The sequence below is a fragment of the Salvelinus fontinalis genome, chromosome 2 (genome assembly GCF_029448725.1).
Source record: "Salvelinus fontinalis isolate EN_2023a chromosome 2, ASM2944872v1, whole genome shotgun sequence".
Taxonomy (NCBI): domain Eukaryota; kingdom Metazoa; phylum Chordata; class Actinopteri; order Salmoniformes; family Salmonidae; genus Salvelinus; species Salvelinus fontinalis.
The window spans coordinates 60,698,910-60,987,267 of record NC_074666.1 but is presented as its reverse complement, the minus strand read 5'-3'; the positions used below and the strand labels follow the sequence as shown (position 1 = coordinate 60,987,267).

Here is a 288,358-nt window from a genome sequence, read left to right as displayed (position 1 = left end):
TGTATAGCGTACCTGAACCTGCATGACATAAGCAATCCTCTTGCTCTCTCCCAGCTTGGATAGAAAGTTGTGGTGCGTCAAACCAGTCTCTTAATGCTACAAAATACAGTCAGTCCACTCTCAAAACACTAGCTTCCTAGGGATCGATTCATTATGCAGTATAGCCTACTATCTGTAGCGACAGTATATACAGTGTTAAGCCGCTATTTAGCTGCAATTTATACACTTTTAATAAAAATATAACATCAAACAGTCAAACATTTCTCCTGAAGTATTCCTTGCTGTGTCTCTCGCTCTCTGTCTGTGTGTCTTCATCTCTTTTCTTTCTCTTAGGAAAAAGTTTGTGTCTGTACTCTTTTCATCTACGTAGAGGGCTGTAGTAACTACAGTATGCGACTGTGTTGCCTTTTACCACGGCCTGTAGGCCTAAGTTGCGGGCCCGACTGTTTTCTATACTAAGTATTGACAACCCAGACAGTCCTTTCGGAGACGTGTATTATATGTCCATTACGCTGCACACAATTTAAACATAGTCTTGAATGGTGTATGACAAGATATAACAGAGATAAGGGACTGTTGCTATTGCAACCACACAACTGAAAAACCCGGTTCACCAGTATGAACGAAATCACAAACCACTTTTTGTTAGACCCCTCAAGAACCGTTGTCCACTAAAGATGATAATCTGTTTGCATCTACCAATTTATTGTCTGTCCTGTATCCAGACGATCTGTCCGCAGAGCTTCCTTTACAGTTAATCTCTTTCCGTAGTGTGTTGAGGCCAAGTAAAGCTGTTGCAGAACCAACCCAGCCAGCCAGCAACTGCTTATTTCAAGCACCACTCCCTTCTGCCCAGTTTCCCTGGTTTTGTTACGGCAATCAAGCTGTTTTTTAACCATCCCTGTAACTGTCGCTTCTGCAGAGAGATCGTTTTCTAAACTAAAAATAATAAAGGACTACTTAAGAAGCATTAGACTATCGGTCTGATATGTGCTTTTGAAGACCTGATTAATGACCACATTGCGCCGTTGTAGACTTGACCACGGCATTTGTACATTGCACTGGCGGCATCGCAGACTTGACCACGGCATTTGTTCAATGATATCCCCACACTTTCAATCAGTTCAATGATTTATTTTTCGAGGCCTAAAGGCACTTTAATCAGTCACATTCTCGAAGCCCGAGAAACAACACTTAGCTTTCTAGTATATATGGAAATTAAAAAGGTTTATGAATAAGTTATTGGAGGGTTACTGGCAAAAATGATGTATAAAAAAAAAATTGACTTCAATGGCAGGCGCATGGGCCCCAGAGCTCGTGTGCCCCCCTGCCTTGGCAGCGGGGGTGTCCGGTACGCCAGTGTCATGACAACGCTGAGAAGGATGAGTTCTTCTCCTCTCTTCTGGACTCCTTCGTTTGTGGTTTATAGTGCTATTGATCCAAGCCTCATACCATCTGTCTCTCCAACACATTGCTATTACTGCTGCTGCCTTTCGACTAACCCAGATTTGTCTCCTCTGTTTTTGATGCTCCTATTCTCAAAAAATATTTTTCTTGTGCAGTTATTTGTGTGATAAGTGAGCATTTTGTAAAAATATGTATTCTCTTCTATCCTTAATTTATCTTACGGCAGATATGAAGTATGTTTGCAGTTTTTCCCAATTGTTTACACACTAAAATTAGCGCGAGTGTAAAGGGTCCTACGTGTATCTGGTGTAGCGAGTCAGGCGCAGGACAGCAGATATGAGTAATCAACGTACTTTTACTCAAAATGTAAAAAATACAAAGTAACAAATACACGCACACCATGACAGACCGAAAATACAATAAACAATCACTCACAAAAAACAATGGGGGAACAAAGGGTTAAATAATGAACAAGTAATTGTGGGATTGAAATCAGGTGTGTAAAACAAAGACAAAACAAATGGAAAATGAAAAGTGGATCGGCGATGGCTAGAAGGCCGGTGACGTCGACCGCCGAACGCCACCCGAACAAGGAGAGGGACCGACTTCGGCGGAAGTCGTGACAGCGAGGCACAATGACCCAAACCTGTAATTAATTTAGCAGAATCTGCAATACTGCTACACCCTACACCAAATCTGCAATACTGCTTCACACTCAGATTGCAATTCTATAGCAAACATTTGGCAAAACACAACACACAATTCTCTACCTTTTGTACAACCTTCACAACTGAAATGTATTTTGTGCAAATAAAAAGAAACACTGTTCAACAAGCTAAGCTCAATTACCAATTGATCACCTTCACTCTTCACTTGTGCAAACACTAATTTCGTGAATGTTCACTTTGCAATCAGACCTTTTGTGTGAATTAAAATGACCACAGGTGTTTGGAGAACAATGGAAGCAAACTTGGCAGAGTAAAGAGTGTAAAGGTAATGGTGGGGTTGGGGGTAGAGGTAGAGGAAGACCAAGAACAAGGAGAGTAATCTCTGATGAAATGCGGGCGACTTTGATGTACCATGTGGTCAACCAAGGTTTGACCTTGATAGAGGATGGGTAGAGAGTGAAGCCCAATCTGAGCAACTTCACCATAGCATCCATCATCTGGACGTTCCAAAATGAGAACAGGTATGTACTGCAGACATCGGACTTATCTACTACTTTTTACTACTTGACAGTAGTACAGCATAAAGCACAGAAAAGACTGTAGATTCAAATACATACTGTAAAGGGGAACAAAGTAAACGTTTAATGTATTACTGTATGTATGAAATTAGGAGCTATACTACTTTGTAAGATGTTTATCTTGCATACTGTATTACTGTAGTGTTTACTGTACTGTATGCTATTTTGTTTTTGTAGAACTGATAGACGACCACCACGTGGTGGTAGAACGTGTCTATTTACACACGAACAGGAGGCTGCCTTTGTGCAAATGGTAGTTGAAAATAATGCCATAAGACTGCGGGAAATCCAACAACAGATGATTGAAAACCTGGCCATCTTGCACAACATCAGAGTGAGCCTTTCAACCATAGCCCGTATCCTGCATTTGTGTTCCTTTCTTGTTTGAGTACACACAAACAAAATACAGTATAACATCTTAGTCTTTACACTGAAATACGTTCTGATAGTAGTGTTTTGAATATGTAAAATTAGTGTGATCTCGGTTGTCACTAAATTAGATTAATTTGAAAAAAATCTGTAATATGTAAAAATCTGAAAATCTGTAATATGCCAGTGTATTTTTTGATTTGACTTACTTTAAGACGTTTCTCTATTTCATTTTGATGAGAAAAAGGGTAATATTGAATATGGTAATTCATGTACTCAGTATGATTGCTATTCATGTAACTGTCTGTCTTTGATTGTGTTTGTATGTGGGTGTGTCCCTCCCTGTGCACTAAAATATCTACAGTGCCTTGCAAAAGTATTCATACCCCTTGGATTTCTTTTTTTATTTTGTGTTACAAAGTGGGATTAGAATTGATTTAATTGTAAACAGAAATGTCAACAATCTACTGAAAATACTCTGTAATGTCAAAGTGGAAGATTTTTTTATTTCTTTGTTTTTGATGAATAAAAATGTGATAACTAAAATATAGTCATTACATAAGTATTCAGCCCCTTTGTTTAGGCAAGGCTAAATTAGTTCAGGAGTAAAATTTGGTTTAACAAATCTCATAAGTTACATGGACTCACTCTGTGTAAAATAATAGGGTTTGACATGATTTGACATGATTTGTGATTTGTGACCATTCCTCTGTCCCCAATACATACAACATCTGTAAGGTCCCTTAGTCAAGCACAGATTAAACTACAGAGAGCAGTGATTGGTAGATGGATAACATTATCAAATCAGAAATGGAATATCTCTTTAAGCATGGTCAATTTAGTAATTATGCCGTGGATTATGTATTAAACCTCCCAGACACATCAAATATACAGTCGTCCTTCTAAACTGAGCTGCAGGACAGAAATGAAACTGCTCAGTGACGATACCATGAGTCAATTGGTGATTGTAAAACAGTTGCCGAGTTCAATGACTGTGATGGGGGAAAAAACTGATGAATGCAAAAATACCAAAGCATGCATCTTGCATGCAACAAGGCACTAAAGTAATAATGCAAAGAAAATGTGGCAAAGAAATGAACTTCATGTCCTGAATGCAAAGCCTTATGTTTGGGGAAAATCCAGCACAACACATCACTGAGTAACTGCCTCTTCATTTTCAAACATGGTGGTGGCTGCATCATGGTATGGGTATGCTTGACATCAGCAAATACTAGGGCAGTTTTTCAGGATAAAAATAAATTAGAAGGAGCTAAGCACAGGCAAAATCCTAGAGGAAAACCTGCTTCGGTCTGCTTCACACCAGACACTGGGAGAGGAATTCACCTTTCATCAGGATAATGACCTACAACACAAGGCCACATCTGCACTGGAGTTGCTCAACAAGAAGACAAGAAGGTTCCTGAGTGGCCAAGTTACCGTTTTGACTTAAATCTGTTTTAAAATCTATGCCAACATCTTGACAGAGCTTTAAGAGTTATTAAAATAATAATGGCTAATATTGCACAATCCAGGTTTGTAAAGCTCTTAGAGATTTGCCGAAGAAGCTGTGATCGCTGCCAAATGTGTTTCTAACATGTCATGACTCAGGGAGCTGAATACTTATTTTTTAAAATCGGTGTCCCTTCCACGGGACGGTTGAGCTAACATAGGCTAATGCGATTAGCATGAGGTTCTAAATAACAAGAATATTTCCCAGAACATAGACATATCTGATATTGGCAGAAAGCTTAATTCTTGTTAATCTAACTGCACTGTCCAATTTACAGTAGCTATTACAGTGAAAGAATACCAAGCTATTGTTTGAACATAAAAAGTTATTAATGAACAAATTTGGCATATTTGGGCAGTCTTGAAACAACATTTTTAACAGAAATGCAATGGTTCATTGGATCAGTCTAAAACGTTTCACATACACTGCAGCCATCTAGTGGCCAAAATGTATCTTGCACCTGGGCTGGAATAATACATCATGGTCTTTCTCTTGTATTTCAAAGATGATGGTACAAAGAAATACAAAAGAACGGTTGTTTTATTCTTTGTATTATCTTTTACCAGATCTATTGTGTGTTATTCTCCTACAGTTCTTTCACATTTCAACAAAAGTCAAAATGTTTCCTTTCAAATGGTACCAAGAATATGCATATCCTTGCTTCAGGGCCTGAGCTACAGGCAGTTAGAGTTGTGGTTTCAGGCAAAATTGAAAAAATTGGAAGATCCTTAAGAAGTTTTAATATAATATAAAATGTAGTTGTTGCATAACATTTTCTTACACTTTGACATTATTTTGTGTAGATTGTTGACACAAAATTACAATTAAATCCAGTTAGTCTCACTTTGTAGCACAACAAAATGTGAAGAAATCCAAGTGTTCTGAATACTTTTGCAAGGCACTGTCTGGTTGTCCCTGTTCTGTCTTCCTTGTCATCAGCAGCACCAGCCACCTGCGGGCATGTTTCCTCTCTCATCTCACCATCACCCCCATTCCATAACTATTAAAAAGCATTGGCTTGTAGGCTTGGGAAGGGCCAAAAGCCATTGTAATTATTTGAATTAGTCTTAGTGGCAATCAAGAGCTAACCTTTCAGACTGCATCATCCCTTCAGGGGCGTATGTGTGAGGGGAGGCTTTGCATGGGTGCTGTGTGTGTGTGTGTGTGTGTGTGTGTGTGTGTGTGTGTGTGTGTGTGTGTGTGTGTGTGTGTGCGTACGTACACATGCTTGTGTGTGTGTGTGTCTGAGGTTGTGACTGGTCATGGCAGGCCTCTGCACACACACAGGGTATTAATAATCTCATTCTCTCATCACCTAACATCAACCAACCGGATGTCATAAAGTTGGATATAGCTCTGCTCCCAGCCTCCTCTGCTGTGAGTTCAGTTATATTAATAAAACTAAACCAGTAGATGGGATTGATATAGAGCCAAATATGCTCCACAATAATGCAGCAATAAGGTCAAATAAAATAACAACAAAGTAATCGGGATAAGATAGAACAGAGGAGGCAGGAGCAAACAAGCAAGGAAACTACTTCCAGCCAAACACTATTGGATGTCATTGTCAAACACAAGCATTTCGAATGTTTTGGCCAACGGAATGCCAAAATGTCCCATTCCAAGAAGAAGAGGAGGAACAGGGTTAAATTCACTAGTCTAAATCGAACAAGATATTTGCACTCAGATACATTTTGTTTGTACTTCATCTAATTGCCACAGGGGACAGAGAACTGATGGGCTGCACCTTTACGAAAATGCACATGATATAATGTCATTATCAGTGAAGTAATACGGCATCACCTGATTTCAGCTAAAAAGATGCAAAGCACTGCCAAACTGATGATTTCATTCACCCACAAGCAGCAATTTCATAGCAGCTACGTCAGATGCAAATTGCCTATTTGTTTTTACATCAAAAATAGCTCCCTATTTCCATAGAATGTAAAACATGAAGTATTTTCCCTCAGGAATCGTTCCACTCTATAATTGTGCGATAATCAATAAAAATGTAGGACGTTTACAGATTGTTGAGGCACGAGATTTTTATGGGAGCCAATCATGACATTGCTGTCTATGTCATGCTAATGGTACAACCAGTCAAGGAGTAAGCCTGCAGACCCATAGAATACAGATCATGTATTCTAAGAAGAGCTATAGCAGGAAGTCAGCATATGGTGCCTCGAGCTTACTGATGTTTCTGTCTGGGACTCTGGTTATCATCTATCCCCAATTGAACAATGACACATTAGTGCTATTAAAGTGAACAAGTAATACTACTTTGAGATGCATCTCTACTAAAGGGACCCTGATCCATTATGAATACATTATGGCTATAATAAACTTCGTAGGTGTTCAAGTTGGAGAGGATATTTCAATTGAACCATTATTTTCTAGATCCTTCTTTTCCATTTCAAAGCTAGGTGTTCCAAGTTCACATATTGATCGTTGTTCAGAGGCCTTTTAGTGGAAACAGAACACTCACCATGCCCATCAATGTTCTGTCTATCGTCTGCAGTAACTCACAGCCAGGCCTCTGATAGGCCGTTGTCCTCTGAATGCTCCTGTGGAAACCACAACGTGGCATTTTTCTCTTGCTCTATGTTACCCCATCCTCTTGTAATGATAGCACATAGCATATAGTAAAGCACTGGCACTTCACACATACAGTTGGCAAACACTACAGTGAGTAAGATGTGAAAATAGCGCAGATGTTTTTTCGAGGAGCTAGGCTTGGTACTAGGAAGCTGTTTGTGTCGCTATAACTACACTAGATACCATTTCGAGTCCCTTTTATGGAGATCAAGCCATGCCACAGCTGACAGTTAGCATGATTACACATACAGGATTTAAAAACCACAAATAAACAGGCTAATGTGCATACAGTTTCTAATCGTCAGAAAACCCCATGTGGCTCACATGGCTAAATGATGAAACAATGATTGACTCATTAGCCAACGGCTGAAAAAAACTGTTCTTTCCGCTGTAGCATCTCTAAGCTACAAAATGTGTGTGGCTTTACCGGCTGGTACAGTAGATCTACAGGTAACTGCGTACATAAAAGAAACGCTTAAGTAAATGAGGGATACAAAGTATATTGAAGCAGGGTTCTTCCACACAGGTGTGGTTCCTGAGTTAATTAATGATGCCTTTAATGCTTATAGTCACGTATAAAAATGTCTAGTTAGCCCGTGATTTTCGCTACCACGGCTAGAAGAGATCTGTGAGTTTGAAAGACGAGTCTCAAAGGAGCGCAGGGGGTTTAAGGGTGTGTGTGCGTCAATTACACAACAAATTACACCGTTCATGGCATTAATTGACTCATCAAACAATGAGTCAATGACATTGGTGTTAAAAATTCCAATTGATGTTATATCACTTTCCCATGCATCACTCTATAATATATATTTTTTTAAAGTGGAACCCTTCCTCTAGCAAAGTCTGCCTTTATCTAATACCAAACATGTTGCTGCCTGTCATCAACTGAAACACTTCACTGCGACATCCTAGCTAATCTGTGGAGAGATTAGGATGAGTGGAGGAGCACATCGGAGTGGCCTCTTCCTGCTTTGATCTTAGACAAAAGACAGCACCTTCCCAACAGGTTGTTCCTCAGAACAGGTGTTACGTAGCGTTGCTCTAGCCTGGGTTATGTCTCATTACGGTTGGATGAGTTTTGTGTGTGTGTGTGTGTGTGCGCGTGTGCGTGTGCGTGAGCGTTCATCAGACAGAATGATGAATAGGTCTTCCGGTCCCCACAATTTCCCTGAGCCTTTATAAAGCAGGTGGCTTCAATCTGCTAACAGCAAATATGCCCCATCCAGTATAATGTATGTAAATGTACAACAAGTATGGCATTGATTATGGTAATCATATGCACCCACCCAAAGCTCACACATGAATGAGTTTTAAAACCCATAATTAATTTATGCAGGATGCCAGATTTATAGGTCTAGCTTCTCATTATACAAGTTAATTTGGGGTTCAGGAGTAGTATGGGCAGAGTTATTTGTACATATGGCACAGTGGTTCCACGGTGTAGCTTCTAGCTTATCTCTCACAGGCGAACTGGAAGGGGACTAGCCATATGACATCCCGTGGGAGCGATGGTTCCACTGAAGTCCATCTGGCAGTTTTTACAGTTGAACTGTTAATATCCCCTTCGACTTTTGCAAAGAGCTGACACATTTATCCATTCAAGCCACTCAACCTGGTGCCAGGGTTGAGGTCAATTGAATTTCAATTCCAGTCAATTCAGGAAGTACACTGAAATTACAATTAAAATTCTCATCAACATATTTCAATGAGGAAAATGTGGAATTAGAATTTGGTTCATTTTGAATTGACTGGAATTTAAATGGAGTTCACCCCAACCCTGCCTGGTGCACATCTTGTTTTAGCGGAGTAGCCCTACTTATTAAAGCCATTGCACGGATCTGACTGTGTTGCCAATTAATGAGATTTACATTTGCCAAATGTATTTGTTGCGTCGCTTTAAATAATCGGTAGTTGTGGTAGTTAATCTAAATTGGTAATGTACCTCATCTGGTGAATACCTAGCCTGGTATAGTCCAGTCCGTTTCAAATCAAATCAAATCAAAGTATATTGGTCACGTGCGCTGAATACAACAGGTGTAGGTAGACCTTACAGTGAAATGCTTACTTACAGGCTCTAACCAATAGTGCAAAATAGGTATTAGGTGAACAATAGGTAAATAAAGAAATAAAACAGTAAAAAGACAGGCTATATATAGTAGCGAGGCTATAAAAGTAGCAAGGCTACATACAGACACCGGTTAGTCAGGCTAATTGAAATTGAGGTAGTATGTTCATGTAGATATGGTTAAAGGGACTATGCATATATGATGAACAGAGAGTAGCAGCAGAGTAAAAGAGGGGCTGGCGGGACACAATGCAGATAGTCCGGTTAGCCAATGTGCGGGAGCACTGGTTGGTCGGCCCAATTGAGGTAGTATATACATGAATGTATAGTTAAAGTGACTATGCATATATGATAAACAGAGTAGCAGCAGCGTAAAAAGAGGGGTTGGGGGGGGCACACACTGCAAATAGTACGGGTAGCTATTTGATTACCTGTTCAGGAGTCTTGTGGCTTGGGGGTAAAAACTGTTGAGAAGCCTTTTTGTCCTAGACTTGGCACTCCGGTACCGCTTGCCACGCGGTAGTAGAGAGAACAGTCTAGGACTGGGGTGGCTGGGGTCTTTGACAATTTTTAGGGCCTTTAAAGTTTGTGCTTGAGCCAACTGCTATCTACGTTTGTGTATTGTCATGCCAAACATGTATACCTTGACAAACACTGAAGAGTTGGCTGCAGCACATATGGAACCAGGCAAATAGATACCTTAAAGATACCTACTGTAAAAATTATCTTATCAGGAATCAAGATAAGACCCAAGTGCAGACTGTGTGAAGTGACAATGTTTATTGTAACAACAGGGGCAGACAAACGACAGGTCAATGAAGGCAGGGGTCGATAATCCAGTGTAGAGGCCAAGGTACAGGACGACAGGCAGGCTCAGGGTCTCGTCAGGCAGAGGTCAGTAAATCCAGAGGTGGAGCAAAGGTACAGGACGGCAGGCAGGCTCAGGCAGAGTGGTCAGGCGAGCGGGTACAGGGTAAGTACAGGCAAGGGTCAAAAACCAGAAGGCCGAGAAAAAGGGTAAAGACAGGCACAGAGACAAACCACTGGTTGACTTGAACAAACAAGACGATCTGGCACAGACAGACAGAAAACACAGGTATAAATACCCAGAGGATAAGTGGGGAAGATGGGCAACACCTGGAGGGGGTGGAGACAAGCACAAGTACAGGTGAAACAGATCAGGGCGTGACAGATCTATGGATCGATGTAAGCCAACATACTGTGTAAGCAAACCAAGATTTGTGGTTCTGTCTTTGGCTATAGCTTTGCATTTGAGTGCAGAAGTGTGTAACATTGACTGTTTTACATCCCCTGCTCTCCAAATGGGGCATATGTACCTAAATCAACTCAAGGTTACTCAAGGTTAAACAGGTTGTGCAGTAACTGGATAGCCAGAGGATAGCACCAGCACCAGAAATGAGATAGTGATATCATCCAAATTGTCCTTTTCCTCCTGCAGGATATCCCTAATCCTTTGTTGATGAGGTCCCCCCCACATAAAAAAATATTATAGAATACTGTTGTTTATTACTATATACGTATGCTATTTACTGTAGTGTTTTTGCACTGTGTTTTTGCAACAAAAAAAGCCTAGAGGCTTCTAAACAGCTTCTACCCCCAAGCCATAAGACTCCTGAACATTTGATTAATTTGCATTGCCCCTCCCCCCACCTCCCCCCCTCTTTTACACTGCTGTTACTCTCTGTTGATACCATCTATGCAAAGTCACTTTAATAACTCTACCTACATTTACAATATACCTCAACTAACCGGTGCCCGCGCACATTGACTTTGTACCGTGACCCCTATGTATATAACCTCACTATTGTTATTTTACTGTTGCTCTTTAATTACTTGTTACTTTTATTTCTTATTCTTATCCTTATTTTTTTAAACGGCATAGTTGGTTAGGGGCTCATAAGTAAGCATTTCAATGTAAGGTCTACCTACACCAGTTGTATTCGGCACATGTGACTAATACGATTTGATTTGACATACCGTCCAAGATGGTGTAGCAGTCGGACAAGTGTTTTGTCTTGTCCCGTCCTGTGCCGTGTAAATATAATTTTCCTTGTTTTTTTTGTATATATTTTGTACATATTGTCATCTCACTTTCCATAAACGGACTGAAAATAATCTCCTGCAACCCGCTGCACCCAATGTGGTCTGCTATTTTTATACTTTAGAACAGGACCCCTCATCAGAAGCTAGCCAGCTAACTAGCTACTAGCTAGTAGCTAGCTACTAGCGGTCTTCCCGTTAACTCGAACACCAGCCAGCCTCAGCTCGGTCAATACCTGCTAGTCTGCACAGCACGATATCAACCCAGAGCATATCGGACTGCTTTTTCTCTACCACATCTCTGGATTCCTACAGGAAGCTCTGATCCTTTACACCGGATCATTGCAGCTAGCTAGAGCTGCAATCCGAGTGGCTATTCCTGGCTAACGTCTCTGTCCCAAAGCAAGCACCAGTTAGCCTTGAGCTAGCCTCGAGCTAGGCACATCTCCCGGCTAGCCGAAGATCCCACCAGCTAATTCTTGGGCTACAATACCTATTTTACCAATTGGCCTAGACCCTTTACTGCCGACAGGGAGCCCCGCTGATCCATCACGACTGGTCTGCTAACGTAATCGTCCGAGGTGGTATCAACAGGCTGTTCCGCTGCGACATCGCCAAAGGACAATCTGCTAGCCCAGGCCCGCTAGCTGTCTGAATTGCCGTGTCTCCCTAGCGTAGTAGCGACTACTGAACGGCTCCCTGAATCACTTGGCTACACGTGCCTCTCCCTAATGTCAAAATGCCTTGTCTATTGCAGTTTTGGTTAGTTATTATTGTCTTATTTGACTGTGGAGCCCCCAGCACTGCCCAATATGCCTTAGAGAGCCCTTTTGTCCCATCCCCGACACATGCGGTGACCTCACCTGGCTTAACTGGTGCCTCTAAAGACAAAACCTCTCTCATCGTCACTCAATGCCTCGGTTTACCTCACTGTACTCACATCCTTCCATGCCCTTGTCTGTACATTATGCCTTGAACCTGTTCTTCCACACCCAGAAATCGGCTCCTTTTACTCTCTGTTCTGAACGCACTAGAAGACCAATTCTTATAGCCTTTAGCTGTACCCTTATCCTACTCCTCCCCTGTTCCTCTGGTGATGAAGAGGTTAACCCAGGCACTTCAGCCCCCAGCAGCACTCTTATTCCCCAGGCGCTCTTATTTGTTGACTTCTGTAACCTTAAAAGCATTGGTTTCATGCATGGTAACATCAGATGCCTCCTCCCTAAGTTTGCTTTATTCACTGCTTTAGCACACTCCGCCAACCCTGATATTCTAAACGTGTCCGAATCCTGGCTTAGGAAGGCCACCAAAAATCCAGAAATGTCCATCCCAAACTACAACATTTTCAGACAAGATAGAACTGCCAAAGTGGGCTGTGTTGCAATCTACTGCAGAGATAGCATGCAGAGTTCTGTCATACTATCCAGGTCTGTGCCCAAACAATTTGAGAATCTACTTTTAAAAATCCACCTTTCCAGAAACAAGTCTCTCACCGTTGCCGCTTGTTGTAGACCCCCCTCAGCCCCCAGCTGTGCCCTGGACACCATATGTAAATTGATTGCCCCCCATCTATCTTCAGAGTTCCTACTGTTAGGTGACCTAAACTGGGATATGCTTAACACCCCGGCCATCCTACAATCTGAACTAGATGACCTCAATCTCTCACAAATGATCAAGGAACCTACCAGGTACAACCCTAAATCCGTAACCATGGGTACCCTCTTAGATATCATCCTGACCAACTTGCCTCTAAATACACCTCTGCTATCTTCAACCAGGATCTCAGGGATCACTGCCTCATTGCCTGCGTCCGAAATAGGTCCGCTGTCAAACAACCACCCCTCATCACTGTTAAACGCTCCCTAAAACACTTTAGTGAGCAGGCCTTTCTAATCGACCTGGCCTGGGTATCCTGGAAGGATATTAACCTCATCCCATCAGTAGAGGATGCCTGGTTGCTCTTTAAAAGTGCTTTCCTCACAATCTTAAATAAGCATGCCCGATTCAAAAAATGTAGAACTAAGAACAGATATAGCCCTTGGTTCACCCTAGTCTTGACTGCCCTTGACCAGCACAAAAACATTCAACGGCGTTCTGCATTAGCATTGAATAGCACCCGCGTTATGCAACTTTTCTGGGAAGTCAGGAACCAATATACACAGTCAGTTAGAAAAGCTAAGGCTAGCTTTTAAAACAGAAATGTGCATCCTGTAGCACCAATTCCCAAAATTCTGGGGACACTGTAAAGTCCATGGAGAATAAGAGCACCTCCTCCCAGCTGCCCACTGCACTGAGGCTGGGAAACACTGTCACCACCGATAAATCTACGATAATCGATCATTTCAATAAGCATTTCTCCACGGCTGGCCATGCTTTCTACCTGGCTACCCCGGTCAACGATTTGGAAAGATTGGAAAGTTGCCGCGGTCATCCCATCAGACACTCTAGACCCAAACTGTTATCAATCAATCAATCAATCAAGTTTATTTTATATAGCCCTTCGTACATCAGCTAATATCTCGAAGTGCTGTACAGAGACCCAGCCTAAAACCCCAAACAGCTAGAATGCAGGTGTAGAAGCACGGTGGCTAGGAAAAACTCCCTAGAAAGGCCAAAACCTAGGAAGAAACCTAGAGAGGAACCAGGCTATGAGGGGTGGCCAGTCCTCTTCTGGCTGTGCCGGGTGGAGATTATAACAGAACTATGCCAAGATGTTCAAAAATGTTCATAAGTGACAAGCATGGTCAAATAATAATCATGAATAATATTCAGTTGGCTTTTCATAGCCGATCATTAAGAGTTGAAAAACAACAGGTCTGGGACAGGTGGCGTAACCGCAGGCAGAACAGCTGAAACCGGAACAGCAGCAAGGCCAGGCGGACTGGGGACAGCAAGGAGCCACCACGCCCGGCAGTCCCGACGTATGGTCCCAGGGCTCAGGTCCTCCGAGAGAAAGAAAGAGAGAAGGAGAAAATTAGAGAGAGCCAAGATTTTCAAAATGTTCATAAATGACAAGCATGGTCAAATAATAATCAGGAATAAATCTGTTGGCTTTTCATAGCCGATCATTAAGAGTTGAAAACAGCAGGTCTGGGACAGGTAGGGGTTCCGTAACAGCAGGCAGAACCGTTGAAACTGGAATAGCAGCAAGGCCAGGCGGACTGGGGGCAGCAGGGAGTCGTCATGCCCGGTAGTCCTGACGTATGGTCCTAGGGCTCAGGTTCTCAGAGAGAGAAAGAAAGAGAGAACGAGAGAATTAGAGAAAGCATACTTAAATTCACACAGGACACTGGATAAGACAGGAGAAGTACTCCAGGTATAACCAACTGACCCTAGCCCCCCGACACAAACTACTGCAGCATAAATACTGGAGGCTGAGACAGGAGCGGTCAGGAGACACTGTGGCCCCATCCGAAGATACCCCCGGACAGGGCCAAATAGGAGGGATATAACCCCACCCACTTTGCCAAAGCACAGCCCCCGCACCACTGGAGGGATATCTTCAACCACCAACTTATAATCCTGAGACAAGGCCGAGCATAGCCAACAAAGATCTCCACCACAGCACAAACCAAGGGGGGGGCGCCAACCCAGACAGGAAGATCACGTCAGTAACTCAACCCACTCAAGTGACGCACCCCTCCCAGGGACGGCATGAAAGAGCACCAGTAAGCCAGTGACTCAGCCCCTGTAACAGGGTTAGAGGCAGAGAATCCCAGTGGAGAGAGGGGAACCGGCCAGGCAGAGACAGCAAGGGCGGTTCGTTGCTCCAGAGCCTTTCCGTTCACCTTCAAACTCCTGGGCCAGACTACACTCAATCATATGACCTACTGAAGAGATAAGTCTTCAGTAAAGACTTAAAGGTTGAGACCGAGTCTGCGTCTTTCACATGGGTAGGCAGACTGTTCCATAAAAATTGAGATCTATAGGAGAAAGCCCTGCCTCCCGCTGTTTGCTTAGAAATTCTAGGGACAATTAGGAGGCCTGCGTCTTGTGACCGTAGCGTACGTATTGGTATGTACGGCAGGACCAACTCGGAAAGATAGGTAGGAGCAAGCCCATGTAATGCTTTATAGGTTAACAGTAAAACCTTGAAATCAGCCCTTGCCTTAACAGGAAGCCAGTGTAGGGAAGCTAGCACTGGAGTAATATGATCAAATTTCTTGGTTCTAGTCAGGATTCTAGCAGCCGTATTTAGCACTAACTGAAGTTTATTTAGTGCTTTATCCGGGTAGCCGGAAAGTAGAGCATTGCAGTAGTCTAACCTAGAAGTAACAAATGCATGGATTAATTTTTCTGCATCATTTTTGGACAGAAAATTTCTGATTTTTGCAATGTTACGTAGATGGAAAAAAGCTGTCCTTGAAACAGTCTTGATATGTTCGTCAAAAGAGAGATCAGGGTCAAGAGTAACGCCGAGGTCCTTCACAGTTTTATTTGAGACGACTTTACAACCATCAAGATGAATTGTCAGATTTAACAGAAGATCTCTTTGTTTCTTGGGACCAAGAACAAGCATCTCTGTTTTGTCCGAGTTTAAAAGTAGAAAGTTTTCAGCCATCCACTTCCTTATGTCTGAAACACAGGCTTCTAGCGAGGGCAATTTTGGGGCTTCACCATGTTTCATTGAAATGTACAGCTGTGTGTCATCCGCATAGCAGTGAAAGTTAACATTATGTTTTCGAATAACATCCCCAAGAGGTAAAATATATAGTGAAAACAATAGTGGTCCTAAAATGGAACCTTGAGGAACACCGAAATGCACAGTTGATTTGTCAGAGGACAAACCATTCACAGAGACAAACTGATATCTTTCCGACAGGTAAGATCTAAACCAGGCCAGAACTGGTCCGTGTAGACCAATTTGGGTTTCCAGTCTCGCCAAAAGAATGTGGTGATCGATGGTGTCAAAGGCAGCACTAAGGTCTAGTAGCACGAGGACAGATGCAGAGCCTCGGTCTGACGCCATTAAAAGGTAATTTACCACCTTCACAAGTGCAGTCTCAGTGCTATGATGGGGTCTAAAACCAGACTGAAGCATTTCGTATACATCGTTTGTCTTCAGAAAGGCAGTGAGTTGCTGCGCAACAGCTTTTTCTAAAATTTTTGAGAGGAATGGAAGATTCGATATAGGCCGATAGTTTTTTATATTTTCCGGGTCAAGGTTTGGCTTTTTCAAGAGAGGCTTTATCACTGCCACTTTTAGTGAGTTTGGTACACATCCGGTGGATAGAGAGCTGTTTATTATGTTCAACATAGGAGGGCCAAGCACAGGAAGCAGCTCTTTCAGCAGTTTAGTAGGAATAGGATCCAGTATGCAGCTTGAAGGTTTAGAGGCCATGATTATTTTCATCATTGTGTCAAGAGATATAGTACTAAAACACTTAAGTGTCTCTCCTGATCCCAGGCCTTGGCAGAGCTGTGCAGATCCAGGACAGCTACACATATATAGACATATATCCATCCTGTCCTGCCGCCAAACGATCTTCAATGCCATCCATCACTCCTTCCGTGGCCTCCAACTGCTTTTAATTGGTAGTAAAACTAAATGCATGCTCTTCCACCGATTGCTGCCCTCACCTGCCCGCCCGACCAGCATCACTGCTCTGAACGGTTCTGACTTAGAATATGTGGACAACTACAAATAACTAGGTGTCTGGTTAGACTGTAAACTCTCCTTCCAGACTCACATTAAGCATCTCCAACCCAAAATGAAATCTAGAATCGGCTTCCTATTTCGCAGCAAAGCCTCCTTCACTCATGCTGCCAAACATACCCTCGTAAAACTGACCATCCTACCGATCCTTGACTTCGGCAATGTCATTTACAAAATAGCCTCCAACACTCTACTCAGCAAACTGGATGTAGTCTATCACAGCGTCATCCGTTTTGTCACCAAAGCCCCATATACTACTCACCACTGCAACATGTATGCTCTCGTTGGCTGGCCCTCGCTACATATTCATCGCCAAACCCACTGGATTCAGGTCATCTATAAGTCTTTGCTAGGTTAAAGCCCCACATCTCAGCTCACTGGTCACCATAGCAACACTCACAGTATATTTCACTGGTCATCCCCAAAGCCAACACCTACTTTGGACGCCTTTCCTTCCAGTTCTCTGCTGCCAATGACTGGAACGAATTGCAAAAATCACTGAAGCTGGACACTTATAGCTCCCTCTCTAACTTCAAGCATCAGCTGTCAGAGCATCTTACAGATCTCTGTACCTGTACACAGCCCATCTGTAAATACCACACCCAACTACCTCATCCCCATATTGTTATTTATCTTTTTGCTATTTTGCACCCCAGTATCTCTATTTGCACATCATCATCTGCACATCTATCACTTCACTGTTAATGCTAAATTGTATTTTTTTCACCTCTATGGCCTATTTATTGCCTTACCTCCCCAATCTTCTACATTTGCACACACTATATATAGACTTTTTTCTATTGTGTTATTGACTGTACGTTTGTTTATCCCGTGTGTAACTCTGTGTTGTTGTCGCACTGCTTTGCTTTATCATCCCCCAAGATCTTTCATTCGCTCTTCTGACTGTCCATCAACTCCTGGCTGAACCGTATGTCACAGCCACTGACAAAGCACGTTCCTGCACTCCTTACTCTGTAGTGTAGCAGGAGTTCCATCACTGGAGCACATTCAGAAATTGATTTATGGCCATTCATCTAAAATGTCTGTTTGTCACAGGCGGAAAATATTAATATGAGATGAAAGGTGAGTTCAGGATGAGGGCAGACATTTTTATCAAGAGAGACCTTTAAGAAATATGCACATTTTATCTAACAATAAACATACAAATATGTATTTTACAGTTATAAGGAAGGTGAAATCTTATCGTTAGATGTTTTATCATTTGATTATACTATATTGTAACGAGTGCGCTGAGAGTCGGGAAGCAAGTTCAGGGAGTGAGTGTTTTAATAAATAAAAGAAACAATGAACACAAAACACAAACAACACACTGACATGAAAACAGAGTCAATAACACCTGAGGAAAAACCAAGGGGAGTGACAGATAAAGGGAAGATAATCAAGGAGGTGATGGAGTCCAGGTGAGTGTCATGAGGCGCAGGTGCGTAAGACAATGGTGACAGGTGTGCCGGAAGAATCAGCAGCCCGATGACCTAGAGGCCAGATAGGGAGTATACGTGACATATATTTAGAGGGCATATACGAAATGTCAAGCCATATTCATACAGTTTTGTTGAATAGGAAATATAGAACATCATAAAATATTTAATAAAAAAAAAAAAATCGAATATTTGTACTGTGTACTTGAGCTTGTGTCTTCAAAAGTGACTACATCTCAGCAAGTTATAACTATATGTAGTTATATTTAACTGGTTTAAAGCCTAAAATTGATTTAACAAAAAAAAACTCCTCATCAATGACAAAGCCAAAACAGGTTTTAAGAATTTTTTGCCGATTTAGGGGGGAAAAGTTCTTTGTTGAAGCACCTTTGGCAGCGATTAACACAATTCTTCTTGGGTATGACACTAAAAGCTTGGCACACCTGCAGATCCTCTCAAGCTCTGTCAGGTTGGATGGGGAGCGTTGCTGCACACCTATTTATAGTTCTCTCCAGAGACGTTCATTCAGGTTCAAGTCCGGGCTCTGGCTGGGCCACTCAAGGACATTCAGAGACTTGTCCCGGAGCCACTCCTGCGTTTTCTTGGCTGTGTGTTTAGGGTCGTTGTCCTGTTGGAAGGTAAACCTTCGACCCCGTCTGAAGACCTGAGCACTCTGGAGCAGGTTTTCATCAATGATCTCTCTGTACTTTGCTCTATTAATCTTTGCCTTGATCCTCACTAGTCTCCCAGTCCCTGCCGCTGAAAAACATCCCCACAGCATGATGCTACCACCCCCATGCTTCACCGTAGAGATGGTGCCAGGTTTACTCCAGATGTGACGCTTGGCATTCAGGCCAAGGAGTTCAATCTTGGTTTCATCAGACCAGATAGTCTTCTTTCTCATGGTCTGAGAGTCTTTAGTTGCCTTTTGGCAAACTCCAAGCGGGCTGTCATGTGCCTTTTACTGAGGAGTGGGTTCCGTCTGGCCACTCTACCAAAAAGGCCTGATTGGTGGAGTGCTGCAGAGATGGTTGTCCTTCTGGAAGGTTCACCCATCTCCACAGAGGAACTCTAGACATCTATGTGACCATCTGGTTCTTGGTCACCACCCTGAGTAAGGCCCTTCTCCCCCGATTGCTCAGTTTGGCCGGGTGGCCAAGAGTCTTGCTGGTTCCAAACTTCTTCCATTTAAGAATGATGGAGGCCACTGTCTCTTGGGATCTTCAATGCTGCAGAAATGTTTTGGTAACCTTCCCCAGAGCTGTGCCTTGAGACAAAGCATTTTTCAGAGCTCTACGGACAATTCCTTTGACATGCACTGTCAACTGTGGGACCTTATGTAGACAGGTGTGTGCCTTTCCAAATCATCTCAAATCAATTGAATGTACCACAGGTGGCCTCCAAATAAGTTGTAGAAACATCTCAAGGACGATCAAGGCAAACAGGATCCACCTGAGCTCAATTTCGAATCTCATAGTAAACGGTCTGAATACTTTTGTAAATAAGTCATTTCTAGGGGGCTTTCATAAATTCACAAACATTGCTAAAAACCTATTTTCACTTTGTCATTTGGGCTATTGTGTGTACATTTCTGACGATTTTGTTTTAATTTAATCCATTTTATAATAAGGCTGTAACATAACAAAATGTGGAAAAGTCAAGGGGTCTGAATACTTTCCTAAGCCACTGTATATGGATTATTATCTTAACCAATGCACTGATGTGGTCAAATTTTACTGCTGCTCCCTTATTATTTGTTACTTTTATTTCTTATTATTTTTTTTAAAGGTATTTTTTCTTAAAACTGCATTGTTGGTTAAGACCTTGTAAGTAAGCATTTCACTCTAAGGTCTACACCTGTTGTATTTGGCGCATGTGACAAATAAAATGTGGTTTGATTTGACAATATGAAATAGGCTGTCAAGAATCACTACATGACCAAAAGTATTTGAACACCTGCTCTTCGAACATCTCATTACAAAATCATGGGGATTAATACAGAGTTAATCCCCTTTTGCTGCTATAACAGCCTCCACTCTTATTCGACTGCTTTCCACTAAATGTTGGAACATTGCTGCGGACATTGATGAGGGCACTGATGTTGGGCGATTAGGCCTGACTTACAGTCAGTGTTCCAATTTATCAGAAAGGTGTTTGATGGGGTTGAGGTCAAGGCTTTGTGCAGGCCAGCCAAGTTCTTCAACACCGTTCTCGACAAACCATTTCTGTATGGACCTCGCTTTGTGCATGGGGGCATTGTCATGCTGAAACAGGAAAGGGCCTTCTCAAAGCTGTTCCCATACAGTTGGAAGCACAGAATCGTCTAGAATGTCATTGTATGCTGTGGTGTTAAGATTTCCCTTCACTAGATTGGGGCGGCAGGTAGCCTTGTGGTTAGAGAGTTGGGCCAGTAGCCAAAAGGTTGCTGGATCAAAACCCTGAGCTGACAAGATAAGAATCTGTCATTCTGCACCTGAACAAGGCAGTTAACCCACTGTTCCCCAGTAGGCTGTCATTGTAATTAAGAATTTGTTCCTAGCTGACTTGCCTAGTTAAATAAAGGTAACATTTTTAAAAGGGGCCTTGCCCAAACCATGAAAAACAGCCCCAGACCATTATTCCTCATCCACCAAACTTTACAGTAGGTACTATGCATTTGGGCAGGTAGCATTCTCCTGGCATTCACCAAAACCAGATTTGTCAGTCAGACTGCCAGATGGTGAAGCGTGATTCATCACTCCAGAGAACGCGTTTCAACTGCTCCTGAGTCGAATGGCAGCGTGCTTTACACCACTCCAGCACTTGACACTTGGCATTGCGCATGACAATCTTTGCCTTTTGTGCGGCTGCTCGGGCCATGGAAACATGATTTCATGAAGCTCCTGACAAACAGTTATTGTGATGACGTTGCTTCCAGAGGCAGTTTGTATTGTGTATTTCCTTATTCCACCGCTTGGCACTGTGTGTAGGCCTGTGTGTAAATTTAGCGCACTTTCAAACAAACATTCATATTCATAAATCTCACACTTTGCGTGGAAATGATCCTATGCGCAGTTTACGCACAGATTGTGCCTACACATGATTGAAAAATAAGGCCCCTGAACTATAAAGACAGAAATTGTATGTTGTATAATCCACCCTGAAGTCTTGGCTCCCTTTGTGGTGAAACACATTGATATGCATGAAGATGAATATTGAATGGGAAAGAGAGACAAATGGAAAAAAATGTGTTATCACATTTGCAATAAGGCGATTGTGTGAGAGCTAGCCAGTTTAACTTCTTGTCAATATGGGGGCGCTGTTTTCACTTTGTAAAAATTCGTCCCCAAATTAAACTGCCTCATACTCAATTCTTGCTCGTACAATATGCATATTATTATTACTATTGGATAGAAAACACTCTCTAGTTTCTAAAACCGTTTGAATTATATCTGTGAGTAAAACAGAACTCAAGTTGGAGCAAACTTCCTGTCAGGAAGTGAGAAATCTGAAATCAGGCAGTCTGTTCCAGGGTCAGTTTATTAATTTGCATGTATTCTATTGGTCGACATGCACTGCATACGCCTTCCCCTAGATGTCAGCAAGCAGTGAGAATTCGAATGGTGTTGCTAGGCAGATGTGAGGCCATATAAAGGGTCTTGGAACGTGGGGTGCATTCTTTTCAACGTTCGTCATGGCGCAAGACAGACCTCAAGATGGCATTCTGAAAAGCTCTCGTTATAGGCCTTAGATATATCCGGCTCTGATTTTATTCGATATAGGTGTTAAAGACATCATAATGTAGTTATTTTAACCTGTTGAGGATGGGGGCGCTGTTGTGACTATTTATGCTAATCGTGTAATTTTTGAAACGGCTTCCCACAAAATCCTTGATCGTACAATATGCATATTATTATTATTATTGGATAGAAAACAGTCTATAGTTTCTATAGGAGTTGAAATTTTGTCTCTAAGTGGAACAGAGCCCATTCTACAGCAATTTCCCTGACATGGAGTCAGATTTCAGAAATTTTGGCCACTGTTCTGGAGTCAGTTAAAAGGGCACTGTTATTGCTATGACTATACGGACACTGCTTACGTCTTCCCCTGGATGCCTTTACGTGATGACGATTTGAATGGGGTCGATTGCGCGTTCACAGGCCCTATAAATAAAAAAACCCTGTAGGTAGGAGCTCCTTTGCAGCTGCGTAATGCGCGTGGAGGACATCGACCTGCTATTTTTCCAAGCGTTAGTTTAGCTTGTTATATTTTTCCGGTCATGTTTTTACTCGTTATAGGAGTTAAAAACATCATAAGGTAGTTAATTTAAAGCGTTTTATAGCAATTTATATCCGTTTAGTGCGATTTTGGGACATTTATTTCTTTAACGCTGTGAATAGCTGGGCACGCTTCCAGTTCATCCCGAACGCAGTTGGCATTTCCACATGGCAAGAGGACAGCTTTCCACCAAAAGACGATTACTCCCAAGAAAGGATCCTTTGCCCAAGATACTGATGGAAGAACAGCTCAAAGTAGGACATTTTTATTATGATAAATCGTGTTTCTGTCGAAAAATTTTAGTGGCTTAGGACGCCATGTTTTTTGACGTAGCTTCGCTTGGCGCAAACTGTATTGAAAAGTAAGGATAAATAAAAAAATGTAATTCCGCAATTGAATTAAGAATTAAATTGTCTATCAATCCCTGTCCACCCTATATTTTTTAGTCACGTTTATGAGTATTTATGTATAAGAGTAGATCACTGTCTAAGTGGCGCAAGGACATTTTCTGACCAGCTGAGCTACATTTCACATTGTCTAACCATGATTTTGGTGGCTAAATATAAACATTTTCGATCAAACTCTATATGGATTGTGTAATATGATGTTACAGGAGTGTCATCTGAAGAATTCTGAGAAGGTTAGTGAAAAAATTAATATATTTTGGCGATGTTGACTTTTATCGCTCACTTTGGCTAGAATCAATGCTGGGCTGCTATGTGCTATGTGCTATGCTAATATAACGATTTATTGTGTTTTCGCTGTAAGACACTTAGAAAATCTGAAATATTGTCTGTATTCACAGGATCTGTGTCTTTCGATTCGTGTATGCTGTGTATTTTTACGAAATGTTTGATGATTAGTAAGTAGGTAAACACGTTGCTCTAAGTAGTTTTTCTATTCCATTTGTGACGGTGGGTGCAATTGTAACCTATGCCATCTACCTGAAATATGCACTTTTTTCTGATAAAACCTATCCCATACCATAAATATGTTATCAGACTGTCATCTAATGAGTTTTTTTCTTGGTTAGGGGCTATAAATATCTTAGTTTAGCCGAATTGGTGATAGCTACTGGTGTTGGTGGACAAATAAAAGATGGTGGATTATGCTAATGTGTTTTTAGGTAATAGATGTACATCTTTACATATTGTGTCTTCCCTGTAAAACATTTTAAAAATCGGACATGTTGACTGGATTCACAAGATCTGTGTCTTTCATTAGCTGTATTGGACTTTAATGTGTGAAAGTTAAATATTTAAAAAATATTTTTTTTTTGAATTTCGCGGCACTGGTTTTTCAGTGGGGGGGGGGGGGGGAGTGCCGCTAGCGGCACACTCATCCTAGACAGGTTAAACAGAGTTATATCAGTTTATATCAGTATATTGCGATATTCGGATATTTCTTTGTGCTGCGTTATAGTGAGTTGGACACGTCTTCGCCAAATGGCTAATGTTTACTGCTAATTACAAAGATGAAGGCGACAATCTACAACCGAGAAACGATTCTTCTGGACAAAGGACAACTTGCCCAAGATTCTGATGGAAGCTCATCAAAAAGTAAGAACTATTTATGATGTTAATTCGTTGTTCTGTTGAAAAATGTTAAACTACTATTCTGCCATTAATTTCGGTGCGGTCTCGCTTTAACGCACGCTGTATGTCGTAGTAACGTTTATTTTAAAAATCTAACACAGCGGTTGCATTAAGAACTAATGTATCTTTCATTTGCTGTCCAACTTGTATTTTTTAGTCAAGTTAATGATTAGTTATTGATTAGATTAGGTGCCTCTCCCAAGATTTCTCCCAACATTTTCTTTGCAGCTTGGCTACTATTCTCATTGTATAACCACGATTCGTGCCGCTAAATATGCACATTTTCGAACAAACAATATATGTATTGTGTAATATGATGTTATAGGACTGTCATCTGATGAAGTTTTGAGAAGGTTAGTGAAAAATGTAATATCTTTTGCTGGTTTATTCGCTATCGCTAACGTGCATGAATCAATGCTGCTGTGTGGTTGGCTATTGTAGTAAGCTAATATAATGCTAAATTGTGTTTTCGCTGTAAAACACTTAAAGAATCTGAAATATTGGCTGGATTCACAAGATCTTAGTCTTTCATTTGCTGTACGCTGTGTATTTTTCATAAATGTTTTATGATGAGTATTTAGGTAATTCACGTTGGTCTCTGTAGTTATTCTAGTTGATTTGGTGAGAGTTGTGATGGTGTCTGCAATGTAAAACTATGATTTATACCTGAAATATGCAAATTTTTCGAACAAAAAATATGCTATACAATAAATATGTTATCAGACTGTCATCTGATGAAGTTGTTTCCTGGTTATTGACTATTCATATCTTTATTTGGTCGAATTTGTGATAGTTACCTATGCAGGAAAAAAATGGTGTGAAAAAAAGTTGTGTCTTTTGCTATGGTGGTTAGCTAATAGAAATACATAGTGTGTCTTCCCTGTAAAACATTTTAAAAATCAGAAATGATGGCTGGATTCACAAGATGTGTATCTTTCATTTGGTGTCTTGGACTTGTAATTTCATGAACATTTTATTATGTGATATCCCTGTGGCTTCAGGCTAGGCTATGCTATGCTAGTCAGCTTTTTTGATGGGGGGGATCCCGGATCCGGGTTTGTGACTCGTTAGAAGTTAAGGGCTTTATACCAATTCCATGGAGTGGATCTCTGATCAAAGGAAATAAGTAATTTGTTGTAGACAATGAATCAAACAGCTGCAGCGGCAGGTAGCCTAGAGGTTAAGAGCGTTGGGTTCGAATCCCTTAGCCGGCAAGGTTGAAAAATCTGCTGTTCCACCCCCCAATTAACCCACGATCCCAAGGGCGCTGATGATATTGATTAAGGAAGCCCCCCCCCCAAGCACCTCTCTGATTCAGAGGGATTTGCTTAACTGCGGAAGACACATTTCAGTTGAATGCATTCAGTTGTGCAACTGACTAGGTATCCATCCCCTTTCCCTAAACAGCCACCACAAAGATGATAAATATATTCATGCTACCGATTTACAGAAACGTATATTCATTAACCTGTCTAGGATCAGCGTGGCGCTAGCGGCACACCCCCCCCCCCCCACTGAAAAACCAGTGCCGCGAAATTCAAAAAAAATATATTTTTTAAAATATTTAACTTTCACACATTAAAGTCCAATACAGCTAATGAAAGACACAGATCTTGTGAATCCAGTCAACATTTCCGATTTTTAAAATGTTTTACAGGGAAGACACAATATGTAAAGATGTACATCTATTACCTAAAAACACATTAGCATAATCCACCATCTTTTATTTGTCCACCAACACCAGTAGCCATCACCAATTCGGCTAAACTAAGATATTTATAGCCCCTAACCAACAAAAAAACTCATTAGATGACAGTCTGATAACATATTTATGGTATGGGATAGGTTTTGTTAGAAAAAAGTGCATATTTCAGGTAGATGGCATAGTTTACAATTGCACCCACCGTCACAAATGGACTAGAATAATTACAATGAGCAACGTGTTTACCTAACTACTAATCATCAAACATTTCGTAAAAATACACAGCATACACGAATCGAAAGACACAGATCCTGTGAATACAGACAATATTTCAGATTTTCTAAGTGTCTTACAGCGAAAACACAATAAATCGTTATGTAACGACCCGGTATTGTGTTCTGTGTTTGTGGGTGTGTTATGGTTCTCATGGCTACTAGCAGGGGTTGAATATGTCAGGACAGATGGAAAGGTTGGGGGGGTATGATGGGTAATACCGCGGGATTTGGAAATGCATAAATAGGGATTACTGTCTCATTGTTCGCTCTCTTCTGTTCGTGCCTTGATCTGTTCCTATGAGAGTGACTCTTGACCCGACAGGGTAACATTGTGTACGTTCGGCATTTAGCGGCGTGGGTTGTGGCCGGAACAATAGCCCAGTTTATGAATAAACCTGTGTTCTGACCTGCACACCTAGAGTCCGTCTCTTTTCCCTTTATGACCCAGCCGGGTCATTACATTGGTGTCAGAAGTGCTTTCGAACTACGGGATCGTGGCTAGGCGAGTTAGCTGTTCAGTATAGGCCGGGTTGGCTTTAGCGTGACTCGCATCTACGGTCATGTCGCTTGGGGCGAGGCGGAAAATTAAGGAAGAGTCGGACAAGGTGTCCGTTGTGGGCTCGGGGGTACCCGGTCGGGAGGGTCAGGCGGCGACTGCCGTAGGGAAGCTGGAGAGCCACATGGCGGGAGTTAAATTGTCAGTCAGCAAGATGGCAGAACTGGCGGGTTTTCCTTCGCATCGCTCGAGAGCTGACGTCACGGCGACGGGGATATCGACGTCACCGGGTGCGGAAATGGCTGGGCCTGCTAAGGTAAACAGAGATGGCGGCGACCTATTGCCATTAGCCACGGTAGCGGCTAAACTACCAAAGTTCAATGGACAAGGTAAATGGGAAGTTTTTTTCACTCAATTCGAGTTGTTGGCTAGAGCCGGGAGGTGGTCTGACGAGACGAAAGCGTTACAGCTTGCCCTGAGCCTGGCGGAGGAGGCGTCGGAATGCCTGCTAACGCTAGCCCCGGGCGATAGGGGCGACTACGGTGCGCTAGTGGAGGCATTGGGGGGCCGTTTCGGCAGCGACGCGCAGCCCAACATGCTGCGTATTGAACTGTGTAACAAAAAGAGACTTCAGGGGGAATCATTAAAGGCGTTGGCAAGTGGTATTCTGAGCCTGACCAGGCGGGCTTATGCAACTATGCCGATTGGGGTGCAAGACGAGCTGGCACGGGACAGTTTTATTAGAGCGCTCTCTTCCACCGAACTGGGTAAGCATGTTCAGATGGCGGACCCACCATCTCTGCAGGCTGCAGTGGAGATAGCCAGGAAGAGGGAGCTGATCTGGGGTGAGGGAGTGAGAGTGGAAGTCACCAGTCAACCAGAGGTGAGAGCAGCGGTGGCTGGGGTGCCAGGGGTCACAAAGCCAGAGTGGGTTGACGAGTTGGGCGGGCTGGTCAAGACTGCTTCGCTTGTCATGGAGAGGGGCTCCAGGCAACGTCGCAGTGTCAGCTCAACTCCTATTGTCTGCTGGGGTTGTGGCCAACCTGGCCACATTCAGCGGGAGTGTGGCAGATTCCCCCGTCACCAGGGAAACGACAACGGGTTCTCGCGCAGGGGGCAGCGCGGGCCCACCCCCCCGCCCCCGAACCCACTGTAAGCAAAGGAGGTACCCAGCAGCGCAGACAAGAGGGTGGGGTCCTGCTCCCCCAGGGTGTAGCTGCCGCCGTGTTTCCTAGTCCGGTAGTTGTGGTGGGACGTACCACCGTTGGGGACTTCTGCAATGTCGTCGTCAAGGTAGAGGGGGTGGAATGTTTGGCCCTGGTCGACACGGGCTCTACAGTAACCCTGGTGAGACCAGACATACTACCTGTTGGGGTGCGGGTGGAGCCGACCCATGTCCAGCTACGGACTGTCACGGGGGAGCTAGCCCCCATGTTAGGGAAGTGTCAGCTATCTGTGACTGTGGGGGTGAGAACTGTGGGGTGTCCGGTGTGGGTAGCAGCGGTGCAGGACCCCTGTATACTGGGAATGGACTTTTTGAAAAACTGTGGGGCTCAGTTGGACTTAGCGTCAGGTACTTTGAGGCTGTCGGGGGGGCCCACAGTGGGAATGTCGCCTTCGGGAGGGCCAGCAGGGGGCAGGGCTGTTCCTCCGTCTTCCTCCAAGCTTGCAAAAACTCCACCGGTCATCCCGGCTGCTCCCTTGGTCGTTGTGCCATCCCAGCAGCTGTCTCCGGCGGCGACGGCCTTCACTCCCCATCATGGTGCAGGCACAGGCAGCCCAGTAGCCCAAAACACACTGGCCCCTTCAACCCATCAGCCCGACGGGGGGAAGGAGGAAGCTATCGACGCCGTCGAGGCTGTGTGGCTGAAGAACTGTCAGGGTCTGGATGAGGGACAACAGAGACAGTTAAAGCAGCTGCTGTTGGACTTTAAAGATAGCTTCGCTTGGGGGGAAGATGAGGTAGGACAAACACACCTAGTTCAGCACGAAATAGACACTGGGGACGCCCGACCCATTAAAATTCGGCCCCGTCGTATTCCCCTTGCCAGGAGGGAAGCAGCAGACACAGCTATTGTTGACATGTTGCGGGCTGATTTCATTGAGCCATCAGATAGCCCATGGTCCGCGCCGGTCGTCATGGTGCCTAAGAAAGGGGGTAAACTTAGGTTTTGTGTTGACTACAGGGGCCTAAATTCTGTCACCACTAAAGACTCTTATCCCCTACCGAGGATTGATGAGTCGCTAGACCACGTGAGAGGGTCCTCGTGGTTCTCCTCCCTTGATCTGCGCAGTGGCTACTGGCAGGTGCCCCTCTCGCCAGGGGCACGTGAAAAAACGGCCTTCTCCACAGATAGGGGCCATTGGCAGTTCAAGGTGCTGTGCTTCGGGCTCTGTAATGCTCCTGCCACCTTTGAGAGGCTCATGGACAGAGTGCTGGCGGGGGTTCCGAGAGACGAGTGTGTTGTGTACCTAGACGACATATTGGTGCACGGCACATCGTTTGAGGGGGCACTGGGGGCAATTAGGCGAGTGTTGGAGAGAATCTCGGGGGCGGGGCTAAAATTACATCCGGGAAAGTGCCATTTCATGCAAAGGGAGGTGGCGTTCCTGGGGCATCAGCTGGGTGGTGAGGGCATCAGCACGATGCCAGACAAAGTAGAGGCTGTGAGGGGGTGGCCAGTTCCAGGGGGAAAAAAAGAGGTTAAGAGCTTCCTGGGACTGGCATCCTACTATCGTAGGTTTGTGAAGGGGTTTGCGGGGGTAGCGGCTCCTTTGAACCAGCTACTCAAGGAGGACACTGTTTTTCAGTGGACCGAAGAGCACCAGCGGGCGTTTGAGGCCCTCAAACGGGCCCTGATGGAGGCCCCTGTCCTGGCCTCACCAGACCCGAACCGTCCGTTCATCCTGGACACCGACGCAAGCAATGAGGGGTTGGGGGCTGTGCTGGCTCAGCGGGGTCCTGATGGGGAACACGTAGTAGCTTATTACAGCAGGACTTTTGATAAGGCTGAAAAACGCTACTGCGTGACAAGGAGAGAGCTTTTGGCTGTCGTGGCAGCAGTACGCCATTTCAAGTACTACCTGGGGGGCCTGCCGTTTGTGGTCCGGACGGATCACTCCGCCCTGCAGTGGCTTCTCTCCTTCAAGGAGCCAGAGGGTCAGATTGCCCGCTGGCTGGAGGAGCTACAACCCTACGACTTCCAGGTGGAGCACAGAGCCGGCCTTCGCCACAGCAATGCGGACGCCTTGTCCCGCCGCCCGTGTGCTGAGGATGGCTGTGGGTACTGCGCCAAACGGGTGGAGCGAGAGAGAGAACTGTGCAGGGAGGAGGGAGTCACCGCCACGGTGAGTCAGCTGAGTGTGGCAGAGTGCCGGGAGCTTGAGGCTGTGGACGTTGGGGAGTGGAGGCGTCGCCAGGAGGAGGACGCAGAGCTGCGTCCTGTGCTGCGGTGGGTGGAAGAGAGAAGACGACCGCCGTGGGGGGAAGTAGCCCCTCTATCACCAGTCACCAAAGGACTGTGGGCTAAATTCACAGTCCTTAGAGTGGCTGAGGGAGTGCTCCAGAGGGGGTGGAAAAAGCCAGCGACTGGAGAAATTACGTGGCAGGTAGTGGTGCCCAAAAGGCTGCAGGGAAGCGTGTTACAGCAGCTTCATGGGGGAGTAGGCGCAGGGCATTTTGGGGTCTCCAAAACGTTAAAGCGCATGCGTAAAGGCTTCTATTGGGCAAGGCACAGGAGGGATGTGGAGGACTTTTGTAGGCAGTGCGACGAGTGTGCCGCTAAAAAAGGACCTCCAGGTCAGTCACACGCCCTCCTACAACAATTCCCAGTAGGGGAGCCCATGGAGAGACTGGGGGTAGACATAGTAGGGCCGTTTCCAACCACAGACAGCGGTAACAGGTGGATTCTAACCGCCATGGACTACTTCACCAAGTGGCCGGAGGCTTGCGCTCTCCCAGACCAGGAGGCGGGGACAATAGCTGATGCGTTGGTGGGGGGAATAATCAGTCGGTTTGGGGTGCCACAGTCTATTCACAGCGACCAGGGAAGAAACTTCGAGTCACGGGTGTTCTCAGAGTTGTGTAGACGGTTAGGCGCAGAGAAGACGCGCACTACTCCGCTTCACCCGCAGAGCGATGGGCTGGTGGAAAGATTTAACAGAACATTAGCACAGCAGCTGGCCATCGTTACCTCAAAACACCAGAGAGATTGGGACACCCACTTACCGTTTATTCTTATGGCGTGTAGGTCGGCTGTTCAAGAATCGACTGCGTGCTCCCCAGCACTACTAATGTTAGGTCGTGAGTTGCGCACCCCAGCCGAACTGACGTTTGGCCACCCTCCTGATAATGACGACGGGGTTTTGCCTGGCCCGAACTATGTGTGTCGTCTGCAGAACCGGTTAGAAGCGGCTCACACCTTCGCAAGAGAGCAACTCGAAAACGCAGGGGTGCGCCAAAAGCGCCACTACGACTCGCGCGCTAGGGGGAGGCACTTTGGAGCGGGAGAATGTGTGTGGCTTCACAACCCCACGCGCAAGAAGGGGCGGTGCCCAAAGCTGGACAGTGCATGGGTGGGGCCGTGTCTGGTGATAGAGAGAGTGGGGGAGGTGACGTACCGGGTGGAGGTTCCCCCACGGAGCAGGAAGGTGGTGGTCCACCGGGATCGATTGGCACCCTACAGAGGGAGGAAAACGGTAGGGAATGGGAGTGAGGGCTCTGATGTGAGCCCACGGGAACAGTCTAACGAAGAGACTCTAGCACAACCTGAGCCTGGGGAGGGGGCTGCTTCTTCGGAGGGCGCTAGAAATGACATTGGGGCAGAGGAGCGTTCTGGGGGGCCACCGCTGAGAGTCACGGGGAGGCCCAAGAGACTGATGCGACCTCCGGGTCGTTTTAAGGATTTTGTTGTGTAACCCTAGGGGCTAGGGTTTAGAAAGGGGGGGGCTATGTAACGACCCGGTATTGTGTTCTGTGTTTGTGGGTGTGTTATGGTTCTCATGGCTACTAGCAGGGGTTGAATATGTCAGGACAGATGGAAAGGTTGGGGGGTATGATGGGTAATACCGCGGGATTTGGAAATGCATAAATAGGGATTACTGTCTCATTGTTCGCTCTCTTCTGTTCGTGCCTTGATCTGTTCCTATGAGAGTGACTCTTGACCCGACAGGGTAACATTGTGTACGTTCGGCATTTAGCGGCGTGGGTTGTGGCCGGAACAATAGCCCAGTTTATGAATAAACCTGTGTTCTGACCTGCACACCTAGAGTCCGTCTCTTTTCCCTTTATGACCCAGCCGGGTCATTACAGTTATATTAGCTTAGCACATAGCAATTAGCAGCCCAGCATTGATTCTAGCCAAAGTGAGCGATAAAAGTCAACATCGCCAAAAGATATTAATTTTTTCACTAACCTTCTCAGAATTCTTCCGATGACACTCCTGTAACATCACATTACAACATGCATATACAGTTTGATCGAAAATGTTTATATTTAGCCACCAAAATCATGGTTAGACAATGTGAAATGTAGACAAGCTGGTAAAGAAAAAGTCCTTGCGCCACTTAGACAGTGATCTACTCTTATACATAAATACTCATAAACGTGACTAAAAAATATAGGGTGGACAGGGATTGATAGACAATTTAATTCTTAATACAATTGCGTTATTACATTTTTTTATTTATCCTTACTTTTCAATACAGTTTGCGCCAAGCGAAGCTACGTCAAAAAACATGGCGTCCTAAGCCACTAACATTTTTCGACAAACACGATTTATCATAATAAAAATGTCCTACCTTGAGCTGTTCTTCCATCAGTATCTTGGGCAAAGGATCCTTTCTTGGGAGAAATCGTCTTTTGGTGGAAAGCTGTCCTCTTGCCATGTGGAAATGTCAACTGCGTTCGGGATGAACTGAAAAGCGTGCCCAACTTTTCACATCGTTGCAAAAATAAATGTCCCAAAATCGCACTAAACGGATATAAATTGCTATAAAACGCTTTAAATTAACTACCTTATGATGTTTTTAACTCCTATAACGAGTGAAAAGATGACCGGAGAAATATAACAGGCTAAACTAACGCTTGGAACAGGAGCGGGTCGGTGTCCAGCACGCGCGTTACGCAGCAAGGAAAGACTTGCTAGCTACAGGGTTTTTTGATTTATAGGGCCTGTGAACGCGCAATCGACCCCATTGGAATCGTCATCACGTAAAGGCATCCAGGGGAAGACGTAAGAAGTGTCCGTATAGTCATAGCAATGACAGTGCCCTTTTAACTGACTTCAGAAGAGTGGCCAACATTTCTCAAATCTGACTCCATGTCAGGGAAATTGCTGTAGAATGGGCTCTGTTCCACTTAGAGACAAAATTTCAACTCCTATAGAAACTATAGACTGTTTTCTATCCAATAATAATAATAATATGCATATTGTACGATCAAGGATTTTGTGGGAAGCCGTTTCAAAAATTAGCCAAATTAGCATAAATAGTCTAAACAGCGCCCCCATCCCCAACAGGTTAAGCGTAATATTACATATGAACATTTATGTAAATGTGACCAAACAGCTGCATTGAGCATTGTAACAGCTCGATGAATATTTGACCTAGAATGGCTCAAATAGAATGTTGCACATCAAAATAATATCACTTTATATACACATCATTTGTAGACAGGTTTTCAGTGGCATTGCGAGATGCGAAAGAAGTTTGTCAGGTTCTTTCCTATTCTGATCTTAAATGCGGACTGACAGAACGAACAATATCCTATACGATGTGCTGTAGTCTAGCCTGGTTAGAACAGGATGTTAGTACCTTGACCTCACACCTCACTATCAGTTACTACTACTATCTATACGTTTGATGATGTGCCTAGATCTCCCAGTTTCATTTCCTCCAAGGGAAATGGGTTTCCAGATATCCAGAACAGATGTTTCCTAAACCAAAGCCGTGTCCTGATTTCACCAGCATGTTCTGCCCTTCTCTGAACCCTAGATAGATAGGGATACAGTCAGAAGGCAGTAGTGAATCACTTGGTACATCATATCTCCCTTTGTTGCTAAGACAACCAAAGAGGCTAAGCAAGCCAAAGTGTGATATCAAACTTAATAATAAGTCATATCTAATATGGAGTGATATTAGTGCCAACAGAAATGTAATCTGCTGTATTTTAAATATGTTTTCCAAATGTGTATAAATAGATAGAGAACACATCTTCAGGAACAAAATAATTGAGAATGATTTCAGTTGAAGCTAAGCTCACTTCTGAATCTCAGATCTCAGCAGATCTTGTGCAGTGTACTTGACTCAGCTCTGTGGAGACTTCTGCTAAGGTGACAGGCAGGGTGAAACGCGTTTCAAGGGAAAATGCTGACATTGTCAAAATAACACCTGCCCACAGAATTAGCTCACCCCAGTCTACACCTCTAAAGTAGAAACTTGCTTGCTGTTTACAAAGAAAGTCAAACATTGCCAATTAATGACCCTCAATGTTAAAAGCCAGCATTAGACGCTGAGGTAACGAACTAGACAGTCCAGCTGTTTTCCCCAGTGGCTCAATGTGTTGGCATTTGTAACACTTCATGTTACCTTTCATGGATAAATATTGTTATTTATGAAATATTATCAACACTTTCATTATGTATAAACCTTTTAAGCATGTAAATGCGTTTACAATGGCTTGTTCATGAACGTTATTGTAATATGATACCTTGGCATTGTATTTGCATGTTATTGCAATGATGATTATAGTTACATTTTTGTTACTACATTTTAAATTACAATTCATAATAAAAAATATTTATTTATTTATTTATTTTATCTATATTTAAACAGTTAGGCCAGTTGAGAACAAGTTCTCATTTACATCTGCGACCTGGCCATGATAAAGTAAAGCAGTGTGACACAAACAACAACACTGTCACGTTCCTGACCTATTTATGTTAGTTTTTGTGTGTTAGTTGGTCAGGACGTGAGGTTGGGTGGGCATTCTATGTTTTCTGTTTCTATGTTGGTTTTGGTTTGCCTGGTATGGCTCTTGATTAGAGGCAGGTGGTTTGCATTTGCCTCTAATTAAGAGTCATATTTAGGTAGGGCATTCTCACTGTTTGTTTGTGGGTGATTGTCTCCTGTGTCTGTATGTATGTTCGTACCACATAGGACTGTAGCGTTTGTTTGTTTCGTTTTCGTTTCGATGTCGTCTGTTTCCTGTACGTAAGTTTATGTTTAGTTATGTAAGTTTATGTTCAGGTCTCGTCAACGTCGTTTTCTTGTTTTGTAGTTTGGAAGTGTTTTGTTTCGTTTCGTGTTTGCCATCATCGTTGTTTAAATAAAGATGGCTTATTTCCCACAAGCTGCGTTTTGGTCTTCAGATCCCTCTCTCCTCACCTCGTCCGAGGATGAGGAGAGCGTCACCCGTTACAGAATCACCCACCACGCTAAGACCAAGCGGCCAGGGAGAAATAAACGGAGTAAGGGACAGAAGAAGGAGCAATGGACATGGGAGGATTTATTGGATGGAAAAGGTGTCTACACATGGGAGGAGATCCTAGCTGGTAGAGATCGCCTCCCATGGGAACAGCTGGAGGCACTGAGGAGAGCGGAGGCTACCGGAGAGAGGAACCGGAGCTATGAGGGAACGCGTCTGGCACGGAAGCCAAAAAAGCCCGTAAGTAATTCCCAAAAATTTCTTGGGGGGGGGCTAGGAGGTAGTGGGCCAAGGGCAGGTAGGAGACCTGCGCCCACTTCCCAGGCTTACCGTGGAGAGCGGGAGTACGGGCAGGCGCCGTGTTACGCAGTAGAGCGCACGGTGTCTCCTGTACGAGTGCATAGCCCAGTGCGGGTTATTTCACCTCCCCGCACTGGTAGGGCTAGATTGAGTATTGAGCCAGGTGTCATGAGGCCGGCTCAACGCGTCTGGTCTCCAGTGCGTCTCCTCGGGCCGGCATACATGGCACCTGCCTTACGCATGGTTTCCCCGGTTCGCCTACATAGCCCGGTGCGGGTTATTCCACCTCCCCGCACTGGTCGGGCAACCGGGAGTATTCAACCAGGTAAGGTTGGGCAAGCTCAATGCTCAAGAGAGCCAGTACGCCTCCACGGTCCGGTATTTCCGGCACCACCTCCCCGCCCCAGCCTAGTACCTACAGTGTATACACTACGCACTAGGCTACCAGTGCGTATCCTGAGCCCTGTTCCTCCTCCACGCACTCTACCTGTAGTGCGTGTATCTAGCCCGGTGCCTCCAGTTCCGGGCCCACGCACTAAGCTACCAGTGCGTCTCCAGAGCCCTGTACAAACTGTATCTTCTCCCCCTACTAATCCTGATGTGCTTGTCCTCAGCCCGGCGTCACCAGTGCCGGTACCACGCATCAGGGATAGAGTAGGCTTTGAGAATACAGTGTGCCCTGTCCCTGCTCCCCGCACTAGTAGGAAGGTGCTTGTCATTAGCACGGTGCCTCCAGTTCCGGCACCACGCACCAGGTCTACAGTGTACCGTATCCGGCCAGAGCCATCCGTCTCCCCAGCGCCATCTGAGCCATCCGTCTCCCCAGCGCCATCTGAGCCATCCGTCTCCCCAGCGCCATCTGAGCCATCCGTCTCCCCAGCGCCATCTGAGCCATCCGTCTCCCCAGCGCCATCTGAGCCTGCAAAGCCGCCCGTCTGCCATGAGCCTACAGAGCCGTCAGCCAGACAGGAGCCGCTAGAGCCGTCAGCCAGACAGGAGCCGCTAGAGCCGTCAGCCAGACAGGATCTGCCAGAGCCGCCAACCAGACAGGATCTGCCAGAGTCGCCAACCAGACAGGATCTGCTAGAGCCGCCAACCAGACAGGATCTGCCAGAGCCGCCAACCAGACAGGATCTGCCAGAGCCGCCAACCAGACAGGATCTGCCAGAGCCGCCAGCGAGCCATGAGCAGCCAGAGCCGTCAGAGCGCCATGAGCAGCCAGAGCCGTCAGAGCGCCATGAGCAGCCAGAGCCGTCAGAGCGTCATGAGCGTCGAGAGCCGTCAGAGCGCCATGAGCGTCGAGAGCCGTCAGAGCGCCATGAGCGTCGAGAGCCGTCAGCCTGCCATGAGCGTCGAGAGCCGTCAGCCTGCCATGAGCGTCGAGAGCCGTCAGCCTGCCATGAGCGTCGAGAGCCGTCAGCCTGCCATGAGCGTCGAGAGCCGTCAGCCTGCCATGAGCGTCGAGAGCCGTCAGCCTGCCATGAGCGTCGAGAGTCGTCAGTCAGCCATGAGCTGCCCTTCAGCCTGAAAAGGCTAGATACCCAGAACTGCCCATCAGTCCAGAGCTGTCTCTCTGTCCGGAGCTGCCTTTCAGTCCGGAGTTGCCCCTCTATCCTGATCTCCCTCTCTATCTTTTTCTACCTCTATATTCTTATCTATCCCTCTGTCTTGGTTTATCTCTCTGTCCCGGTGTTGTCATTCTTAGATATGTTATTAAGAGGATTTTGTGGGGGAAGAAAGAGGGTGGACATTCTTGGAGGGAGGAGGCTAGGATGGATTATGGTGGGGTGGGAACCGCGCCCGGAGCCTGAGCCACCACCGTGGTTAGATGCCCACCCAGACCCTCCCCTAGACTTTGTGCTGGTGCGTCCGGAGTTCGCACCTTGTGGGGGGGGTACTGTCACGTTCCTGACCTATTTATGTTAGTTTTTGTGTGTTAGTTGGTCAGGACGTGAGGTTGGGTGGGCATTCTATGTTTTCTGTTTCTATGTTGGTTTTGGTTTGCCTGGTATGGCTCTTGATTAGAGGCAGGTGGTTTGCGTTTGCCTCTAATTAAGAGTCATATTTAGGTAGGGCATTCTCACTGTTTGTTTGTGGGTGATTGTCTCCTGTGTCTGTATGTATGTTCGTACCACATAGGACTGTAGCGTTTGTTTGTTTCGTTTCGATGTCGTCTGTTTCCTGTACGTAAGTTTATGTTTAGTTATGTAAGTTTATGTTCAGGTCTCGTCAACGTCGTTTTCTTGTTTTGTAGTTTGGAAGTGTTTTGTTTCGTTTCGTGTTTGCCATCATCGTTATTTAAATAAAGATGGCTTATTTCCCACAAGCTGCGTTTTGGTCTTCAGATCCCTCTCTCCTCACCTCGTCCGAGGATGAGGAGAGCGTCACCCGTTACAAACACAGAGTTACACATGGAATAAACAAACGTACAGTCAAATAACACAATATAAAAAAGTCTATATACAGTGTGTGCAAATGGCGTAAGGAGGTAAGGCAATAAATAGGCCATAGTAGCGAAGTAATTACAATTTAGCAAATTAACACTGGAGTGATAGATGTGCAGATGATGATGTGCAAGTAGAAATACTGGTGTGCAAAAGAGCAAAAAAGTAAATTAAAACAATCTTGGGATGATTTGGGTAGATTGGATGAGCTATTTACAGATGAGCTGTGTTCAGCTGCAGCGATCGGTTAGCTGCTCAGAGAGCTGATGTTTAAGTTATTGAGGGAGATATAAGTCTCCACCTTCAGCGATTTTTGCAATTCGTTCCAGTCATTGGCAGCAGAGAACTGGAAGGAAAGGCGGCCAAAGGAGGTGTTGGCTTTGGGGATGACCAGTGAGATATACCTGCTGGAGCGTGTGCTACGGGTGGGTGTTGTTATCGTGACCAGTGAGCTGAGATAAGGCGGAGCTTAACCTAGCAACGCCTTATAGACGACCTGGAGCCAGTGGGTCTGGTGACGAATATGTAGTGAGGATCAGCCGACAAGAGCATACAGGTCGCAGTGGTGGGTAGTATATGGGGCTTTGGTGAAAAAAAACGGATGGCACTGTGATAGACTGCATCCAGTTTGCTGAGTAGAGTGTTGGAGGCTATTTTGTAAATGACATCGCAGAGGTCGAGGATTGGTAGGATGGTCAGTTTTACGAGGGTATGTTTGGCGGCATGAGTGAAGGAGGCTTTTTTGCGAAATAGGATGCCGATTCTAGATTTAATTGTGGATTGGAGATGTTTAATATGAGTCTGGAAGGAGAGTTATCAGTCTAGCCAAACACCTAAGTATTTGTAGTTGTCCACATATTCTAAGTTAGAACCGTCCAGAGCAGTGATGCTAGTTGGGCGGGCGGGTGCGGGCAGCGATCGGGTGAAGAGCATGCATTTAGCTTTACTAGCGTTTAAGAGCAGTTGGAGGACACGGAAGGAGAGCTGTATGGCATTGAAGCTTGTTTGGAGGTTTGTTAACACAGTGTCCAAAGAAGGGCCAGATGTATACAGAATGGTGTTGTCTGCATAGAGGTGGATCAGGGAGTCACCTGCATCAAGAGCGACATCGTTGATATATACAGAGAAAGAGTTGGCCCGGGAATTGAATGCTGTGGTACCTCCATAGAGACTGCCAGAGGTCCGGACAACAGGCCCTCCGATTTGACACACTGAACTCTATCTGAGAAGTAGTTGGTGAACCAGGCGAGGCAGTCATTTGAGAAACCAAGGTAGACAAAGAGGAATGTGTTTGCGCAAATACTTCTTCTGATATGATATTGACACTGAACTATTGCCAGTTGTCTTTCAGACAAAATGTTCCTTCTCTATCCTCTGAGATGCAGCATGTTCCTTTTCATTGTTTGTCTTTCTTGAAAGGTCAGAAATGACCAATAGTTTTAGGGGTCAAAGCTCGAGATGTAACCTGTATCCCTTAGAAGAATAAACAGCCAATTAACTTCATACGGTATGTGCCAAAACCAAAGTACAAAGTCAGTTGGTGGTATTTTTTGGGAGTGTCTGAGCAAATTCATATGTCAATGTGGTGTCCTGGTGAGAACCCCTTCATCTTGCCAGCATTACATCAACAATTGCTTTCTTATAATACGGTTTATTTTCCAAGATAGATGGCTCAACCCCTGTCTAAGTTCAAGGCCCATATACACATAAAAATGTATCAGTGTGATAAACCGATGGTTTTGCTGTTATAACAGAACCGCTTTAAATCAATATGTTTTCCCGCTTGTCTTAAATGTAGTGGTATGCTCCCACGTCTGTTTATGTTAGTCAGGGGATGAAGATTTACCGGTGTTCCATCTTTCTTGTAACTGAAGAGTGCTTTTATACAATGATTAGCAAAGCAGACATGGGACCTATTTTTTTTTATAGGTCTCATCCACAAAAAATGTCAGACGTCTGCCAACTTAGAGGGTCTCGTAGACAGTGATTGTTGTTTAAACGCTTGACCACATTTACTTTATGTTCTTTTTTTTTCTTGGTATCCTTGAGACAAGCTACTCGATGGCGGGGCTTTTGAGGTAGAGGGAGAAAATCGCTGTAACTATTGACAGCTTCCTATATATTTTCATTTATATACTCTCAGATTTATATTGTGACAAACAACATTTAAGTGTCCCATTAGATACCCCACAATATATTGTACTAGGCTGATTAGATACACATGTGCGCAATTATACATATTTAGGAACATTAGAACATTGTCATCATTGTTATTCTGTAGCTCCCCCTCAGTGAGATCATGGAGGCCTCAGCAAAAACATAAACATATCTTGTGTATCATACCTGTAAACAACTCTTTTATAGAACCACCCAGTGCTTGACTTGGACTGAAATATGTGCCGGTACTGTTTACCTCTGGGTGCAGGAGATCCACAATATTCGGAGCTTCTATTCGAGGTGTCGGTCCTCAGCTTCGGTGAGCCCCTGCCCAAGTCAAGCACCGAAAATATCATCTTGTTTTCAGGAGAAAACAGCCCTATTGAACCCTAATCCTCACCCCCCTTTCGTTAAATGTAATTTATCTCTGATCTCGCACAATAGCGCACACAAAGCCATCGAATTGCGTCTATCTTATTTAAAGGTTTGAAGTTTAGGTTGCTGAAAATAGGTGTAGTACTTGAATTTTAAAATGCTGACACGTTGTGATATTCCTCTACCCTGGGAAGAGAAGAAATCACCACAGATGAGTCCCCATGGTCAGGTGATACCCTCTGAATGCCTGAGGAATTGTAATGACTGCTCAAAACCTATTTCAGTAAATCCTTCTCCAAAAACGTTGTTTTGTCATATAAATGCTGAATAGGAAGTGTACTGGATGAGATTCCATAACACGCCAATCAATCAGGTAGGTCTTTCGGCCTGATGGCCACTCATCAGCCTTTCTTTTAAATGAATATACTGTAATATTTGTACATATATTAGCTCTATAGTCAACCAATTCAATACATTCATTAAATATGGCACATTACAAAACAAAGCAGTACAAACATTCTCATAGATCATTATATGGTGTTAACACCCTAGATTATGGGAAGGAAGGGGTTAGGATGTGCATTTATTAAGATTGACGTCGATGTTCAAGCATCTGCAGGAGTAGACACATACATATAGCCATATAAATACGTAAACATCCGGTGTCCCTGGACACAGACCAGGACCAGGACCAATCCATGTCTGGAAAACCGGCCCACAGGCATCCACATATCCATCCTCTCAGTTATTGGTAGAGATGGGCATCAGAAATCAGGCCTGTAATTGCATCCCACATCTTGTTACGACGTCATTCAAAATTCAGGACAGTTTTTCAAACACAAGTGTGTCAAGATAAGTTCTGATCCACATTTCCTCTGACACAACATCACTATTCTTCCAATTCAGTGACGTTTAGTAAATACACACGAAAAGGACATTGACTTAACTTGTTTCCAAGATGGTTCAATAGACATATCCAAAGGGACTGATATTCCAATAATGGCTGAGACTGATTTCAATACCATGGACCAGTATCGGATTAATTTAGGGTATTTCCAGATCATATGTATAAATCGTCCATTGCCACCACTACAGAGCAAACATTTGTCTGTCACATTCAATGACTTTCAATTACCTAGGAGTAAGATAGGCTCTACGCAGAAATGTTAAATTGATCATTTTATTCCGAAAACAGAGTTGGACTCTTTGTGCATGTTTTTCCAGATATTTCTCATGTTTCAGGAGAAAGGTGGACACCCAAATTATTCTCCCAGCACAGTGCTGCACCGTGGCATACAGAAGATCTGGAGTTATTAAGGAGTTTATAAAGTTGACCAGCAACAGTATGTGTGTAACGGCTGTCGTCTTCCTCCTCCTCGGACGAGGAGAGGAGAGAAGGATCGGTGGACCAATCCGCAGCGAGGTAAGTAGACATAAATGAATTTATTTGAAATACAAAGACGAATACGAAAACACTTGGAAAATTACAAAATAAGAAAACGACGTAGACGAAACCTGAACATGAACTTACATAACTACACGTAGAACTCACGGACAGGAACAGACTACATCAAACGAATGAACAGCCAAAACAGTCCCGTGTGGTGCACGTACACAGACACGGACGACACAGGAGACAATCACCCACAAACAAACAGTGAGAACAACCTGCCTTAATATGACTCTCAATCAGAGGAAATGCCAAACACCTGCCTCTAATTGAGAGCCATACCAGGCAACCCTTTAACCCAACATAGAAACACAACACATAGAAATGCCCACCCAGCTCACGTCCTGACCAACAAAACAAAGGATTAACACAATAACTAGGGTCAGAACGTGACAATGTGTCTTTTGGACAAAAAAATTCACCCAAAATTGTTTTCCAGTCTACTTGTTTTCCACTCTAAAATGTGACCTTATTTGTAAGTAGAGTAGGAAGTCTTTATTAGGTCAATTGAATTAATTTCTTAGTTGTTCAAGCAATCTCATATTGTTGTCGTCAAAGAAATCAGAGTCTGTGGAAATGGCCGCTCATCAGCCTGATTGCAAAAAAAACACGATGTGTCCTGTTGAGGCAGAGACTGACTCCTAAATAGTTTTCTCGCACCATCTCCTTTCTGTCATTACCACTGAGAAGTCATAGGACTGGATAGATCTATACCAGACCTAGAGTGCCAGATGGGCGGGATTTGCACTTTTTTGGACTATTGCACCAGTTGCACCAGGTAATCTAAATTAAGCCTATTTGACGCATCCACGATGAATTGATTGGGCATGCTGAGCTCCTTCCATCAGATGTATGACTCGGGTAGTTAAAGACCATTGTGTTTGAGAGTAAGAGGTGGATCATGAGGGGTTGGTGGCTGCTGAGTGCTAAATGAAGGAAGAGGTGGATGACAGTGGAGAGGGTGCATCGGGGTTGCCTCGGGGGGGTGGATGAGAGTGGGGTGGGGACATCATTATTGACTCCAGCTTTCTGAAGCTAACATGGATGATGACGCACATGATGAGTGGTGACCTGCCAACGTCACCGTAGGTGTTCATCTTTATCACAGCGGCTGCTTGCCAGTGAGGTGGCCATATGTCACTAAGCACAAGGATGGATCGGCACAGCCTGTGCCCTCTGAGGGTACAGCCCACCTACCCAGCACAGAGGCCTGAGGTCTGTTCAGGAGGGTGAAACTGTAGAACTTAAAAAAACAAAAACAGAGCACACATAATTGCACATTGTTTGAGTTTTGTGGAACAGAAAAAATGTATCCTAGAACATTCTGAACATTGTATCATATTGTTTGTTGTGGTTTGTGTACTCTTCAGTACCATTTTAAAAAGAGATTTCACCTTGTCATTTCAATTTAAAATAAAAACTGTCATTTGGAACTTACCTCTGACTCTCTGGTGTCTGTGTTGGTGTGGCCTGTAATCCTAAAACATGGAAAGGAAAATACATATGTTTAGTAACTGTTACAAACCATAAGTGAAACAGTTTGATCTTCACTGTATTATCTCCAAATGGAATTCTAGCAGGACGATGGAAGATGTTCGGTGTCTTATGAAATCTTTAATGTAATCGCCTTCATGACAATGCTTGTCTTAAATTAATTTGCTTATCCCTTTTGTCAGGTAACACCTCTAAATAGGGTAACCAGAGGACCAAATAGGGTAACCAGAGGACCAAATAGGGTAACCAGAGGACCAAATAGGGTAACCAGAAGACCAAATAGGGTAACCAGAGGACCAAATAGGGTAACCAGAGGATAGAACACAATAGAAACCAGGGAATCCTTCAACAACCTGCAATTCATTGCTAGACACTTTGAGGCCTAGGCTACAAGCTGTGATGTACACGGTGACAGTCAGTCTGTATAACAATGTTATGTTGCAGCTTTCTGGGCTATGTTAATTCAGTGCGGTATGTTTATTTTTAGAGCAGTCCTCTTGGAATTTCTTCTCTGAGTTTTTGCAGATTTTTTCTCAATGACTTCCCTGAGGAAGGAAGACACCATGCAGATTAGTTCATCCCTGGCACATAGGGCTCTGGTCAAAAGTAACGCACTATATAGGGCATAGGGTGCCATTTGGGACATAATCCAAATATTTTATTCCTCAGAACAATTAACCAATAGAATAGTCTATAGAAGTACATTAATGGCTTTTGAAAGAAATATACTGTCTGTTCTGGGGCTTTTTTTCTTTGCCGCGGCGGTTGTTGCAGTGGAAATTAAATCAGCAAAATCAAAACGAACACACAATTGCCCCTAAACCATCCGGTTAGAACTGATGGATAAACCATTCCATATTATATCATTCATTTCTAAGGCAGAAGGATCATACAGTAGACCTCCCGCATACACTCAACTGTTAAAAGGCTTATATTCCCTACTCTCTGTATCCACAACACACCAGACCTGAAGTACTGTCTCAGCTCTGTCAAGGGGAGCTCATGGAGAATGCACATTGGATATGTCACTTAAAAATTATTTCTCTGTTGGTACTACAGGCTTCTATAGTCCATGTCACCTTCTTTCAGTCGTGATTACGGGTGATATTATGAGTGGGCTGCTCCCCTCTGTCACCTATATGATGTGTGACTGTGAGAAGTTAGAGGGGGTGGTGGGAGGAAGGTAGATGGTCAAAGGTGTAGCCCTGATTTACACTTCATGAGTATTCAGGCTTCTGCACATATTAAAACCTGGTTTAGTTGACTAATTTGGTTCAAGCACAGGTTTGTAGGTATTTAAATTGGAGCTGAAGTACAGTAGACCTGTTTTTAGATGGTTTATCAATATTGGGTTAGACGTGCAGATGTACACCTGGTCTGTAAGAATATTGGGTCTGAAACATAGCCGTGGGAAGTAGTTTGGGGGTGCTGTTAAAAAAATATATATATACACAATATATATTTTTTATTTTTTTATATTTTTTTTGTTTCATTCAGATTCTTCAGGGGTTACACCCTCAGTACCCCTAGGTCCTGCGGCTATGAGCTGAAATACAAGTGAATACGTGGTTTGTATGAACTTTGAGGCTTTGTCGCTGGGGTAGACCTGTTTTATACGAGTATGCGCGTGGATTTACCTGGTAATGGGGTGTAGGGATACACAAAGCTCATACAGGTAATCTATTTCCCATTCAAATCCTTTCTGGCAGCAAGTTTGTGTTAGTAAAAAAAAGTAAATGGGGCTGGGGCACATGTGTTATACCCCTTTACTATGAGTTTATCTATGAAATGATTAGCGTATACAGGTCAGAAGTCGTAGGACTAAGATATGCAAATAACAAGGTTGGGATGTGCAGCAAATAGCTGGGTATGGGTTACTCTTGGTGACTTTGGAAATACAGGCCTAAGTAAAGTGGGTAACAGGGCTGAGATAGGAAAGAAACAGGGATGAGGTGTATTAGCAAAGGAACTAGGGTCTATGAGTAACAAACAGGGAATTTAGGGCTAGGATATGGGTGTATTGGTCCTTGATTGTATCAATATTAGGGTATTGGCATGTGGGTGTTAGGGTATTGGTAATAAGGGTAATACAATTTTAACGACAATGCTGTAACATTGGTAGGAGGAGATACGCATATTTCAAAAGATTTGCCACGGGAATAAAGCGCTCCACACGTCATCGTCGTTAACAGTTGGTAAAATGGCAGCGAGTGAGGCAGGTTAGCGTCAGCAGTGAAGTGCTGTACGGAAATTCTTTGAGAAGTTTAAATGAGAAGGTGGTGAAATGCAAACTTGGTGGAATTCAGCTTCAGTGGCAGTACAGGTGCAATGATTAACAATCTGAAAGGGAGGTATCATGAGACCCTAACTGGCAGCAGAGGAGGCCCCCAATTACAGACATTAGACAGGCTCTTCACATGAAAGAAGTGCAATGAGGGAAGGAGTGAGAAAATCACTGCGTTGATTACAGAAATGATAGCAGTTGATACACAGCCAGTCACTGGTAGAGGATGTTGGCTTCAATGCCCTGATATGGAACGCCGTTTGGGTCTTTGCGGGTAAAAAAATTAAAATATCACTATTTTCTGCATCAAATAAGCTTGTTGACTAATCAGGACCTGAATCTGACTGCGCGTCACATAATTACACGTTCATAACTTTTGTATGTAGTTATTACAAGTTGATTTAACTGTCATTCGTATTTCATATGTCATAGTGATTCACCGATACATATGCTATGATGCTGGTAAAGTTGTCTCGACTTCCTGCACGAGGCAGACACACACTTCCCCAAGCTCTTGGGCAGTGCTGGTCAGTATAAAAGCTAGCTAGCTGACGGATGCAAACAATGTTCTACCCAAAAAACATAGCATAAGGACCTCATCTATCTAGATAGCTAGGTATCATCATTTAAAATACCCCTAATTTATAAGACAGTTTTCGTATTTGGTTGATGTTGGTCGGTCCCGGTCTGGTCAAGCCACACTAGCCAGATGAAGCTAGCTAGCTGCTTATAAAGTTAGCTTGGGGCAACAGGGCTAGTTAGCTGGCTAAGTTGTTAACAGTGAGGTCCAAATGTATTAGGTTCACCCAATGTGGATGAAAATACCCTCAAATTGAAGCTGACAGTCTGCACTTGAACATCATAGTCATTGTATCATTTCAAATCCAAAGTGCTGGAGTACAGAGCCAAAAAATACAAGAAAATTGTCACTGTCCAAATGCTTTTGGACCTTACTGTAGTTCATTATTTAGCTTAGGTGGTGGGACGTAGCAAGTTATCTGCTTTAGTTTTTGAGATAATCGGATCTCTGTCAAGGTAGGAGCTGGTTTTTACATATTGTGTATATTTATTTATTCTGAATACATTTCTGTTTGTTGTCAATGTAAATTATTGACCATTTTTTCAAAGTGCTTACTTTTATTTTCACTAGCTGGACAGGCAAACACCGCTGAGTACTGAACTGTAAACCAATCAAAAATGGTATACTATCCATCATACTATCTCTGCTGATCACGTCTGCCATTCATGTTATCCAAGCCTATGGCTTCATCTTCATCACTAGAGTCAGTGTGCCGGGCTGGGCTACTCAAGGACATTCATAAACTTGTCCCAAAGCCACTCCTGTGTTGTATTGTCTGTGTGCTTAGGATCTTTGTCCTGTTGGAAGGTGAACCTTCGCCCCAGTCTGAGGTCCTGGCAGGTTTTCATGAAGGATCTCTCTGTACTTTGCTCCATTCATCTTTCCCTCGATCCTGACTAGTCTCCTACTCCCTGCTGCTGAAAAACATCCCCACAGCTTGATGCTGCCACCACCATGCTTCATAGGGATGGTGCCAGAATTCCTCCAGACGTGGCACATGGCATTGAGGCCAAAGAGTTCAATCTTGGTTTCATCAGACCAGAGAATCTTGATTTTCATGATCTGAGAGTCCTTTAGGAGTGTTTTTGCAAACTCCACGTGGGCTGTCCTATGTCTTTTACTGAGGAGTGGCGTCCGTCCGGCCACTCTACCATAAAGGCCTGATTGGTGGGGTGCTGCACAGATGGTTGTTCTTCTGGAAGGTTCTCCCATCTCCACAGAGGAACTCTGGAGCTCTGTCAAAGTGACCATCGGGTTCTTGGTCACTTCCCTGAGTAAGGCCCTTCTCCCCCAACTGCAACAATCTATAGGACAAGTAGTGTAAATCGAATACAGTCATCAAGGCAGGACCCACTAATTCCATTCATACTGACAAATTAGACATGCCTGATTATCCCTGTCAATAGTTGGAGTAGGATGATTGCAGGATGTTAATTTAGCTCACTAACTACATTCCTTTGCTGTGATGATTTTATTTGATTTATTCTTGTCTCTCACTTTTGTCTCACGTGATCCCAGAGATCAGTCAAGTACTATTCATCAAGCATGGGCTGATTCATTCATCTGTGAGGAGAACCATCCCTCTGCAGTTTGAACTAGCCCTACTGTCACTATTTAAACATTGGGACCACATATGCATTTGCCTGTCTTATATTCTGGATTTCGTCGAACACAGTCTAGTGCGTCTTAGAAGAACACCCACTTGAGATACACATGCTTGTTTGAGCATCTTCATTCATTGTCTCACTTCTCTCTCCCATGATCTATTCACCAAGTCCTTCAGTTTGAACCAGCCCTGCCGTCACTATTTAGACATTGAGACCACACGTGCATTTGCCTAGCAGTTAAGAGTGTTGGGCCTAGTAACTGAAAGGTTGCTGGTTTGAGTCCCTGAGCCGACTATGTCAACAATCTGTTGATATGCCCATGGGGAAGGCACTTGTACTTAGTTCCTCCTGTAAATCGCTCTGGATAAGAGTGTCTGCTAAATGACTCAAATGTCATGTAAATGTCTCTCTCTACATCAATCAGCTACATTGGTGACCAGGGATCCTTTTGATATGCCTATGAGTCCTGGGCAAACACATTTTCCTAGAGAGAAGCATGTGTTGAGGACAATTCTACAGTCTCCATTAGAGGCCCAGGCTTTTGGCATAGTTAGTAAAGCTCTCATTTCTGGACTGCAACATAGGATTGTGCCTTCCACAGCACTTGATATACATAGATTGGTAGGTTACTGTCACGCCCTGACCTTAGAGAGCCTTATTTATTCTCTATTTGGTTAGGTCAGGGTGTGACTTGGGTGGGCAAATCTGTGTTTCTATTTCTTTGTTGGCCTAGTATGCTTCCCAATCAGAGGCAGCTGTTTCTTGTTGTCTCTAATTGGGGATCATACTTAAGCAGCCTGTTTTCCACCTTAGTTTGTGGGATCTTGTTTTTGCATAGTTGCTGTCTAGCCCTGCAGAACTTTATGTTCGGTTTTGTATTTTGTTGTTTTGTCGGAGTTCAGTATTAAAAATCATGAACACTTTCCATGCTGAGCTTTGGTCTCATTCATCTAACGACGGACCTAACAGTTACACTACTGAACAAAAATATAAACGCAACACGTGAACTGTTGATCCCATGTTTCATGAGCTGAAATAAAATATTCCATATGCACAAAAAGCTTATTTATCTCCAATTTTGTGCACAAATTTGTCGACGTCCATGTTAGTGAGAATTTCTCCTTTGCCAAGATAAGCCATCCACCTGACAGGTGTGGCATATCAAGAAGCTCATTAAACAGCATGATCATTTGGTGCACCTTGTGCTGGGACAATAAAAGGCCACTAAAATGTGCAGTTTTGTCACAAAACACAATGCCACAGATGTCTCAAGTTTTGAAGAAGGACGCAATTTGCATGCTGACTGCAGGAATGTCCACCAGAGCATTTGCCAGAGAATTGAATGTAAATTGTTCTACCATAAGTTTCCTCCAACATAATTTTAGATTTGGCAGTACGTCCAACCGGCCTTACAACAGCAAACCGTATGTAACCATGCCAGCCCAGGACCTCCACATCCAGCTTCTTCACCTGCGGGATCGTCGGAGACCAGCCACATGGACAGCTGATGAAACTGGGGATTATTTATTTCGGTAATGTCAGGAAGAACTCATTCTGACTGGCTGGGCCTGGCTCCCCAGTGGGTGGGCCTATGTACTCCCAGGCCCAGCCAGAACTGGGCAGGGGCACAGCCAGCCAGAATGTGAAATCCATAGATTAGGGCCTAATGAATTTATTTCAATTGACTGATTTTTTTATGTGAACTGTAAAATTGTTGAAATTGTTGCATGTTGTGTTTATATTTTTATCAGTATAGATACTGTCAGAGACACCTTTGCTGTTTGTCTCAATAAATAAAACACTTTGTGATGGTGTTCTTTGTTCAAGTGTATACGCATGAAACGTACATTATGTAAAACATGTCTCACTCAGTCATAGTTAGTAGAATAATGAAAAGACTGGCAAGATTTTAGCACAGTTCACTTTTAGTTAGAAAGTTAATTTAAACCACCTAAATATACACACATTCACTAAACATTTAGTATTTGAAACTCAAACATTAATTTTCCAACTGCTTTTTATATGATAATAAAGGCTCTTGATCATTCTCCATACCAGATATTCCAATGCATCCGTCATTACGCCTGCCCAACATTGTATTGGGAACTGCTATTTGAGAACTCGTCTGGTTTAGACAAGGTTCAAACTCTTGTTATCTTATTGCAGAGCACATTGTTCAACTGTTTTTAGAGAAGATTGTATTGCAAGGTATGCTATATGTGTAGGCTATGTGTTACAGGTTTTGGCTTTTCCATTTATGTTTTAAGGTTGGAATTTAGCGTGTAAAGCACACCAATTGGTGTCACCTCGTTAATCAGTATGTGTTGCACCTGTGCTGGCTTGTCCATCTTGTTAGACGGAAGATGTTTCACCTGTGCTGGCTCAGGTGATATTTAAGAGTGCTCCAATTGTCTTGAGAGATGTGGAGTCTACACCTTTAGTTGGCGTTCCCTATTTGATTTCTAGAAAAGCATTCCTTTGATCTTCCCTATTTTCATTTTGCTTCCCGTCTTTAAGTTGGATGTTTTTTTTTGTTTTTTTTTCCTCTTAGTGGGCAAATTTGGTGGTTGTCTTTTAGGTCCCAGTTGTTGTTGCTATGCAACTTTCAGTGGACACCCCCATGAGTGTCTTTTTAGAACCCCTCCTAAAACCCCACCTGTTTTATTTTGCTTGTTGTCAATGACTATTTGTTAGTTCCCCCTTCTGTTTGAGTGGCATTTTTGGTTTAACATGTATGGGCTAATATGCATATGCAGCTGTCATTTTTAAACCATTCTAGCAAACATGAAACAAACACACACACCTTTTTATCTGCTTTTTTGGGGGTTTCTATGCAAAGTATACATTGAGTGTTTAAATCACTAGGATCACCTGCTCTTTCCATGACATAGACTGATCAGGTGACAGTCATGACACCTTATTGATGTCACATTTTAAATCCACTTCATTCAGTGTAGGTGAAGGCGAGGAGGCAAGTTAAAGACACATTTTTAAGACTCGAGACAATTGAGGAAGGAAGGAAACCGCTCAGGGATTTCACCATAACACCAATGGTGAGTGACTTTTTAAAACAGTAAGATTTAAATGGCTGTGATAGGAGAAACCGAGGATGGATAGTTACTCCACAATACTAACCTACTTCACAGAGTGAAAAGGAAGCCAGTACAGAATAAAACATATTCTAAAACTTGCATCCTGTTTGCAAAAAGGCGTTAAAGTAAAAAATGTGGCAAAACCAATTATTTTTTTTGTCCTGAATACCCATTGTTATGTTTGGGGAAAATCCAATATAACACCTACCATAGTACCATGCTCCATATTTTTGAGCATAGGGTTACCTGCATTATGATATGGGTATACTTGTAATCATTAAGGACGGGGGAGTTTTACAGTATAAAAAAGAAAAGGAATGGAGCTAAGCACAGGCAAAATCCTAGTGGAAAACCTGGTTCAGTCTGCTTTCCACCAGACAGATGAATGTACCTTTCAGGAGGACAATAACCTAAAACACAAGGCCAAATCAACGCTGGAGTTGGAGAAGATAGTGAATGTTCCTGAGTGGCCGGGTTACAGTTTTGACCTAAAATCTACCTGAAAATCTGTGGCAAGACCTGAAAATGGTTGTGTAGCAATAATCAACAGCAAATTTGACAAAGCTTGTAGAATTGCAGAAAGAATCATGAGCAAATGTTGCACAATCAAAGTGTGGAATGCTCTTAGAGAGTTAACCAGTAAGACACACAGCTGTAATCACTGCCAAAGGTGCTTCTGCAAAGCATTGACTCAGGGGTGTGGATACATATGCTCAACAAAAATATAAATGCAACATGCAACAATTGAAGATTTTACTGAGTTACAGTTCATATAAAAAAAATCTGTCAATTGAAATAAATTCATTAGGCCCTAATCTATGGATTTCACATGACTGGGAATACAGATATGCATCTGTTGGTCATAAATACCTTTAAAAAAAGGTAGGGGCGTGGATCTGAAAACCAGTCAGTGTCTGGTGTAACCACCATTTGCCTCATGCACCAAGACATCTCATTTGCAGAGTTGATCAGCCTGTTGATTGTGACCTGTGGAATGGTGTCCCACTCTTCAATTGCAATGCGAAGTTGCTGGATATTGACGGGAAGATGGAAAACGCTGTTGTACACGTCAATCCATACCATCCCAAACATGCTCAATGGGTGACATGTCTCGTGAGTATGCAGGACATCGAAGAACTGGGCCATTTTCACCTTCCAGGAATTCTGTACAGATCCTTGCAACATGGGATCGTGCATTATCATTATGAAACATAAGGTAGATGACGGCGGATGAATGGCACGACAATGGGCCTCAGGATTTCATCACGGTATATCTGTGCATTGAAATTGCAATCTATACAATACAATTGTGATCATTGTCTGTAGCTTATACCTGCCCATACCATAACCCCACTTCCATCATGGGACAATCTGTTCACAACATTGACATCAGCAAACCTCTCGCCCACACACGCCATACACACCATCTTCCCGGGACTGTTGAAACAGGGATTCATCCTTAAATAACACTTCTCCAGCATGCATACTAATGGCCATCGAAGGTGAGCATTTGCCCACTGAAGTCTGTGAGGAAGATGAGCATGCAGATGAACTTTCCTGAGACGGGACAGTTTGTGCAGAAATTCTTCGGTTGTGCAAACCCTCAGTTTCATCAGCTGTTCAGGTGGCTGGTCTCAGACGATCCCGCAGGTAAGGAAGCTGGATGTGGAGGTCCTGGGCTGGTGTGGTTACACGTGGTCTGCGGTTGTGAGTCCAGTTGGACGTACTGCCAAATTCTCTAAAACAGCTGAGGTGGCTTATGGTAGAGAAATTAACATTCAAATCTCTGGCAACAGCTCTGGTGTACATTTCTGCAATCAGCATGTCAATTGCACCCTCCCTCAAAACTTGAGACATCTGTGGAATTGTGTTGTGTGACAAAACTGCACATTTTAAAGTGGCCTTTTATTGCCCAAGGTGCACCGATGTAATGATCATGCTGTTTAATCATTTTCTCTATATGCCACACGTGTCTGGTCGATGGCAAAGGAGAAATGCTCACTAACATGTAAACAAATGTGTGCAAACGTTTTGCGATGTGCTCATAGAAAATGTAGGTTATTTCATTTCAGCTCATGAAACACTGGACCAACACATTAGATGTTGCGTTTTATATTTTTGTTCAGTATAAATGAGATTTCTGTATTTCATTGAACAAATTTGCAAATATTTCTAAAAACATGTGTTCACTGTCATTATGGGGTATTGTATGTAGATGGGTGAGGAAATAATTAATTTTAATCAACTTTGAAATCAGGCTGTAACACAACAAAATGTGTCAATGGGTATGAATACTTTCTGGAGGCAATGTAGCTACCCCTGAAGTTGCTAATAACATCTGTATAAACTATATTTGTGAGTGACTTTGTTATGCTGCAAACCAAAGTCAAAGTACTAGGGACAATGTTGGCAAAATTATTGATTGATTATTTGTCTGTACTTTGACTAGCTAGAATGAATCAGGTGCAACTGTTTGGGATGTGGCTGGCTGGCAGAAGCATTTTACATGTCAAGTAGTGAATATTTGTTGTCCCGCAAAGACCCAAACGAAGTTCCATAACCTGATGGTATATCTAGAACCAGACTAAAAGATGCCATGTCTAAAACAGTGATTACCCGGATGGAGAAATTCTATAAACTTCCATCATTGCTAAGTGGGTAGAGGACAGCAGGAAGGTGAGTGCCGTCTGGTAGCCATGACTGCGGTAGATGAAACTGCAGTGCTCCCTAGCAATCATACGCAGGACCATATCTGCATTGTGAATTCACATGTCATTTTATGTTTTTTTATTTTTTTATCCTTGAATAAACATTTAAGTATATAGCTTGAACGCATTTGTGACTTTCAGATCAAACTCGGTGATTAAAGAAATCTTCCTTTCCCTTCAGCACCACTGTGCATAGGAAGTTAATGTACCGCTACCACCAATCCAGTCCTGAAAGCATTTGGTCACAAAAATAAAGGGTTTTTAATGATTTTTTTTTTCTTATCCTTTACAGTTTCTCAATCGCTTTGGCAATTTTTTTTAAAGCAGTCTTAATGACATTCTCTAAACTATAAGTGCAATTGTCACAACTGTGTTATGGGACATCGCAACTCTATTGCGTGTCTGCAAAATGTGGTAACTCACCCAAAACATTTAATTCATGCTTCAAAACCTAGTTATTGTGTCAGTAAATTGGCCAATGCCGCCAAAATGAAAATCAAATGTATTTACAGTATATAGCCCTTACATCAGCTGTGGCCTGCTGGAGGTCATTTTGCAGGGCTCTGGTAGTACTCCTCCTTGCACAAAGGCGGAGGTAGCGGTCCTGCTGCTGGGTTGTTGCCCTCCTACGGCCTCCTCCACGTCTCCTGATGTACTGTCCTGTCTCCTGGTAGCGCCTCCATGCTCTGGACACTACGCTGACAGACACAGCAAACCTTCTTGCCACAGCTCGCATTGATGTGCCATCCTGGATGAGCTGCACTACCTGAGCCACTTGTGTGGGTTGTAGACTCCGTCTCATGCTACCACTAGAGTGAGAGCACCGCCAGCATTCAAAAGTGACCAAAACATCAGCCAGGAAGCATAGGAACTGAGAAGTGGTCTGTGGTCACCACCTGCAGAATCACTCCTTTATTGCCTATAATTTCCACCTTTTGTCTATTCCATTTGCACAACAGCATGTGAAATTTATTGTCAATCAGTGTTGCTTCCTAAGTGGACAGTTTGATTTCACAGAAGTGTGATTGACTTGGAGTTACATTGTGTTGTTTAAGTGTTCCCTTTATTTTTTTGAGCAGTATATATATATATATATATATATATATATATATATATATATATATATATATATATAAAATCAGCAGATATAAAGTGCTGTACAGAAACCCAGCCTAAAACCCCAAACAGCAAGCAATGCAGGTGTAGAAGCGCGGTGGCTAGGAAAAACTCCCTAGAAAGGCCAAAACCTATGAAGATACCTAGAAAGGAACCAGGCTATGAGGGGTGGCCAGTCCTGGCCAGAGATTATAACAGAACATGGCCAAGATGTTCAAATGTTCATAAATGACCAGCATGGTCAAATAATAATAATCACAGTAGTTGTCGAGGGTGCAACAAGTCAGGACCTCTGGAGTAAATGTCAGTTGGCTTTTCATAGCCGATCTTTGAGAGTATCTCTACCGCTCCTGCTGTCTCTAAAGAGTTGAAAACAGCAGGTCTGGGACAGGTAGCACGTCCGGTAAAGAGGTCAGGGTACCATAGCCGCAGGCAGAACAGTTGAAACTGGAGCAGCAGTTTAGAGGGATATCTTCAACCACCAACTTACCATCCTGAGACAAGGCTGAGTATAGCCCACAAAGATCTCCACCACAGCACAACCCAAGGGGGCCAGACTACACTCAATCATATGACCTACTGAAGAGATGAGTCTTCAGTGAAGACTTAAAGGTTGAGACCGAGTCTGCGTCTCTCACATGGGTAGGCAGACCATTCCATAAAAATGGAGCTCTATAGGAGAAAGCCCAGCCTCCAGCTGTTAGCTTAGAAATTCTAGGGACAATTAGGAGGCCTGCGTCTTGTGACCGTAGCGTATGTGTAGGTATGTACGGCAGGACCAAATCGGAAAGATAGGTAGTGTGCAAGCCCATGTAATGCTTTGTTGGTTAGCAGTAAAACCTTGAAATCAGCCCTTGCCTTAACAGGAAGCCAGTGTAGGGAGGCTAGCACTGGAGTAATATGATAAAATTTTTGGTTCTAGTCAGGATTCTAGCAGCCGTATTTAGCACTAACTGGAGTTTATTTAGTGCTTTATACGGGTAGCCGGAAAGTAGAGCATTGCAATAGTCTAACCTAGAAGTAACAAAAGCATGGATTCATTTTTCTGCATCATTTTTGGACAGAACATTTCTGATTTTTGCAATGTTACGTAGATGGAAAAAAGCTGTCCTTGAAACAGTCTTGATGTGTTCGTCAAAAAAGAGATCAGGGTCCAGAGTAACGCCGAGGTCCTTCAGTTTTATTTGAGACGACTGTACAACCATCAAGATTAATTGTCAGATCGAACAGAAGATATTTGTTTCTTGGGACCTAGAACAAGCATCTCTGTTTGGTCTGAGTTTAAAATTAGAAAGTTTGCAGCCATCCACTTACTTATGTCGGAAACACAAGCTTCTAGCGAGGGCAATTTTGGGGCTTCACCATGATTTATTGAAATGTACAGCTGTGTGTCATCCGCATAGCAGTGAAAGTTAACATTATGTTTTCGAATTACATCCCCAAGAGGTAAAATATATTGTGAAAACAATAGTGATCCTAAAACAGAACCTTGAGGAACACCGAAATTTACAGTTGATTTGTCAGAGGACAAATGTATATCTTTCGGACAGATAAGATCTAAACCAGGCCAGAACTTGTCCGTGTAGACCAATTTGGGTTTCCAATATCTCCAAAAGAATGTGGTGATCGATGGTATCAAAAGCAGCACTAAGGTCGAGGAGCACGAGGACAGATGCAGAGCCTTGGTCTGACGCCAATAAAAGGTCATTTACCACCTTCACAAGTGCAGTCTCAGTGCTATGATGGGGTCTAAAACCAGACTGAAGCGTTTCGTATACATTGTTTGTCTTCAGGAAGGCAGTGAGTTGCTGCGCAACAGCTTTTTCAAACATTTTAGAGATATGGAAGATTCGATATTGGCCGATAGTTTTTTATATTTTCTGGGTCAAGGCTTGACTTTTTCAAGAGAGGCTTTATTACTGCCACTTTTAGTGAGTTTGGTACACATCCAGTGCATAGAGAGCCGTTTATTATGTTCAACATAGGAGGGCCAAGCACAGGAAGCAGCTCTTACAGTAGTTTAGTTGGAATAGGGTCCAGTATGCAGCTTGAATGTTTAGAGGCCATGATTGTTTTCATCATTGTGTCAAGAGATATAGTACTAAAACACTTGAGTGTCTCCCTTGATCCTAGGTTCTGGCAGAGTTGTGCAGACTCAGGACAACTTTGGAGGAATACGCAGATTTAAAGAGGAGTCTGTAATTTGCTTTCTAATGATCATGATCTTTCCTCAAAGAAGTTCATGAATTTATTACTGCTGAAGTGAAAGCCATCGTCTCTTGGGGAATGCTGCTTTTTAGGTAGCTTTGCGACGGTATCAAAAACAAATTTCAGATAGTTCTTATTTTCCTCAATTAAGTTGGAAAAATAGGATGATCGAGCAGCAGTGAGGGCTCTTCGATACTGCACGGTACTGTCTTTCCAAGCTAGTCGGAAGACTTCCAGTTTGATGTGGCGCCATTTCCGTTACAATTTTCTGGAAGCTTGCTTCAGAGCTCGGGTATTTTCTGTATACCAGGGAGCTAGTTTCTTATGACAAATGTTTTTAGTTTTTAGGGGTGCAACTGCATCTAGGGTATTGCGCACGGTTAAATTGAGTTCTTCAGTTAGGTGGTTAACTGATTTTTGTCCTCTGACATCCTTGGGTAGGCAGAGGGAGTCTGGAAGGGCATCAAGGAATCTTTGGGTTCTCTGAGAATTTATAGCACGACTTTTGATGCTCCTTGGTTGGGGTCTGAGCAGATTATTTGTTGCGATTCCAAACGTAATAAAATGGTGGTCCGATAGTCCAGGGTTATGAGGAAAAACATTAAGATCCACAACATATATTCCATGGGACAAAACTAGGTCCAGGGTATGATTGTGGCAGTGAGTAGGTCCAGAGACATGTTGGACAAAACCTACTGAGTCGATGATGGCTCCAAAAGCCTTTTGGAGTGGGTCTGTGGACTTTTCCATGTGAATATTAAAGTCACCAAAAATGTGAATATTATCTGCTATGACTACAAGGTCCGATAGGAATTCAGGGAACTCAGTGAGGAACGCTGTATATGGCCCAGGAGGCCTGTAAACAGTAGCTATAAAAAGTGATTGGGTAGGCTGCATAGATTTCGTGACTAGAAGCTCAAAAGACGAAAACATCATTTTTTGGGGGTAAATTTTAATTTGCTATAGTAAATGTTAGCAACACCTCTGCCTTTGCGGGATGCACGGGGGATATGATCACTAGTGTAACCAGGAGGTGAGGCCTCATTTAACACAGTAAATTCATCAGGCTTAAACCATGTTTCAGTCAATCACATCAAGATTATGATCAGTGATTAGATCATTGACTTGAACTGCCTTTGAAGTGAGGGATCTAACATTAAGTAGCCCTATTTTGAGATGTGAGGTATCACGATCTCTTTCAATAATGGCAGGAATGTAGAAGCTCTTTTTTCTAGTGAGATTGCTGAGGCGAACACCGCCATGTTTAGTTTTTCCCAACCTAGGTCAAGGCACAGACACAGTCTCAATGGGGATAGCTGAGCTGACTACACTGACTGTGCTAGTGGCAGACTCCACTAAGCTGGCAGGCTGGCTGGCCTGCACCCTATTTCATTGTGGAGCTAGGGGAGTTAGAGCCCTGTCTATGTTCATAGATAAGATGAGAGCACCCCTCCAGCTAGGATGGAGTCCGTCACTCCTCAACAGGCCAGGCTTGGTTCTGTTTGTGGGTGAGTCCCAGAAAGAGGGCCAATTATCTACAAATTCTATCTTTTGGGGGGGGATCGTTCTCCTGTATATTATGAGTACAGCGACTGCAATTAGAAGGCATCGTGTTAATGTTACTACTTAGCTTCGGCTGTTGGAAGTCCTGACGAACCATGTCCAGATAAAACGTCCTGAGTGAAAAAGTTGAATGAAAAACAGTTGAGTGAGGGAAAAACAAAAAATATAAACGGTAATTAAAAAGTAAAAACCAGAAAGTTGTCAGGTAGCAAAGTTTGTTTTGTCATCGTGTGAGTCGTACTGGTTTAAAATGTTTAGATGTTTTTTTCACCACGGTAGTCAACTCTGGAAATTTTTGTTATATACAGCTTTTTAGATACCAATTTCAACAGTAGTTCAAAGTTTACTGGGAAAAGTCAATACTGTACAATACTGTAGTACACAGAAAAGGAAAAGGTGTTACATGTAAACAGAAATTCACATTTGCATGTCCATTTTTACATATTTCTTACATGTAAAGTCATATATAGTGAACAGAAAATAGCCGCAACAATGAGAAAACCTGCTATAGTTCTGTAAAAAGTACTATAAATTGTACCTCCTCACAGTACGTAACACTACAAGTTCCCATCTTCTTGGTGGACATCCTGTCGCTTTTGTTGGTCTGGCTAGAGATTTGTCAACGTCACATCTGATGTTTTCCCTTGCGATGCCCTGAGGTAAAAAATCTCCTTGCGTGGCGCAGCCATCCCCTGCAATGATCGCCTGTGATGTCCTCACAAGCAGCATCAATGGCATCTAACAGGGACATCTGATCTTGTGTCTGATAGTCATATATTCCACCTCCATGCTGAAAAAAACTATCGGATTCAGGAATGGGGAGGATGGTGGAAGGAACTCTATTGTTATCCTTTCATGCACAGCAAAATACTTCCCTAACAATGTTAGTTCGGGGGAAGCTGACACTATCCCACACAGTCACATAATTTGGCAAATCTAGTCTAACTAAATCTCTTTTGTGTTCTGGTACCAGGAGAAGTTGGGTGTTATAGGGCCCAATGTGTGGAATATGTGTGCTCACACTGTCACGCCCTGGCCATAGAGAGGCTTTTATTCTCTATTTTGGTTAGGCCAGGGTGTGACTAGGGTTGGCATTCTAGTTTCTTTATTTCTATGTTTTCTATTTCTTTGTTTTAGGCCGGTTGTGGTTCTCAATCAGAGGCAGCTGTCTATCGTTGTCTCTGATTGAGAACCATACTTAGGTATCCCTTTTTCCCACCTGTCTTTGTGGGAAGTTGACTTTGTTTACGGCACATAGCCTTCAGCTTCACGGTTTGGTTTTGTGGTGTTTATGGTTTTTGTTCGGCGTCATTTTTAGAAATAAAAGAGAAAATGTACGGTCACCACGCTGCACCTTGGTCCTCCTCTTTTAACGGCCGTGACACACACCATTCTCAGAATGGCATTACACATTGTAATACTGCCCCCACGTTGGCCTGGTGTGCCAATTGTGGCTCGGTGTCCAATGAGATTGCGGCCACGTCTCCTGCCTTTGGCCAGATTGAACCCAGCCTCGTCCACAAAAACAAGAATGTGGGTCATTTCATGTCCTTCCAGCTCCATTATTCTCTATATAGTAACACAGACACAAAATATATATTTCGTTTTGTGTAGCCTATTCTAGAATCAGACAGTTTAGTAAAGTAGAAATGTTTTCTGTTCTTATGGGTATCTACAACTTCGACAAGTATATACAGGCATCATTGAAGTACAGAACTCCCTCCTAGTCATTCGATTTTTTTCCCACAACTCTGTCTATAGTGGAAATGCTGACAGAATTGATATTTGCGAATATATTGTTTTCATTTATGATTGCACTTTGGATCTCTCTTAGCCTGATGGAATTGTTGGCTATGACCATGTTGCAAATTTCTTGTTCTTGCTGATGGCTGAATACTGCTACTCGGCCACCAGCAGAGCAGCAGGCCGTTGTGCAGTCCTATATAGACATGTAGAATTCACAAATAGATCATGTTACAGATAGTACATTGTATTCAATGTGTGCTGTATTGCTGTATTACTGTATATTCCTCATACCTATCTTACAGTACATTGGGATTTTCAGACTAGCATTTACCTTTACAATAGTGGCTGTATTGTTGTGAATTAAATTATGTAACAAAAGTTTTTTTTTAAGTAAAGGACAAGTACATATTTACCTGTTCTCCCTACAGAATGTTTGCACAATAATACACTGTGGACCTGTTTACATTAGGCTGTACTCACTGACCAGCCTCTTCCATTGTAAGACAATGGTTTATGACATGGTCCACAATTGTGGCTCTGATTTCGTCAGGGACTCTTATTCTTTGCCTTCTACCTCTTCCTCTATTATGTCTTCCTCTAACACCACCACCACACATTCTTACACATCTTCTTATTTCTCTTCCACGAGCATGTAGCTGCTGTTCAGGGTTGTGATGTTCCGCCATGTTCAAAAATGGTAGTGATTGTGCAGTGGGCAAGCTCCATATATATGCTTCCAAACTTGATTGGTAAGATTGGGATTCCTATTTCATTACTATGTCACCTGGCAGGTAATTTGCCAATATAGCAGACATCACAAACATTCCATGTCAGATATTTATGGAAAATACATGTATGTAAGTGCATCGAGGACGTCGTCCCCACAGTGACTGTATGTACATACCCCAACCAGAATCCATGGATTACAGGCAACATTCGCACTGAGCTAAACGGTAGAGCTGCTGCTTTCAAGGAGCGGGACTCTAACCCGGAAGCTTGTAAGAAATCTTGCTATGCCCTGCGACAAACCATCAAACAGGCAAAGCGTCAATACAGGGCTAAGATTGAATTATACTATACCGGCTCCGACGCTCGTCTTATGTGGCAAAGCTTGCAAACTATTACAGACTACAAAGGGAAGCACAGCCGAGAGCTGCCCAGTGACACGAGCCTATCGGACGAGCTAAATCACATCTATGCTCGCTTTGAGGCAAGCAACACTGAGGCATGCATGAAAGCATCAGCTGTTCTGGATGACTGTGTGATCACGCTCTCTGTAGCCGACGTGAGTAAGACCTATAAACAGGTCAACATTCACAAGGCTGCGTGGCCAGACGGATTACCAGGACGTGTGCTCCGGGCATGTGCTGACCAACTGGCAGGTGTCTTCACTGACATTTTCAACAGGTCCCTGATTGAGTCTGTAATACCAACATGTTTCAAGCAGACCACCATAGTCCCTGTGCCCAAGAACACGAAGGCAACCTGCCTAAATGACTATAGACCCGTAGCACTCACGTCCGTAGCCATGAAGTGCTTTGAAAGGCTGGTAATGGCTCACATCAACACCATTATCCCAGAAACCCTAGACCTAATCCAATTTGCATTCCGCCCAAACAGATCCACAGATGATGCAATCTCTATTGCAGTCCACATTGCCCTTTCCCACCTGGACAAAAGGAACACCTATGTGAGAATGTGATTCATTGACTACAGCTCAGCGTTCAACACCATAGTACCCTCAAAGCTCATCACTAAGCTGAGGACCCTGGGACTAAACACTTTGCAGCTGGATCCTGGGCTTCCTGACAGGCTGCCCTCAGGTGGTGAGGGTAGGTAGCAACACATCTGCCACGCTGATCCTCAACACTGGAGCCCCCCAGGGGTGCGTGCTCAGTCCCCTCCTGTATTCCCTGTTCACCCATGACTGCACAGACAGGCACGACTCCAACACCATCATTAAGTTTACAGACGACACAACAGTGGTAGGCCTGATCACCGATAATGACGAAACAGCCTATAGGGAGGAGGTCAGAGACCTGGCCGGGTGGTGCCAGAATAACAACCTGTCCCTCAAGGTAACTAAGACTAAGGAGAGGATTGTGGACTACAGGAAAAGGAGGACCGAGCACGCCCCCATTCTCATCGACGGGGCTGTAGTGGAGCAGGTTGAGAGCTTCAAGTTCCTTGGTGTCCACATCACAAACTAGAATGGTCCAAACACACCAAGACAGTCGTGAAGAGGGCACGACAAAGCCTGTTCCCCCACAGGAAACAAAAAAGATTTGGCATGGGTCCCGAGATCCTCAAAAGGTTCTACAGCTGCAACATCGAGAGCATCACTGCCTGGTAGGCAACTGCTCGGCCTCCGACCGCAAGGCACTACAGGGGGTAGTGCGTACGGCCCAGTACATCACTAAGGGGGCTAAGCTGCCTGCCATCCAGGACCTCTACACCAGGCGGTGTAAATTTGTCAAAGACCCCAGACACCCCAGTCATAGACTGTTCTCCCTACTACCGCATAGCAAGCGGTACCAGAGTGCCAAATCTAGGAAAATAAACGGCTTCTCAACAGTTTTTACCCCCAAGCCATAAGACTCCTGAACAGGTAATCAAATGGCTACCCGGACTATTTGCATTGTGTGCCCCCCCCCAACCCTCTTTTACGCTGTTGCTACTCTGTTTATCATATATGCATAGTCACTTTAACTATACATTCATGTACATACTACCTCAATTGGGTCGACCAACCACTGCTCCCGCACATTGGCTAACCGAGCTATCTGCATTGTGTCCCGCCACCCGCCAACCCCTCTTTTACGCTACTGCTACTCTCTGTTCATCATATATGCATAGTCACTTTAACCATATCTACATGCACATACTACCTCCAATCAGCCTGACTAACCAGTGTCTGTATGTAGCCTCGCTACTTTTATATCCCCGCTACTGTATATAGCTTCGCTACTGTTATTTTTCACTGTCTTTTTCACTGTTGTTTTTATTTCTTCACTTACCTATTGTTCACCTAATACCTTTTCTTGCACTATTGGTTAGAGCCTGTAAGGTAGCATTTCACTGTTGTATTCGGCACAAGTGACAAATGAACTTTGATTTGATGCCTGACAGATTTTGATAATTGAATGGATCATGTTTGCATGTGATGGTTCACATGATTAAAGAATGTTTAGAAGTTGTGAAGGGTGTGACAATTTCACTGAGAACCAACTCATCGGTTTTGATCAGCAAGCCATGTGCACGTAGTTATTGTGCAAATTGTAGACACTTTACTTACTCTATTGCGCACGTGCCAAAACACGTGCAATTTGCTTAAATGAATAAAAAATGTACATCTGGTGTGAACAAGAAACCTATTGTTCAGAGATTTTAACTTATTGTTTTGAAAAAAAATATTGTAATTCAAGAATTTAGTCAAAGCGTTTGAGAAAAACCTGTAATAAACGTTTAAAGTCTATAGCTTGGATGCATTTGTGACTTCCAGGTTCAAAGGGTCCCCCCTCCCTGTTTTTCCACATAAACATGGTTGACTGAAATTTCCAGTCCTCACTCTTTGAGGACATTTTGGAAATAAGCCCTGGATATCCCTACTGATTTAATGTCCTTCTGGTCATAAAGAGCCAGTTGATGATGAAGAATGGCCTAGAAGACTAGTCTGGACTGGAGTATCCTCTCTGTCCAGCGTCCAACACAAATCCGTTTTCCTGTCAAAACAGGGTGAAGATAACAAGTCTCTCTCCAGTATAAACAAGCTGAGGGATTTATTGAGTGCCTGCTAAATTTGTTGGTTCCCCATTATAGAAGATCCTCATTCTTGAAATAATAATGAAAACATTATTTATGTGAGTGGAGTGTCATTGCATAGTATGCATACAATACATACCTGGAACTCAGCAGGTACAGTATATTATGGGGAGAGAGGTCGAGCTAAATATGACATCATTATAGAAAGTCTATCCAACATGATGAGACAATGAGTATGTGTTGTATTTCAACTTGAACTCTTCACGGTGATATGAAGCTTCAGGGAGGATTCCAAGAATCACCGTAAAGTGGTTCCAAAGAGCCAATGTCTCTCATCGAGCACATTGTGATTGGTTAATGGGATGTGTAAGCTCTGATTGCTATTCCAGTGACATCTCTGGGTTTGTGTACTTTGCAGTATTCCCACTATGTTGAGCATGTACTGTTTGACCACAGAGGATAGCGTTTGTTTTGTCATCACTTTGTCAAAAATGACTACATGTAATATGTAGCATGATAAAGGCTACCAGAATATTGCGAATAATTGTGCAAATGTATCTGCTTTTCTCTTCATGATGAATATAACATTTTACAAATACGGACATAATGGTTCTCCAAGTGCTGAAAGAGTCCATTTAAGACCGTAAGTTGATGAAAATTGAACGTAAGAGTTTTTGAACAGTTTGAAAAAAGGACAGGAACACTCTGTTCCAATCAGTGGCTTTATAGATATAAAAGACAAGCACAGCTCCTCAAACTAAAGCAACTGAATGGAGAGGAGTGACCGATAGAAGCCCTAATATTCTGCCACAGTTCCCTGTAAACCCTCTCTAGGGCTTCTGCTGATGATCACTGTCTACCATTTAGCCATAGGAAACACTATCAAACAATTGACCAGTTGAACAACACCCATTGGCGACACTACCATTTACTCAGCTATTAGATCCTGGTCCAGCGTCGTCGTGATGCGACGTGAACACTCCTGACTATCACGAATCTGTCCAGAGCCGGAGGACAGAGAACGGGAGACCTTGAAGGGCCGGTGCCTCAACCTTGATCGTTTTCTGAGGCATGCGACTTGCCTGCCAACGTAAACTTCTCTCCGCGTCAGCTCTTATTTCACTGTAACGTTAGAATACAATACTGAGCGAGGCGCCATAGGATTGTTTGTGTTCCGCTGGCCCACTGCCTTTTCTCTATCCAGCAGCCTGCCTCTCTTGGATTCTTCCTGTCTCAACGTCTCTTTCTCTCCCTTGTATAGTAAGTAACACATAAGAAATATGAACTAACACATTGTACAGTTACTTGGCTTTTCATGTCGTCTTTCTAAATTGACATGTACCCTTTAAAAAAAGATAATGGATACTCTGAGTTGTTTGATTGGGCTCACTGCTTTGTGTCGGTGGGAGCAGTGACGCTTTGTTTTAAACGAGTGCAGATGTTACCAAGGTGATGTCAATTACGTGCAGACTTACTGTAGGAGAGGGATTTGTCGTCTTTTGGGGATGAAGGGTGGTGGAGGAACTCAAAATCATGTTTTTAGCACAGTTTATTTGCAAAACAAATCTGGAGCACTACATCAATGTACAAAAGAGATTAATGAACTACATTGTATTTTGAGAGAGGACCTGACGAGTGGAGGATCAGTTCAGTTAAGTGTTATAGTGCTGGGCTGGAGTAAAAGCCTGCTTACTGAAGGCCTCCAGAACAAGGTTTGGTGAGTACTACTACAGTATATCTGACTGAATTGGGATTTTTCAAAGAAGCAATGTTGCCCTCTAGTGAAAATAGTCTTTAAAGGCATGCTGTTCAACGTGTCCTTTTAAGCTTGTTTACTGGCTTTCTGAAAGACATTAGAAAACTAAGGTTTAAGAACACATGCAGACATGTACGCACAAGTGCGTGCAAACACACACTTTTAGCAGTCATCCATCTCCCCACACTATGCTCCTAAACCCTTTTCTCCTTATCCCTCGTTTCCATTAATAATATTAAGGGTGTTTGACTGACGCATAGCTAATGATTTCACAAACACAACTTAAACCATAACGCCGCTGAATGATTATTCAGCGTACCAAACATAGCATAAAAACAAGCTAACATTGACATTTTACCACATTTATGATGGGCTTACTACAGCACACAAGCCTTTCCAAAAAAGCTTTCCAGTCGTGCAATAAGAAAGTGTTTATGATTCCTTCATTAGATTAGTTTAACTGCAATTTTTAAAAAGCCAGAGAAGCTCGATAATAAATTCTCGGCTTCAGAAAACACTCTTTTTCATGAAGGTCTGACCATTTCCATCCTCAAATGGTTCTGGCAGTGTGCATTACGACTTCTGACTCTGCTTGCCAAGGTCATATAGCCATCAACAAAATAAAACGTAGCTGCTAAATGATGTTGGCTGCGTCGCAAATGGCACCCATAGCCCTTGGTCAAAAGTACGAGTGCCCTATGGACACTGGACAAAATAAGTGCACTACGTAGGGTGTCATTTGAGACGTAGGCTGTGACTCAGTTTTTCCAGCCCAGTAGAAAGACATCATGAGACAATCAGACCATGAACAGCACATTGGAACAGGTGTCATCGGGACTAATCACGATTTACAAGCCGTTTGCATTTGGCGTAACCCAACCCAGGACAGGCCAGGGGCCCCGAACAGGGCCTATATCAATGAGATCGTTGTGTTTTGTTTGAAGGGCCCCAAGGTAGACTCCTACACAGCTACAATGCCTTCGGAAAGTATTCAGACCCCTTGACATTTTCCAAATTTTGTTAGTTTACAGCCTTATTCTAAAATGTATTATATGTATTTTTTCCCTCATCAATCTACACAAAATCTTCTTGGATATGCCTCTACAAGCTTGGCACAATGGTACAGCTATTTTCAAGTCTCTCCAAAGATGTTCGATCGGGTTCAAGTCCGGGCTCTGACTGGGCCACTTAAGAACAGAGGTTCAGAGACTTGTCCTGAAGCCACTCCTGGGTTGTCTTGGCTGTGTGCTTTGGGTCGTTGTCCTGTTGAAAGGTAAACCTTCACCCAAGTCTGAGGTCCTGAATGCTCTGGAGCAGATTTTTATTAAGGATCTCTCTGTACTTTGCTCCGTTCATCTTTGCCTCGATCCTGACCAGTCCCTGCCACGGAATGACATCCCCACAGCATGATGCTGCCTCCACCATGCTTCACCGTAGGGATGGTGCCAGTTTTCCTCCAGACATGACGCTTAGTATTCAGGCCAAAGAGTTCGATCTTGGTTTCATCAGACCAGAGAATTTTGTTCCTCATGGTCTGAGAGTCCTTTAGGTGCCTTTTGGCAAATTCCAAGCGGGATGTGCATTTTACTGAGAAATGGCTTCCATCTGGCCACTCTACCATAAAGGCCTGATTGGTGGAGTGCTGCAGAGATGGTTGTCCTTCTGGAAGGTTCTCCCATCTCCACAGAGGAACTTTGGAGCACTGTCAGAGTGACCATTGGGTTCTTGGTCACCTCCCTGACCAAGGCCCTTGTCCCCCGATTGCTCAGTTTGACCGGGCGGCCAGCTCTAGGAAGAGTCTTGGTGGTTCCAAACTTCTTCCATTTAAGAATTTTGGAGGCCACTGCGTTCTTGGGAACCTTCAATGCTGCAGACATTTTTTGGTACCCTTCCCCAAATCTGTGTCTTGACACAATTCTGTCTCAGAGCTCAATGAACAATTCCTTCGGCCTCATGGCTTAGTTCTTGTTTGCTCTGACATGCACTGTCAACTGTGGGACATTATATAGACAGGTGTGTGCCTTACTAAATCATGTCCAATCTATTTAATTTACCACAGGTGGACTCCAATCAAGTTGTAGAAACATCTCAAGGATGAACCATGGAAACAGGATGCATCTGAGCTCAATTTCGAGTCTCAACCCAATTGAGATGTTTTGGGATGTGTTGGACTGCAGAGTGAAGGAAAAGCAGCCAACAAGTGCTCAGCATATGTGGGAACTAATTTAAGACTGTTGGAAAGACCATCATTGTGTTTGAGATGTATTCATTTTTTTCAAAGTAGATTAGTTTAAGACTACCAACAAACACTGTGTGACCCTGATTTAGCCCACTGCAGTAAAAGGTTAATGGGGGGGAACACCTTAATCGGTATAAGACACAGGTTTGTGATAGGCCACCCACTGGATTCGGTCATGAGCAACACAATAGACCAGGCAAAACTTAAAATAAAATATATAAAATGTCATAACAACAAATACTTAGGACTACAATCACATTACTGTCCCTTTTAAAGCAATACGTGTCATCGTACATCTTCTCATTATCATAACAAATCTACCTGGTGAAGCCACCATCGTCACAAGTATGGAGGAGCACAGGGAGTGGTGCATGGAGCAAGAACTACAAACGAAAGCCTACAACCCTGAACACGGCGTGAACTACGTTTAGGACGGATGCCAGTATGAGTTATCTCCAACCAGAGCTCAGCAGCCATCTTGTACTCCAGCACCATGGCCACACTCCTGCTCCCCGCACTGCCCTAACAGCTGTGCGCAACAGCTTATATAGGAGGCAGAGGGCGTTACCTGCAATGAAAGAGACAGTAGTTTAGGGGATGCTCCAATCACAGGAGGGTGGTTGAAAAGTTCAGACCTTTAGGCACAGCAAATCTCAGTCACAGCACACACATGCAATCAATTAAGGACAATCAGCAATCAATTAATGTCAATCATTTGTGAGAGCATGCAAATATCAGTGGAAATTCTATTCATAGAAGAGCTAAAGTCCACCCAATTATTTATTGAACTGCATTGTTGGTTAAGGGCTTGTAAGTAGGCATTTACAAGACCCTGCTAGGTAAAGTCCCGCCTTACCTCAGCTCGCTGGTCACCATAGCAGCACCCACCCGTAGCACGCGCTCCAGCAGGTGTATTTCACTGGTCACCCCCAGGGCCAATTCCTCCTTTGGCGTCCTCTCTTTCCAGTTCTCTGCTGCCAATGACTGGAACGAACTACAAAAATCTCTGAAACTGGAAAGACTTATCTCCCTCACCAGCTTTCAGCACCAGCTGTCAGAGCAGCTCACAGATCACTGCACCTGTACATAGTCCATCTATAAATAGCCCAAACAAATACCCTCATCCCCTACCGTATTTATTTATTTATTTATTTTGCTCCCTTGCACCCCAGTATTTCTACTTTGCACATTCACCAACTGCAAATCTACAATTCCAGTCTTTTTAATTGCTATGTTGTACTTCCTTCGCCACCGTGGCCTTTTTATTGCCTTTACCTCCCTTATCTCACCTCATTTGCTCACATTATATATAGACTTGTTTTTGTATTGTATTATTGACTGTATGTTTGTTTTACTCCATGTGTAACTCTGTGTTGTTGTATGTGTCAAACTTCTTTGCTTTATCTTGGCCAGGTCGCAGTTGTAAATGAGAACTTGTTCTCACCTTGCCTACCTGGTTAAACAAAGGTAAAATAAATACATTTCACGATAATGTCTACACCTGTTGAATTATGCGCATGTGACAAATACAATTTGATTTGATTTGACATATACACACGCAACTTTATAGGGCCTGTCGTGCCTCAAAGATGGGAGGCCCGTCAGAAACTTATGGAGCTCTCTGGTTCTCCCTCCATCAGTCAAAATAATGACTGATGGCTTTAGGTGCCACTGCCAATCAGCTCTTACAACTGAGTTATAAATTATTAACAACAAACATATTAATACTGTACATAAATTTGGCCTGTTTGCTCTATCGTGAAGGTCAAGACATTTGTACAGTCTCAGGGTTTGGGGCCCTGAACAAGACTGGACATGATAGCTCATCTCACCCATGGCTCTTTCTGAATGATTTTCTATGATGAATTGGCACTAAAGAGTTTCACATGGGCATAGAGGGAACACTGGGTTGTTTGTGGGCACAGATTTTTGGCGCTGGAGAAAAACTGAGAGCCCAGGCAAACGCATGGTGGCAGAGTATAGCCTACCAGACACCTCTTCTCTCTAAAGTAGGTCAACGGGATGCAATGTCTCCGTCCTTTAGAATCACATATATAAAAGAAGCAGTGTAGGCCTACCGTTGAGAGATGTTGTAATATCGTTAGAATTTTACAATCCTCTTATTTTTTATTTCACAGGGTAAATATGTTTCCTTTAAATATGTTCCCTTTTGGCAGCAATTACACTGTGAGTCTTTCTGGGTACGTCTCTAAAAGCTTTGCACACCTGGATTGTACAATATTTGCACATTATTATTTTCAAAATTCTTCAAGCCCCGTCAAGTTGGTTGTTGATCATTGCTAGACAGCTTGCCAAACATTTTCAAGCCTAATTAAGTCAAAACTGTAACTAAGCCACTCAGGAACATTCACTGTCATGGTAATCAACTCCAGTGTGTATTTGGTCTTGCATTTTAGGTTATTGTCCTGATGAAAGGTGAAATTGTTTCCGTGTCTGAACAAGCAGACTGAACCAGGTTTTCCTCTTGGATTTTGCCTGAGCTTAACTCCCTAGTCCTTGCCGATGACAAGCATACCCATAACATGATGCAGCCACCACCATGCTTGAAAATATAAAAAGTAGTACTCAGTGATATGTTGTGTTGGACTTGCCCCAAACATAAAGCTTTGTATTCAGGACAAAGTTAATTTCTTTGACACATTTTTTGCAGTTTTACTTTAGTGCCTTATTGCAAACAGGATGCATGTTTTCAAACAGCCTTCATTCTTTTTACTCTGTCATTTAGGTTACTATTTTGGAGTAACTACAGTGTTGTTGATCCATCCTCAGTTTTCTTCGTTCGTGGCCTTTAAAGTTCCCATTGGCCTAATGGTGAAATCCCTGAGGTGTTTCCTTTCTCTCTAGCAACTGAGTTAGGATTAATACAATATTGCCCTCTTGCTAGATTGATGACTAAAGCCAAAGATACATGGATGTCAGCTCAACTGAATTTATAACTATTGCTGAGTGTTGAATTATCCAAAAATAACAGAAATATGTTATTTGGGGTCTCCTTTGAGGTACGGGATAATAGAGGTTATTGAGGTACAAGGTTATAGAGGTTATTGAGGTACGAGGTTATAGAGGTTATTGAGGTACAAGGTTATAGAGGTTATTGAGGTACAAGGTTATTGGGCTTATTGAGGTACAAGGTTATTAAGGTACGAGGTAATTGGGGTTATTGAGGTACGAGGTTATTGGGCTTATTGAGGTACAAGGTTATTAAGGTACGAGGTAATTGGGGTTATTGAGGTACGAGGTTAAGGTTATTGAGGTTATTGAGGTACGGGGTTATTTTCATGCAAGGAAAACTGGGTCCGGCTTTGTAAGGGTTAAACACCATACGACATGATTAGAAAAAAATCTGGGCCCATCATAGCCCGTATAAAACAATTTCACAGCTGATTTATTACAAGGGTCCGCAGTTGTATCTGGTTAGGTTAGCCTACAAGATCAGGAAAAACTCTAGGCCCATTGAAAATAACCTCACACCTCGAAATGCTGAGATAGTATTGAGGTTTATATTTTAAATAATGGGTGGTGGGAATGGGCATCCATACACTAGTGACATCTGCTGGTCAGGAATAAATAGAAGCCTATTTGATGTTTACAGTTCCTTCCGAAAGTATTCACACCCCTTGACTTTTTCCACATTTTTGTTATGTTACAGCCTGAATTCAAATGTATGAAATTTTGATTTTTGTCACTGACTTACACACAATAACCCATAATGTCAAAGTGGAATTATATTTTTCTAAATGTTTACAAATGAATCAAACATTTCAAAGCTGAAATGTCTTGAGTCAATAAGTATTCAACCCCTTTGTTATGGCAAGTCTAAATAAGTCCAGGAGTAAAAATGTGCTTAACAAGTCACAATAAGAAATTTCTTTTGTGGAACTAGTTGCTCTCGTTCAGACTCACCACAAATCAAAGACTTCAGTGATTGTCCAAAGGTTCAAATTTAACTTCCATTTTCGGGAATCAGGTCAGTCTGTTGCTAACTTTGTTGCTGAATTATGTGAGCTTTCTGAACATTGTGAGTTTGGGGCTATGTTAGAGAACATGCTCTGTGACTGATTAGTCTGTGGCATTAATGAGGACAGCACACAGCCCCATTTGCTGCGGGAAGCCACACTGACTTTCAAGAGAGCATTGGAACTATCTCAACGGATGGAAGATGGCCGCTAGTAAAATATTCAAAAGACCAACAGTGTAAGTTGTTCAGTGCATCAGGTGACAAAAGAGGCGGCAGGAAAAAGGGGAAAAACAGTGGAACGTTTCAGATGTGGGGGAACACATTGAGCAAACAACTGTAAGCTCAAGGATACTGTCTGTCACAATTGCAACAGAAAGGGATATTTAGCAACACAATGCATGGGTCCGAGGAGCAAGCCAGATGGTGGGCAGACTGGGCACATCATGTTCACAGCGACGAAGCAACAGTCAGCAGCGCACAACCTAGAGAACGCAGGGGAGGAAGAGCATTGCTCCTACAACATCTTTAATGTGAGTGACCCGCGTGCAGAGCCTATCTGCGGAGGTAGATGAGGATGGAGGTTGACACGGGGGCCTCTACCTCTGCTATCAGTGAGGAGACCTTACAAACAAATGTGGGGCTCAAAACAGGCTTCTGCCCTCACACCGGCAGGAATCAGACTGCGTACATACACCGGGGAGACCATACCATTGCTGGGGGCTCTGGAGGTGGACATTGCATACAACAGCCAGGAAGCGAGAGCACGGCTCCTGGTGGTAAAAGGTAATGGGCCTAGTTTACTAGTCTGGCTCACCAAAATACAACTGAACTGGGGTGAGATAAAACACACACGAGTGACATTTTCAAAGATGAACTGGGCACACTGCAGAGTACTGCAGATAAGCTGTTCGTGGATCCTCAGGCCGAGCCTTGCTTTTTTCAAGCCCAGGACAGTGCCGTACACCAGGCAAAAGAAAGTTGAGGATGAGTTGGAGCGGCTGCAGGAAAAAAACATCATTACTCCCATTCAGTTCTCCCGCTGTGCAGCTCCAATCGTTCCCGTTCTGAAAAGTGATGGCACGGCGCGTATATATTCCAGTGTGTCCCATGGCCATGCAAATGTCAAAAGTGAGTCTGGAGTCGAATGTGTTTGTGTGACCACTGCACGGGGAGTATTGGCGGGCCATTGAACGTTCAGAACCCAATCTCATAATTTAATCTCTGTCAGCTACAAACTGAGACAGAGTCCTCCTAACGTTTCTGGAGAGTGGAGAGGAGAGGGACTCACAAATCAGTGGGTCATCATCGGATACATGTGGAATGGGCCAGGCATGGGAAACAGAATAGGCACACGTGGCCATCTGAGAGCATCAGTCCCATAGAAGAAAAACAAGTTGCTTGACCTTTGCAGAAAAGCAAGGGAAGAGGGAAAAGTTAAAGGAACAAGTGCACAACACCTTAGATTCTGTTGCCGCCAATTCCCTGTGCCATGGCGCACGTGACTGTCACAGTCCAAATGCCCTATACCCCTCTATCCATTAGTGGTAAGTACTGAGGGCCACTCAAAGCTGTTTTAATCAGGGGAGGGGGTGCATAAAGGAATTCTTTGTCCGTAAGGAAGACAGGAAAGCAAGAGAATGAGGAGACAAGGAGGCAGGAATCAGTAGAGATGATGGAGGACATGACAATGGATGGATGATTAATAATAATGATTAATAATAAGGACAGCAGACTCTACACTAACTGAATGAATCGATGTACTGTATTTCATTGCAAAGCATCTGCAGCTAACCATTCTTAACTTGTGTTCTAGTTATAAGAAGAAAAAAATACTGTAGTCTACTTTTTGAAGATACCCACCTCGTGTTAATACATGACAAACATTTCACAAATGCAGGCCTCAATACTCTCCCCTTGTTAACACACACACACACACACACACACACACACACACACACACACACACACACACACACACACACACACACACACACACACACACACACACACACACACACACACACACACACACACACACACACCCCAATTGATACTTTGTATAGTCTAAAGGCTCATACTGTAGTCTCCCTTTTTTCCGTTTTATGTATAATGTCCTACTATGACATTCCCTGTCATCTACATTCATCCCCATCTCCACATGTTGTTGAAACCCCATCTCTCCATATCATATTTTACACAGTTATCCCTGTCCTGACTCAACCAGCCTCAGGTACTGTATCAGATTCCATGACCTTGGTAGAAAGCTATCTCTACAGGGGAATCTCAGTATAACTGTACTGTCATTGTTCCTAACTGACCTTCACATGCTTTACTGTGGTCGTGGTTAGTTCCCCCACCCTCTCTTAGTCACCCTGTTACACTAAAGCTTCCCTGGCCACTCTCTGTGATGAGAGAGCTCCCTTTAGAGGGGATTAAAAATGCCTCTCTTGGCATCCTTTACCTGCTACGCTGGCTTAAAATGCTGTATTTGGCTTCTTTTTGGTTGGACAGTATCTTGATCAGTTTATTTTAAATTATATAAATTGATCCTAAACGCTGGTTGATCCCAGGTCAGGAAAGTACGGCTTTTGGATTAATCCCAGGGCACCACTAATTGCAAATCAGTTAGTTGGCTTTGGCTTGTTCAGCTCAATCCTCAGCCACACTCCTCTTCCACCTGAAAGAAAGGAAGCTTCAGGTAACAATATAATCCTCTCTGGTGAAGCACTTTTCTTTGAGAAACAGAGGCAAGGGTGTATGTGAGAGAGTTAGAAGAAGGATGAGGGGAGACCCCCCAGCTGCAAAGAGAGACCAGACGCTAGCGGCCCCTCACTAGTGGCCGCTCATTACCTATGGGTAAATCTGTGCCCCCCCCCCCCCCGGAAAAAGGACACCACTCGACATTTACCGGCAGCCATCTGAGAGTACAGGAAAGCAGAAAGCCAAAACATGCATTGGCTTAGCTAAGCCTCCTCACCTCACCTCCCCTCCAGCCTTACCCACCTTCAGAACACATCACAATACAAGCAGTATACTGAGGGGACAGGTAAATAATCCCAGCGGGGAAAGAAAGAGGCCACCTTGCTGATATATGCGTCACACAGCGGTAGATGCCCCCTCTATATAGGTTCCCATTGCAGTCCCTTGTGGTTGTTTGGTTCTGCTGCTGCTGACTCCTGGATGTGTTTCATGGCAGAGCGACAAACAAACAGAGAAACAGGACAACAGAGAGACAGAGATTCATTCATCCATCATGCAAGTCCTTTCCAGTCTGGCGTTGGTCCTGAAGAACATTTGGACACTTTCCTTCCTCCGGGACCTCCTGTGTGAATTTGTGGGCACTGCCATCTTCCTCTTCACCAGTCTGGCCTCGGTGGTGCTATGGCCCCAGCTTCCAGCCTGGGATGGGAGCCTCTCCAGTCCCACCAGTGATCATCATCTCCATGCCTTGTCCTCAGAGTCCGACCCATCCTTTCTCTCGGACTCCCAGCCCTTCTCCGAGTGCCACCCTGACCCCCTGCATGTGGCCCTGGCATTCGGGGCCTCCGTGGCTGTGGTGTCTGTGTGCCTGGGTCCTGCTACCTCTGGAGGAGGGGTCCACCTGAACCCGGCTGTGACCCTGGCTCTGGCTGCAGGACTGAGGGTGAGCCCCTGGAGAGCTGTCCTCTACGTGGGGGCACAGCTCCTCGGTGCACTCTGTGCTTGTGCGCTTCTCATGGGAATGGTGCCTGTCCCGCTCAGAGGGCATCTGGGGATGAACGAGGTCACGAATCACGTCTAATTCATTTTTTATTTGATTCTATGTTGTAGTGAAGTATTTCTTTTCTGTAGTATTGTCGCTTCCGAAAGTCATTATTAGAAATGCTTTGTATTTTTGTATGGGCTTAATTGATTATTTTAACTCAATGAATCCAGGTCTGATATCTGTAAAATGTTTCTTTTTCCAGGTAGCCTTGGGTGTCCACCCATGCCAAGCCCTCACAGTGGAGACAGCCATCACCTTTCAGCTGGTAGTCTGTGTCCTCGCCACGTCTCGAGCCAAATCAGCCTTCCACCTCCTGGGTCCTGTAGTGGTCGGCTTGTCTGTCATTTTGGGAAATCTAGTGGCGGTAAGGAAGATGCCAGATCCTATTTGTGCTAGTTTAAATTCTGTCTGACCATAATAGAGTTTCTATGGGTAATTTGATGGATTTTGTCTATTAAAACATTTTGTCGATCTTTACATTTTTCCTATGACTTATCTTTTGATTTCATGCCACCCCCTCTCTCTCTTTTTCTCCCCCTCTCTCTCTTTACCTTCAACCTTTGACCAGATTGGGTACACTGGCTGTGGGATGAATCCTGCTAGGTCTTTTGGTCCAGCTGTGGTCACTTTAAAATTTCAAAACCATTGGGTGAGCCTGGCCAAACACAAGTTGACTCCATGAAATGACAAAAGTATATTGACACTATTTACGAACATCACACCGCAGTTCACGCATACAAATCTACTTACGAAAAAGTGTCTCTCTCCTCTGCAGGTGTATTGGGTGGGGCCGTGTGCGGGGGCGCTACTAGCTGGCCTGCTACATGACTTGGTGCTCTACCCACGATGGGGTAGCCCTGGCGACTGGTTGGCTGAGTTTAAGGAACTGTTTCCCAAGGATCCACTCAAACAGCCCACCACCTTGGAACACACAGTGGAGTAGAGATGGAGGCAGTTATCTTACCATTCTCTGACCGTTGACCAAAAGCTGGCCACGCACCATTCTCTGATATCTGACCATTTGCCACTGGTGTACACAAGTGGTCATGCTAGCTGGGTCCATCGTTGAGTACCACTGAGTGAAGAAACTCGACATTTGTACACATCTACAGTATTCATGCACATCTACAATGTAGCTATGATAATATACTCTGCTGTATTCTCTGGGAGACTGCTTTCTCCTCTCTTTTCCTGAGTGTACTGGATAGCTTCCTTTCTGGCCAGTAATCTGATATTTCAGAACTGAACAAAACACTAATCCACCATCTCAGGTTCTTCACAATCATGTTGTTTGTCAGTTTGACTTCCTTTTGTGCATCTTTGTACCTCTCTGAGGTGTTGAACCATCTATAGAAGCAGATAATGTACATCCAGACCAAAGCCTGGATATGTCAATGAGTGTCCAAGGTGATTTCATTCAGGTCAGTTAAAGTACGGGTACCAGCTGTATAATCATTCACATTATGGGACAGATCACTATAATACGTGTTTTTATATACCACTATCACGGGGTTTGTCTTGTTATACATATTTAAATGACAGCTGTATGACTCAGTAAAATGTTCTTTATTACATCATTAATTCTACATTTGTTGTTCACTATATTGAAATGGCACGTCATGTTTTTCATATCCTCTGTGCGAGAGTTTATTAAAGCTGAAAAGCGAACTGAGTCGTCCTACCGTGTGTACAGGGGAAGTGAGTGTGAAGCTACAGGGGTCATTTTGTGCCAGGTCCACTTACATTTTCCATCTGTTTCCATGAGATGTCATGCCCTGGGAAGGAAGGGCTTGGGTGTAATTGACCAGTGTCTCCATAATCTCTCAAACCCCAGCAACCCTGCCCTGTGCGTGTTTCTGTGTGTCTGTATCTGTATCTGTGTCTGTCTGTGTCTCTCTCTCTCTTTCTCTCTCTCTCTCTCTCTCTCTTTCTCTCGCCCAACTGAGAGACAAAAAATAGAAAAATTTGTATCTGGATTCACATCACGAGAGTTTTATACCTTGGTTATGCACACTCTTGAATCGTGTACTTATTTTTTCATTGATGTACTATGAGAGACGTTGTTTACAAGTTAATATAACACTAGAAATATAAGTGCCAATGTGTCTGAGAGCTGCAGTTCTGTTCTGACAGACTGACATCTCTTCACTTCATGTCACAAAATGTTCTCTGCAAAGTCCTATCTACAGGAAGCAGTTAGTTACACTCCACTCAACACAACGCAATGAGAGCCGCAAATACATTTTGCTTAGCAAGAAAAAAATCCTTCAACTCACATCAACAACTCTGCGCTATCTATGACAGCCCTCTCGACGTTACTGTGTAAGTTCCCTGCCTTGCGAAAAGCAGCTGAAGATGATAAGAATTACTCACATAGGGGAAGAAGAAATTTGGATTACAGTTTCACTTGCAGTGAGGGAGTTGACGGAGACATAGAAGAGCTACAGCTGAAAAAGATGGAGGAACACCGGATTCATAGATCAATACAAATGATGGGTCTCCTGCTATTTGCTCTCCCACATTACTCTGACACCTTAAATCTAAACCTGGTTAACTTCACGGAGTTCTCTGGCCCTGAGGGAAGCTTCTTTGGCTTCTCTGCAGATTTCTATCAGTTTAGCAACAAAACGTGAGTATTGCAATATACTATTTGGTAAGTTTTGGCTTTGCTTCAATCAATAGGCATTGCATCGTTTTTATGGTATCTGTTAAACTACACTGTATAGTTAAAAGTATGAGGACACCCCTTCAAATTAGTGGATTTGGCTATTTCAGCCACACTCGTTGCTGACAGGTGTATAAAATTGAGGACACCGCCATGCAATCTCCATAGACAAACATTTGCAGTAAAATGGCCTTACTGAAGAGCTCAGTGACTTTCAACATGGCACTGTCATAGGATGCCACCTTTCCAACAAGTCAGTTTGTCAAACTTCCGTCCTACAAGAGCTGCCCTGGTCAACTGTAAGTGCTGTTATTGTGAAGTGGAAATGTCTAGGAGCAACAACGGCCCAGCCGCGTAGTGCTAGACCTCAGGAGCTCACAGAACGGGACCGTCAAGTGCTGAAGCGCGCACCTCGCCAAAATTGTTTGCAATGCATTTAATGTAAAAATGTCAACAACAACAAAAATTGACAAAGCGAGGTCCGTACAGAAATGGCTTGTCGAAATCGGTGTTGAAGAACTTAACTCTCCTGCACAGAGCCCTGACCTCAACCCCATCGAACACCTTGCTGATGAATTGGAACGCAGACTGCAAGTCAGGCTTAATCACCCAACATCAGTGCCCAACCTCACTAATGTTCTTGTGGATGAATGGAAGCAAGTCCAAGCAGAAATGCTCCAGCCTTCCCAGAAGAGTTGTTACAGCAGCAAAGGGGAGAACAACTCCGGCATAATGGCCATGGTTTTGGAATGAGATGTTTGACGAGCAGGTGTCCACATACTTTGGGTGATATACTGTATATGCTGGTATTACTCTTATATTAAATTGGGCAAGGTATGTGGAGTTTGAATGGCTTTTCATCAGATGCTTGTCTGGAATCCCAAAGAGAATATTTGAACCCTAGTATTTTCTGTCCCACAGCATCAGTGTTGTGGTTGGGGCCCCCAGAGCCAACACCAGTCAGCCAGGAGTCACTGAGGCGGGGGCTGTGTATCTCTGTCCCTGGGCACAGACAGGAGGGGCCTGTACTACCATGACCTTTGACACAAAAGGTAAACCTTTACTTATCAAAAAGTCCTATTCATGCATTTCTCGTGTTTTTCTAAAGCTGTGAACATATTATCATACTGCAGATCAGTAAGTAAGTAAAGTAGATATTTATTTATTCTGGGCTCAATTACAAAAAAAGGTTGACAAACTGAGCTGTCTGATGTATCTACAGGTGATGAGGTTTATCCTCACCAGAACTTAGTGATTAGCTCTTCAAAGTCCCACCAGTGGTTTGGTGCTACTGTGCGATCCTCCGGAAACTACATTGTGGTGAGTCCAGCCGTTGTTTCACAATACTCTTCGCACTCTCTCACCCTTTGAATTCTCATAAACCAGCCACTCATTTTGCTGTGCGTCTGAAGGCTGCTGTGCAGTATAGAATGCGTCAGATATCGATCCTCTAAATATTTTACAGAACCCCTCTCCCTCCCTCAATGTATTTTCTTTCCTCTCCCAACCACCGATCCCCTCTCTCTTTCTACCAATGTCTGTACGCCTCTGCTCCTTCTTAATTCACTTTTTTTTCTCTCGCGGTCATTCTCTACAATACTTTGTTTTATATCCTTATCTTTATCTCTATATCACATTCCTTCTCCCCCTCTTTCTCTTTCTCTCCTCCCTTCTCTCTCTCACTCCGTCCCCCTGCGCCAGGCCTGTGCCCCCCTGTTCCACTGGAACGTAATAGACGTGGGGGAACGTGACGAGGCTCAGAACACTCCAGTGGGGACTTGCCTAGTGTTGAATATACTGACGGGGGAAACGGTCAACTTCTCCCCCTGCAGAGATGTCATGACTGAGAAAGTTTACAAAGAATTGAAGTACAGTAAGAGATATTAGTCATGCCAATAGTGCCTGTACAGTACAGTAACAGGTTCCTCTGTTGTCCGCTCAAAACGTAAAGCCTGCATTTACACAGGCAGCCCAATTTTGATATTTTGCCACTAATTGTTATTTTGACCAATCAGATTGGGCAAAAGAACAGAATTGGGCTGCCTGTGTAAACACAGCCAAACAAGCATCTTGTCAGAACTCTTTTGGTAATTGAGTATCATTGTCACTGCTATGCCACAAAACTACTAGGTTATTCCTTCTTAAAATACCAGTTGACTTCATGTTCAAAAGTTTGCCTGCTGGTCTTTCTTTCTACTCTGCATGTTTTCATCTTTGATCCTGATCTTGACTCCCAGCTAACGACAGACGATACTGTGAAGTGGGATTTAGCTCCGACATAACAAAGGTGCCCGCGCTCCAAACATTTCTCATCACACTTTTTCATTTTTGATTCATATAATGTTATGTACTACACAGTCATGTTCAGTAGCAGAATAGATCCGTTAGATCCACATAGTTTATGATACTGTAAGGTAGTAATTACACCAACAGTGTTATGATACCATCTATAACAATTTGATTTGTTTCTCGCTGTACTATTCTAGGAGGGAAGGCTCCTTATCGGTGCTCCTGGAGGCTACTACTTTCAAGGTAACATGTGCCATCTGGTGCCATTATTAGCCTGGTTAAACTAGATTGGACGCTACACCTGAGGTAAAACTGCTGGGGCATTGGAGCTGGATGCTACACTTTCTGAGGCTGCTGGGAAATGGGGGTTGGTTGCTTCCGCTGCTGGAGCATGGAAACAAAAATGGAGTGGACAAAGACTAAATACTAAGAACAAGAAATATAAAATGTCACCATTACATGGTTCTTAGGCTGGTGGCTTCCATAATTATGGTGGCTTCCAGTATTGCATTGTTCAACACTCCTAGGATACATGTATACATTAATAGCCCTATTGTTAGGACGTCTCCGGGAAGGTTGATGATGACTGAGCATGATTAATTATCATATTATTATATAGTCTCGCAAATGCCAGCCCTAGGGCAACAACATGTCAGAACATTGTTAATGTGGGAGGTAACCTGTCTGCTTAATTTGACTAATATTACTGAAAATATTATGAAATAAATATGTACAAACATTACTAAAGTGTCTTCACCAAATGATGGTTGCGGTGTTTAACCTTTCTGTTGCAGGTCAGATCATCAGTGCAGGACTGCCTGACATCGTCAACAGTGCCAAGAGCCAGAATGCCAAACCTTATGTGGCAGGACAAACCCATTCCCCTGAGACTGGTGGATACGATCGTTACCATGGTAAGAGGGTTACACGCAAGACTTGTGGTCTAACGCAATGGTTTTCAAGCCTCTTCTCAGAGACGCCAAGATGGTTCACAATTGTGTTGCCACCCTGAACTAGCAAACCAAATTCCCCTCATCAAGTGCTTGATGATTATCAGGTGTGCTACCCCGAAGAGAGGTTTGAGAACCACTGGCCTAAAATATTCAGTGCAATGATATTCAGTGACGTTCTCCTTAGTTCAATAAACTCGAAAGGTTTCGCCAACAGGGTATTCTGTGGCCACTGGCGAGTTCACTGGAGACTCAATACCAGGTGAGAAAGTTCCCGTCAAAAGTGTCCACACAACCAGATAATTTACTAGCCTGGTCCCAGTTTGTACTATCATTCCGACTCATTGTCATGCCAAACATTTGTTCATGTTTTGCATGACAAAGAATGGCAAGGAATGGAATATTAGCACATAGGTCCATAGAGCGGTGCCCAGACTAGAGAATAACACTTCCTACACTTTATGTGCCTGGTAGTGATGGTGACAGCTGTACAAAACCTTCAAACCTTTGTCAGTAAGATACAAAAGGTTGAAACATTTCTCAATAATTCATGAATTAAGTCTGGTTTATTGTGTTTTAAATCCAGTACAAGCATTTATTTTCTGTTTCAGATTATGTGGTTGGAGTGCCTAATGATCGCAACACAGCAGGCTCAGTAAGGGCTCCCGATGGCGTTATGATCATTTACTTTTCATATTCATTTATTAGAGAGTGATCTAAGCTAACGTTGTGGCTTTGTATCCAGGTCAAAATCTATAATGGAAATACACCTGTCTTTTTGGGAGTTAAACACAGGTTCTTAGGCTCTCAGGTGAGACTACATTTCCATCATTTCCATCACATTTTATTTTGATTTACTTGTTTACAGGAGAGTGATGAAGAAGTGATCACTATGTGACATATCTATACAGATATGCCTTTGTGTTGATTTCTGAGTCATGAGCAACGTAGTCCACTCAAAACCACGTGCAACTTTCATCTTGCAGGTGGCCTCTTACTTTGGCCACAGCGTTGCAGTGACTGATATTAACAATGATGGGTATGTCAGAACTCTCATACTTACTTTTTTTTAGTCCTTGATCGTGGAAGTATTAAACATGAATTAACCACCTGATAACGTCTAAGCCACTGGCTTGCTGGCTTGCTGTCTCAAGGAACCATGAAAGAGAGCTGTCCAGAAATGTCCAGCCATTCTTTGCTCTGTCCTCTGTCTACTACAGACTAGACGACATCCTAATCGGGGCGCCCCTCTTCATGGAGCGTATGTCGGGCCAGCAGTTGCAGGAGGTGGGCCAGGTGAGTGAAAACCTAATGAGTCCTGGGTGGTCGAAATGTTATCAAATATATCTAGCACATGGGAGCACAGTGTGCAGTCTCCATTCACCTTTTATGAACCTTTTTCTATACCCAGCTCCGAGACAATGGATGTGTGTAATCCTTTCTCAGGTGAGTGTGTACCTGCAGAGAGAGCGCTCCACCTTCCACTCCAAGCCAGACCAGAAGCTGACAGGTTCCCATTTGTACGGACGCTTTGGCAGCACCATCGCCCCCCTCGGTGACCTGGACAAGGACGGTTTTAGCGGTGAGGCTCTGATATACAATCATTTGACTTATAATATACGTATCTTCCCTTCTAATATAGTAACTGCCTCAGGGGCAGCAGAATTTCTATTTATTTATTTTATTTTACCTTTGTTTAATTAACCAGGTAGGCAAGTTGAGAACAAGTTCTCATTTACAACTGCGACCTGGCCAAGATAAAGCAAAGAAGTTCGACACATACAACAACACAGAGTTACACATGGAGTTAAACAAACATACAGTCAATAATACAGTACAAAAGCAAGTCTATATACAATATGAGCAAATGAGGTGAGATAAGGGAGGTAAAGGCAATAAAAAGGCCACGGTGGCGAAGGAAATGCAACATAGCAATTAAAAAGACTGGAATTGTAGATTTGCAGTAGGTGAATGTGAAAAGTAGAAAATCTGGGGTGCCAAGTGAGCAAAATAAATACATAAATAAATACAGTAGGGGATGAGGTAATTGTTTGGGCTATTTATAGATGGGCTATGTACAGGTGCAGTGATCTGTGAGCTGCTCTGACAGCTGGTGCTAAAGCTGGTGAGGGAGATAAGTGTTTCCAGTTTCAGAGATTTTTGTAGTTCGTTCCAGTCATTGGCAGCAGAGAACTGGAAGGAGAGGACGCCAAAGGAGGAATTGGCCCTGGGGGTGACCAGTGAAATACACCTGCTGGAGTGCGTGCTACGGGTGGGTGCTGCTATGGTGACCAGCGAGCTGAGATAAGGTGGGGCTTTACCTAGCAGGGTCTTGTAGATGACCTGGAACCAGTGGGTTTGGCGACGAGTATGAAGCAAGGGCCAGCCAACGAGAGCGTACAGGTCGCAGTAGTGGGTAGTATATGGGGCTTTGGTGACATAACGGATGGCACGGTGATAGACTGCATCCAATTTGTTGAGTAGGGTGTTGGAGATTATTTTGTAGATGACATTACCGAAGTCGAGGATCGGTAGGATGGTCAGTTTTACGAGGGTATGTTTGTCAGCATGAGTGAAGGAGGCTTTGTTGCTAAATAGGAAGCCAATTCTAGATTTAACTTTGGATTGGAGATGTTTGATGTGAGTCTGGAAGGAGAGTTTACAGTCTAACCAGACACCTAGGTATTTGTAGTTGTCCACATATTCTAAGTCAGAACCGTCCAGAGTAGTGATGCTGGGCGGGCGGGCAGGTGTAGGCAGCGATCGGTTGAAGAGCATGCATTTAGTTTTACTTGTATTTAAGAGCAGTTGGAGGCTACGGAAGGAGAGTTGTATGGCATTGAAGCTCGTCTGGAGGGTAGTTAACACAGTGTCCAAAGAAGGGCCAGAAGTATACAGAATGGTGTTGTCTGCGTAGAGGTGGATCAGAGACTCACCAGCAGCAAGAGCGACATCATTGATGAATACAGAGAAAAGAGTTGCCCCAAGAATTGAACCCTGTGGCACCCCCATAGAGACTGCCAGAGGCCCAGACAACAGGCCCTCCAATTTGACACTCTATCGGAAAAGTAGTTGGTGAATCAGGCGAGGCAATCATTTGAGAAACCGAGGCTGTTGAGTCTGCTGATGAGGATGTGGTGATTGACAGAGTCGAAAGCCTTGGCCAGGTCAAGGAATACGGCTGCACAGTATTGTTTCTTATCGATGGCGGTTAAGATATCGTTTAGGACCTTGAGCGTGGCTGAGGTGCACCAGCTCTGAAACCAGATTGCATGGTGGAGAAGGTACGGTGGGATTCGAAATGGTCGGTAATCTGTTTGTTAACTTGGCTTTCGAAGACCTTAGAAAGGCAGGGTAGGATAGATAGGTCTGTAGCAGTTTGGGTCAAGAGTGTCCCCCCCTTTGAAGAGGGGGATGACCGCAGCTGCTTTCCAATCTTTGGGAATCTCAGACGACATGAAAGAGAGGTTGAACAGGCTAGTAATAGGGTTTGGAACAATTTCAGCAGATAATTTTAGAAAGAAAGGGTCCAGATTTTCTAGCCCGGCTGATTTGTAGGGGTCCAGATTTTGCAGCTCTTTCAGAACATCAGCTGACTGGATTTGGGAGAAGGAGAAATGGGGAGGGCGAGTTGCTGTGGGGCGTGCAGTGCTGTTGACCGGGGTAGGGGTAGGGGTAGCCAGGTGGAAAGCATGGCCAGCTGTAGAAAAATGCTTATTGAAATTCTCAATTATAATGGATTTATTGGTGGTGACAGAGTTTCCTATCCTCAGTGCAGTGGGCAGCTGGGAGGAGGTGCTCTTATTCTCCATGGACTTTACAGTGTCCCAGAACCTTTTTGAGTTTGTGTTGCAGGAAACAAATTTCTGCATGAAAAAGCTAGCCTTGGCTTCTCTAACTGCCTGTGTATATTGGTTTCTAACTTCCCTGAAAATGTGCATATCACGGGGGCTGTTCGATGCTAATGCAGAATGCCACAGGATATTTTTGTGCTGGTTAAGGGCAGTCAAGTCTGGAGAGAACCAAGGGCTATATCTGTTCCTGGTTCTAAATTTCTTGAATGGGGTATGGTTATTTAAGATGGTGAGGAAGGCATTTTTAAAGAATAACCAGGCATCCTTTGCTGACGGGATGAGGTCAATATCCTTCCATCAGTAGTATCTGATTTTCTGGGTAACTTAAACAAGGAATGATATTAAATGTGAAAATATCTGCTGCAAAACACTTTAATCTCCTTTCGGAAACAATCTTTGATTTCATGATTCCCTCTTGAAATGCAACATTTTCTAATGGTGGGGAATGCTTTTGTCATAGCAGTGTTTCAATGCACTCTGTCCGTGGATTACTCATCACTATAAAGTGCTTCTGTCTCTCTCAGATGTTGCTGTTGGAGCCCCATCCTCGGGCGTTGAAGGGAGGGTTTTCGTCTACATGGGGACTAGCGATGGACTGTCTCCCCAGTATACCCAGGTCATCGAGAGTCCCTTCCGGTCCCTAGGTTCTCCAGCACAGTTTGGCTTCACCCTGAGAGGGGCCACTGACATTGATTCAAATGGCTACCCAGGTTAGTCTGAGAACGAACTCTTCGGAAACTGTAGGCTTGTTTACCTTGATTTAGAATATATGTGGATTTGATTATATTGGGTTATACATGTGTTTTGACTTGAAGTGTTTGATTCTAGCCCAAAAACGTGAAATAATAATCTCATCAAGTTTTGAGAAGTTATGGAACAACAAACCTTACCCCGGCCAACAATTCCCAACAATGTCCCTACCTCTCTTGTCAAGTCAAAGTGTCAAGCCTGCCAAGACCACTTGGAGATGTCAACCTGTAAGATCACGTGGAGGTCACTCTCTTCCCTTACGACTCCACAATCAGCCTCTGGCGCAGTTCAACAACAGCAGCAGCAAAGATATCCGTTGTCTTTTTCATTGTAGCTGACTCCTACCCAAGGACATGTTGCTACTACTTAACAAAGTCCTTTCAGTCCCAGTAAAAACGTCCTCTGACATATTGTTTGTCTCCCGTCCCCCTGGAGACGAAGGCAAAGTTTCTCGGACACACGAGAGAGAAACAGAAAGGTCACTCATCCAGTAGAGTGGCCAACATTTGTCGGGGGAGAGCACTAAATGGAGATACATTTAGTGTCCCTTGGAGACTAGTGAACTACTCTCAACACAGCAATGCTTTTTGATGTGCAACACCTCTGGCTTTTAGAGACACTCATGGCGCTCTTTGTCTCTTGTCTCCCCAGTGAGGCTGTTACAGTTCAACTCTTTGAGACAAACTGGTCACTGTGAAAACTATTTCTTTTTTTTCAGCGGACCTTTTTCCATGAAAATAGTTTTGTTTCCCACTTTAAGTTTCTTAGGAGTCACTGTGATATGAAAGCAGAGGTCCTGGCTGTTACAAAAAGGGCAATCAATCCCATGGACTATTTTTTGATACCCTTTCATGAGAAAGAATCATGTCATTTTTTTCCAAAGCTGTATCATGACTCTATATTTCTAATGTTTCAAGACTAGATAAATAAGAGCTTGCAAGTTGTTATTATCAATCTTTGTTGCCTCACAGATCTAATTGTTGGTGCATGGGGAGTCAATAAGATTGCTGTGTACAGGTACAGTAGTGTGAGACAAACAAACTGTTTATTCGTTACTTTAAATGAACTTGAGAAATGTTATCTGGAGCAAGTTTAACATTTGCATTCACAATGTACCCACACTGTCTATTCTCTGTTTGTGTGGGGTGGTACAAGGGCTCAAGCCGTGGTGATGGCCAAGACCCAACTCACCCTCTATCCTGACTTCCTGAACCCAGATGTGAAGGAGTGTCAGCGCCCCACCACCAACGAGCCTGTGGCCTGGTAAAGATTCTTCTCATACCAGAGTATCATACCATTAGTGGGGGCATTATCCATAGCCGCGGGAAGTTGTTTGGGGGTGCGGGTGCTGCGTTAATTATGATGTATATTTGATATTTTTGTTTTTTCAAGGGGTGGGGGGGTGCTGAAAAAACATTTTGCCTGCACTACAGACGCTATATCGGTCCGCTAATACAGCACTATTAAAGGTCCAGTGCAATACTTTTGTGACAATTGCTTTTTATTACGATTTTCAGGGGGTGCTGCAGCACCCAACTGGGAAGAACATTTATGATGGACAAATGTTGGTGGGCACGGCAAACATGCACGTGTTGGCACTATGTAGAATTGCTGTAGTATCCTAAGTGCCAAACATTTTATTAAGATGTGTGACATGTCTGGACAGTTCTCGGTTGTGTTAGACTGATCTTTCCCGTGATGATGTGTGAATTTGCTATTGTGAATTCAGAGTGGCATCATGACTGATGCGGTCTGTCTCTCTCCTTACAGCTTCACAGTCATGATGTGCATTAGTGTGTCTGGCCACAGCATTCCAGAGGAGATAGGTAGGAGATGCATACTGAAGTCATATATTCCTGTGGAAACATACATATTCTCCTTGAGTTTGAGGTGTCTGTTTGTTCAAGACACTACATCCACTCTTGTAGTTCTAGATGCAGAGCTTCAGCTGGACAAGATGAAACAGACAATGGCCAGGAGGACCCTATTGCTGCAGACCAATCTGCCCCAAGAGTATTTTCAGCTAACCATTCAGAGAGATGTGGGAGTGGTCTGCAGGAACCAAACCGCTTACCTACGGGTGGGTTGCTTGTGCCAGTTTAGCCAATTTATAGGCCTTTATTATGTATTACAATGGTCAGTGCTCAAAACCTGAAATAAAACCATAATGGTGCAGCAGTGTTCTTATCAGGCTGATGCCCCCAAGTGGCCATTCACTGAAGTGACACTACAACAGGCTCCAATCACAATACTATTAGGAACCTCACAAAAAGTTTGTGAACACTGCCAGTGTCAGTGGCAATAGACAAACCTGAAAGGGGAATAGATTGATATTGTCTTACCACTAAACTGCAGTAGATCTTTACTGAATTTCAATTTAATTGAGGGTTAATTGCATCAATGTCAGTAATGCGTCCTGTCTCTCTTCCAGCATGAGTCAGAGTTCAAGGACAAGCTCAGCCCCATCTTCATCTCCTTGAACTACAGCCTGTCCAACTCCCAGGAGGCCATGCTGCATGGCCAGAGAGCCGTGGTCGCACAGGTGACATCACACATTACATTCTAAATGTATTAAAACATTTTAATTTTGCAAAGGAATAACATTTATAAGTGGTAATTACACAGTCGAAACCTATGAAGTAGCGTAGGTGTTTGTTTCTTTGGGAATAAAGATGTGTGTATGTGTCTGTGTGCTGTGCAGACCAGGATCATTCTGGACTGCGGAGAGGACAACGTCTGTGTCCCTGACCTAAAGCTGACTGCAGAACCGTGAGTGTCAAACTCCCCTGAGTTTCTCATCACTCAGTAGTGTCATCTGTTTTCTTGGTCATTCTACATTTTCAAGAATTTGACCAAGTAGGATCGTGGGATCAGTGTGCGGAGAAAATAGGGTTTAGTTAGAGCGTGTTATTCCTGTCTACTAATACAACCCTTTGACCCACCCTCAGAGTTACCGTCCGTCTTCTGATAGGGGATGACCACCCTGCCCTGCTGGTCATCACAGCGGAGAACAGAGGAGAGGGGGCCTACGAGACCGAGCTGGAGATACGCCCACCTGCCAACACACACTACCAGAGTATGGTGACTGACAGAGAGGTGACTGTCACTCTCCTGCTCATAATAAAAGGGAATTGTTAACAGAGTGACATCAACTGTCCCACACACGTGACCTGCAGGAAAAACTATGAGCCCAGAGTTTTGCTGGTCAGGTTATGTGGTCAGCATAGCCTACCGGCCCTACGTAAAACACACTGTCTGCGTCTGAAATGGCACCCTATTCCCTATATTGTGCACTACTTTTGACCAGAGCCTCATGGGCCCATGTCAAAAATAGTGCACTATATAATGAATAGGCTGTCTGAGTGTGCCATCTCTCCCAGGGCTTCAGCAGGTTGATTTGTGCTCAGAAGAAGGAGAACCAGACGGTGGTGGTGGTCTGTGAGCTGGGGAACCCTATGAAGCAGGGCCAGAAGGTAACCACCATGTAATTAAATATAGTATATGTAAATACCCTTGCACGTGCCTTGCATGAGTCAGAATGGCTCATTGGAGCAGGAGCATATCTCCTGTTTCCATAGCATGAGGCAGCTTGATGGACAGGACACTAATCTATCACCTTAATCTCCTTAATGCTGTCTGAGTGCCAAGCAGAGACTCATTGGGTCCCATTTTTACAGTCTGTAGTTTAACTTGGCCGGGGATTGAACTCCCAACCTTCCAATCTCTGGCCGGACACACTGAGTTGGCATGGAATTACACATAGAATAATAGTGCCGTTCTGGGTCTTCCCTGTCAAAGGATGTGGATGACATGTGACTGCGCGTTTGCAACAGCTCTGTTGTCCTGTCAGTCTGAATGATACAGTACAGTATGTTCTTCGCTCTGTCTGTCGTAGCTCCAGGCCGGTCTGTTCTTCAGCGTGGGGAACCTGGAGGAGGTGGAGAGCCACGTGGCATTCACATTACAGATCAGAAGGCAAGAACAACACTTTCACCCCGTCTTGTGGTTTTAACGCCTTCGATGCTACCAAGGCTTTGTTTCTGTGTTTTTAATACAACATTTTAATGGGGGAAATTCAAGATCACTAAAGTCAATGTTTAGTGTAGAGTGATCAGCACAATGTAAGGCATATTTAGGGTCTTTGAGATGCACATGGTTTGCATGCTTGTTAATCCAGTTGTCTGTATTTTAGACATTCAAGGTGTCAGCTGAAGGTTCATGGTTTTTCTAATGACACAAGGGAAATGGTCAACATTCATTCAGCTGTTTCCTTCCTTTGTAATCTCTAGCAAGAACAGCCAGAACCCGGACAGTAACGTGGCCCATCTGAGGATTAATGTCAGCGCTGAGGCAGCTCTGGAGATGCGAGGGTGGGTGGGCCTTCATTCATTGTCCTCCAATTATCATCAGAGCCATAAACTGTGCTGTTTTGTGCTACCATGGAAATGAGCACTCCTCCTGACTCCTGAGACACACTTTCTGTGCGACAATTCAGAGCTGCCTTCAGAGCTGCCAATCCAGACAAGTAGCAGACTGAATATCTCATATCCAAAAGGGATGAGTGATGTTTGCCATTGGAAGATGTTGTCCTAATGCGAGCGTAATACAGTACAGTAACACCATGGTTTCCTCTTGTCCTTGTAGTTATTGGCTTTCCCAGGACACGTAGTTACTAATTATCACTAGGACTATTTAACTGTAAGACCAAGAGGTGCAAATTAAGCATCCTGAAGCAGTCTGATCCCTATATTCTACTAAGACCAGTGAGAAATGAGGCAATCTATTGGATCCCGGATCTGCTGTCCGCGCTGCCATGCATGACAACAACCATATAATCGTTGGCGAGACAGCACAAACCTATCTAGGACCAGGCTAGTGTTATCAGTGTTGTCCTCAGCGTTTGGTCCACCCTTGTAGCCTGTTGATTTTTGGACAGGGGCTCCTCTCCACCTGAGTGTGTCCTGCCCATTGCCAAGTGGGAACAGAAGGAGCATCCTGCTGACCTAGAAGAGGTTGGCCCGCTAGTGGAACACGTCTATGAGGTAACCTTTTTATGGTTCACTCAGTGGTTCATTCAGAAAAGAAACAAAGCATTTAAGACATTTGTCTCTCTGAGGTTGTTGCAGTTTTAGGTCCAAATGTGTAACATCTATTTGAAGAGTCCATAAGGCCCTTATAGAGTATGTTTTGTATATGTTATGTCATATATAAGCATAGACAATGAGATCCAACTTAGTGAGCGAAACTGAAAACATGTTTTTTTTTTGTTGAAACACTTAGTTGAGAAACCTGGGTCCGAGCACGGTCAACGCCAGGGTGCAGGTAGAGTTCCCCACCCATCACCATGGAGACTTCCTGCTCTATGTGTTCGCCAACGCTTCTGAGGATTTCCTCACTTGCCACACTGACTCCCCTGACATCGACCCATATCAGGTGAGAGAGGTAGCATGATGTGGCTCTGCAGTGTGCAAATATTTCTATAGCGGGAAAACTATGTTGTTTTTACCATTAATTATGTTTAATTTAAAAGGAAATCACTATTTTATTTTATATTTGCCTTAAATAGATGCAAAACCAGATTTTCTATTGTTCTTTTGATGATGTTTTGGTCATATGAAATTGGAGTACACTCTTTTGTTTTGGCAGTTGGTGAAGACCCGGAATACTACTGTTGCTAAAGTGCACAAGGTCAAACAGAATGAGGTGGCACAGCAGGAGCCTCAGCGCAAAGAGACCGTTCACGTGGTAAACAAGTGTCGCCTCACGCGATTAACATAATGACATGCATCAGTGTACTTCTGACCGCAATACAATCAAACGGTCTTGTCTTTACGTGATACTGTAAGATAGGCTAGTTCCTTTTTTGCTGCAATTTCAGGGACAGCTTGCAATATTCTGTATGTGCCACAAGAGGGGGCTGTACAACAAAATATTACATCTCATGTGGATGGGTACATTGAATTGATGTGTAATGGGGGAAACAGGTTGACTCAGTCAGGTGTGTTCCTCTCTCGATTTCTCTACAGAACTGCACCAGTGGAGATACCTGTCTGAGGTTTGTGTGTGAGGCCACAGGTCTGGAGAGAGGCTGGAGCGCTGTGGTGAAGGTGATGTCTCGACTCTGGGTACAGACCTTCCTGGAGGTGAGAGGGAAGATGGAGAGGGAGGAAGAGATAGGGAAAGAGAGAATCACAGTGACATCTTTTCCACACAATTTTTCACTATATCTACATTCATAGGTGTAAAGGAAAAGCGCTCCCAGACAGCTCTGCATAATTTTGAGATAGCACTTTGTAAGATCTTACTTCTTTGACATTATTCCGTAATGATTACGGAACCCTCATTCTGTTTCCCCTAGAGGCCCTATGAGAATTATGTTCTCCACTCTACAGCACGCTATGAGGTTATAGATATGCCCTCCAAGATCCAGCCTGAAGTGCTGCCAAGTGGACAGGCTGAGGTAAAAAAAAAATAACTTAGGTTTCTCCTTTCCACTTCCACTAGTGTGTAGACAACACTTATTTACGAATGACATAAATGACTTACTTGAGGCACATACACAACCTTATCTCACAAAGTAACCATTTCTTCAGTAGTCATTGGACAGATTTAATTGGAGCCAGTTGACCATGTGTGTGTAGACCCAGACCAGTGTGGTGTGGAGGGCTCCTGATGGAGAGAAGGAAGTGCCGGTGTGGTGGATCGTTGTGGCTGTGGTCTCTGGCCTCTTCCTCCTTGCTCTGCTAGCTCTGATCTTCTGGAAGGTAATGTACTGACATCGTTAAAACAGCAGGTGGCGCAAGATTGGGCCCTATAACTGGGTAGCATTTAGAAGGTGCTACTCAGCGATCATCTAAGTATCGATCACTCTGTCTTTTTTAATGATATGTTTTCTTAAACCCGTAACTCTTGTTTTAAATGGAGACAATTTAGAGGGGACATACAGGAGAATGTCCTCTGACACACGAATGAAACCGGAATCAGGAAACAACATGTGGAAATGTAAATGTTTTATGCTTCAGGTGGGGTTCTTTAATCGCAACCGTCCCCCGTGTGATGATGATGACGATGCAGAACACCTAGCTGGGGCTGGACAGTCAGAATACGCTGAGATGCCCCCAAACACAGAGGACAAGCAAGCATAAACAACTGCTGTATCACCTTGGAAGCCCTGGTGTTTCATGTATTTATTTGGTTTGACACAGACGCCCACACGTTTTCTGAGTGTTAAACTGTTTCACATGGTTTGTAAATGTTCCTGTGGGCTTCTTGTTTTACTCCCTATAACTGCACATTTTCTTAAGATGCACCCTAAATATGTTTTTTAATGGGTAACTTGTAGCTGTTGCTTTTTGTATTAAAATAATCATATAATCGTGATTAAACACTTTGTGTCCTTTTGAAGCCAAACTGGCATTCCAATGTTCACAGAGGGGATATCCTTGTTAGTGTGATGGCATCGGCCTGCCCTCTAAGCAACCATTGTGTTGGGGAGACCATCCTGACTCGCTGAAGGCTGAGCCAGCTTCCTGTTGTTGTAGAGGGGAGACCCTAGTGACAATAACACTCAGACCCGGCAAGCATGTGTTTATTATTAAAAAGAATATTTTAAAAAAAACGCAGATATGGCAAGAAAAGTGCAATACTTACACGTTTGTTTTTTTGTTACATTGACATGTTATATGCATTTTAAAACAACTGCAAATTAATTGCGGCTATTGTGCATGGAAACAGATAGGTAGCCTACTTTTAAGTGAAATGGAACACTGTGTTCTTACATTTGTAATTACACCGTCCTCCTAATAGGGTTTGAGATGGATTTATAAGGGCCCATAGACCTTCATAGGAGTCCATCTGTGAACACACTCTACTTTGGTACCACTAGGGGGCGATCACGACCACCCACTAAGCAGAGCAAGCGTCCCCTCCCACGTAGGACAATGGAATTGTGAAGCCACTCCGGAGCGCGAGCCGAGCAAGGAGTAGGCTTCCGAGGCAGCGCGAAAAGGGAGCAGTCAATGCCAACCTCAAAAGCAATATGGATGAATGGCCACCTAAGTGGAATTGGTGATGTCACAGTGAGAATGCCACCACCGCACATATCTCGTCTTCTTTGTCTCTTTCTTTTTCTCGGCAATCTTTGGGAAGGACTTGCTAAATCCATTCCGGACCAGGGAGCACTTGGTGAGTTATTCGTAGAGATTCGTCAAGGTTCGAGTTTTGAGGGGAAAGTCTGTGGTGGCGAATATGATAGGCTGCTATAGCTAACGCATTGGGTGTTGTTATTATTTGTGCCCCTCTCAGTGATGAGGATGAGTTATTATGTAACCGTCGCATTTATTCAGCTGTAACAGTCTACGCACGAATGAACACTATGTAGTCGCCGCATGCTCTGGTCTTGTGGTTACTTCATTGCAGAATAGGACACAAAGGACACTGAACTGCAGCACCCTCCCCTGATGGGCCATTGTGGGTCCAATCTGTAAATCAATCTAATTTAACGCTAGACTATATATCCGATCAATAGCAGTTGCATTATTCCGTGAAGATGTGCAATAGCAATTAGGCTATGATGAGGCGTCAGCTTAGTTCAAACTTCTATACCTGCCCGTTAACTTTATGTAACTCTGGAAGATCCCAACTAGATCTTTTTTAATTAGCAAACGGTCAATTGTCAGACACCGATGGTTAGTATAACAATTTTTTTTTTTTTAAATCTAAATCAATATAATCATTCCATGCGAGAAAAATAGGCCTATAAGAGTTTCAAGTCTTGCAGCTTGTATAGCACAAAATATTGTGCATTGTCGACAAGCTTGTTTTGGCTACTGTCATCTGCATTGTTGACATTGTTCTTGTTGTTGTTACGTCCCAAGAGACCTCATGAATGGCCAAAGGACATTATAATTTCAACAATGTTTGTTTTGGGTTCCCAGGACTTTTGACACATTTCATTTATCCAGTTTCAAATCAGTTTCTCAGCAGGAATCATTTCACCATTATATACCATTATTATTATTATTATTATTATTAAATACGCTGTCCTGGGACAGTAGACTATGGTTTGCAATTAAACAGACTGATATAGGCCTACTGTCTGTCATTGTAACTGAACAGGAGAAAGGGGGACTTCCAAGGTGCTTGAAGTGGATGCTAGTGTCAATGCTTGGTAGTGATTTAGCCCCCCTCTCCCATACAGTTCCCTATCCTTCAACTGATCCAAGCACGGTTTAGTTCAGATACTTTCAATATGTTACAATTCCTTGTAGATGCCTCTTTTTATAGCTAAGCAGGCTTTTAAGAAGTCGTGTCCGCTATCTATATTTCATTGGCTAAGCTGTTTCCCGCCAAAGAAGCCTATTTCTGGAAGATGTGCTTATTGCTTAGTGCTTTGGACAAGATTGTCAAATTCAGTGCCATTTAATATTTTAGCTTCTCTAATCTTATCTATGAATAACCATAGATTATCCATGTGAATACCACTAGTTTCACAGACTGAGCAAACTGGTTGTGGTTGGTCTAATAGTTGGTCCTTGCAGTATAGCTATATAGATTCAACTTTCTTGAAACACTTTCAAACGGGAAATCACATCAGTCTCTAGCACCTTGTCGTTATACCATGTTATTACACCGTGGGTTGATAGAAAGTATCCCACCTGGAGAGACAGGAAATGTTGATTAATTCATTTGAAGGTGTTGTCGTCAACCACGGCCACACCTTCGCCCCATATTGATTTGTCAGACGGTGTTCTTTCATTACTTTATCATAGAGCTCATGACCTCAATCTCTCCTCAGAAGTAGAGGTCCCTTTGAAGCAGTCTGAGAGTTTCCCATCCAAGCTATGTCGAGTCGCTGAAAGAATTAAGGCGTTTGTGGATTGAACTGAGGCCGGTGGGAAAAAGCTTGAGTGTCTTTCTTTTTTATCGCAGTTTCTTTTAACAGCTCAGTAGCTCAGCAAGAATGAGATGAATCACCACAGCCTATTTAAAAAAATGTATCATATTACCAATGAAATGCTTGGTCTAGGAAGTAAAAGGAAATTATTTCAGAGATCAGTGGAGGGTGATGCTGTGGACAAAGTCAAATTGTGCCTGACTGTCGTCTTGGGTCAGCTCAGCTCCTCCTGAAGATTCATAATTAGTTATGGGTAGATGTTTGGATATGTCCCAAAATGGCACCCTATGTCCGATATGCCCTGGTTAAAAGTAGTGCACTTCATAGGGAATAGGGTGCCATTTGGGATGTAGTTTTTCAGTGCACACTCTCTGCAGCGTCAGTAATCAAGGCGTACATATTAATGATATACTGTTAAAATTAATTATATAGGGGTTAAACCTAGCCATGGGGATGTTATTTATTCATAATTTAGTATAATAGCGCAATATTCAAAGTAAGCCTGATGTCCCCAGAGAGCAGGTTTGTATGGTAGAAGAGTTAAGGATACTTAGAAATACTATATATGAAAATGGTAGTATTTTTCTTTCAAACAAATTTGACTTTTCACTGACATCAGAAATCCTCATATCTGAATTATTGTCCTGAAAATGAACTTTTGATTCCAGGTCATCTTCAGTACGATGTAAACCGTGATCTTGGTTTGTCTTAACCTTATTCCATGCTGAAATCTGAGATCAGAGTGACTGAGTGGAACGTGTCTTCTCTTTGTCACTTGATGTTGTTGCCATTGTAATCTGTCCATGGTGAGTCCTGCCCCTTCCCCTCTCAGTGACCTCTATGTTGTGTCCTACCCAGTTGAGGCAGTTTGTCACATGTCCATTTGTGGCTTTCTTTTGAAGTTCGTGTTTATCTGTCTTACAAGAGCCAGGTGCTGTCTGTCAATCAGACAGAGATACTCCTACGATCGTTGATGCTTCTATGGTCCGTCTCCTTGAATTTTCAAACGTCTGAGGTGTATTGCCAACTACTTAGCGCCTGAGGTTGATGACATTTATTTTGTGAGGACGGAGGCAGTGTTGCTGTTGTTGAGTTCAGGGGTTTATGTAAAAGCATCAGCTGTGTATACTTGCAGACGGACTGTGCCCACTGCCCAGAGCAACAACCAAAGCATGAAAAATGTGTGTTATTCTTGGGCTGTTTCTGCATGACCAACGCCTGACTGTTCTAATCGGTCTGACAACCTTTGCAGCCTGCCACGGTCTGCGGACAATAGCCGGCTGAGGCCTGGCCAGGCAGGGGTCTAATGTGAGCTGACTGCCATGGATTTGTGCTGTCTGTACCACCCATCTTTCTCTCCATTGCCGCTGGGCAGGTGAACCATACAGGCTGAAATTCTTAATTGTTCAGATTCGTAATTGTTTGGCAGAACAGTCCCTTCTGTACCCTGAGATCTAGGTTTTATTGTGTTTTTAATTAGAAAAATGATATGTTTTTTGGTTTGTTTTCTATCAATGTCATGGGGTAGTTCAGTGACAGGGTGGTTGTTCTGAATAGCTACACTTCAGGGGTAGTCTGTCCATATCTATACACTGCTGCACTTTGAGCCTCTATGGCAGTGGTCGACAACAGGCGGCAAGTGGGCCAAAACCTTTTTTCGGTACAGAAAAACTGTACAATCACCAGGAATTTAGCTAAAGTTAGTTTCATTTAGGAAAACTATTCACAAGAATAAAACATTTAAAAACACGTTATTAAGGTATGAATTGATAGTTATTTTAAAATACAATCTATTTTTAGGCTACATTGTGGTCGATTTGCAGTGTACAAATTATTATACTTATGTTTCCGGGCCCCGGACCATACGCTCCAACAAAAATTGTCGGTTGGTGTTTTATCTTTTTATGCCTCCAGCATCCATATACAGTTTTTATGGAGTTTTTCCTTCGTTGTGGTCCGCTTTTTTCTGATGGCTTAGGGCGACAACCTCTACAGGTTATATTATTTGATGTTTAGCCAAACAGGAAATCTGGATTGTGGATCTTTTGAAAATCTCAAAAAACGTCTGGTTAAATTTTAATTGTGATGTGAAAATGCTGTCTCACTAATCCGTCCAGGGGGAAATAGCAGGCAGTGTAGAGTCGACATACACTTATGTCAAATATGGAAGCAATGTCAAGAAGAGATCAGTTGTAATTAGCAATTCAATCATTTCTTTTTAATTATACAATCTACTGCTGGGAGTGGAGCTGAGACATGGGAAAATTAGTTGGTTTCTACTGAAGAGTCGTAGCCTGGTCCCAGATCAGTTTGTGCTGTCTTGCCAAATCATATGGTCACGATGACCATAGGAGTTGGCAAGACAGTACAATAATGATCTAGGACCAGGCTAGAAAGAGTGGGTCTATCTGACCCAGGAACTTGCTCTGACTGACATCCTGTATTAGGATTCAGAGCACCGTGGACCAGGACCAGCCAGGCTGTTTTGCTGTAGCGGTAGCCTATGAAGGGGTGCTGGCTGTCTGCCAAGGAATTTTTGCCCAGGCAGCTGTACAGTGGGAGGAATCCGACTGTTGACACCTAACACCCTCTCTCCTCTCAGAGGAGACTAGTAGAGCTGTCTGGACATAGCATAGCAGCACAGCATAGCACCCCTTTGGAAATATAGACAGCCTAACACACCCGGCGCAGTCCTGCTACGACAGAGACACGCCCTAGTCATTGAAGTACTCAATCTTTTCTTTTATTCTATAGAATGTCTCTATTGGTTGTTCTTAAAGCACAACAAAAGTCATGTCCGTACATGGATTACTTCACAGCAAAAGTTTTCCATGGTTTTTGTGTGCAGGACACAGGTTAATGGTGCTTCTTGTTTTTTAGACCATACAATACTGTATATATAGGTGGACCGTCAGTCAAGTTATACACACATGCACTTATTCTTCCTAGGCTGATGATAGCATATTTGAACAAATAGCGTTCGTACTGGACATTTTGGACAAGTCTTTTAAGACCAACAACTCTTTCTTGTTTCCACACAATGGGTGGATCCCTGAACCGTGGCTCTTTCCTCAAATTCTTGCCTTGTGATTTTATTTTCCTCCTAATGACAAGTTTATTCTGGAATGAGATTCATTTACTCCAAAAGTGAGCCTGATAAAATCTGAACAACCTGTCTTGTCTCTAAACAAGGACTGCCAGCAAGCAATTCCTAAATATATCGTTTGACTTGCTATAGAGTATTCAGTTTGGCTAGGATACTCACAGTTCATATCCAACTTTCCTGCCCTTAGTAATGGATGAAATTCTGCTCCTTGGAAAATGTGATATTTGGAAAGGCTTCCAGTAAGAAACCATATCAAATCCTCTGTGGATTGGCATTTAAATCTAAGTCCCCTCATTATTTTCTGTTTCTATTATCTCACTTGTGTTAAGTAGGCTTCCACATTTTAATATGGATTATGTTTGAGAACAGTTGACTAATTTGGCATGTAAGCTTATTTGCCACACATACCCGTTTTATAAAAATGTCCAAAGAGAATTTGCTTCCATATTCCCAAAACACAGTTGGCACACAACGTATTTTGTAAAGAAAGAATGACTCAAAAAGACTGGTAAGAAAATAACAAAAATTTGCCAACGCTCTTATCCAGAGCGATTTACAGGAGCAATGAGGGTTAAGTGCCTTGCTCAAGGGCACATCGAAAGGTTTTTTACCTAGTCGGCTCAGGGATTCGAAACAGCGACCTTTCAGTTACTGGCGCAAGACTTACCTGCTGCTTTATGACATTGCAAAGAAAAAGCTAAAAAGTTGCAGGAAAATATGGACACAATAATGTTGTCAGTTTCGCAACTACCCTTTCTCGGTGTGAGGGTGAGTGAGCTACATCGTCGTATAACCGTCATGATATCTTTCCTTGATTTATTATGTTGTTAGGTTAACGTATGATCAGCCACAATTCAATTGTGAGATACTGACACTGTACAAGGTTGTTGTATGTATGTCAGTGCCATATACTGTATGGAGATACTGTATGAAAGGCTCTGTGCATGTAATTCACCTCCACATGCTAGTTTCTCTAGCTACCCCTCTTAATCCTCTCACTGACCACATGCAGTACAAGCCGACGTGATGTCCCAGGCCAGCTTTAAACATCTGGGCTAGGCTGCAGAGATCCAAAACATCTGGACATGATGACCAAGTTGTATTACTGCATCCCAGCAAGCTGCCGTGGCCTCACTCTGACCACAGATTATTCCTGAGTGTAACCAGATCGTGCAATTGTGTTTTTTGTCCATTCCAGCAGCTGTTTGATTCAGATACTGAAACTCTTTTGCTCAGAGTGCTATGAGTGCCTAAACACCATGTAGATTCAACAGCCCTCTGTGAGTTATGTATTACTATGTAACACAAAAGCTTTTGATACCATTAATATGTACTAGCTGGGGTTTTGTGTGGGCGCGGGTGAGCGTGCTCTTCGATGATTGCCATGGTAACAAATTGCCGCATTCGGCCTGTTGTGTAGACATCAGGTTCTGTGGAATCGTGACTGTTAACTATGGAAGTATCGGTCATTTGCACGCCACTCATTCGTGTGGTGAAATCATGTGATTTTTATTGGATTATTCACCACTTCCTTCTTGTGCAAATGAGCAGAAACAATTACTGTTACCCAGCAATGAAAAGGAGTGACCCCCTTAATGATATGAATCACTGTTCATAATTACAGATCAGAAATGACCATTGGTTTCATATGGAGCAGGATGGCACCGGTAAAGAAAAAGCAGGGACGGTGCATAAACTCTGAGTTGATTGTAACCGTTGTGCTTCTACTTCATCAATCAGAAATTGTGCCATCTGTTTGATTGGTGCTTATTATCCTGTTTTCTCATATCAAGTGTATTTAGTGTCCTCTCCTTTTTCCTCTGTGGTCTTCAAGGGGACTAGCCTCTTGTCACTGGGATCCTGGCTCTCAAGGAGAGCACAGTAGGGGGAACTGTTTGTGGACTTTGGCTTGGAACTGTGTTTTCCTGTTCTAGAACAGCCTTGATGTGTCCTGTGAGGCTGTGATTCCACATGGAACAATGCCCTGCACCAGGGCCAACGCTGTCTGACCGGTGGATGGGTTTCCTCTCTGGGGACACTAAGCGGTAGTTTATGACACTTGGAAATCAGCCATATCAACCTGTGTGTACTGCACTGTTAACCTGCTGCTGAGGAAGCTAAAATCTTTTTCATTTAATCAAAACTTTTAATCCTGTAATGACAAGCTAAGCTATCATTGCTTGCAGAGTTAGTCAGAAACCTCTAAGCATGTTACGACCAAAGCTCATCTCATCTCATGCTGGAGATTGGAGCTGTAATTATTCTGAAATGTCTTGGTGAAAATCTCAATGTTGCACATGAAGTGCTTTTGGGGCCCTTCTTGTGTGTAACCAAAGATAGCTTATTTAGCATGTAGGTGGTAGGGTTCAAGCTGAAAGTCTCATCCAAAGCTGTAACCCAACTTTAAAGACGCCTAACAACCTTCACACACACCATATAACCTTCCCCCTGGGCCCTGGTAGATAATGGTGTTGAGGCCTGAGAGAGATCCTCTCTACTGATGTACTCCAGCTGTGGACCTAACCAAGGACACCCCCACCAAGTCTCTATCTTTCCAGCTCTCTTTGCTCTCTCTGTCTCTCTCTCCTCTCCCCCTCTATGTGCAGCCTGAGGAAGTCCCTCATGATGACTTCCAGCAGGTCGATGAGAGTAGGGAGGAGGTGGAGGTGATTTGGTTTGATTTATCTCCTCTTAACGCTCTCCTCGCCCTTGGTACCTCTACCTCAAACCCTTTGTGTTTCATTTGGGGTAAGAGTGAGTCTCCTTAGATCAAAGAGTTCCCAAGGAGGTTTGACCTTGCTCACAGCAGAAGGACAGACTGATTGTGACACGTCAGCCTTCCATCCTATCTGCCCTCTCAGGAAACTCACCCAAACAGTTTTACAAGGCTGTCCAGATTGAGGAAGCCCTTATGGGAAAAACCCCCACATGATTTCACATGTGGAAAATCACCAGATTTCACATATTTTGCACATGCAACGTTTTATTTTGTAATGTTATTATTATAAATAATGTAAAACCATGTGGTTTTTGAAAACTTCACGTGATGCTATTTCACATGAAGTTCTGTGATATCTGACTATTCTCTCATCATTGATTACATTTTTTGATCTGAGGGTTTTCAAATTGCTGAGATAAGTACATTTGATCAATGATGAGAAAATTGTCAGATTAACAAATAACTAAAATAGCAGTGCAGATGGCACTCATTTGCTAAGTGCAGAGATGTACTGTATTATAGGTAATGAATGTGTAGGGGACTTCTGAGAATTCTACAAAAAATGTTTAATTACACAGTTTAGCTCAACAGTGTGCCATTTAGCTTAAAGCTAAAATCCTTAATTGAAACAATATCAAAGCTGTCACTCCACCTGTGTTTTGGTGAAAAGCTGAGGGATGGGCCTGGAGAAATGTAACCACTCTCAAATTCATAGACAGAGCAAAATTATATTTTGTGTCTTGAGGCAAACAGTGTTTGTTTACATTTGTTGTTTACAAACATTGTAGTAAAACAAGCTTGTATTTTGGGTTGAACTAAGCTGAGGCATTTATAAGTTATATTCTTCAAGAATCAATGGGTATATACAGTTGAAGTCGGAAGTTTACATACACCTTAGCCAAATACATTTAAACTCAGTTGTTCACAATTCCTGACATTTAATCATAGTAAAAATTAGGTTAGGATCCCCACTTTATTTTAAGAATGTGAAATGTCAGAATAATAGAGAATTATTTATTTCAGCTTTTAAGTCTAACTAACATTCCCAGTGGGTCAGAAGTTTACATACACTCAATTAGTATTTGGTAGCATTGTTTTTAAATTGTTTAACTTGGTTCAAATGTTTCGGGTAGCCTTCCACAAGCTTCCCACAATAAATTGGGTGAATTTTGGCCCATTCCCCCTGACAGAGCTGGTGTAACTGAGTCAGGTTTGTAGGCCTCCTTGCTCGCACACACTTTTTCAGTTCTGCCCACACATTTTCTATAGGATTGAGGTCAGAGCTTTGTGATGGCCACTCCAATACCTCAACTTTGTTGTCCTTAAGCCATTTTGCCTCAACTTTGGAAGTATTCTTGGGGTCATTGTCCATTTGGAAGACCCATTTGTGACCAAGCTTTAACTTCCTGACTGATGTCTTGAGATGTTGCGTCAATATATCCACATAATTTTCCTTCCTCATGATGCCATCTATTTTGTGAAGTGCACCAGTCCCTCCTGCAGCAAAGCACCCTCAAAACATGATGCTGCCACCCCCGTGCTTCACGGTTGGGATGGTGTTCTTCGGCTTGCAAGCCCCCTTTTTCCTCCAAACATAACGATGGTCATTATGGCCAAACAGTTCTATTTTTGTTTCATCAGACCAGAGGACATTTCTCCAAAAAGCATGATCTTTGTCCCCATGTGCAGTTGCAAACCGTAGTCTGGCTTTTTATGGCGGTTTTGGAGCAGTGGTTTCTTCTTTGCTGAGTGGCCTTTCAGGTTATGTCGATATAGGACTTGTTTTACTGTGGATATAGATACTGCTATACCTGTTCCTCCAGCATCTTCACAAGGTCCTTTGCTGTTGTTCTGGGATTGATTTGCACTTTTCGCACCAAAGTACGTTCATCTCTAGGAGACAGAGCGCGTCTCCTTCCTGAGCGGTAAGACGGCTGCGTGGTCCCATGGTGTTTATACTTGCGTACTATTGTTTGTACAGATGAACGTGGTACCTTCAGGCGTTTGGAAATTTCTCCCAAGGATGAACCAGACTTGTGGAGGTCTACAATTTTTTGCCTATCAGAAGCTTCTAAAGCCATGACATCATTTCTGGAATTTCCCAAGCTGTTTAAAGGCACAGTCAATTTAGTGTATGTAAACTTCTGATCCACTGAAATTGTGATACAGTGAATGATATAAGTGAAATAATCTGTCTGTAAACAATTGTTGGAAAAATTACTTGTGTCATGCACAAAGTAGATGTCCTAACCGACTTGTCAAAACTATAGTTAGTTAACAAGAAATTGTTGGAGTGGTTGAAAAACAAGTTTTACTGACTCCAACCAGGTGTATGTAAACATCCGACTTCAACTGTATCATTAATTGATAAGTCCAAAAATGGATATAGCAATATATAGCAACAAAGGATTCCAGCTTTAAAAACCCCATACCATTTCCAAAAACGTGTGAAATCATATTTTCACATATGAAATAACTGTTCACACGTTGAGCTGAAATGTTCATGTGAAAACATAAGAGACACGTGTGAAACGATATGACACCATATGTTCACATGTAGTTCACATGATACCGCCACCTTTTCACATATGAGGAGAATACCATTTTTCACCTCACATGTGAATTGCAGTTTAACAAGAAATTAGCATCTGTTGTTTACAAACATTGTAGTAAAACATGCTTGTATTTTGGGTTGAACTAAGCTGATGAGGCATTTATAAGTTATATAATGTTATCATACGTTAAAAACATTCCAAGGTTGTCATGTGTAGTTTCATGGTATCACATGTTGAAATGGGGCATCCCCATTTATTTCACATTAGATCATGTTTTCACATGTGCTCAAATGTTTTCACATGTGTAGTTTCTTGTTATCACATGTTGCTTTTACATTTTGTCACATTATCTTCACATAAGATCACGTGAAATTCATGTGGTTTTTCCGTAAGGGAAGTTCTTACCCCACGTCAGAAACACATTCTAAGGAGCTATTCATCAGTCAAAGTGCTCCACCATATCCCCCAGTCTCAGGAGAGCTCTGTCTGTCTGTCCGTCCGTCCGGCCCAGAGTCTGCTGGCTTCTGATGAGGGTCACAGGCAAGGACAGACATTCCTGCATGGCTGGGGTCTGTATGCTCCTGCTCCCCCCACCTCTCTCTCCTTTAACAAACAAGACCCCTATCTCTCTTTGGCTCTCCCCGTGGCCCGTGGAGGAGCCCTTGTCACTGCATTGCATTCTGGAACAGTTACTGCTTGCACCGAGACCACCTGATAGTGAGTGTATAAACGATGGCACATTTTAACAAGAAGAGACCGCAGCAGTGTGTATAGGCATCGGGACAGAGGAGCTAACGACACACAATGAAGATGATCTCCGTTTTACACCCTCGTTCAGTGGAGGCATCCTCCTCAGTGAATTTCATAAAAATAGTGAAACATGAAAAAAGTTATCCTTTTTAGATTCAACTGAATATATTCACATCACCAAATAGTTGATTAAAACACACTGTTTTGCAATCAAGGTCTACAGTAGCTGCCGAAACTCTATAGGGTAGCACCATGGTATAGCCGGAGGACAGATCGTTTCCGTCCTCCTCTGGGTACATCGACTTCAATACAAATCCTAGCTCATGATTCTCACCCCCTTCCAAAGACATCCACAGTAATTATGACAACTTCCAGAGGACGTCCTCCAACCTATCAGAGCTCTTGCAGCATGAACTGACATGTTGGCCACCCAATCAAAGGATCAGATAATGAATCTAGCTAGTTTGCAGAGCAGTGCATAAAATGAAGAAGCAAGAGAGAGAAAGAGAGCTAGCTATATTTCTTTTTTTTCTCACTTTCAATTAGCTAGTGAATGCAGCTAGCTTGTTCAGCCTACTCAAACACCAGGCTCTAACGGCGAGGGATGCTATGTTAGATAGCTGGTTATGGCTATCCAACACTGGAACTCTTCCAAGTTAAGGTAAGCTTTTGGTTTTATTAATTTATTGCAACCCGAGGGGCCAACGGTGTAATTACTAAACTGCTATCTGACTGTACACTGTACTGCATGATTCTAGCGGGTTTACAAACATGTTAGTTATAGTAGTTATGTTGACTATGACTTTAGCTAATTTGGTGACAACGATGTAGGCTGTGTGTAACAGTTATGATATGGGTTTGCTTGGATTTTCTTTTTTTCCCGCCTGATCTGAGACAGCTGATGTGTTGTGGACTGAAGTCCACAAGCAAAGGGAAAAAGTAAGAGAGTGCGTAGATTCGAGTAGGAGTTATACAATGAGCAAAAATGATCATGCTGTTTGTATGTGGCTGCTATGAAAGTGAACTGTGTTTGCGTGTGATCAAGTGTGTATTCATTCCGCCGATTCTGTTGAAAAACATTTCTTAAATTGAAGCAAACGGAACCAAACTGGGATTACAATAGAAACTCTCTTTTGCAAGTGTTGGACTAATGATTACACCCTAGATCAGCTTGATGCAGGCAAGAGTGTGCAAGGCGGTATTGAATGTGTCACTGTCTGTCACCTTGATTACTCAAATGAATTCCCACGACCTGTGTACCTATGTTATAAACTTTCATTCATAGGCGAAGTTAGATTGTTGCAACCTCATGATGGGTATAGGGAAAATTTGAGTATCATTTTGTAGCCTAAACCTATTGACGTTACATTGAGCTGGGTGAATGGAATATGAATGACAGTCATATTCTGTAATAGAAATAAGGCCATGCTCAAAAAGAAATACTCCTCCCTCATCTTAAACGTCACCGACCGGCACTGTCCTCGTTCACCCCATAAACCTCATCGTTAGTAACCCACACGTATGCTTGAATAGGTTTGTGCATCATGTCTGGGGAGGCTAAAGAAAGAAAGTGTGTGAACGTTGAATAACAGATGATTTCTATTCAAATAGCCTACAGTACATCAATCAGCAAAATCACCAATTTATATTGAGTTGTGTAGTGTGAGCGAGTTGTCAAGTGACTAGATGAGATGGCTCAGATCAGATCGTGGTGAGTAATGTGTGTGTTAAACAATGGAATGGAAATGAGCCTACTGTACATACAGGAAGAGCTGGCTGTGAGCAAACATGGAAATGGGACGTTGTTGGATTGCAGGAATACTTACCTTCCTTTTCCAAGGCCACCCTGCTGCTCAGCTTCCCTCAGCCTTTTCTGAATACCCATCTGCAGAGGGAAGGAGGGAGGGAGGTGGGAAAAATAGAGGGACCCGAGGGAGGGAGAGAGAAAGTTGGAGAGGCACTGCAACAAGATTTTAATTGACATAATATGTACATACAGTTTTCAATTTACATCACGTCTTTGCCTTACCTTTCGTTGAAGCTGGCACCATGATATTCTTGCTCTGCAGTTCCAATTTGCCTTAAACATCACAGTAGCCACTAGCCAATAAACAAGTGTAATGGAGTTAAGAATGTGCCATAAGCTCACTCCAGAGCTAGCTTGAAATGTTGCGGATGGAGCCATCCAATCAGTAACTATTAGGTGTCTCAAACTGTTGGTACGTTGTCAAGGAGGGCGGTCACGTGTGTTGCAAAGCAGAGGATCACTGGTTCGAGCCAAGTATGGGGCAATTGGACAGTGGAGGAAGCTAAGCACACTGATCCCCGCAAGCAACTTTTCATCTAAAACATAACACTTTTACACTCTTTAAATAATACAACCAAACCATATTACACTCTTGAATATTGCAACAATTCACAACCATATGCAAACAATTAAAGGGTTTATTTCTTGTTCGTACATGCATAAAATGAGCTTACATAGCTGGCTAGCTAGTAACGTTTGCATATCAAACATGGCCTCCAACTGCTCTTAAACGCTAGTAAAACCAAATGCATGCTTTTCAACCGTTCGCTGCCTGCACCCGCCCGCCCGACTAGCATCACCACCCTGGACGGTTCCGACCTAGAATATGTGGATATCTATAAGTACCTAGGTGTCTGGCTAGACTGCAAACTCTCCTTCCAGACTCATATCAAACATCTCCAATCCAAAATCAAATCTAGAGTCGGCTTTCTATTTCGCAACAAAGCCTCCTTCATTCACGCCGCCAAACTTACCCTAGTAAAACTGACTATCCTACCGATCCTCGACTTCGGCGATGTCATCTACAAAATAGCTTCCAATACTCTACTCAGCAAACTGGATGCAGTTTATCACAGTGCCATCCGTTTTGTTACTAAAGCACCTTATACGACCCACCACTGCGACCTGTATGCCCTAGTCGGCTGGCCCTCGCTACATGTTCGTCGTCAGACCCACTGGCTCCAGGTCATCTACAAGGCCATGCTAGGTAAAGTGCCGCCTTATCTCAGTTCACTGGTCACGATGGCTACACCCACCCGTAGCACGCGCTCCAGCAGGTGTATCTCACTGATCATCCCTAAAGCCAAAACCTCATTTGGACGCCTTTCCTTACAGTTCTCTGCTGCCTGCGACTGGAACGAATTGCAAAAATCTCTGAAGTTGGAGACTTTTATCTCCCTCAACAACTTTAAACATCTGCTATCTGAGCAGCTAACCGATCGCTGCAGCTGTACATAGTCCATCGGTATATAGCCCACCCAATTTACCTACCTCACCCCCATACTGCTTTTATTTATTTACTTTTCTGCTCTTTTGCACATCAGTATCTCTACTTGCACATGATCATCTGATGATTTATCACCCCAGTGTTAATCTGCTAAATTGTAATTATTCGATTTATTGCCTACCTCCTCATGCCTTTTGCACACATTGTATATATATTCTCTTTTTTTCTACTAGGTTATTGACTTGTTTATTGTTTACTCCATGTGTAACTCTGTGTTGTTGTCTGTTCACACTGCTATGCTTTATCTTGGCCAGGTCACAGTTGCAAACGAGAACTTGTTCTCAACTAGCCTACCTGGTAAAATAAAGGTGAAATAAAAAATAAAAAAAATAATATTGACCCCTCTCATACGAATATATAGGTACAGTAACTTTATCATACAGTGTCGTTCATAGTATAATAGCTACAGAGCTTGCTAGGTAGCAAACTAAACTAAATTATTTCTGCATTCTCCTTAGAATTAGCTAGTTAGCTGAATGCTGACGTTAGGTGACATTAGCTGAACCATAGCTAGATAGCGCTTAGGCCTACATTACAACTTCAGCGTATTACACGAAAGGTTCACCCATTTTGAATGTTATATTATTTTTGTGCATCTCTGAGTGATGTTCTATTGATTCCCTGGGTCATTTTATGTTTTCATGTGTATCTGAATTATTGGCATTCAAGCAGGCAAAATTCACGCCAGTATGACATAGCACTGTAATAAAGTCGCTCTCACTACACTGGAAGTTAATAGGAATACGATTTTTAGATTGCTAAAACGTCTTTTATACATGTCAGATTTCAATACTGACGGATGTCATAACTCGGGAGGATGTCTTCTCTCGAATAAGCCATTGATCATATTTTTGCGATATTCCTACCTCGAGAAATGTGTAATTTAATGGAGGGTCTAGCACATTTTTCCTACTTGTCTGCCTCTTTAGTCCAGGGTGCATTGCATGGTGCCGTTGCCAGAGATATTATAGAAATGAGATAGGAATCCAATGAATGAAGGATCGCATAACGCCCGACTGGTCGACCAATCTGTGTCACGAGCTTGCTAAGAAAATCTCAAAAGTACGAAATGGAATGATTCCAAAGCTATACGATATTACAGATGGCAAGTTAATTATCTCACATCTCAGAAAAGATGTTGACGAAATTCATGCACATGTTGGGTTTTTGAGCTAGCGCTCAATAGACTCCCATTCACTCCTTGAAGGAGAGCGCTCCTCGTCCCAGAATCGTCCAGAATGCAACACGTGGACCATTGGCGTAGCATTTTCAACGTTTCTGATCTCCTCAAAAGTTTATCTACCGTGGCGAATGTTAGACTCCACTCTGTGAGGCACATTGATCTGCAGGTTGAACATGGTGAGATTGTAGAGTCCTAATTTGATAGCTGTAAAATCACCTAAACAAACTGCGCTAACTAGCTACTTTACATGCTGATATTGCCTTTGGTATTGTGTGTAGTTACATTTGCTAGCGTGCACGAACAATAAACAAACCCTTTAATTGTTTGCATATGGTTGTATATTCAAGAGTGTAATATTTGCAAATATAATATATGTCTATACATTTCAGTTGTTTCAAAAACATTGCTGTGCTATTGCAATTTCTACAGCACTAGTGTTGGGCTCAACGAGACAATTATGTTTATATCGCCCTGCTTGGAGAGGAGCGAGTGTCGTACACCATTTCAGGACTTAGTGGTCAAGACCTGACAAGTTTGCAAGTTTTCATTACAGTAACAAGTCCATTCTCGGGATTTTGTTTGATACCTCTCGAGAATCTCCTTCAACTTTCATCAATGTCAAAAGAACCAAAGAGAGATGTACCAGAGAGGGTGGTTGGAAAGATAGCGAGAGGAGGAGGGGGGAGGGGGTCTGTAAGCCAGTTCAGTGTCAGGTTTAATATGACATTTAATTTGCATCTCCTTGTATTTCCTGCCATGATTTCCGCCTTTTAGCTCTTGGCTCTGTATCCTCAAAAATCAAGGAGGCACTCTCAACAACCTCAGCTTGCTGCATTGGCACAATAATATTCACAGAGAAAGCGTTTTTGTAATCTGGGCACATAGAGGAATTTGAGTACCCCTATTGAGTACCGGTTCATACAATGTGATTTCCCCTCATAGCTTCATGTGGGTTGTTGTGTTTGTTGATTCATGTTGTATGTTAATTATGGAGATGATGTCATCTTCTCGGTATGGCACCATGGAATCACTGGGCCTTGTCCTCCATGCTAGACGGAGCTGCCAAGCGACCCATTTTCCCAGCATTCTTATCTGGGGACACCTCATAGCAACCTGCATCAATTGAGCCATTGACCCATTTAGAATGTGAAAATGTGAACTGGGCCAATCAATGGTCCTGTGAATCGGCTAGCCGTACACACGTTTTAAATTGTTTTATTTATTTCACATTTATTAAACCAGATAGGCCAGTTGAGAACAAGTTCTCATTTACAACTGCGACCTGGCCAAGATAAAGCAAAGCAGCGCGACATAGACAACACACACACACACACACACACACACACACACACACGATTCTGCGAAGGGCATAGTGTTACCCCCTACAGAGTCTGTATCACGGTATGTTGAGAGTGAGTATCACAGCCAATAAAAGCAACTGTTAACTTTCTGTCAAAAGACCTTGGACTGTGTGTGTGTGATCTCATGGTCATGAGAGAGGATGTTTTCCATGGAATATATTCTTGAACTGAATAACTAGAATTGTTCTGAACAGCTTATGAGGAGTATGCATGTATGATCCAGGTCATCACCATGGTTACTAGAAAGCACATGGTCATAGCAGTGGAATCAGCCAGCAGTTCTGCCCCTCCAGACAGTTTGGCTGGGGTTTGGAGGATCAATCGAATCTGATGGCAGACGTCCCAGCATGTCCTCATAGGGTCGGGCACTGTACCACTAAACTCCATGAAATGCTTTTTGATCTCATGGTAAACAACGATGAGTCATCATGCCTTGTCAGCTGAGAACTAGAACACCTGAACAGAGACAAGCTTGCCCGGTCACTTACTTTATGTAGGGCAAGATGACACTTTAATTTTTTTATATAAGAGCAACACATTTCTTATCGTTAGCTGCAAGGGAACTTAGAAATTACAACCCAACTATATGTGAAAAAGCAGAACAATCTGTATGTTCTTAGATTGTACGATGGCCTACAAGTGTAGGCTCCAACTTTTAATCAAAACCAAACAATACTTTTGTGCGTTCACTATAAATTATCCTTTTGATTTCTGATTTAGTTTGAATAATTGAATCATTCTATTTCCTGTCTCTCCACAGAGGTGCTCATCAGAGTCCAGGTGTTTGACAACAGTGACCTTTCACCTCTGGCAGAGGCTGCAGTGGAGGTTTATGGGAACCAGTCTACCTTGGCATCCAGCAAGGCTGGCAAAGATGGCGTCGTCATGGTCACCTTCCTGTACCGCCCTGGCACCTGGGTCATTGTCACGGCAACAAAACAGGGCTTTGTCACTAACTCCGCCCCCTGGCATGCCAGCCGCATCCCCTGTGAGTATTGAGTTTCATCCCTAACATATCACTCTTTCACCTCAGGAATGAAAAGAATGTTGTGTGGTTGTGGTTTACCACCATTCCATCAAAGTCTTATTCATACTACTTTGTGCGATCACGTTATGAGAACTTAATCCTCACAAAGCTATGTTTTCAATACTGATGAATCAAACCTATGCAAGTAATATAAGAATTATAAGAATAATTACCAGAATCCTTTGGGACGTTTGAAGGAATCCAACAAGCCGTCTCTGCCAATCTATCCTCTGCGGGGTGTGGAGAGTCCTACCCAGTTGTTGTTTAACCTCAAATCCCCACCCCATTTCCCCTCCATTGCCTTCTCCTCTCTGGGTCCACTGCCAGGGTGTTATCCATGTAACACAGTCTGCAGTATCTCTGTGTCCACCCGCTCACCCCATCTCACCCAGTTGTTGCTGTAGTGATATCCCACCCTCGGAGCTGCAAATTCAGCGGTAAGGGAAGAGCTGTCCTGTCGGCACTAGCGGCTGGAAGCCACTTAGCTGTTAGTGCTGGTCTACTTTTAGCATGAGAGCCGAAAAGTGACAGGAGCCCGGGCCTGTATGAACTGTATGTTGTCCTCCACCATCCACCCTTAAGAGTTAAGCAACCCCATGGTTGCATCATGGGCCCTGGTCAAAAGTAGTACACTACATAGGGAATAGGGTGCCATTTGGGATGCAGACCATGGCTGTGGTGTTTTTAGAGCATCTCTTCTCTGACATGGCACTGGTTCTTGAGGGTAGAATTGCATGGATGCCAATGCCATCATGCCATGGATAGAGCTGTGCCGATTTTTTTTAAATAACCGTGTAATCGACGATTATGGATGAAGACCGCCATGAAAAGAAAATAACCGTTATAACTGTTTTAATATAATAAATAAAAAATAAAAAAATAAATCATATTCAAGTCGACAAACTTTACCCAAAAGCAGCAAAGTAAACGTAATGCTGATTTTACATCTAACAGCCAATATAAGGACAAATGTGAGGAAGAAAAACTAGCCAGTTTTAGAATTTCATGTTGTTGAACAAACAGCTAACTGAAGATGGGATGGCCAGGCAATCAAAAAGATGACACGTGAGGTAGGGTTGGGCAGTATCCAGGTTTTCATACCATCATAGGTTTCTGTACCATACAGGGGTATACGGTATTACCAGAAGTGCACACAAAGGCCGCTATTTACATTTCTTTTTTTATGATATATTTTTGGGACGCACAAAACAATTTAGGCAACAGGGATCTTGATCTTGATCCAGGAGGGGATTGAATGCCTCTGCTGTAACCAAGAAGCTTGATCTTGACCTCTTGCCACTTAGCTAGCAAGTTAGAAAAAACAAATGCATAACTGGAGCTGAGCTGGAAATCATTTATTTTACACATTAGATTGGTTATAGTTATACTTAATTTATAATCTGTGCTTAATTTGAGCCAGATCCTGCCGGAACAGATTTGACTTAGTTTGTTCCGGCACCTATTTGCCCAGATCCGGTACCTCTCACGGCATGATTTATTAATTGTATCACATTTCGCACTATGAACATTCTAATAAAAGTGATCAGATTTAAGTCAAGTTGCCTCCTCGTTATTTCTACCGCCCGCTCAGAAAAACCATCTTGTCAAAGCGCAGCGATCCTTCACTGATTACAGACCTGCTCTCTCATTACTACATAGAGGTTATGGGGAAGGCCGGTGGGGTAAGTAGCTGATCTTGACACAGGTCTTGGTAGTGGTGATCAGCTAATGAAGAGGTCCCTATGTAATCTTGTCACTTAGCCTAGGCTAGTCATCTTCCTACTGAATTTGAAACGTGGGAAAGCCACATAAAAAATGTTATAAAAAAAGACAATCGAGTTTTATGACATTTTCAAGTTCAAAAATCAAGAGAAAGATGGTGAATCGAACCCGAAACACGCCGGAGAACGGTCAGTGCCGGAGGAGAAGAATGAGGGGCAAATTGCTCCTGATCGCAATGCCTTAGCTAGCAGCGCTGCTAATCCCGCCAGTTTAGCACCACCACCGGCATTTCTGCTAGCTAGTAGGCCTACTGGTGAGTCAGACTCGGCGGGAGAGGGGGACTGGGAGCTGGGGAGGGTTTGGGGGACAGTGAATCCACCGACGAAGTGCTTGGAGCAGGTGCAGTTTGGACAGAAGCTCAGTTCAAGAACAAGCAAATGTATAACTCCTGGTGTTTCATGCAAAATTCAAAGCTGGACTGTACAACATGCAAATAGGTTGGGAGCTTTGGTCTAGAAAAGACTAAAGGGATTAAATTAGCAAAAGAGTAGGTGGAATGTACAGTAACATACCTGAACCAAGGTGCGTTTGGGGGCAGCAAGCATTGTAGACGAGGCTAAAGAGGGTACCCAGGTTATAGTTAACATTCAAAATTGAAAAATAGACACTACAGCCAAAGTCTTCCAAACAGCCTTACAAGGAGTCTAAACGTCATGGCTTTGAGAAAGAAACTTACTGTCAGGAGTTAAATGGACTTGACATGGGGAGAGTCATTGTGGGAGATTTTGAAAACTACGGTAGGAATACATTTTTCCTTTACAAACTTGTTCTGTACTGTGAAGTTTATCTGAATATGCGCTTCATATTATCACATAGGCAGGAGGCCTATGTATTCTCACATGTGTTCTGCTGTCGCCTACATTGATTTATTTTATTTAAAGTCATATTCCAATATTGTGATATTTGTTCTACTGCTATATTGATGTTTTGAAAATTATATGAAATTTGGGTCTTGTAAGCTCCACAGCTGAGTATGTTTTTAGCGGGTGATTTGCAGTGACGTCAATTTTTTTTGTCATGCATTTATGTCTTGAAAATTAGGCTATAAGAAATTCGAACTTGTGTAAGCCCCACAGCTACAGTGGTTTGCAAAGTACTCACCCCCCTTGGCATTTTCCCTATTTTGTTGCCTTACAACCTGGAATTAAAATTGATTTTGGGGGGGGTTGTATCATTTGATTTACACAACATGCCTACTACTTTGAAGATAGAAATATTTTTTATTGTGAAACAAACAACAAATTAGAAAAAATAACAGAACTTGAGCGTGCACAACTATTCCCCCCCCCCCCCCCCCAAAAGTCAATACTTTGTAGATCCACTTTTTGCAGCAATTACAGCTGCAAGTCTCTTGGGGTATGTCTCTAAGCTTGGCACATCTAGCAACTGGGATTTTTGCCCGTTCTTCAAGGCAAAACTGCTCCAGGTCTTTCAAGTTGGATGGGTTCCTGCTGGTGTACAGCAATCTTTAAGTCATACCACAGATTCTTAATTGGATTGAGGTCTGTGCTTTGACTAGGCCATTCCAAGACATTTAAATGTTTCCCCTTAAACCACTCGAGTGTTGCTTTAGCAGTATGCTTAGGGTCATTGTCCTGCTGGAAGGTGAACCTCCGTCCCAATCTCAAATCTCTGGAAGACCCGAAGCCTTAGCTTTGTGCTTAGGGTCGTTGTCCAGTTGGAAGGTGAACCTTCGCCCCAGTCTGAGGTCCTGAGCACGCTGGAGCAGGTTTCCCTCAATAATTTCCCTGTATTTAGCGCCATCCGTCATTCCTTCAATTCTGACCAGTTTCCCAGTCCCTGCCGATGAAAAACATCCCCACAGCATGATGCTGCCACCACCATGCTTCACTGTGGGGATGGTGTTCTCTGTGGGGATGATATTCTCAGGGTGATGAGAAGTGTTGGGTGTGCGCCAGACATAGCGTTTTCCTTGATGGCCAAAAAGCTCCATTTTAGTCTCATCTGACCAGAGTTCCTTCTTCTATATGTTTGGGGAGTCTCCCACATGCCTTTTGGCAAACACCAAACGCGTTTGCTAATTTTCTTTCTTTAAGCAATGGCTTTTTTCTGGATACTCTTCCGTAAAGCCCAGCTCTGTGCAGTGTATGGCTTAAAGTGGTCCTATGGACAGATACTCCAATATCCGCTGTGGAGCTTTGCAGCTCCTTCAGGGTTATCTTTGGTCTCTTTGTTGCCTCTGATTAATGCCCTCCTTGCCTGGTCCGTGAGTTTTGGTGGGCGGCCCTCTCTTAGGTTTGTTGTGGTGCCATATTCTTAAAATAAATAATAATAACGGATTTAATGGTGCTCCGTGGGATGTTCAAAGTTTGGGATATTTTTTTATAACCCAACCCTGATCTGTACTTCTCCACAACTTTGTCCCTGACCTGTTTGGAGAGCTCCTTGGTATTCATGGTGCCACTTGCTTGGTGGTGCCCCTTGCTTAGTGGTGTTGCAGACTCTGGGGCCTTTCAGAACAGGTGTATATATAGTGAGATCATGTGACACTTAGATTGCACACAGGTGGACTTTATTTAACTAATTATGCGACTTCTGAAGGTAATTGGTTGCACCAGATCTTATTTAGAGGCTTCATAGCAAAGGGGGTGAATACATATGCCTGCACCACTTTTCTGTTTTTAATTTTTTTTAATTTTTTGGAAAAAAAATGTTTCTATATTTTTTTTCACTTCACCAATTTGGACTATTTGTGTATGTACATTACATTAAATCCAAATAAAAATAAATTTAAATTACAGGTTGTAATGCAACAAAATAGGAAAAACGCCAAGGGGGATGAATACTTTTGCAAGGCAATGTATACTAGAGTATGTGGGGTGTTCTGCAGTGACATCTAAAATGCTTTGAATTAATCAGCACCTTGGAGAGCTCTGTCCATTTCACCACCATAGATAGTAGTCTACTTGGCACTTTAGTCTGCTTGCTTCAGAAGGGATGGAGCGTTACTGTGGCTCTTTCCTCCGTTATACCAACTGCAGCATGCTTTTTTTTACCTGCGCTCTCTGATACTTTAGCCTACATTCAATGGCATATGGTCATAATGATTTAATGAGAAACAATGTTCATCCAAGTGGTAAACCTCTTGTCTTTTTAGTTATCTTTTTGTTTTCTCTTTTTGTATTTCTTTTTGTGTTTCTCATTTCCACAAACCCTTTTAATTGCTCTTTCATTTCATGCCTGCATTTGTCCCCAGCCATTGTTGTCTCTGTCAACAAGTTCTCTCCACAGAGCACACACACTGTCAGCAGACCTTAACATGGTCTATTTCTGTATAGCCATAATTCCAAACTTCATTGTCCCCAAGTTATCCCCCTGGGCCCTGCCTATTAACCCAATTCAGTGTCCATGGATTCTGGAATCATTCTGAAGTGAACTGGATTGATTAAATTAACTTCACTTGGAATATATTTCATAATATATGTATTCTCTATAGGTCTACACTATAATCCTATTCTATTTAATTACAGTGTATCCATATAAATTCCTGAGCCATTTTAACAAGGCATTATATGGAAATTGGAGAGCGCCGCAGAGTGCTGACAACAGAACAGAATCATGTCTTTGATGATTGTGATAATGAGAATCCGTTCGGTCTGTTTGCACTTCACAAACTTTATAGACACTTAAGCCATTATGACATTGCAGAAATCTGAGGAGGGATGCTAGCCTGGTCCCAGATCTGTTTATATAGTCAACTCATATGGTCGTTTATCATAGGGTAGGATTTGGCAAGACCGCACAAACAGATCTGGGACGAGGCTGGAGATATACACCATTGTGTCCCTATCACAATAACTACCATCTATTAACCAATAACTATGGGTAACTGTTAACGTACTATAACCATGACTCAACAATCTGAGAGAGGATGTGGGTCGGCCCTGCATCCTTTGTCCCTTATGCTTTCAAACCCAAAACGCCTTCCCCCTTAGAAAGATATCTCTTCATCAGTCTCCGTCAGTAGTGTTCTGCTTATCACTGACTTTGTTCGCCCCTCTATTCTTCTGTCGTATTTTATTCTCGTTGGTCTAAGAGAGACAAAATGGTTCTTTAAAAACTGCAGTGTCCTACAGCCCGGCTAGGCTATCCCCTCCAGCCCTTCTATAATCTGTGGTTGTCATGCAAGTCCCAGGGATGGATGACTCACTGCCATCGCTCATATGTTTCCTTGTGCAGCGAGACGAGGTGCCTCTTGCTCACAGCTCTTGATTGACTCAGCTGAAGTCAGGGGACCGAACCCGAACTGAACACAACGTGGAAGGATGGATGATAAAACTGGTGTCTTGGAGGCATTTTAGCATTGCTTTCTTGTTATGTTGACTCTCTTTCCCCTAATGTGGATTCTCTCTCACTTTTTCCATCTCCATCTGTCTTTCCTCCCCCTTCCCTTCTCCCCTGTGTCAAATTGACACTTTTTTTTTCTCCCTCTGTTGCACAGTCTTTTCTGGCTCTAGCTCTGGCTCTTGTCTCTCTCCCCATCTGTGCCTCAGGCCCAGTGCTGTATATGCTCTGGTCTGACAAGCAGTCACCTTCCCTTTTCTCTGCTTCCCATGGTGGAGAATATTAAGCACTGTGGGATCTGCCTGTGCGTGTCTGATCTCTCTGTGTGTGTGTGTGTGTGTCTGTGTGTGTGTGTGTGTGCGCGTGTGTGCGTTTGCGATCTGTGTGCATATGTGCGTGTCTGTATGTGTGTGCATGAGAGAAAGGGGCGAATGTCCCAGTTCTCTCAGTTAAAGCAGCGTCTATGAACCTGGGCTGGCGTAACCTGCCAGGCTCACTCTAACTGTAGCTCTTAGCTCTCGGAAAGCGTCCACCCACACACAGAGCATACTCATACAGCCTAATAATTCAAGCTGCAGGGAACAGTGTAAACACTGCATGCCGCATCGACTCTCCTTGTCAACCACAGTGACTTCAATACAGACATCTGCGCACAAAGCTTTCCCTTTATGGAGTGATCAGCATTTAACATACGGTAAATCAAACATCTATATCTTACCAAGCTGTAGATATATTGTGCATCCAGTATAATAAATATATAATGATAATTTTAATTATTGTCTTTTTAGCTCTTGCAGATTGTATCAAGCAAATGTCTCTGCTGCCTTATGCACACAGGCTTATAGCTCAGGGGGTACATCAGTATCAGCAACACCCTGATTCCTCTCAATAACAGATTTTTAAAACTAATTTTACCTTTATTTATCTAGGCAAGTCAGTTAAGAACAAATTCATATTTTCAACGACGGCCTAGGAACAGTGGGTTAACTGCCTTGTTCAGGGGCAGAACGACAGATTTTTACCTTATCAGCTCTCGGATTCGATCTTGCAGCTTTTCGGTTACAAGTCCAGCGCTCTAACCACTAGGCTACCTGCTGCCCCAATGAGCATGAACCTGGTTAACCCAGACTGAACACTGTTCTCGATGGTGCAGTTATGGTTCAGTCTGGTTAAACTAGGCTAGATAGGCACTGGGCACTGCAGCTTACTCTAGCCACCATGCAAATGTGTCCTGGAGAGTAGCCAGCACTTGCTACAGAGGGTCCAGACAGCCCAAGGCTATACTGGTCAGTGGGTATAGTCAGATCCCTAGAGACAGATGGGGGGGGAAAACGTTCTGGAGGAAACCATGCCCAAATGCCACACAGCTCAGTTGTCATTTCTGCTGATGCTGAGCCAAGTAAACCTTACGCTACTTCAGCGGTTCCCAAACTGTGGGGCGCGAATGGCCCCCAAAAACTCCTGCTTTCAACTTACTCCTGAAAGTTGTGATCGTATAATGCACAAAGTGCAATTTTGAAATTGGGTAGTGCATCATCAGTTTTCCCCTTGTCATGTCAGTTATTGCAGAGAGCTATTTGTAACTCAGAGATGTCCAGGTCAGCTCAAGTTTTTAGCAAGGTTTTTTAGCCCATTGGTTTTTGTCTAATGTTTGAGTCACTCAAATATCACATGAACCCATAAGACATGGGAAAATGTGTAGAATTGTAGAAAATGAGCCATAAAACTTAAAAATGTTCTCTGCACCCCCATGACAAAGTGTATATAATTGCAGGAAATGAGCTTTAACACTAGAACCGCTAGGCCTTTAAGCTAATGAGCAGTCATTCTGGCTGCAACAGTGTAATTAATACATTTCATATATGCTATCACAAAAATAAAAATTTGGTTGTGTTTATGAAGGTCTTGGGTAAGAATATAACTTTTTTAGTATAGTATTTTCATTAGTTTATGTTACTGTAGGATATATGTAAAAACAAAACACCAACATTCAAGTGTCAATCAATCTGTTTCCAGGAGTCGCGTTCTAGTTTCTTAGTCATCAAAATGGAGGTAGCGCATGATCTCTCTGTAGCGATCCCGTGACATGCTTTCTCCAAAGAAAGGTATCCAATACATTTTCGCCTGATAATCGTCCCGTAGCATTGTCACAGGCTTGTTCTATCTAAACGGTGCTGTCCCTTCCTCACTCCTGTCTCACGGTTTCATTTTGTGGTAGCCCGGTTAGCTTTTTTGCGCAATAGGCCTCGGAGGTGTCATGGTTAATTCCTTCCCCACCATTTAAGTTGTTTTCATTCAGATTTTGAAAATGTACACACACACATTCACTGTGTACTCCAAGTAGACCAGAATAGACTGTTTGGACTGCTGTTCTTCAGTCACAATTGGTGATTACATGATTATGCATCATTCGCTTCCCCTCTCTAATCAACTCGCCTCTTCTCCCCCATACTACTTTATTTATTTAATCTGTTGTAGTATGTGTGAAATTACACTCGACACGGCACTTTCAAGTGTCGTGAGAAGGAGCGGAGCAAGCACTACTGTCGGGAGAAGGAGAGGCAATAGTGGAAAACCATTCAAAGAAATGACATACCCTCTTAAAACTGATTATAACTTCAGTTCTGTTTGTGATATTAAGATTCTAACAACGGCAGTGTGTTATGTAGATTTGTTAGGCAAGGACAGAGGGGGACATGACTTAACAAATGGAAGAGTAATATTTATGTTTCTTTCATGAGCAGTCCAAATGACTGCTTTAGCGGTTCTAGTGGTAAAATGGCAACAACAAAAAAGCCTCCATCCCATGGAAAAATTTGTAGAATAGCAGGAAATAGGCTTTAAACCTGCAAAATGTTTTCTCCACCAACAAGAAGGGTGTGAACAGTTTGTCTCATGAATAGTGCTTGTACCCATAGAAATATATACCCGGTGTGGGATGTTCCCAATGCTGGAAGGGGGGCCTGAGTGAAAACGTTTGAATGGCAGGAACCATACTCTCTGTAATACCCCACTTATACCTAATGCTAATACGTGACAACAAACAGAGACAGGTCCTAGGTTTCACCGAATAGTGCTGGTTGTTTAGTCTACACCCTTTCGAGATGTAATCCAATACATGTAACGCTCTTGACCAGCAAAGCATACACCTGTCACGAGTGTAAAGACAGCACACATCCTTCCACGCCCCCCGGAACACAAAGGCGAAAGGATAGAGATGCTTGTCAATGTCAAGAGTGTTTTGAATCTATCCTGGACGCTTTCCCTCTGGGTGGATTTCAATGCCTCGTCACAACTGTTATTGCTCATTGCCAGTGTCTCCCCCCCCCCCCTATTGGACTCGGGTTGCAGACACACACACACACACACACACACACACACACACACACACACACACACACACACACACACACACACACACACTCCTTTCAGTCTGGCTGTCAGGGAGGGAACTCTCAGGTGGGATGCACTAGGATTTCCTCACCACACGTATATAGTATCCTCTGTGGACCGCTGATGAATGAGGTGGCCTGGTTTCTTTATATAACCCCACGCTGGCTGTATTTTTGCCTTGATGCACAGCTGGAAACACTTTGAAGGGAGCAAAATAGGTCATGACTGTCTCTGTGTTTGATAAACATTGTTTACGGCAGCAGTCAACGGAGACAGGCGTCTGTCTGATTGATGACTGATCTGTCATACCTAACTCTCTCTCTCTCTCTCTCTCTCTCTCTCTAAGTGTATGCTTCAGTCAGCCTCTACCTGCTCCCCCAGCGGCCTGCCACCCTGATCCTGTATGATGATGTAGTCCAGGTGCTGCTAGGATTCCCAGGTGAGTCTCTACATACTATACCTGCCTGGTCCTGCATGTGGTTCTGTATGGCTCAGTTGGTAGAGCATGGCACTTGCAGCACCGGGATTGTAGGTTTGTTTCTCGGGCCCACCCATTTGTGAAATGTATGTATGCACGCATGACTGTCAGTCACTTTAAATAGAAGCGTCTTCTATATGGCATATACAAAAATATAAAATATATATACCTGTTTCCACATTATACTTACTGTCTACTTTCACGTATCTCTCCTCTTCTTCCAACGGCAAATCTCCATTACAAAATTGCTGGCTTGTGGCTTTTTAACACTTCTCCATATGGCCTTAGATCAGTAATCACTGATCACGGTTGGGACTCGACCTTCGCGAGCTCATTGGGGAGTTGCAGCGATTAGACAAGATCGTAATCACAAAATTTGTGAGAAAGGGGGGGTAAAAATTACAAAAGTAAAATGTAAAAATGTTGATGGCTGACGCGCGTGTTCATTCTATCATGTGAATTTAAATAATGACGTCACAAGAAGCTACTACTACTACTAGCTAGCTAGCTACATTGACTAGCTAGGTTCACAATGTAAACAACAACAATTTGTGAAATTAGAGGATCATTTAGAACAACCACTAGCAACAACTTAAAGGTTCATTATGCAGAAATTACTCATTTCCTGGTTGCTAACATTCAGTTTATGTGACAAAACAAACATAGAGAATCATTGTACCGTCTAAACTGTTGTGAAACATATTTTCAATTATCCAGCTTTTTGAAGCTGGTTTACAAAAACAAACTTAAGAACAGGAAGCACAGAAATCTACCACTTCTTAGACTTGCTTTCAATGAGACTGACAGATCTATAACTTTTGAGAATTTGGTCAGGTCGCCCAAAAAGTGACATATTGCCGATTTAATGAGTACCTGCGAAAAACTGGACCAAAGCTGTTGTACTTATGCATAATCGAATAGAATAAAGATGCTCTCCCCCTCTGCTCTTCTCCGCTCTCAAAACAACGCTCGGTGTAGCAGGTAAAACGCAACAGCAACACAACCCTTATAGTGGAGCTGAAGAGTAATTGGCAGAACAAATGGAGCGTGCTGTCCTCTGACAACGCGGGCCTCTCTGTATTCAAAGTCAGTTACATCACTAATACATCACTCGGCCGCTACACTACAGCAAAAGAGAAACAGGCTTTTATTGTCTGATCAGCTAATCACAGCTCTTTAATTTTGTGTGTGTGTGGGCATGCGTGCGTGTGCAGATGGTGTGCGTGTGTGTTGTGTTTATTACCCGACCGGTAATCGAACAGATCTGATAAAATACACTCGTAACTTTCCACATTGTTGATAGTGCCAATAAACCATAAACCAATACAGAAGATGAAGCATCCAAACGAAATCAACCTAGATACAGCACTCTATCTGCCTCCAAGGCATTTCTAGGCAAACCAAACAGGCTGTAAATGTCTTCCAGAATTTACACCTGTTTAGGAATGGGCTGGGTGTAAAGGCCATGCTGTGTTCATCTCTAATTAAATCAATTAAAGAAAGACCTATAGATTCACCAGTCGTTGTTCCATATGATTTTAATAATTGCTTTCACAGCAGCAGCGGCAGCAGTACGTACTATTGTTGTGTTGTTATAGCCCACATTATGGGAGGTGATAAACGTGATAGATACTGTCTCTGTTTAGTGATACTCTCTGGGTGTGAACATCTAATTTAATCATGTCTTTTTTAAACCCCTTTTTACATCAGCAGTTGTCACAAAGTGCTTTACAGATACCCAGCCTCAAACCCAAAAGAGCAAGCAATGCAGAGTTAGATGCACAGTGTCTAGGAAAACAATCATGACATGCAGTTGGGGGTGTGTGTGTTCCGGGGAATGCTGGGTAGGAACAATACCCAATAATTTAAGAAAATGTTCCATCTTTCCCTCTGTATTCCTCTTAAATATACAATACGAGGTGTTAGCAATAGGCACAGTGTACTGTCTTCTCGCCCTCCTTCTTCCTCATTCTCTTCATCTCTGTCAGTTTCTCTGCTTACGCTGCCAGTACGGTGCTGTACGTGGTGTCACAGCCCTCAACGTCCTGTCACCTGTCCAGTCCAATGAGTGAGCCAGAATGATGTAATCCGCTCCAACCAAGGCCCCTTAAGAAAGCTGCACATGTGACATGCTCCCACTTTCTCTGTAGTTCATGCACTCTCTATTTCTCTCTCTCTTTCTCTCTCAGACCCACACAACACACATTCTCTTTAGTGTCTATCAACTGGATCTCCATACCTCCTAAATCTCTCTCTCTTCCCCCTCCTCTCTGAACTGTCAAGCCCAGAGCCCCTGATGCAGCGCTTTTCCCTTATCTCCTTAAAGATCCCAGAATCCGGGACTGACGTGACTGTATGTGTGCGCGTGCGTGACAGGGATGAGAGGCATTTATTGTGACTACAGCACAATTGATTTTGGTAGCAACAGCCTCAATGAGAGCCCTGTCTGTTCACTTTAATGATGCCCCAGACAGTTTTCTCTCTTCATTTGCTATTCCCTCTGTCAAAAGGGCCTTTCATGCCATAATTGACTACATATTACTCCACCCCCCTGTAGAGTTTTAGTAGTGTGTTGGTGATTTATGTGGCGAGGAGAGGCATCCTTTACTTTGTTGTAATTGTATGTACAACTGTTGTACAAACTTACCCCACCAGACATGCCACCAGGGGTCTTTTCACTGTCCCCAAGTTCAGAAAAAACTCCCATCTCATATTGCTCAAATCAACAGCCAGCCTGGTTTTAAAAAAACAGATAAAGCAACACCTCACAACACCTCTCCCCCATTTTACCTAGATATTTTGTGTGTACTCTATGTATTGATATGTAGGCTGTGTGTGCCATTTTATTTTATTTATGTAGTTCTGTCCTTGAGCTGTACTTGTCTATTAATGTTCTGTATTATGTTTCATGTTTTGTGTGGACCCCAGGAATAGTAGCTGCTGCTTTCGCAAAAGCTAATGGGGATCCTAATAAAATACAAAAAATACCTAACCAGCTCCAATGACCAGATACCCCTGTGTTCTTAGTTAGTTAGTCAGGTTTGAATTATACTTAATTGAATCAGGATGGGATACAGTTACACAACTTTCTTGTTAACACGTTGGAGCATCTGGCAACTTTTATAGAGGGACATGAATGGAGGATGTGGTCGTTTTGCTGACACACACACACACACACTTTCCCACTCTCTCTCAATGCCTCCAGGGGTAGTCTCGCTCAGTCAGTTAAGCGAGGAGCAGTTTAGTACGTTTTCTCTGCTGTATCTTTAAGCGGTAGAGACGAGTCTCTCAGGAGGACTTAGCACGGTAGTGTGTCACGACGAGGGCTGTAGTAACAGGGAGAAGAAAGACAGTAGATCCCTGTGCTGATGGATAGGAACTGATGAGAGGCCATCTGAAAGTGCAGCTCTCAGTGCTGAGGCTAGTCACCATGGAGACGACCCGGTGGCAGGAAACTAAAGTGTTTTGAAGAGGTGGAGGAGTGCCAGTGAGGGGGGGGAGAGGAGAGGGGGGTGCTTTTCAAGCTGTGTTTGACAAAACCCAAAATGCTGTGTTTGGTAGAAGGAGATTGTTGGTGTGACTGTGTACTTGAAAGCATGCAGCACGTGATTGGTGTAATTAAGCTGTGTAATCACAAGGTATGTTAGCTATTTAGTAAACATTGTAGCCTGTTTGAGTGTTAGTCCATTCTGTGTTATTGTCATTATGGTTGAAACATCATTGCACAAGTAGTAGCAGCTAATGTATATCATTCAAGGACAGCCTGCAATTAATCCATCATTGTACAACCTTGATCTTTTTACCTCTTTTGTTACTTTGTTTTAAAGATGATTCAATATACGTTACCCAATTAACACTATCTTTGCCCATAAAGCCTACCTTTCTCTTTCTCTCAGAACCCCCACCCCCCCCCCCCTCAGAACTCAGAACAGAGCTACTGTAACAGGCCATGGTTGGGTTGATATTTTGTGTTGCATAGCGTGTGTTAAGTCTCTTGGGTCAGACGTCATCATAATGCATTACTGGCGATGAAGCAGTGTTACACACAATTCATTGGAGCAACCCGGAAGGCAAAGTTATCCCCTCGACAGTCTTTTGGTGGAGGCATATTCAGGCTCTGAAGGTACTATGCTGTGAGTGGTGGTTAGCCAGTCATAGGCCCTAGAAGTGTGTCTAAACCTTTACTCATCTGGTTGTGTGTCTTATCTGTGTGCTTCATGATAGAAACCATAGCAGGGATATCAACAAGGCTATTTCTCAGCTATGGCATTGGGCCTGATGTGTCCACATCGACAGAAAAACCTCCAGGGAAGTCAATTGGTTGTCTCAAAAAATGGGCAAACACATACAGTGTCAGCAGTAAGTGACTGTAACCTAGCCAACACGAATCATGCTGTGTTTCAATCAATCACTGCATCCCAGCTGCACTTCTAACTCAAATGTCATGCCTTTACAACACACACACGCATAACATTATGTAAATTTAGAGCGGCCTCCGCGTCTGGCATATGCTGCTCTGTGGTGGCTACGCTCGGTGATCACACTTTCCCATCATGCCTCCCTCCATATGCTCTGCCCTGTCCATTGTTTTTCTCGATGCTCTGTGATGTCTTACTGAACACCTGGGCCTTGTCCGTTGGTATGGAAATGAGGGAACAAAGGGTACAGAGGGTTCACTAAAATCACAACGTGTTCTATCTCATTCCGCTGTCTCTAAGCCAAGCCATGTCGCAGCATCAAGCCATTTTATATGTTGATTAGTGCTGTGGCATATAGCACAATTATTCAGCAGCACTCATTTAGTACGAAGCCTTGTCTTTTGAGTCTGGATGAGGTAGGGGCATACTTTTGTGTGTGTATGGAACATTTCTGGGATCTTTTATGTCAGCTCATGAAACATGAGACCAACACTTTACATGTTGCGTTTATATTTTAATTCAGTGTGTATATATACAGTTGAAGTCGGAAGTTTACATACACTTAGGTTGGAGTCATTAAAACTCGTTTTTCAACCACTTCACAAATTTCTTGTTAAACAAACTATAGTTTTGGCAAGTCGGTTAGGGCATCTACTTTGTGCATGACAAGTAATTGTTCCAACAATTGTTTACAGACAGATTATTTCACTTATATAATTCACTGTATCACAATTCCAGTGGGTCAGAAGTTTACATACAACCCAAACCAGCTGCGCGTGTGATCGTGCATACATTTATTTTGTCCCCCTACACCAAACGCGATCACGACACGCAGGTTGAAATATCAAAACAAACTCTGAACCAATTCTATTAATTTGGGGACAGGTCAAAAAGCATTAAACATATATGGCAATTTAGCTAGTTAGCTTGCACTTGCTAGGTAATTTGTCCTATTTAGCTAGCTTGCTGTTGCTAGTTAATTTGTCCTGGGATATAAACATTAGGTTGTTATTTTACCTGAAATGCACAAGGTCCTCTACTCTGATAATTAAACCACACATAAAACGGCCAACCGTATTGTTTCTAGTCATCTCTGTTCCTTCCAGGCTTTTTCATCTTTGAACTTATATGGTGATTGGCATCTAATCTTTCATTGTATTACTACACCGACCGGCATCACAGTTCGTCATTCAATCACCCACGTGGGTATAGCCAATGAGGAGATGACACGTGGGTACCTGCTTCTATAAACCAATGAGGAGATGGGAGAGGCAGGACTTGCAGCGCGATCTGCGTCAGAAATAGGAATGACTTCTATTTTAGCCCTTGGCAACACAGATGCTCGTTGATGCGCGCTGGTAGTGTGGGTGCAATAATTGAATAACAAAGATTCCTAAATTTATTTTGCAACACACCCGACGCGAGCGGTGTGGTCAGCCTGTAAGTTGACTGTGCCTTTAATATGCCTGCATCCCGCTACCGGGATCGATATGACAGCAGCCAGTGAAAGTACAGGGCGCCAAATTCAAACAACAGAAATCTCATAATTAAAATTCCTCAAACATACATGTGTTTTATATCATTTTAAAGGTAATCTTGTTGTTAATCCCACCAAAGTGTCCGATTTCAAATATACTTTTCAGCGAAAGCACTACAAAAGATTATGTTAGGTCACCACCAAACCACAATAAGCACAGCCATTTTTCCAGCCAAAGATAGTCACAAAAAGCAGAAATAGAGATCAAATTAATCACTAACCTTTGATTATCTTCATCAGATGACACTCATAAGACTTCATGAAACACAATACATGCATGTTTTGTTTGCTAAAGTTCATATTTATAACACAAAATCTGAGTTTACATTGGCGCGTTACATTCACTAGTTCCAAAAACATCAAGTGATTTTGCATAGCCACATCGTTTCAACAGAAATACTCATCTTAAATGTAGATGATAATACACGTTATACACATGGAATTATAGATATACCTCTCCTTAATGCAACCGCTGTGTCAGATTTCAAAAAAACTTTACGGAAAAAGCAAATCATGAAATAATCTGCGACGGAGCTCAGAACAATAGCCAAATTAACCGCCATGTTGGGGTCAACAGAAACCAGAAAATACATAATAAATGTTTCCTTACCTTTGATGAACTTCATCAGAATGAAGTCCTAGGAATCCCAGGCCCACAATAAATGCTTGATTTGTTCGATAATGTCTGTTATTTAGCTACTTTGGTTAGCGCGTTAGCGGTAAACAATTCCAAAGTCACAAAACGCATCCACTATAATGTGACGAAATGTCCAAAAGTTCCGTAACAGTCAGTAGAAACATGTCAAACGATGTACTGAATCAATCTTTAGAATGTTGTTAACATACATCTTGAATAACGTTCCAACCGGAGAATTAGATTGACTTCAGAAGAGCGGAACGGAGGTCCTCCTCATATGAAGGCGCGTGTTCAATGCGTGGTCACCTCATGGCAGTGATTACTAATTTCTGTCTCCTTCGGCCCCCATTCACATTAAAGTCCTCAGACGAAGTTCTATTGACTGTTGACATCTAGTGGAAGCTGTAGGAAGTGAAAACTCATGAATATCTCGCTGTAATTTCAATGAGAGCTTGATTGAAAATCTGCCACCTCAGAAACAATTCAAACAGGAAGTGGAACTTCTCAGGTTTTTGCCTGCCATATGAGTTCTGTTATACTCACAGACATAATTCAAACAGTTTTAGAAACTTCAGAGTGTTTTCTAATATGCATATATTAGCAACTGGGACTGAGGAGCAGGCAGTTTACTATGGGCACATCTGTGCACCTTTCATCCAAGCTACTTAATACTGCCCCTGCAACCATAAGAAATTAAACAGCTTGGAAAATTCCAGAAAATTATGTCATGGCTTTAGAAGCTTCTCATAGTCTAATTGACATCATTTGAGTCAATTGGAGGTGTACCTGTAGATGTATTTAAATGGCTTACCTTCAAACATAGTGCCTCTTTGCTTGACATCATGGTAAAATCAAAATAAATCAGCCAATACCTCAGAAAAGGTATGGTTCATCCTTGGGAGCAATTTCCAATGCCTGAAGGTACCACGTTCATCTGTTCAAACAATAGTGCGCAAGTATAAACACCATGGGACCACGCATCTGAAATACCGCTCAGGAAGGATGACCCTTTCTGTCTCCTAGAGATGAACGTACTTTGGTGTGAAAAGTGCAAATCAATCCCAGAACAACAGCAAAGGACCTTGTGAAGATGCTGGAGGAACAGGTACAAAAGTATCTATATCCACAGAAAAATGAGTCCTATATCAACTTAACCTGAAAGGCCGCTCAGCAAGGAAGAAGCCACTGCTCCAAAACCGCCATAAAAAAGCCAGACTACGGTTTGCAACTGCACATGGGGACAAAGATTATACTTTTTGGAGACATGTCCTCTGGTCTGAAAAAACAAAAATAGAACTGTTTGGCCAAAATGACCATCGTTATGTTTGGAGGAAAAAGGGGGAGGCTTGCAACCCGAAGAACACCATCCTAACCGTGAAGCACGGGGGTGACAGCATCATGTTGTGGGGGTGATTTTCTGCAGGAGGGACTGGTGCACTTCACAAAATAGATGGCATCATGTGAGGAAGGAAAATTATGTGGATATATTGAAGCAACATCTCCAGACATCAGTCAAGAAGTTAAAGCTTGGTCGCAAATGGGTCTTCCAAATGGACAATGACCCCAAGCATACTTCCAAAGTTGTGACAAAATGGCTTCAGGACAACAAAGTCAAGGTATTGGAGTGGTCATCACAAAGCCCTGACCTCAATGCTATAGAAAATGTGTGGGCAGAACTGAAAAAGTGTGTGCAAGCAAGGATGCCTACAAACCTGACTCAGTTACATCAGCTCTGTCAGGAGGAATGGGCAAAAATTCACCCAACTTATTGTGGGAAGCTTGTGGAAGGCTACCTGAAACATTCGACCCAAGTTAAACAATTTAAAGGCAATGCTACCAAGTACTAATGGAGTGCATGTAAACTTCTGACCCACTGGGAATGTGAGGAAAGAAATAACAGCTGAAAGAAATCTTTCTCTGCTATTATTCTGACATTTAACATTCTTAAAATAAAGTGGTGATCCTAACGGACCTAAGACAGGGAAAAATTTATTTGGCTAAGGTGAATGTAAACGTCCCACTAACTGTGTATATACACTGCTCAAAAAAATAAAGGGAACACTTAAACAACACCATGTAACTCCAAGTCAATCACACTTCTGTGAAATCAAACTGTCCACTTAGGAAGCAACACTGATTGACAATAAATTTCACATGCTGTTGTGCAAATGGAATAGACAAAAGGTGGAAATTATAGGCAATTAGCAAGACACCCCCAATAAAGGAGTGGTTCTGCAGGTGGTGACTACAGACCACTTCTCAGTTCCTATGCTTCCTGGCTGATGTTTTGGTCACTTTTGAATGCTGGCGGTGCTTTCACTCTAGTGGTAGCATGAGACGGAGTCTACAACCCACACAAGTGGCTCAGGTAGTGCAGCTCATCCAGGATGGCACATCAATGCGAGCTGTGGCAAGAAGGTTTGCTGTGTCTGTCAGCGTAGTGTCCAGAGCATGGAGGCGCTACCAGGAGACAGGCCAGTACATCAGGAGACGTGGGGGAGGCCGTAGGAGGGCAACAACCCAGCAGCAGGACCGCTACCTCCGCCTTTGTGCAAGGAGGAGTACTGCCAGAGCCCTGCAAAATGACCTCCAGCAGGCCACAAATGTGCATGTATCAGCATATGGTCTCACACATGGTCTGAGGATCTCATCTCGGTACCTAATGGCAGTCAGGCTACCTCTGGCGAGCACATGGAGGGCTGTGCGGCCCTCCATGTGGAACACACACACACCTACTTTTTCAAGGGTCTTTCTTTATTTTTACTATTTTCTACATTGTATAATAATAATAAATAGTGAAGACATCAAAACTATGAAATAACACATATGGAATCATGTATTAACCAAAAAAAAGTGTTAAACAAATATATATTTTAGATCTTAGATTCTTAAAAGTAGCCACATTTTGTCTTCATGACTGCTTTTCCAACAGTCTTGAAGGAGTTCCCACATATGCTGAGCACTTGTTGGCTGCTTTTCCTTCACTCTGCGGTCCAACTTATCCCAAACCATCTCAATTAGGTTGAGATCGGGTGATTGTGGAGGCCAGGTCATCTGATGCAGCACTCCATCACTCTCCTTCTTGGTTAAATAGCCCTTACACAACCTGGAGGTGTGTTGGGTCATTGTCCTGTTGAAAAACAAATGATAGTCCCACTAAGCGCAAACCAGATGGGGTGGCATATCACTGCAGAATGCTGTAGTAGCCATGCTGGTTAAGTGTGCATTGAATTTTAAATAAATCACCGGCAAAGCACCCCCACACGTCATTCCTCCATGCTTCACAGTGGGAACCACTCACCTACTCTGCGTCTCACATAGGCAAGGCGGTTGGAACCAAAAATCTCAAATTTGTACTCATCAGACCAAGGGACAGATTTCCACCGGACTAATGTCCATTGCTCATGTTTCTTGGCACAAGCAAGTTTCTTATTCTTATTGGTGTCCTTTTTAGTAGTCGTGAATGAAGGCCTGATTCACGCAGTCTCCTCTGAACAGTTAATGTTGATGTGTCTCTTGAACTCTGTGAAGCATTTATTTGTTTCTGAAGCTGGTAACTCTAATGAACTTATCCTCTGCAGCAGAGGTACATCTGGGTCTTGTGGTGGTCCTCATGAGAGCCAGTTTCATCATAGATCTGGGTGTTTTTTGAGACTGCGCCTGAAGAAACGTTCAAAGTTCTAGAAATGTTAAAGTTTGACTGACCTTCATGTCTTAAAGTAATGATGGACTGTCGTTACTCTTTGCTCATTTGAGCTTTTCTTGCCATGATATGGACTTGGTCTTTTACCAAATAGAGTTATCTTATGTATACCACCCCTACCTTGTTACAACACAACTGATTGTCTCAAAGTCATTAAGAAGGAAAGACATTCCACAAATTAACTTTTAAGAAGGCACCACCTGTTAATCGAAATGCATTCCAGGTGACTACCTCATGAAGTTGTTTGAGAGAATGGGTGGCTACTTTGAAGAATCTCAAATATAACATATATTTTGATTTGTTTGACACTTTTGGTTACTACATGATTCCATATGTGTTATTTCATAGTTTTGATGTGTTCACTATCATTCTACAATGTAGAAAAAAGTCAAAATAAAGAAATCCAATAATGAGTAGGTGTGTCCAAACTTTTGACTGGTACTGTATATGTATTATTACTATTATTGTATTTTCTTTATTTTCTTTTGGTGGGGGGGGGGCAATTTCAACCAGCCCACTCTAATAGAAGATGGTCTGGCCCTTCTGATAATTGTCAGAATTGCCAGACCGCCAATCTGCCCATGCCATGAGAGTTTGGACATGGTGTGTCCAGCATGATAAAATACCTAGAGAGTGCCTCCAGACAGACATTGGAAAGCTGTCAAACCATCCCAGACCACACCCACCTCTGCCCCCTCAGCCAGCCACTGAACTCTAAACTCAATGGGGTTAGCATTGGCTTTACAGCGCGGCACACAAAGAGGCACTCCCCAGTCCTCACACCTGTGTGTTTTCCAGTCTAGTTGACAGATGGCACGTTTAGGCTGAACTTTCACCCTCAGTCAAACCCTGTCTCTGGGCGGCATCAATAAGACGAGATCACACAATGCAGGGCACCGCCATTCATTTGTCACCTCTAATGGCGGTACCCCTTCAAGGTCAAAAGCACTCAGTTGTATGCCTGCACCTTTAATGCAGAAGGCAATGTGTCTTCTATCTTCTATGCATGGCCTTACTTTTTGTGAGTAAATGAGTAATTACATTATATGGCCCAACGAAACTCCAACACGCTTTGTGAAATGGAGTGCAGTACTTTTAACTGATGAATGGCTGGGTGGAATGAATCAGTATCCTATTCCCTCTGGGGGTCTCTTCTTAATCTTACTCAACCAGGCTTTCAGCAGGGGGACATTTAGATGATGGATGACCCATGTTCTCTCTTGGGACCCCTACAGCCACTCTCCCCCTTTGATCCCTGCAACCACCCCACTACTCCCTCCTTGGCCCTTCCCTCCTCTCAGAGCAGAACCTAAGGAGTGACCCAGTCTGCCTGCCTCTCAGGGCCATTTTTGTGAGTCTTCAAACTCCCCTCTCCTCAGTCCTCTTCTCTCTCCAGCTTTCCTTTATGCCATTGCTTCCTCCTCAGTCTGGCTGGGATCCTGCTCTGCTTAACAGACGGGCACTGTTCAGGGCTCCTCATGCCCCAGATCACATCCTTGTCCTGGGCTGGCTTCAGTGAAGGAAGGGCAGCAGCTTGGCCCCTCAGATGGAGGGGGGCTACAGAAAGGAAGGAGCACAGAGGCAGGAAAGGGATGGTGAAGAATAAGAAGTTAAATCACAGCTCTGAGGGGACATAGTCTGATAAGGAGTGGTCTGGCTTCTATGAGGAAGTCTGCTCTTCACATGTCCATATAATTATACTGAACACAAATAGAAACACACCTGACAGGTGTGGCATATCAAGAAGCTGATTAAGCAGCATGATCATTACACTGGTGCACCTTGTGCTGGGAAACAACAAAAGGCCACTCTAACATGTGCCGTTTTGTCACACAACACAGATCATTTAATGTTAATTTCTCTACCATAGGGATGTCCATGACAGCAATGACAAGTTTCAAGTTCATAGACCACTATGAGGTGGATTTACAGTGGTTTAAATGGACACGTAAAATCAGATTTTTTTATTTGTCTATAACTCTTTTGGCCAATCGCTTAGCTTTTTTTCAGAGGGTGTTCTTTAATGGAAGCCTCTCAAACATAATCAAGGTAGATTCAGGAATTCCCCAGGATAGCTCTTTAGGCCCCTTGCTTTTTAACATTTTTACTAACAACATGCCACTGACTTTGAGTAAAGCCAGAGTGTCTATGTATGCAGATGACTCAACACTACACGTCAGCTACTCCAGCGACTGAAATGACTGCAACACTTAACAAAGAGTTGCAGTTAGTTTCAGAGTGGGTGGCAAGGAATAAGTTAGCCTTAAATATTTCTAAAAGTAAAATCATTGTATTTGGGACAAAACATTCACTAAACCTAACCTTAACCTTAACACTAAACCTTAACTAAATCTTGTAATAAATAATGTGTAAATTGAGCAAATTGAGGTGACTAAACTGCTTGGAGTAATCATGGATTGTAAACTGTCATGGTCAAAACATATTGATATAATACTAGCTAAGATGGGGAGAAGTACATGTATGTCCATAATAAAGCGTTGCTCTGCCTTAACAACACTATCAACAAGGCAGGTCCTACAGGCCCTAGTTTTGTCACACATTGACTACTGTTCAGTCGTGTGGTCAGGTGACACAAAAAAGGACTTAGGAAAATTGCAATTGGCTCAGAACTGGGCAGCACGGCTGGCCTTTGGATGTACACAGAGAGCTAATATTAATAATATGCATGTCAATCTCTCCTGGCTCAAAGTGGAGGAGAGATTGACTTTATCACTTCTTGTATTTATGCGAGGTACTGACATGTTGAATGCACCGAGCTATCTGTCTAAACTACTGGCACACAGCTTGGACACCCATGCATACCCCACAAGACATGCCACAAGGGGTCTCTTCACAGTCCCCAAGTCCAGCACAGACTATGGGAGGCACACAGTACTACATAGAGCCATCACTACATGGAACTCTATTCCACATCAAGTAACTGATGCAAGCAGTAAAATTTGATTAAAAAACACCTTATGGAACAGCGGGGACTGTGAAGCAACACAAACATGCATGCATACAAACACGATAACATATGCACTATACACAAACATACACATGGATTTAGTACTGTAGATATGTGGTAGTGGTAGAGTAGGCACCTGAGGGCACACAGTGTGTTGTGAAATCTGTAAATGTATTGTTATTTTATTTTTTTATCTTATAAACTGCCTTAATTTTGCTGGACCCCAGGAAGAGTAGCTGCTGCCTTGGCAAATACAACGTTTCAAGTCTTTAGGTCAAACAGGGCGACAGATATGAGGGTTTAAGTGAGACTGCTTATAGCAAACGGTGGCATTCTTATTGGCCAAGTTACTCATGGCATCTAGTTACTAATGGCATCTAGTTTCTCTGTGCCAAATTTGAAAAATAGTTACCAATTACCAATCTATGCTTGAGTTATTTGACAATGTCAACAACAACAGCAATTATTCTGAGAATAACAATAGGTTTCACAGCAAAAGATAAGAGAGATATCATGTCCAATTCAGGGACAGAGAAGGTGTCAAATGGGGATTATGTGAGTGTAAAAAGACAGAAACTGAACACGTCTCACAGAGATTGACAAAGAGACCCTGAGAAAAGAAGTGTCAACAAGCTACTCTAGAGATGAGGTGGAATGGAACGATGAGCACAGGAATGGATACACACAGTTCAGTAGTCAGAGAAAGAGAGAGATAGAGATGGATAGTACAATACAGCCGGCCTGGGGTGTTCAGTATAGTATAGACCCTCTGCATGGACGCGCTTGCCTGGCTGTCTGCACAGATCAGGCCCCATGCTCACCAAATACTAATCATATTAGACAAGTGGCACCGTTACGAGGGGCCAGTGTATTTTTAGGCCTCTTTTTTATCCCTTGTGGCAAGCAAAATCAAACAGGGAGAATGGGATTATAGTATGACAGGCAGGTAGACTGTTGTCCAACCTGCAGGGTTAGTCTCTATTGTCTAACTATAGACCAGCAAATCCTGCTAGCTGCCACAATCCCTGGATGCTGCTACTGTACTGTATGTGTGCTGGTTGTCATTTCAATTTGAGGGTTGGATTGATCCCGTGGTTAGGTTCTGTATAATCTGAATAAATTATACATAAATCATTTAGTGTCTCTCTAAAACTGTTTTGTGGGGAGGAAATATTGTTATTCTATTATTACTAGTATTTAAAACAGTACTATATATATTTCATAACCTGTGTACAACTCTTCACTTTGTATTAGCCCATTTCATAGGCCATATGATTGCCACACCAATGCCGTAAACTTTATGCTTCTTGTTCAGTTGCACCCCCAATCTCACAGACTCCTTCTCTCTCTCCCATCCTTCCCCCACTTTCTCTCCTCTCTCACCCTTTCCCCCTCCAGGAGTCAAAAACCAGCCATGGATACAGCTCCAGAGGAAAGCAGTCACTCTGGCCCTCAACTCTACCAACCCAGAGCTCTCTGCTGTGCTGACCTCCGCACAGAGTCAGTATGAGATAGGAGGTTTCCCCTACCCATTGGGCCTGGAGAGCAATGCCACCGGTGAGAAATAGAGGGAGGGGGTGGAGGGTGGTTTGGGACGGCGGAAGAAGAGAGGGCGGACAGAAGGAGGGGGGCGAGAGAAGGAGGGAGGGGAACAGGAGGATTGAAAAGGAGAGGGAAGGTGGGAAACAGGAGATGAGATAGGAAGAGAAGGATGGAAGGAGGGAAATACATGGGTAAAAGACAGGCTGAAAATGCAGAATTGCTCAAGTGGAAAATACAGAGATTTTGACCAAAATAGATTTCTGTCAAAAACTCCCAAATTATGAGAAATGATAGCAGGAAACCATGGGAGAAGTATGATTACATAGTATTATGTCTGAGTGTCATGAATGATGAGAAGCCAATGGATAGTGTCTGTTGGAAAGACTCGTCTGACAAGTGTAAACCAGGTCAACCATGACGATGATGATGCCTTAGAATGGTTAACAAACGGGAAATTTCTGAGGGTGAATATTGTGATATTTGCATGATGATGGTAGCGTTAGCGTTATTTGTGTTGAGAGGCATGGTAGCAAGCCTTGTTTGGGATTTTCTACTGTTGAGTTCTACACCACACTGATGTTTGGTCTAAAGACCTTTGTGTCGTCTCTCCCCAGGGGCTAACAGTAGCTGGGTGGGGCTGACGGCGGTGGCGGCGGTCAATGCCCAGCTCTTCAGTCGTAACGGGACCAGTGTTCAGGTGTGGGACCCCGTCCATATCTGCATCCCCCTGCCCTTAGACACGCCCCTGCAGACAGCCACCAGTGTCCCCGTGTGGAGGTTCGACGACAAGACAGGTAAAGGGAACCACCCACCATCATAGCTGACCAATACCGAGAGCCCTCCATGTACAAGTGTCATCAATTTGTTTGATAGAGTGCTGACTCTGAGTGCTGTCAGTTGAAAATGGTTTCCCTAAAAAAAACATTATTGTATTCAGAAACATCCTCGTACATACCCATCAACAGTGGGCTTACTGCTATACTCAAATACATACATAAAAATGCCTGTCAATAAAAAACTGCCATTGATAGTAAGCCACCGTCCGTCGGACCACAAATCTAAGGCATATAAATGGCAGTGGTCTGAGCTTGGAAGGGGCGAATAAGAGTAGCCTCTAGTTCATCTGCTCTAACTATGGCTGCCTGGACTCCCAGCTGGTCACAGCTAGCCTGGTTCAACCAGACTGAACGCTGTGCTCAGCACTGTTTTCCTCAGTTCAGTGTGGTTTCCCCAGGCTAGCTGATCCTGTCTCACATGGGTTAATCCTCTTCCGCGCTGCTCCTCAGTGTCTGAAATATCGCAGTTCACTTGGCTGACAGTACTGTTATACAACTGCTGTGCATGCTTTCATAGGGAGGGAGCCACACAATGCTCTCCATCTCTTTCTCTCTCTCTCTTACACATTTCTCTCTTTCTGTCTCTCTTTCTCTCACACACACAAACACACTCTCTCTCCCCCTCTCTGTCTCTCTCGTTCATTCTGTCTCCCCCTCTCACTCTCTCTATTTCTCTCACATACACACTCTCTCTGCCTCTCTCTTGCTCTGCATCTGCCTCCCTCTCTCTCCCCCTTGCTTTCTCTCTCTTTTTTATTTAAATGTAACTTTTATTTAACTAGGCAAGTCAGTTAAGAACAAATTCTTATTTACAATGACGGCCTACCCCGGCCAAACCCGGACGACGTTGTGCGCTGCCCTATTGGACTCCCAATCACGACCGGATGTGATACAGCCTGGAATCGAACCGGGGACTGAGATGCAGTGCCATAGACCGCTGCTCCACTCGGGGGCCCCCTCTTTCTCTCTCACTCTCTCTATCTCTTTCTCTCTCTCTCTCATACACTCACTTTCCCCCGTTGCTTTATGCAGTGGTGTAAAGTACTTAAGTAAAAAAAAACTTCCAATACTACTTAAGTAGTTTTTGGGGGTATCTGTACTTTACTTTTATAAAAAAAAAATACTACTTTTACTTCATTACATTCTTTAGGAAAATATTGTACTTTTTACTCCATACATTTTCCCTGACACCCAAAAGTACTCGTTACATTTTGAATGCAGGACAGGCAGGACAGGAAAATAGTCAAATTCACACACTTATCAACTGAACAGCCCTGGTCATCCGTACTGCCTCTGATCTGGTGGACTCACTAAACACACGTGCTTTGTTTGTAAATTATGTCTGAAGGTTGGAGTGTGCCTGTGGCTTTCCGTAAATTAAAGAAACAAGAAAATGGGGCCATGTGGTTTGCTTAATATAAGGGATTTGAAATGATTGATAGTTTTACTTTTGATACTTAAGTATATTCTAAACCAAATACTTTTATACGTTTACTCAAGTAGAATTTTACTGGGTGACTTTGACTTTTACTTGAGTCATTTTCTATTAAGGTATCTTTACTTTTACTCAAGTATGATAGTTGGGTACTTTTTCCACCACTGGCTTTATGGAACCGATGCCTAAAAACTCCAGACCAGGGTTGTTTCTTGTCCTGACAACCGGTCCGGACTTCCCATGGCAGCCATTGTTCCAGTGTGTCTGAACCGGAACATGCAGATCACTGCAGATCTCATTGACATGCCTGGCATTTTCCTACCGAGATTCACATTACCATAACTATGCTGAAGAAACCCTGGTAAACACTTCCTATGAATGCCCTCTTCATAACGCATTATGGATTTAGTCATAGATGTTTATGAGCAGTTATTAGTGCCTACGTTGTGCATTATTATGCATGATTCATAGCTCAGGCGTTCTAAATGTGCTTATAATGCATTATGAAGAGGGTATTCATAGGAAGTGTTACCGAAGCCATGGGCCTATTTCTACAGATCTCCTTGATAACCTCAACTTCTTGAAGTTGGATTTCAAGGATGGGACAGTACACAACGGACTGAGAAGAGCAAGCCTAATGAATAAAAAGTAATAACCAACCAGACACTTGCCAAGTCTGGATATGGCTTCCCAAGGGTAGATTAATGAAGCACCTATCTGACAGGCTCCATTTGGATTCCCGGGATCCTTCCATGATTGTATCTTCAATACAGAGAGCAATATGCATGCACAACTCAAGCTATCGCATTTAGAAATCATGGACACGCATTGATCGGCAGATCCCAACGATGCACATAAGATGGGTGTGTCATTCTGATATCATAGTTGTGGGTTGGATGTGCAGGAAACATGAAAAGAGACTTTGTGTAAACATCCCTTTTTAACACCCTGTGGGAAACTGCAGCTGAAGAGTGTTGTTGTCCTGAAGCCTGATGATGTGATTAGGCCTGTTATGTAGCTCCAGGAGGCCTGGGACAGAGGAGGCAATGTTCCCCACCTCTCTGGTCCTATGTTGCCACGGTAACATGTTATGAGATGCAAACAGAGACACAGATGGACGGAGGGGAGGAGGGAGGGGAGTGTTTTTGAGTAGCGGAGAAAGGGGACAACAAAGCTGTGGTGGAGGGAGAGGTTTTTGATAGTGGGATGAGCTGGTCTGTTGGAGTTAGCTGTAGGCTATTGCTCACATCCTGTCAGGATGGCTAAGATGACTGAGGAGTAATGGTTGTGAGTGCTGACCCTAACATTCAGTATTGGGACAAAACAGGTTACGGCCAATTGACTAGGCACCCCCCACTAACAACAATCTCTCACTCTCGCACTCCATTAAGTGGCTTATATTGTGGGTATTTGTGGGTGTTGTATTTAGTAGTTTGCTAAAATTCGATGTATGCAAGTGTTTTTCTCTGAACCAAAGCTGAGAGTAAATGGAAATCAAATCTTTACAGTAAAACACAAAAGAACAATATAGCACAGGATTTAAGCGAACTGATTAGTCAAACATAGAGCTGCAGCGTTAGGTTCATGCATTATTTAACTGTATGGGTTTTTATTCAACCGTCCGCTAGTGGGAGGCCCAGAGCTCATATCTCATTATCTGCAGTGACGAACAAACAGTTAGCTAGGCGGTGAGAGGCTTACTGATTATAATGTGGACACCAGGGTGGATGTGTTGTTAACCGTGTCGTCTCTAAAGGGGTCACCTCTAATTCCACCATGCACACACACCCTGCTCTGGGGGTGTGGGCTTTTATTTGCTTAAGAGGGAAGAGTGCCCCCCACTGACCCTCATGTAGTACTGCAGCAACTGGTGTCCTACAGTATCATTTACATTATTTAGCAGACGCTCTTATCCAGAGCGACTTACAAATTGGAAAGTTCATACATATTCATCCTGGTCCCCCCGTGGGAATTGAACCCACAACCCTGGCGTTGCAAGCGCCATGCTCTACCAACTGAGCCACACGGGACGTATGCACTTGAGTATGTCTCAAGTGCTCTATACAGTATTTCAGTATATATTGTATCCATAAAAGCTGGTTCACTTCTTGATGACAGCATGTAGGAATAAGGAATTCTTTGTTTCCGTCATGGTTTAGCTTACGTCCAACAAAGTAACATTCTTTCCCTGAGTTATCCTGAGTTTTCCCTGACCTATGCAGAAGCAGTAAACCTGAAAGTTTCTACTCAAAACAAATCAAGTAACATCAGAGGTTCACCCAATGTCAACAAGTACTAGACAGGTAGAATCCCACACAGAATCCCACACAGAGCAATAAAATAAACTCCTGTGGAGCTTTAGATCAGTGTTGAGTAGAGAAATGGGCCTCTAGTCTAGTATGCCCAGGGGGTCCTCTAGATTTATGAGTTACTGTAAGTCTGGGTGCCTGGGCCTCTCTTCCAGAGTCAGGTTTTACACCAGATTTCTCTCACACACACACACACACTCCACTCCTCCAGTGTGCCAGGTTATACTTGCAAGACTTTGTGCTAAGGCTTTAAATCCACAATGGGTTTTGTAGATGTTTGGGGCAGAAGAGGAGATTGGGGAAACCTGCCAGGAGCACTCGGAATACTCTAGCAAATAGAATCAGGTGCTGCAGCGGAAGCCTTTAATTGGTGGGTACTGTAGTGTACTGTGGAACACTGTGGCACTGTGACAGATCTATCAAGGAAGAGCTAAATGGGCTGTAATGCCAGGCTGCTGACTGTCAGTCAGGATTGAGACTGAGAGGAAATTAGATTTTAGAGTGAAACATGGAGAAGATTAATATTCATTGGACGTGGGTGGATGGCCAGAGTGAGCGGCCGCTGAAGAGAGAAATGGATTTGTTTCGGACTGAATCACAAGTTTGTGCGTATGTGGGTGTGCGTACAGTCTGTGCATATCCATTTGCATGACAAATGAGTACAAGAGAAAATACAGTGTGATGATGAGTCAAAGAAGTTGAATCAAAGTTGAACATGACCCTTTCATCAGGTGGGAGGAAAACTCTTTCTTTCTTTCTCTCTCTCTCTGTCCATGATGACCCCTCCCATGTGATCTCCTCCCATCCTCCTCCTTCACGGAGTCTTTAAAAGGGAAAGGAGGAGGAAGAAGGAAGACACAGTGTTTCTTGTTCCATATAGCCCAGGAGACTCTAAATCAGAGGCGCCATTATCTCTCCAGACTCAGCTGTGAGTCTGTGTTTGTTTTGGAGACGGATCACATGCGTGCACACACTCTGTCAGGGGGTAGTGGGGGGTGGCTTGGAAATCCCCCTGCCTTATACTGAGGAGATAAACAAAAGACCCTACTACTGTTTGTCTGTGTGCATGATGACCCCTAGTGGTTGACATACAGCACTACATCCATGGTCGAGCACTTCCTAGATAAGTGATCTGGCATGACACACATTCACACTTCAATTCACTCTCACTTCCCTTTTACCCCTACTTTAGAGGATTGTTGAGTGTGTATCTATTCACACCACTTAGGGTGTGTTAATTAGAGCTTGTCTTAATATGTAGCCTAGACGTTCTAGGTTGACTTCTCAGGTGGTTCAATGTTTGAGGTTGTGGATGCCAGATCGTCTATTAATGTCTAAAAATAGATGTACTGTAGCCAATGGGCAGTAAAGTTGGCCTAATGGATTTTCAGGCCTGCGTCTATATTCACAAAGCGTCAGTAGAAGTGCTGATCTAGGATCAGTTTTGACTTTTAGATCATAATGAATAAGATGACCTGATCCTAGATGAGCACATTTAATTAATACAGGCCCTGGTTGTATTGCTGCTGTGATGACAAAGGCAATATATTCACAGACTTCCCTTGCCGGGGGTATTAGCACTAAAAGAGGAGTCCAACAAATGTTTGTAGTCTAAACAGATGATAATGATCTAATAGTTATTTAAACTAATAGTTGTATTGCTTATTCGAGTTGAAAGGCAATGTTATGTTTATTTTTTCAAATATGTTATTAATCATAAGCTATATCTTACTGTAAACTTGACATTTTTATTTTAGGCCACTGTTTGCATTCTCCCCTACAATGTGTTAAAATCATTCAGGACACTTGCATAAGTCACATGTAGGCCTAATCATAACCTGCTTCTGTGTTTATGTTTTCTGCATAGGGAAAATGCTAACGAGAATGACAGAAATGAAAACTATTTTAGGAGCGGGAGGATGATGTAGAAGGGGACCTTGGGTGTACTGTGGGCAGAGGTCTCCCTGTCAAGACGCATTAAGCTACCCAATTCTGACACTCTCCTCAGGGCGCCTGGCATCATGGGAAATGGTTCTTCTCTTCTTCTTTTCTCTTTTTTTTTTATGACCAAGTTTTTATTTCTTTTGTCATTTTTTTGTCTTTTTTTCCCCCCTCGCTCCTCTTTCGTTATTGTGGTTATGGTCGGAAAGCATCTGCCTGGACTCAAAGCTGTCTTCCTTCCTTGAATCACGTTATTCGCTCATCATTTGTGTATGCTCTATCCCGACGAGCTACGCATCACTGGATATGAATGCATAACACCGCTGGCCTTATAATGTCAAATAATAGATTCACAGCATACGTTCAGTACAGTAACTATGGAGCTGTTCCATCTGCTCACGCCAGGATTAAATAGAATATACTGTGTATATGTGATTATCCTTGAAATTATTGTGTACAGTTATTGTGTACAGTGCATGCATTGGGAAAAAATAAATTCGAAATCAGTATTGTTAGTGCAGAGCAGGGATACTCACAAAAATAGATATTTTCAGTTTTGGGAATATATTTTGGATTGATAAGGATCTTAATGGAAATGTACACACACATCTCTTAATTTGTTAAGGAAGTTGACATACAATGTTTAATGTAATTCCTACTCTACTCTAACTAACTCTGTCCGCATGCTGACTTGTACTTCAACAGGACTCTGGGTCAGGAAAGGAACTGGATACATCAAGAAAGAAGGAGCACAGCTGACATGGAGTTTTGTGGCCAACCAGCTAGGATACTGGCTGGCTGCCTTTCCCTCTACCACAGGTACAGTAACTATGTCCAGAGATGCGCAGTATTTCCGTTACATGTATTTGAAATATGTATTTAAATGACTTCTGAGTATTTTGCTATTTGTATTACAATGGGCTGAATTACACTCCAATGTATTTTGTAACAAGATACTTTCGAGAGCTGTAATTTGTATTTTCAAAACTACTTTTCTATACCATTTTTTTTTATAGCTGTTCACAATTTTGTGGCTCTCCTTTCACCCTGCGTTGGTATCAGAAGTCTGATGGCACCATGGTGTGATAAGAGCGTCTGCTAAATGAACTAAATATAAATGTACATGTAAAAATTAACAATATAAAAGCATGCAGAGTATTATTCTAATGAGCTCCGTCCCGAAACAAGGCCAATAATAATACCTAGTGTGCTTTTTAGTTAATTTTTCTATGTTCATTTTCACATATATTTTGGTAATTTAGCAGACATTCTTATCCAGAGTGACTTACAGTCCCTGCATTCAACTAATCTAGTTAAACAGCATATCACAGTCATAGCAAGTAAAACGATTATGTAACCATTACTGAGAATGTTGTGTGATATTATATTGTGATTTTTGCCCATCCCTGACTATGTCAACAATGTTGACATAGCTCAGGTTTGCATCAGTCTGACATTTCTTCTACAGCCCCACTGTAGGCCCCCTAATGGCAACCCGTGGGTGATTTTATTATGCCCCAAAGTTCTCTAAACCAAACAAATAGTTTTTCATTTTGGAAATCTGTTCCAATGTATTCCCACACATAATAGAGAGACATATGTGATTGTATACAAATGTAAGCAAGGTTTGAAATGATTATGCTTTCAGTCTGTTTGAACTTTTTGAGGTCATTTTGCAGTCTACTGATTATTTCTAATTATGTTACGGCCCCCTGACCATCCGCTCAATAAAAAAAAAACGTCCCACGGATGAATCTAGTTGGTGATGCCTGTCTTAAGACTATGTCAATATGAGATAGAAATTGAATAATGAACACTTGTTTGTGCACTTTTGCGATGAAACTGTATAGCTAGGGGTTGTGGTCTGTCCATTACAAAGCTTTTTGTAGGGAGTCCTGTTGGAGACTTGGCCCATCCTAGTATCTTATTTATCACTGTAACAAATTTCTGTAAATTTACTGCTAAACATTTTGTTAGCTATTGTAATTCTATATTAATGTACAGTACTCTAATGAGCAATGCATTATGGGGGCTCAATGGCATTCCGCTACACTGCGGTAAAATTACAGTAAAGTACTGTATTACCTGTTTTGCTGTATATTTACAGCAGCATAATGTGAATGATGGTATATTGTGGGGAAATGTTGTGGGCGGGGAAAGAATCTCGGTCTATTTAAAATATTTTAAAGCATTCCTTGTAATACTCTGTATTTGTTGCACCCGTAAGTGAGAACGCTGTGCCCCACAGAATACACTACCATACCGTATTTTTGGAAACTAAGAACCTTGACCTGTAAATTGACAGTAATTTACTGGCTAATGTGCTGCCAGTAATTTACTGTAGTACAGTACTAGATTGTATTTTTGGAATCTAAAATCTGTTCCGGTAATCGACAGTAATTTACTGGCTACAGTGCTGCTAGTAACTTATTGTAATTCATTACCACCCCACAGAATACAGTACCATACTCTATTTTTGGAGCACCAAACGCCTTTTGAACACTAGTGTTATTGTTGTTTCTGGGTCATTAACATATTTTGAGGCATGCAATGTAAGAGGCTATTTTTTCCACCCTTTAGTGAGAGTGCTGAACCAATTTTAACTGATATGTGGTAGTAGTTCCTTACCAATTTAATGTTTGTAGGGGACAAATCAGTGGCAGCATGTCTCAAACCTTTAATGGATGAGTGTTTAGCTATCTCCTTTTGATCGGTTTGCCCTGGCGTCACTGCCAGTTTAGAAGCCTTTGTTAAGGCTCCTACAAGTGATATAAAACACCAAATATTCATTAGTATGCTGTAATATATAATTGCATATTCACTGTTAACAATTACTTTAACTTTATTACAATACAATTTAACAATAAACTACTGTTTTGCTGTTTTTGCTATATATTTACTGCAGCATTCTGTAAATTATAGTGCATTGTGGGAAAATGTTGTGGGAGGGGAACAATATTTGGCTCATTATCATATTCCGAGGCATGCCTTGTAAAGTAGCTATATTTATTGCACCCGTTAGTAAGAATACTGTACCATCTGAACTAATATGTGGTAGTACTGCCCTAACAATTGAATGTGTATAGGGACAGGTCAGAGTGACAGCAAGTCTTAAACCTTTAGTGTTTGAGGGTTTTGCCAAGTCTGTTTTGCCCTGTAATCTATCGATGTTACGTTTGATACCGTCGCTCCGAGATGTATCACTTTATCAGAAGCACATGATCAATGACGTCCGAAGCTTCATTTTTCTGCCGAACAACCACCTGATTGTTTTTTTAGATGACGATGTCATCTATATAATTTGTCTGTTCTAAATTGTTTTGACCAGCAGGTGGCACTAGAGTACACTGTGTTGATCAAAGCCTTGAGTAATGAACCTGTTTTTGACACAATTGGCTGGAAAGCCTCAATGCTTCTAGAAGCTTCTTTTCCCCACCACTACTGTAATCACGGACAATTTGGAAGCCTTTGTTTAGGCCTCTAGAAGTGCAAGTGATATAAACACCAAATATTCATAAATATGCTGTAATATACAAATACCTAGCAGCCAACCTGCTTGCACCAATCCCATGTAATTGCAGTAAAATACCAATATTCCGATAGCTGTAGCATTTATTTTCTTACAGTATTATACTGTATCGTTGCACTAATATTACAGTAACTTACAGGAATCTGGTAGCAAGTTACTGTGAATATTACAGTAATGTACTTGGCACTGGCCAGAGCTGGGCAAAGATACATCAAAAGGTATCTTGTTACAAATAGAAAATACCTTGAAGACCAATTTATCCTTAACTACAACAACATTCTCAGTAACAGTTACAGAAACATTTTACTTGCAATGACTGTGATATGTGTTTTGTTTAATGACTGTAAGTTGCTCTGGACAGAAAAGTCTGCTAAATGACCCAAATGTCAATTTAAAAAGGAACACATGCAAAGCAAACTGCTGGGTATTATTCTAGTGAGTTCCACACTCAAACTATTTGTTTGGGGGTGGAGCTCATTAGAATAATACCCAGCAGTGTGTGTGTTGCAATTGTTCATTTTTACATTTACATTTTGGTAATTCACTCATCCAGAGTGACTTACAGTGAGTGCATTAAACGAGAATGTTGTTGTAGTTAAGTGGGCTGCTTGCAGGTTTATTTTTGTATGAGAAAATACAAAGACATGTATTATAATTAAACTGTTACAAAATACATGAATTGTACTTCAGGCCAGTGAAATAGAAATGACTAAATAGGTATTGAAATACCAAACAGATATACTGGCCATCATTGGCGCTAGCTGCCTGCACTGTAAATCTGCAACAGTTTACCAACCACTATACTTCCAGTAATGCACTGTAAATTTGGTAAAGACAGCATGTAGCTGTAGTCAGGTGTTACAGTAATATTTTGTACATTTGTGTTTCAGTAAAGGTCCTGTAAATCTACAGTAATTTACTGGCTTCTGTGCTGACAGTATTTTACTGTAGATTTACAGTAAGGTACAGGCTACTGTGCTGCCAGTAATTTACTATAAAAATGACAGGAAATGTTTTACAGTGCACCCCTATGTTGCAGGCTCAGCTTTGAACCCCATGGGCCTGCGAGACATCACCACCTACCACACCATCTTCCTCCTAACCATCCTGGGCTCCATGGCTCTGTTGGTGCTGGTGCTGCTCTGTCTGCTGCTCTATTACTGCAGGTTGGTATCAGGCCCAGCGTGTCTCAACTCAGGTCCTGGAGTAGTCAGTCCCAGTGTGGCACATTTTTGTTCCAACCCAGCACTAGTTTTGAACTAGCTACTCTACGAGTCATCAAGCACCAGGTTTAGGGTAAATTCCATTTAAATTCCAGTCCCTTCAGGAAATACACTGATATTCCAATTCCCTTTAATGCTTTTCAACAAGGAACATTTGGAACTACTTTCTGAATTTAAATGGAATTGACTCCAACTCTGTCAGGCACTTGCTTAGTTGAATCAGTGGCGTTATTACTGGCCTGGGTCCAAAATGTAATATAAAAATATAACCAATCCGGGACTCTATTTGTTGTTTAATTTCCTGTTTACAGGGAGTCAAAATGTGATACATGGATGTGTGTGTTTGGTTGCATTCTCCCTTAAATCCTTCCCTGTTTTGTATTAGGCGGAGATGTCTGAAACCACGGCAGCAGTACCGTCACGGCAAGATGCATGTCTCCTCCGGCATGGACGGCTCCAAAAGAGATCAATGCACCTCTATGTCCCACCTCAACCTCATCAGCTCAGGCCACATCCACATCGACACAGCTTCCTCCACCGGGGGTGACCCAGACGCCCTCAAATCAGACCTGACCTCCACCCGGGATCTCCACAGCTCCAGGGAGGATTTCTTCCGGCACACGCCCCCAGGAAAGGCCCAGCGCCACTCCAAGGTGAACACGGACAGTATCACCAGACGTGGCGGTGGGGAGAGTTTTCCCATGAAGGTGACAACACGCTCTACTAACACTAACAACTTGGATCCTCAGCTGCTGCTCCGCAACGACACCCGCAGCTTCAGCTCAGCGGAGGATAATACCCATGATCCTCGACGTCGCCACAATCACAACGCCAATGACAACCAAGCTTACTCCTCAGATCCACCATCTCCACCACCTTTACTGCCTCCCTTCGCCGGGCACTACCAGGAGTACTCTGGCCTGCCCCCGGAGTACTCAGCGTCCCAGACCGGGGACCTCTTAGCCAGGCCCAACTCTCTAAACACCCAGCCCGGCCAGCTCATCTTCTGCCACTCCATGGACCAGATGAAGGAGAGCATGTACCGGAGTGTGGTGCCCACGCTGGTCATCCCGGCCCACTACATGCGCCTGTCGTCGGACCTGTCGGCTGTGGAGCAGGCATTGGAGAGGCAGCAACAGATGCAGCATGACATGGAGGGAATCCAGGTTAGCATGACTCTGCCCAGGCAGCAGGGACAGGTACACCAGAATCAGCAGCAGAAACCACAGAACCAGCAACAACAGAATCATCAACAGGAGGATGAGGAAGGGGAAGAACCAGGCCAGCAGAGGGAGGACTCAGAGGGACACTCCAACTGGGCCTCGGACCCTAACGCGGCTCCAGTCCACATCCCGGTCCTGTTCAACGACAACACCATATCTCAGATGAACGGAGAGCTGCAGGCGCTGACGGAGAAGAAGCTTCTGGAGCTGGGGGTGAAACCGCACCCCCGGGCCTGGTTCGTCTCCCTGGACGGTCGCTCTAACTCCCTGGTTCGCCACTCCTACATCGAGCTGGGGGGAGACACTCTCAGCATCCCTGGAGGAGGGGGAGGTGGAGGAGCCACGGGGAGTCATCATGACAACAGAGTAGACGTCGCTCGCGAAGCCAACATAAAGCAGCGGAAGGGAAAGGAGGAGAGGAAGGCCAAGGAAGCGAAAGAGGCTGCAGCTGCGGTTGAGAGGAAGGGTCACGCAGGGAAGACCTATACTAAACTCCCCTGCATCGACACCACAGACCCCCCCAGCAGCAGCAGCGATAGCCACGCTGCCACGTACTCTCCAGAGGACAATTCTCTGGCACCGCTGCTGGATGAGGCCCCAGAGACGACCCCCCGTGGGGGCACGTTCCCCCGGAAGGGCCGCAGCCGGGATAACAGCGCCCGGACCAGTACCACCACTACCACCAGCGAGGTGACACACAGGGACTCAGCCACCAGCCCCGAGGATGGGGAGGATGCCGACGATAAAGACGAGGAGGGGAACAAGAAGAGTCCCTGGCAGAAGCGCGAGGAGAGACCCCTCATGGTGTGGAAGTAAGATATACCTAGGGCTCTCAGGGAACATTGAGCTACAAGAGAACAGGGGGAGAAGAACCACTGTGTCAATGAACGCCTAATTTCTGACTGTGTCCCTTGTAGATTCTCTACAGAAAGAAGAGCAGAGAATATGAGAGGTCTGTCTTGGAGAACAAAGAGAAAGACGTGTGTGAAAGAGATTATGAAGTGAGAATGGAAATCAAGCAAAGAAGCACAATTGTCACATGAGTCGAGAAAGGACCAGGTGTTTTGAAGTCCCACATTTGCTTGTAGTCATCACTGAGATCAGTAGCTATATCTGCATCTCGATCAGTAGCTATATCTACATTTCCAAAAACATCACTGAGATTGGTAGCTATATCCCTATCTCTAGAAGTTTCACATGGCTGTGGATGTATTTATTTTTTAAATCATGATCCCTAAGCATGTGGATGGGAACATATGGGAGAGGGAACAAATGGGAGAGTTCCTCTGACTGGTTGGTGTTCTGAGATTCTTGAGAAATGCTCAACAATGTTTTTCTCCACTGTGCTGTTAATATAATTCCTTGGAAATGTTACCTATCCGATTTTGCTGTTACCTTAGCATTAACCTCAAGTCATTTTTACAGACCTTTTGGGAGGCGTCAGCTGGCCAAACAGAAACTTTTGATTCCTATGGAAAACCAAGACTGTCGGCCAGAATTGGAATGAATTCATTTTTTTTTTTTTTTCATTCTTTAATCTTGTTTTTCTAACAGATTAGATGGCCTTCTTTTTATGACTGAGTGGTACTTAATGTCAATGAGGAGACAGATCAATGTATTAAACATTGGAAAAAAGGTTGCTGTTGTGATTGTGAAATCCTAATAAGTAAGTCCTAAAACCCAGGGTTTACAACAATGTTATTTCATTTTGTACTCTAAAATTTTCCTTGGAGATAATGGCAGAAAACCACCTCCACGTTACTATCACTGAAACCTGGAGAATAATGCAAACCGTTTTGCGTTGCCATTTTCCTTACTGACAGAAAATGTTAGTCGTGTTTTTTTCTTGCTTTTACTAACCTGCTGACCTGGTGACTTGTAACATTAAAATCTATGGAAGCATGTACCTGACAAAATTATTTGAAATATTCATTAAGCAGCGTGGCTGGAAACAAATTAGAGCATCACAGAAAGGTTTGCTAGAACATTTTTGTTAGCTTAGCATTGCAAGTCTGTACCTTTTTGTTGCAATATCAATTTAAAGCCAGACATGGATTGAATGATACCGACATGTAAAATATTCGCTTAAAAAACGGAATAATTGGGTATTATTGCAAACTTGAAAGATGTTGTGAAAGGAACAGACACTGAGTTGACTGAGTGGAAATCACAATTACCTAATGTTCCCATAAACTGTGCCATATTAGATTGTCAGTAATCTCCACTGGCTCATATTCTCAAATCATCTAATTATTAGCCTTCAGATAAATAAGACAGGAATCCATCAGACCTAAAAATGTTAATGTCCAACAAATCACACCAAACAATTTGTCTCTTAAGTGCCTTTTTTTAGCATAAAAAATAATGGCTTGGATTCAAGGCCTCAATATGTAAACCCAGCAGTTGTACCATTGTACAACCTTTCAGAAAGCTACTGGCTAAACCTGGGGTTTAACACATACTCTGTAACATGTTTTTCTCATTCTTTTCAGGTTACGATATTGAGTCATACACAATGTTAAGCTATTGTTAGCTAATCAACTTTGATTTAAAACAAACAGACAGTACTCAACCTTGATGATCAGGGGTCATTTGAAGGCAATCAAGCCATACACTCGCTATCAGGTTTATGAAGTCCAGTTGAAGTTCTATCACATTGCCTTGTGGACTAATATACAGCACGGCCTAAAGAAAATCAGGTGCAGGGCCTTGCCTAAGATGCACAGCAGTGGTTCTCTTCATTTCAAACCTGCATTGTCACAATCCCTGTTTTAAACCCACAGTTTTTTTTATTTGATAACAACACTGTCACCGCTCTCTCTCCCCCCTTTCTCCATTCAAAAGTATGTGAATGACCCTTAAAAGTCTCTTTTTAAGGATTGATACTTTCCACGTTTTCAGTTACTGAGTTGATACTAGTATGTGAAGTGGTTTCCCTGTGGTTTGAGACTCAGGATCACAATGAACATGCATGTTCCTCCTCTCATAAGCATTTGTGCTGTTGTGGTCTTTTTTTGTCAATCAGCTTCTCTCAACGTCAAAATGGTTTGATGCTTAAGCTTGCAGAATTGAGCCACCTGTCTCTGTGAATAAACCAGCTCCGCTCTGATATGGAATCTCCTTTGACTATTTCAGAGAGAGATGTTATGTTTGTTTATTTTTGGGGGGGGGGCAGGGTATGTTTTTGGGATGAAGTTAACGTCCAATGTCATTTAAGGAATGAGGTTGGCACGAGAACACTAATAGAGTTATTGGCCCTACGAGGCACTACTGAATAGTGTTTTATGTGGTGTCATCAAAAATTGACATCAGAAATTGTTCTGAGGACAAGGATAATACTGGTGTTTGACGTCTATAAACACGACACACTTTCAAAGCTCTGACTATCAAGTCTCTCCAGCCCTGTCAGTGCAGGGCAAGCCACTGATGAAACTCCCCATATTAGCAAGTGGAGCATCTGTGAATTCTGACAAATCACAGCCGACCACACGATGGTGTCATTGCTGGAAACAGTGTAAATTGGGTGTGTTGTGTTCTGATTAAATATGACTTGAGAAAGGTTTTTTTGTTTCCTTTTTTATAGTTCTTTTTATATTTGTGAATGCCTGGCTAATCTTAATCCCTATAGGCCTACTGTTTGAGTGCTTATACAAGGTCAGTTGTTGTCTCCTAGGCAACAGACAGAGGGATGATGTGCTGTTATGGTAAACTGGTGCCACCTCCTTTCCCCCTCAGATCTATATTTCTGAGGCAAATCTTTGCTAACTTTTATTGCTTGTTATTAATAATGTTAATATACAATCCAATAATTAAAGCATTTAACAAGTAATCTGTGTGCTTGGAATTTGTACTGTGTGCGTGGCATCAGCAGCTCACTTACAATTGTTTTTCTATTCATTTATTGTCCTAATGTCATTCAGTTAGCTTTGAAGAAGAAAAAGCAATATTATACATCTATCTTTGTACAATTTCTCATGAAATATAATTTTACCTCGGGATTTGTAGGCTTTACTCATTTTTATTGGATATGGCTCTGGTGGCGCTTTAGGCCCTAGACCAAAAACTCAGTCTGTAAACTACTTGAACATACATTCTAGATTTATAACCAACACAATGCATAGTCATTAACCATTTTTGCCTAGTGAGAGCCACTGCCAATAGTTATCCGCCAGGTGGCATAGGCCTCTCCTACACCGTAGACTGGGGAGACGAACAGATTTGTAAATCAGGAAGAGATCGCTGATTATCCATGCATATAATGAATATGTGAGCCTGTAGTGAGTGGTCTTGTGTTTTTCCCCACTTCATGTCCTAGTGTGTAGGCTTCTTTTTAAATAGTGTTTTTTGTTGTTATTGGATAAGATAATGTTTTCTGCCAGGAGCGCGCCTCAATAAAAACATGACAAGGAGCTTGCTGTGATCGTCGAGAGTGAGTGCGCGTCAACTTGACTGCGCCGTATGCGCGCGCTACTCACAAGAATGCGTGTCTGCTCGGCTTATTTCTCTCCACCTTTCAGATGAGGAAGGGCTATATAGGGAGAAGGGGAAGAGGTCGTTTCGGGAAATAAATTAGCTTCAAAACCACAGAAAGCAGCCACGGGTGGGATGCTTTGGATTGGCAAAGGGGCAGAGCAGATACTATAATAAATTAAACCCGAGTCAATCCCGTTCCAACGGGCAGCGTTATAATCATACCAAGGTCAATACACCGAACGAGCGCACAAACCCACGTCATTTAACGTCTTAGGCTGGGTACTGAATTCGGATACGGGGAAATCACCACCAGAAGCTGAAGATGGAGGGGGTGATGCAGGGGATGCAAGCTTACGGAGCGGGGAAGGCTGGAGGAGCCTTCGAACCTTTGACGTTCTTTCAACAGCCTCAAACTATCCTTCGGCTTGTGTGCTGGGTGAGTGGTCATGTTTTGTGTTGTTTATTTGAGCATGTCGTTGTTTTAATAATTCAAGAGTGGAGGACACGGGCATCTGTATGTGTGCAGCAAAATATCTACAAACATTCGAGAAATGTGGAGGATTTGAAAGCAAAGCGATTGATTCCTAGGCAATCTGTTAACCCCATAGGCAAGGCTATATACCCTGCTTACGCACACATTTGAGTGAAAGGGCGTTAATGGGACGCACAGAATAAATATTGTTTTAAGACTATCATAATATTTGACTAGTGACTATAACTACATTGTCTTGAAAACCATTTGTGTTCAATTAAAATGTTATGGCTACCACTGAATTAAAGACCCCTATTTTATAGACTACTAAATGTCAGTTAAAGTGGCAATCAGTAGTTCAAACAATTCAAAGCCACACACCCAGCCACTATTACTCTAAAAAGCTGAGGAATGGAGCTGGAGTAATGTAACCACTCTCAAAATCATAGACAGAGCTATGGGATCCAGGGACTGACCATCCATACTATTAACATTCTAGTTTTAACCATGTTTTGAGGGTATAGAGTGTTGGTTTACGTTTACTTTGTTTACAAACATTGGAGTAAAAAATATATATATTTTGTTCTTATGGGGTAAGACAGTTGAACTAAGCTCATGAGGTATTTATAAGATATATTGTTCAAGAATCAATGGGTACATATCAATAATTGTTGTCCCTTTTAGATTGCCCCTTTAAACAGGCTGCGTTTACACAGGCCAACCTGGAATCAGGGGTAGACGTAACATAATAAACCAAAATCCGGGACATTGAAAGAGGCATGATTTGTTACGTTTGGAATTAATTTGTCGGTGTCATCTATTTCGAATGATATGTTACGAATTACAATTCGTATGATATTTTACGAATCGCAATTAATACAATGTGTTAATACAATGTGAATTTGCAATATGTATGATGTGTTACCAATTCCAATTTGTTGTGGCTAACATTAGCTAGGTGGCTAACGTTAAGGATGGGGTTAAGTGTAACCTGTGTGAAATGGCTAGCTAGTTAGCGGTGCACGCATTTCAATCGGTGACATCACTCACTCTGAGACCTTGAAGTAGTTGTTTCCCTTGCTATGCAAGGGCCACGTCTTTTGTGAAGCAATAGGTAACGATGCTTTGTGGGAGGCAGTTGTTGATGTGTTCAGAGGGTCCTTTGTTCGAGCCCAAGTTGGGGTGAGGAGAGGGATGTAAGCAACACTGTTACGTTGGTGCCGTGACCCGGATCACTGGTTGCAGCGGAGAAGGAGTTTGTCAAAGGGGGAGGAGTAAGTGTAACTGGTGTGAAATGACTAGCTAGTTAGTGGTGCGCGCTAATAGCGTTTCAATTGGTGACCTCACTCGCTCTGAGACCTTGAAGTAGTTCTTTCCCTTACTCTGCAAGGGCTGCGGCTTGTGTGGAGCGATAGGTAACGATGCTTTGTGGGAGACAGTTGTTGATGTGTTCACAGGGTCCCGGATTCGAGCCCAGGTTGAGGAGAGGATGGAATCAGCACTGTTACATAAGGATAGGAGTTAGGTTAGGGTTAACTAACATGCTAAGTAAACTCAGCAAAAAAAGAAACATCCTCTCACTGTCAACTGCGTTTATTTTCAGCAAACTTAACATGTGTAAATATGTGTATGAGCATAACAAGATTCAACAACTGAGACAAACTGAACAAGTTCCACAGACATGTGACTAACAGATGGAATAATGTGTCCCTAAACAAAGGGGGGTCAAAATCAAAAGTAACAGTCAGTATCTGGTGTGGCCACCAGCTGCATTAACCTCTCTAGGGTATATGAGATGGTAACTTCCCACCTCTTCAACAGCCAGTGAAACTACAGGGCGCCAAATTCAAATACAAAAATACTCATTATAAAAATTCAGAAAACAAAACATATTTTACATATGTTTAAAGATTAACTTCTTGTGAATCCAACCACGTCAAACAATGTTTATATTCAATCATCAGGTTGTTTTTAGCCTAAATAATCGATAATATTTCAACCGGACAATAACTTTGTCAATATAAAAGGTAAACAAGAAAGGCACTCTCTCGGTCGCGTGCATGAAAAAGCTCTGTGACACTTTAGGGTCCAGTCATTCCGATTGCTCTTATTCCCTAATTTTTCAGAATACAAGCCTGAAACAATTTCTAAAGACTGACATCTAGTGGAAGGCATAGGAACTGCAATTTGAGTCCTAACTCAATGCATACTGTAATGGCATTGAATAGAAAACTACAAAACCAAAAGAAAAATGACTTCCTGAATGGATTTCTCAGGTTTTAGCCTGCCAAATCAGTTCTGTTATACTCACAGACACTATTTTAACAGTTTTGGAAACTTTAGAGTGTTCTCTATCTAAATCTACCAGTTATATGCATATCATATATTTGGGGCCCGAGAAGCAGGCAGTTTAATTTGGGCATGCATTTCATCCAAAATTCCAAATGCTGCCCCCTACCCTAGAGAAGTTAAGTACTGCAGTGCATCTCCTCCTCATGGACTGCACCAGATTGGCCAGTTCTTGCTGTGGGATGTTACCCCACTCTTCCACCAAGGCACCTGCAAGTTCCCGGACATTTCTAGGGGGAATGGCCATAGCCCTCACCCTCCGATCCAACAGGTCCCAGATGTGCTCAATGGGATTGAGATCCGGGCTCTTCACTGGCCATGGCAGAACACTGACATTCCTGTCTTGCAGGAAATCACGCACAGAATGAGCAGTTTGGCTGGTGGCATTGTCATGCTGGCTGGAGGGTCATGTCAGGATGAGCCTGCAGGAAGGGTACCACGTGAGGGAGGAGGATGTCTTCCCTGTAACGCACAGCATTTAGATTGCCTGCATTGACAACAAGCTCAGTCCAATGATGCTATGACACACCGCCCAAGACTGTGACGGACCCTTCACCTCCTAATCGATCCCGCTCCAGAGTACAGGCCTAGGTGCAACGCTCATTCCTTCGACGATAAACGAGAATCCAACCATCATCCCTGGTGAGACAAAGCCGTCACTCGTTAGTGAAGAACACTTTTTGCCAGTCCTGTCTGGTCCAGCAATGGTTGGTTTGTGCCCATAGGCGACGTTGTTGCCGGTGATGTCTGATGAGGACCTGCCTTACAACAGGCCTACAAGCCCTCAGTACAGCCTCTCTCAGCCTATTGCGGACAGTCTGAGCACTGATGGAGGGATTGTGCGTTCCTGGGGTAACTCGGGCAGTTGTTGTTGTCATCCTGTACCTGTCCCGCAGGTATGATGTTCGGATGTACCGATCCTGTGCAGGTGTTACACGTGGTCTGCCACTGTGAGGACGATCAGCTGTCAATCCTGTCTCCCTGTAGCGCTGTCTTAGGAGTCTCACAGTACGGACATTGCAATTTATTGCCCTGGCCACATCTGCAGTCCTCATGCCTCCTTGCAGCATGCCTAAGGCACGTTCACACAGATGAGCAGGGACCCTGGGCATCTTTCTTTTGGTGTTTTTCAGAGTCAGTAGAAAGGCCTCGTTAATGTCCTAAGTTTTCATAACTGTGACCTTAATTGCCTACTGTCTGTAAGCTGTTATTGGATTAACGACCATTACACAGGTGCATGTTCATTAATTCTTTATGGTTCATTGAACAAGCTTAGGAAACAGTGTTTAACCTCTCTGGCGCAGGCATGCCGCTAGCGACCCACCTCGACAACACCTGGTGATATTGCAGAGCGCCAAATTCAAAATACAGAAATAGTCATAATAAACATTAAAAATACAAGTGTTATACATCGGCTTAAAGATGAATCCAGCCGTTTTGTCATATTTCAAAAAGGCTTTACGGCAAAAGCATACCATGCGATTATCTGAGGACAGCACCCCGCTTACAAAAGCATACAAAGATTTTCCAACCAAGTAGAGGAGTCACGAAAGTCAGAAATAGCGAAAAAAAATAATCACTTACCTTTGAAGATCTTCATCTGGTTGCAGTCACAAGAGTCCCAGCTACACAAATGTTTGTGTTGTTCGATAAAGTCCCTCTTTATATCCCAAAAACTCTGTTTTGTTGGCGCGTTTTGTTCAGTAATCCACTGGCTCAAAACATGCGGAAGAATACATCCTACTAGTACTGGTAAAGTTCGGCGAAACATGTCAAACGATGTTTATATTTAATCCTCAGGTTGTCAATTGTCTAAATAATCGATAATATTTCAATCGGACAATAGCGTATTTAATAGAAAGGAAAAATAACGAAGGGCCCGCAAACCAGCACTGCATGCTTCCCCAGTACCCAGACAGAAAGGTGTCATTCTTCTTCATTTTTCAGAAAACAAGCCTGAAACAATATCTAAAGACTGTTGACATCTAGTGGAAGCCATAGGAAGTGCAGTCTGGGTCCTAACCCATTGATACGCAATAGGCATCCATTTGAAATCCACACGCATCAAAAAAATCCCACTTCCTGGATGGATTTTCCTCAGGTTTTTGGCTGCCATATCAGTTCTGTTATACTCACAGACATTATTTTAACCGTTTTGGAAACTTTAGAGTGTTGTCTATCCAAATATGGATACGAATTATCTTTGACAGACGAGGTCCTGAAAAAGGGACATTTCTTTTTTTTTACTGAGTTTAGTTGCAGAGTAACAAAAAGTGTAGGTCAAATATATTGTAGGTCAAATAATTTATATTAACGTCTAAAGGCTTGATTTTTGTCATACTAGAGGCACTGTAAATTCAGATAGAAGAGAAAGGCCAGTGCCCACCTTGCAATCTGAATGGAGGCAGTCAACATTTTGAAACTACTTAACCATAAACGTAACTGTTTAAAACCTGGATGTTTTATTTTGAGGGCGTATCTTACCCTGTCCCAACCATAGGAAAGTTACAGGGATTATTTTATTAACACTTCCTCATATCCCATTGATACCAGTATTTCTTTCATGTTCTCAACTTTCTTACATTGTCCAGCAGCCAAAGACAGTCTATGTCATATAACCTTTTCATACGTGAGTGTCGCCCCAGCATGAGTTGTTTTATGCGCATGATGTCATTATGTACACACTGTTCCAAAATGTGATTATTGCGCAACAGGACAGTTAACACGCGCTGCCTGCTAATTATCTATAGGCTATGTTTCAACTTGTAAATTTCGAATTATTTTATAACAGTTTGAATTGAGGCGTGTTCCGCCTCCTCATTAATTCGCATAGAAGTAACCCATTTCAGCTTTGCGGACAATTTATGTTTGAGGCTTTACTGAGCCGGATAAACGTCCCGGAGCAAGCACCAAATAAGCCTGGAGCTAGCCCATGCTATGCCCATCTCCCGGCGAGGGCTCCTGGGCTACTCCTTAAGCCCACTCCTTGGCTACAATATCCGGACCCCTTCTACTGCCGGTACGGGGCACGGAATCCCGCTGACCCTGTCGGAATACCGACATAATCTGCCCGAGGATTCCAACAGGCCCCTCAGGCGAGATGTCCCCTGAAGGCCCATTCTGCTAACCGTGGCCTGCTAGCTATCTAGAGCATATTGGACTGTTAGCTGATCCATCGGCCAGTTTCTTGGCCCACTATACCCATTTTGCCAATTGAACTTGGACCCCTCTGCTACTTGGAACCCTACTAATTCCACGTCATCGCACTAATTCCACGTCATCGCATGAGGAGGCAAAAACAGACTTTTCCCCATCACGACGGCCATCTAAGGACCTTCTGCTAACTTGCTAGCCCCAGTCTGCTAACTGCTAGCTTGCTAGCCCCGGCCTGCTAACTGTCTGAATCGCCGTGTCCCCAGCCAGCCCAACCACTCACTGGACCCATACGATTCACTTGGCTGCGCATGCCTCTCCCTAATATCAATATGCCTTGTCCATTACAGTCCTGGTTAGTGATTACGGTCTTATTTCACTGTAGAGCCTCTAGCCCTGCTCAACATGCCTTAACCAACCATGTTGTTCTACCTCCCACATATGCGATGACATCACTTGGTTTAAACTTCTCTAGAGACTCTCTACTCAATGCCTAGGTTTACCTCAATGTACTTTTCCTACCATACCTTTGTCTCTACATTATGCCTTGAATCTATGCTATCATGCCCAGAAACCTGCTCCTTTTACTCTCTGTTCCGAACGTGCTATACGGCCAGTTCTTATAGCCTTTAGCCGTACCCTTATCCTACTTCTCCTCTGTTCCTCTGGTGATGTAGAAGTTAATCCAGGACCTGCAGTGGCTAGCTCCACTCCTACTCCCCAGGTGCTCTCATTTGTTGACTTCTGTAACCGTAAAAGCCTTGGTTTCATGCATGTTAACATTAGAAGCCTACTCCCTAAGTTTGTTTTAATCACTGCTTTAGCACATTCTGCCATCCCGGATGTCTTCGCCGTGTCTGAATCCTGGATTAGGAAAATAACTAAAAACCCTGAAATGTCCATCCCTAACTATAACATTTTCCGCCAAGATAGAACTTCCAAAGGGGGCAGTGTTGCAATCTACTGCAGAGATGGCCTGCAGAGTTCTATCCAGGTCTGTACCAAAACAATTTGAGCTTCTACTTCTAAAAATGCACCTTTCCAGAAACAAGTCTCTCACTGTTGCCGCTTGCTATAGACCACGCTCTGCCCCCAGCTATGCCCTGGACACAATATTTGAATTGATTGCCCCCCATCTATCTTCTGAGCTCGTGCTGCTAGGTGACCTAAACTGGGACATGCTTAACACCCTGGCCATCCTACAATCTAAGCTTGATGCCCTCAATCTCACACAAATGATCAATGAACCTACCAGGTACAACCCCAAATCCGTAAACATGGGCACCCTCATAGATATCATCCTTACTAACTCACCCTCCAAATACACCTCTGCTGTTTTCAACCAAGATCTCAGAAATCTCTGCCTCATTGCCTGCATCCGTAATGGGTCTGTGGTCAAACGACCACCCCTCATCACTGTCAAACGCTCCCTAAAACACTTCAGCGAACAGGCCTTTCTAATCGACCTGGCCGGGGTATCCTGGAATGATATTGAACTCATCCCGTCAGTAGAGGATGCCTGGTTATTTTTTTAAAGTGCCTTCCTCACCATCTTAAATAAGCATGCTCCAATCAAAAAATGTAGAACCAGGAATAGATATAGCCCTTGGTTCCCTCCAGACCTGTCTGCCCTTGACCAGCACAAAAACAACCTGTGGAGTTCTGCATTAGCATTGAATAGCCCGCGTGATAGGCAACTTTTCAGGGAAGTTAGGAACCAATATACACAGGCAGTTAGGAAAGCTAAGGCTAGCTTTTTCAAACAGAAATCTGAATCCTGTAGTTCTAACTCAAAAAAGTTCTGGGACACTGTAAAGTCCATGGAGAATAAGAGCACCTCCTCCCAGCTGCCCACTGCACTGAGGCTAGGAAACACTGTCACTGATACTACTGATAAATCCACAATAATTGAGAATTTCAATAAGCATTTTTCTACAGCTGGCCATGATTTCCACCTGGCTACTCCTACCCCGGTCAACAGCCCTGTACTCCCCAAAGCAACTCGCTCAAACCTCCCCCACTTCTCCTTCACCCAAATCCAGATAGCTGATGTTCTGAAAGAGCTGCAAAATCTGGACTCCTACAAATCACCCTCTCTTTCTAAAATTATCTGCCGAAATTATTGCAACCCCTATTACTAGCCTGTTCAACCTCTCTTTCGTATTGTCTGAGATTCCCATAGATTGGAAAGCTGCCGCGTTCATCCCCCTCTTCAAAGGGGGAGACACTCTCGACCCAAACTGCTACAGACCTATATCTATTCTACACTGTCTTTCTAAGGTCTTTGAAAGCCAAGTTAACAAACAGATTACCGACCATTTCGAATCTCACAGTACCTTCTCCGCTATGCAATCTGGTTTCAGAGCTGGTCATGGGTGCACCTCAGCCACGCTCAAGGTCCTAAACGATATCATAACCACCATCGATAAGAGACAATACTGTGCAGCCGTATTCATCGACCTGGCTAAGGCTTTCGACTCTCAATCACAACATTCTTATCGGCAGACTCAACAGCCTTGGTTTCTAAAATGATTGCCTCGCTTGGTTCACCAACTACTTCTCCGATAGTGTTCAGTGTGTCAAATCGGAGGGCTTGTTGTCCGGGCCTCTGGCAGTCTCTATGAGGGTGCCACAGGGTTCAATTCTCAGGACTGACTCTCTTCTCTGTATACATCAATGATGTCGCTCTTGCTGTGGGTGATTGTTTGATCCACCTCTACGCAGACCACACCATTCTGTATACCTCTGACACTGTTAACTGACCTCCAGATGAGCCTCAATGCCATACAACTCTCCTTCCGTGGCCTCCAACTGCTCTTAAATGCAAGTAAAACTAAATGCATGCTCTTCAACCGATCGCTGCCCGCCCGTCCAGCATCACTACTCTGGACGGTTCTGACTTAGAATATGTGGACAACTACAAATACCTAGGTTTCTGTTTAGACTGTAAACTCTCCTTCCAGACTCACATTAAACATCTCCAATCCAAAAATAAATCTAGAATCGGCTTCCCATTTCTCAACAAAGCATCCTTCACTCATGCTGCCAATTATACCCTCGTAAAACTGACCATCCTACCGATCCTCAACTTCGGTGATGTCATTTACAAAATAGCCTCAACACCCTACTCAACAACTTTGATGCAGTCTGTCACTGTGCCATCCGTTTTGTCACCAAAGCCCCATATACTACCCACCTCTGCGACCTGTATGCTCTTGTTGGCTGGCCCTCGCTTCGTACTCGTCGCCAAACCCACTGGATCCAGGTCATCTACAAGTCTCTGCTAGGTAAAGCCCCGCCTTATCTCAGCTCGCTGGTCACCATAGCAGCACTCACCCGTAGCGCTCCAGTAGGTATATTTCACTGGTCAATCCCTAATCCAAATCTTCCTTTGGCCGCCTCTCCTTCCAGTTCTCTGCTGCCAATGACTGGGACAAACTGCGAAAATCTCTGAAGCTGGAGGCTCTTACCTCCCTCACTAGCTTTAAGCACCAGCTGTCAGAGCAGCTCACAGATAACTGCACCTGTACATAGCTCATCTGTAAATAGCCCATCCAATCTACCTCATCCCTAAACTGTATTTATTTATTTATCTTGCTCCTTTGCACCCCAGTATCTCTACTTGCACATTCATCTTCTGCACACCTTACCATTCCAGTGTTTAATTGCTATATTGTATTTACTTTGCCACCATGGCCTATTTATTGCCTTACCTCTCTTATCCTACCTCATTTGCACATGCTGTTTATAGATCTATAGATTTCTACTGTATTATTGATTGTGTGTTTGTTTATTCCATGTGTAACTCTCTGTTGACACATGCAAACTGCTTTGCTTTATCTTGTCCATGTCGCAGTTGCAAATGCGAACTTGTTCTCAACTAGCCTACCTGGTTAAATAAAGGTGAAATAAAAACGGCCACTTTGGCCACAAGGCATGTGTTTTTTTTGGGGGGGGGGCATTATGGCCATACAAGGGAGCATTGACGGGCCATCAATGCCACCAAGAAACCCGAGCCCTGGTAATCATACCAAATGTAACATATCATACTAATTTGAGGGGCCCGGATTTTCGTTTACTATGCTACGTCTAGTCTGAGACCAACCTGCACAGGCAGCTCAATTCTGATATATTTTTTTCTCACTAATAGGTCTTTTGACCAATCAGATCAGCTCTGTAAGAGAGCTGATGTGTATAGATCTGATTGGTCAAAAGACCATTACTTGGCAAAATATTAAAATTTTGTCTGTCTGTGTAAATGTAGACAGGCTATTTTTGGAACCATCTCAGAACGCAATAGACAAGCATGGAATGATTTTCAGTCTGACACAAATCAATGTGATAACCAGGGCTTGATTTCCCCTCGTTAAAGGGAGATTTGGGGATTTTGGCAATGAGCATGCTAGTAGATATCCATATACTCATTGTGCTAACGCAAATTAGCATTGGCTCGCAAAACTACCTCTAACTTCCTTCATACTGGACACAGAGACATAACAATGGTATCCACAAGTTAATCTGACTAGATAAAGGGCTTCATTGCCAAAATTTCAAAGTATCCCTTTAATGTTATTGTTATTATGGAACTCTTTGTGCACAATTAGTAGTGACAAGGCCTTTGTAGGCTAGTATTTACACAGACAATGATCAGCAAGCTTAGGATTTAAAGAGTTAGTAAGGACAAGGCTTTGTAGGCTGTGATTACAAGCTCAGGTACAGAGGCGGCACGAGCCTGGCGCCTCGTCAGTGCCTGCGGACCGTCAGGTTCAATCACTGGAGCCAAAGATTCCTGTCTGCTATAGGCTAGGTTCAATTACAGGGGTGGCGGGTAGCCTAGTGGTTAGAGCGTTGGACTAATAACCGGAAGGTTGCAAGATCGAATCCCCGAGCTGACAAGGTAAAAATCTATCGTTCTGCCCCTGAACGAGGAAGTTGTTCAAAGGCTGTCATTGAAAATAATTTTTTTTTTCTTAACTGACTTGCCTAGATAAATAAAGGTTTAAAAAAAAAAATGCAGGTTCTCAGGCCCTTAATGTTGCAAACGGATATAAATGGACATGAAGGCTATTATTTTGTATCTAAACTAACCAGAGACAAAAATAATAAATTATCTTGTTCTGGTGTTTCATTTAGATCTGAGAAATGACTTGCATAATGAATGATGTTTCCAAATAGTCCTAATCAATAACTGTAGTAATCAATAGCCAAGCCTAAAATACAGCATCTTTCAAGAGTGTGTGTCTCTGTGATATGTGTGAGTGCAGGGATTAGAAAAATTGACAAAATACCATAAAGATCAATGTATTAAAATAAACAAAAAAATGCTTGTAGTTTGAAATGTATTTAATTAAAATACATGCATTTGTTGTTTTTTTGCAAATACATTTGCAAGTAGCCGGCCCAAACAACAACAACAACATTCTCAGTATTGGTTACAGAAACATTTTACTTGCTATGACTGATTTGTTGTTTATCTAGATTAGTTGAATGCAGGGACTGTAAGTCACTGGATAAGAGTGTCTGTCTGTTAAATTACCTAAATGTATATGTGAAAATGAGCATACCTAAATTAACTGCGGAGCACACTGGGTATTATTATTATTATTATTATTATTAGCCTTTTTGGGGAGGGGGAAGGAGCTCATTAGAATAACACCTAGCATGCTTTGCAATTGTTCATTTTTACATGTACATTTACATTTAGTTCATTTATCAGATGCTTTTATCATACCATGGTGCCATCAGACTTCTGATACCAATGCAGGGTGAAAGGAGAACCACAAAATGGTGAGCCGTTGTAGAAAAGTATTTTGCATTTTGAAAATACAAATGACAACTCTTGGAAGTATCTTGTTACAAAATACATTGTAGTGTAGCCCAGTGCAATACAAATGACAAAATACTCAGAAATAATTGAAATACATGTAACAAAGACTGTGTGTGTCTATCTGTCTGTCAAGCATAGTGATTAGAGAAAAGGTGTACAACACTATATAGGACTGCAGCATATTTGATGTTCAGCAGATTGGGATGGGAACTCTAGTGATCATGGTGGTTTTATTCCTCATTCAGCTACGATCCAGAAATGTGTGATCAGAACCTGCTTTCACGAATACTAAGGCAAAACAAAGATGGACACCAACACATTTGTCTTGGTGGAGAGAGATCTGCCATTGTATATCGAGAAAGGGAATGTAATCTCAGCCACTCCCATTTTCAAGACTGCCATTGTAGCCCTCCGTGCTGTGGTGATGATGATAGGTTAGTATTAACTTGCTGGCCCACAGCTCTTTCTCCAGGATGAGAGGAAGGCGGACCCCCCCCCCCCCCCCCCCCCCCCCCCCAGATCCTGATTGGCTGATTGAGGTCTGCTGCGTTGGCATGACGACTGTCAGAGACCACCGGCAAGATGTCACCGGCAAGCACACTCATGAGAAAGGGATGGAGGGAGGGAGGAATGGGGACAAATAAGAGGAGGCTTGCTCACGACACAAGTATGTTATTCACCAGAGGAAGGGGATAGGAAAGGGATAGGAACGGTCTTCAGAATGGCTGGATCTTTGTATCATGGCAACCTTGTAACTAGGGGTGTTATAGGATGTACTAAACTGTCACGTCACATGACCTATCATCCCCTTTTAGTTCAGCTTTCTTTTCCTTGTCCGATCAAGTGCTGCCTTTTCAGTGTGAAGCCTTTGTCTGAGCAAATAGAATAGTTGTGCTTGCGGGTCATGAGGGAATGTGGAATGAGTTGTCTTTTTTTTTTTTTTTTTCTCATTCCATGGAAGCATTCTCTGAATAACATGGTTCTTTTTCTCTGCTACTCCTGTTAATGTTGTCACTGGGATCTGTCGAGTGATATTGGGTGATGCATGATGGTGTTCAATTGGGAAACGCCTCAGTCACCAGATCAATACAAGCTTTATTGGGCTAATTGATGAAGGGGACCTGGAAATAGAGAAGTCTTTTCTTTGGGTGGATCTCCGGTCCTGGAAGGCTGCAATGTCTGCTACTTTGTATATGTTGTTACCTTGTAATTAGCAACTGACGTTTAGGTTTGGTAAATCAAGGGAGTGTAGTCTCTATTTAGTCAATGTGTTTATTTTACCAATTAGGCACAGAGGCTCAATTTAAAAAAAAAAAAAAAAAAATAGACACTTATACCCTATTCACAATACTGAGCAGAGCCGAGCTCCACTGCACTGGCCTGATGACACATCCACCATAGTTGATGGAACTGTATTAGACAAGACTGTGTGGGTGGCTGGCATGTTCATTCAGATGTCTGAGTCACTATAGCCAGAGCACTATTAGTTCATTTCCACAGTCGGGCTTTGCACCGGTGTTTGGCAGTAATGCTGGGGACATTGGGACAGATTTGAAATGTTCTCCAGCCAAAGAGGAATGTTTGTTTGTTTGGTATGTAAGATTAAAAGGTGACAAGGTTTGGATGTTGAGCTTTTGTACCTCTGCAGAATGTTGCTAGTGCTGGTCCTTTGACTCTTGCTTTCCAAACCATGTTCCGTAGGGAGAATTGTAAAAGAAAATGTGGAGTTACCACCTGGAACTTGTTTTGTTTTTCGTTGCAAAATACTTTGCTACGGTGTGTCCTGCTGAATGCCACAGACTGTTCTTTCTTATACCACATGGCAAGCGGTACCACTGCACAAAGTCTGGAACCAACAGGACCCTGAACATCTTCTAACCCCCAAGCCATAAGACTGCTAAATAGCTAATCAAATGGCTACCCGGACTACCTGCGTTCACTTTTCTGTTGTTGTTGCACTAACTCTTTTACACTGACACACACACCAACTTTCACACTCACCACATACGTTGCTGCTACTGTTTATTATCCATCCTGTTGCCTAGTCACTTTACCCCTACCTATATGTACCTAGCCACCTCAATTACCTCGTACCCCTGCACATCGTCTCGGTACTGCTACTATATAGCCATGTTATTTTTTTTAATCTTTATCGTTATTCATTATTCACTGTGCATTTATACCATGTGTCACTATTTCCTTTTGTTGGAGAATGACCCGTAAGTATGCTTTTCATTGTTAGTGTACACCTGTTCTTTACGAAACATGACAAATACATTTGATTCCCCCCAAAAATATTTCAACATGACACCGATTGATCCGAAACGTTGGTTGACCCTCTTTACAACTTGTTGGAGTTACCAGGAGCCCCAGAGTGCAGGAGTTTCTTTTTCACATATTAACTAGACGCCAGGGATACCATAAAATGTGTCCATTTTTGAATGGAAGTCTGAAGACTAGTAGTCTGAAGTGAATTTTAGTCTTGTGTTGGTAGGATATATATTAATTCCCAGCAGCTGTTGAGGTAATAAGCCGGAAGACTCTGCTGGGACTTGAACCCGGTGAAATGTGATCTAGTGTTCATGTTTTGGATGCTCTCTGTTATTTTTCAGCTAGCAAATGGATAAAATGTGGTCTGTTTCTGTCACGCCCTGGCCTTAGTATTATTTGTTTTATTTATTATTTTAGTTAGGTCAGGGTGTGACATGGGGTATGTGTGTATTTTGGGGTATTATATGGTAGAGGGGGTGTTTGGTGTAGTTTATGGTTTGGTGTTGAGTGTATGTGTCTAGCTGTGTCTATGTTGGGTGTAGTTCTAGGAAAGTCTATGGTGGCCGGAATGGGTTCTCAATTAGAGACAGCTGATTTCGGTTGTCTCTAATTGGGAGCCATATTTAAGGCTGCCATGGGCTTTAGCTGTTTGTGGGTCATTGTTTGTGTATATGTATAGTTCAACGTAAGTAGTTTGTGTGTGCACTTACGTTTGAAGTTTTCACGATCGTTTGTTGTTTTTCGTTATTGTTGTAATAGTGTGTCGTGTTCATCTTCGTCGTTATTAAAAAGAAGATGTATCCAAATCATGTTGCGCCTTGGTCCTCTCGTTCATGTCAACACGATCGTGACAGAATGACCCACCTATATACGACCAAGCAACATGACCAGCGGCAACAGGAGCAATGCAAGGATTCATGGACATGGGAGGAAATTTTAGACCGGGAGGTACCAGGAGGATATAACCGCCCCAAAGCTGAGCTGGAGGCAGCGAAAGCAGAGAGGCGGCGATATGAGGAGCTAGCTAGGAGGCAGGAAAAGGAACCTACAAAGGATCTGGGCTACACTACGTGGGAGGAGATCGACAGGTGGGCGATCAACCCAGGGAGAGTGCCGGAGCCCGCCTGGGATTCTCTGGCGCAGTGCGAGGAGGGATACCGGCGAATGGAGGCAGCACGACGAAGCGGTAGGAAGCCTGTGGGAAAACCCCAAAAATTTCTTGGGAAGGGGCTTAAAGGGAGAGTGGCGAAGTCAGGTAGGAAACCTGCGCCTACTCCCTGTAATTACCGTGGAGAGCGAGAGTACGGGCAGACACCGTGTTACGCAGTAGAGTGCACGGTGTCTCCTGTACGTGTGCATAGCCCGGTGCGGGTTATTCCACCTCCCCGCACTGGCAGGGCTAGATTGAGTATTGAGCCGGATGTCATGAAGCCGGCCCTACATATCTGGCCACCAGTGCGTCTCCTCGGGCCGGTTTACATGGCACCAGCCTTACGCATGGTGTCCCCGGTTCGCCTACATAGCCCGGTGCGGGTTATTCCACCTCCCCGCACTGGTCGGGCAACGGGGAGCATTCAACCAGGTAAGGTTGGTCAGGCTCAATGCTCAAGGGAGCCAATACGCCTGCACGGTCCGGTATTTCCGGCGCCACCTCCCCGCCCCAGTTCAGTGCCACCAGTGCCTACACCACGTAACAGGCTTCCAGTGTGTCTCCAGAGCCCTGTTCCTCCTCCACGCACTCGTCCTATGGTGCGTGTCTCCAGCCCGGTATCACCAATTCCGGCACCACGCACTAAGCCTCTTGTGCGTCTCCAGAGTCCTGTGCATCCTGTTGCTGCTCCCCGCATTAGCCCTGAGATGCGTGTCCCCAGTCCGGTACCACCAGTTCTGGCCCCACGCACTAGGCCTAATGTGCGTCCCCAGGGTCCAGTATGCCCTGTTCCTTCCTTCTCCCCGCACTAGCCTGAAAGTGCGTGCCTTTAGCCCGGTGCCACCAGTCCCGGCACCACGCACCAGGCCTACAGTGCGCCTCAGCCGGCAGGAGTCTGCCGTCTGCACAGCGATGCCTGAACTGCCCGTCTGCCAAGAGCTATCTGAGCCATCCGTCTCCCCAGCGCCATCTGAGCCATCCGTCTCCCCAGCGCCATCTGAGCCATCCGTCTCCCCAGCGCCATCTGAGCCATCCGTCTCCCCAGCGCCATCTGAGCCATCCGTCTCCCCAGCGCCATCTGAGCCATCCGTCTCCCCAGCGCCATCTGAGCCATCCGTCTCCCCAGCGCCATCTGAGCCATCCGTCTCCCCAGCGCCATCTGAGCCATCCGTCTCCCCAGCGCCATCTGAGCCATCCGTCTCCCCAGCGCCATCTGAGCCATCCGTCTCCCCAGCGCCATCTGAGCCATCCGTCTCCCCAGCGCCATCTGAGTCATCCGTCTGCCATGAGCCTGCAAAGCCGCCCGTCTGCCATGAGCCTGCAAAGCCGCCCGTCTGCCATGAGCCTGCAAAGCCGCCCGTCTGCCATGAGCCTGCAAAGCCGCCCGTCTGCCATGAGCCTACTGAGCCGCCCGTCTGCCATGAGCCTACTGAGCCGTCCGCCAGACAGGAGCCGCTAGAGCCGCCAGCCAGACAGGAGCCGCTAGAGCCGTACGTCAGACAGGATCTGCCAGAGCCATACGTCAGACAGGATCTGCCAGAGCCGCCAACCAGACAGGATCTGCCAGAACCGCCAACCAGACAGGATCTGCCAGAGCCGCCAATCAGACAGGATCTGCCAAATCAGTCAGCCAGCCATGAGCAGCCAGATCCGTCAGCTAGCCATGAGCAGCCAGATCCGTCAGCTAGCCATGAGCAGCCAGATCCGTCAGCTAGCCTTGAGCAGCCAGATCCGTCAGCTAGCCTTGAGCAGCCAGATCCGTCAGCTAGCCATGAGCAGCCAGATCCGTCAGCTAGCCATGAGCAGCCAGATCCGTCAGCCAGCCATGAGCAGCCAGGTCCGTCAGCCAGCCATGAGCAGCCAGGTCCGTCAGCCAGCCATGAGCAGCCAGGTCCGTCAGCCAGCCATGAGCAGCCAGGTCCGTCAGCCAGCCATGAGCAGCCAGGTCCGTCAGCCAGCCATGAGCAGCCAGGTCCGTCAGCCAGCCATGAGCAGCCAGGTCCGTCAGCCAGCCATGAGCAGCCAGGTCCGTCAGCCAGCCATGAGCAGCCAGGTCCGTCAGCCAGCCATGAGCAGCCAGGTCCGTCAGCCAGCCATGAGCAGCCAGGTCCGTCAGCCAGCCATGAGCAGCCAGATCCGTCAGCCAGCCATGAGCAGCCAGATCCGTCAGCCAGCCATGAGCCGTCCAGCCAGGATCTGCCCATTATCCTGGTGTTGCCCCTTATCCTGGTGCTGTCCCTTATCCCGGTGCTGCCCCTTATCCCGGTGCTGCCCCTTATCCCGGTGCTGCCCCTTATCCCGGTGCTGCCCCTTATCCCGGTGCTGCCCCTTATCCCGGTGCTGCCCCTTATCCCGGTGCTGCCCCTTATCCCGGTGCTGCCCCTTATCCCGGTGCTGCCCCTTATCCCGGTGCTGCCCCTTATGACTATGGTGGGGTGGGGACCACGACCAGTGCCGGAGCCGCCGCCGTGGAAGGAAGCCCACCCAGACCCTCCCCTAGACTATGTGTTGGTGCGTCCGGAGTTCGCGCCTTAAGGGGGGGGTTATGTCACGCCCTGGCCTTAGTATTATTTGTTTTATTTATTATTTTAGTTAGGTCAGGGTGTGACATGGGGTATGTGTGTATTTTGGGGTATTATATGGTAGAGGGGGTGTTTGGTGTAGTTTATGGTTTGGTGTTGAGTGTATGTGTCTAGCTGTGTCTATGTTGGGTGTAGTTCTAGGAAAGTCTATGGTGGCCGGAATGGGTTCTCAATTAGAGACAGCTGATTTCGGTTGTCTCTAATTGGGAGCCATATTTAAGGCTGCCATGGGCTTTAGCTGTTTGTGGGTCATTGTTTGTGTATATGTATAGTTCAACGTAAGTAGTTTGTGTGTGCACTTACGTTTGAAGTTTTCACGATCGTTTGTTGTTTTTCGTTATTGTTGTAATAGTGTGTCGTGTTCATCTTCGTCGTTATTAAAAAGAAGATGTATCCAAATCATGTTGCGCCTTGGTCCTCTCGTTCATGTCAACACGATCGTGACAGTTTCTTTTTGACAGTTCAAATTAAATAAGTGTGTGTGCCATGAGTGTACATACACACTATGGTACAGCAGCTAAATATCATTCTAAAGCTACACTTCACCACCACAATACCAATGCTATCTTTCTCTTCTCTATTACGAGCACTACATTCTCGACTAGCCGTCTCGTTTCCTTCCCTCTCTCCTTGTGCTTTGTGTGATGATGAGTTGCTGCGATGTGGAGAGGACCTCTGAGTCTGTGTGTGTGTGTTTGTGGCTCATTGGAGCAGAGCTCTAATACAGTTACCCAAAACAACAATGACAGTGTCATTGAGTGTGGTTTTCACACTTGTTTTGGGATAAGAGTTGTCATGCCAAAACCAGCATCTGGATCTAGACGCTCTACTGGGCACGGGGTTTTCGCCACAGCCTTTTAGGTGCAGATGGACTGGGACATTTTATAAGGGCTTATGATGTAAGTAGCTGAGGCCAATCTACTCCGGGAAGACTAGTGGAGAATATGGACAACGCTTCGCTTTCCAGGGACATGGTTATGGTCGGTAGTGGTGTGTTCAAAAACGCTGTTTTGTTTTTGAAGTTGCAAGTACCAACCTTGCTGTATCAATCGGTTTTCATTTCGTAACTGGTTTTCGTTCTGTTTTTACTGTAACTAGTTGAAAACATTGTTCCGTTTTATTTCCATAGCAAACGTTGGGTTTGAAGGTTGGTTTGTCTAGGATGGATGTGCCTTTTCCTCCTGTGTTTTGTTTTTGTTGAGCTGTATGCTAACTATGCGTGCAAGTGTAAACCTGTAACCTCATGGTAGGCCTATATTCAAATAGTCATCTCTATGTAGGGAGTTGGCGTTTCTGGTTTCCTGGTAGTACTTACGTGGGCATTAGGATGGAGAAAGACTTCCAGTCTTGGTTGCTCCGGCTCGTTCTCTCTCCATCTGTGTGTGAACACAAGGTCGCAGAGATTAAAATGGAATCATTGTGGGGGAGGGCAGAAATGTGGTGCCTGGCCAGCAAGCGGTCTGTGTGATAGTGTGTGTGTGTGTGTGTGTGTGTGTGTCCATGTTTGTTTGTCAAGGACTCCTTTGTGTACATCTGTATCAATGGTACTCCATGATGGAGGAGACTACACTGATGACTGAAGGAGACTAGCACAAGCAGATTAATTGAGAGGAGAGAGGGCATCCAGTGCAGTCTGCTCACAGTATTGCTATGACAGCAAGACTGAATGGCCTCTGTTGTAGCTTGCAGCAAAGCTAAGGGGCTCTAGCTGTGATGGTGTGCATTGACTGGTAGGCCTGCCTGAAAGACACCCTGCACACATATGGGCACAACCTGGAACTCAGACAGTAATCCAATAGGATGTATTTAATTGTTAGGTTGTAGTGGTGCAGCAGTGAAACTGTAACAGACAGCCAGTGCTGCTCATCTTGAGAAAGTCATGCATAAGCAAAGTTGTATTCTTTTTTGATCACATGATACACACACACACACACACACACACACTAAATCCCACCAGGAGCATAAAAGGCCTACTGCTAATGATCTCAGGATCTCACGTGGTGCCAGCCACAATGCCTGCTTTCATATGTCTGTGAGGTGCTGGGGCCTTGTGATCCAGACAGGACTGAGAGCGGTGCTGCTAGCCTGGTAATTATAGATCGGAGTAGGTTAATGGACCAGGAGGGAGACCACACCAGCAGACAACTAGAGAGTAGGGAATTCACAGATTTACGAAATCCTGACCAAAGATCATGTACACAAGCAGAGCCGCTATCCTCTTTGCATTATCAAAGTTTGTCATACGCACAGGTGTACAGTGTAAACGGTGCAATGAAATGCTTACATTATGAACAATAAAACATGGTTAAGAGGAGTTTGGGATGAGAAACGAGGGCAAAGGAAAACTATCACTATTGCGATCAAATAAAGCAGGAAATTATGGAGCAGATTTTTTTTATTTAACCTTTTATTTAACTAGGCAAGTCAGTTAAGAACAAATTCTTATTTACAATGACGGCCTACCCTAACGACGCTGGGTCAATTGTGCGCCGTCCTATCACGGCTGGTTGTGATACAGCCTGGAATCGAACCAGGGTCTGTAGTGACGCCTCTTGCACTGAGATGCAGCGCCTTAGACTGCTGCGCCACTCGGGAGCCCAAAATAGCAGCCAAGGTGCCGTACTCTTTATTTATTTTAAATGTTCAGAACATGGAAGAAAGGAGGCGACGATACAATCTTCATATAAATACTGGACAGGTTGAAACTAGGCATTGTGAAGAGATGCTAACAAGCATGTGAGCACTGAAAGTATTCAGAATGTAATACCGCTTCTGTCAAAGGATCTGGTTATATCGTCTTTGTAGTATTCAGCTTTCAGTTCACCTTGTACCCTTGAGAATGTAATAACATGAAGTGCCCCCTTGCTTTCTCTTCTGTCAAGGGATCTGGTTATATACAGTAGTATTCAGCATTCAGTTCGCCTTGTACCTTCGACATATTGTGTATATACATTGTCTGTATACACACCTATATATTGTGTATGTTTCGAAGGTAGCATATTCACATTGAATGAGTATCAGTTTAGTCAAAGAGCAGTGAGCGTACAGCACTCAGTTGGTTATGAGCCTGAGGTGTTGGGGGAGTTCCTGGCAACCAGGGTGGGCCAGCTTCAGCACAGCTAATGATGGTTCAATGGGAAAGATGCACATTGAAAGCAGGCTAAAGGCCATTACACTCTAGCTTTCTTTTTCTCTCTCCTTCCTCTCTCTCTCCTTCCTCTCTCTCTCCTTCCTCTCTCTCTCCTTCCTCTCGTACATATGGTGTTTTTATCCACTCATCTGGATGCTTACCAGCCACGATCCATCAGATTCCCACGCTTCACTTGACAGATGGCTGGGTGACCATCACACACACTCGCACCGTGTATAGGGAATTGATTCACAGCAAATGGAAAAACTCTACAAAATAGATTGTAATTTGGCAAAGGCACTACAGTGTGTATTTTCTGATCAAACACACACACTTGCATTCTCACTCGCGGCTCACCAACACACACAGTATTACGTCAGAGATGCTCTGTCATACCACCCCACCCCCTCGTGCATGCTCTCTCTGTCTTACACACACACACACACAGTGCTGTCTGAAGAGGCCAGCTGTTAAAACTAGGGATGCGCTGATATGAAATTTTTGGCCGATACCGATATCTGATATTTTCCTTACCAAAAAAATCCCGACACAGATGTTTAAAATTGTAGTGGACTTTTAAGCATTCTAGTACAGTTTAATAGTTGAAAGACACGCACACAGACCAAAAAGTTATTTTGTTGGCATTTACGTATGTCCCCATTACCAGTGAAACACAGGTTTGGATTATCTCTCTCACTTACTTGCTGTGCTGTTTCGTTGTTCAGTCGTTTCATTCTCAACCAGGATTTCATCATACATGTCAAGCAGTGAAGTTTCAGCTCTGTCTGTCCGTGGCCTCTTCTGTCGTGGGTCCTCTTCCTCAGTGCGTACTGTCACTGTGTCCGTTTCCATCTTGTCCAGATGTGTCTGTAACATTTCACGTAAACCCTGTTACTTGTCTGCATCGAAGTAGCGGTCCTTGTACCTACCATCGAGCATGGTGGCGACACCGTAAAGAGGCTCAGAACGCCACCGAATCGCTTGTTCACAGCCTCTAGTAGAGTACTTTCGCAAGTTTTAGGGGGGTAGCGTTTCGATGCCGTGAGAGAGTATCACATCTGCTGCAGATGCAGTTGATGAGCTTATTTCTCGAGTCAATTGTTCGAATGGAGCTTGGAGTGTGTTCATGTTCTCAAATACCATTGAAATGGTAGCAGCGGTATGAAAACTAGCACATTCTTGAGCATGCAATACGGGCTTTCCTCAGTACGAAATCCTCGCCGACCCACTGTGCTGTCAGACTCAGCATGCTCATGGGGCTGACATTGCTGGTCCAAATAACAAGTAGTAACAAGACGCCCATAACAAGTAGCTCATGGATGTGCGTTTCAACACTACTGTGTAACTCCAGTAGGGCAACATCTAAAAAATAGCGCCTACTTGGTAGTGTGTACCGGGGCTTGAGGTGCTCGACCAGTTGGCGAAAGCCAACATCATCCACGAAAGAGAACGGTTGATTGTCAAGGGCAGGGGTTCTTAAACTTTTTCAGCCTGAGACCAAAATGAGAAATTCTGTGTTTTACTGGGACCCAAGCTTAGGAAAATATGCAGCTATACATAAATATCGGTACATTTTTGCCAATCTTTTTTTCAAAATTATTAGATTTTTTTTTTTTATGTTTTAAAATTGTTTTTTTATTGTTTTAATTGAAATGAAATTAAAATGTACACCTTTATTTAACTAGGCAAGTCAGTTAACACATTCTTATTTTCAATGACGGCCTAGGAACGGTGGGTTAACTGCCTTGTTCAGGGGCAAAACGACAGATTTTTACCATGTCCGCTCAGGGATTCAATCTTGCAACCTTACGGTTAACTAGTCCAACGCTCTAACCACCTGCCTCACGAGGAGCCCGCCTGTTACGCGAATGCATTAAGAAGCCATGGTAAGTTGCTAGCTAGCATTAAACGTATCTTATAAAAAACAATCAATCGTAATGACTAGTTATAACTATACATGGTTGATGATATTACTAGTTTATCTAGCGTGTTCTGCATTGCATATAATCGATGCAGTGCGCATTTGCGAAAAAGGACTGTCGTTGCTCCAACGTGTACCTAACCATAAACATCAATGCCTTTCTTAAAATCAATACACAGAAGTATATACTTTTAAACCTGCATATTTAGCAAAAAGAAATCCAGGTTAGCAGGCAATATTAACCAGGTGAAATTGTGTCACTTCTCTTGCGTTCATTGCACGCTGAGTCAGGGTATATGCTACAGTTTGGGCCGCCTGGCTCATTGCGAACTAATTTGCCAGAATGTTATGTAATTATGACATAACATTGAAGGTTGTGCAATGTAACAGGAATATTTAGATTTATGGATGCCACCCGTTAGATAAAATACGGAACGGTTCCGTATTTCACTGAAAGAATAAACGTTTTGTTTTTGAGATGATAGTTTCCGTATTTGACCATATTAATGACCTAAGGCTCGTATTTCTGTGTTATTATGTTATAATTAAGTCTATGATTTGATAGAGCAGTCTGACTGAGCGATGGTAGGCACCAGCAGGCTCGTAAGGATTCATTCAAACATCACTTTCGTGCGTTTTTTCCAGCAGCTCTTCGCAATGCTTCAAGCATTGCGCTGTTTATGACTTCAAGTCTATCAACTCCTCCTATTTAGCGGGGTGCGCGCTCTGAGACCTGGAGTAGTTGTTCCCCTTGCTCTGCATGGGTAACGCTGCTTCGAGGGTGGCTGTTGTCGATGTGTTCCTGGTTCGAGCCCAGGTAGCGGCGAGGAGAGGGATGGAAGCTATACTGTTACACTGGCAATACTAAAGTGCCAATGAACATCCAATAGTCAAAGGTATATGAAATACAAATCGTATAGAGAGAAATAGTCCTATAATTTCTATAATAACTGCAACCTAAAACTTCTTACCTGGGAATATTGAAGACTCATGTTAAAAGGAACCACCAGCTTTCATATGTTCTCATGTTCTGAGCAAGGAACTTAAACGTTAGCTTTCTTACATGGCACATATTGCACTTTTACTTTCTTCTCCAACACTTTGTTTTTGCATGATTTAGACCAAATTGAACATGTTTCATTATTTATTTGAGGCTAAATTGATTTTATTGATGTATTATATTAAGTTAAAATAAGTGTTCATTCAGTATTGTTGTAATTGTCATTATTACAAATAAATTAAACGGCCGATTTTTAAATCGGTATCGGCTTTTTTTGGTCCTCCAATAAGCGGTATCGGCGTTGAAAAATCATAATCGGCCAACCTCTAATTTCATTGCCCTTATGCCTAAAACAAATGCAATATAGACAAAAACAAAACAATAAAATTACATCTCCATATAAATATGTATTCATGTTTATTTTCCCCCATTTTAAAAACACTCTTACATATCTGTCTAGGTTGGAACTGTTGCTGTTAAAAATACAATAAATAATTTTCATTCTGAACTGGAAGAAATGGATTGATCACATCACACAGATGAATAACAACACACACAAGATCTTTGATAGTGCAACCCTAAGTAACAGTACAGATGAAAAATTATCAGGCTTACTGTACTTCTTACTGTAGAAATTATTGTTAAAAGAAAATCTGGGTTGGAACTGTTGCTGTTAAAATACAATACATCTTTTTTTATTCTGAACTAAATAAACTGATTGATCACATCTGTAGACCAGACAATAAACACACAGTCCTAATGAGAGTGTGTGTGTGGCTGGTTGAAGTTTTCAACAAGCATGTCTATTCTGGGCTCAGTTTTTGACAGTGCAACATTGAGGTCATACTCGGCAATGTGACCGTTTCTGTACTTGTTCTTTAAGTATGTCAGAGTTGAGAACAATGACTCGCATAGGTATGTGGTACCAAACTGGATCAGAACATCTACTGCTTTCTCAGTCAGGCAGGGGGCTGCTTCCTGCTGTAGATGAGCAACCCCGAACTGTGAGTGTTTGCCTCAAAAAGCATCTTGCATCAATCAGTTTATTCCAGTTAAGAATAAAAATGATTATTGTATTTTAACAGCAACAGTTCCAACGTAGACTAGTTTTCAACAATCATTTCTACAGTAGGCCTGAATTTTTCATCTTCAGCTGTACTGTTACTTAGTGCAACCCTAAGTAGCTAGCTTGCTTTGGCGAATGTTAGCTATTAGCTGTGTACAAGGCCATGGGATTGTTTGAAACAGAAACTCACATATACTACTATGAGAGTTAGTTAGTACTCCCTTTATTACTGCTTATCACCTGTTTATAAAATGACAACAATGCCTTGCTAGTTGACTTTTCCACTGTCGAAGCACTGTTTCCTGACGCATTCTGCTATGTTCTGAAAGAACTCCTTGTGGATGTTTGGGCAGTATGTGTCGTTTTATTAATTTGTTCATTATGCGAGTTTCTAATAAGCACTTCTACACGCAATACACATTGTGGGCGCTCCTCGTTATAAGTGTGTATGAAAGAGAGAAACTAATCGCTGTATATGCGTTTCATGACAATTGAGCTCAGTCAGAACTTGTGGCTAGCATGAGTACATTTGATGCTAGCGGTGAGTGATGGCGAGTGGGAATGACAAGTCAGTGACTGACAGCACATCTGCTGCCTGAACAACAGTGCTACATCGTGTGTGTTGTGGGGTGATCTTCAAGAAGACTGCATAAAAAAGATCCGGTAAACCGCGAAGCACACGGGCGTCTCCCTCAAACTGACGCAGCTGCCAAACTGAGCAGAGGCCACTGCTTAAGCAGAAAGCGCACTGAACAGAGAGCGCAGATGCACGTGACCAAATCAATTCCAGTAATTAATGAAACAATTAAAGATGTAGACTGACACGTCGCAACCCACCATTAACAGGTCCGCGACCCACGTTGGGTCGCTACCCATACTTTTAAGAAAGGCGGGTCAAGGGCAATGAATTCCATTATCTTGTCATTTGAGTTGCCACGCTGAAATTTTCTTACTCTTTAAAATGACTGCTCGACTTGAACTTGTTTAGTTGTTGGAAGTGTGCACTTAATTTTTTTCTGCTTTTGTTCTAAGCAGTCGCTGAACGTCTGGGGGTGATGCATTTTCAAATGAGTAATTAGGTTTGTGGTATAAGATTTCTCTCTACCATCGGGAAATAATAGCAGCACAAACGTTGCATATGTTATCTGGTTTTGAAACTTCAAAATAGATCCACACAGCAGACATTGTGGGTTAGGTTATGAATGCTGTGTAGCGCTGTATTTTTCATCTATCTACGTTTATATAGGTATGCACGTCAGCTTTGACATCGGTTTTGCAGCGCGATGTTGGCATTTTTAGCTAATATCGGCCAAAAAAAAAAATCTTTTTTTTTTCTCCGATATACTTACCGCTATATCATGCATCCCTAGTTAAAACCGCTGGGCTTTGCCAGGACGGCCCCCATGACCCAAGTGGAGTCAAGGCTGTGCACTGATCCTTCAGCGGGCAGGTGCTCAAACTGACTTTGGGAAAAGAGGGAGGGCTATCAGCTGGTTGTTGTTTTTTTACAGTTTGTGATTTATGTCTTATGCTTTCAAAGATAATTTCATAATATTCATAGTCTTCTAACTCATGATATATGGCTGGCTGGCTTGTGTGGATATTTTAGTATATGGTGGTTAGCTAGTCTAGACTACCTGTGATGCTGCTGCTGACTGAGGAAGGGATGGAGTCGGGTCGGAGCGAGGGTCGTTGATGCAGCTGCTCCTCTCTTTCTGCCTTACACGCAGCAGAGAATCAGCCAACCAGACCGACTATTAATAATAATGTAAATCAAGTGTTAATCAAATGTCATGCTGCTGAGGCAGCACTGTTTAAACTAGTTGGCTTGCTACACACACTCGACCGGTGACCTCAACTTAAACCATGCATGTTTGCACACGCCCAGTATCCAATCTCAGTACAGGGCAGACCTCAGGTGCAACCAACGGACGGGTTTTGGAGGTGGCGCACTTGACAACATCACAACGACTTGTGGGCAATGGGTTCAGAACAACAACGACAAAACCTTATACATAAAATAATAATTATACCACCACGCAAAAGGGCACTTGGCGAGTGGGAGTTCAAAGGGGCATATGTTGGGCACAGGTTGACTCATGTCTGTGCACGTGCCTGAGCGTAATAGATGTAGTAGTATACACAAGCCCCCTAATATCATTCCAGCTCATCATCAACAAAACAAACATCAACCTGGATTAAAGCAGTTGGGACGTACTCCAGTATATGAGTCATTTTTCTAATGCATGTGAATTAAATGAGTAGAGGCTTTTAATGCTGCTATAATGCTAGATGTTTTTATGATTTTAGTTACTGGCGTTGGTGCAAGAGGAGCCAGTTTTGACTTTGCTTACTGGTTCACATTGTGCCATTAGGATCTTCCTTCATCTACACTCATGTCAGATCGGGTCCTGTCATACATGTATCTGAATGTAGACAACTGGGTACAAATGTGACTGTGGATGTGTAGGTTTTGGATTCACCTTACCCCAAAGTGTCAGCCTAATTGAGGTGGGTGGTGCGACGATATGATCATGTTGTGTCTTCTCTGCATTATGCCATACATTACTACAGTGCATTCGGAAAGTATTCAGACCCCTAGAGTTTTTTGACCTTTTGTTAGGTTACAGCCTTGATTGATGAAGAAAAACATTTATTTAATCTACACACAATACCCTATAATGACAAAGGTACAGAAATACTTTATTTGCATAAGTATTCAGACCCTTTGCTATGAGACTCAATTGAACTCCGGTGCATCCTGTTTCCATTGATCATCCTTGATATGTTTCTACATCTTGATTGGAGTCCACCTGTGGTAAATTCAATTGATTGGACATGATTTGGAAAGGCACACACCTGTCTATATAAGGTCCCACAGTTGACCGTGCATGTCAGAGCCAAACCAAAGCATGAGGTCGAAGGAATTGTTCGTTGAGCTCCAAGACAGGATTGTGTCAAGGCACAGATCTGGGGAAGGGTACCAAAAATGGCTGCAGCATTGAAGGTCTCCAAGAACACAGTGGCCTCCATCATTCTTAAATGGAAGAAGTTTGGAATCACCTAGACTCTTACTAGAGCTGGCCGCACGGCCAAATTTGAGCAATTGGGGGAGAAGGGCCTTGGTCAGGGAGGTGACCAAGAATCCGAGGGTCCCACTGACAGAGCTCCAGAGTTCCTTTGTGGAGATGGTTGTCCTTCTGGAAGGTTCTCCCATCTCTGCAGCACTCTAACAATCAGGCCTTTATGGTAGAGGGGCCAGACAAAAGCTACTCTTCAGTAAAAAGCACATGACCGCAAGCTTGGACTCTGACCATGAAAAACAAGATTCTTTGGTCTGAAACCAAGATTAAACTCTTTGGTTTGAATGCCAAGTGTCACGTCTGGAGGAAACCTTGCACCATCCCTACGGTGAAGCATGGTGGTGACAGCATCCTGCTGTGGGGATGTTTTGCAGCGGAAGGGACTGGGAGACTAGTCAGGATCAAGTGAAAGATGAACGGAGCAAAGTACCGAGAGATCCTTGATGGAAACCTGCTCAAGATCTCAGACTGGGACGAAGGTTCACCTTCCAACAGGACGTCAACGCAGGATTGGCTTTGGGACAAGTCCTTGAGTGGCCCAGCCAGAGCTCAAACATCTCTGGAGAAACCTGTAAATAGCTGTGCGGCGACGCTCCCAACCTGACAGAGCTTGAGAGGATCTACAGAGAAGAATAGGAGAAAGACCCCAAATACAGGTGTGCCAAGCTTGTAGTGTCATACCCAAGAAGACTCGAGGCTGTAATCGCTGCCAAAGGTGCTTCAACAACGTACTGAGTAAAGGGTCTGAATACTTATGTAAATTAGATATTGAAGAAAAAAATTACTTTTTACTTTGTCATTTTGGGGTATTGTGTGTAGATTTGAGGAAAAACATGAATTTAATACTGGATCTACTGATTTTGCCGGGTTCTTCTCCTTTGCATTTCTCCTTTTCTCCCTACTCTACTCTCCTCAATCCACTTCTTTCTCACACCCTTTCTACCTTCCCTTCCACTCATCTTCCCCCAGCTCTTCTCCATCGTGATCTTTGGCTGTATAGCCAACGAGGGCTATGTGAACCGGCCTGACGAGATTGAGGAGTTCTGCATCTTCAACAGGAACCAGAATGCCTGTAACTACGCCGTGGGGATGGGCACCCTGGCTTTCCTAAGTTGTGCTGCCTTCCTGGCCCTGGATGTCTACTTCCCCCAGATCAGCAGCGTCAAGGACCGCAAGAAGGCTGTGCTTGCTGACATCGGCGTGTCTGGTAAGCTCTGGGGTGTAGTTTCCCCTAGGCACCGATCTATGAACAGCTTCTCCTCCCCCAAGCTTAACCTTAACCATTACTATGGTAAATGCAAAACTGAACCCAGATCAGTATCTAGGGACAACTTCACCCCACATAGGAATGATGTTGTTTTGGGTTGTTGGTGTGGGTCTACACTATCTTTGACTGGGGGATGGTGGAGGTTATTGTGTGTTCGTTAACAGCAAAGACGGGTTGTTTTAGTGTTAAGTTGGTCATGATAAGAGTTTGGTGTGTGTTTGGAGGCACGTTGTTTTTCTGGGGGCTCTGTGGAGATTCAGTTCAGGGGTGGGGAGGGGGATGTGGCCTTTGTCTTTAGCCTTTCTAAACTCTTAGGAAACACTGATCAATACATGGACATTGATAAAGGTCTTGTTTCTTCAATAGCCATTAGGTGTGCTGGGCCCTGTATGTATAATCCCTCCTTTCCTTGATGCAATCACTCCGACGTGACTGGATTGGCGTAGAAGCAAGCTCTTCACTGCATTGCTCTCACAAATGTATATTATATCAGGTTGGTGATTACTTCAAGGAAAGGATTAAGGAAGGATGCATATTAATAGTATTGGAACAGAGCCCTGGAATTTGAATCACGCTCTAGGGCATTGGCAGACTTGAGGACTGTAGGTGCCATTTTGAATGTGCACAGGTGCCCCCCTCTGGTTAGTTGTGGTGTGACTGATATACCCTAACATACCCGTTATGAACTTAGAGGCTCGGTTTTGATTACTGTGAGGCTTGTAAAATGGTTGCAAAAAATATGTTGTGTATCAGTAGTTGATCTAATGTTTTTATATTGTCGCATGACCAGTCTGTTATTTGCATGTCATTTGTAATCTGGTATTACTGAGTATGTTACATTTTAAGAGCAGATTTTTTTTCTTTAGTTTTGCCACCCATAGTATTAATGGTTTCTGTTTTGTAATTCTCCCTTTTTTTTCTCTCTCTCTCACCCCATCCTTCCTGTAGCATTCTGGTCATTTGTCTGGTTTGTGGGGTTCTGTTTCCTGGCCAACCAGTGGCAGGTTGCCAAGGAGGAGGACAACCCTTTAAGGGAGGGCGCGGACGCAGCCCGAGCCGCCATTACCTTCGCCTTCTTCTCCATCTTCACCTGGGTACGTACAGTACAACAGCCCACCATTTCATTAACCCTCCTGTCTGGCGTAATGGCCATTTGTGCGTCTACAATATAGAAAAGATGATGTATATTACACAAAATGTATTCATATCACATTTTTCCATCCCTTCAAATAAATTGGTTACATAACACCTCTGCCTTCTTCATCAGGCTCTAATTCTGCTCTGTCTGAAGCTTGGTCCTAACATTCTGCCCCTCTTTGTCAGTCTTAACTTACCTCTGTTTAACACTGCTTTTCTTCATCTTTAAAAGTGTCTACTGTCTTCTGTTTTTCTGCAGTTTTGTAACCTGGATCTAAACCTTCTCTCCTTATTTTATCTTCTCCTTTGGGTCTGTTTCGATTCCTCTCTTTCTCCATTTTATTCTTTGTCTATGCTATATTGTTGTCTACAATAACGCCTCATCTCTGTTTTAGCTAGATCTGGACTAAGTTTCTCCCTCTTTGCCAATTGAATCTTTGCTTCTGTCTTTTTAGAAAAAGCTTAAGGTTTTTGTTATAAAATGTTACTTTATGGAAGGATTGTATCTGGTGAATATTGGGGTCATCCTCACCACCCTTTCTACCATAACTGTCCACTGACCCAGTCCCTGACATACCCGTCTGTCTCTCTCTAGGGTGCTCTGACACTGCTGTCCCTGGAGAGGATAAAGAGAGTGTCGTTCGAAGAAGAGTACAACAAGCTGTTCATTCCACAGCCCACACCACCACTAGCCTAATGATAGATATCCTGACCCTCATCCTTAGCATAATTTCCCTCACACCAACTTCCCTTTCAGGCTGTCTGAATGATGTCCTCCGTAGATGTCCAAACACAGTGAAGGAGTACCTTGTATTTGTTTACTATGATTGGCTAGTGTTTACAGCTAGGATATGCTTGCTGGATTCAGATTGCACTTCCAAAGTGGCTTGATATTAAACCATTGCCGGAAATGAGAGTCTTTGTGGTGTTAAAACAGTGGTTCTGTTGACATATCAGGTTCTCATTGCCTGGCATAGTAAGCCACCATTTTATCTATGTTTACCTTTGCTGGTTGTCTCAATTTATTTTTATGGAAAGTATTATTTTGTTAAGAACTTTTTGGTAAAATCATTTGATTTCATGGTACCATTCAAATTAGATTGAACATTTTCTGTTGTAGCCACTTTGCATGTTTGGGGTCAATTCAGGAAATTATTAGAAAGTGACAAATATTTACAGAGTTCATACCAGTTTGACCCCAGACCTTGTTAGATTGTTACTTAGATATGTAGTAATTGTATTGTTAATTTTTCACATTGTATTTCAATGCCAAAACTGCAAATCTGTGAAGGAAAAGCCTAGCTATGAACTCTGTTCACCTCCTCTCCCTAATCTAGCCTTATGCTCCCCCATACACACATACCACAGCTGTAGCTAACTACTACAGCTTAATGACGTGCCTTTAGTGTTACCTGGCCCAGCTGGCTGCAACCACTGTGAATCTTCGTCTGTTATTTTGTATTATGAGTTAGGATTCAAATCAGATTTTTAAAATTTTGTTTGGGTATTTTTGCTTTGTTTATGACACTTGGATCATTTGTGAATGTTTGTGTTGAAAAGACAAAACAAAGACGGTGCCTAATCAGGTGAAAGGTTACTCACTTCATTCCAAGACCAGTGACTGTAATCTGTTTTGACACTCCCCACTTAAAGCCGACTAACGGAATAATCCTCCCGCTCTAACATTTTCTCTCTTCCTTCCTTCCTTCCTCCATTTCTTTTTCTCTCTCGTTATCCCACCACTCTTATCATCTAACTACCATTCATCCTCCTAATCTTACTTCATACCTTTTTTTAATCAATGGCATGCTACCTGACATACCCCCCTCCCCAACTATCATTGGTTGAATCTATCGTGTCATCTCATTCTGCCCATCTGTCATATTCAAATCCCACCCACACAACCCCATGTCTCCACCTTTCCTGTTTATTCCACCTACCCGCATATTGTTTTGCTATTGCTTTCATGTTGTTTCCCATCCCCTTTCCAATCGCTCGCTGCCCCCTATGGTCTGTGCTCCCTCTTCCCTTCTCCACGCATACATTATTTTGCTATCGCCTCTATACTATTGCCCATTCCCTTTTCAATTGCTCGCCCACCCCATAACACCCTCTCTGCTCTGAAGGCGGTGCAGGCCTTCCTGGGCTTTCAGAAGTACAAGCTGGGGGCTGACTCGGCCCTCTTCTCCCAGGAGTATGTTGACCCTACCGCCGACCCCAACGCTGCGGCCCCCATGGGCACTGACTACACGGGCTACACCGCCGACACTGACCCCACGGCCAGCACAGAGCTAGCCTTTGACGGCTCCACTGGCTACCAGGGCCAGGAGTACTGAGCCAGAGGGCCAAGGGAGTAGAAGGCCCAGGGAGGGGTATTCAGCATTAGGGGTGGTTTAAGGGGACATGTTTGTGGTTTATGGGACATGGGGTGGCTTTAAAAGTAGCCAAGTCCCAGATCTGTTTGTGTTAGGTGTGATAATGAAATACAGAGCCTTCAGAAACTATTCAAACCCTTTGTCTTTTTCCACATTTTGTTGTGTTACAGCCTAAATTTCAAATTGATTAAATTGAGATTGTGTCACTGGCTGACACACAATAGCCCATAATGTCAAAGTAGAATTATGTTTTTAGAAATGTTTACATATTTAAAAAGAAAAAGAAGAATAATTAAAGCTGAAATGTCTTGAGTCAATATGTATTCAACCATTTTTTTTTTTATGGCAAGCCTAAATAAGTTCAGGAGTAAAAATTTGCTTAGTTTGAGCATGGGGAAGTTATTGATTAGACTTTGCATGTTGTATCAATACACCCAGTCACTTCAAAGACACAGGCATCCTCCTAACTCAAGGAATGCACTCAGAGATTTCACCACGAGGCCGATGGTGACTTTAAAACAGTTAGAGTTTAATGGCAGTGATAGGGGAGAACTGAGAATGGATCAACAACATTGTAGTCACTCTATAATACTAACCTAAATGATAGAGTGAAAAGGAGGCCTGTATAGAATTAAAATATTCCTGTTTGAAATAAGGCACTAAAGTAAAACCTGCAAAAAATGTGACAAAGAAATTAACTTTATGTCCTGAATAGAAAGTGTTATGTTTGGGGTAAATCCAACACAAAATAGCACTGACCACCACATTTCATATTTTCAAGCATGGTGGTGTCTGCAACATGTTATGGGTATGCTTGTCATCGGCAAGGACTAGGGATTTTCTTTATTTTTTGATAAAAATAAATGGAATAGAGCTAAGCACAGGCAAAATATTAGAGGAAAACCTGGTTCAGTCTGCTTTCCAACATACACTGGGAGACAAATTCACCTTTCAGCAGGAAAGTTACGAGGGCAAATATACACTGGTGTTGCTTACCAAGACGGCATTGAATGTTCCTTAATGGCCTAGTTACAATTTTGACTTAAATCAACTTGAAAATCTATGACAAGACTGGAAAAGGCTGTCTAGCAATGATCAACAACCAACTGGACAGAGCTTGAAGAATTTAAAAAAGAATAATGTGCAAATATTGTACAATTAAGGTGTGCAAAGCTCTTAAAGACTCATAGCTGTACTCGCTGCCAAAGGATCTATCATGTATTGACTCAGGGGAGTAAGTACTTAGGTAAATGAGATATTTCTGTATTTAATTTTCAATACATTTCCTAAACTTTTTAAAAACATGTTTTAACGTTGTCATTAGAAGGTACATTATTTAATCCATTTTGAATTCAGGCTGTAACACAACGAAATGTGGAATAAATCGAGTGCTATGAATACTTTCTGAAGGCAATGTAGGAGTTGGCAATATGGCACTAACAGATCTGAGACTTGAATACCTGACAGGGACTTTGGGTGGCTAACGGGGTGGAACAGGATCAAGGGTTGGCAATCACTGTGTGTGAGTGAGTGCTACAACATTTTGGGGGGGTGCAGTTTTGGTTGGCCACCTCCATGGGATCAGACAGAGTTCTAACCAGAAGTGGGGTTATTGTCTGCAGCCTTAATTCACTTGTGTGTGTCCCAATTGTCCACCCTTCTCCCAAAGTGTGTACTATCATACTCCCCATCATGGATAAAATGGGATTGGTGTAAGCATTGGCTGGAAGGAGTTTCCACCAACCCTTGATGGGGAGTGCGCAAGTGCTCACTTTTTGAGAGAGGTGGAGAATTGGGATGCAGTCTTGGAACTCACACACCAATACTCCCACAATATATCAACACAAATTAAAGAAGGAACCTTAGGAATACAATTGATGTGCATAACTACTTTCTGGAAAACATAAAGGGACCAGATAGTCGCCTGATGATATAGGTGATGAGACCTGAACAACACAAGTCCTACGTAACACCACTGTGTTTTGTGGGCCTCAACACTGTGGCCCGGTCATTGCACAATGACCTAGGACCTGCTTGCCATATCTTTTCTGACAGTTTAGCTTTCTTTGTTTGGTGTCTACTATTGGTCATGGAGGACTGCATTGATTAATGTTTTCTGCCTATCTATGCCAAGTTAACACCCAAGCCAAACCTACTGTTAACAGTGCTAAATCTGAAAGGTTATCCCATCATACAGGCCAAAGGACAGGGTATGACATACAGGAACCGAACAACTAACAGTAAAGCACAACTATAGACAAGCCACAATTACACATATTGAGCCGTTACAGATGTGTAACCAAATTCTATAATGATGACGTGTAAGCACCAATAAAGAAGACCAACGTACATAACCAACTTAAAAGCCAAGTCCTTTTCTGCCAATAACCAACCCCCATGCACCAACGTTGACAGCCAACCAAAATGTGACCAACACTGGCTTGACACTAGTAACTGACCTAGAGTATGTCCTTAAAATCAAAGTGAGAATGTCCATTGTATACTCCTGTCCTCTCTCCTCACCTTCTCAAAACCTATTGGAGGAGAAAGTCAGAGGGGTGGGATCTCTCATTTGACTTCACTAGAATACCAGCAATTGATTTCAGACAGACCAGTGCTTGTTATCTCTTCTTTCATGCCAACAGCTGAAGACTTTAGTGATTTCTTTCCAAATGTTCGTAATGATCCATGTATGTGTGACTGAGTGTTTTTTTTTCAAGGCAAAACATGCGCAAGAATTGTATATACATAAAAATATATATATGTTTGAGATTTTTAAGTATATATACAGTACCAGTCCAAAGTTTGGACACACCTACTCATTCAAGCACTTTTCTTTATTTTTACTATTTTCTGCATTGTGGAATAATAGCGAAGACATCAAAACTATGAAATAACACATGGAATCATGTAACCAAAAAAGTGTTAAACAAATCAAAATATATTTTATATTTGAGATTCTTCAAAGTAGCCACCCTTTGCCTTGATGACAGCTTTGCACACTCTTGGCATTCTCTCAACCAGCTTCGTGAGATAGTCACCTGGAATGCGTTTCCAACAGTCTTGAAGTAGTTCCCACATATGCTGAGCACTTGTGGTTGCTTTTCCTTCACTCTGCAGTCCAACTAATCCCAAACCATCTCACTTGGGTTGAGGTCGGGTGATTATGGAGGCCAGGTCATCTGATGCAGCACTCCATCACTCTCCTTTTTGGTCAAATAACCCTTACACAGCCTGGAGGTGTGTTGGGTCATTGTCTTGTTGAAAAACAAATGATAGTCCCACTAAGCGCAAACCTGGTGGAATGGAGTATTGCTGCCGAATGCTGTGGTAGCCATGCTGGTTAAGTGTGCCTTGAATTCTAAATAAATAACTGACAGTGTCACTAGCAAGCACTCCCACACCATCACACCTCCTCCTCCGTACTTCATGGGAACCACACGTTCACCTACTCGTCGTCTCACAAATCCATGGCGGTTGGAACCAAAAATCTCAAATTTGGACTCATCAGACCAAAGGACAGATTTCCACCGGTCTAATGTCCATTGTTTGTGTTACTTGGCCAAAGCAAGCCTCTTCTTATTATTGGTTTCCTTTAGTAGTGGTTTCTTTGCAGCAATTTGACCATGAAGGCCTGATTTTCAAGCAGTCTCCTCTAAACAGTTGATGTTAAGATGTGTCTGTTACTTGATCTCTGTGAAGTATTTTTTGGGCTGCAATTTCTGAGGCTGGTAACTGTAATAAACTTATCATTTGCAGCAGAGGTAACTCTGGGTCTTCCCTTCCTGTGGCGGTCCTCATGAGAGCAAGTTTCATCATAGCGCTTGATGGTTTTTGCGACTGCACTTTGAAGAAAGTTTCAGAGTTCTTGAAATGTTTCGGATTGACTGACCTTCATGTCTTAAAGTAATTTGAGCTGTTCTTGCTATATGCTATATGGACTTGGTCTTTTACCAAATAGGGCTATCTTCTGTATACCACACCTACCTTGTCAAAACACAACTGATTGGCTCAAACGCATTAAGAAGGAAATAAATTCCACAAAGTAACTTTTAACAAAGCACACCTGTTATATGAAATGTATTCCAGGTGACTACCTCATGAAGCTGGTTGAGAGAATGCCAAGAGTGTGCAAAGCTGTCATCAAGGCAAAGGGTGGCTACTTTGACGAATCTCAAATATAAAATATATTTTGATTTTGGTTACTACATGATTGTGTTATTTCATAGTTTTGATGTCTTCATTATTACTCTACAATGTAGAAAATAGTAACAAATTAAGAAAAACCCTTGAATGAGTAGGCATGTCCAAACATTTGACTGGTAATGCATATACTACAGATATTATGAAAAAAAACAGGACATTTTTATTTTGTGGCATACATAAAAAGTGTAATTATATATGTATGAAATAACATTTTTAATACATTATTATTAACCAGATATTACTATGTTATAAACTTAGATAATATATTGTACCTATTGTTAAAATAGCATATGTCTATATGTATTAATGCATTTAAAGTGTATGTGTTTCAAAAATAACTGACATCTTCGGCTTTCATTATGTGAGGTACGGTATTGTTTTCTGAATCAGGAAACATTTTCTTTGTCTGCTGTTTTACTGTTGCAAACCTTTCTGGGGCGAAACATTTAGGTGAAACTTTGTTTGGATAGTCCGAAGTAGATGGGTTGTAGATGGTCAGTAGATGTTCAGTAACTGTCAACAACATTTCAACTAACTATTCACTAACCCTAATCTTAACCCTTATTCTAAACGTAACCCTAACTGTAACCTTAGCAGACATTTGCTTATCAACAGCTACTTAGTTGATATTATAACCATCTGTAGTTCATCTATATGGGACTATACAAATAAAGTGTGACCAACAATTATAAAGATAAACTGGGATAACGGGACAAAACTACCAATTATATAGACATTGTGTAAGAATTATGTGGTCTTTGTGTGCTACTACAGAGTTGGGAAAAAAAAAAATAGTTGTAATGCTTTTGATGTAATGATTTTTGATTAAATTAATCAGATAATTAATTAGGGATACATTTAAATAACTGTTTCCTGTTTGTTGCTTGTTTGTGAAAGATCTGATGTAGATGTGGTGGACTTTGTCGGGAGACGATCAATAAAGGAAAAGCTGTGGTATGGTTGAACTTGAGTGCAACTATGTTTGTTTATTTATTCATGTGGGTTTTACTATTTAAACCCAGCGTTGAAATATGTCTGGTGTTAACCTTTGTGGCTGATATGATTCTCTACTGTCTGATCTTCTTCTTGATACCACAGCATCCAAAAAAGAACCCGGCGAAGGCAGCGGACAAGCGGGAGCCGAACGAGGCTTTCTTGGGTTTCTCTGCAGCAGCTGAAACTACAGATCAACAAGAGATCAGTACTCTGACAGGCCTGTAATAGCTTCTGTCCCCTGTATTTAAATGGTACACATATTAACACAATTCCCCACAATGGATTTAGCTGATTTCCACAACAAATGAAAAGGTAACCTGCAAGTGAGCATTTGTTATGTTAGGAAAAATTACCGTGCAGAGGTGCCACTGAATTATTGAATTTCTTTCCTTTATGAGGCTTGAAAGATTTCATCTGGCGTTTGTTCTGAAACTTCGCCGTCTTCGATAGCGTTGTAGGCACCTCAGGCTGCTGTTAACAGCAGACGTACAACGTGACATTGACTTGACGTTCATGTGTTTGCTATAATGTAGTTCTCTAATCAATTCATTGAAATGAAGATACTTCATTTGAAGGTGTAATAGTCTGTGAGATATCGTGATAAAAGTGTTGTCACCTCAATGGAAGTCCCCTCAGCAGTCTGGCAGCAGCGGATGCAGCGGATGCAGCGCCAGCCTTTGTGACCTGCTGCCCCTGTCCTGCTCTGAGTTACGGCCATATTCTGATGGCCAGCTGTTAATGCAGCATTGTTAGCAGAGCTGAGGTTTACAACCGTCTCCAGTGAGGAGGCATCTGATGCCTTGAAGGAAGCATGGCTGGGAATTGACTGCCAGAAGGATGAGGTGCTGTGCTCTGTCTTGACTGAGTCCACTGATTCAGCTCTGCACTCGCCCAGTTCCCCTGTCATGGGGAGGGAGTCAAGGTTCTTCTCACAGCCAGTGACATCACTATTGGTGGCCTCAGCTTCGAGACTATACTTAGACGAAGTCTCTGACATCATGGCCGGCATCATGCAATCTGGAGATGCACAACAGTTACATCACAAAGACAATTGTGTCCTTATGTCATCAATACTCTATACATGCACATATCTTAAAGAAATGTGACAGTGCTATGGTTGTGCACCATATAAAAAGCATGTTGTTAAAGTGAGATTTTTTTCTCTCCAGTACAGCAAATCTGACTTATTAATCATCTTAGCTATGTATGGAGACTTTATGGACAGGCCTATGATGATCAAACCAAATATGCTTGTACAGATACCTTACCGTTGTTTGAAGTACGTTCAACCTCGTCATCATCACAAGCCTCTTGGAGACGTTCGTCCACTCTGGCAGCAGTCTGAGCAAGCTCACCCTCATCACAACCCTCTTGGAGAAGTTCTCTGACACTGTCAATGAGAATGTCAGATAGTAGAGCATTGACGGTTTTGCTAGAGCTGGGCTTGATGACGCCCACTTCACCTGGCTGTTGTGTGATTGTGGAGTTATTATCACTCTCCAGGCATGCACTACTGCTTCGAGAGAGGGTGGGAGAGACCACCCAGTTCCTCTCTTCCATGCATCTGTAATCCTCCATGAAGGATTCCACAGGAGGGCTGTGTGGAACACTCAGGAAGGTCTCCAGAAGGTTCTTGACCGCCCCTTCCACAAAGCTGTAGAGGAGCTCATTACAGAACTCTGTGGACAAGTCAAGGCCACTCCGGTTGGTGACTGTCGTGTATGAAAAACACTTTCTCACAGACTTCGTCTTCGCCATTTTGGAATCCAGGATCAGTCGCGCCACGTGCCAGATCAGTTGCTGAGAGAAGCGGCGGAGGTTAGGGCTCCGAAGGAAGCCTGCTAGGTCCTTGGAGTCCAAGAAGGCACGCATGGGGCGTGGATACTGAGAGCCCCCCCCAGATGAGGTGGACCTTCTGTCCATTTTGGGATTCACCAGATCCACGATGGAGGAAAAGATAGAGTTGGCAGTGATGCTGGCCTCATAAGCCATGTCCTCATCTTGGAGGGAGATGTGGTTCTTATCCACAGCTATGTCTGAGGAACACCTTGGAGGCTCCATGGTGCTGTCTGGGAACAGCTCTGAGCTCTCCATGGTTACAGCTGGGATCAGCTCTGAGCTCTCCATGGTTACAGCTGGGATCAGCTCTGAGCTCTCCATGGTTACAGCTGGGATCAGCTCTGGGGTCTCTATGGTTCCATGTGGGATCTGCTCTGTGGTCTTCAGGGTTGAGTTGTCCCCCTGCACCACAGGAAACTGGGCATCTAGCATCAGCAGACTCTTCACCGTCACCATCACAGAGTTGACCAGGCTTAGGCTGATAGCCTTTTCCAACTCTGGCCTGGTGACCTCTTTGGACAGAACAGCACCGATAGTGTCCTTTAGGCCGTGCAGAACAACAGACAACATGTTGCTGGCTGCCAGGCTGGTAGTGGGAGTGGTGCGGCGAGAGCCTGGTGACACAGCTTCACACAGATCAGTGGATCCAGAGGCTTCGTCCTCACTGCCCTCTGTGATGATCGCCTCCACAGCCATGATAAGCCTCTGCTTCACCTCAGGAGTGAAGAACTCATCTGGACTCTGACGACCAGAGGAGGAGGAGGCAGTACTTTGCCCTGACGTCTGGCTGCAGTGTGAGGAACATGAGAGAGAGGGAGCCCTGCCTGTCTCTTCCCCAGCAGTCAGGCAGCACTGGGCCTGCTGACACAGCGGTGATGGAGGAGACAGGGTTCTGTCATCAGTGAAGCCTAGAGATTTGTCCTCCAACACAGAGAACCTGGCGGTGCTGTACGCACTGGTCACCATGTCTGAGCAAACACGGCTGATGTGCTTGTCTGAGAGGAAAGACCCTGGGTTGATTCTCTGCCCAATGTCAACTATCTCCAAGGGACTCTGACTTTCAGAGCTTTCTCTATCTGCAGCGGCAGCAGAATTCAACACCATGGGAATGTTCTTGAGAATGCCTGAGAGAAGAGCCCCCATCTCAGGGTCGCTGGTGTCTTCTGATGTCATAGCCCAGACCCCCTGTAGAACCACAGCCAATACCCTGCTGGCCATGTATTCTAACTCAGCATCCGTCCGCACCTCTCCACCTATCAGGGATCCAGGGGGCTGTCCACTCAGAAGGCGACCAGTAGCTTCACCCTGGCCTGTGATGAAGCTGGACATTTTGCAGATGATTCTCAGTCTCTCTAGGGAGGTACCAGAGTGTGGAGGTGTTGATGTTGATGTTGATGGGGCCTGTGGTAGCGACGCCTCTGATGGAGTCCTTCTCTGTGGATCCTGCTTAGTGCTGGAGGAGGTCCGAGAGGATCCGGAGCTGGATCTGCTTCTCAGAGCTTTGCACAGGGAGATGGAAGGGAGGAGAACTTCAGTGGTGACGGTCAACACCCAGTCGATGATGCCATCCGAGGCGTGACTCAGGTCCTCCAAACTGATCTGAATTTTTGAAGAAAGGAGCAAATGAAAACATTTCATTGGAGGTTCCTTTTTTTTACCGATGTGTCGTTGGGACGTTGAATCAATTCATAATGCTTTAGTCGGCAATGAGATACATGGGAACCTTTTTCAATGTGACTGAAAGGATAGTTACTGAAATCTCTGAACTAATATCTTATATTAATAACTAATACCTTTTAAAGGGGCAATCAGCAGTAGAAACAATAACAAAACAGAATGCCCCTGTTTCAATAAAAAGCTGAGGGATGGGTTTGGAGAAATGTAACCACTTTCAAAATTCATAAATAGAGGATGCCAAGTATTGACCATCCATGATATCAAGACTATTGTTTTGATCATGTTTTGGGCCTGTGTGTTTACATTTACTTTGCTTACAAATATTAGAGTAAAACAAGATTATATTTTGGGTTGTGATGGGGTAAAACAGTCAAACTAAGCTCAATGTACCCATTGATTCTTGAATATATCATTAATTTATAAGTTCAAAAATAGATATAGCACCGACTGATTGCCCCTTTAAACTCTACATAATGATTAGACTCACCACACCATGTAGACATTCATTCGCGATCCTCCGTTCTCTGAGATTGTCAACAGGGAAATTATGTAGTTATAATTTCCCCTACATAGAGTAGGGTGATATGATTACATTTACATTACATTTAAGTCATTTAGCAGACGCTCTTATCCAGAGCGACTTACAAATTGGAAAGTTCATACATATTCATCCTGGTCCCCCCGTGGGAATTGAACCCTGGTCCCCCTGTGGGAATTGAACCCACAACCCTGGCGTTGCAAGCGCCATGCTCTACCAACTGAGCCACACGGGACCACCTGTACTTTGTTCATTTGTAACATATTTCACATTAGGCTTCTTATTATATTAGATTTAATTAAAATAAAACAAAAAAAAAATTATTTTATGGAGTGGTAATGTACAAGAAAAAAACTACACATATAAAAAACAACAGTTTACATACACTGTAAGTGAACTTACTCCGCAGACAGTTTCTGTAGTAGACTGAAGCCCCGTTGGGCGCGCTGTTTGCTTGGTTCCTGAGGACGCTGCTCTCCACTGACTCTGGATCCAGAGGTCACTGCAGCCTGACTTGTCTCCCTACAGCCAGAGGAACTGGAGGAAGACTGGAGGTGGACAGTATCATCACTCATGGCTGCATTCCAAGTGGCACCCTATTCACTATATAGTGCACTCCTTTTGACCAGGCCTGTTCAAATATAGTCAGGCCCTAGCCAAAAGCAGTGACTTACATAGTGAATAGCGTGCCATTTTAGACTAAATGTGTGACTTATGAAAAAACTATTTGCAGTGTATATAAATTACATTTCTCCCTCCAGTCAAGCAACCCAACACATACATTAATGGGCAAAATGTCAGAAAACTGCCAGTTGTACTTGAGTAAAGTGATAAGAGAGATCAAGTGCTGTCAATTACCTGATAGATAGGCAGATTACAAAACCATGCATCTGCTGTTAAAACAATGAAACATTATGGGCTACTTACAGTTCTATGCTGGTCCTCCAGCCCTGGGACTTTAGGGTTTGTATCAGTCATATAGGCAACTGGAATTATAAAATACAATTAATTTGCGAGAAAAGCTAAAAACAAGAGAACATCATCTTAATCTCATAATTTATCATTATTACTCATGGGATCTCTTGAATTTCTTACTTCAGTTGTTGTTCCAAGGACCTAAAAATATACTTAAAATATACGAATCCACAACAGCCTACAGATAACAAGATATGCGTATGTGAGAGAAGTGAACGATAAACCTATTTTAGAATACAGTTCATGACACTAGAACTTTAGAATTGTATTTCATTAGAATTATATTTCTATGGCAATAGCCATTGTGACGTCGCTGTTCAAAACCCAAGTGGCGGTCCCGTGCGTTCGCATTGATGTGAGTAGCTTTATCGGTGTGAGCCCATTAGGGAAATCAACCCTCTACCTACCTTCAAGTCACAACACGTTCAATTTCTCAGTTTAGTTTCTCATGATTCACTACTCAAATATTCCCTTATCTCCACTAGATGGCGACAAAGCTTTGAAGTGAATTTTCAGGTGGCGCATACTACATTTATATCACATGTTCTGTCTGATCTAAATAATTACATACTTCAGCGAAAACAACTGAATACATTTACGGTAACACTTCCTTTAAAGGGGTCCTTGTTGAATTGTAATTACATGCGTAATTATGCTGTAACAAGTATTGTAGTTAACTGTATCACCCCATAGTTAGTGTAATTGTGTTCTGTAATTACAGAAGTGTAACAATGAATGCTTGTTACCATGCTTGTTAAAAATAGGCAGGTTTCTACTAAATTCACCAATTTATTGTTTCACTTCTCAGCTGGCTCCGATTCATTAGCAACTGTGACAAAGGTTGGGACCGTTTGTGTCTGACTGATTATAGCCAATGTTAAATAGGCTCTAATTACTTACCACCCATGAAAATGCACTGTTCAAAATATATCTCCAGTCAACGTTGTTGCTAGCACTTGCCCCAAAAATAAAGCGTACCAACTGGATTAACTTGGTTGAGTTTACAAAAAAAGATCCAGATGAGGAATAAGACACCAATTACTCGTTTTTACACAGGATTTAGCTAGTTAAAATGAAGTGTATCTTGTGGGGTACTTACTTGTAACTAATGTGTACTTATACAGTACATTACCCGTCCTGACAACCTGGCCCTCATTTTTTGACTTTCTGGAAGGGCCATCCAACTGACAAATAAACACACTAGTACACCACAGAGTACATGTAATATCTGCATAAGTTCAATGTAATTACTATGCGTTACACAGGATATGACAATTTCTATAATTACTTAGGCCTACTACTCATTACCAAGTGAAAATACATACAAACAACAGATGAGCTTCTACTTTCGTCAACTTTATTGCAACATGTAAAAATACCTTACATTTCTTGCAAAAAATGTGTTTTATTGTTGTTACATTTTTATTGTTAGATTAATGATTTGATTAATTAGATTAAGCAAAGATATAACATCAAAATAACTATTCTAGTGGTGAATCAAATATGTAGCCTATAGAATCGTGAGTAGTCAGATAGCTAATTTAGAAATATTGGATTGTCTTTTACTCCAGTTTTTAATATTACAAGTAACAATGGAAATGAACAACTCTGTCTCTGTCTTCCTTTGTTTCTTTCTTGTCCTAGAGTCTGAGACCATGTGAAAATCTGTGGTAGAGAAGAAGAATGTATGACAATTTAGCATTAGACACTACGTTACCCTATGCTAGTTATCATCATCATGTGTTCAATAGTTTAGACCTATAGCTAGAGAGGCCTAGCAAGCTACCTAGCTAGTTCTTGTGTTATCCTGCATATTATGTTAGGGAACGCCTACTCTGTGTAGTGTGCGTGGGCAATAACTCAATTCGCCCTTCCAAACAACACCATTTTTTAAAACTTTGGCAAAGGGTAAAGTCTACAAAACTTAGACCACTGAGTCTGTTTGTAACATATTGTAGTCTTGGGAACAGAACACTGTATTGAGATTGACGGTTTAATCAGCAGAATGTCCAGTTCCATCTCGCTCCTTATCTCCCACTGCCAGCGACTGAGCTTCCTTTCCCCACCATATTTGTCTGGGAGAGGAAACTCCAACCGGATGCTTCACATTTATACTTCCGGTGAAACAGCTGGGCCATTGTGGCTTACTGGTGCTCTTCCATGCCGTCCCTAGGAGGGATGCGTCACTTGAGTGGGTTGAGTCACTGACGTAATCTTCCTGCCCGGGTTGACGCCACCCTTTGGGTTTGTGCCGTGGGGGAGATCTTTGTGGGCTATACTCGGCCTTGTCTCAGGATGGTAAGTTGGTGGTTGACGATATCCCTCTAGTGGTGTGCTTTGGCAAAATGGGTTGGGTTATATCCTGCCTGTTTGGCCCTGTCTGGGGGTATCGTCAGATGGGGCCACAGTGTCTCCCGACCCCTCCTGTCTCAGCCTCCAGTATTTATGCTGCAATAGTTCATGTGTCGGGGGGCTAGGGTCAGTCTGTTATATCTGGAGTATTTCTCCTGTCTTATGCGGTGTCCTGTGTGAATTTAAGTATGCTCTCTAATTCTCTCTCTTTCTCTCTTTCTCTCCTTCTTTCTTTCTTTCCCTCTCTCGGAGGATCTGAGCCCTAGGACCATGCTTCAGGACTACCTGGCCTGATGACTCCTTGCTGTCCCCAGTCCACCTGGTTGTGCTGCTGTTCCAGTTTCAATTGTTCTGCCTGCTCCTATGGAACCCTGACCTGTTCACCTGACATGCTACCTTGTCCCAGACCTGCTGTTTTCAACTCTCTAGAGACAGCAGGAGCAGTAGAGATAATCTGAATGATCGGCTATGAAAAGCCAAATGACATTTACTCCTGAGGTGCTGACCTGTTGCACCCTCTACAACCACTGTGATTATTATTATTTGACCCTGCTGGTCATCTATGAACAATTGAACATCATGGCCATGTTCTGTTATAATCTCCACCCGGCACAGCCAGAAGAGGACTGGCCACCCCTCATAGCCTGGTTCCTCTAGGTTTCTTCCTAGGTTCTAGCCTTTCTAGGGAGTTTTTCCTGCCACCATGCTTCTACACCTGCATTGCTTGCTGTTTGGGATTTTAGGCTGGGTTTCTGTACAGCACTTTGTGACATCAGCTGATGTAAGAAGGGCTTTATAAATACATTTGATTGATTGATTGATCGTTCTATCTGTGCTAACACTAATAAATTAGTGTTTAGCTACATTGAAAAAGAAACTCACGTTACTCATAGTGTGTGTTGACACACCTAGCTGGCTAGCTATGAATGACTATTACTTTTAAAGTCACTCAGCAGTGCTATTTGCAGAGTAGATATTTTTAAACTATTCCCCAGTGACTAAAAACAAGCAAGTACCGCAACAAGTTATGTAATGATTCTGAAATGGTTGTATTCCCCATATACAGTACATGACATTCTTGTCGCACCCTGATCTGTTTCACCTGTCTTTGTGCTTGTTTCCACCCTGCTCCTGGTGTCGCCCATCTTCCCCATTATCCTGTTTGTCTGTTGCCAGTTCGTCTTGTCTCGTCAAGCCTATCAGCGTTTTTTCCAGTTCTACTGGTTTTGACCGTTCTGCCTGCCCTGACCCTGAGCCTGCCTGCCGTTCTGTACCTTACGGACTCTTCCCTGGATTACTGACCTCTGCCTGCCCTTTACCTGTTGTTTGTCTGCACCCTGTCTCGTAAATAAACATCTGCTATATCGAACTGTCTGCATCTGGGTCTTATCCTGAGGTCTGATAAATCTATTGGTTACAAGAATTTTGTATAATAATTTAAATGGAAAAACTCTACCTTTTGAATCCGACATTGTTTTGTATATCAGTTCATAAACCATGTGCCATGGAATCGGCATATTGAAAATATCTTCCCATCTATTTTGAAAACTGTATAGCGCAGCTGTTATTTTTTGGGTCCTTAAATGGAACTGGTAGACAATAGTGTTTTTGTTTTACCAATTTTGGTCTTTAATGCAGGGCCGACAGACAAGTTCCTTAGCTTCTCCCCATTGCACTTTCCTTCTCCGTTTTTGCAGTAACGCTGCATGCAGTAACGCTGCATGCAATCAGTTGCTTTTGTCAGTCAGCTGTTTAGAGTGCTCATTGCTTTGTTTTTCAGGTATGCACGGGCATTGATATTCTCCGTGTCGTCCGTGGCCACAAGAAGTAGACCATTTATTTAGCTTTATTATTTTGTATCAATATTTGTTTTCTTTCCTGGATCAGCTGATGATGATCGACAATACCACTAGACAACTAGCCTTCAGCTAGACACCAATACACATCCGATCCATCCAACAAGTAGGCTATAAGCCAATTCGATAACATTGAAACCTATGATGGGATGAGATAGGTGACAGCCTTTCATTACCAGCACTGGGATGATCAGTTCCTTTGTTTCGTCAGTTTCAGAGGCTAGCCGAAAAGCTGTTTCAATCCATCCCAGGTACGGCATTTCAGTCCCATTTGCTGCAGTCAACCTTAGATCAGCAGGTGAGTCCAGGATTTCTGAAACATCTCTCAGCCTTGCGTTTGGGAGAGATTCCTCTTTCCATCGTTTATCAATGACCGATACCTGAGAGCCTGTGTCCCATAGAGCTTGGAGGTGGTGGCGATTCAGGTGACACTCAATAAGGCACTGTCTGCCGACTAGCGAGGTGACCTTACGGGGGTGGCAACCTTGAGCTAGGGATGGTAAGGAGTGGGCATTTTCCTCTGTGCAGGAAAACCTTTCACTGGTAGAGTCAATTTTCAGGTGAGTGCATTTTTCCTTATGTTTAATCCAATGTTGATTTTGACATACTTTGGAACAGTACAGTGTCTCTTTACATGATGAACATTGTTTCAGGTTCTCAAATGAATCTTCTCTGGCACAATTTGCACATTTCTGGGACTTTTTGGTAGCTACGGGTTAACACTCGTCCCTCAGCGGTAACCCTTGCCCGTTTAAAGGGGCCTCCCTTGAAGGTCTGACTCCCCGGATTTTACATCCAGCTTGAAAATGTTCTCCACTCCCACATCGGAAGCAGTGTGTGCAGCGTGCATCTGTTCTGGCCTGCTGGCAGACAAAACACCTCCTTGGAGCTTGAGCAGAGCGGTTGGCATACCGGTTAGTTGCATATTGATACTGCACAGGGTCAGGTGCTTGGGACTGACTGTAGTTGCTGTAATACTGCTGCTGGGACACAGGTGGCTGGGGGTCCCTATCTGGCCTCCTAACTGGAGGTGGGGCATAGGCACAAGGCGGTGACCGAAACATAGGCTGCTGTAATGTCTCCTTAATCTGAGCAATCTCTGCACTGAGACCTTTTAGAGAAGCTACACCTGTCTTAAGTTCAGCTAACTCTGTTAATAGTTCTGCGGGTATCTTAACTTTGGCTTCCTTCACAGGACACTTTGCGGATGGTGTATCTTCTAACTGGACTACACTTACAGTTGTAGCAGGCTGTGGGGCATGAAACCACTTTTTGTTTCGTCTTTCTATCTCATTAGCACAAGCAATGTTAAGCTTCTCTAGCAAAACCTCATCTGATGTTTCGCTATCTAGCAGGAGAGGCTGCATGTCTATCCTGATACTGTCACTCTGGAGACCTGTAAGGACTGTGTAAACACATGCGCTGGACTAGAGCAGGGTCATACTTAAGCTCTGATTCTGACTCCTCGGATGCAAACAGTACTTTCTGCCTCAAATCTAAGACGCGCATCAGGAAGCTTTGAGGGGTCTCTTTGCTATGCTGTGCTTCTGAAGCTAGCTGTTTGTAAAGCTCTGTTGCACTCTTCTCTTGGAAGTGGGAACGCAGGATACATCGAAGTGTGGGAAGAGTTAGCTGGGGTTTACCTTCCAAGTAACTGCGTAGCTGTGAGCCTGGAGAAATAGCCCTGACTACTGCGTCTACTATTTCTACCTCAGGATAGCCTCTGTTAAGTCCACTCTCGATCTGATGGGCAAGGCTGGAAAAAAATCAGTTTATCTTTCTGGCCCGGTTCACCTATCTGACCAGAAATTTTAAACTCTTTGCGCCAATATGAGCTGGGCTGTGCATTGGGTGAGAGCGGCACGCTCCCCCGAAGATTGGCATGGGGTTGGGGCTGACGCAGAGAATCACTGGCTTTGGCTGCAGTAATCTGCTCAGTTCCCACCCTTTGTTGTGGGGTTACAGTTCTCAGTTCCTCTATTCTGTGATGTATTCCGGCTGTTTCAATATGATGGTCAGTTTGCCATGTTTTGTTATCTATCTCACTGAACATCTCTGTCATTTTGTCTTTAAGTAGCAACAATTCCGACATGCCGCCATCTTCTAACTCTGCAATTTCCTCTCTTTCAAGGAACATCATAATGTGAGTCATCAATGATATGCGGGATTTGTCTTTAACATCTCTTCTCTGTTCGCCTGATATGTCAAGGAAATCACATATCTCTAGTAACTTGTCTTTAATCAGGGTGCGCAATTCTCCTACTACCTCTTCCTGTAGTTCTTCCAAGGCGGTTGTCATGTTGACAGAACAGGAGGAACTTTTACTGTGCAGGAGTTGACTCTGAATTAGATGGTCCTTACTGTCTCTGATGGTCGATCAATGGCCTCAGGTGACACGTACTTAACCACCAACTTCCAGCTCTCCTCGAACAGCAACACTTTCCTCACTGCAGCCTGCCTGAGTTATTATGTGGGGATTTAGCTGGCTCGGAATTCAGCGACCTGTCTGGTAAACAGGAAATCCTGAGTTCGAATCTCAGCGGAGCCTCCAAAAATGTTACACCCCTGAACAAGGGGAGAAAGAATCACAATTGTGATACGGAATGTTTACTCATTGAACTTTTAGTGCAATCATTTTACATAAGTAACACATTTTACAGAATAACAGATCTACAGGAAATAGATAGTTTTGTAGGGTACAAGGCTTATTCAAGTCACAACAGTATACACTGTACATCACTGAAACAAATACTATTTTCAATATATAATATAATAATATAAGCTTTAACTCAGTAAACCATAACTCAATTTATCAACAGGCAATAAATTGTTTGAAAAACCATTACACAAATAACACCGCAAAATATATTATTAACAACGCACCTGTTCATTCACAATCGACATAAAATGGCAGCTACGTAGCAGTACGAAGCTAGCTGCAACCGAGCACGGCTCACATTACTCTCTGCAAACTTAACTAACGTCCTCAATATGTTACTACGACACACCTTAAACACTCTTGACATGTTAGCAAGTTATTACATTTAAATTACTCTTTTTAATCATCAATAACGTACCTGAACAAGGGGAGAAAGAATCACAATTGTGATACGGAATGTTTACTCATTAAACTTTTAGTGCAATGAGAAAAAGACCCGAATTCTCCTTGAACTTGAGTGGAGACCAGAGCAATCGATCTCAGGCTCATAGATTAAGAGCATTTAGTAGATCACAGATTAACACTTTTACCCACGACAACATAAAGTAATCAACATAACGTTTACACATTCCTCTCACAATTCGTACCCTTTGTATGCTTGACGGATTTTAACACAATTATATAAATGTTATCAATCTATCAACTAATACTGAATGCATGATCTTCTTAACCTTAGATGTTTTAAGATCCTCACATACTATGAACTTACTAATACTTTTTAATGTATAACAGGCTATTAGTATTTCCTTTAACCTGTCACATAGGCACAATTAAAGATGCGCATGGTAATTTGTTGTACGTCTACTTTGGGAATACGAACTCACCATGGCCAGAAAAGGTGAGGAATTTATTTTTGCAATGGTTATGATAGTGTGTATGCATTATGTTTATAAATTAAAGTGTCTACTCGAGAATTTAACGTTACAGTATTCAGATGCACTAGCCTAAAAACGTCAATGGAAAAGGTTAACCGTCTGTTGTACCATTAAACTGTGCTTCGGATGGAGGCAAATAGAGCAAAATACATGAAATAGCTTATCTATTTAGCCTACTATTGTGAAGTGGGTCCAATTAAATTAGAGATGGGACACATGGTAGCCTATCCTAACTTGTTGTAGGCAGATAGGCATTTCGCGAATATGAAACCATCACAGACAGTTTAGATGGGGCATTTATTCTGAAATGATCATGGAAATGAAATTAATGATAGGAAATAGATGCCTATTTCTAGTTATTGTAGAATGCAAAGATAACATATCGATTTTGTATTCGCACTAACATTTTTTTGTTATGAATAAGAGTCATTTTATATTCCTGCACAAGACTACTAGGCTACTTTTTCCTTCTTGCAATGCAATACTTCCAACCATTAGAAATTGTGTGTAGTCTACGCATGGTCTAAAGTTTTTTGGGGAATAAGCACATTCTCAAATCAAGTTCAGTTTTTATAAATGCCAACTTTTGCGTGAAAAATGGACTTGCATTTCTTGGGACATATTTTGTGTATACACAACGTTTATAAATGAGCCCGAGCACATCTGCACACCAGAGAAATCGTCCTGTAATGAATACTCGGGGAGAAAAAGGTGTAGATTCACGCAGAGAGCATGGCAGGTGTTTATTTCGCGTTCTCAGAAGTCAGCAATCGTGGTCACAGGCTGGCAATGGTCATACACAGGTAGGCAAACAGGCAGGTGAATCAAAACTAGGACTGAAGACTATAACTGGTTCTCACAAACGAGCTTGGAAAAGGCTTAGTAGAGTCAACACGAACAATACCCCACGAAGGCACACAACAAAACAGAACACAAGGTTGACTAAGAAAATAAATACAGAACCTTACATCACTCATTGAAGCTTATTATCTGTCCACAGTTGTTTGGTAGCCCTAAATATAATGCCAATGTGAGAGGGAAATTGGAAATATAACATTTGTCAATATGATAGTTTATGGTCAAATGATCAATCCAGGAATATACTTGAATATGCAGTTATTATGTGCACTTTCCACTTAATATTCCTTAATATTCCTCGATTGTTGTGTTGCTAAGCCTATTTGTTGTAAGATTATGTGTAAGATTGTCTACATGATTTTCATCAAAGGCTATCTCATCGTCCACTGAGTTCCCACTAATTTAAAATTGACCACCAGCTCAAGAACATGCTTCATCTGAACTTGAAACACACGTGACATCATTTTAAAATACTGTATCACATATCCTTACAAGAACAAGGAAGTATTTCCATCTCTCTTCCTGAGAAAAGGGTTTTTGTAGATGACAAGTATGTAGTGGTGTAATTGGCGTCAATATACAGTTTTCATAGACCCTATCTTGCCCATTTGATTGTGTTACAGAAACAGTGCCTTGTTACCACGCTGTTTGCCAAGGAAAGAATCGGCCAAGGTTGACAAAGTAGCTTGTAGTCTCTTTATTCTCCTTTCTGACTGTGTGGACCTTACACCTTACACTGTAACAAATTGCTGTACATTTAAAGCATATTTTTTTTTACAGTTAGCTACTGTAATTCTATATTACAGTACTGTAAAGAGCAATGCATTATGTTGGCTCACTGGCATTCCAATTTACAATAACATTTTACAGTAAAGTAGTATAATTCTGAGAATTATGGTGCATTGTGGGAAAATGTTGTGAGCGATGAAAGAATCTCTGGCTCATTAACATATTTTGAGAGGGGCCTTGTAAGTGGCTATATTTGTTGCACCCCTTAGTGAGAATGCTGTACCCCACAAAATACAGTACCATACCATATCTTTTCAATCTAAAATCTTTTTTCCTGTAAATCTAAAGTAATTTACTGGCTACTATGCTGCCAGTAATTTACTGTAATTCAGTACCACCCCACAGAATACAGTACCAGATTTATTTTAGGAGGAGCGCAAAAATCCTTTTGAACACTAGTGGGTGCATGCTATTGTTGTTTCGGGCTCATTAACATATTTTGAGACGTGCCTTGTAAGTGGCTATATTTGTTGCACACTTTAGTGACTTCTGTAACAGTTGACTTCCGTAAAAGCCTTGGTTTCATGCATGTTAACATTAGAAGCCTCCTCCCTAAGTTTGTTTTATTCACTGCTTTAGCACACTCTGCCAACCCTGGTGTCCTAGACTTGTCTGAATCCTGGCTTAGGAAGGCCACCAAAAACCCAGAAATTTCCATCCCTAACTTTAACATTTTCCGACAAGATAGAACTGCCAAAGGGGGCGGAGTTGCAATCTACTGCAGAGATAGCCTGCAGAGTTCTGTCATACTATCCAGGTCTGTGCCCAAACAATTTGAGCTTCTACTTTTAAGAATCCACCGTTCCAGAAATAAGTCTCTCACCGTTGCCACTTGCTATAGACCACCTTCTGCCCCCAGATGTGCCCTGGACACCATATGTGAATTGATTGCCCCCCATCTATCGTCAGAGCTCGTACTGTTAGGTGACCTAAACTGGGACATGCTAAACACTCCGGCCGTCCTAAAATCTAAGCTAGATGCCCTCACTCTCACACAAATTATCAATGAACCTACCAGGTACAACCCCACATCCGTAAACATGGGCACCCTCATAGATATCATCCTAACTAACTCGCCCTCCAAATACACCTCTGCTGTTTTCAACCAAGATCTCAGCGATCACTGCTTCATTGCCTGCATCAATGTCAAACGCTCCCTAAAACACTTCAGCAAGCAGGCCTTTCTAATCGTCCTGGCCCGGGTATCCTGGAAGGATATTGACCTCATTCCGTCAGTCGAGGAAGCCTGGTTATTCTTTAAAAGTGCTTTACTCGCCATCTTAAATAAGCATGCCCCACTCAAAAAATGTTCAACCAGGAATAGATATAGCCCTTGGTTCACTCCAGACCAGACTGCCCTTGACCAGCACAAAAACATCCTGTGGCGTACTGCATTAGCATCGAATAGCCCCCACGATATGAAACTCTCAGGGAAGTTTGGAACGTTCGTTAGGAAAGCAAAGGCTATCTTTTTCAAACAGAAATTTGCATCCTGTAGCACAAACTCAAAAACGTTCTGGGACACTGTAAAGTCCATGGAGAATAAGAGCAGCTCCTCCCAGCTGCCCACTGCACTGAGGCTAGGAAACACTGTCACCTACGATAAATCCACGATAATTGAGAATTTCAATAAGCATTTTTCTACGGCTGGCCATGCTTTCCACCTGGCTACCCCTACCCCGGTCAACAGCCCTGTACCCCCCACAGCAACTTGCCCAAGCCTCCCCCATTTCTCTTTATATCTGGACCCCTACAAATCAGCCGGGCTAGACAATCTGGACCCTCTCTTTCAAAAATGATCCGCCGCAATTGTTGCAACCCCTATTACTAGCCTGTCCAACCTCTCTTTCGTATCATCAGAGATCCCCAAAGATTGGAAAGCTGCCGCGGTCATCCCCCTCTTCAAAAGGGGCGACACTCTAGACCCAAACTGCTACATACCTATATCTATCGTGCCCTGCCTTTCTATGGTGTTCGAAAGCCAAGTTAACAAACAGATCTCCGACCATTTCGAATCCCACGTACCTTCTCCGATATGCAATCTGGTTTCCGAGCTGGTCATGGGTGCACCTCAGCCACGCTCAAGGTCCTAAACGATATCACAACCGCCATCGATAAGAGACAATACTGTGCAGCTGTATTCATCGACCTTGCCAAGGCTTTTGACTCTGTCAATCACCACATTCTTATCGGCAGACTCAACAGCCTTGGTTTCTTAAATGACTGCCTCGCCTGGTTCACCAACTACTTATCTGATAGAGTTCAGTGTGTCAAATCGAAGGGCCTGTTGTCCGGACCTCTGGCAGTCTCTATGGGGGTGCCACAGGGTTAAATTCTCGGGCCGACTATTTTCTCTATATACATCGATGATGTCGCTCTTGCTGCTGGTGATTCCCTGATCCACCTCTACGCAGACGACACCATTCTGTATACTTCTGGCCCTTCTTTGGACACTGTGTTAACAAACCTCCATACGAGCTTCAATGCCATACAACTCTCCTTCTGTTGCCTCCAACTTCTCTTAAATGCAAGTAAAACTAAATGCATGCTCTTCAACCGTTCGCTGCCCGCACCTGCCCGCCCGTCCAACATCACTACTCTGGATGGTTCTGACTTAGAATATGTGGACAACTACAAATACCTAGGTTTCTGTTTAGATTGTAAACTCTCCTTCCAGACTCACATTAAGCATCTCCAATCCACAATTAAATCTAGAATCGGTTTCCTATTTCGCAACAAAACATCCTTCACTCATGCTGCCAAACATACCCTCGTAAAACTGACTATCCTACCGATCCTTGACTTCGGCGATGTCATTTACAAAATAGCCTCCAACACTCTTCTCAGCAAATTAGATGCAGTCTATCACAGTGCCATATGTTTTGTCACCAAAGCCCAATATACTACCTACCACTGTGACCTGTATGCTCTCGTTGGCTGGCCCTCGCTTCATATTCGTCGCAAAACCCACTGGCTTCAGGTCATCTATAGGTCTTTGCTAGGTAAATCCCCGCCTTATCTCAGCTCACTGGTCACCATAGCAGCACCCACCCATAGCACGCGCTCCAGCAGGTATATTTCACTAGTCACCCCCAAAGCCAATTCTTACTTTGGCCGACTTTCCTTCCAGTTCCCTGCTGCCAATGACTGGAACAAATTGAAAAAAAATCACTGAAGCTGAAGACTCATATCTCCCTTTCTAACTTTAAGCACCAGCTGTCCAAGCAGCTCACAGATCACTGCACCTGTACATAGCCCATCTGTAAATAGCCCATCCAACTACCTCATCCCCATACTGTTATTTTATTTTTCTCCTTTGCACCCCAGTATCCCTACTTGCACATTCATCTTCTGCACATCTATCACTCCAGTGTTTAATTGTTAAATTGTAATTATTTCGCTACTATGGACGATTTTTTGCCTTCCCTTATCTTACCTCATTTACACACACTGTATATAGACTTTTTTTACTGTTATTGACTGTATGTTTGTTTATTCCATGTGTAACTCTGTGTTGTTTTTTGTCGCGCTTCTTTACTTTATCTTAGCCAGGTCACGGTTGTAAATGAGAACTTGTTCTCAACTGGCCTACCTGCTTAAATAAAGGTGACAACAAACAAACATTTTTTTTAAAGAGTGCTGTACCAATTTAACTGAAATGTGGTAGTAGTTTCCTATCAAGTTAATGTGTATAAGGGACAGATCAGAGTGGCAGCAAGTGTTTTGCCAAGCCATTTTAGTCTGTTTTTCCCTGTAATCACAGCCAGTTTGGAAGCCTTTGTGTTAGGCCTAGAAGTGCAAGTGATATAAAATACCAAATATTCATAAATATGCTGTAATATACAAATACCTAGCAGCCAACCTCCTCGCATCAATCCCATGTAACTAGAGTAAAATACCAATACTGCAATAACAGTAGCAATTACTTAGTGTAGTAGGCTAATTTTACAGTATTGTTCTGTATTGTTGCTATGCTATTACAGTAAATTAGAGAAAGTTAGTGGTAAGTTACTGTGAATATTACCATATCATACTTTGCACTAGTCAGAGACGGTCAAAAATACATCAAAAGGTATCTTTTCACAAATACAAAATACTTTGAAGACCAATGTATCCTTCAATACAAAAACATTCTCAGTAACGGTTACAGAAACTTTTTACTTGCTATGACTCTGGAGAGTGTCCGCTAAATGACCAAAATTTAAATGTAAAAATGATAAACAAGAACATATCACAGTCATAGCAAGTAAACATTGTTTTACCAATACTTAGAAGGTTAAAGTTAAGTGGGCTATTTGCAAGTTTATTTTTGTGTTAGAAAACACAAAATACATATATTCAAAAAAACTGTTACAAAATAGATGAATTGTACGTCAGGCCAGTGAAATACAAATGACAAAATAGGTATTGACATACCTATATCAAATGCTTTTAACAGAAATAGTGCACGTAGTTGGCACTAGTTACCTACACTGTAAATCTACAACAGTTTATTAACCACTGTGCTTCCACTAATGCACTGTGAATTCTAGAAATACAACATGTTGGTGTAGTCAGGTGTTACAGTAATATATGGCTTAAATTTGTGTGTCAGTAAAGGTCCTGTAAATCTACAGTAATTTACTGGCTTCTGTGCTGCCATTATTTTACTGTACATTTGCAGATACCTACTGGCTACTGTACTGCCAGTAATTTACTGTAAAAATTATAGCAAATGTTTTACAGTGTGCTTTTGGTCTGTTTGTCTGTGCCTAAGCATGTCATGGCTCAGTCAGCTCATAAAGGGTTGGGTAAGGTAGGGGGAAAGGTTAAGGGCTTCGTCCCCTGCAAAACCACCCGCACATTAATCATCTATGAAGTTGGAGAGTGTGCTTGCAAACAGACAATGAACACTCACAAGCACATTAGACTTAACCAAGTAATGTGACCAAACCATAGACTGCAGTCATTTAAGGTTGATATTAATGCATGGTCTGTTGTACATATTTTTAGAAGGGCTAGGCCCCTTAATTGTTTAAATTTGTCCTGGGCCCCCTATTGGCTAACACCTGCCCTGGCAAGTGGCAACACATTGCCATGAGTGATTGTGCTCTAAATTTCAGCAATTGTTACTTGTCAGGCAAGTCATTCAAGCAAATCAGAGGTGTCAAACATTCGTGCCATTGTTTGGTGCTTGCAAAACAATGGGTTTATAAAGTAGTAGTATAGTAGGAACAGTAGTACAGTAGTATTACATGCTTTGTTGTTGGTATTTTTGATAGGATGATCATAGGATTATAACCCTTGGGATAGATTATTTAAGACAGATTTTGGCTTGATGGATGTTCATGTATGATACTGTCACGTTCTGACCATAGTTCTTTTGTGTTTTCTTTGTTTTAGTGTTGGTCAGGACGTGAGCCGGGTGGGCATTCTATGTTGTGTGTCTAGTTTGTCCGTTTCTATGTATGACCTGATATGGTTCTCTTTTAAAAAAAAAATGTTTTACCCCATTTTCTCCCGAATTTTCTTGGTATCCAATCGCTAGTAATTACTACCTTGTCTCATCGCTACAACTCCCGTACGGGCTCGGGAGAGACGAAGGTCGAAAGCCATGCGTCCTCCGAAGCACAACCCAACCAGCCGTACTGCTTCTTAACACAGCGCGCCTCCAACCCGGAAGCCAGCCGCACCAATGTGTCGGAGGAAACACCGTGTACCTGGCCCCCTTGGTTGGCGCGCACTGCGCCCGGCCCGCCACAGGAGTCGCTGGAGCGCGATGAGACAAGGATATCAGTACCGGCCAAACCCTCCCTACCCCGGACGACGCTATGCCAATTGCTGCGACAGAGCCTGGGCGCGAACCCAGAGACTCTGGTGGCGCAGTTAGCACTGCGATGCAGTGCCCTAGACCACTGCGCCACCCGGGAGGCACTTGATATGGTTCTCAATCAGAGGCAGGTGTTAATCATTGTCTCTGATTGGGAACCATATTTAGGTAGCTTGTTTTGTGTTGGGGTTTGTGGGTGGTTGTCTTCTGTCTTTGTGTTCCCTGCACCAGATAGGACTGTTTCGGTTTTGCCACGTTTGTTATTTTGTATTTTGTGTAGTGTTCACGTTTTTCGTCTTTTATTAAACATGTTGAACACGAATTACGCTGCGTCTTGGTCCGATCCCTGCTACACCTCTTCGAGGCTGCCGTTACAGATACATGTGAATGTACAGAATGTGTGCTTTCATATCCATCTGTGTTCCCGTCTACTTTCTCTACCACTGTTTGAATACAACAGAGCACAATCAGACCTGGCGCCAGGATAGAGTGACTAAGGGGGCAGTTGAAATTGACGAGGGGGCACAATTTTTGTTGCCTTCTTGCTTTGGAATTATATTGAATTCTGCTTATTTCACGCTATACCACAATAAACATAAAGTTCAAATGTGGAGACTCCGAGATCATTGAGTGTCACACCCTGGCCTTAGTTATCTTTGTTTCCTTTATTATGTTTGTTAGGTCAGGGTGTGACATGGGGAAGGTTTGTGTTTGGGTGGTTATATGGTTAAGGGGTTGTTGGGTTTTGTGTTTGTGGTTTTGTGTTGAGTGAGTATGTCTAGGTATGTCTATGGTTTAGTGAGGGTTTCTAGGTATGTCTATGGTTGCCTGAGTGGTTTCTCAATCAGAGACAGGTGTCTTTCATTTGTCTCTGATTGGGAGCCATATTTTAGGCGGCCATAGGCATCATGTGTTTGTTGGGTCATTGACTTAGTCATTGTCTTAGTCTGTGTCTAGGTCTGTGTCAAGTTTGCATGTTTTGCATTTAGTCGGTTTTGGTTTCACGGTCTTCTATTTGTTGTTTTGCTTCGTTTGGTCATCTCCTTAATAAAGAGAAGATGCATTTTTTACACGCTGCGCCTTGGTCTTCTCTCTCTCCCATGGACGATCGTGACAGAATGACCCAACCATTCAGGACCAAGCAGTGTGAAAGGAGGGAACCAGAGCCCGTTGTGCAGATACTGGAGGTGAGCAATGGGAAGGATACAGAGACTGTTAAGGAGTTATTGAGGAGTTTGGAGGAGAGTGAAAAGAGGGACCTGCAGTGTTGGTGCGTGAGGCACGACATCCACCCGACAGAGCGTGTGCGGGAGGTGATGTTACCTGAGTCAGTTCTCCATGCTCGTCCTGAGTTGCGTGCTAACCGTCTGGGAATGACAGTCCCACGAACCAGGCCTCCTGTGTGCATTCCTAGTTCTACACCTCCTGTAACACCTTCCCGTCCCAGCCCGGTACCACCAGTTCCGGCACCACGCCCCAGGATTCCAGGGTGTCTCCAGAGCCCTGTTCGCATTGTTGCTTCTCCCCGCACTCGCCCTGAGATGCGTGTCCTCATCCCGGTACCACCTGTGCCGGTACCACGCACTAGGCCTATAGTGCGCTTTGAGAGCCCAGTGTGTCCTGTTGCTGCTCCCCGCACTAGCCCTGAGATGTGTGGCCCCAGCCCGGTACCACCAGTTCCGGCACCACGCACTAGGCCTAATGTGCGTATCCAGGGTCCAGTATGCCCTGTTCCTTCTCCCCGCACTAGCCTTCAGGTGCGTGTCCCTAGCCCGGTACCACCAGTTCCGGCACCACGCACCAGGCCTATAGTGCGTCTCAGCCGGCCAGAGCTGCCAGTCTGCCCCGAGTCGTCAGAGCTGCCAGTCTGCCCCGAGCCGTCAGAGCTGCCAGTCTGCCCCGAGCTGCCAGTCTGCCCCGAGCCGTCAGAGCTGCCAGTCTGCCCCGAGCCGTCAGAGCTGCCAGTCTGCCCCGAGCCGTCAGAGCTGCCAGTCTGCCCCGAGCCGTCAGAGCTGCCAGTCTGCCCCGAGCCGTCAGAGCTGCCAGTCTGCCCCGAGCCGTCAGAGCTGCCAGTCTGCCCCGAGCCGTCAGAGCTGCCAGTCTGCCCCGAGTCGTCAGAGCTGCCAGTCTACCCAGCGCCATCTGAGCCATCCGTTAGCCCAGCGCCATCTGAGCCATCCGTCTACCCAGCGCCATCTGAGCCATCCGTCTGCCACGAGCCATTAGAGTCGCCCGCCAGCCATGATCAGCCAGAGTCGCCCGCCAGCCATGATCAGCCAGAGTCGCCCGCCAGCCATGATCGGCTGAATCCGCCATTCAGCCAGGATCTACCAGAGACACCGAAGCGGAGATCGACTATGGTGGAGTGGGGGCCACGTCCTGCACCCGAGCCGCCGCCATATTAAGGCCTACCCCGGATCCTCCCCTAGACTTTGTGTTGGTGCGCCCGGTGTTCGCACCTTAAGGGGGGGGTTATGTCACACCCTGGCCTTAGTTATCTTTGTTTCCTTTATTATGTTTGTTAGGTCAGGGAGTGACATGGGGAAGGTTTGTGTTTGGGTGGTTATATGGTTAAGGGGTTGTTGGGTTTTGTGTTTGTGGTTTTGTGTTGAGTGAGTATGTCTAGGTATGTCTATGGTTTAGTGAGGGTTTCTAGGTATGTCTATGGTTGCCTGAGTGGTTTCTCAATCAGAGACAGGTGTCTTTCATTTGTCTCTGATTGGGAGCCATATTTTAGGCGGCCATAGGCATCATGTGTTTGTTGGGTCATTGACTTAGTCATTGTCTTAGTCTGTGTCTAGGTCTGTGTCAAGTTTGCATGTTTTGCATTTAGTCGGTTTTGGTTTCACAGTCTTCGATTTGTTGTTTTGCTTCGTTTGGTCATCTCCTTAATAAAGAGAAGATGCATTTTTTACACGCTGCGCCTTGGTCTTCTCTCTCTCCCATGGACGATCGTGACATTGAGCCCTTTTGCAGTGACAGGTTGGTGTGAAGTCCTTAGCCTATCTCCGCTGCGCTGTATCAGCACAATGAACAGCGTAAGGCCATTTTGGTAATGAATATAGGCTATGAGATAGACAGGGTAATTCACCTATTACAAACAGCCTATGGGAATATAGGCATGCACACAGCTGTCTTACCAAAATAATGCAAACTAAATGTTGAAAGTAGTAGTCTAGTTATTTGTGCATGCAAACAAAAATACTGAATAGCACTTTGGCTTACAATACCAACACAACTGCAAATGCGAACAAACGAACGAATACGAACAGAACAAAAACAGTGTTGTCTCGTAGTAGGCCAGGTAAACAAAATATCAGATCCATAAAGTCATGACACAATCTATATTTAGGCTAATGACGTAAACAAATTCAGGTAATAAAAGACGAATGGTTTAATCTTTTTCACGTCTAGAAAGTCGGCTCTCTGGGCCTCTACCAGTTGGCTGCTGCGTTCACTGAATCGTTCTGACATTTCACCAATGACAGGATCCAACGTGCTGAAGAACAGTCTTTTAGACTCAGTTTTTACTCCTCTGTCTGTGTTGGTCTACTGTACTGTCCACCACGTATTGCTGGATATTACACTTACATAATGTTGTCATTTGCTTGGAGCTGGTTGTGCGTCAGTACCACAGGCACTGCACTATGCCCAAATGGCTTTGAACTCGATGTTACACCTCAGCTTCTCGATGCACTCCAACGCACTGTGGACCACTTTGACTCTAGTGTAAAAATCTGTTGCTTTTGCCTGAAGTCATTTGCTTGGAGGATCGAGAAGACTGGGGATTCTGTGCACCATGGGGGCTGTAAACCTAAATTCGGGGTCTGTCACCGCCTTCAACAGCCCTGTAGCCTCTAATCTTACTTATGTGTTGTAATATGATGATGTCAGAGGAACTTCTGACATCATCACATCACAAAACTTTTAACACCCATTGACACAGTAGCCAGGTGTCCGGTCCACCTTTGATCCAGGAGCCTTTTTAAGGTTTCTGCAGTGTACAACGCAGCCACTGTTGGTTAAGAATTTGTAGTGAGTCACAGACATTAAGAAAGTCCTCGAGCGCATTCTCAGACAACATTGCGTGAACTACTACTAAGTGAAGCTTGTTTTTCCCCGCTTTTTATGGAAACTCAAGGAGTCATACCTAACCACCACAGTGGATTTCCATAGCCCCTCTACACACCCTACGGTGTGCTCTGTCCATTGTGCTGACACAGCGCAGCGGAGATACAGATATTGCGAAAACCTGTCACTCAATTATTTTAACCCATTTGCTATTTTTGTATAGGGACATAAAACAACTGAGGGGGTACAAGTTTCAACTGAGGGGCCTAAGCCCCCTTTTGCCTCCTTGTGGAGCTGGGTCCTGTCACGTGTGCTCCGTCTCCAGCCTCTAGTTCACCAGGCTGCTCATTATGGCGCACACCTGTCACCATCGTTACGTGCACCTGCGTGTCGTCAGACTCAACTGGACTCCATCACTTCCCTGATTACCTTCCCTATATATGTCACTCCCTTTGGTTCCTTCCCTAGGCGTCATTGTTTCTGTTCGTGTGTCATGTCTGCGTTGCCGTGTTTCTTATTTTGTATTATGTTGTGTTTATTTATTAAAACACTCACTCCCTAAACTTGCTTCCCGACTCTTAGCGCACATCGTTACAGGTCCAAGCTCAATGTGCTGCATAAGGGAGAAGTTGTGTATGTGTGTGTGAGTGCATGCCTCCACAGCAAATTGGCCAGTGTTATCTTGCGTTGATTCCATAATTAAATATACAGTGCATTCATAAAGTATTCGGACCCCTTCCCTTTTTCCACATTTTGTTACATTACAGCCTTATTCAAAAATGTATTAAAATATATGTTTTCCCTCATCAATCTACACACAATACCCCATAATGACAAAGCACAAACAGGTTTTTAGATTTTTTTTTGCAAATGTATTAAAAATAAAAACACTGAAATACATTATTTACATAAGTATTCTGCTGTTCTAACTCTCCACAGTAAGTTGAAACCCCAACTGAGTTCCTAAAAAACGAATAATAATAATTTGGGTCGGGGCCTAGTGGCTGGGGGTGCCTAAGCGACCGTTTTGTGTCACGAGCCTCCCATTTCTCTCTCGCTCTCGCTCCCTCTCTCTCTCTCTCTCTGTGCATTGTTGTAAATTCAGTTTGGTAGCCTGGTGGTTGTTGTCATATCATTCATTGCTGAGGCCACCTGCCGCTGTATGGAAGCTCTACCAAATAGTTCAAACAACGTAGCTTAACGGAGTAGTGCAAGTATTGGGGATGTTGAAAAGAGAATTCTAAATCGGAAATAACAGTGGTGCTCCACTTGCCAACAAACCAGCATGGCTAGACTTTACCAGCAAGGGAGGTAGAGTATGTTAAATGACATTCTCTCTTTCTCTCCTGCTCTTTCTCTCCCTCTCTCACACGTTCTTTTTTTCTCTCCCTTTCTCATTTTACAGTACATGGTAATGTTTGGATGCATTGTATTTTGAGCTACATGTTTGTTTAATAAAAAATACAAATAAATAGCTAGCTATGTAGATGTATTTCTAACTTTTACTTTCATGCGCAACTGCTTTGAGCTGCATTTGCTAACGGGTATTTCAACATACTCTTTACTACAACAGCATATTTCAGTGTTGACACAATAAAACACAACCGTTTTATCTAGCATTCAGGTTCACTCATCACATCATAGACATCGTTGTTCCTGGTTGTACAAACTTCTATCGGTGTGTAAAGCCTAGACTTCCTTGTCCCAAATCTGTTTGTGCTATCATGTCAACTCCATTGCGGTCAACCTGAGCTGCTGACAATCCAACTGACAATTAAAAAAACAAAACAACTGACAGTTAAATTAACTCAACTAACTTGGTCAAAATGACCCAGCATGTGTTCTGTCCAATATTTACCCAGTGCTGGGTTACCAAATAACCAAATTGGGTTGTTTTTAGCCCAGCATTTTTTTGAGTCTATAGACTCCCTATGTTGACAGCTGTACTCATGGGGAATTTGAGTTGTGGGTGATTGAACTGGCCCTACTGCTCAGTTCAACTTCCCTTTTCTTAAGGCAAGCCTTACAGTCAAGCCCTGATAGGCACTCTGTCACATTTCCACATTAACACAGGCTGTGAGACCATGATATCTGATTTGTAATGGGGATATTTTTGGCTAGCTAAGTGTGGTTGGCTAGCTAAACAATGCCACTTTATATAATGTTTACATACCCTACATTACTCATCTCATATGTAAATACTGTACTCTATACCATCTACTGCATCTTGCCTATGCCGTTCGGCCATCACTCATTCATATATTTTTATGTACATATTCTTATTCATTCCTTTACACTTGTGTGTATAAGGTAGTTGTTGTGAAATTGTTAGATTACTTGTTTAGATTACTGCATGGTCGGAACTAGAAGCACAAGCAGTTCGCTACACTCGCATTAACATCTGCTAACCATGTTTATGTGACAAATAACATTTGATTTGATTTGATTTTTCATGGGGTCTGTGGGTCATTCTCTCAGTATATTGTGGTCCAAGGAAGTGTGGTTCATATATATGATCTATTTTTATGTACTAAGGTGAGGAAACTAAATTACTTGGTGTAAATTGTAAACTGTCATGATCAAAACATAGATTCAGTGGTTGTAAAGATGGGGAGAGGTCTATCCATAATAGAGAGATGCTCTGCTTTTTTGGCACCACGCTCCAAAAATCAAGTCCTGCAGGCTCTAGTTTTGTCTTATCTTGATTGTTGTCCAGTCATGTGGTCAGGTGCTTGCTCTTCATTGTATTCAAAGGGCTAATATAAAAACTATACATGCCAGTCTATCTTGGCTAAGAGCTGAGGAGAGACTGAACACATCACTTCTTTTTATAAGAAACGTTAATGTGTGGAAAATTTGCAAGTCAACTTACACACATCTCTGACACACACACTTACCCCACCAGACAAGCCACCAGGGGTATTTTAACAGTCCCCTAATCCAGAACAGAACAAATTCAAGAACCAACCTATACCAAGATGGTAGTAGTGGTGCAGATGTGTTTGGTGTTGTCCCATGTAAATGTGGTCTTTTTTCATATTTCTTTGTTTAAATTTCAATATATTTCTATCTCTTTTTCCATTTTTAAATTAAATATACCTCCCGGCAACCCGCCTCACCCAATGTGATACGGATCTGCTATATTTAGACCTTATAGCTAGAACCTCCATCAGAAGCTAGCTGTCAGATGCTAACCAGCTATTAGCTATTTAGTCATTGTTAGCCACTACCTTTACCTCTAGCTCAGACACCAGCCGCTTTTACCCTGGATAATACCCGCCAGTCTGCACAGCGCGATATCAACCCTGAGCATATAGGACTGCTTTTCGCCACCATTACTCCAGATTACTCCATTACTGGACCAGTACTCCAGATCACCGCAGCTAGCAAGCTGCTACCGAGTGGCCCAGCCCCGAAGTTACCCTTTGAGCCAGGCCCATCTCCCGGCCTGCTCAGTGGACCCTATGATCACTCGGCTACACAGCTGATGCCTCCCGGACTCTTCACTAACACTACTAGAAGCCACTACATCGCCAGATTCCTGCCGTAAGCTCTGGACCTTTGCATCGGATCATCGCAACTAGCTAGCTGCTACCGAGTGGCTATAGTGGCTAACGCCCTTGTCCCGAAGCTAGCACCAGTTAGCCTCGAGCCAGGCGCATCTCCCGGCTAGCAAAATAAATTACTCCAGCTACAATAACTCTTTTACTAATTGGCCTGGACCCTTTGTCGACACGGAGCCCCGCCAATCCATCACGACTGGTCTGCCGACGTAATTCCGTCTGATGTGCCCTCAACCGGCCTTTTTCGGACGTTGGTGAAGACACTTCTGCTAGTCCCGGCCTGCTAACTTTATGAACGGCATGTCTCCCACTTGCTAGCGTAGTAACGACTTCCCTGTTTCATCTATTGCTGTTCACTGGGCCCTATGATCACCTGGCTACATAGCTGATGTCTGTTGGACTGTTCATTAATCACGGTACTCCATTTTGTTTATCTGTCGGCCCCATTCATCGCTATTTTACCTGTTGTTGTTGTCTTAGCTGATTCAGCTGTTGCTGTCTTACCCGTTGATGTCTTAACTAGCTCTCCCAATCAACACCTGTGATTGCTTTATGCCTCGCTTTATGTCTCTCTCTAATGTCAATATGCCTTGTATACTGTTGTTTAGGGTAGTTATGATTGTTTTATTTTACTGTGGAGCCACTAGCCCCTCTCAACGTGCCTCAGATACCTCTTTTGTCCCACCTCCCACGCATGGGGTGACCTCACCTAGCATAACTATTGCCGCCAGAGATGCAACCTTTCTTATCGTCACTCAGTGCCTAGGTTTACCTCCACTTTATCCGCACCCTACCATACCCCTGTCTGTACTGCCCTCCCAAGCAAAAAGGCAGTAACTGCTCATAGCGTGGAACTGAGAAAAATGTCTTCAAAGTTTCTTAATTGTCCAGCCAAATTAATTATAGGGAGATCATTGGAGATCTGTTGCCTTAGTATGAGTAATTGTTTTTATTCATGTTGACCCTGACCTCTGACATGACCTTTGACCCTTAAACGGCAGTTACTGCCTTCTTCCTTGGCATGATATGTTATAAATTGCAGGGTAATACCAAAGCAAAGAGCAGTATCTGCCATTTTCATTTGTTAGTTTACTATACTTCTCATTTATGCTATTAATACAAGAGCATTGTAATTACTGACAGTGTAAGAGTTGACATTGCATCCTTTGTGTCTTCCACTAAGATACCAGTTGCATTTACGTAGAGATGTAGGTTCTGCATCAGTCACATTACATACTGTGTTTGACAAGTAGCCCATGTCTTGTTATAAGAATAAATGTGAAAAGCAGCACTGCAATTGTTTAAATTACATGAAATGGTTACATGTCTTGTAATATATAATGATGGAACATGATAGAAGTATGACATAGGGTAATACAAATGATAAAAAAATTACCATGAGATTGCTAATAAAAACATTTTATTAGTATTTTTTTCAAATTACACTTTTGAATTAATAAATAAATAACAGCTTTAAGAATACAATTTAAATATATTTACATGTTCATATTCATAAGAGGACACAAATTACATTTAGCTACAATTGATAAAATGCTGAATAGGTACATTTCATTTTTAAGTAACATTTCATTTTTAAGTAAAACTTCTTCAGTGCTCTTCCATATCACTCCTCATCCTCAGCAATGCTGTTCACAGCCAAGGCATTCCAGAACTGCCTTCGATTCGCAGGCATCAGAGGACACAGCTTGGTGATTATGTCCATCTTCTTGGACTCTTCTATCCTGTGTACGTAGCGTCGAAGATGTCTCTAGAGCGACTTTCTTCATGATAAAGTCAAGCTCTTTGAAGTCATTTTCGTCATGGAAGACTGTAGAAGAGGCTCCTGGATCCACGCCTCAAGCTGGATCTCAGCTAACTCTGCCAGCTTTGGTGCTGCTGCCTTCTTCAGCTTGACGATGGAATGGCCAGCTTTCCATGCCAGGATGTTTTCCTTTTTCATTTCGACCACCTCCACCTTGCCTGCGCTGGAAGTGGCGACCACATGGAGGCAGTCCCCGAAGTCGTACACCACATTTCCTGGTCGTTCTTTCATCTCCTGTTCCGCGCCATGGTGGAAACTGTCTGCACTCATGAAGGTGTGCACTGGCTCGAAGAACTTGAGGGTGATCTCCTCCATCAAAGTTGAGGCAGCATTGACAACACTCACCAGTGATGTTAGGAAGCACCCGTTTTTGTTTTGAGAAGTGCAGTTATCCACCCAATACACTGCATGCTTGACATCTCTCTCCCTCTCCATTGCTGTTACGTAAAATGAAGTAATCTCCTCTGCCTTCCGACCAGCTGTTCCTTCATGTCATACCACTGAGATTGTTTTCTTCTTCTTTTGAGACTTCTTATCAATGGTGGCGAATGTCTCGGGATAGCATTGTTCACAAGAAGGATCGTTGCCTGTTTCCACACCTGGCATGCGAGGGAGCATGATGACTTTTTGCATATCAACGCTGCTCACAGACCAGTCCTCAGGCCAATCTTTCTGTGTATCAACCTGGTAATGGCTTCTGCTCTGCCCTGCAGACTTTTTATGTTCCTCATATTTCCTATATTGCATGCAGTCGGGGTTGGTGATGGTGAATTCAGGTGCTGCATGGCTGTTGTCTTGGCAGGCTTGGGTTTCCATGGCCTCATTCTCCCTGTGCTCCATCTTCAGATGATGACACTGCACCAAACAGAGCTCGCACTCCTCCTCTCCAAGCTTCACAAGCTGATGTTCCTTCCCTTTACCGCCTTGCGATAGGTCTCGTAACCATAGCTGGCATCTTTGTTCTTCTCCTTGTAGTCATTATGCATGAACCGAATATTGACGTCACTAGGGAGGTAGAGGCGATGTGGGGCAGGCTCTTGTCTGTAGTGGTTGATTTGGGGATGGAAGGACTCAATGTGTTGCAGGATTGGATTCATGTTCAATTTGCTCGCTGAAGATTTCTTTCCCCTCGGATCCTTTGGTGGAATCAGTTTGGTGGTGATTGACTTGCCCATCATCGTGACAATCAGCCTGTCATTTTTGGGGTGGTAGCCCAATGTTGTAAAAAAAACACTTTGCACACCTGTTGTGCAGAACTGCTCTGGTTTGGAAGATGGTACAGAAAGGACCTGCTGCGTCGACTGTCAGCGCCAACAGTGATATTTTTCTTAGATTGCTGTGCCACCATGTGGAAGATCCATGTCCTCTTATCCTTATACTTCATCCCTGAATACTTTCCCCATATTTGCTTTTGCCTACCCTCTGAAATATTCTGAGTACATTGCCTCTTGCATTTGGGATCACATGGCTTACCCATTGGTGAAATCTTGGATTTCTTGTTTGATAGGTTGTCTGGAGTTGTGTCCATAGGCTCAGCTGCAACTTGTGGTGGAACATCCAACTCTGAAGGTGGATGATAATCTTCATCATCATCATCGGAAATTGATTTCTCATCTGAGAGACTGATGTCTAAGGCTCTGTTAGCAAACCTCCAAATGAGCTTCAATGCCATACAACACTCCTTCCGTGGCCTCCAACTGCTCTTAAATGCTAGGAAAACTAAATGCATGCTCTTCAACCGATCGCTGCCCCCACCCGCCTGCCCAACTAGCATCACTACTCTGGACGGTTCTGACTTAGAATATGTGGACAACTACAAATACCTAGGTGTCTGGCTAGACTGTAAACTCTCTTTCCAGACTCATATTACGCATCTCCAATCCAAAATTAAATCTAGAATCAGCTTCCTATTTTTCAACAAAGCCTCCTTCTGTTACACCCTGACCATAGAGAGCCTTTTTATTCTCTATTTTGGTTAGGTCGGCGTGTGACTAGGGTGGGTAATCTAGGTTGTTTTATTTCTATGTTGGCCTGGTATGGTTCCCAATCAGAGGCAGCTGTTTATCATTGTCTCTGATTGGGGATCATATTTAGGCAGCCATTTCCCCACTGTGTTTTGTGGGATCTTGTTTATGTGTAGTTGCCTGTGAGCACGCCATAGCTTCACGTATCGTTAGCTTTTTTTCTTGTTTTTTGCGTTTCACAAATAAAAAGATGTGGAACCCATATCACGCTGTGCCTTGGTCCGAAGGTTATTTCGACGATCGTGACACCTTCACTCATGCTACCAAACATACCCTCATAAAACTGACTAGCCTACCGATCCTCGACCTAGGCGATGTAATTTACAAAATAGTCTCCAACACTCTACTCAGGAAGCTGGATGCAGTCTATCACAGTGCCATCCGTTTTGTCACCAAAGCACCATATACTACCCACCACTGCGACCTGTATGCTCTCGTCGGCTGGCCCTCGCTACATATTCGTCGCCAGACCCACTGGCTCCAGGTCATGTATAAGTCTTTGCTAGGTAAAGCTCCGCCTTATCTCATCTCACATGCCACCATAACAACACCCACCCATAGCACGCGCTCCAGCAGGTATATCTCACTGGTGATCCCAAAAGCCAACTCCTACTTCGGCCGCCTTTCCTTCCAGTTCTCTGCTGCCAATGACTGGAACGAATTGCAAAAATCTCTGAAGTTGGAGACTCATATCTCCCTCACTAACTTTAAGCATCAGCTATCTGAGCAGCTTACAAATCGCTGCAGCTGTAAATAGCCCATCCAACTACCTACCTCATCCCCATATTGTTCTTATTTACTTTTTTGCTCTTTTGCACACCAGTATTTCTACTTTTACATCATCATCTACACATCTATCACTCCAGTGTTCATTTGCTAAATTTTAATTTCTTCGCTACTATGGCCTATTTATTGCCTTACCTCCTTACTCCATTTTCACACACTGTATATAGATTTTTCTATTGTGTTATTGACTGTACTTTTGTTTATCCCATGTGTAACTCTGTGTTGTTGTTTTTTGTCGCACTGCTTTGCTTTATCTTGGCCAGGTCGCAGTTGTAACTGAGAACTTGTTCTCAACTGGCCTACCTGGTTAAATAAAGGTGAAATATATATATTTTTTAATAAAGCGTACTGTACTTTATTGAGCTATTATTGCATGGAACTCCCTTCCATCTCATATTGCTCAAATTAACAGCAAACCTGCTAAAAAATACCAGATACAGCAACACCTCACTGCACAACGCCTCTCCCCTATTTGACCTAGATATGTTGTGTGCATGTATTGATATGTAGGCTATGTCTGCCATTTTAAAATGTATGTAGTTCTGTCCTTGAGCTGTTCTTGTCTATTGATGTTCTCTATTATGTCATGATCTATGTTTTGTGAGGATCCCAGAAAGAGTAGCTGCTGCTTTAGCAACAGCTAATGGGGGTCATAATAAAATAACACAACTACTATAGGCCTATGTAGCTGTGAACTTACTCTAAGTCTGCATCCCAAATAGCACCCTATTCCATTTATAGTGTACACATTTTGAACAGGGCCCATAACACACATTGTCTGTTCCCCTGTTCACATTTCTTTCCGGGACTTTCCAGGTTGGTATTTTTTTCATTCTGACTTTCACGGAAGCTTGTGTTGTTGATGGTTGCTGTTAGACAAATACCTTGTCGAAGCAAATGTACTTATTTCCAATGCGCAACACTGTAGCCTCTGCATTTGTGTGTGTGTGTGTGTGGGCAGGGATGTTATGTAATGATGATAATTTTTCCCAGACACAATACTAGCACTGTGGGTCTGCCCAGGTAACCTATCCCCAACCTTTGTAAGGAAGCAGCACACAGGAGGATCAGGTGTGTGTGTAACCCGAAGCTAGAGGACCAGGAGGAATGAGCAGAGCAGTAGGTTGGAGGGTATGTGGGTAAAGGAAGGGGGACAGGAGGAGGGGGGAGGTTTGGAGAAGGAAAGTATTGTAGTGCACTGTGCACGGAGTAACAGAGAAAAGAGGGTGACATTTGAGCATGGTGAGTGGGAGAGAATAGCTTTCATTGTACAAAAGGGCACTGGGCTGGCTCTCTCTCGTCCAGAGGATGAAGCTGAGACTTCCTTGTCACAGACTAATGTTTAATGTGTAACTTCTATGACTTTTATGATATCAATCACATGTCCTCCACTGCCTTTCTGCACAGTTGTAAACAGTCCAAGGTCTCATTCACATCACCCAGGAATGAACATGTGATGTGCCACCACATGCACCCTCAAATATCTTAACGTTCAGTCACTCATCTACAGTACACTAATTCCATGTGTGACCAATCAGCAGAATTTCACTCACTGAAGATCAGTAAGGAGGAAGACGTAGTCATATTTATCAGCACTCATGCTCTGAATAGGTGCCCAACCCTAAGGTGTGTGCTGCAATGAAGTTTGTACCCAGTTTCACATGCTCTTATCTTTATACATGTCAGTAAGCTCCTAGAGCAGCTCAAACAGAATTCTTGGCTTGTACATTCTTGGATTATTTGGTAACCCAGCACTGGGTACATTTTGGACAGAACACACGCTGGGTTATTTTGACTCAGCCAGTTGGGTTGTGTGAATAACCCAAATGTTGGGTTGTTTGGTTGAACCAAACATGGGTTCATTTAACCTTTAGTTGTTTTGTTTTTTTTAACCATCAGTTGGGTTGACACAGCAGCTGGGTCTTTTTTCATGTAAACCATCGGTTATTTTCAGAAATTGCGACCTATTTGAAAATGATTTGTCACTTGTTCATCATGTACAATGCAAATTAAAAACGTTCCTTGAATATCTTTGCACATTACATATTCTCATATAAAATTCATAACATGTATTATTTACATAACCCAACAGTGAGATATGCATAGGCTCGAGGAACTCATACACTAGTGTAAGCCTCATCAAAGCTTCAATAGTTTCAGTGTTCAACCTTAATATGTGATAACAATACAACAAAACAGATTCATCGGAATGACATTTACACTCACAGGTGGCCAAAATTATCTGAAAGCCACACCCCTACTAAGCAACACCAGTCTTCTGAACTGACCCGCTGGGTCATATCTCAATAACCTAGCATCAATAACCCAGCACCCAGCATCAATAACCCAGCAGTTTGCAAAGAAAACAACCCAACTAAGTGACCCATCGCCTTCAAAACATCTGGGTGCAATTGAGTTGAACTTGCAATAGCTATTTTTGTCCTATATATGGTCAAATAAAATCCCAAAATGGATTTAGGTACTGTTGCACCACTATGAGGTTGAGTAGACTCCCAGATCCTGAATCCAGGTTTCACAATAGTAGCAGGAAGCACATAAGGAAATTGGCAGGTGTTCCTGTAAGTGTACACAGTAGACTGTGTACACACATATTGGAGAAAAACTATACAAAAAGGACCTGACTGTTGACATTATTACCTGTCTGTCAGACATTAACATTTCATCATACTTTTCAATACACTTTGATGATTAAATAATTATTGTCAAAATTCTACCTTCTTGCTCCATATATAAGTCACATGGAATGAGATATGGAAACAGGTCATATAATTTTTTTGTTGTTATTTTAGCAAGTTGTAGAGGGACATTTCATGTCAGGATGTATCAAATAAGGTGGGTGACTGAAGGGATGACAAGCATTACAGTTTGGGGCTGCTGTATTTATGTGACAGTAAAAACATGCTCCCCGTGAAGGGTTTGAGAGAGTGATATATTAAACTTGTGCATTAATTTCTATCTACATGATGTGTACAGTATATATGGTATACTTTATTTGAAGGGCCTGTAATAAATCATTTCTAAGGAATTTCTATGTTGTGTTTTCAGCATTTATTAATCATTACTCCCACATGTATAAACAATTTACCAATCATTAGTAAAGTTATAATGGTGCCGGAGGAGATGGCTGTCGTTTTACAGGCTCCTAACCAATTGTGCTATTGCATGTGTTTTTTCATGTTATTTGTAACTTATTTTGTACATAATATTTCTGCCCCTGTCTCTTATGAGCAAAAAGAGCTTCTGCATATCAGAACAGCGATTACTCACCTCGTACTGGACAAAGAGTTTTTCTTAAACGAGTCGCACGTGAATGATTTACTTCAGACACCGGATAAGGCCCAAATCCCTGTCGTTCGCATGAAGAAGAGACGGAGATACAGGGGTTTTAGGTCGGAGTGCCTTGTAAGAATCCGACGTGAGTGGGTAACCCGCCTCTACCATCAGTCCTACTAGCCAACGTGCAATCATTGGATAATTAACTGGATGAGCTCCGATCAAAACTATCCTACCAGCGGGACATTAAAACTGTAATATCTTATGTTTCACCGAGTTGGGGCTGAACAATGACATGGATAACATACAGCTGGCTGGGTTTTCCGTGCATCGGAAAGATAGAACGGCTTTCTCCGGTAAGACAAGGGGTGGCGCTCTCTTTCTATTTGTAAATAACAGCTGGTGCTCAAAATCTAATATTAATGAAGTCTCTAGGTTTTGCACGCCTGAGGTAGAGTATCTCATGATAAGCTGTATACCACATTACAGCTACAGAATTTCTGTACAAAATGGTATATCATACACTGCATTTGAGGAAACAATGGGAAAGTAATTTTGCTTTGAAAGTTGATCAGCTTGTCAACTCCCTTTTGAGAAAACTGTCTTTCAATGTTTCGGTATTACTAATGGAGAGCCTTTCTTTGTCTATACCCATTCAGCATTGTTCACACCCTCTTAAGCCTTAGCCCCACCCATCTCTTTAAGGGTTGATCCAAGCATTCTGTACTAACTTGCCAGCTACTTCCAGACATCTAAGGGAGAGAGAACAGCTCACTGAACATTACTCGCCCTAGCAGAGCTGGTTAGGCTGTTATGTTATCCAGAGCGTTGGGGACTGCAACTGTCCTGTCAGATTGTCCGTTTGTATATTCAGAGTGTTTCGCGTTCAGCGCACACTGGACTCTCTGGCCAATAAGTAGGGTTGTTCCGAAAGCTCTGACCTCACAACGACAGTCAAGCAACCAAGCTAACTGGCTAACATTGGCTAGCTACTTCCAGACACATAATGAGAGATAACAATTTTACTCCCCCTAGCAGAGCTGGTTAGGCAGTTTTCATGTTATCCAGAGTGTGGGTGACTGTTTTCATCTATATTTTTCATTGCTGTCTATTTACCACCACAAACCGAAAGCTGGCACTAAGACCGCACTCAACGAGCTGTATAAGGCCATACGCAAACAAGAAAATGCTCATCCAGAGGCGGTGCTCCTAGTGGCCGGGGACTTTATTTCAGGGAAACTTAAATCCGTTTTACCTCATTTCTACCAGCATGTTACATGTGCAACCAGAGGAGAAAAAAAACTCTAGACCACCTTTACTCCACACACATAGACGTCAATGACGTCATCCCCACAGTGACTGTTCATACCCCAACCAGAAGCCATGGATTACAGACATCATCCGCATTGAGCTAATGACTAGCGCTGCCGCTTTCAAGGAGCGGGACTTTAACCCGGAAGCTTATAAGAAATCCCGCTATGCCCTCCGACAAACCATCAAACAGACAAAGTATCAATACAGGACTAAGATTGAATCGTAATACACCAGCTCCGATGCCTTGTCAGATGTGGCAGGGCTTGCTAACTATTACGGACTACAAAGGGAAGCACAGCCCTGACCTACCAGATTAGTTAAATTACTTCAATGCACGCTTCGAGGCAAGCAACACTGAAGCATATATGAGACCACAAGCTGTTCCGGACGACTGCGTGATCACGCTCTCCGTAGCCAATGTGAGTAAGACCTTTTAACAGGTCAACATTCACAAGGCTGCAGGGCCAGACAGATTACCAGGACGTGTACTCCAAGCATACACTGACCAACTGGCAAGTGTCTTCAGTGACATTTTCAACTTGTCCTTGACCGAGTCTGTAATACCAGCATGTTTCAAGCAGACCACCATAGTACATCACTAGGGCCAAGCTTCCTGCCATCCTGGACCTCTAAAACAGGTGGTACCAAAGGAAGTCCAAGAAATTGTCAAAGGCTCTAGCCACCTTAGTCATAGACTGCTCTATCTGCTACCGCACAGCAGGCATTACCAGAGCGCCACGTCTAGGTCCAAAAGGCTTCTTAACAGCTTCTACCCCCAAGCGATAAGACTCCTGAACAGCTAACCAAAACGCTACCTGGGCTATTTGCATTGAACCCCTCCTCCCATTTTTATGCTGCTGCTACTCTCTGTTTATTATCTATGCATAGTCACTTTACCTCGACCTACATGTACATATTACCTCAATTACCTTGACTAACCTGTGTCCCCCGCACATTGACTCTGTACCGGTACCCCATGTATGTAGCCTCGCTACTGTTATTTTACTGTTGCTCTTTAAATATTTGTTATTTTTCTTTATTCTTATTTTTTTTTCATTTTATTTTTATTTGTTTATTGTTTACTTCAGTTTATTTAGTAAATACTTTCTTAGCACTTATTTTTTCTTAAAACTGCATTGTTGGTTAAGGGCTTGTAAGTAAGCATGTGACAAATAAAATTTAATTTGATTTTGATTTATTTTCCCTAATCTAAAGTGGACGCTATTTTCACTTTAGAAATACTATAAATGTTTTGAGTTACCAGTGCAATTTCTCACAAAAAGATGGTGATGCCATTGGTAGACATTCCTGCAGTACCTGGTAATAGAATAAGCACACAACACAGGGTGTTTAAGGAGATATATATACATATGTGAATAACTACCTTACTAAAATGTACTAATGTGGCAGTAATGATTAATAAATGGTGAGAAAAGTGTTTGTAAATGCCTTATAAAGTCCTATTAAATGGTTTATTATGGACCCTTCAAATAAAGTGTGACCGTATACAGTTTAAGTCGGAAGTTTACATACACCTGAGCCAATTACATTTAAACTCAGTTTTTCACAATTCCTGACATTGAATCCTAGTAAAATTCCCCGTTTTATGTCATTTAGGATAACCACTTTATTTGAAGATTGTGAAATGTCAGAATAATAGTAGAAAGATTTATTTATTTCAGCTTTTATTTATTTCATCACATTCCCAGTGGGTCAGAAGTTTACATCCACTCTATTAGTATTTGGTAGCATTGCTTTTAAATTGTTTAACTTAGGTCAAACGTTTCGGATAGACTTCCACAAGCTTCTCACAATAAGTTGGGTGAATTTTGGCCCATTCCTCCTGACAGAGCTGGTGTAACTGAGTCCGGTTTGTAGGCCGCTTTGCTCGCACACGCTTTTTCAGTTCTGCCCACAAATTTTATATAGGCTTGAGGTCAGGGCTTTGTGATGGCCACCAATACTTTCACTTTGTTGTCCTTAAGCCATTTTGCCACAGCTTTGGAAGTATGCTTGGGGTCATTGTCCATTTGGAAGACCCATTTGCGACAAAGCTTTAACTTCCTGACTAATGTCTTGAGATGTTGCTTCAATATATCCACATAATTGTCCTCCTCATGATGCCATCTATTTTGTAAATTGCACCAGTCCCTACTGCAGCAAAGCACCCCCACAACATGATGCTGCCACCCCCATGCTTCACAGTTGGGATGGTGTTCTTTGGCTTGCAAGCCTCCCCCTTTTTCCTCCCAAACATAACGATGGTCATTATGACAGAACGCGTCTCCTTTCTGAGCAGTATGACGGCTGCATGGTCCCATGTTGTTTATACTTACGTACTAATGTTTGTACAGATGAACGTGGTACCTTCAGGCATTTGGAAATTGCTCCCAAGGATGAACCAGACCTGTGGGGGTCTACAATTTTTTTCTGAGGTCTTGGCTGATTTCTTTTGATTTTCCCATGATGTCAAGCAAAGAGGCACTGAGTTTAAAGGTAGGCCTTGAAGTACATCCACAGGTACACCTCCAATTGACTCAAATGATGTCAATTAGCCTATCAGAAGCTTCTAAAGCCATTGCGTCATTTTCTGGAATTTTCCAAGCTGTTTAAAGGCACAGTCCACTTAGTGTATGTAAACTTCTGACCCACTGGATTTGTGATACCGTGAAATAATCTGTCTGTAAACAATTGTTGGAAAAAGGAGTTGTGTCATGTACAAAGTAGATGTCCTAACCGACTTGCCAAAACTATAGTTTGTTAAGAATACGTTTGTGGAGTGGTTGAAAAACGAGCTTTAATGACTCCAACCTAAGTGTATGTAAACTTCCCGACTTCAACTGTGTCTTTGATAAAGGCAAAACAACAATAAGTAATCAGTACAGTGTACAGTCCTTTTCACAAACACAGCTTAGAATGGCTGACCTTCAAACCAACTTCTGATTATGCACAAGTAGTGTCAGGAGCCATGTCAACCATTACGTGTCAGCTCTTACAAAGACAGTACTTCCCACGACTTGAAGACCCCAATGTCTTCATACTCACCTTCCACTGACCAGCAGCACTGCTGGCATTAGCTGGTGGATGAAACAACATTATACTCCAGCACCAAAGGCATTATGATGTAACAATATAACAACAGTACTAAAGAAACGTGAGATTATTTATTTCAATAAACAGATTTAATTGGTCACCTTTGGGTTATAGACTACCGTGTAATGTTATGAAATGTAGACAATAAAAACATCTACTGTAGGCTACTAGTCTATCCGCAATAGGCTGAGAGAGGCTGGACTGAGGGCTTCTAGGCCTGTTGTAAGGCAGGTCCTCACCAGACATCACCGGCAACAACGTCGTCTATGGGCACAAACCCACCGTCGCTGGACAAGACAGGACTGGCAGAAAGTGCTCTTCACTGACGAGTCGCGGTTTTGTCTCACCAGGGGTGATGGTCGGATTCGCGTTTATCGTCGAAGGAATGAGCGTTACACCGAGGCCTGTACTCTGGAGCGGGATTGATTTGGAGGTGGAGGGTCCATCATTTTCTGGGGCGGTGTGTCACAGCTTCATCGGACTGAGCTTGTTGTCATTGCAGGCAATCTCAATGCTGTGCGTTACAGGGAAGACATCCTCCGCCCTCATGTGGTACCCTTCCTGCAGGCTCATCCTGACATGACCCTCCAGCATGACAATGCCACCAGCCATACTGCTCGTTCTGTGCGTGATTTCCCGCAAGACAGGAATGTCAGTGTTCTGCCATGGCCAGCGAAGAGCATCGATCTCAATCCCATTGAGCACATTTGGGACCTGTTGGATCGGAGGGTGAGGGCTAGGGCCATTCCCCCCAGAAATGTCCGGGAACTTGCAGGTGCCTTGTTGGAAGAGTGGGGTAACATCTCACAGCAAGAACTGGCAAAGCTGGTGCAGTCCATGAGGAGGAGATGCACTGTAGTACTTAATGCAGCTGGTGGCCACACCAGATACTGACTGTTACTTTTGATTTTGACCCCCCCTTTGTTCAGGGACACATTTATTCAATTTCTCTTAGTCACATGTCTGTGGGACTTGTTCAGTTTACGTCTCAGTTGTTGAATCTTGTTATGTTCATACAAATATTTACACATGTTAAGTTTACTGAAAATAAACGCAGTTGACAGTGAGGGAGCGTTTCTTGTTTTGCTGAGTTTATAAGCAGATAATAACCAACCCAGTTTCACACGTGTTTTGCTTTTGCCCAATATTAACCCTACACCGCCATGCCCAGCATGCAAAATGGGGTTAAAGTGTAAATAGCCAGAGTGCCTGCAGTCCATGTAGGAAAATCACAAGCAAAAAAGTCAGTTGGAGCACTAGTCTTACAGTGAGTGGTGGCTTGTAATTGAAAACCCAAACAGGTTACCAATACAGGACGAGATCTCAAAAAATAAGAAATTGGTAACTGAACTCCCTTTGTGTTTTGTATGCTATTCCTGGACTGTGGAGCGTCATTTTCTATGTAGTTCTACTACTTTTGTTCAGGGCTCACATGCACAACGCTCTGTTGCCCAGATAGTGTAGAGGGTGGTTTCTTCTCATTTCTCATTTTCTCACTTGGTTAGGTTCTTCTGATTTCCTGTTTAGTTTGTTCTGGTTTCCAGATACTTTTTTTTTTTTTTACCAGTGTCATTTATTAACAATGGGTGATGAGGTGAAAGGGTTCAAATCTACTATAGGTCATGCTTTTTGTTTCTTTATGCCAAGTTGTTGTTTTACTTTATGCAAATAGTTATTGATGAGCATGCATACAATGCCAAAACAACCGGAATGATTATGTGGGCCTAACTGTTAAGTAACTAAGGAGTTTGTAAACTTCCAATTAGCTAAAGAGTTTTGTTAATGTATCTGTTTTTCAGGACAAAGATGCGACGACACAAGGTCTTTCTCTTTGGCGCATTGGCCTTGTGTGTCCTCTCCCTGCTGCAATACTGCAAGGCCCTCCACCACATGCTTATGCTGAGAGAGCTGTATACCTCCTCCGTCAACCTCGAGGCCCTGGGCTTCCTCTGGAGAGGGAATGTTCGCTCAGACACGGGCCTGTGGGAACCAGGGGATGACCGGGAGGACCAAGGGAATGCGGAGGTGGAGAGACGGACTGGGCATGGCGGTGAGGTGAGGGTGGCGGATGACACGACTTTCCCTATACATTGTTTTGGGTCTATATGACATTGTCATTGATATGTTTGATTTTCCTCCTATTGTTCTCCCACTCAGGACCCATGGCGCAAGGAGCAGCCTGACTCAGGGAATGTAAACAGAATGACGGTCACTCTCCCAGACCCCAAAGGACCATGGGGGGAACTTCACAAACGGAGCTTCCATCTTCGCGATGACCCCACCCCATTCTTTGCGCACACCAAGTCTGGAGCATATTGCTTCAGAGAGGGGACAGAAATGGCTTTTCTCAAAGACGACTCAGGACAAAGGGTCCAAGCAGCACGAGAGGGCCAGCGTAAGAGCCTGCATGCACAGCAAGAGGAACCCAATTCAGCCCAGGGGAAATACGCCCGGGGGAAAAGGCTGGTGAAGTGTATCTGTCGCCAAGGCTGGCACGGCCCTCACTGTGGCATCCCCACCATGGTGCAACACTCCAACCTGCCCACTAAGGGAAGTCTGATGCCCAGGATGGTTCCACGGAGGGTCATCAACGCCATTAACATCAACCACGAGTTTGACCTCCTCCACGCCCGCTTTCACGAGCTGGCCGACACTGTCGACCTCTTCCTGGTGTGTGAGTCAAACTTCACGGCCTATGGAAATTCCAAGCAGCTGCACTTCCTGCGCCTCCTGCTTAACGGGACCTACAACTATATGCGCCACAAGATCCTCTACGTCTTCCTTGATCACTTCCCTAAAGGTGGCCAGCAGAACGGGTGGATCGCTGACGACTACCTGCGAACATTTCTAAGCCGTGACGGGATGTCCAGGGTACAAGGTGCCAGGCCGGATGATGTCTTCCTCATCAACGATGCAGATGAGATCCCGGCTCGCGAGGGCATCCTCTTCCTCAAACTCTACAATGGCTGGACGGAACCTGTGTCCATCCACATGAGAAAGTCCCTTTATGGTTTCTTCTGGAGGCAGCCCGGGACACTGGAAGTCCACTCCGCCTGCACTGTTGCCATGCTTTTCGCCGTCTACAATGGAGACGGGATATCACTGAGGCGCAGGGACTACTTCTCCATGCCGGGTTTCCGGAACTATCAGAGGGAGAGTGGACACATCCTGGTGCACTGGTCCATTGGGAGCCCCGTCCACTATGCAGGCTGGCACTGTTCCTGGTGCTTCAGACCAAAGGGAATCTCCCACAAACTAATCTCTGCCCAGAATGGAGACTTCCCCCGCTGGGGCGACTACGTGGAAAAACGAGACCTGAATTACATCAAGGGCTTGATCCGGACTGGGGGATGGTTTGATGGCTCGGTGGGGGAGTACCCACCCACAGACCCTAAAGAGCCTATGTACGCACCCAAATATCTATTAAAGAACTTTCCGCTGTACCGCTACATACTTAAGAACCCATATGCCTGAATCTGGTAGAAAACCGGTGAGGATTATTTTCTCATTGTTGATTTCAATGGAAGGATTTTTAACTTCAAGGGGTGTTGTCTGAACACAACTATGAAAACTCCACCTACGCCTCTGATTTAAGGGCAATCTCCACTTCCTGTCATTACAACAGTCACTTCCTGTTGTAATGAGTGACATCTGAGACTCATTCTATCCAATTCTATCCCTTTTCAATCCCAATATTTAAATGATAGTTTAACAATCCTCAACGACAAAGGCCTCTTCTACTCCAGAGCATTCAAGGACCGGTTTACGCTTGGGACATGATGACTGTTGACTTTTGTACAGTTCCTAACTGTAGACGTGATGGCAGACAGGTATATATGTATAGAAGATCTATCTGATGATGGCCAATGGCCAGTGATACTGTAGTTTTCCCTCAGTCAGATCAACAATGTGCTTCTAGTGCCACCAGTTTTGCGTTTCCAGAGACCTTTGTGAAGAAAGAGACCTGAAAAAGGATCAGTGCACTTTTCTGTGGTGGTGGTGGTAAAACTGTGTTACTGTGCTGAAATGGTTGTTCGAACAACACAGGGAAATATAGCGGGAAACGGAAAGTCGGTTTTATATTGTTTAATACAAATCCAGGTTTCCCTCACTAATGTGGGCTTATCTTAGCCGTCGCTTAATTTGACTACACAACTTTCTCATAGCCTTCTTGTAAACAGATTGTGTATGGTTTACAGGTGAATAAATGTGAGGCCAAAAAGAATATGTAATTAGAACCATGGAATCATGCAAACAATTGACACATTGCTTTTAGACATTTCTGTAATTTGTATTCGTTGTTCATTGAGAGCAAAAATTCTTGAGAAACAAAATCCATTTCTTCTGCTATGGTCTAGTGATTCACATCACGTCTGGTAATTCAATCTGTTCTAGACACTCAACTTGACATGTATATAAGACAACGCAATGGTTTCCTTGGTTTTGTCCTTAAAAATGGATTACAATTCTTCAACAACCAAATAATGAACATGATAATAATATTCCTACAGATCTTAGGGACATATCCCCTGTGAATAGGATGTATAGCAATGACAATTATGAATGTATTAATGCTTAGTTAAGAAACAACAGACTGTCTGCCATCAATCGGATCAGCCTTCGATACGCTGCAAGTAAATTGTTCCTGCCTGAATTACAATAGAGTACACTGAGAGGCCTATTCAACAGAAACCAGTGCCTCAGCAAAACAAAAACAAAATAATTATGTTGTGAATATCTTAGTTTGTTCTTGTTTCACACTGCAGACATTGTTTCGTTGAGTAGCTATATGAATCCAAACCTACTGGCAGTAAAAGCAGTAACAGGATGACATAAAGACAGACAAATGTGCATAAAAAGGAGTAATTTATTAGTATACTTTTACTTAAATGTTGAGTCATTTATTACATGTATTACTTTATTAATCCTGCATCTTTATTTCCAGATAAAGGTACAATATTAGGAAGGTTAAGACTGCTGTTCACTGTTGTTAAATCTTTGATAGATTTTATGAAGCCATGGATCCCGACTGCATGTCAATGTGGACACTTTTGTTCAGGATTGGCATAAGCACTACTTTGGCTTGGGAGAATACTTTGGGAATAAGGGGATAATAATAATTTATTGGTGTGTTGACAATGTTTCTCTTGGGAATCTGATGCTTCGTTGATTGATGCTCTGACTTGCAGTTTGCACACATTCTCTCACAGCCTTTAAAACGACTTACTCTGAACTCAGATACACCTCTTTTTTCTCAACACCTCTCGTTCCTCAATCCATGGTTTGATTATTCGTGCACTCAACTTTTAAACTCCCTCTGCCCTATTTTGTGTGTGTGTGTGTGTGTGTGTGTGTGTGTGTGTGTGTGTGTGTGTGTGTGTGTGTGTGTGTGTGTGTGTGTGTGTGTGTGTGTGTGTCTGAATATGTATTTTATCTATCTTGTTAGACATTATTTGTAAGGTGCCACTTTTCGATATCTTTCTATCTGGAGTCCACATTATGAAAAGTGGGACTTCCACAGTGGCTACATTTAAAGGCCAGAATCTCAGGAATCTTAGAGAATGGCATGTGAATGGCATGAATGGCAACTATACAAACTGCACTGTTGTTTAAGGTCCACAGCATGTTTACAGCAATAAAATGCCTTAGATGTTGTTGACTTTGCTTTTTTAGGGGGAATTCTTTTGTAATTTCTGGATGGTGTCCAATATTTTTTGTACAACTATGAGGTACTGCTCCTGTGTTCTAACTTAAAAAATGTATTGTTAAAATAAAAATCAATAACTAATCTTATGTGACTTATTTTAAATCTTGTGCAAGTCCTGAGTCTTTTCCTTCATCAATCATTCACCTATATATTTTTATTGAACTAGTACGTCCCAATGTGGGTAATTTTTCAGAAATAGCTGTTCAGTTGACAAGTCAAAGTTAATGTGTTTATTACCTAGTATTACCTACATACTACACTGTAATTACACTGTGCCAGCCCAACGGCCATGTAAAGACACAGGTGTTAATTAAGGACACGTTTTGTTTCACCAACTTGTTTCAAATCCAAAAGTCATCAGAAAACGCATTACTAAGGTACCTCTTGAGTCTAGACAGGAATACCACACTGCCAGTGACTCCGGTTAGGTCTGTCTTTCCTAAAGCAATGTATAGCGAGACTGGATGCCTTCTCCATGCCTGAACACTAGATGGCCGTCTATTAGAAAAATATGAATTTGAAGGAAATAATTCTGGGAGATCATTGTGGCAGAATTGACAGGGAAAGCATAGGAGTTGTCATTGATATGGCTCTCTTTACTGTAACATGGGACTTTTTATTCAATACAATTTTATTTAACCCTTATTTTACTTGGTAAATTGACTGAGAACACATTCTCATTCACAGCAACAACCTGGGGAATAGTTACAGGGGGGAGGGGGGTGAATGAGCCAATTGGAAGCCAATTGGAAACCGTTTAATGTCCCATCCATAAAATGGTATCCTACACATTTTTATTTAATTATTTTTATTTCACCGTTATTTAACCAGGTAGGCCAGTTGAGAACAAGCTCTCATTTACAACTGCGACCTGGCCAAGATAAAGCAAAGCAGTTGAAAAAACAACAACACAGAGTCACACATGGGATAAACAAACGTACATTCAATAACATAATAGAAAAATATATGTGCAGTGTGTGCAAATGTAATAAGATGTAGTAAGATTAGGGAGGTAAGGCAATAAATAGGCCTAATAGTACTGTGCAGCCGTCTTCATCGACCTGGCCAAGGCTTTCGACTCTGTCAATCACCACATTCTTATCGGCAGACTTATCAGCCTTGGTTTCTCAAATGACTGCCTCGCCAGGTTCACCAACTACTTCTCTGATAGAGTTCAGTGTGTCAAATCAGAGGACCTGTTGTCCGGACCTCTGGCAGTCTCTATGGGGGTGCCACAGGGTTCAATTCTCGGGCCAACTCTTTTCTCTGTATATATCAATGATGTTGCTTTTGCTGCTGGTGATTCTCTGATCCACTTCTACGCAGACAACACCATTCTGTATACTTCTGGCCCTTCTTTGGACACTGTGCTAACTAACCTCCAGACGAGTTTCAATGCCATACAACTCTCCTTCCGTGGCCTCCAACTTCTCTTACATGCAAGTAAAACTAAATGCAAAATCCCCTGCAATGGGCTACTATTGACAAGAATGATCTGTCAAAGACAAAGGGGATGGGGGAGGTTTACAGACAGATCTTTGAGATGAGTAAGGGAGTTTTGGTTGTGCAAGGTTGTGCTTAGAGACAGCAAATGTATTGTTGAGTATGAGAGTGATTTAGAGGTACCATTTCTCCTTAATCTCCCATACACAATAATTCCTACTGTGTAAGAACTGCCCTCCTAAGACTTTTCACATCTTCTTTATCCCTCCAGCCCATTCACTTTGTTGACTGATCTTTCCTCTCAGAAGCAGCTCCCAGTGTCCTTCATTGTCCCTAAACAATATGCTAGCCGTTCCCATACAGTGGACATCTTTACCAACAAAGGTGTGTTGCTCTAAGTCCCTTACACAAAAAGTGTAAAATGCTAACACCACAGCCATGTATTTCCAGGAGATGTGCAGTACCGGCAAATCTTCTGCAAGAGGACCAAACAGTTGGTGATTAAGAAGCCCTACCACACTTTTGTCAGAGTCTTATTTAGCTGGCCGTTCACCGCAGAGAGGACAAGACCATTCACCATAGGCACAAAGAGTCTCAGCTTCCCCAGCCCACCATGCCGAACACCATTACCAGTGTACCGAAGCCGGATAAAGGACTATGGCTGCGTTTATACAGGAAGTCTAATTCTGGTCTTTTTTTCACTAATTGGTTCTGCAAAATATCTGATGTGAAAATATCTGATGTGATTAAAACCAATTAGTAGAAAAAATATCTGAATAAGACCATGTAGAACCACCATAAAATAAATACTCATATTTTCTATCAATCTTCTAAAATTGCCTGCCTTTATGGATTCACAGAAGATATTTATATACGCTGTACAGGGATCTCTAGCTTCATACAGATGCTAGACATTCAGATATGTACAGAGAATGTTTATTTGTCAAAATCTAAAATACAGAGGAGTGTACACTATTTAATGCTAACTCAAAAAGAGAACTGGGTATTCAACAATAATGAAATATGGTAAAAGTAACATACAAAAAAATGTATGAACAGTGTAGTACAGTTCAGTGTGTCCAATTGTGTCTCAAGTGTAGAGACACACAAGTACAGAGAACTGTAACTACAGATTATTTCACCAGATAATGTGATTTACCCAAAGACTTTTTGTCCTTTATTAAAATAAACACATTTTTGCTCCATGAAGTAATCCAGGAGTTGGGTGCAGTTGAATCAGTGAAGGCAACCTGTGGTGGACTTGTTGATATTTGTTTGTGTTTCTTCTGACCAGAGTGAGCGAGAGCTCCATGTCATGCAACTTGTGTCACGCCCTGCCCTTAGAGAGCCTTTTCATGTCTCTATTTGGTTTGGTCAGGGTGTGATTTGGGGTGGGCATTCTATGTTTTTGTTTTCTATGTTTCTTTATTTCTATGTATTGGCCGGTATGGTTCTCAATCAGGGACAGCTGTCTATCGTTGTCTCTGATTGGGAACCATACTTAGGTAGCCCTTTTTCCCTCCTTTCAGTAAGGGTAGTTAACTTTGTTTGTGGCACTAATGCCCTGTAAGTTTCACGGTTGTTTTCTTCGTTTGTTGTTTTGTTGGCGTCATTTTCTAAAAATAAAAGGAATATGTACGCTCACCACGCTGCACCTTGGTCTTCTTCCAATGACGGCCGTGACAGAACTACTCACCACCAAAGGACCAAGCAGCATGGCCAGGAAAGGCAGCACACGGGATGGTCGGCGGAGCCGAGGATGGAACCAGAGCCAGTCGGGGTGAACTTGGAGGGGAGCGAAGGTAGTGAAGCAGAGACAGTGAAGGAGTTGATGGGGAGATTGGAGGAGAGAGCTATGAGAAAGCTGCTGTGTTGGTGCATGAGGCACAACATTCGCCCTACGGAGCATGTCCTCGGTTTGATGTCACCTGAGTCAGCTCTCCATATTCGTCCTGAGGTGCGTGCTAGCCGTCTGGTGAAGACTGTGCCAGCCCCACGCACCAGGCCTCCTGTGCGCCTCCCCAGCCCTGCACGTCTTGTGCCAGCGTGGCGCTCCATACCTCCAGTGCGCTTCCACAGCTCGTTGAGTCCTGCGCCGGCTCTACGCATGGTTTACGCATGGTTTCCCCAATTCGCAAGGAGAACCCAGTGTAGCCTGTTCCAGCTCCCTGCACGCAACGGGCTAAAGTGGGCATGCAGCCAAGAGGAGTGGTGCAAGTGCTAAGCACCAGAGCTCCAGTGTTCCCCCACAGCCCGGTTCAACCTGTGCCTGCCCTCTTGAGGTGCCGGGCTAGAGTGGGCATTCAGCCTGGAAGAGAGGTGCCAAGGCTACGCACCAGATCTCCAGTGCTCCCCCACAGCCCGGTTCATCCTGTGCCTCCTCCACGGACCAGGCCTCCAGTAGGTCTCCCCAGTCCGGAGCCTCCAGCGACGGTCTACAGTCCGGAGCCTCCAGCGACGGTCTCCAGCCCGGAGCCTCCAGCGACGGTCCCCAGCCCGGAGCCTCCAGCGACGGTCCCTAGCCCGGAGCCTCCAGCGACGTTCCCCAGCCCGGAACCTCCAGCGACGTTCCCCAGCCCGGAGCCTCCAGAGACGGTCTCCAGTCCGGAGCCCTCAGCGACGGTCCCCAGTCCGGGGCCCGCAACGAGGGTGCCCAGTCCAGAGCCTCCGCCGATGATCCGCAGTCCAAAGCCTTCAGCGATGATCCACGGTCCGGTTCTACAAAGGCGGAGGGATCAGCGTAAGGAGGAGGGGCTGTGTCCAGAACCGGAGCCGCCACCAAGGATAGATGCCCACCCGGACCCTCCCCTATAGGTTCAGGTTTGCGGCCGGGAGTCCACACCTTTGGGGGGGGGGGGGTCGGGGTACTGTCACGCTCTGACCTTAGATATCTCTGATTTTCTTTATATTTTGGTTAGGTCAGGGTGTGACGAGGGTGGGTATGCTAGTTTTGGTATGTCTAGGGGTTTTGTAGGTCTATGGTGGCCTGATATGGTTCCCAATCAGAGGCAGCTGTTTATCGTTGTCTCTGATTGGGGATCATATTTAGGTAGACATTTTCCCTTTTGTGTTCGTGGGTTCTTATTCTATGTCTAGTTGCCTGTCTGCACTATTCATATAGCTTCACGTTTCGTTCGTTTTGGTAGTTTGTTCAGTGTTCTTTCTTTAATAAAAGAAGAATGTACGTATACCACACTGCACCTTGGTCCGATTCATATAACGAACGTGACAGGGATATACATGGCTGTGACAATAACCAATGAGAATTCTCTTGGGAGATGATACGGTTGGCATTTGATTGTGAGGAATTCTAAGTCAGGTGAACAGAAGGACTTGAGTTCCTGTATGTTGTTACATACACCCTTCTTCTTCCCGGATAGATGTTTATTCCTGTCGGCGCAACGCACAAAGAATCCCGGTGACTGTACCGACTCCAACAGAATATCCCCAGAGTGTAACGATCGTCTCTTGAAGAAGGTGTGGACCAAAGCGCAGCGGGGTAAGTGTTCATGCTTTTATTTCAACTGAACACTAATTAACAAAAATAACAAAAATAGAACAACACGAAACAGTCATGTCAGGTGCAGAAACACAGAACAGAAAATAACTACCCACAAAAACCATGTGGGAAAAAGCTACCTAAGTATGGTTCTCAATCAGAGACAACGATAGACAGCTGCCTCTGATTGAGAACCACACCCGGCCAAACAACAAAGAAATACAAAACATAGAAAATGAACATAGAAATGCCCACCCAAATCACACCCTGACCAAACCAAAATAGAGACATAAAAAGCTCTCTACGATCAGGGCGTGACACAGAGATCCATGTTTCCATGAAACAGAGTATCTTACAATCCCGGATGTCTCTCTAGAAAGCAACCCTTGCCCTAATTTCGTCTACCTTGTTATCTAGAGACTGGGCATTAGGAAGTAATATACTCGGAAGCGGTGGGTGGTGTGCGAGCCTCTAAAGTCTGACCAGAAGGCCGCTCCGTCTACCTCTTCTGCGGCGAAGTTGTTTTGGGTCAGCCTCTGGAATCAGTTCGAATGGCTTGGGTGGTTTGAACAAAGGATGCGCTTCGGGAAAGGCGTATTCCTGGTCGTAGTGATGGTAAGTTGACGTCACTGTCACGCCCTGGCCTTAGTATTCTTTGTTTTCTTTATTATTTTAGTTAGGTCAGGGTGTGACATGGGGAATGTTTGTGTTTTGTCGGTTTTGGGTGGTTATATGGTAAAGGGGGTGTTGGGTGTAGTGTATGGGTTTGTGTTGAGTGAATGTGTCTAGCTGTGTCTATGGTTGAGTGTAGGTTCTAGGAAAGTCTATGGTTGCCTGAATTGGGTCTCAATTAGAGACAGCTGGTTATTGTTGTCTCTGATTGGGAGCCATATTTAAGGCAACCATAGGCTTTAGCTGTTTGTGGGGAATTGTCTATGTCGAAGTGTTTTGTGTCAGGACTTATGTTTGATAGCTTCATGGTCGTTTGTTTGTTGTTTTGTTTTTCCCTTCTTTAAATAAAAGGAAGATGTACTTTCCACGCGCTGCGCCTTGGTCCTCTCTCAGTCCCTTTGACGATGGTGACAGAATTCCCCACCAATGCGGGATCAAGCAGCGCGAAAAGCGGCAACAGGAGCAGCGCAAGGAGGAATGGAAATGGGAGCATAATCTGGACTACACTATGTGGGAGGAGATCGACAGGTGGGCGATCGACCCAGGGCGAGTGCCAGAGCCAGCCTGGGATTCTCTGGCGATGTGCGAGGAGGGATACCGGCGTATGGAGGCAGCACGACGACGCGGTAGGAAGCCTGTGAGAAAACCCCAAAAAATTCTTGGGGGGGGGGGGGGGGGCTTAAAGGGAGAGTGGCGAAGTCAGGTAGGAAACCTGCGCCTACTCCCTGTACTTACCGTGGAGAGGGAGAGTACGGGCAGACACCGTGTTACGCAGTAGAGTGCACGGTGTCTCCTGTACGTGTGCATAGCCCGGTGCGGGTTATTCCACCTCCCCGCACTGGCAGGGCTAGATTGAGTATTGAGCCGGATGTCATGAAGCCGGCCCTACATATCTGGCCACCAGTGCGTCTCCTCGGGCCGGCTTACATGGCACCAGCCTTACGCATGGTGTCCCCGGTTCGCCTACATAGCCCGGTGCGGGTTATTCCACCTCCCCGCACTGGTCGGGCAACGGGGAGCATTCAACCAGGTAAGGTTGGGCAGGCTCAATGCTCAAGGGAGCCAGTACGCCTACACGGTCCGGTATTTCCGGCGCCACCTTCCCGCTCCAGTCCAGTTCCACCAGTGCCTACACCACGCACCAGGCTTCCAGTGCGTCTCCAGAGCCCTGTTCCTCCTCCACGCACTCTCCCTATGGTGCGTGTCTCCAGCCCAGTGCCTCCAGTTCCGGCACCACGCACTAAGCCTCCTGTGCGTCTCCAGAGCCCTGTACGCACTGTTCCTTCTCCCCGTACTCGTCCTGATGTGCTTGCACTCAGCCCGGTGCCACCAGTGCCGGCACCACGCACCAGGCCTATAGTGCGCTTCGAGAGGTCAGTGTGCCCTGTCCCTGCTCCCCGCACTAGGCTTGAAGTGCGTGTCTCTAGTCCGGTGCCTCCAGTTCCGGCACCACGCACCAGGCCTACAGTGCGTCTCAGCCGGCCAGAGTCTGCCGTCTGCCCAACGGCGCCTGAACTGTCCGTCTGCCAAGCGCCGCATGAACTGCCCGCCTGTATTGAGCCTTCAAAGTCGCCCGTCTGCCATGAGCCTGCAAAGCCGCCCGTCTGCCATGAGCCTACAGAGCCTTCCGCCAGACAGGAGCCGCTAGAGCCTTCCGCCAGACAGGAGCCGCTAGAGCCTTCCGCCAGACAGGAGCAGCCAGAGCCATCCGTCTGCCCAGCGCCATCTGAGCCATCCGTCTCCCCAGCGCCATCTGAGCCATCCGTCTCCCCAGCGTCATCTGAGCCATCCGTCTCCCCAGCGCCATCTGAGCCATCCGTCTCCCCAGCGCCATCTGAGCCATCCGTCTCCCCAGCGCCATCTGAGCCATCCGTCTCCCCAGCGCCATCTGAGCCATCCGCCTCCCCAGTGCCGTCTGAGCCATCCGTCTGTCCCGAGCCATTAGAGCCGCCCGTCTGTCCCGAGCCGTCAGAGCCGTTAGTCAGTCAGGAGCCGCTAGAGCCATTCGTCAGACAGGATCTGCCAGAGCCGCCAACCAGACAGGATCTGCCAGAGCCGCCAACCAGACAGGATCTGCCAGAGCCGCCAACCAGACAGGATCTGCCAGAGCCGTCAGCCAGCCATGAGCGTCCAGAGCCGTCAGCCAGCCATGAGCGTCCAGATCCGTCAGCCAGCCATGAGCGGCCAGATCCGTTAGCCATCCATGAGCGTCCAGAGCCGTCAGCCAGCCATGAGCGTCCAGAGCCGTCAGCCAGCCATGAGAGTCCAGAGCCGTCAGCCAGCCATGAGCGTCCAGAGCCGTCAGCCAGTCATGAGCGTCCAGAGCCTTCAGTGTTGGTCCTGTGAGTTCGCATTGATGTTGTGAGTAGACTGCTGTCCATAACACAGACAATGAGCTATAATAAGAAGGTGTGAACCCATTAGGGAAATCAATCACCGCCCAATCACCGCCCAACCCTCTTCCTGGAGCTCTACTGTCCTGTAGATCTACTGTCCCTAATTTAGCGTATCTGATTCAGCTAGCAAAGGTGTTGTTGAGCAGCTAATTAGTAGAATCAGGTGTGTTAAAATAGGATTGGACTGAAAACCCACAGGACGGTAGATCTCCAGGAAGAGGGTTGGGCAGCCCTGCCTTAAAGTCACAATCTTCACGGTTTCTCAGTTTAGTTTCTAATGATTCACAAGGAAATATTCCCTTATCTCTACTAGATGGTAGCAGAGCTCTGAGGTGAATTTTCCAGTGGCGTGCAGACTACACTGAAAGCACAAGTTCTGTCTATCTGAATAATTACATAATTCAGCGTAAAAAAAATATATATATATTTTCTGTTTTACAGTTTGTGAGCAAACGCACACACAAAATTGCACAGTGGTAGGCCTACTTCTGCTGACTGTTTTGAATAAGAATTTGAATTTATTTGACTTCATTTGAATTACCTGCGCTGTAAAACAAATATGAAAATAGGATAGGATAGGATTGGAGAGCATTGTGAGTTTGTGAGTTTGCTCAACTTTCATTAATCAAATGTTGAGCAAACTCACAATCCTATTGCAGCTGGCTGCCTTACGACCAAATGCTGAGCAAACTCACAATCCTATTGCAGCTGGCTGCCTTACGACCAAATGCTGAACAAACTCACAATCCCATTGCAGCTGGCTGCCTTACAACAATAGTACATTGATTCAACCTCATTGACATTTTGTGGAACAAACTCGCAATCAAATCAAAGGTTTAGAGCTTACAGTGAAATGCTTACTTACAAGCCCTTAACCAACAATGCAGTTTTAAGAAAATGAAGTGTTATGTAAAAAAATAGACGACTAAAAAATACAAATAAAGAGCAGCAGTAAAATAACAGTAACCAGGCTATATACAGGGGGTACCGGTACAGAGTCAATGTGCGGGGGCACAGGTTACTCAAAGTAATTGAGGTAATATGTACATGTAGGTAGAGATAAAGTGTGGCTATGCACAGATAATAACCAGAGAGTAGGAGCAGTGAGTGGAGGGGGCAACAGGACAATGCAAATAGTCTGGGTAGACATTTGATTAGCCATTCAGGAGTCTTATGGCTTGGGGGTAGAAGCTGTTAAGAAGCCTTTTGGACCTAGACTCGGCACTCTGGTACCGCTTGCCGTGCGGTTGCAGAGAGAACAGTCTATGACTAGGGTGGCGGGAGTCTTTGACCATTTTTAGGGCCTTCCTCTGACACCGCCTTGCCTCGAAGCGAGCATAGAAGTTATTTAGCTCGTCTGGTAGGCTCGTGTCACTGGGAAGGTCGCGGCTGTGCTTCCCTTTGTAGTCTGTAATAGTTTGCAAGCTCTGCCACATCCGATGAGCATTGGAGCCGGTGTACTATGATTCAATCTTAGTCCTGTATTGACACTTTGCCTGTTTGATGGTTCGTCCGAGGTCATAGCAGGATTTCATATAAGCATCCGGGTTAGAGTCCTGCTCCTTGAAAGCAGCACGTCCACCCTTTAGCTCACTGCGGATGTTGCCTGGAATCCATGGCTTCTGGTTGGGGTATATTATTGATGCACTTATTGATGAAGCCACTGACTTATGTGGTGTACTCCTCAAAGCCTTCGGAAGAATCCTATTGGAGCTGGCTGCCTTTCATTTGTACTTTGAATCAAGTTCAATGCCCTTTTATTGAGCAAAACTCGCAATCTTATTGAAGCTGATTGCCGTAAATTTGTACATTGAATCAACCTCAATGCTTGCAAAGTTAAGTGTACATTTCCTATTGGAAATTCCTATTGGAAATGTAGTGGGTAAAGAGTGGGTAAACCAACAATTGGAACTTTGAGAATGACTGCATTAAAAATGACTGCCACAGTAGTAAAAAAAAATCTTGAGACTGCCTAAATCATATAAACTGGAACAACCATCTCAATAACGGGTGCAAAAAGTTCAACTACTAACAGGTTGGAATAGTTTAGAAGAATGTATGTTATTTATGTTTGTGTGGAATAGGATTAATCAACCAATCAATGTACATGTAAAAAACGTATTGCAAAACAATTACTCTGAAATAGAGCATGCTGGGAAATATTATGAGGATGGGAGTGGTTTTCAACAAACATACATTTGTAAATTTACCCAACAAGTTTGTTCAAATTCAGCTCCCTTCGAGGAGAGTTTGTTGATTCAACATACAATTGTAAGGCAATCAGCGCAATAGGATTGTAAATTGGCTTAACACTTGGTCATATAGACCCAACATACAGGCCCTGTTCAAATACCCATACTTGTGTCCTAAATAGTAGGCCTTTTGAGTATGCAAAAGCATGCACTTTAGCCAGTGCCCAAAATCCTTAAGTTCCATTCCTGGTGGGGAACAAGCGTGATTGCGGTCTGCTGAGTGCAAACTTGAACATTCTGAAAATTCTATGCAACTTCAGGCGCATGTTTATTGTGAACACTAAGATTGTACCCGCTTTAAGTTAGTTTTAACAGTGGTCAAGTAGGTGGCTATCTGATCATAATGAACGCCTACCAGAGTGGCATACCGTCAAAAACAATGGAGAACATTTTGAAGGGTGTGTAGGTGTGTAGGTGTGTGTGCTTTTGAAGAAAAAACATGCAGGGCTCGACATTAACCTGTTTATAGGAAGTGACTGAAAATGTTGTTTTGTTGTTTGATGCAAAAACACTTTACAAAATTAAATGCATTATTATTCCCATGCCATTATTAGAGAATCAGACAAATGATGGTACCTCTGTCTATTGGCTCTTAGCTTATTCAAGCCTGCCTCAAAATACAACACTGCCCCTGTAAGATAAAAAAAAACTCTTTACCTGACTCACTTTTCAAAGATGTCTAGAAATGCATATGTTTTGTGCTCTTGTAGGAAGCAATCACAATCATCTTTGAAGACACTTGCTAGTTGGTCAGCGCATGCTCGCAGTATACATCCTGGTAATCCATCTGGCCCTGTGGCCTTGTGAATGTTGACCTGTCTAAAGATCTTACTCACATCTGCTGCTGAGAGCGTGACCACACAGTCTTCCTTGTACAGTTGGTGCTCTCATGCATGTTTCAGTGTTATTTGCCTCGAAGCGAGCATACAGTGGTTCCTCCTTTAAGTCCCGCAGTGCAAGCTCACAACTTTTAGAGGTACCCAGTGTCACGGCTTCATTGCTCCAGACCACCACAAGGGGAAGTTAGAGCCCTCATTATGCATTTGGGTCCCAATGTTTTTATATGGTCAACCATATCGAGTGGTTCCAATAACGAATTTTGACACGAGCCACCCTTGCCTTGTGTTGTTCTTCAACAAAGATGGCTGACAAAATGTTACGGTGGAACCAGATGTAAGTTGTTATAACGTCATAACGAGTCAAGCAAAAAATGTACAATTGAGAGGAAACGTTTGTGCATATTTTTTTGTCATAAAGTTAATTTAAGAAAATCGCTATTTAGCAAGTTTTCTGACTAGCTAACATTAGCCAGCTAGCTAGTGTTAGGAGAATGAATTTGAAAATGTGTGTTATTTAGAGTTGAGGGACTCCTGATAAACCAGAAAACCAGGCTGTCTTCTTGTGAAAGAGTGTATGTAAAGAATCTAGCTAGCTAAAGCATTTACTGCAAATTTAATGTACAATTGTGTAAGCTTGCCTTGCAATGCAGCTGAAGTAACATAGCTAGCTAACTATTTACTTGCTTATTGTGTAGTGGAGGATACAAATGACTGTATGCCTATGGATGTGTAGCTAGCTACAGTATGTAGCAAATCTGTGTATGGACCCTAAAACGTTAGGTTCTGAACTAATATTCATACCGATCTATGAACCTCAGTTGTTATAGTTATAGTTATAGTTGTTGTGTCAACTTCCAGTCTGAATGGCATTAATCAAGCCTATGGATAGAGTAGAATATAATAACTTTATTGTGCCAAGGCGTCACGACTTCCGCCGAAGTCGGTCCCTCTCCTTGTTCGGGCGGTGTTCGGCGGCCGACCTTCTAGCCATCATTGATCCATTTTAAAAATGTTCCATTGGTTTTGTCTTGTCTTCCTTCACACCTGGTTCCAATCCCATCAATTACATGTTGTGTATTTAACCCTCTGTTTCCCCTCATGTTTTGTCTGAGATTGTTTTATTGTATGTTTGTGCAAGTCATGTGTCGGTGTGCGACGGGTTTTGTACCCAATTATGTAATTATTTTGTATATTTTGGTTTTTGGAGTTGTATGAGCACTTATTAAACGACTCTGTTTATACCAAGTTCGTTTTCCTGCGCTTGACTTCCCTGCCACCGACACGCACCCATTACAGAATCTCCGACCCAAAACTATGGAGTCAGCAGGGGAGTGTACCCCGGCCATTGAGGTGGAGGAGCGCGTCCAGGAGCATGCAGTTTTTCTTTACCATCTTGGCGCCACCATGGACCGCGTTGTCCAGACAATGGACCGCTGGGAGAGACAGGGAGTTCTTCCAGCGCCTCCACCAGCACAACCGGGGTCTCCCCTGAGCGCCCCTTTCCTGCCTGAACCCAGTGGGATCCGTCTCTCCTTGCCACAGGAGTATGACGGGAGGGCTGCCAACTGTCAGGGGTTCCTCCTTCAATTAAACATCTATCTGGCCACGGTCCACCCAGCTCCATCGGACCGTGAGAGGGTGTCCACCCTCGTCTCGTGCCTCACAGGGAGAGCCCTGGAGTGGACCATCGCCGTGTGGAGAGAGGAAGATGTGGCGTTGGACCAGTTTGAGGAGTTCACCCGTCGTTTCCGGGCAGTCTTCGACCACCCGCCCGAGGGTAGAGCGGAGGGTGAGCGCCTCTACCATCTGAGGCAGGAGACGAGGAGCGCCCAGGAGTTCACCCTGGAGTTTAGGACCCGGGCTGCCGGTGCGGGATGGAACAACAGGGCCCTGATCGACCAATATCGTTGCAGTCTGCGCGAGGACGTCCGTCGGGAGCTGGCCTGCAGAGACACCACCCTCACATTTGACCAGCTGGTGGACCTGTCCATCCGGCTGGACAACCTGCTGGCTACTCCCGGACGTTCAGATCGGGGTCCCGTGGTTCCATCCTCCCGCACCCGCTCTCCAATACCCATGGAGCTGGGAAGGGTGGTGCGCAGAGAGACCAGAGGGGGTTCCCGCTCGTGCACCATCTGTGGCCGCAGAGGTCACACTGCCGATCGGTGCCTGGTTGGTTCCTCTGGGAATCGAGAAGCAGGCAGGGCGCTCTGGCGTCACCCCAGGTGAGCCAGCACCATTCTCAACCAGAGCCCTCTGTTGTTCATATGTTTGTGTCTGTTACGTTCCCTGAATTTTCCCCGCATTTTCCCCGCATTCCCAGCATAAGGGGCTCGTTGATTCAGGCGCGGCTGGGAATTTTATTGATAGTGCTTTAGCCTATAGTTTAGGGATCCCTATTGTTCCCGTGGATGTACCCTTCCCCGTTCACGCCTTAGATAGCCGACCATTAGGGTCAAGGCCGTTGGGCATGGTGATGCAGGGGGGTCATACGGAGAGAATTAGTCTCTTCCTTATTGACTCTCCTGCGTTTCCCGTGGTGCTGGCCCTACCCTGGTTAGCTTGTCATAACCCCACTGTTTCTTGGCCACAGAGGGCTCTCACGGGGTGGTTGCGAGAGTGCTCAGGTACGTGTTCAGGGGTTTCCGTTGGTGCTACTACGGTGGAAAGTCCAGACCAGGTCTCCAACGTGCGCATTCCCCCTGAATATGCCGATTTGGCTCTCGCCTTCTCTTAAGTTTATGCTTACATGATTTTCACCAAAGGACACTGATTATTATTGTAGCCTAGTGGTTAGAGTGCTAGATCAAATTTCTGAGCTGACCAAGGTAAAGATCTGTCATTCTGCCCTTGAACCCATTGTTCCTAGGCTGTCATTGTAAAGAAGAATTAGTTTTTAACTGACTTGCCTAGTTAAATAAAGGTAAAACAAAAAGATTATGAACACTGTGTGATTCTGTAGCAGCTGTCAAATTCACTGTGTTTTGTTTTGACTTCGTACAACCCTCTCTGGCTGATGTTTAGAGAACATTTGGCACTGTCTGTTTCTTTGCGACTTACTTTAGTTCTAATTCAATAGTTGTTTAGAAGTCCGGAAAATGTCGGAAACATTAACATGCTTGACCATGCTGTAGGTTATCGAACTGTTTGTTACATGCAATATCTTTTGTGGGCTCTCCGGGTTTAATGATGAAACAAAGGTGTGGCTGAATTTATTCTGCCAATGTGTCTTCTTTTTGTCTCTGCCTTAGGCCTTTATGTCACGTTGTCAAGGCATATTAACTAACAGGTTATAGAGCAAACAATGCAGTTATCACGACAGATCGGTTGTAATATGACTTTTTTTTCTGGCTTGGCTTCCCCAGTGATTTTACACACGCACTGCTGTTGTCCAATACTTTATTGTGCTGTTTTAGTATGTGCATTTTTTACTTAGTATTCCTTGATTTACAGATGCTGTTGTGTTGGTATTTGTTGTAAGATTAAGTGTAAGTTTATGCTTTCATGATTTTTTCCAAAGGACACACTGATTGTTAATGTACCTGTCGATGACATTATAAACCTTGTGTGATTCTGTAGCAGCTGGCAAATTCACTGTATTTTGTTTTGACTTCGTACAACCCTCTCTGGCTGATGTTTAGAGAACATATGGTACTATCTGACTAAAGGGCCTGTGTCCAAGACGCACGTCAGACATTTTCTATGTTTCTGTTCAGGAGGTGTCTCCTTGAATTCTTGTATTAAACTCTGTATTGATCTTTGATTCATATGATCAGCGACTGCTCTCCTTTTGTTCTGCTGGACATTCCTGTTACAGACTAACATGGTCATCACTTTCTTTTTTAAATACTGTATCACATCTCCAAGAATAAGGAGCAGTCACTGGAGGTTGATAGTAATGCATGGTCTTTTGTGCATATTCTTTGAAGGGCTAATTGTTTTAATTGTAATTTGCACAGGGACCACTGTTGGCTAACACCAGCCCTGGGAAGTGGCGACACATGCCATGAGTGCTTGTGCTCTGAAGAGAATATCTACATTTTGGCAATTGTTACTTGTCAATGAAGTCACTCAGGCAACTCAGCAGTGTCAAACATGGGTGTCAAACATACATTTCTCTCCCATTGTTAAATAATTGGTTTATAATGTAGTAGGACACTAGTATTACATGCTTTATTGTTGGTGTTTTTCATAGGATTATCACATAATTAAAACACTTGGGATATATTCTTTAATCCAGAGTTTGGCTTGATGCATGTTCATCAGTGAAGGCTGGTGGGAGGAGCTATAGGAGGATGGGCTCATTGTAATGGCTGGAATGGAATAAAAGGAGAATGAGTCAAACAAATGGTTTCCATATGATTGATGTGTTTGATACCGTTCCATTAATTCCTTTTCAACCATTCCAATGAGCCCGTCCTCCCATAGCTCCTCCCACCAGCCTCCACTGATGTCCATGCATGTTACATGTGTAGGTAGGAAATGTGTGCTTTCATATCCATCTGTGATCCCGTCCGCTTTCTCTACCACAGTTAGAATACTGCAGAGCACAAGGTATGCTGCATGAGGGAGAAGTTGAGCGTGTGTGTGTTTATGTGTGAGTGCGTTCGTGCGTTCGTGCTTGTTTGTGTGGAAGCTTGTGTGTCTGTGCTTGCATGCATGCATCTGTGTGTGTGTACTTGTAATCGTGCATCTTTGTGTGTGCACGCGTGCCTGTACTGTATGTGTGTGTGTGTGTGTGTGGGGGGGGGGGGGGGGGGGGTCCAACCTAGTTCATCCCCAACAAATCCCAGCTAGCATATTTGCTCAGTGGGCATTGAGGAGATTACAAATGCCCCTTCAGTCTGATGGGCCTATGCTTACATGGTCCTCTGGTTCTGCCCTGGTAACTCTGCCAAGCACTTCTGAGAACATCTAGTAGAAGGTAAGAGGAGAGGAGAGTGGAGAGGAAGTGTAGAGTATGTTATTAATAAGTTAATTGTTCCTTATTTAGTGTTGCACAACATTACCACGTGCATGTATGGGGGAATGAAGCCTGGATACTTTGTCAGCCCATTGCTTTCTTGTTGTCATATTTCCCCATTCTCACAAATCTTATGCAGCACAGTGAACAGACAGTCTTCATTCATTGTGCTGCAGATTGGTAAGAGTGAATGTGGAGTGATATGTAAAGCTGTTCCTTATTTGTTTTGGAATGGCCACCTGTGTGCGTGCGTGTGTGCATGCGTGTGTGTTTTTTTGTGTGCATGCTTGTGTTTCTATGCTTGTGTGCATGCATCTGTGTCTGTGTGCGCGCACGTGCCTGTGTGCGCGCACGTGCCTGTGTGTTTTTGTGTCAGTGTGGGTGGGTGGGTGTGTAGGTGTGTGTGCGCTTGTTTGTGCGAGTACTGTGCATGTGCGTGCACTTACTTGTGACGGACATGAAGATCCCAGAGGCAAAGTACAGGAAGGATGTGTAGCTGTTCCACCAAAGGTTCCACCCTGTCTTTCTTTCTCTCTCTCTGTGCTGTTGTAAATCCAGTTTGATAGCCTGAATGGCATCAGTCATTATTGATGCCACCTACCACCTGCCGCTGTATGGAAGCTCTACCGACTAGTTCAAATAGCAGAGTAGCGAAGTACAGTAACTAAGGAAGCTTTGGAGACCTACCGTACAATGTAAAGAAAATCTGAAATAACAGTTGGGCTCCACTTGCCAACAAACCAGCATGGCTAGACTTTTCCTGCAAGGGAGGTATGTTTTATCACCTTTAGTGGGTTTTTTTCTCCCTCTCTCTCGCAATCTCAGTTTTTTTCTCCCTCTCTCTTTTTACAGTATTTGGAAACGTTTCAATGGATTTTGTTCTGTTTGGAGTTAATTATTAATAAGATACCTCTCTAGATTTGTTGCTATTCATTTTCACTTTCACGTACTTACAGTTGAAGTTGGAAGTTTACATACACCTTAGCCAAATACATTTAAACTCAGTTTTTCACAATTCCTGACATTTACTTCAAGTAAAAACCCTGTCTTAGGTCAGTTAGGATCACCACTGTATTTTAAGAATGTGAAATGTCAGAAAAATAGTAGACAGAATGATTTATTTCAGCTTTTATTTCTTTCATCACATTCCCAATGGGTCAGAAGTTTGCATACACTCAATTAGTATTTGGTAGCATTGCCTTTAAATTGTTTAACTTGGGTCAAACGTTTCGGGTAGCCTTCCACAAGCTACATAGTTCACTTACTTACACATTTGCCATGACAATGTGTGACAATGAGTTGGCATGGTGGCACAAACAGACTGGCACTCATTCTATAGAGTCAATGATGACAGCTATTACAGTATCATGGGGAAGTGTTGTGGGGAAGTTGATATTGGGACGTAGTATACTTAAGGTATAAGTGAGGCAACTTTTCAGTCAATTCCTCTGTTATAACATCTATATTTAATGTTCATAGGCAGGGATAGAAATGCACTTGCCAATCAGGAAAGTCAGGAGTATTTTATGGCTGCTGGAATATTATAATCACTTTCCTCGAAACGATAAATTATCTATTTACACGCAAAAATACAAAAAATATTTTTTTGCAGTTTTAGGCTTCTGTTATTTTCTGCAGTTGTTTTCAGTCAAAAATGTCACCCACAGAGAAAACTCAACTTGCCTGACTGCTGAGTTCAACTTCCATTCCCTTGCTCTGGGTATTAGGGCAACCCTTAATGTCAACCCCTGATAGGCATTGTCACATTTCCACGTTTCATCTGTCACATTACTCAAAGGCTGTGTGCAATAGGACATTATTTGATTTGTATTTTTCCTGTATTTTATTTCCTGTGTTTATGAATTGATATATAAAAAAAAACATGATTGTATGTGCGGGAAGACACAGACAGATACATATTCTCTTGGAGGAAGCGAAACAGGGGTTAACCATATATGTTTAAGTACCATATTTAATTAAGTAGTTGTCACTTGTTAGTTTATGATTATCTGTTGTAACTAAGTACTGATTTTCTTACCTGTTTAACTGTCAGTATCAAAGTGTGAAAGTGTTGCATGTTGTGGTTAAGGCTTGACGCCAGACTGGATTCAAGGACACACTGATAGTTTATCTATGACACTGTGTGGTTATGTAGCAGCTGATGTTGTGACTTTGTAACGGCTGTCCTCCTCTTCTTCATCCGAAGAGGAGCAGGGATTGAACCAAGGCGCAGCGAAGTTTGAACACATAATGAATTTAATGACAAGACGGAAAAACGAACACGAACTACACTTGAAATGATACAAAATAACAAACGACGTAGACTGACCTAAACATGAGAACTTACATAAACACGAAGAACGCACGAATGGAAAACAGACTACATAAACCGAACAAACCGAATACAGTTCCGTATGGTGCAGACATAACACAAACACGGAAGACATCACAGGAGACAATCACCCACCACGAACATTGTGACAACGCCTACCTAAATATGACTCTTAATTAGAGGAACGCCAAACACCTGCCTCTAATTAAGAGCCATACCAGGCAACCCAAAACCAACACAGAAACAGAAAACATAGAATGCCCACCCAACCTCACGTCCTGACCAACTAACACACATAACAACTAACATAAATAGGTCAGGAACGTGACATTACCCCCCCCATAAGGTGCGAACTCCGGACGCACCAGCACAAAGTCTAGGGGAGGGTCTGGGTGGGCATCTAACCACGGTGGTGGCTCAGGCTCCGGGCGAGGTCCCCACCCCACCATAATCCATCCTAGCTTCCTCCCTCTAAGAATGTCCACCCTCTTTTTACCCCCACAAAATCCTCTTAATAACATCACTAATAAGGACAGCACCGGGACAGAGAGATAAATCAAGACAGAGGGATAGATAAGAATATAGAGGTAGATCAAGATAGAGAGGGAGATCAGGATAGAGGGGCAACTCCGGACTGAAAGGCAGCTCCGGACAGAGAGACAGCTCTGGACTGATGGGCAGTTCTGGGTATCTAGCCGTTTCAGGCTGAAGGGCAGCTCATGGCTGACTGACGAATCTCGATGCTCATGGCTGGCTGACGGCTCTCGACGCTCATGGCAGGCTGACGGCTCTCGACGCTCATGGCAGGCTGACGGCTCTCGACGCTCATGGCAGGCTGACGGCTCTCGACGCTCATGGCAGGCTGACGGCTCTCGACGCTCATGGCAGGCTGACGGCTCTCGACGCTCATGGCAGGCTGACGGCTCTCGACGCTCATGGCAGGCTGACGGCTCTCGACGCTCATGGCGCTCTGACGGCTCTGGCTGCTCATGGCGCTCTGACGGCTCTGGCTGCTCATGGCTCTCTGACGGCTCTGGCTGCTCATGGCTCGCGGGCGGCTCTGGCTGCTCATGGCTCGCTGGCGGCTCTGGCAGATCCTGTCTGGTTGGCGGCTCTGGCAGATCCTGTCTGGTTGGCGGCTCTGGCAGATCCTGTCTGGCTGACGGCTCTAGCGGCTCCTGTCTGGCTGACGGCTCTAGCGGCTCCTGTCTGGCGGATGGCTCTGTAGGCTCATGGCAGACGGGCGGCTTTGCAGGCTCATGGCAGACGGGCGGCTTTGCAGGCTCCGGGCAGACGGATGGCTCAGACGGCGCTGGGGAGACGGATGGCTCAGATGGCGCTGGGGAGACGGATGGCTCAGATGGCGCTGGGTAGACGGATGGCTCAGATGGCGCTGGGGAGACGGATGGCTCAGATGGCGCTGGGGAGACGGATGGCTCTGGCCGGATACGGTGCACTGTAGACCTGGTGCGTGGTGCCGGAACTGGAGGCACCGGGCTAAGGATAAGCACCTTCCTACTCGTGCGGGGAGCAGGGACAGGGCACACTGTATTCTCAAAGCCCACTCTATAACTGATGCGTGGTACCGGCACTGGTGACGCCGGGCTGAGGACAAGCACATCAGGATTAGTAGGGGGAGAAAATACAGTTTGTACAGGGCTCTGGAGACGCACTGGTAGCTTAGTGCGTGGGGCCGGAACTGGAGGCACCGGGCTAGATACACGCACTACAGGGAGAGTGCGTGGAGGAGGAACAGGGCTCAGGATACGCACTGGTAGCCTAGTGCGTAGTGTAGACACTGTAGGTACTAGGCTGGGGCGGGGAGGTGGCGCCGGAAATACCGGACCGTGGAGGCGTACTGGCACTCTTGAGCATTGAGCCTGCCCAACCTTACCTGGTTGAATACTCCTGGTTGCCCGACCAGTGCGGGGAGGTGGAATAACCCGCACCGGGCTATGTAGGCGAACCGGAGAAACCATGCGTAAGGCAGGTGCCATGTATGCCGGCCCGAGGAGACGCACTGGAGACCAGACGCGTTGAGCCGGCCTCATGACACCTGGCTCAATACCCAATCTAGCCCTCCCAGTGCGGGGAGGTGGAATAACCCGCACTGGGCTATGCACTCGTACAGGAGACACCGTGCGCTCTACTGCGTAACACGGCGCCTGCCCGTACTCCCGCTCTCCACGGTAAGCCTGGGAAGTGGGCGCAGGTCTCCTACCTGCCCTTGGCCCACTACCTCCTAGCCCCCCCCCAAGAAATTTTTGGGTGTTACTTACGGGCTTTTTTGGCTTCCGTGCCAGGCGCGTTCCCTCATAGCTCCGGTTCCTCTCTCCGGTAGCCTCTGCTCTCCTCCGTGCCTCCAGCTCAGCTTTGGGACGGCGATATTCTCCCTGCTGTGCCCATGGACCTCTCCCGTCCAATATTTCCTCCCAAGTCCAGAAATCCTTGTTGCCCTGTCGAGCCTTCCCTTGCCTCCGCTGCTTGGCTCTGGAGTGGTGGGTGATTCTGTAAAGGCTGACGCTCTCCTCATCCTCGGATGAGGTGAGGAGAGAAGGATCTTCAGACCAAAATGCGGTTTCAGGGAAATAAGCCATCTTTTATTTTATAACAACGAAAACTGATGATGATGGCAACACGAAAACAAACCCTTTAACAAACTTACAAAATAAGAAAACGACGTAGAACGAAACCTGAACATAAACTCACATCACTAAACGTAAACTCACGGACAGGAACGTTACATCAAAACGCACGAACAGCCAAACAGCCCCGTAAGTGAATAACATCGACAACACGAGAGACATCACAGGAGACAATCACCCACAAACAAACAGTGAGAACGCCCTACCTAAATATGACTCTTAATTAGAGGAAAACGCAAACCACCTGCCTCTAATCAAGAGCCATACCAGGTAACCCAAAACCAACATAGAAACAGATAACATAGACTGCCCACCCAAAACACATGCCCTGACCATAAACACATAAAAAACAACAAAAAACAGGTCAGGACTGTTACAGACTTCCTACAAGCCTCGCGGTCTGATGTTTACGGAACATTGAAAATGCTGTGTGATTAATGTATAAGGGCTGCCTCGTGACAAAATCTATTTGCTTCTGCTCTGGAGGTGTTCCTGCTGAATTCTTGTAATATACTTGGATATTATCAACAACTGCTCTCCTTTTGGTTCACCTGAAACTTCCCATTATACTGTGAGACCATGATTTCTGATTTGGATTTGTCATGGGGATATTTTTGGATCATGCTGCTTACGGCAGGTGTATTGTCGAGAGCAAAAAGAGCGATTGGTCAGGAAATGGTCCGATGGTCCGTGAACTGATACTGCGGGTCATTCAGTCTCACAGTATATTGTGGACCAGGAGGTGGGGTTCATATCTCCTATATGATCTGTTTTTATGTGAACTATGTAGTTGTGACCTTCCTTTAAGGCTGCATCCCAAATGGCACCGTATTCCCTTTATAGTGCTCTACTTTTGACCAGGGCACATATTAAGTCTGTTCCCTTTTTTTCCCCCATTGTACTGTAGTAGTACGTCCCACTGGTAACGTTCCACCATAATTGGCCTGGTTGCAATTCTGATTCCCACCGAATCTTGTGTTCCTAAAAACGTAAGAAAGTGTCAGAGAAAACAGACTTATTTCCATTGCTCAACACACTGCAGCCTCTGCATGTGTGTGTGTGTGTGGTTGTGGATGTCATCACTGATGATAGTTTTTCTCAGACACACTACGAGCACTGTGAGACTGCAGAAGTAGCCTGTCCCCACCCGTTTTAACGAAGCAGCTCAACGGAGGATCAAGTGTGTGTGTACGCAGTTCTGCCTGCCCTTCTCTAGTAAGGGCTCCCATGCAGCAGGGCTAAAGGTTTCTTCAGGTCAACTTATCACGCTGTTCTTCCATTCTGTAATCGCATGGACCAGTTTTACCTACACGTTTTCTCCATTTGTTTACAAAACATTCAGTTGCAATTGAGTTGAACTTGCATTCACATGCAATAGTTATTTTTCTCTTTGGTCGTTCAAATAAAATTCCAGAATGGTGATAGGTACTGTTAAACCTAACACTACTACAATGTAAACTGTCAGATCATGCTTTCAGCTTTTAGATAAGACGTGTGTTCGCAGGTAGTAAATCAAATCGAATCAATTCCAATGTTATTAGTCACATGCGCCGAATACAACATGCACACTTACGAGGCCTTAACCGACAATGTCGTTAAAAAAATGGATAAGAATAAGAGATAAAAGTAACAAGTAATTAAAGAGCATCGTCTGTGGATCTGTTGGGGCGGTATGCAAATTGGAGTGGGTCTAGGGGTTCTGGGGTGATGGTGTTGATGTGAGCCAATACCAGCCTTTTAAAGGACTTCATGGCTACAGACGTGAGTGCTACGGGTCGGTAGTCATTTAGGCAGGCCTTTATTGTTCTTGGGCACGGTGGTGGTCTGCTTAAAACATATTGGTATTACAGACTCGGACAGAGAGAGGTTGAAAATGTCAGCGATGACACTTGCTAGTTGGTCAGTGCATGCTCGCAGTACACATGCTGGTAATCTGTCTGGCCCTGCGACCTTGTGAATGTTGACCTGTCTAAAGGTCTTACTCACGTCGGCTGTGTAGAGCTTGATCACACAGTCTTCCTTGTACAGTTGGTGCTCTCATACATGTTTCAGTGTTATTTGCCTCGAAGCGAGCATAGAAGTAGTTTAGCTTGTCCGCTAGGCTCATGTCACTGGGTAGCTCTCGGCTGTGCTTCCCTTTGTAGTCTGTAATGGTTTGCAGGTCCTGACACATCCGACGAGCGTCTTAGTCCTGTATTGACGCTGTGCTTGTTTGATGGTTCGTCAGAAGGCATAGCAGGATTTCTTATAAGCTATAAATAAAGGTAGGAAGTTGCAAAGTGTGCACAGTGGATTAAGTGGGTGTCTATATTTATTTGTCCTATTTCACACGTGTACAAGTGTGTATTAATTGGAAATGTTTTTCTTTGTTGCATATCCCAAAGACACCCTAGGAGAGTGGGATCATGGCCATGATCAGCCATTATCAACAGCAACCCTGAAGCAATTTGGGTTAAGTGCCTTGCTGAATGACACATATTGTGTACTTTGTTGGCTTGGGGATTTGAACTAGCTGCCTTTCGGTTACTGGCCCAATGCTCTAACCGCTAGGCTACCTGCCACCCTGCTCCTTTATAAAGTGTAGGGATAGGCTATCTCCTCACTCCCACAGTGCTCGTATTGTGTCTGAGAAAAACTATCTTAATTGATAACATCTCCACCCACACACACACACACACAAAAGATTAGAGGTTGCAGTGTTGAGCAATGGAAATAAGTCAATTTGCTCTGACATGTTCTTAGGTATTTGTCTAACAGCAACTGTCAACAACAGAAGTTTCCATGGAATGCAGAAATGGAACCATGCAAATAATGGTGGAATGGGTCAACAAATGTATGTGACAGTATACGCATGCTCCCCCACGCAGGGTTTGTGAGAGTGATACATTGCACTTGATACACACAATAAACTTTTGAGCGTCAAAAACCCAGCAGCGTTGCAGTTCTTGACACATTCAAAGCGATGAGCCTGGCACCTACCACCACACACCATTCAAAAGCCACTTAAATATGTTGTCTTGCCCCATTCACCATCGAAATGGCACACATACACAATCCCTGTCTCAATTGCCTCAAGGCTTAAAAATATTTATTTTACCTCTACGGGATCGGTGTCCCCCGATTTTCCAACAGTCTCGACGGAGTTCCCACATTGAGCACTTGTTGGCTGCTTTTCCTTCACTCTGCATTCCAACTCATCCCACACCATCTCAATTAGTTTGAGGTCGGGTGATTGTGGAGGCCAGGTCATCTGATGCAGCACTCCATCACTCTGCTTCTTGGTCAAATAGCCCTTACACAGCCTGGAGGTGTGTTAGGTTATTGTCCACTAAGCGCAAACCAGATGACCATGCTGGTTAAGTGTGCCATGAATTTTAAATAAATCACTGACAGTGTCACCAGAAAAGCACCCCACACCATCACACCTCCTCCTCCATGCTTCACGGTGGGAAACACACATGCGGAGATCATCCGTTCACCTTCTCTGCATCTCACAAAAGACAAGGAGGATGGAACTGAAAAGGACAGATTTCCACCGGTCTATTGTCCATTGATCATTATTCATGGCCCAAGCAAGTCTTCTTCTTATTTGTGTCCTTTAGTAGTGGTTTCTTTGCAGCAATTCAACCATGAAGGCCTGATTCGTGCATTCTCCTCTGAACAGTTGATGTTGAGATGTGTCTGTTACTTGAACCCTGTGAAGCATTTATTTGGGCTGCAATTTCTGAGGCTGGTAACTCTAATGAACTTATCCTCTGCAGCAGAGGTAACTCTGGGTCTTTCTTTCCTGTGGCGGTCCTCATGAGAGCCAGTTTCATCATAGATGGTTTTTGCGACTGCACTTGAAGAAAGTTTAAAAGTTCTTGAAATTTCCCTCATTGACTGACCTGCATGTCTTAAAGTGATGGACTGTCATTTCTCTTTGCTTATTTGAGCTGTTCTTGTCATAATATGGACTTGGTCTTTTACCAAATAGGACTATCTTCTGTATACCAAACCAACCTTGTCACAACACAGGTGATTGGCTCAAATGCATTAAGGAAAGATATTCCACAATGTACTTTTAACAATGCACACCTGTTAATTGAAATGTATTCCAGGTGACTACCTCATGAAGCTGGTTGAGAGAATGCCAAGAGTGTGCAAAGCTGTCATCGTGTCAAAGGGTGGCTACTTTGAAGAATCTCAAATATAACATATATTTTGATTTGTTTAACACTTTTTTGCTTACTACATGATTCCATATGTGTTATTTCATAGTTTTTGACGTCTTCACTAATATTCTACAATATAGATAATAGTAATTTAGGAGAAAAACCCTGGAATGAGTAGGTGTGTCCAAACGTTTGACTGGTACTGTATGTGGTCACCCCTGTTTTACATCCTACAAAGCTCAGTTACAGTAGGGGCACAGTTTTGGGGGTTACAATGACAACACCTTTAAGTCCTGGTTCCAAAGTGGCATCGTGATTTTTGTGCATGTGTACTATGATGGCTCTCGACTGTCATTCATATCCAAGGCCAATTTCTTTAAGCTCTTACAACTCAGAAATCTTATTAAATCGCTTCAACAGAATCTGGATGAATCTAAGGTGTCTAGCGCAGAAAAAGTACTGAAAGAAGCTCCTACGCCAAAGAAGTTCATTTACAAGTTATATCAAGGGTTGATTGAAACTTTACCTGATAGTTCAGAACACATAAGGGCAAAATGGGAAACAAATGTTAAAGAAGAAATTGAGGAGGCCATTAGTCACAGATATGTGAAAATGTTTATACCTGCTCCTACAACCTAAGACATTAATTCCTTCAATTTAAGATAATTCATAGGACTTACTACACTTCTGTCAGAAGGATTTCTGCTGGATTAATGCTCCCAGAAATGTCACATCTCTGTTGGAGACGCAAAAAGCACAAAGGAACCCTTTTACATATGCTATGGTCCTGTGATAAACTGACACCATTTTGTGAAAATGTATGTGGTATCATTTTCATTGTGTCTACAAATTCATACCCATCCATCTCCACGATTATGTCGGTTTGGAAATGTAAATATTGGTGATCAATATCAGAGAAGGTTTTGTAATATTTCTAGTATAACATGAAAAATAATGTACACTATATTTTTTGTTGGGGTAGCTTTAGTGTAGCTTAACTTCTTCCAGCATGAAGTAATTGGTAGCTTTGTAAACTATATTTTCAGTGTAACTTCTCCATATGCTATTCCTGGATTGTGAATCTGTCTGTGTACTTTTGGTTTCTGTTGGTTTCTTCTGATTGTTTCATCACCAGTCTCATTTATGAACAGTGGTTGACGAATAAAGAGGATTCACATCTAGTTCACACTTTTGTGTTTCTTTTAGCCAAGTTTTTATTAGACATTATGTAGGTAGATATTTCCATTTGTTTGTAAACATCCCAGATATTTATTTAACCTTCATTTAATTAATCAAGTCAATTAAAATCTCACTAGGCTACGTGGGACGCTAGCGAATTTGTAGAGCGCCAAATTCAAAAACAGAAATTCTCCGAAAAATTCATAAAACATACAAATGTTATACATCGGTTTAAAGATTAACTTCTTGTTAATCCAACCACGGTGTCAGATTTCAAAAAGGCTTTATGTCAAAAGCATACCATGCGATTATCTGAGAACACCGCCCAGCAGACAAATCATTACAAACAGTTACCAGCCAAGTAGAGGAGTTACACAAGTCAGAAATAGCGATAACATTAATCACTTACCTTTCATGATCTTCATATGGTTGCACTCACAAGACTCCCATTTACTCAATGAATGTCTGTTTTGTTTGATAAAGTCCCTGTTTATATCCAAAAACCACAGTTTTGTTCAGTAATCCACAGGCTCACAACAGGCAGACGAAAAATCCAAATAGTATCCGTAAAGTTTGTAGAAACATGTCAAACGATGTTTATAATCAATCCTCATGTTGTTGTTTTTTAGCCTAAATAATCGATAATATTTCACCTGGACAATAACGTTGTCAATATAAAAAGTAAACAAGAAAGGCACGCTCTCGGTCTTGCGCATGAAAAACCTCTGGGACACTGTAGGGTCCACTCATTCAGAGTGGTCTTACTCTATCATTTTTCAGAATACAAGCCTGAAACAATTTCTAAAGACTGTTGACATCTAGTGGAAGCCATAGGAAGTGCAATTTGAGTCCTAAGTCCATGGATACTGGAATGGCATTCAATAGAAAACTACAAACATAAAAGAAATCCCACTTCCTGAATAGATTTTCCTCAGGTTTTGGCCTGCCAAAGCAGTTCCGTTATACTCACAGACATTATTTTAACAGTTTTGGAAACTTTAGAGTGTTTTCTATCCAAATCTACCAATTATATGCATATCCTAGCTTCTGGGCCTGAGTAGCAGGCAGTTTACTTTGGGCACACTTTTCATCCAGAAGTGAAAATAGTGCCCCCTACCTTAGTGAAGTTAAGAAAAAATTCTTATTTACAATGACTTTCTACACCGGCCAAACCCAGACAACGCTTGGTCAATTGTGCACCGCCCTATGGGACTCCCAATCACGACCGGTTGTGATACAGCCTAGATTCGAACCAGGGTGTCTGTAGTGACACCTCTAGCACTGAGATGCAGTGCCGTAGACCGCTGTGCCACTCGGGAGATATGAGCAGGCATACAATACCAAAATCTCTTCAAAGTTTGTAGGCCTACCTTTCAGTGGGCAGGTGCTCAAAATGGAAAATGGGCCACACCACACTCACCACAACTTGTAAGCAAGCTAGTTACAGTCCCTCCTAAAGACATGATTGGTATCGGGAAAAGAGGGTGGGCTATCAGCTGATCATTGACGTTGGTGTAAATCTGTTAGTTAGATAAATCGAGCTTACTCATCCCAAAAAGCTGCCCTTTTTGTCCTCATGCTAGCTAGCAGTAGCCACCCTAGCCATTTTGGAATGGCATTGTCAGCCAATCAGCTCCTTTGTTCCATTCCAAAATGGCTGCAGTGGCTACTGCAAGCTAGCATGAAAATAGAAGTTCTGGAAAAACTAGCAGTATTTCAATGTATCAGTGTGGATAATGGTAACATTGAGTACAGTGGCATACACCATCATTGCATTGAGGTATGTTTTCAGACCCATGTTTCACACCGGCTCCACAGTGTTTAAAAACCCTTAAGACCCCAATAGAATTTTACAATGCTGCTGTAGATTACTGAGAATAGAGTATTTAAGTTGTATTACATTTTACAAAATTACTCAGTAAAAATGTACCAAATATAATATATTATACTTATGAATATTTACATATAAATACCAAAATATGACCACAGGACAATATTCAGAAAGTATTTCAAAACCCACACAAAATAGGCTAATCAAGGCACAAGGCGAGACCCAGATGCAGACACAGGTGGCAGAAGGTTGGAGTCTTACAACGTTTAATAATCCAAAGGGGTAGACAAGAGAATGGTCGTGGACAGGCAAAAGGTCAAAACCAGAGCAGAGTCCAGGAGGTACAGAGCGGCAGACAGGCTCGTGGTCAAAGCAGGCTGAAAGGTCAGGCAGGTGGGTACAGAGTCCAGAAACAGGCAAGGGTCAAAACCAGGAGGACTAGTAAAAGGAGAACAGCAAAAAGGAGTATGGGAAAAACAAGCTGGCTGACTTGAGTAAACATACAAGACAAACTGGCACAGAGAGACAGGAAACACAGGGATAAATAGACCAGGGAAAATAAGCGACACCTGGAGAGGGTGGAGACAATCACAGGAACAGGTGAAACAGATCAGGGCGTGACAAGGCTATTGGATTGGCAACGATTCATACTTATGTTACAATGTAAAAATGCAAACAACTATTCAGAGGCTATTTCAAAATGTAGGTAACCTCTCTCAATAAGATTTATTACAGACCAGGCCTGAAACAAAACGTAGAAATAGTAGACTACTTTGACAACAGTTCAGTGAATGCAGCAAGTAGATAGAGACAGATAAAGAGAGAAGATACAAACCCAACAACTGTTCAGAGACAATAAAAGATTTGTAGCACAAATTCGTATTACACACGCACGCACGCACGCACGCACGCACGCAAGCACACAAACACACACACACACACACACACACACACACACACACACACACACACACACACACACACACACACACACACACACACACACTCACACACACACACACGCTCTCTACTCCACATCAACTCCTGCTTTTTTGCCTGACAGACTAATTACAGAGTTCGCTGATTAGTTACGAAGATGGGACAGTTTCAAAATGAATTGTATCAGTAGAAACAGGACAAAACAAGCAAATCAAATCAAATCAAATGTTATTGGTCGCATACACATATTTATCAGATGTTATTGCGGGTGTAGCAAAATGCTTGTGTTCCTAGCTCCAACAGTGCAGTAATATCTAACAATTCACAACAATACACACAAATCTAAAAGTAAAATAATTGCATTAAGAAATATATCAATATTAGGACAAGCAATGTCGGACAAGCAATGCATTAACTAATTGAATACAGTATATACATATGAAATGAGTAAAGCAGTATGTAAACATTATTAAAGTGACTAGTGTTCCATTATTAAAGTGACCTGTGATTCTATGTCTATGCATATAGGGTAACAGCCTCTAAGGTGCAGGGTTGAGTAACCGGCTGGTAGCCAGCTAGTGATGGCTATTTAACTTCTTATGGCTGAAGGGGTAGTATTGAGTAGCTTGGATGAAAGGTGCCCATATCAAACGGCCTGCTCCTCAGTCATAGTTCCTAATATTTGCATATTATTATTAGTATTGGATAGAAAACACTCTAAAGTTTCTAAAGCTGTTTGAATTATGTCTAACAGAACTCATATTGGCAGGCAAAATCCTGAGTTGAAATCAAAACAGGAAGTCAGAAATCTGAGCTTGTCTGTATTCACCAGAGTCCCTTAAGAAATCCACATTAGTTATGAATGATGTTGCACTGCCTAGGGGTTCCACTAGATGTCAACCACCAATAGAGATTCACTCACAAGATCTGTGTCTTTCATTAGCTGTATTGGACTTTAACCTGTCTAGGATCAGCGTGGCGCTAGCGGCACCCCCCCCCCCCCCCCCCACTGAAAAACCAGTGCCGCGAAATTCAAAAAAAATATTTTTTTTAAATATTTAACTTTCACACATTAAAGTCCAATACAGCTAATGAAAGACACAGATCTTGTGAATCCAGTCAACTTGTCCGATTTTTAAAATGTTTTACAGGGAAGACACAATATGTAAAGATGTACATCTATTACCTAAAAACACATTAGCATAATCCACCATCTTTTATTTGTCCACCAACACCAGTAGCCATCACCAATTTGGCTAAACTAAGATATTTATAGCCCCTAACCAACAAAAAAACTCATTAGATGACAGTCTGATAACATATTTATGGTATGGGATAGGTTTTGTTAGAAAAAAGTGCATATTTCAGGTAGATGGCATAGGTTACAATTGCACCCACCGTCACAAATGGAATAGAAAAACTACTTAGAGCAACGTGTTTACCTACTTACTAATCATCAAACATTTCGTAAAAATACACAGCATACACGAATCGAAAGACACAGATCCTGTGAATACAGACAATATTTCAGATTTTCTAAGTGTCTTACAGCGAAAACACAATAAATCGTTATATTAGCGTAGCACATAGCACATAGCAGCCCAGCATTGATTCTAGCCAAAGTGAGCGATAAAAGTCAACATCGCCAAAAGATATTAATTTTTTCACTAACCTTCTCAGAATTCTTCCGATGACACTCCTGTAACATCATATTACACATTCCATATAGAGTTTGATCGCAAATGTTTATATTTAGCCACCAAAATCATGGTTAGACAATGTGAAATGTAGACAAGCTGGTCAGAAAAAGTCCTTGCGCCACTTAGACAGTGATCTACTCTTATACATAAATACTCATAAACGTGACTAAAAAATATAGGGTGGACAGGGATTGATAGACAATTTAATTCTTAATACAATTGCGGAATAACATTTTTTAATTTATCCTTACTTTTCAATACAGTTTGCGCCTAGCGAAGCTACGTCATAAAACATGGCGTCCTAAGCCACTAAAATGTTTCGACAGAAACACGATTTATCATAATAAAAATGTCCTACCTTGAGCTGTTCTTCCATCAGTATCTTGGGCAAAGGATCCTTTCTTGAGAGCAATCGTCTTTTGGTGGAAAGCTGTCCTCTTGCCATGTGGAAATGCCTACTGCGTTCGGGATGAACTGAAAAGCGTGCCCAACTATTCACATCGTTGCAAAAATAAATGTCCCAAAATCGCACTAAACGGATATAAATAGCTATAAAACGCTTTAAATTAACTACCTTATGATGTTTTTAACTCCCATAACGAGTAGAAACATGACCCGAGTAATATTACCCCCTTCACTAATGCTTGGAACAGGAGCGGGCCGGTGTCCTCTAGGCGCATGACGCAGCTCCAAAAGAATGACTAGCTTCAGGGTTTTTTCATTTGTGGGGCCTGTGAACGCGCAATCGACCCCATTGGAATCGTCATCACGTAAAGGCATCCAGGGGAAGACGTAAGAAGTGTCCGTATAGTCATAGCAATATCAGTGCCGTTTTAACTGACTTCAGAACAGTGGCCAACATTTCTGAAATCTGAATCCATGTCAGGGAAATTGCTGTAGAATGGGCTCTGTTCCACTTAGAGACAAAATTTCAACTCCTATAGAAACTATAGACTGTTTTCTATCGAATAATAATAATAATATGCATATTGTACGATCAAGGATTTTGTGGGAAGCCGTTTCAAAAATTACCCAATTAGCATAAATAGTCTAAACAGCGCCCCCATCCCCAACAGGTTAATGTGTGAAAGTTAAATATTTAAAAAAAAAATATTTTTTTAATTTGGCGCCCTGCACTTGGACTGGCTGTTGTCATATCGGTCCCGTTACCGGGACTGCAGCCATAATTAACAGTATGATGGCCTTGAGATAGAAGCTGTTTTTCAGTCTCTCGGTCCCAGCTTTGGTGCACCTCTACTGACCTCGCCTTCTGGATGATAGCGGGGTGAACAGGCAGTGGCTCAGGTGGTTGATGTCCCTCATTATCTTTTTTTTGGGCCTTCCTGTGACAGCGGGTGTTGTAGGTGTCCTGGAGGGCAGGCAGTGTGTCCCCGGTGATGCATTGGGCAGACCGCACCACCCTCTGGAGAGCCCTGCGGTTGTGGGCGGTGCAGTTAACGTACCAGGCGGTGATACAGGCCATCTGTAAAAGTTTGTGAGGGTCTTCCCCACACTGTCTGTGTGGGTGGACCATTTCACATCGTCAGTGATGTGTGCGCTGAGGAAATTGAAGCTTTCCACCTTCTCCAATGCAGTCCCGTCAACGTGGAGATGGGCGTGCTTTTTCCCGAAGTCCACGATCAGCTCCTTCATTTTGTTAACATTGAGGGAGAGATTATTTTCCTGGCACCACTCCGCCACCTCACCTCCTCCCTGTAGGCTGTCTCGTCATTGTTGGGCATCAAGCCTACTGTGGTTGTGTCATCTGCAAACTTGATGATTGTGTTGGACCCCACAAACGGAGCTTCCATCCTGGCCACGCAGTCATGGGTGAGCAGGGAGTACAGGAGAGGGCTGAACACACACCCTTGTGGGGCCACTGTGTTGAAGATCAGTGAAGTGGAGGTGTTGTTTCCTACCTTCACCACCTGAGGGCGGCCCATCAGGAAGTCCAGGACCCAGTTGCACAGGGCGGGATTCAGACCCAGGGCCCAGAGCTTGATGATGAGCTTGGAAGGTACGCTGGTGTTGAAGGCTGAGCTATAGTCAATGAAAAGCCTTCTTACACAGGTATTCCTCTTGTCCAGATAGGATAGGGCAGTGAGCAGTGCAAGGACGATTGCATCGTCTTTGCATCTATTGGGGCGGTAAGCAAATTTAAGTGGGTCTAGGGCACAAGTGTCAAACTCATTCCACGGGGGGCCGAGTATCTGCGGGTTTTCGCTCCTCCCTTATACTTGATTGATGAATTAACATCACTAATTAGTTAGGAACTCCCCACACCTGGTTGTCTAGGGCTTTATTGAAAGGAAAAAACAAAAACCTGCAGACACTAGGCCCTCCGTGGAATGAGTTTGACACCCCTGGTCTAGGGTGTCAGGTAAGGTAGAAGTGATATGATCCTTAACTAGCCTCTCAAAGCACTTCATGATGACAGAAGTGAGTGCTATGGGGCGATAATCATTTAGTTCAGTTACCTTTGCTTTCTTGGGTACAGGAACAATGCTGGACATCTTGAAGCAAGTGGGGACAGCAGACTGGGATAGGGAGAGATTGAATATGTCTGTAAACACTCCAGCCAGCTGGTCTGCGCATGCTCTGAGGACGCGGCTAGGGATGCCGTCTGAGCCGGAAGCCTTGCGAGGGTTAACACGTTTAAATGTCTTACTCACACCGGCCACAGAGAATGAGAGCCCACAGTCCTGGATAGCGGGTCGCTTTGATGGCACTGTGTTATCCTAAAAGGGAAAAAGAATAACAGTGGTCGAGTGTTTTCCCAGCGTGAGTACTACAGTCAATGTGTTGATAGAACTTCAGTAGCGATTTCCTCAAATTTGCTTTGTTAAAATCCCCAGCTACAATAATTGCGGCCCCAGGATATGTGGTTTCCAGTTTGCATAAAGTCCAGTGTAATTCCTTGAGGGCCGTCGTGGTATCGGCTTGAGGCAGAATATACACGGCTGTGATTATAACCGAAGAGAATTCTCTTGGGAGGTAATACGGTCTGCATTTGATTGTGAGGTATTCTAGGTCGGGTGAACAAAAGGACTTTAGTTTCTGTACGTTACCACAATCAGTGGTTAATCATGAAACACACCACTGCCCTTCTTCTTCCCGGAGAGTTCTTTATTCCTGTCTGCGTGATGTACTGAGAACCCAGCTGGCTGTATGGACGGGACAGTATATCTGGAGAGAGCCATGATGTGTTACAGTTCCTGATGTCTCTCTGGAAGGAGACCCTCGCCCTGAGCTCGTCTACTTTATTGTCCAGAGACTGAACATTCGTGAGTAATATACTCAGAAGCGGTGAATGGTGTGCTCGCCTCCTGAGTCGGACTAAAAGTCCACTGCAAGTACCTCTTCTCCGCCGACCGCGTTTTAAAACAGCCTCTGTTATAAGTTCAATTGCCGTGGGGGGTGCAAACAAAGGATACAATTTTGGAAAGTTGTATTCCTGGTCATACTGCTGGTGAGTTACCGCCGCTCTGATATCCAAAAGTTATTTCCGGCTGTATGTAATAACACCAAAAAACATTCTGAACTATTAATGTAAGAAATAACATACGAAATAATAAAATACTGCAAAGTTGCTTAGGTGCTAGAAGCAGAGCTGTCATGTTTGTCGGCGCCATCTTGCGGCACTGTTAGCTGGCTATGTAAACAAATATCCAACTAGCCATTTGCGCTCCACTGCGCGGGCATCTACTACCCAAACACGACAACTAAGCAGTCAAATAATAGGAAAACAAGGCAATGTATAGCCTATGAATATCTGCACCTAGCAAACACGACAAACCATAACCTAAGTCCAAACATAAACACAAATTACTCTAGCCAATCACTCGAGCTCCACCGCTGATGTGCTTGCCTGTACCAACCAAGTTATCATGACATGACTTGCTAATCTGTGATCTATTCCCCAAATTTCACAGCATCAAACATCGACAACACCAAACATATATCTGCTGTTTACTTATTTCACTCACCTCAACATCATCGCATCAAGTGCAAGGACGTGTGCAAATCCGTATCACATCCGTATCTGCAACCAAAATAGATAAAGTAGATAAAGCCTCTTTCACAGCCTCTTACTCATTTTGAGTAATGAAGTTTAAAAAAACGTTGAAAAGTAAAATGACAGCATACCATATTTCCGGTTCCTGATTGTTGATAACAACCATGTGAATACAACAACAGGTGTTAAGCAAATTAATTTTGCGAAATTGACACAGATATTATTGTTAGAAAAACAAGGCCATTCGCGGCCGCTATAGTAATTTAAAGAAAGGCCGTTGATGGCCGCTATGGGTTAGAAAGGGTTAATGTAAAAATGATTGCGTCCTGACCCCAGTGCAGCTCAGTTTAAACAAGCGTAATGGTAGAATCTTCTGGTAAGGAACGGACGGGGAACCAACGGACGGATTGGGGGGATACGAACAACAATGACAAAAAATGTATACGAAAAAATATATTTCGGTGGGAAATTATACCACCCCCTAAAAGGTTACTTTGGAGACTGTACAGGTAGAACCATATATGTGCACATGCCTGAGTTACAGTTAAGTAAGGAGTTTGTAAACTTCAGTTTAGCTAAAGAGTTGTATATGTGTGTTTGTTTTTCAGGATGAAGATGCAAAGGCACAAGTTTTTTTTCTTCTGCGCATTTGCTCTGTGTGTCTTCTCCCAGCTTCACAACTACAAGGCCCTCCACCACATGCCTATACTGAGTGAGCTGTATGCCTCCTCCGTCAATGCCCTGAGTTTCCTCTGGAGAGGGAATGGGAACCCTTCAAACAATGCTCACCCAGAGAGGAGGCCTCTACCTGGGCCTGTACCCTCCGACACTGGCCTGTGGGAACCAGAGGCATACCGAGAGGACCAGGGAAACGCAGAGGTGGGGAGAGAGATTGGGCGTGGCAGTGAGGTGAGTGGACAGATGACATGACTTTCCCCATACATTGTTTTGGGTCTATATGACATTGTCATTGATATGTTTCATTTGACTCCTATTGTTCTCCCACTCAGGACCCGTGGGGTAAGGAGCAGCCTGACTCAGTGAATGTAAACAGAATGACGGTCACTCTCCCAGACCCCAAAGGACCATGGAGGGAACTTCACAAACGGAGCTTCCATCTTAGCGATGACCCCACCCCGTTCTTTGTGCGCACCAAGTCTGGAGCATACTGCTTCAGAGAGGGGACGGAAATGGCTTCTCTCAAAGACCATTTAGAACAAAAGGTCCTGGAACCCGGAGAGGGCCAGCGTAAGATCCTGCATGCACACCAAGAGGAACCCAAGTCAGCCCAGGAGAAAACAGCCTGGGGGAAAAGGCTGGGGAAGTGTATGTGTCGCCCAGGCTGGCACGGCCCTCACTGTGGCATCCCCACCATGGTGCAACACTCCAACCTGCCCACTAAGGCGCATCTGACACTGAGAAAGGTTCCTCGAAGGGTCATCAATGCCATTAATATCAACCACGAGTTTGATCTCCTCCACGCCCGCTTTCACGAGTTGGCTGACGCTGTGGACCTCTTCCTGGTGTGTGAGTCAAACTTCACAGCCTACGGAAATTCCAAGCCGCTGCACTTCCTGCGCCTTCTGCTTAACGGAACCTACAACTATGTGCACCACAAGATCCTCTATGTATTCCTCGATCACTTCCCTAAAGGTGGCCAGCAGAACGGGTGGATCGCTGACGACTACCTGCGAACATTTCTAAGCCGTGACGGAATGTCCAGGGTGCAAGGCGCCAGGCCAGATGATGTCTTCCTCATCAACGATGCAGATGAGATCCCTGCCCGCGAGGGCATCCTCTTCCTCAAACTCTACGATGGCTGGACGGAACCTGTGTCCATCCACATGAGAAAGTCCCTTTATGGTTTCTTCTGGAGGCAGCCCGGGACACTGGAAGTCCACTCCGTCTGCACGGTCGCCATGCTCTTCACTGTCTACAATGGAGACGGGATATTACTGAGGCGCAGGGATTACTTCTCCATGCCGGGTTTCCGGAACTATCAGAGGGAGAGTGGACACATCCTGGTGCACTGGTCCATTGGGAGCCCCGTCCACTACGCAGGCTGGCACTGTTCCTGGTGCTTCAGACCAGAGGGAATTTCCCAAAAGCTCATCTCTGCCCAGAATGGAGACTTCCCCCGCTGGGGCGACTATGTGGAAAAACGAGACCTGAATTACATCAAGGGCTTGATCCGGACTGGGGGATGGTTCGATGGCTCGGTGGGGGAGTACCCACCCACAGACCCTAAAGACCCTATGTACGCACCCAAATATCTATTAAAGTACTTTCAGCTGTATCGCTACATACTTGATAACCCATATGCTTGAATCTTGTAGAAAACTGGTGAGGATTATATTCTCATTGTTGATTTCAATGGAAGGATGATTAATTTCAAGGGATGTTTCCTGAACACAACATCTCTCTGAATTTGGATCTATGAAACCTCCACCTTCCCCTCTGATTGAAGTTTCAGGCTGTCCACTTCCTGTCTAAGAGGAGGGGTGATGAAGGACATTCTAGTGCCACCAGTTTGCGTTTCCAGAGACCTTTGTGAAGAAAGAGACCTGAAAAACGATCAGTGCACCTTTCTGTGGTGGTGGTGGTAAAACTGTGTTACTGTGGTTGTTGGTTGTTGGTTGTTCGAACAACATAGGGAAATATAGCAGGAAAGGGAAAGTCGGTTTTATATTGTTTAATACAAACCCAGGTATCCCTCACTAATGCACTATTGGTTTATCTTAGCCGTCGCTTGCTTTGACTACATAACTATCTTATAGACTTCTTGTAAACAGATCATTTATGGTGCACAGATGAATGAATTTGAGGCCAAAAAGCATATGTAATTAGAACCACGTGATCCTGCCAAACAGTTGTCACAATGCTTTTATACATTCTTGTAATCTGCATGCATTGTTCATTGAGAGAGACATTTCTTGAGAAACAAAATCCTTCTTCTTCTGCTATGGTCTCGTGATTCACGTCGGGTATTTCAATCTGTTCTAGATAGTCAGCTTTACATTCATAAGCAAACATAATGGTTTCCTTGGTTTTGTCCTTTCAAAATGCATTGTAATTCTTCACAATTTAAAACCATTCCCCATGAGAATACTATTCTTACAGCTCCTACGGACATGTTCCCTGTGAACAGGATGTATACCAACGACACCGATGAATGTAATTGAGAGTTTATTGCAATTTTATTGCTTAGTTAAGAAACAACAGACTGTCTGCTATCAATCAGGTCAACCTTTGATACGCTGCAAGTCATTGGTTTCCGCCTAGAGTACACTGAGAGGCCTATTCAGTGGAAACTGGTGATTAACAAAAGAAACAAAAATGAATGATGTAATGAATATCTTAGTTCATTCTTGTTTTGCACTGTTTTGCACTGTAGACATTGTTTTGTTTAATAGCTACAGTACATGAATCCAAACCTATTGGCAGTAAAAGCAGTAACAGGGCGACATAAAGACAGACAAAGTTCACAAAAATAAGTAATTTATTACTTTTATTACATAATTATTAGTATATTTTTACTTCCATTTTGGTCATTTATTAAATTTATTTATTTTTTAATCATGCCTCTATTTACCGTGCTTGGCTTGGGCAGGAGCTCAGCTGAGCTGAGTACTGGCACCTTAAATGTTCTACTGCTTGAGCTCCTACACATCTTATAGAATATTAGCTCAAAAGTATTGTGGCGCTCCTGCACCTAAATATAAACAGTGCCAGCACCCAAAATGAGTACTGAAATCGGTTCCAAGTCAAGTACTGTCTATTTATCCCCAGATAAATATACAATATTAGGAGGGTTTAAGACTGCTGTTAACTGTTGTTAAATCTTTGATAGATTGACTCTATTGTATGAAATAGAGTCATGTCAATGTGGACACTTTTGCTCAGAATTAGCTTTAGCACCTCCTTGTCTTGGGAGAATAAGTTTGGGAATAAGGGGATAATAATAATTTATTGGTTATTGCTGATGTTTCTGTTTGGAATCTGATGCTTGTGAATTGATGCTCTGACTTGCAGTTTGCACACATTCTCAGCCACAGTGTCTACATTTAAAGACCAGAATCTCAGGAATCTTAAGGAATGGCATCCCAACTACAGGGACTACACTGTTGTTCAATGAGGCAGCATGTTCACATTGACAAAAAAAAAGCCTTGGATGTGGTTGACTGCGTTTTTAGGGGGATTTAGACATCTGCATGGTCTTTTGTCATTTATCATTTCTGGATGGTGTCCAATAATGTTTGTGCCACTATGAGGTATAGCTCCTGGGTTCTAACTTCATTAACAGATTGTTTAAATAAATCAACAACTAAGGTGACTTATTTTGAATCTTGCGCAAGACCTGAGTCTCTTTCCTCTTCCTTTATCAATCATTCCGCTACATATTTTATTGTACATGTCCCAATGTCTCAATGTGAATCGTGTCAGAAATAGCTGTTCAGTGACTGACAAAAACGAGTCGTTTAACAGCCATAATGAAAGTGAATGTGTTAATTACCTAGCATTACCTACCTACTAGAGTGGCAGGTAGCCTGGAGGTTAGATTGTTGGGCCAGTAACTGAAAGATGGTGTCACGCCTGCTCTCGCTCTTCCCCCCTGGCACTCGAGGGCACCAGGCTCCCCAGCATTACGCACTCCTGCAACCTTCATTACGCACACCTGCCTTCCCCCCGTCGCACGCATCATCGATTATTGGACTCACCCGGACTCAATCACCTCTGTCATTACCTCCCCTATATCTGTCTGTTCCCCCGCTCTGTTCCCCACTTCGGCATTGTCGTTTGTTGTTGTTTACCCGTGTGCTGATGCTGTTCCTGTTTGGTTACCTGTCTGTTCCGGAATAAATGTTGACTCCCAGTACCTGCTTCTCATCTCCAGCATCAGTCTTTACAGGTTGCCGGTTTGAATACCAGAGCTGACAAGTGAAGAATCTGTCGATGTGCACTTGAGCAAAGCACTTAACACCAATTTTCTCCGGGGGTGCCGCACTGCTTTGGCTGACCCTGTAAAACAACACATTTCAATGCACTTTTTTTTCACTACACTATAATTACATTGTGCCTGCCTAACGACCGTCTAAAGACACGGGTATTAATTAAGGACACTTTTGGTTTCACCAACTAGTTTCACGTCAACAAGTGATAATCAGGAAAGGCATTATTAAGTTACATTTAGAGTCTAGACAGAAATACCACGCTGCCAGGGACTCTGGTTAGGTTAGGTCTTTCTTTCATAGAATATTGTAGAGCAAGACTGGATACCATGCCTGAACTCTAGATGGCAGTCTAGAAGCAAAATTTGAATTTGAAGAAATACTTCTGGTGGATTATTTGAGGAAGAAAGCCGAATGTTAATTCTTAAAATGACATTTTTATCAGGGTGCTTTGGATATTGGGTCTTATACAATTGATACTCTGTTATTCCTAATAAAGGATGAACAATAAAATAATGAAAAAAACAAGTTACTCATAGCCTTATCCCATTTACAGTACAGTCTTTTCTGTTTGAACAAAACATTTGATAATGTCTATATAGGTCTTATAGGTCTTCGGTGAAACTTTTCAATTATGTGTGTCATTGTTGATTTATGGCGAGGAGGTGTTTATTCTGTAGCACAAACACTCCCTAAATTATGGTATTGAATGTTTCAGCAGACTTTTAGCCCTCCATAACTGGCTACGAGACTATTGGAGCTCTGTGGGTGTAACATTTATTGACAATTTTGATACCTTCTGGAAACAAAGCTTGTTTTTTAAGGAGGATGGGATCCAACCAAATCATTTTGGTTCCTGGATCCTTTCACAGCATTATAAGGCTGCGTTAAGACAATGATTTATCAATGACCCAATCCCAGCTCAGTTAATCCCTACCATTGTGTTGCTGAGTTGTCATAATGCCAAAGCACATGTACATTATCATAGGGGCACTGGAAGACACAATGTAAGTAACCTAATGTATGTCCCTCTTACTGCCCTGAATGCCTCTGCTGACCCCACAGCTATTGTATGTAGTAAGTGCAAGTGCCTATGAACCAGAGTTATACTGTTAGAACTGAAGCTGTGTGACCTAGTAGAAGGTCCACCGTGTGTAGCTCACCCTGCACTTACATAACTAACATGAGCATGTCTACTTCTGCTAAGCTTCCCAGTAAAGCAATGAAAAAAATCAAGCATCCCAGAGAAGTGCTAAAAATAGCCCACCTTAACATATTAGGAAACAAGGATCATGAAATCAATCAATATGACATTTATATTCTTACAATTTCTGAAACTCACTTAGATAATAGCTTTGATGATACAGTGGTAGCAATACATGGTTATAACATCTACATAAAATACAGAAATGCCAAAGGTGGAGGTGCTGCCATTTATGTTGAGAACCACATTCCTGTAAAGCTTAGAGAGGATCTCATGTTAAATACTGTTGAAGTAATATGGCTACAGGTTCATCTGCCTCACCTAAAGCCCATTCTGATGAGAAGCTGCTATAGACCACCAAGTGCTAACAGTAAGTATCTGGATAACATGTGTGAAATACTTGATAATGTATGTGATATCAACAGTTTTATATTTTCTGGCTGATTTAAATATTGACTTGCTTTCAATAAGATTCCCACTCACAAAAAAAACTTCAAACTGTAACTAGTGCCTGCAGTCAACCTACCAGGGTAGTTACAAACAGCACAGGAATGAAATCATCAACATGTATTGGTCACATCTTTAATAATGCTGCATACATTTTCTTTAAAGCAGTAACCAAATCCATTGGATGTAGTGATCACAATATAGTAGCCATATCTACGAAAACCAAAGTTCCAAAGGCTGAGCCTAACATAGTGTATAAGAGGTCATACAATAAGTTCTGTAGTGATTCCTATTGTAGTGGGGTGCGTAATTGGCGGCAGAGAAGTCAGGCGCAGGAGAGCAGAACTGGGTAATAACCAGAGATTTATTAAGCAAAACCAACGGCATCCAGAACAACAAGATAAATAGGCACAAAAATAACCCGTAGTGCGCTCACGGGGAACGTGCACAAGCACTACAATAAACAATCCCACACAAAGACATGGGGGGAACAGACGGTTAAATACACAACAAGTAAATGAGGGAATTGAAACCAGGTGTGTGGAAAAACAAGACAAAACAAATGGAAAATTAAAAGTTGATCAACGATGGCTGGAAGACCGGCGACGCCAACCGCCGAGCGCCGCCCGAACAAGGAGAGGACCCGACCTCGGCGGAAGTCACCTATGTTGTTGATGTATTGTAAAGACTATTTGTTGGTCTGTGCAATGTAATGAGGAGCAACCAGACGCTGCACTTGGCACATTTATGAAATGACTTATCACAGTTAGTAATAAGCATGCACCCATTGACAAACTGTTACATCCCTGTGGATTTATGAGGTATTTAAAAATGTTATGGTTTAGAGGGATGAGGCAAAAGGAATGGCAAATAAGTCTGGCTGCACAACCAATTGGCAAACATACTGCAAATTGAGAAATCATGTGACTAAACAGAATAAAAAGAAGAAGAAACTATACTATGAAACAAAGATGAATGATGTCATTCATAGAATGATAGTAAAAAGCTTTGGAGCACCTTAAATGAAATTTCGGCCAAAAAGGCAAACTCAGCTCCATCATTCATTGAATCAGATTCAAAATTCAAAACATTCATCACAAAGCCCACATATATTGCCAACTACTTTAATGTTTTTACCATTGGAAAAATTAGCAAACTTAAGCATGACATGACAGCAACAAACGCTGACACTACACATCCAAGAATAACTGATCAAATTATGAAATACAAGCATTGTAATTTTGAATTCCGTAAAGTAAGTATGGAAGAAGTGAAAAAATTATTGTTGTCTATCAAAAATGATAAGCCACCGGGTTCTGACAACTTGGATGGAAAATTACTCAGGACAATATTGGACGATATTGCCACTCCAATTTGCCATATCTTCAATCTAAGTCTACTAGAAAGTGTGTGCCCTAAGGCCTCGAAGGAAGCAAAAGTAATTCCGCTACCTAAGAATAGTAAAGCCCCCTTTACTGGCTCAAATAGCTGACCAATCAGAATGTTACCAACCCTTAGTAAACTTTTGAGAAAAATTGTGTTTGACCAGATACAATGCTGTCTTACTGTAAAGAAATTGACAACAGACTTTCAGCACACTTATAGGGAGGACATTCAACAAGCACAGCACTTAAACAAATGACTTATGATTGGCTGAGAGAAATTCACGATAAAAAGATTGTGGGAGTTGTTTTGTTAGACGTCAGACATAACTTGCCTAGTTAAATAAAGGTACAAATAAATAAATAAAAAATGACACGTACACATGGATTTTATATTGCAGAATACACTATGGATTGGGGCAGTTAGAGTACTCCTGGCATCTGCCAAACCCAAAAAATAATACGCTTGTGGCTGTACCGTCGGGCCTAGTTAGTACTTGGAAACTCAAATTATTATTATTATTTAAAATATGTAAATAGTAAAGTACAGTACAGATACCCCCCAAAAACTACGTTAAAGTATTTTTACTTAAGTACTTTACACCACTGCCATTTGGGATGTCGCCTTACTACAATTGCTGTCTGGCACCTGTATATGAGCTCTACTTGTGGTTACCGTAGACATGGGATTTACAGCATACATTTGACTATCACATGCACTTAGATTACTGTACTATGGCCAAGACCTTTCACGTATGTGGTCCCGGGAATCAAACCCACTATCCTGGCATTGCAAACACCATGCTCTACCAACTATACTACAGAATATCAAGTCAGGTGGAGTCCTGCTTGAGAGGAGTCTGTGTGGCAGATGGATATCATAGCATGCCATTGCCAAGCAGTGAGTTTGTACATATTAGGCAAATATATAGCCCCCATTGCAACAGCAGTGGAATGGGCTGTGGTTTGAGGACAGGGCGTAGCTGGCCACCACTGCAGATTGAACCAAGAAAAAAAACCTGGAATGCTCATTGCGTGTCTTGGCTGAGTGAGTGTTGTGGTGTGGCGGAAGACTTGTATTAAGTCAAGAGGAAAGTATATGCTCCTTGGGACAACACATAGAAAACCAGACCAAAGAGGGAATGCCTGCCCAGTGTGGTCGGGTTGCATTTAAACCACTAATGTCTCAGTCAACTCGACTATAGAAAAGGATAGGAATGCTCCATCAAAAACAATCATGAAATATGTTTTTATTGCTGTGTTTTCTATCTCCAAAGGAGGCCCTAGTTATTTCAAGGGTGTTCTTGTGACATAGAGAATTGGGAGGTTGCCGACCTGAACTCCACTCTAGCGCACTAACCGGTCCATCCAACCATTATATTTGTATTGCCTTTGGCAGAAGAATACAATAATCCCTCAACACTCATAAGAACAGATGACAGGCCATATAACAATGGAGGTTGTTGAATTATGGAGACATGTACAATGGGTGTTGCCCTCTTCTCTTATGTACCTTTCCTTGCTCGACTGCAACTGTTTGACAAGATGTGTGGCACAATCAAGCTTGAGGTTGAGACAAAGATGTGTCAATATCTTTATTAACAAAGGTTTGCAAAGTGAATGTCAAATATGTATTGGTCAAATGTCATCCATGTTCAAGCAGAATATGTACATTTATTTGAATTACAAAACGAAATATAATGTAGCACCTTTTTAAACATTATGTAGCACCATAAGGAGACAAGCAATCAAGTAACTTGAACAGCAAAACAGCTCTGAATTCATTGGAGCATTTTGTCATGAATAAAGGAAGAATAGTTCTCGAATTGTTACATCTCTACACCTGTGTCTACTAGCTAACGTTCTAAATGAATAGTTCACCCCTGAATGGCCAGCTTCTCAAAGCTAACTTCTTATCAAATCATTCCCCATTCTGACACAAAAACAACATTCAACGAAGTGCTGTGAGAAGAGGTTTGAACTTGGCTGAAGGATGCCACCTGCTGTTAAAATCATTGACCTGCATGGTTAGGAATTGGTTTATGGGACACAGTACTGTAAGTACTTGGAAGGGTTTTGGATAGCTTGCACTTTTTTCCCCCCATTCCATTGAAAAGCAACTGTCTGTCACACCATTAAACACATACAGAATTATATTTGCAATTCAGTTCCAAATATAAAAGTCTTGCTTAGTCCTTCATTCACTCTCTGTATCTTTGCACTTAATCAACCCTTTGATCAACAGTTTATCTTTGTTTGATCTCTGGACTCCCTTCTGCATTGTGAAATGAGGGCTGAGCTGTGTCTGGATGACTGACTAGAGGAAACTCACCTGCACCTCTGACATCCTGTTTGGAATCTTTACAAAAAAACAGCCCCCCCTCCCTCGCACACGGACATTCATAAACCTGCAGTAAAACCACACATTTGCAAGCAACTCTAGCGTGATTTTAAAAACGATTGAAGGATGTTTTAGCACCATGTATTATGTAGGGTATTTCAGCAAAAGGCTACTCCTGGCAACTGGATTTGTGTTGACTTTTAGCCTCAGAAATGCTCTACTTCCTGAAGCAATGTCACTGTTGGAGTTTTACTGGGTTTCACGCCATCACTTTTCAGAGTACCTGGCAAAATAGTATCACACAAGGAACCTCTGATATTTCCGTAAAAATCCATATTCCCCGATGTGCAAGGCGCCAAATCTCACAACACTTATCTCAGCTGCTGTCATTGAAGGAAATACAGGCCAAGAGAACTGTTGGAATCAATCAATTCATCTTTCTACTTCAGAGGGCTTCTTTGTGCTATTGAATACTTGATCCATGTCGACCCTATTTGAATGGTGCAATGGTACCCTATTCCAGCTGGCACTGTTAGTCTGCCACATCAGGTTCTGACTAGATAAGACCAAACAAAAACAGCACCAAACTGTAAATAAATGTTCTGTATCCTGTTACCAAGGGATCCCTGTTGAACTATTATCATATGATTCTTATTTGGCCTTGTGAGATCAAATGTGCCTACTGTAGTGACTACTGTAGTCTTTTTCATTTATACAACTGTGCAACTCATATCCAGCTGGAAAAAAATCAGGATCTGATGAAAAGATTTACCAGACAAAATTGATCCAAGAGCTCAGAAACTGAACACAAAAAAAACAGCATACAAACTAGACTAGTGTCCAGACAAAACATCTGAGACAAATGACAGTATTAAGGTATAGCACCAATCTGGGAGTTTGGGAAGACAACCAGGCTTTCTTGCATCACTAATGGCTTCAAAGCACTTCGATGTGTGTGTCAGTTCACTGTGACAACTCCTAATAAAGCTAACAACCAACAGTGAAGTCCATTACAGCCAGATGTTTATAAAGGGGGTTGTGTCTTTAAGGGGACATCTCATTCCTTGTGTCATAGGTCTTTTCCCTCCCAGCCTCCTTGTCAGCATATACATCTAATAATATTGCTTTTTCAATACAGGGGACAAGGAGTCTATGGATATGTATATGGAGTCATTACCTTACAAGCCCCCAGTATCCCTTTGCAGCGTATAGAGGCACTTAAAAGTAGGTGTGTGCATCAGTGAAAACCCTGCATAAAGAGGCCCCTCTTCCAATCGGAACCTCCTGAACTCTGACCTCTAGCCCCCTCCCTTCATGTCAGTTGGGGATCATGTTCATTAGGGCACACCGTACCAAAACATCTTAAACATTTTGCAACGGAAAAAGAAAACAAGCATTTCTTCCTGGACAAGTCCAGATAATACCTCCCCGTTTGACACTGCTTAGAGCATTTTCTTCCGTTTTGTGCCTACTGAACATGACCCAGCAGGTCATCTCACTCCAGGGTGGACTTGATGAGGTATCCGTTGAAGGTGATGTAGATATCCACATCGTCACTATACACAGCGTTCTCCCTCTCCCTCTTGTACAGCCGGACCCACACCTCGTCATTGAGCTCAAGGGGCAACATAAGGCTCTGGCTCTGCATGATGGACCTCTCGCTGGGCTGGGCGTACACGATGGCCTGCTCCTTGTCATTCCTCATTATGTGCAGGTAGGTCTCCTTAAAGTTCCAGGTGTGGATGTTGACATTGAAGAAGTAGATCCCAGGGACAAAGCAGTTGAACTTTCCTTTGAACATGTCGAAGTGGCCGTGGAGGTTGACGAACTCTGTGTCGAACACCAGGGCCTGGTAGTAGTCCACGCTGTGGAGGGACTTGCGACGCCCCACCGAGAAGGCTGCTTCCTGGGTCTTGCAGGGGTCCCCTGGGGGACCCACCAGGCCCTTGGTTCCTTTGGGGCCCATGGGCCCTCGGGATCCAGTAGCGCCTTCCTCACCAGACTTCCCAGGTGTCCCCCTGTCCCCGCGGTTTCCCTTGTCCCCTGTGAGGCAAGATGGAAAATATACAGAACATGAGTCCTTAGAGAGCTATGACACAGTAATGTAGACTAAAGGTCCAAATGGGGCAATGTTGAGATTAAAGTTAGTACAACATGGATCATAGAAGACTATGTGTAGATAGATTGTTTATGATTTTCTCCAGATGGGAATATTACATAAACTTAGTCACTCCAGACTTCTCATAATTGTAGCCCATTCAGTATATGAGAATTTAGGGTTCCGGAGTTATGCTTATCTTTCACAGGATATTTTTTTCTGCTACTTTATTTTTGGAAGGCCACAGCATGTTTTTCCAAGCCAGGTCATACTCTCTGGTGAGCACACGCACGCACACACACACGCACACACAAACTGTTACGTTATTGGTCATGTTTTCAGCCACATAAGCAAGTTCCGTGCCAGGTTAATGTTCTGAAATAGCAGCAGACTTTTTAGCCTCTAGTCCCAATGACTGGAGATTTTTTTTTACAGCATTCCTTCAATGAAAAGGTCCGTTTGAAACCCGACAACCTCGTTAAGTCCAGGGGCAGCCATTCTCCCCTGGTGAATCAAATGTACACCGAACCAATCTTAGTGTCTAGAATCCTACCAAGTCTCTTAAATGTGTCAAATGCGAGCAGGGCCTAACTCTATAGTTTTGTAGAGGTCCAATTGAGTAGAGCCTTGGATTGGAATACACATAATCATAATCCAATCAAATGGAATTCAGTCATTGTGTACAGGATAGCCTGGTCCCAGATCTTTTTGTGATGTTTGGCAAACTGTTTAGTCTTTGACATGACAACCACCATAGGAGTTGGCAAAACAACACAAAGAGACCTGGGATCAAGCTATGTGTGTTGCAGGTGTAAAGGCACAATCCAGGCGCACCTTTGAGGATGGTCATGTTGATGTAGGTGCGGACTTCAGGCATCTGGTTCAGGTCACTCTTTTGGTCCCCCGTCTGAGGGCCTGGTGGGCCCTTCTGTAGCTCCAGGTCGTCACAGCAGCGGCGGCAGGGGGCAGGAGGGGCACCTCCGGGGGACGGGACAGCGATGACCAGGGGGAGGAACAGGAGGACGGGGCTCAGGAGGAGGAGGTGGTCAAACATGGTTGCTGCACCTGAGAGGACAAGGAAAGGCAACAGGCAGATTAGACACAACCTTTGTGCTGTAACTGCTGTAAATCTTTGGACAAGGAGAGTTATTTGAGGGGATTATATCCAAGATTGGCTTATACCGAAGTCCCATTGACAGTGGTGTTTGTTATTATAAACATAAAGGTACAGTTGTAAATTGGTCCTGCTGACAGAATAAATAAAGCACTCATAGTGGAGAGAAATACCATTTAATTCCAGTATCATATGAGATTCTACATTGTTGTCTATTACATAACTCAAATAGTAAAGGCTCGATTCAATGCGTAGCGCAATAGAAGCTTAAAAGCAATGTTCCACACATGAGTGGAGACTGCATTCACGGTAAACACTGCATATGTAGGCAGAATCGGAAATTACTTTTAAATTTAATTCATGCTATAGTGCTGAACTTCAGCGACACAGATTGACTCGAGCACGAAGAAAAAACAAGTATGACAAAGAGGTATTTATGTTATCCCATGAGTAGGGTAAATGATACTATAATGCAGCTGTTCCCAAACTAGGGGTAACGACCCCATGTGTGGTCGGTTTTATATGAAAATGGGGTCAAGGGAGAATCTCCAAAATTGGTAAAATAAATGTACTTATATATATATATATATTTATACATACATACGGTTGAAGTCGGAAGTTTACATACACCTTAGCCAAATACATTTAAACTCAGTTTTTCACAATTACTGACATTTAATCCTAGTAAAAATTCCCTGTCTTAGGTCAGTTAGGATCACCACTTTATTTTAAGAATGTGAAATGTCAGAATAATAGTTGAGAGAATGATTTATTTCATCACATTCCCAGTGGGTCAGAAGTTTACATACACTCAATTAGTATTTGGCAGAGTTGCCTTTAAATTGTTTAACTTGGGTCAAATGTTTCGGGTGGCCTTCCACAAGATTCCCACAATTAGTTGGGTGAATTTCATCCCATTCCTCCTGACAAAGCTGGTGTAACTGAATCAGGTTTGTACGCCTACTTACACACACACACACACACACACACACACTTTTTCAGTTCTGCCCACAAAGTTTTTATAGGATTGAGGTCAGGGCTTTATGACGGCCACTCCAAAACCTTGACTTTGTTGTCCTCGAGCCATTTTGCCACAACTTTGAAAGTATGCTTGGGTCATTTTCCATTTGGAAGACCCATTTGTAGGAAGCCTTAACTTCCTGACTGATGTCTTGAGAAGTTGCTTCAAAATATCCACATCATTTATTTCCTCATGATATTTTGTGAAGTGCACCAGTCCCTCCTGCAGCAAAGCACCCCCACAACATGATGCTGCCACCCCCGTGCTTCACGGTTGAGATGGTGTTCTTCGGCTTGCAAGCCTCCCCCTTTTTTCTCCAAAAATAACAATGGTCATCATGGCCAAACAGGTCTATTTTCGTTTCATTAGACCAAAAGACATTTCTCCAAACAGAACGATCTTTGTCTCCATGTGCAGTTGCAAACCGTAGTCTGTCTTTTTTTATGGCGTTGGAGCAGTGGCTTCTTCTTTGCTGAGCGGCCTTTCAGGTTATGTTGATATAGGACTCGTTTTACTGTGGATATAGATACTTTGTTTCCTCCAGCATCTTCACAAGGTTCTTTGCTGTTGTTCTGGGATTGATTTGCACTTTTCGCACCAAAGTACATTAATCTGTAGGAGACAGAACGTGTCTCCTTCCTGAGCGGTATGACAGCTGTGTGGTCCCATGGTGTTTATACTTGCGTACTATTGTTTGTACAGATGAACGTGGTACCTTCAGGCATTTGGAAATTGCCCCCAAGGATGAACCAGACTTGTGGAGATCTACCATTATTTTCTGAGGTCTTTTCATTTCCCATGATGTCAAGCAAAGAGGCACTGACTTTGAAGGTAGGCCTTGAAATACATCCACAGGTACACCTCCAATTGATTCAAGTTATGTTAATTAGCCTATCAGAAGCTTCTAATGCCATGACATAATTTTCTGGAATTTTCCAAGTTGTTTAAAGGCACTGTCAACTTAGTGTATGTAAACTTCTGACCCACTAGAATTGTGATACAGTGAATTATAAGTGAAATAATCTGTGTGTAACCAATTGTTGGAAAAATTACTTGTGTCATGCACAAAGTAGATGTCCTAACCGACTTGTCAAAACTATAGTTTGTTCACAAGACATTGGTGGAGTGGTTGGAAAAACAA

The 288,358-nt window shown here is 43.4% G+C and overlaps 8 protein-coding genes across 9 annotated transcripts in view; 7 read left to right on the top strand and 1 right to left on the bottom strand.

Annotated features, from left to right (window-relative positions):
* Nucleotides 1-29,011: 29,011 nt before the first annotated feature.
* LOC129822604 (uncharacterized) lies at nt 29,012-31,981 on the top strand. The gene has a single exon (XM_055880970.1). The coding sequence runs from the start codon at nt 29,101-29,103 to the stop codon at nt 31,591-31,593; it is 2,493 nt and encodes an 830-aa protein (XP_055736945.1). The 5' UTR covers nt 29,012-29,100; the 3' UTR covers nt 31,594-31,981.
* A 40,378-nt stretch (nt 31,982-72,359) lies between these two features.
* Nucleotides 72,360-77,442, top strand: LOC129867179 (aquaporin-5-like). Its single transcript, XM_055940406.1, has 6 exons — nt 72,360-72,525; nt 72,634-72,737; nt 75,089-75,724; nt 75,909-76,070; nt 76,275-76,355; nt 76,482-77,442. The coding sequence occupies exons 1-6, from the start codon at nt 72,360-72,362 to the stop codon at nt 76,647-76,649; spliced, it is 1,317 nt and encodes a 438-aa protein (XP_055796381.1). The 3' UTR covers nt 76,650-77,442.
* Nucleotides 77,443-77,926: 484 nt separating this feature from the next.
* Nucleotides 77,927-93,793, top strand: itga2b (integrin, alpha 2b). Its single transcript, XM_055880958.1, has 31 exons — nt 77,927-78,335; nt 79,293-79,423; nt 79,594-79,691; nt 80,073-80,244; nt 80,609-80,658; nt 80,858-80,903; nt 81,455-81,574; nt 81,828-81,872; nt 82,222-82,265; nt 82,356-82,421; nt 82,597-82,649; nt 82,831-82,906; nt 83,057-83,192; nt 85,989-86,174; nt 87,186-87,231; nt 87,370-87,477; nt 87,985-88,040; nt 88,143-88,294; nt 88,646-88,756; nt 88,916-88,983; nt 89,163-89,310; nt 89,595-89,687; nt 90,110-90,189; nt 90,504-90,584; nt 91,151-91,256; nt 91,495-91,647; nt 91,861-91,959; nt 92,241-92,357; nt 92,573-92,674; nt 92,856-92,978; nt 93,237-93,793. Exons 1-31 carry the CDS (start codon nt 78,004-78,006, stop codon nt 93,357-93,359), a joined length of 3,321 nt encoding a protein of 1,106 aa, XP_055736933.1. The 5' UTR covers nt 77,927-78,003; the 3' UTR covers nt 93,360-93,793.
* Nucleotides 93,794-94,151: 358 nt separating this feature from the next.
* LOC129822591 (protein FAM171A2-like) lies at nt 94,152-153,212 on the top strand. Its single transcript, XM_055880943.1, has 8 exons — nt 94,152-94,398; nt 111,858-112,085; nt 121,951-122,043; nt 136,744-136,902; nt 137,502-137,681; nt 144,114-144,227; nt 147,977-148,103; nt 148,546-153,212. Exons 1-8 carry the CDS (start codon nt 94,233-94,235, stop codon nt 150,197-150,199), a joined length of 2,721 nt encoding a protein of 906 aa, XP_055736918.1. The 5' UTR covers nt 94,152-94,232; the 3' UTR covers nt 150,200-153,212.
* A 400-nt stretch (nt 153,213-153,612) lies between these two features.
* Nucleotides 153,613-191,810, top strand: LOC129822577 (synaptogyrin-1-like). Of its 2 annotated transcripts, none has more exons than XM_055880930.1 (4): nt 153,613-154,292; nt 182,830-183,067; nt 184,076-184,221; nt 184,860-186,384. In XM_055880930.1, the coding sequence occupies exons 1-4, from the start codon at nt 154,179-154,181 to the stop codon at nt 184,959-184,961; spliced, it is 600 nt and encodes a 199-aa protein (XP_055736905.1). In that variant the 5' UTR covers nt 153,613-154,178; the 3' UTR covers nt 184,962-186,384. The 2 variants fall into 2 exon arrangements, with proteins under 2 accessions (XP_055736905.1, XP_055736897.1); XM_055880922.1 differs by lacking the exon at nt 184,860-186,384 and adding an exon at nt 186,391-191,810 and having other exon boundaries at nt 153,623-154,292.
* A 25,480-nt stretch (nt 191,811-217,290) lies between these two features.
* On the top strand, nt 217,291-237,849 carry LOC129822570 (beta-1,4-mannosyl-glycoprotein 4-beta-N-acetylglucosaminyltransferase-like). The gene is made up of 3 exons (XM_055880910.1): nt 217,291-217,510; nt 233,895-234,150; nt 234,253-237,849. The coding sequence occupies exons 1-3, from the start codon at nt 217,485-217,487 to the stop codon at nt 235,567-235,569; spliced, it is 1,599 nt and encodes a 532-aa protein (XP_055736885.1). The 5' UTR covers nt 217,291-217,484; the 3' UTR covers nt 235,570-237,849.
* Nucleotides 237,850-250,217: 12,368 nt separating this feature from the next.
* On the top strand, nt 250,218-277,527 carry LOC129867170 (beta-1,4-mannosyl-glycoprotein 4-beta-N-acetylglucosaminyltransferase-like). Its single transcript, XM_055940393.1, has 4 exons — nt 250,218-250,280; nt 250,446-250,627; nt 273,270-273,570; nt 273,672-277,527. The coding sequence occupies exons 1-4, from the start codon at nt 250,218-250,220 to the stop codon at nt 274,986-274,988; spliced, it is 1,863 nt and encodes a 620-aa protein (XP_055796368.1). The 3' UTR covers nt 274,989-277,527.
* Nucleotides 277,528-282,224: 4,697 nt separating this feature from the next.
* LOC129822564 (complement C1q tumor necrosis factor-related protein 1-like) overlaps nt 282,225-288,358 on the bottom strand; it is a 14,579-nt gene continuing 8,445 nt past the window's right edge. The window contains exons 2-3 of the mRNA XM_055880897.1: nt 285,917-286,147; nt 282,225-285,027 (exon numbers count right to left, since the gene is read on the bottom strand). Coding sequence (XP_055736872.1) covers nt 284,480-285,027; nt 285,917-286,136 — 768 coding nt within the window. The 5' untranslated portion in view covers nt 286,137-286,147 and the 3' untranslated portion in view covers nt 282,225-284,479. The remainder of the gene's footprint in view (nt 285,028-285,916; nt 286,148-288,358) is intronic.

Bases quoted from the DNA above. Each gene is read 5' to 3' on its own strand.
- LOC129822604 (XM_055880970.1), top strand. From the start codon at position 29,101: ATGGACAGAGTGCTGGCGGGGGTTCCGAGAGACGAGTGTGTTGTGTAC.
- LOC129867179 (XM_055940406.1), top strand. From the start codon at position 72,360: ATGGGTCCGAGGAGCAAGCCAGATGGTGGGCAGACTGGGCACATCATG. The intron at 75,725-75,908 runs GTCACGAATCAC...TTCTTTTTCCAG, and splicing joins GGCATCTGGGGATGAACGAG to GTAGCCTTGGGTGTCCACCC. The intron at 76,071-76,274 runs GTAAGGAAGATG...ACCTTTGACCAG, and splicing joins TTTTGGGAAATCTAGTGGCG to ATTGGGTACACTGGCTGTGG.
- itga2b (XM_055880958.1), top strand. From the start codon at position 78,004: ATGACAGCCCTCTCGACGTTACTGTGTAAGTTCCCTGCCTTGCGAAAA. The intron at 82,422-82,596 runs GTGAGACTACAT...TTCATCTTGCAG, and splicing joins ACAGGTTCTTAGGCTCTCAG to GTGGCCTCTTACTTTGGCCA. The intron at 89,688-90,109 runs GTAACCACCATG...TGTCTGTCGTAG, and splicing joins CTATGAAGCAGGGCCAGAAG to CTCCAGGCCGGTCTGTTCTT.
- LOC129822591 (XM_055880943.1), top strand. From the start codon at position 94,233: ATGCCAACCTCAAAAGCAATATGGATGAATGGCCACCTAAGTGGAATT. The intron at 122,044-136,743 runs GTGAGTCTCTAC...TTCCCCCTCCAG, and splicing joins GGTGCTGCTAGGATTCCCAG to GAGTCAAAAACCAGCCATGG. The intron at 144,228-147,976 runs GTACAGTAACTA...CCTATGTTGCAG, and splicing joins TGCCTTTCCCTCTACCACAG to GCTCAGCTTTGAACCCCATG.
- LOC129822577 (XM_055880922.1), top strand. From the start codon at position 154,179: ATGGAGGGGGTGATGCAGGGGATGCAAGCTTACGGAGCGGGGAAGGCT. The intron at 154,293-182,829 runs GTGAGTGGTCAT...ATCTTCCCCCAG, and splicing joins TCCTTCGGCTTGTGTGCTGG to CTCTTCTCCATCGTGATCTT. The intron at 184,222-186,390 runs GTACGTACAGTA...TCTGCTCTGAAG, and splicing joins TCTTCTCCATCTTCACCTGG to GCGGTGCAGGCCTTCCTGGG.
- LOC129822570 (XM_055880910.1), top strand. From the start codon at position 217,485: ATGGCTAGACTTTACCAGCAAGGGAG. The intron at 217,511-233,894 runs GTAGAGTATGTT...TCTGTTTTTCAG, and splicing joins AGACTTTACCAGCAAGGGAG to GACAAAGATGCGACGACACA. The intron at 234,151-234,252 runs GTGAGGGTGGCG...TCTCCCACTCAG, and splicing joins GGACTGGGCATGGCGGTGAG to GACCCATGGCGCAAGGAGCA.
- LOC129867170 (XM_055940393.1), top strand. From the start codon at position 250,218: ATGGAGTCAGCAGGGGAGTGTACCCCGGCCATTGAGGTGGAGGAGCGC. The intron at 250,281-250,445 runs GTTTTTCTTTAC...TCCTTGCCACAG, and splicing joins AGCGCGTCCAGGAGCATGCA to GAGTATGACGGGAGGGCTGC. The intron at 250,628-273,269 runs GTTTGAGGAGTT...TTTGTTTTTCAG, and splicing joins GAAGATGTGGCGTTGGACCA to GATGAAGATGCAAAGGCACA.